This window comes from Scyliorhinus torazame, chromosome 5 (genome assembly GCF_047496885.1).
Source record: "Scyliorhinus torazame isolate Kashiwa2021f chromosome 5, sScyTor2.1, whole genome shotgun sequence".
In the NCBI taxonomy this organism is placed as follows: domain Eukaryota; kingdom Metazoa; phylum Chordata; class Chondrichthyes; order Carcharhiniformes; family Scyliorhinidae; genus Scyliorhinus; species Scyliorhinus torazame.
The window spans coordinates 109,864,625-110,131,020 of record NC_092711.1 but is presented as its reverse complement, the minus strand read 5'-3'; the positions used below and the strand labels follow the sequence as shown (position 1 = coordinate 110,131,020).

Here is a 266,396-nt window from a genome sequence, read left to right as displayed (position 1 = left end):
TGTTTTTACAGCCTGATCAACCAAGAGAAATGGTAAAAGTCTGTTTTGTGTTAATAAGTTTCCCGTTTTCCTTCTGTGTCGATCAGTTTACCCTTTTCCTTCTGTATCGATCAGTTTACCCTTTTCCTTCTGTGTTGATCAGTTTACTCTTTTCCTTCTGTGTCGATCAGTTTACCCTTTTCCTTCTGTATCGATCAGTTTACCCTTTTCCTTCTGTATCGATCAGTTTACCCTTTTCCTTCTGTATCGATCAGTTTCCCCTTTTCCTTTTGTATCGATCAGTTTACCCTTTTCCTTCTGTGTCGATCAGTTTACCCTTTTCCTTCTGTGTCGATCAGTTTACCCTTTTCCTTCTGTATCGATCAGTTTACCCTTTTCCTTCTGTATCGATCAGTTTACCCTTTTCCTTCTGTATCGATCAGTTTACCCTTTTCCTTCTGTATCGATCAGTTTATTCTTTTCCTTCTGTGTCGATCAGTTTACCCTTGTCCTTCTGTCTCGATCAGTTTACCCTTTTCCTTCTGTGTCGATCAGTTTACCCTTTTCCTTCTGTATCGATCAGTTTACCCTTTTCCTTCTGTATCGATCAGTTTACCCTTTTCCTTCTGTATCGATCAGTTTACCCTTTTCCTTCTGTATCGATCAGTTTACCCTTTTCCTTCTGTGTCGATCAGTTTACCCTTTTCCTTCTGTATCGATCAGTTTACCCTTTTCCTTCTGTATCGATCAGTTTACCCTTTTCCTTCTGTATCGATCAGTTTATTCTTTTCCTTCTGTGTCGATCAGTTTACCCTTTTCCTTCTGTATCGATCAGTTTACACTTTTCCTTCTGTGTCGATCAGTTTACCCTTTTCCTTCTGTGTCGATCAGTTTACTCTTTTCCTTCTGTGTCGATCAGTTTCCCCTTTTCCTTCTGTATCGATCAGTTTATCCTTTTCCTTCTGTGTCGATCAGTTTGCCCTTTTCCTTCTGTGTCGATCAGTTTACCCTTTTCCTTCTGTGTCGATCAGTTTACCCTTTTCCTTCTGTATCGATCAGTTTACCCTTTTCCTTCTGTATCGATCAGTTTACCCTTTTCCTTCTGTATCGATCAGTTTACCCTTTTCCTTCTGTATCGATCAGTTTACCCTTTTCCTTCTGTGTCGATCAGTTTACTCTTTTCCTTCTGTGTCGATCAGTTTCCCCTTTTCCTTCTGTATCGATCAGTTTATCCTTTTCCTTCTGTGTCGATCAGTTTGCCCTTTTCCTTCTGTGTCGATCAGTTTACCCTTTTCCTTCTGTGTCGATCAGTTTACCCTTTTCCTTCTGTATCGATCAGTTTACTCTTTTCCTTCTGTATTGCTGTGTATCTTTATTTTAAATCAATTTATTTCAATTTACCATCTGAAATTCCTGTCCTTCCTAATCGTTAAGTCTTGTTCAAACTAAAACAATTGAGTGAACTATTTACAAACACTGGTGGATTGGTTGATTGCAATGAGACTTAAATAATTCTATGTTTTAATATGAGATCACCTGAAAGTCTATGAATTGTCTGCATTGAATGGAGCCCTTGTAGCCTCATGTGAGGATATCGGTGTGAGTGTGCAGATGTGATTTGTCACATGTAAAATGACTAATTCAGAAATGCTTTGTGAAATTCACTAAAGAATGAATCCCAGACATGCTCAAATAGTGTCTGAGGCCAAACTAGTTTCAGCTGATGCTTCGTCAATGACCGTACTCCCATGATAAGGTCAGAAGTGGGGATGCTCGCTGATGACTGCACAATTGCGACTCCTCAGTTACTGAAGCGTCCATGGCCAAATGCAGCGAGATAATATCTAGGTTTATACAGACAAGTGGTAAGTTGCATTTGTGTCACACAAATGCCAAACTATGATCATCTCCAACAAGAAAGGATCTAACCATTGCCCCTTGACATTAAATAGCATTACCATCATTGAATCCCTCGCTGTCAACATCCTAGGGGTTACCATTGACCAGAAACCAAACTGGACTAGCCATAAATGGTGGCTACAAGAGCAGACCAAAGGCGAGAATCCTGCGGTGAGTAACTCACCTCCTGACTCCCTAAAGCCTGTGCACCATCTGCAAGACACATCAGGAATGTAATGGAATACTCCCCACTTGTCTGGATGGGTGCAGATCCAACAACACTCGAAGGACAAAGTAACCCACTTGATTGGCAACCTATCCACAAACATTCACTCCCTTCACCACGTATGAAAAATGGCAGCTGTGTGTACCGTCTCCAAGATGCACTGCAGTAACTCACCAAGGCTCCTTAGGCAGCAGCTTCCAAACTCAGGATCACTGCCATCTAGAAGCAGAATGGCAGCAGATACCTGGGAACGCCACCACCTGGAAGTTCCCCTCCAAATCACTAACCATTCCTTTTTGGAAATATATATATTTGAAAATATATATTACTGTCACTGGGTCAAAATCCTGGAACTCCCTCCATAACAGCACAGTGGGCATACCCACGCCTAAGGGACTGCAGCAGATGAAGACGGCAGCTCACCACCAGAGAAAACATTTTTAAATCATCAAGGCATTGACTCGTACTCCAATCAGGACAGAATGGAAAACACTGGTTATGGTCAGCAGGAGTAAAAGGGAATTGAGTTTGGACAATTGGAGGCTTGGAAGAAATACTGAATTAGAACGATCCACAAGATGGATACAGGCGAAGGGAGAGCTGGAGAATCTTCAAATCCAAGCGCGATCTGTCACTTTAATGAATTGTATTTAGTCTTATTTGCTGGTAAATTAAAGTCGCCAGAGCCCCAGATGACCAGAGGCTGCTTTCCTCTTTGAGGGGGAGAGCTGACTGGTGGTGATTTAACCTGAGGATCACCACACCTCGGGCGAGGGGTCAGATTGCGAAGGCGGGGCCTTCATGAATAACCTCAGCCAGTGTCGTGGTTCCCCAGGACGGCAATTCGTTTACACCGATTAAAACAGAGAGTCTGAGCAGCAATCTTCCAAGCAGTAGACTTTATTCACCTAGAACAAGAGAATAAAATCGGGATGTCCGGAACAATCCGATGAGCCCTCAGGCTTACAGTCTTTTTATGTACATTTCAGCTCCGTATCTCAAGATTCTTATCTTTCTTATCTTACTTTACAGCCGGACCTTGCTTTGGCCACCATTGTTTTTAGTTGACTTTTATCTGTCTTATTCAAGATTGGTCGCTTCCTTTTTCCTCTCTTTGTCTCTTAAACCATGGTGGTTATAACTCTTGCCCTTATCTACACTTCTCTACTTGTGCAACAATCGTGGTTTAGCTGACTTAGGCCGAATGTGTGGAAACACCTGCTCACTTTATTCTCTCTTTTTTATTATGGTCAACTACTAAAGTGAGCCACTGAGCAGTATTCATTGTTCCCCCAAGTGACTATTGTTTGCCTTCGTTAATTAGTGACTGCTATACTACTTTTCTGGGTCTTCTGCTTTGATCATATCAACTATACTTGATTACATTAGGTCATCTATTCTATGTTTGATTACGTTAGGTCACACGAGGTTACTCTAAATTACATTAGGTTACATAGGTTACATACCCATTTCACTACTCACCTAAATCTGCTTTATCATTTCACTAAAACCTATGATTCTGAATTCCATACCTAGCTCATACAATATCCAGTACAAATTCCCAACATGTCCCCCCTTTGAGGCTATTTCCTAGCCTCATCTCAATTACCAAGCTCAAATAACCCCCTCGCTTGATCCCATTCGCATTTTTATTTTAATCACTCTTTGCAGGCAATGTGGAGGAGCCGAATACTTTGGTCAGGGATCAATGCCCCTGTTCTAACTTTATCATAATGTGTTTATCCAGGTTCTGATTCTTGGGTTGCTCCCCCAGATTGCCTGCTCCTGACAGTCATCAGCCAAAAACCTTCCCACCCTTGTCGAGGGAAGGGAAAAAGACTGATTCCTGTGTACAGACTAAGTTCTCTTGGTCCCCCGCGGATTTCAGCAAGGTGCTTATCGTTGTCACCAGACGATCTTCCACTATCGTAGTTAGTTTACAGAGTGACGAGTTTCAACTTCGACCAAGGTCATGGTAAATTCACTCAGCGGGGGCGGCTCAAAGTTTCCCCATTCCTCTGTTTTTCCTTTTGAGCGAGAATTGCGTATCACCCGAGTCACCATCTGCCGTGCTGCCACCCTGGTAAGGAAGGATCTCAGGACGGGTAGAAAGCAACAAAATATTAATCCCAGAATGATTAGTGATGTGATTGCTACAGCTCCAGCCTTGGCAAACCATGCCCCCCATCTTCCGAACATTCTATCCAGCCAACTCCATACCCCCTGTCCAAACCCAGCATTTTCTTTCATTTCTTTCGCAAGATTCTTTAACTTATTCATGGCTTGTGTAAATGACCCCTCTGGACTAGTGTTATTAGGGATAAATGTGCAACACTGATCCCCAAACATAACACACACACCTCCTTTTTCTGCCAGGAGCCAATCTAATGCCTGTCGATTTTGCCACGCCATTTTGCTGGTCGCATCCAACTGCTCTCCCAAGGCCGCCAGGGCAGCATTTGAATAATTAATAAACCTCTGCTGATTATAATAGATGTAATTGATCCACTCAGTATTCTTGTTGGGTGTGATCCAAAAAAGGATGGATTCAAACCCCGCGGCTATTTCACTCCTAGCTTTGAACTCATTCGGGATGCCTCGGGGCTGTCCAATTGCGTCCATTTGTATGTTAGGGTCAAGGGTATATGCCCTCTTAATTCTTTGTGATTTAATGCCGTTTTCCACCGGCAGTATCACAGTGCTCTGGGCCAGCATAACTCGGGCACATAGTCCCTTCCAATCCAGTGGTAATCGAGCCAGCAGCCCTTTTTCCGGGCCACAAAGCCACCAGAGATCGGCCAGTTGATTTACTTGATTTTCTAATAGATAAGGAGCGGGTGGCATTCCCCCTGTCCGGGCGGGAACAGCAGGGTTGAGCAGACTACGGATGTCGGATATATCCCAAATCCTTTCACACTGTCCTGTGTAGTTTCCCAAACTACTTCCCGTGCTGCCTTCCCTCCAATAGCAATCTTGGATTTGTAAGTTGGGCTCCACCCTCCATTCCTCTGGGGCCGCGTCCATTGCCGTCTTTGGCCATATTGGACAATCTTGGGCCACATGGTAGGTGCGCTTTTTTGCCCCAGCACGCAGGATACATAGGAATTGACACCTCGGCATTTTCCCCTTACAAAGGTTATCACATGTGGATCCTGAACAGTTTATCGTCTCATACGTGTAAGTCTGATTCTTATGCGTATATGTCTGTGTGTATGTGTTATATGTACGGCAATTTTCCATTTTCCATTTTAGCAGCATGGTCCAACAGTCTCCTGATCCCCACGGTATATCAGCTACTTGGGTGCGTGGTCTTTCCGCCGCACATATCACACAGTCTTTCCCATCACTGTTTTTCTTACCAGTATACTCAGCCCATTTCCACCAGATGTTTTTCTGTGCTTTCTCCCACATATTATCTGTGCTCACTGACCGTTTACGTCTTGCTTGTCTTAATACTCCACCTTCCTGATTCTGCACCCTTATGTCCTCTGCATCCCACTTTCCTTTGTTACGGGTCAAGGAAGTCCTCGAAGGAAATAGTTTCCAAGTCCCAGGTGGGGAACGAGGCCCCCTCCCTGTTCTCACCTCCCCCGGCACCTTGACTAACAGGCCCAGGCTGGGCATTTGTATCATCAGCCAGCTCATGCACAGAACTACTTTCATCATCCTCTACTCTTTCTGTTCTACTTTGGCTCTGTTCCTCCTCCCCACGATTCTCCCCGTGTATTTCTATCTCTTCCTCGCTGCTACTTCTATCCGCACTGCCACTGTCTTCAATCTCCCTTCTCTCCCCTACCCCTGTTATCGTTCTGGTACAATGGTTCAAGTGATACCACAGTGTACTGCCTTCTACTTGCAACGCCGTGGGAGACACTTTGGTGACTTCAAACGGTCCTTCTCGTCTCGGTTCGTTCCAACGTCTCCGGAACTTCCTGATGTATACTTGATCTCCAAGTTTGATCTGGTGTTCCGTTGCAGGGCTCTCCTCCTCCTTGGCCTTTTCCTGTTCAAATATAGTTCTATGTATAATAGTTAATTGTCGTACATACTCCCTTGCGTCCTGATCTAAACATTCCAGCGCGGGGCCCCCTGCTCCCCTGATCTTTGGTACCGGCATTACTCTTCCTGTCATCATTTCATGTGGGCTCAAATGTGTGATTCTGTTTTCCTGGCTCCTGTATTGCATTAGAGCCAATGGCAGAGCATCCATCCAGTTTTTTCCTGTCTCGCTGCAAATTTTGCTTATTTTAGCCTTAAGGGTCCCGTTTGCTCTCTCCACCATTCCTTGGGATTGAGGATGATACACACATCCAAACTTCTGTTTTATCCGGAGCGCTGAGAGCGTCTCTCTCAGTGCCCTTCCTATAAAAGCAGATCCATTATCTGAACTTAATTGCATGGGTATGCCAAATCTTGGGATAATTTCTTTTGACAGGAAGTTAATCACCGTTCCAGATCCTTGATCTTTGGATGGTGTTGCTTCTATCCATCTGCTGAATCTATCAATAATCACTAGCATGTATCTTTTCCCCCTCACCACCTTTCCCATATCCACATAGTCCATGCATAGATGTTGAAATGGTCCTTCGGGAATGGGTATATGCCCTATTGGGGCAGTAATGCCCTTCCTGATATTATTCTGAGCACACACCTCACACTGACTTAATATGTAGTCAATTGAGTTTTGCAGGTATGGTGACCAGAATCCTTCCTTCTTGATCTTTCTAGCCACCTCTCCTCTTGCACAGTGGTCCACTCCATGTGCTTCGCTGATTAGTATGGTTAGTAATGATGTGGGTGCTATGACCAATCCCTCCCCATTTCTCCATATTTTGTCATGTTGTCCCTGTATTGCTCCTCTATCTTTCCACATTGTCTTTTCAGCTACAGGGGCTTCCTCCTGTAACTGTGCCACATCGTCTAATGTGATTTGAGGTTCGATATTCCCCACACCTGGCCCTGGGTGTGGCCTTGCTATTTCTACTGGGGCCATCGTAGCCTCAATGCATCCTGACGCTTCTTTAGCTGCCTTGTCGGCCTTGTTGTTTCCCTGTGTGATGCTATCCGTTCCCTTTTTATGTGCCTGACACTTAATTATGGCTAATTCTCTTGGACCCATCATGGCCCTTATTAAAGCCCTGATTTGACCTTCGTGGTGTATTGGTCCTCCTCCACTTTTCATAAATCCCCTTTGCTTCCATATTGCCCCAAACAGGTGGCAGACCCCGTGGGCATAGGCCGAATCAGTATAAATTTCCACCGCTTCCCCGTTTGCTAACTCGCATGCTCTGGTCAGTGCTTCAAGCTCCGCTAACTGGGCTGAGCATGGCTGCTCACATTCTTTTGCCTCTATTACCTCAAATGATTCCCCTCTCTGTTCAACTACTGCATAGCCAGCATGATTTCCCCTATGATCCCTATAACACGAACCATCAACGTACAACGTCCTCTTCTCTTCTGTGCTTAATCTATCTGCCTTCAAGTCTTTCCTCAGTTTCATAAACACTCTTGTCTCTCTTACACACTCATGCTCCTCTCCCTCATGTGGTAATGGCATATAGTCAGCTGGGTTGGCCCTATTACACTTCACTATCGTAATGTCCGGGAATGTGGTCAGCATTTGAAAATGATGAATTCTAGCCGGCGTCAGAACAAACTTCCCTTTTTCAATCAATTCAGCTACCTTATGGTACACATGTATGTTTATCGGATATCCCATTGTGACTGTAGCTGCCTTTTCGTACGCCCACCAAGCTGCTGCCAGGCCTTGATAGCACGGAGGATATCCCATTGCTACGTCGTCTAGCTTGGTACTGTAATATGCTACAGCCTGCCTTCGTCTACCCTTGCAATTTTCCTGCGTTAGCACTGCTGTAGCAAATCCGGCTTCTCTGTTACTCACAAATAAGTCAAAGGGTTTGTCATAGGTCGGTAAAGCCAATGCTGGTGCCTGTGCCATTTCTTTCTTTATATTCTCAAATGCGTCTGAAGCATCTTTATCCCATCTTATTTTGGTTCTTAATTCTTCGCACCCTGCCTCCTTCATTACCTTTCGTAGTGCCTGCGTTTTTTCCGCATAGCTTTCCACCCATTCTGAACTGAATCCTGTCATTCCCAAAATTGTCATCATTTGTCCCACCGTCTGTGGTTTCGGAACTTTTAGTACAGCTTCTATCTGCTGAGAAGCTAGCCCCTTCTGCCCTGCTGATATTTCTCTTCCCAAGTACTCTACTTTTTTCTGGCACAGCTGCAGCTTTTTCCTGGATACTTTATGGCCCCCTTCTGCTAGTCTTTCCAATAGTTTTAAACTATCCTTCCTGCATTGTTCTTGTGTTTCTGTGCATAATAATAAATCATCCACATATTGTATCAGTGTTCCTTCCAACTGTACTCCTTTTAAATCTGCTCTCAACACCTGATTGAATACATGTGGGGAGTGTTTAAATCCTTGGGGCATCCTATTGTATGTGTATTGTTTCCCCTCGAACGTAAATGCAAAAAGATACTGACTTTCTTGAGCTAACGGCACACTAAAAAATGCCGAACATAGGTCTATCACAGTAAACCATCTACTTTCAGGTGGTATATTTGTCAACAAGGTGTAAGGGTTTGGAACCTCTACTGGCATATCTTCCACTACCTCATTAATTGCTCTGAGGTCATGCACCAATCTCCATTTTTCTCCGTCCGCCTTCTTTACCGGTAGCAGCGGTGTATTACACCTGCTCCGGGTTTCTTTTAATACCCCTGCTTCTATCAATCCCTTAATCGTTCCTCTAATTCCTTCAATTGCTTCTGTCTTGATTGGGTATTGCGGCCTATAAGGCCCCTGGCGTCCTGTCTTTAATCTGACTTCAACTGGATTAGCGGTTTTGACCCTCCCTACATCCGTGTCCTGTCTGGACCACAACTCCTGCGGGAGGGAGTTCAAATCCTGCTCTAAACTCTCTCTCCACTCCAGTTCCTGTTTCTCAATTTGCACTCCTATTGTTATTTGCTTTGGTTTCCCAAGCATCTTAACATCCAAAATTATTTTCATCATTTGTTCATCGCTGGACGTCCAAATATCCACATTGTCTGTCTGGACAAATTCCAAGTCTTGTGCTCTCAACACCATTGGTCCTAGGTCTTTTGATCTATATCCCGGATTCACTTTCAATGTGACATGTGGCTCCGCTCCAGATACAGAGAACCATTTGTCAACCCATTCATTCCTAACGATTGTGAGGGCCGCTCCCTCTAGTCCGATTAAAACACTTCCTGACTTTATTTCCTGTTCTCGTCCCGCCTCCCTTTCCCATTTCTCCTGTACCTCAGGTTCCTGCTTTTCATCAAATATCATTGTACTGTGTAATTCTGTTCTTGGCCATTTGGCTTGTGGAACCCAGGCGTCTATAAGTTTTCCCCAAACTTCCCATATCTGTGTTTTAACTTGTTCCTCTATATCTCCCAACCAATATACATTAACCCTTTCTTTTCCTGGTATTTCAAGTGAATACATCCCCATCAAATCAATTCCTTGTTCAGTGCATTCCAATTTCAGTCCTAGACCTAGGATTGCATCCCTTCCCAATAGATTTAAAGGAGTTTTATCACATACTAAAATAGGTACATGGGTAGTCTTATTTCCAATGGTAACAGGCACCGGCGTCGTCATTCGAGCTAATGTTACTTTCCCCGAGAACCCCACAGTTTTTACAAACTGGTTTGACAATGGTAAGTGATCCGCATATTTCGTTTGTATGCACGTACATGTGGCGCCGGTGTCTATCATCATGGGGATCTCGATCCCTCCTACTCTAACGTTAACTATAGGTTCCTGCTCTGCGGTTTCTGTTATTTGTACGTACTGTCCTACCATTTTGGGGTTCTCTGGGCCTCCCTATGGGGGACTCTGATGGTTTACCGGCCCTTGAAACATCGGGATGCTGTTCGGCGACACTTGGATCAGTTGCTGGCCTGTCTGCTGCTGGTTTTCTCCCTGCCTGTGGGAATTCCGCGGGCAATTCCTTTTTATGTGCCCTGCCTCCCCGCACCCCCAACACACACCTGAAGGGCCAGGCAATGGTCCCTGTCTCGGAGTCTGATGATTAACCTGTCCCTGTCCTCTCTGATTCTGATAGGGTGGCCTACCACCTCCCTGTCCTTTCCCATTTCTATTCCAGTCAGTCTGACTTTGCAGGGCGTATGGGTTTTGATAATTTAGGCCATAGGCTTCTGGGTTCATGGACAGTGGGAAGGCAGAAATGTTATAGGTTATGATGGGCCGGCCTCCATCTCCGCTCCCCCCTATTATTGGTGCAGGTATTTCCTCTGACTTTTGCTCCACCATCATCGGTGCTATTTTTCTGGGTACGAGATCCTCTTTTGCCTTTATCTTATCCTTGCTTTTGATCTCCTCCAACTGTGCCTGAAGGAGTTTACGTTGTATCTCCTTCAGCTGTTTGTCTGCATTCTTTTCATCTTTGCGATGTCTTTCTACTGCATGGGCAACATAATCCACAAACTCTCGGTAGCTTTTTGAGTCCAAGCCCACTACTTCCTCCAGTCTTGTCTTAGCTGAGGCTGGCAAGCCCTCTAGGATTGCAGCCCGGAACATGGAGTTGGTCAGCGGGTCTATTAGAATGTCCCTTTCCGTGTCCCTTCTCCATCTTTTTAATTGCTTTTCCACATACACAGCTGCATTCTCCTCCTCACCCAATGGCTCTCCCCTTAGGGTTTTTACATCCATTCGGTTGGGGTATATATCCCGCAGTGCCTGCCACATGTCGTGGCGATACGGGTCCATGAGTGTCCCATCTACCTCTGGGTCATAAGCTGCGGTCGGGATGCCAGCACGTCTCATTACTTCCGCCATTTGGTCCATTCCTAGCACCTTTGTCAGGAGAGCTTTGATGTCGCCCAGTGCCATCCTTTTTCCCACCATTCCTGCCTCCAACTGTCCAATCCACCTTCCAGCTCCATCCAAAATATTGGGTAATTCATTAATTAAACTAGGCAAATCCTGACCTGACCAAGGGATATACTGCAGTCTGCCACCCTTCAGAATCACCGGGAGCATCCTTTTCTCTCTCCTATCCTCAGCTGGAAACTTCACAGGTTTGTGTTTTTTCCGCGTTGATTTTCTTTGTTCCCCTAACACTGATTGTCCCCCTTCGTCTTCACTACTCTCTTCTGTCTCTCCTTCCATCTTTCCCTCTATTCTATTTTTCTCTGGGTGCTTCCACATCCATGCTTTCCCCAATCTTCGTCTGTCTGCCCCTTTGTGCACTTCCCAGCATATTTCCTCTCTTTCTTTTTCCTCTCTGTTCACTCCGACTCTCTTTCCTTCTATTTTTCCCTGTGGTGTCTCACTTCCACACTCGGAGGGATCATCTTCTGCTCTCCACTCATATTCTTTTCTAACATTCTTTCCTTTCCCTTCTCGTTCCTTATCCACTTTCATTACCTTCTTTGCCCATTTCAAAAGTTCTACCATATTTACTTCTTCCTCCAACTCCTTTCTCCTTTGGCTCAGCCCATCCAAATCCTCTTCTGTTTTCCTAGCCGCTTCTTCTATACCTTGTCTCTTTTCTCTCTCCCTTTGTGCCCATTCTTCCTTCGTCATCTGTTCTATGTTATATTCTCCCTCAAAATTCATTGTGCCTGATATAACTGGGTACAGTCCCGTAGAGCTCTGTTCCCCTAAGTATGGGGGCGGGGCTACGTTTGGATCTTCCAATTCTGCTTTTTCCTGAAGTTGCACTGGCATCTGCATCCTATCTCCCTTCCATACCCTTCTTCTCTCTTTCCCCTCTCTTTCGAATAGTGCTAGTATCTCTAACTCCTTTTCTCGCTTCTCCCTTCTTTTGCTCGACCTATCCTTAATTTTATAGTTCTTTATCATTCCCTTCTGGTCCCCACACCTCTCTGTGTCCCATGTGCCTTCCTCCGGCCACTGCGTATTGGTCTTACTTGTTCTTTTGGCCCACTTTTTAGAGACGTGTTCTATATCTCCCCTGAGGGCTGGGAACTTATCCCCTAATATCTCCACTGGTGTTTTAACTTTGTGTGCCATTACTCGTCTTTTCGGACTACTGTCACAATTTTTATCACTTAATCTGTCAGAGTTAGGTATCACAGTGATTATTACTCGCTGTATCGCTTTTCCGTGCTCAGTCCCCTGTTTACCTTTCTTTTGGGTTTCCCTTGCCAATATCTGTAACTCTAACCGGGGTCCCGATATCCACTTCCCCGTAGTCCCCTGTCCCGGCACTATCTTCCTCTCCCGGGCTATAGGGTAGTAGGTTTTCACTTGCTCGTCTATGTGTACAGAAACCCTGTATCGGTCGGATTCCTTTATTAATTTCTCTAGAGTTTCCAATTTTATTTCGTCTATCCAATTCCTATCGGCTATTCCTTCCCAGTTTACATACGGCCACTCATTCTTTATCTCCTCTAAGTTAGTTATATGTGTAATCTTTTTCCAATCCAGTGTTGCTTCCGTTTTTGTTATTATCCTTTTTAATCCCCTGACCTTTTTCTTCTCAACCGGTTGTACCAATCTCGCCACCAGGCGGTTTCGTCAGTGTAATCTTTCCAAGTTGTTAGTTATTACTCTACCTGTGTTCCGACTCTCCCTCTTATTTCTGTCCTCCACGCCGCTACCTCAGACTAGTTTGTTCAAATTGGTCGTTTACTTCCTCTATTCTAGCTGCTAATCCCCTTCTCTGGGTTAGATTCCACTCCTGTGCTTTTGACTACCGTATTAGGTCAGAGAGCGATCTCTCACTGATCTCTCTCCCTCTCGGTTGACGTCCCTTACCCGAGGCCCTGGGTAGGTTTGGACTGGCAGATTTTCCCACACTTACTCTCTTCTGGGCAAGTCGTAACCTGAAAACCCGCTCCAAACCGCTTGACTTAACCTAATTGCATTACTTTAGCGTTCGGCCTTTTTCCCGTCTCACTTTTTACCCATTCACAGACAATACAGTATTCTCAGCGCGCTTTTGCATGCAAAGCTCTACTCTTCAGATCAGACTCAGTCTCTCAAAATATTTTACACAATTTAGTTTTACCTATGCAGGATATCTTTTGGGTTGGGGAGATCCAGGACCAGCAGAGAGCCGGGTGCGCCGGGCCTCGAGATCCCTTTTCCGACAACAAGGATTTACATGCAATACAAATCTGCTTACCTTGCTGTCAGAATGCCGGCTTTGGGATGTCCAGCCCCGGTCGGACCTCCGCCTCCGCCACTCCTTCCAGATGCTTTTCTGGGCGATCTCTCACCAACCCTGCTCGCAGCGCCAATTTTGTCGTGGTTCCCCAGGACGACAATTCGTTTACACCGATTAAAACAGAGAGTCTGAGCAGCAATCTTCCAAGCAGTAGACTTTATTCACCTAGCACAAGAGAATAAAATCGGGATGTCCGGAACAATCCGATGAGCCCTCAGGCTTACAGTCTTTTTATGTACATTTCAGCTCCGTATCTCAAGATTCTTATCTCTCTTATCTTACTTTACAGCCGGACCTTGCTTTGGCCACCATTGTTTTTAGTTGACTTTTATCTGTCTTATTCAAGATTGGTCGCTTCCTTTTTCCTCTCTTTGTCTCTTAAACCATGGTGGTTATAACTCTTGCCCTTATCTACACTTCTCTACTTGTGCAACAATCGTGGTTTAGCTGACTTAGGCCGAATGTGTGGAAACACCTGCTCACTTTATTCTCTCTTTTTTATTATGGTCAACTACTAAAGTGAGCCACTGAGCAGTATTCATTGTTCCCCCAAGTGACTATTGTTTGCCTTCGTTAATCAGTGACTGCTATACTACTTTTCTGGGTCTTCTGCTTTGATCATATCAACTATACTTGATTACATTAGGTCATCTATTCTATGTTTGATTACGTTAGGTCACACGAGGTTACTCTAAATTACATTAGGTTACATAGGTTACATACTCATTTCACTACTCACCTAAATCTGCTTTATCATTTCACTAAAACCTATGATTCTGAATTCCATACCTAGCTCATACAATATCCAGTACAAATTCCCAACAGAAATCACCAGGAATGTGGGATTTGATCTCCAGGGTTAGGTTGGAGAAACAGGGCTCGTTCAGGCCCTATTGAAGCAATCTCTCCTCCTAGGACAGTCCGGCAACCTCCCTATCAGCCGATTGACCCTCCGCTGCACTCCCTCTCTGGCAACTATATCCTTCCATGGTAGGGAGACCAAAAACTGTACACAGTACTCCAGGTGTGGTCTCACCAAGGCCCAGTATAACTGCAGTAAGACTTCTCCACTTCTGAACTCAAATCCCTCTTGCAATGAAGGCCAACATATCATTGGTCTTCTTAACTGCTTGCTGCACCCCCCTCTCCACTTTCAGCGACTGGTGTACAAGCTCCATTTGACCATCCACATTGCCCAACATATCACTGTTTAAATACGACTCTTTCCTTCAGTTATTGTTTGACACTAACTTGGACAACTGTCCGAATTGTCTCAGTGTTGTGCTCACATAAAATGGCCACAGTTAAGTAACTTAAAATGGCTGACTGCTGATCGTGGATTTGTTTAGACAGATTCCCAGAGAGAGAGATAGAGAGTTGCAGAGGCAGAGAAGATGGGGAGACTAACAGAATACATTAATTCAAGATTCAGAATCTCCATCAAACACTGTTAGCCAAAGTACATCATGGGGTTAGATACAGATTACACATCCCTATAAACTGTCCCCAACAAACCCTCCCAGGGCAGCTACAGTACCATGGAATATACAGAGTAAAGCTTCCTCTACACTGTCCCCATCAAACACTCCCCAGGACAGGTACAGCACGGGGTTAGATACAGAGTAAGGCTCCCTCTACATTCTCCCCATCAAACACTCCCAGGACAGGAACAGCACGGGGTTAGATACAGAGTAAAGCTGCCTCTACACTGTCCACATCAAACACTCCCAGGGCAGATACAGTACGATGATATATTCGGACTAAAGCTCCCTCTGCACTGTACCCATCAAACACTCCCAAGTCAGATATCGCACTGGGTGAGATAAAGAGTAACACTCCCTCTACACTGCCCCCATCAAACACTGCCTGGACAGGTACAGCACGGGGTTAGATACAGAGTATAGCTCTCGCTACACTGTCCCCATCAAACACTGCCTGGACAGGTACAGCACGGGGTTAGATACAGAGTAAGGTTTCCTCTACACTGTCCCCATCAAACACTCCCAGGACAGGTACAGCACGGGGTTAGATAGAGTAAGGTTTCCTCTACACTGTCTCCATGATCACTCCCAAGACATGGCAGAGGCAGTACAACGTGAAAATCACCATCCCTGTGAATCGTCTGAACAGCGCTGTTGGAATGTGATACATTTCAATCAGAGCTCGCAGAACCATAGAATATACATTACAGGAGTAGGCCATTTGGCCCATCGAGTCTGCACTGGCCCTCGGAGAGAGCACCCTACCCAAGCCCACGCCTCCGCCAAATCCAAATAACCCCAGTAACACCACCTAACCTTTGGGCCACTAAGGGGCAATTTCGCACGGCCAACATCTCCTCTCATCCTTCTCGGCTCTGGTGAATACAGGCACAATCACAGAATCCCTACAATGCAGAAGGAGGCCATTCTGCCCATCGAATCTACACCAACCCTCTGACACAGCACTCTATGTAAGCTCAGTCACCCGCCCTATCCCAATAACTCCTTAACCTAATCTAAACAATCTTTCTTGGACACTAAGGGGTAATTTAGCAGGACCATTCCACCTAGCCTGCACATCTTTGGACTGTGGAAGGAAACCGGAGCACCCGGAGGAAACCCACGCACGCACGGGAAGAAACTGCCAACTCCACATAATCAGTCACACAAGGCCGGAATTTAACCCCGGTCACTGGCACTGTGAGGCAGCAGTGCTAACCACTGTGCCACAGTCAAACCAATCTCTCCTTGTAGGACAGTCCGGGAAACTCCCTATCAGCCAATTGACCCTCCGCTGCACTCCCTCTCTGGCAAATATATCCTTTCTTAGTTAGGGAGACCGAAACTGTACGCAATACTCCAGGTGTGGTCTCACCAAGGCCTTGTGTAACTGCAGAAAGACATCTCCACTTCTGAACTCAAATCCCTCTTTCAATGAAGGCCAACATATCATTGGCCTTCTTAACTGCTTGCTGCACCCCCCTCTCCACTTTCAGTGACTGGTGTACAAGGACAGCCAGCTCCCTTTCTACATCCACATTCACCAACAAATCACTGTTTAAATCAGACACTTTCCATCAGGATTTTGTTATATCAACGTGTAGAAATGTCAGAAATGACTGTGCTGTGCTCACCTAGAATGGCCACCATTAAGTAACTTAAAATGGCTGACTGCTGATCGTGGATTTTGTTTTGACAATATTCCCAGACAGACAGAGAGAGAAGCAGAAACAGACAGATGGAGAAACTAATAGAAGACATTTATTGGTGATTTTGAAACTCCATCAAACATGACCAGTAAAGGTACATCATGGGGTTAGACACAGATTCCTCTACACTGTCCCTGGCAAACACTCCCAGGACAGGTGCAGCACGGGGTTACATACGGAGTAAAGCTCCTCTGCACTGTCCCCATCAAACACTCCCAGCACAGGTACAAAACGGTGTTACATATCGAGCAGGGCTCTCTCTACACTGTTCCCATCAAACACTCCCAGGACAGGTGCAGCACGGGGTTAGATACAGAGTAAAGCTCCCTCGACACTGTCCCCATCAAACACTCCCAGGACAGGGACAGCACGGGGTTAGATACAGAGTAAAGCTCCCTCTACACTGTCCCCATCAAACACTCCCAGGACAGGTACAGCATGGGGTTAGATATGGAGTAAAGCTCCCTCTACACTGTCCCCATCAAACACTCCCAGGACAGGTACAGCACTGGGTTAGATAAAGAGAAAAGCTCCCTCTACACTGTCCCCATCAAACACTCCCAGGACAGGGACAGCACGGGGTTAGATACAGAGTAAAGCTCCTGCTACACTGTCTCCATCAAACACTCCCAGGACAGGTACAGCACGGGGTTAGATACAGAGTAAAGCTCCTGCTACACTGTCCCCATCAAACACACCCTGGACAGGTACAGCATGGGGTTAGATACAGAGTAAAGCTCTCTCTACACTTTCCCCATCAAACACTCCCAGGACAGGTACAGCACAGGGTTAGATACAGAGTAAAGCTGCCTCTACACTGTCCCCATCAAACACTCCCAGGACAGGTACAGCACGGGGTCAGATATCGAGCAGGCTCTCTCTACACTATACTGTTTCCATTTTCTCACATCATATTTGCTTCTTTTCCAATTCACTTTCCTTCTGTGCCATCTCGTTCTTGCTCTTAATAGTGGGAACCGTTCCTCCCTGTCTACTCTGTCCGGCACCCCCAAGAATTTGAACACCTCTATCTAATCTCCTCTTGGCCATTTCTCTGCGTGGAGAACAGACCCAACCTCTCCAATCTAACCTCATCACTGAAGTTTCTCATTCCTGAACCATTCTTGTGAACCCCCTCTGCACTCGCTCCAGTGTGTTCACATCCTTCCTATAGTGTGGCGCCCAGAACTGTCCACAATATTCCAGCTGAGGTCTAGCTAGTGTCTTGTATAACTTCAGCCTTACCTCCTCGCTCTTGTACCAATGCGGAAAATACTGAGCAGGTCAGGCAGCATCTGTGGAGAGAGAAATAGAATCTTGGACCAGGGCGACTGGCAGATAGACAGATAGAGAAAAGTCCACACACACAGTAACACACTTACCCTCACACAGAGACCCTGCTCTAATCAGATAGAAAATGCGGCAGATCACTTCTCCATCAGTAAATGGAAGGAAATTAATTGGATTGCTCTTCAAAAAGACCAGCTCATATTTAAAAAGAATGGGTGGGTGGGAGGGTTGGTGCTTCCCAATCTTTTGTATTGTTATTGGGCGGTGAATTTGGAGAAGATTGGGCAATGGTGGGGAGAGGAAGAAGCGGAATGGGTACAGGTGGTGGAAGCATCGTGTAAAGGGGCTAGTTCGCAGACTTCCGCTGCGGCTCCACTCCCATTTCCCCCGGGGAGGTTTACACAAAGCCCGGTGCTGGCATCTTCCTTCAACATCTGGAGCAAGCGGGGACGCCATTTTGGTTTGGTAAACTTTACGGTGCGAGCGCCTATTTATGGAAACCCCCGATTCACCCCGGCGGCAAGACTGGATACAATATTTAAACAGTGGCATAAAGCTGGGCTGAAACAGGTTAAAGACTTGTTGTTGGAAAGTAGATTTGAAGAATTGAGGGAGAAACATAAAATGCAGAGGGAGGTGAAGTTTAATTATCTTCAATGATGAAACTTGGTGAAAAAGGAGTTGTCCTCGTTCGTTTGCCTACCAGAGAACAAGGTGCTGGATAAATTGCTCCTCCCAGCTGAGTTGGTGATGGGAGAATTACTAACATTTACAGGTGGCTGATGGACAGAAAGAAAGCAGCGATTGAAGAGATGAAACAAAAGTGGAAGGAAGAGTTGGATGTGGCGTTGGAATGGGAACGATGGAGTGAGATTATACCAGGGTCAATGCGACATCTTCATGTGCTCTGATGGGCTTGATACAATTCAAGGATGTACACAGGGGACATATGACACAGGACCGAATGAGCAGATTCTTCACAGAGGAAGAAGATAAATGTGAGAATGTCAAGGAGGACCAGTTAACCATGTCCAGATCTTCTGGTCACGTCCACAATTCGTGGGGTTCTGGCTCTCGCTATTTAAAACACAAACAAAAGTTGTGGAGGTGGAAATATTACTGGGACCACATGAGGCAATTTCTGGGGTGTCGGAAGTACCGGGACTAATGGATGGGGACGGGGCCGATGTGGTGGCCTTTGCCACATTGATCGCCCGGAGGCTAATTTTATTGGAAGGGAAGTCAGAAGATGCGCCAAAAATATCAACATGGTTGAGGGATATTGCGGAATTCCTTAAACTTGAGAAATTAAAGTTAGCCCTTTGTGGCTCAGATGGGGGTTTCTGGACGAGATGGAAGCTGTTCTTGTCTCTATTTACAGATCTGTTTGTTGCCAGTGGGTAAGGGGAGGGAAGAGGGGAAAGGTTTAATGGAAATAAAGGAATAAATGTCAAATGAGGAGAATAGTATTTTGTTTGTGTTGTGACTGACTGATTGTTTGTATGGTGTTATGTCCGTCCTCATCGGAATGAAAATATTTTCAAAAAACACAGCAACAGTGACCACACTTATTAAAAAGTAGCTCACGGACTGCAAAATGTTTGAAGGTCATGAGTTAAAAGTCTTAAACTTAAACGTGGAAATGAGGGAGTTAATTCATCCTTTCCACAGGGGACGTGGGAGAATTTTCCACCATGATCACATTTCTGATTGTGGAATCTTACTGTGCAATCAATATGTCTGCTGTCAGTTTGTACATGTTCAAGTAGAAAGAGAGCAAGAAATCCATCTTCAGAGACTCTGAACTTAATTTTGAAAGTGCCACCATTTTTGGGCTCTTCCTGTGCACAAGCTGCCTGCAGAATTCCCCAAATTAAAAACAAGGTGAGAGAGGAGAGTGAGGGGCGAGTTAACAGAAAGCAGTTGGGGTTATCAAACTGACCGTTTTCATTGAATCCAAATTGTTTCATTATAAATTCTAATCTCATGAACTGACATCAGATGATTTCAGTGAAAAAATCCCATTGAACCTCCTTGTCTAATAAAATGATGTTGTTGCCGATGACCCTGTTTTCATTGAGGAATAAGCTTAACATCTCACAGTGTGAAAAAATCAAATTGAATCCAAATTTATAGAGCAGCTCATTGAAGAAATCTGTCTGTGAACAACATGTAAAATATGAAGTGAAACTTTGCAATGAGCTTTGTTTTTGTGGCCAGGAATCTTCTCTTAAAGACCCATCAAACACTCCCAGGACAGGTACAGCACGGGGTTAGATAAAGAGTAATGCTCCCTCTAGACAGTCACCATCAAACACTCCCAGGACAGGTACAGCATAGGGTTAGATAAAGAGTAAAGCTCCCTATACACAGTCACCATCAAACACTTCTAGGGTGCGTACATCAAGCTCCCTCTACACTGTCCCCATCAAACACTACAGGACAGGTACAGCACGAGGTTAGATAATGAATGAAGCTCCCTCTACACTGTCCCCATTAAACATTCCCAGGACAGGTACAGCATAGGGTTAGATAAAGAGTAAAGCTCCCTCTGGACTGTCCCCATCAAACACTCCTAGGATGGGTACAGCATGGGGTGATACAGAGTAAAGCTCCCTCTGGACTGTCCCCATCAAACACTCCCAAGACAGGTAAAGCACAGGGAGAGATACAGAGTAAAGCTCCCTCTCCACTATCCACATCAAAAACTCCCAGGACAGGTACAGAACGGGGTTAGATACAGAGTAAAGCTCCCTCTACACTGTCCCCATCAAACACTCCCAGGACAGGTACAGCACGGTGTTAGATACAGAGTAAATCTCCCTCTACACTGTCCCCATCAAACACTCCCAGGAGAGGTACATCGGAACAGGAGTGGGCCATCCAGCTGATCGAGCCTGCCTTCGCGACTAGACCACCTTAACAATAACCAATTTTAATAATCCGATACAAAGCCCTGGATGAATTTATTTCCTAGCAGCATCAGTAGCTGTAAATCCTGCTCTACACTGTGTCAGAAATATTACTGCATTTGAGAATGTCATTGTGTATATTACCTTGTGATATATAACCGTTCTCATCCATATCTCTATTGAGAACACATTAGCTCCTTTCCCAGTTATCACTGCAGTTGACCCCGTCACTGTTTATACTGTCAGCTCTTGTCCCAGTTAATACTACATTACACCATACTGTTGTGGACACTACAATTAACCCTTTTGGAGTGCTGACTACCATGTACCCAGGGTAAGAGCCTGTGGGACTACCATGTATAATAATCTTTATTGTCACAAGTAGGCTTACATTAACACTGCAATGAAGTTACTGTGAAAAGCCCCTAGTCGCCACATTCCGGCGCCTGTTCGGGTACACAGAGGGAGCATTCAGAATGTCCAAATGACCTAACAGCACGTCTTTCAGACTTGTGGGAAGAAACCGGAGCTCCCGGAGGAAAACCACGCAGACACAGAGAGAACGTGCCGGGAATCGAACCCGGGACCCTGGAGCTGTAAAGCCACAGTGCTACCCACTGTGCTACCGTGCCGTGTAAAAAGTCACACACACAAACTCCCACCCCACCCCAGACACACAAACACGTGTACAGACAAACACAAACTCACACACAGACACAAACTCAGACAGGCTGCGTCAATACAGCTTGCAAATGGAGCGAGATCCATTCTCCACCTTTAACTTGGAGAGGTGTATCTGGCCTGTGTGTGACCCAAGTCACACACGGACTCTGAACATCCTCACAACAGCTTGCGGACAGACTTCTCCAAAGCACTTTTCATAACCTTTGGGTATCACAAACTGCTTCACAGGCAATGGAGCCCATTTGAAATCTAGTCAGTGGTAATTTAGGAAAGGACCAGTGAATTTCAGAGAGACACAGAAACAGGATGAGATTGTGCTGTACATGTTTCACAGCTGACACTGAGACACACACGAGATGTACAATATCAATTATTATTCTGAAGCATGTGATTAAATCACCCTTAAACTAAATTCCAGTGTTTCAGAGTAAAGCTTTATCTGCACTGTCCATCAAACACTCACAACCCAAATGTTGTCTGGGCTTAAATACTGTCCTCTCCAAAGAATTTTTCATTCCAGACAGTTATTTTTATTTTTTGGAAAAGCAGAACTCAAATTGCACCGAATCCCAGGGTGGACTCTTGTTTATTTCAGCCCTTCACATTTAAACATGAAGTTTAAGCTCCGATTACAGGTGTCTGCGTGTCTCTGTTTGTATATTCTCTGTTATTGTTGTTTTGTCATTTGTCTGAAGTATTTGAATAATCGGCCTTGGTTAATCAATCCTTTCTCTCAGCACATGGAAGTTGTGAACCTTCAAGGCTGTCAGTCTGATATAGATAACAAAAAGCTACATCCTTTGATCAATCCATTCCCCAACCCTAAATAGATATCACACATTTCCATAATGCAGGAATATCTCCATCAAAACTTCCAATCAGTTCCCAATACTCTTGTTAACATGTGCCTGTATAACCTAAATTCCACTGACAGATTCCGAAAGCTGCACAGAAAAATGACTGGTTATTTTAAACTTTGAAACAAAACCATTTGAACTTGTGCTTCAATCCTATTATACAGAAATGTTGTCCTGTGGGCTGACAGTTTCTCAGTAAGACTGAAACATTGAGGTACGCCTCGCACTGCACTTGACAACATTTGAGGCACTTCCAAAATCTACCATACATTGCTATCTGTATTGTGTGAATCTAGCTGTGAAATATCTGTACAGTTTAAACTTCCACTGTTTCTGTCTTCTCATCATTTATAAAGATCACGGTTCTATCCTTTTTAAGTCTAAAGCACATCATCTAAACATTTCCCAACACTGAAACACGTCCACCAGTTCAGTCTACCGCCAAAACGATAATATCTCCCTGCAGTTTGATGTTTCCAGCAATGTTGCTTACAACGCTGTCTAATGTTTGGTGTCATTGGCAAACTGGGATGTGTAGCATTCTATCAAATGGTCTTAAATGGCTAATATATATGTATGTGTGTGCGCCAATGTGTGTGTCCACGCATGTGTCTATGCACGCATGTGTGTGTGTGTGTGTATGTATCTGTTGCCGTGTATGTACCAGTCAGTGTGTGCACGCACATGTGTGTGTGTGTGTGTGTATCTGTGAACTTGTGTGTATACGCATTTAAGTCTCAAAGGAAAATATGAGCATGTGTAGGCGATGTGGCCCATCGAGTCTGCTCCACCATTCAAACAGATCCTGGCACGCACAGACGCACGCACACTCACACACACATTCCTATTGTATTATACACAGTCGATTTGTGTCTGGAACATGCTCAATGATTGAGCTTCCACAACCCTCTGGATCAGAGAATTCCAAGATTCTCCACCCTCTCAATGAAGAAATTCCTCCTCATCTCAGTCTGCAATGGTCTACCCCTGATTCTGAGCATTCATGTCAAGAGGGCGAGAATACAAGACCAGGGATGTACTTCTGAGGCTGTATAAGGCTCTGGTCAGACGCCATTTGGAGTATTGTGAGCAGTTTTAGGCCCAGTATCTAAGGAAGGATGTGCTGCCTTGGAAAGGGTCCAGTGGAGGTTCACAAGAATGTTCCCTGGAATGAAGAACTTGTCGTATGAGGAATGGTTGAGGACACTGGGTCTGTACTCGTTGGAGTTTAGAAGGATGAGGGGGGGTCTTATTGAAACTTACAGGATACTGCGAGGCCTGGATAGAGTGGACGTGGAGAGGATGTTTCCACTTGTAGGAAAAACTAGAAGCAGAGGACACCATCTCAGAGTAAAGGGACGATCCTTTAAAACAGAGATGAGGAGGAATTTCTTCAGCCAGAGGGCGGTGAATATGTGGAGCTCTTTGCCGCAGAAGGCTGTGGAGGCCAAATCACTGAGTATCTCTAAGACAGAGATAGATTGGTTCTTGATCAATAAGGGGATCAGGGGTTATGGAGAGAAGGCAGGAGAATGGGGATTAGAAAAATATCAGCCATGATTGAATGGCGGAGCAGACTCGATGGGCCGAGTGGCCTAATTCTGCTTCAATGTCTTATGGTCTTATGGTTTGAGACTGTGCCCCCTCCCCCTGGGTCTAATCTCACCAGTCAGAGAGAACATCTGACCTACATCTATCTTGTGATGCCCCGTATGAATTGTGTATGTTTCGAGATCACCTCTCATTTTTCGGGAACACAGGTACATTTTCCTCAATCTCTCCTCATCAGACAACTTCACCATCCCAGGGATTCATCTGGTGAATCTCCATTACACTCCTTCTACAGCAAGTATATCCTTCCTTAGATATGGAGAACAAAACTCCACACAATGGTCCAGGTGTGTTGTGACCAAGGCTCTGTACAATTGCAGCAAGTCATCTTAACCCCAATACTAATAACACTGAGCGATGAAAGTTAACGTACCATTGGCCTTCCTGATTGCTTAATGTACCCGCACGCTAGCGTTTAGTGACCCATGAATAAGGAGTTAGATACAGAGTAAAGCTCCCTCTACACTGACCCATCAAACACTCCCAGGACAGGTACAGCACGGGGTTAGATACAGAGTAAAGCTCCCTCTACACTGTCCCCATCAAACACTCCCAGGACAGGTACAGCACGGGGTTAGATACAGAGTAAAGCTCCCTCTACACTGTCCCCATCAAACACTCCCAGGACAGGTACAGCACGGGGTTAGATACAGAGTAAAGCTCCCTCTACACTGTCCCCATCAAACACTCCCAGGACAGGTACAGCACGGGGTTAGATACAGAGTAAGGTTTCTTCTACACTGTCCCCATCAAACACTCCCAGGACAGGTACAGCACGGGGTTAGATACAGAGTAAAGCTCCCTCTACACTGTCCCCATCAAACACTCCCAGAACAGGTACAACACGGGGTTAGATACAGAGTAAGGTTTCCTCTACACTGTCTCCATGATCACTCCCAAGACATGGCAGAGGCAGTACAACGTGGAAATCACCATCCCTGTGTGTAGTCTGAACAGCGCTTTTGGAATGTGATACAGAGAATCATAGAATATACATTGCAGGAGTAGGCCATTTGGCCCATCGAATCTGCACTGGCCCTCGGAGAGAGCACCCTACACAAGCCCACGCCTCCACCCTCTCCAAATAACCCCAGTAACACCACCTACCCTTTGGGCCACTAAGGGGCAATTTAGCACGGCCAACATCTCCTCTCATCCTTCTCAGCTCTAGTGAATACCGGCACAATCACAGAATCCCTACAATGCAGAAGGAGGCCATTCTGCCCATCGAATCTACACCAACCTTCTGACACAGCACTCTATGTAAGCTCAGTCACCCGCCCTATCCCAACAACTCCTTAACCTAATCTAAACAATCTTTCTTGGACACTAAGGGGTAATTTAGCAGGACCATTCCACCTAGCCTGCACATCTTTGGACTGTGGAAGGAAACCGGAGCACCCGGAGGAAACCCACGCACACACGGGGAGAAACTGCCAACTCCACATAATCAGTCACACAAGGCCGGAATTTAACCCGGGTCACTGGCACTGTGAGGCAGCAGTGCTAACCACTGTGCCACAGTCAAACCAATCTCTCCTTGAAGGACAGCCCGGTAACCTCCCTATCAGCCGAATGACCCTCCGCTGCACTCCCTCTCTGGCAACTATATCCTTTCTTAGTTAGGGAGACCGAAACTGTACGCAATACTCCAGGTGTGGTCTCACCAAGGCCTTGTGTAACTGCAGAAAGACATCTCCACTTCTGAACTCAAATCCCTCTTTCAATGAAGGCCAACATATCATTGGCCTTCTTAACTGCTTGCTGCACCCCCCTCTCCACTTTCAGTGACTGGTGTACAAGGACAGCCAGCTCCCTTTCTACATCCACATTCACCAACAAATCATTGTTTAAATCAGACACTTTCCATCAGGATTTTGTTACACCAACGTGTACAAATGTCAGAAATGACTGTGCTGTGCTCACCTAAAATGGCCACCATTAAGTAACTTAAAATGGCTGACTGCTGATCGTGGATTTTCTGTTGACAATATTCCCACACAGACAGAGAGAGAAGCAGAAACAGACAGATGGAGAAACTAATAGATGACATTTATTTGAGATTTTGAAACCCTGTCAAACACTCCCAGGACAGGTACATCACGGGGTTAGATACAGAGTGAAGCTCCCTCTATATTGTCCCCCATCAAACAATCCCAGGACAGGTACAGTACGGGGTTAGATATAGAGAAAAGCTCCCACTACACTGTCCCCATCAAACACTCCCAGGACAGATACAGCACGGGGTTAGATACAGAGTAAAGCTCCCTCTACACTGTCCCCATCAAACACTCCCAGGACAGGTACAGCACGGGGTTAGATACAGAGTAAAGCTCCCTCTACACTGTCCCCATCAAACATTAGACACACAGATTGCGAGGGACACACAGATTGCGAGGGACGCAAAATGAAAATTGAAATCGCTTATTGTCACAAGTAGGCTTCAAATGAAGTTACTGTGAAAAGCCCCTAGTCGCCACATTACTGCGCCTGTTCGCGGAGGCTGTTACGGGACACACAGAGAGCGAGTGACGCACTGGGAGCAAGGGACACACTGGGAGCGAGGGACGCACAGAGGGCGAGGGACGCACAGAGGGCGAGGGACGCACAGAGGGCGAGGGACGCACAGAGGGCGAGGGACGCACAGAGGGCGAGGGACGCACAGAGGGCGAGGGACGCACAGAGGGCGAGGGACGCACAGAGGGCGAGGGACGCACAGAGGGCGAGGGACGCACAGAGGGCGAGGGACGCACAGAGGGCGAGGGACGCACAGAGGGCGAGGGACGCACAGAGGGCGAGGGACGCACAGAGGGCGAGGGGCGCACAGAGGGCGAGGGGCGCACAGAGGGCGAGGGACCCACAGAGAGCGAGGGACCCACAGAGAGCGAGGGACCCACAGAGAGCGAGGGACCCACAGAGACCGAGGGACCCACAGAGAGCGAGTGACCCACAGAGAGCGAGGGACCCACAGATTGCGAGGGACCCACAGACCCACAGATCACACACACACACATGATCTTACATACTCACACTCACTCTTACATACTCACTCACACCCTCACTCACACTCACTATTACTCACTCATTCTTACATACGCACACACTTTTACACACACATGCTCACTCACTTTCACACATTAACTTGCTCACTCTTACACACTCACCCACACTTCCAATCACTCACACTCACATACTAATCACTCACTCGCACACCAATCACTCACACTCACACACTAATCACTCACTCGCACACCAATCACTCACACTCACATACTAATCACTCACTCGCACACCAATCACTCACACTCACATAATAATCACTCACTCGCACACCAATCACTCACACTCACCGACACGCTCACACGCTCATTCCCATTCACTCACAAACTCACTCTTACACACTCAGTCACTCTTATACAAACACACTGTTCACACACACTTACACACACTCACTCGTACACACTCACTCTTACAATCACACACAGTAGTTCTCACCAATTCTCACTCTTACACACACTCACTCACTGTTATACACACTCACTCAGACACTGAGGGACACGCAGAGAGCGAGGGACACGCAGAGAGCGAGGGACACGCAGAGAGCGAGGGACACGCAGAGAGCGAGGGACACGCAGAGAGCGAGGGACACGGCGGGAGCGAGGGACACGGCGGGAGCGAGGGACACGGCGGGAGCGAGGGACACGGCGGGAGCGAGGGACACGGCGGGAGCGAGGGACACGGCGGGAGCGAGGGACACGGCGGGAGCGAGGGACACGGCGGGAGCGAGGGACACGGCGGGAGCGAGGGACACGGCGGGAGCGAGGGACACGGCGGGAGCGAGGGACACGGCGGGAGCGAGGGACACGGCGGGAGCGAGGGACACGGCGGGAGCGAGGGACACGGCGGGAGCGAGGGACACGGCGGGAGCGAGGGACACGGCGGGAGCGAGGGACACGGCGGGAGCGAGGGACACGGCGGGAGCGAGGGACACGGCGGGAGCGAGGGACACGGCGGGAGCGAGGGACACGGCGGGAGCGAGGGACACGGCGGGAGCGAGGGACACGGCGGGAGCGAGGGACACGGCGGGAGCGAGGGACACGGCGAGCGCGAGGGACACGGCGAGCGCGCGGGACACGGCGAGCGCGCGGGACACGGCGAGCGCGAGGGACACGGCGAGAGCGAGGGACACGGCGAGCGCGAGGGACACGGCGAGCGCGAGGGACACGGCGAGCGCGAGGGACACGGCGAGCGCGAGGGACACGGCGAGCGCGAGGGACACGGCGAGCGCGAGGGACACGGCGAGCGCGAGGGACACGGCGAGCGCGAGGGACACCGCGAGAGCGAGGGACACCGCGAGAGCGAGGGACACCGCGAGAGCGAGGGACACAGCGAGCGCGAGGGACACAGCGAGCGCGAGGGACACCGCGAGCGCGAGGGACACCGCGAGAGCGAGGGACACCGCGAGAGCGAGGGACACAGCGAGAGCGCGAGGGACACAGAGCGAGCGCGAGGGACACCGCGAGAGCGAGGGACACCGCGAGCGCGAGGGACACCGCGAGCGCGAGGGACACCGCGAGCGCGAGGGACACCGCGAGCGCGAGGGACACCGCGAGAGCGAGCGACACCGCGAGAGCGAGCGACACCGCGAGCGCGAGGGACACAGCGAGAGCGAGGGACACCGCGAGCGCGAGGGACACCGCGAGAGCGAGGGACACCGCGAGAGCGAGGGACACCGCGAGAGCGAGGGACACCGCGAGAGCGAGGGACACGGCGAGCGCGCGGGACACGGCGAGCGCGAGGGACACGGCGAGAGCGAGGGACACGGCGAGCGCGAGGGACACGGCGAGCGCGAGGGACACGGCGAGCGCGAGGGACACGGCGAGCGCGAGGGACACGGCGAGCGCGAGGGACACGGCGAGCGCGAGGGACACGGCGAGCGCGAGGGACACGGCGAGCGCGAGGGACACAGCGAGCGCGAGGGACACCGCGAGAGCGAGGGACACCGCGAGAGCGAGGGACACCGCGAGAGCGAGGGACACAGCGAGCGCGAGGGACACAGCGAGCGCGAGGGACACCGCGAGCGCGAGGGACACCGCGAGAGCGAGGGACACCGCGAGAGCGAGGGACACAGCGAGAGCGCGAGGGACACAGAGCGAGCGCGAGGGACACCGCGAGAGCGAGGGACACCGCGAGCGCGAGGGACACCGCGAGCGCGAGGGACACCGCGAGCGCGAGGGACACCGCGAGCGCGAGGGACACCGCGAGAGCGAGCGACACCGCGAGAGCGAGCGACACCGCGAGCGCGAGGGACACAGCGAGAGCGAGGGACACCGCGAGCGCGAGGGACACCGCGAGAGCGAGGGACACCGCGAGAGCGAGGGACACCGCGAGAGCGAGGGACACCGCGAGAGCGAGGGACACAGCGAGAGCGAGGGACACAGCGAGAGCGAGGGACACAGCGAGAGCGAGGGACACAGCGAGAGCGAGGGACACAGCGAGAGCGAAGGACACAGCGAGAGCGAAGGACACAGCGAGAGCGAGGGACACAGAGCGAGCGCGAGGGACACAGCGAGCGCGAGGGACACAGCGAGCGCGAGGGACACAGCGAGCGCGAGGGACACAGCGAGCGCGAGGGACACCGCGAGAGCGAGGGACACCGCGAGAGCGAGGGACACCGCGAGAGCGAGGGACACAGCGAGCGCGAGGGACACAGCGAGCGCGAGGGACACCGCGAGCGCGAGGGACACCGCGAGAGCGAGGGACACCGCGAGAGCGAGGGACACAGCGAGAGCGCGAGGGACACAGAGCGAGCGCGAGGGACACCGCGAGAGCGAGGGACACCGCGAGCGCGAGGGACACCGCGAGCGCGAGGGACACCGCGAGCGCGAGGGACACCGCGAGCGCGAGGGACACCGCGAGAGCGAGCGACACCGCGAGAGCGAGCGACACCGCGAGCGCGAGGGACACAGCGAGAGCGAGGGACACCGCGAGCGCGAGGGACACCGCGAGAGCGAGGGACACCGCGAGAGCGAGGGACACCGCGAGAGCGAGGGACACCGCGAGAGCGAGGGACACAGCGAGAGCGAGGGACACAGCGAGAGCGAGGGACACAGCGAGAGCGAGGGACACAGCGAGAGCGAAGGACACAGCGAGAGCGAAGGACACAGCGAGAGCGAGGGACACAGAGCGAGCGCGAGGGACACAGCGAGCGCGAGGGACACAGCGAGCGCGAGGGACACAGCGAGCGCGAGGGACACAGCGAGCGCGAGGGACACCGCGAGAGCGAGGGACACCGCGAGAGCGAGGGACACAGCGAGCGCGAGGGACACAGCGAGCGCGAGGGACACAGCGAGCGCGAGGGACACCGCGAGCGCGAGGGACACCGCGAGAGCGAGGGACACCGCGAGAGCGAGGGACACAGCGAGAGCGCGAGGGACACAGAGCGAGCGCGAGGGACACCGCGAGAGCGAGGGACACCGCGAGCGCGAGGGACACCGCGAGCGCGAGGGACACCGCGAGCGCGAGGGACACCGCGAGCGCGAGGGACACCGCGAGCGCGAGGGACACCGCGAGAGCGAGGGACACAGCGAGAGCGAGGGACACCGCGAGAGCGAGGGACACCGCGAGAGCGAGGGACACAGCGAGAGCGAGGGACACAGCGAGAGCGAGGGACACAGCGAGAGCGAGGGACACCGCGAGAGCGAAGGACACAGCGAGAGCGAGGGACACAGCGAGAGCGAGGGACACAGCGAGAGCGAGGGACACAGCGAGAGCGAGGGACACCGCGAGCGCGAGGGACACCGCGAGCGCGAGGGACACCGCGAGCGCGAGGGACACAGCGAGAGCGAGGGACACAGCGAGAGCGAGGGACACAGCGAGAGCGAGGGACACAGCGAGAGCGAGGGACACAGCGAGAGCGAGGGACACAGCGAGAGCGAGGGACACAGAGCGAGCGCGAGGGACACCGCGAGCGCGAGGGACACCGCGAGAGCGAGGGACACCGCGAGCGCGAGGGACACCGCGAGAGCGAGGGACACCGCGAGAGCGAGGGACACCGCGAGAGCGAGGGACACAGCGAGCGCGAGGGACACCGCGAGAGCGAGGGACACAGCGAGCGCGAGGGACACCGCGAGAGCGAGGGACACCGCGAGCGCGAGGGACACCGCGAGAGCGAGGGACACAGCGAGCGCGAGCGACACAGAGAGAGCGAGGGACACAGAGAGAGCGAGTGACACAGATAGCGCGAGGGACACAGCGAGAGCGAGGGACACAGCGAGAGGGAGGGGCACAGCGAGCGCGAGGGACACCGCGAGAGCGAGGGACACAGCGAGCGCGAGCGACACAGAGAGAGCGAGGGACACAGAGAGAGCGAGGGACACAGATAGCGCGAGGAACACAGATAGCGCGAGGGACACAGAGAGAGCGAGGGACACAGAGAGAGCGAGGGACACAGAGAGAGCGAGGGACACAGATAGCGCGAGGGACACAGAGAGAGCGAGGGACACAGAGAGAGCGAGGGACACAGAGAGAGCGAGGGACACAGCGAGAGCGAGGGACACAGCGAGAGCGAGGGACACAGCGAGCGCGAGGGACACAGCGAGCGCGAGGGACACAGATAGCGCGAGGGACACAGAGAGAGCGAGGGACACAGAGAGAGCGAGGGACACAGAGAGAGCGAGGGACACAGCGAGAGCGAGGGACACAGAGAGCGAGGGACACCGCGAGAGCGAGGGACACCGCGAGAGCGAGGGACACGGCGGGAGCGAGGGACACGGCGGGAGCGAGGGACACGGCGGGAGCGAGGGACACGGCGAGAGCGAGGGACACCGCGAGCGCGAGGGACACCGCGAGCGCGAGGGACACCGCGAGCGCGAGGGACACCGCGAGCGCGAGGGAAACCGCGAGCGCGAGGGACACCGCGAGCGCGAGGGACACAGAGCGAGCGCGAGGGACACAGCGAGCGCGAGGGACACCGCGAGAGCGAGGGACACCGCGAGCGCGAGCGACACCGCGAGAGCGAGGGACACAGCGAGCGCGAGGGACACAGCGAGCGCGAGGGACACAGCGAGAGGGAGGGGCACAGCGAGCGCGAGGGACACAGCGAGCGCGAGGGACACAGCGAGCGCGAGGGACACAGCGAGCGCGAGGGACACAGATAGCGCGAGGGACACAGAGAGAGCGAGGGACACAGAGAGAGCGAGGGACACAGCGAGAGCGAGGGACACAGAGAGCGAGGGACACCGCGAGAGCGAGGGACACCGCGAGAGCGAGGGACACGGCGGGAGCGAGGGACACGGCGGGAGCGAGGGACACGGCGGGAGCGAGGGACACGGCGGGAGCGAGGGACACGGCGGGAGCGAGGGACACCGCGAGAGCGAGGGACACCGCGAGCGCGAGGGACACCGCGAGCGCGAGGGACACCGCGAGCGCGAGGGACACCGCGAGAGCGAGGGACACCGCGAGCGCGAGGGAAACCGCGAGCGCGAGGGACACCGCGAGCGCGAGGGACACAGAGCGAGCGCGAGGGACACAGCGAGCGCGAGGGACACCGCGAGAGCGAGGGACACCGCGAGCGCGAGCGACACCGCGAGAGCGAGGGACACAGCGAGCGCGAGGGACACAGCGAGCGCGAGGGACACAGCGAGAGGGAGGGGCACAGCGAGCGCGAGGGACACAGCGAGCGCGAGGGACACAGCGAGCGCGAGGGACACAGCGAGCGCGAGGGACACAGATAGCGCGAGGGACACAGAGAGAGCGAGGGACACAGAGAGAGCGAGGGACACAGAGAGAGCGAGGGACACAGCGAGAGCGAGGGACACCGCGAGCGCGAGGGACACAGAGAGAGCGAGGGACACAGAGAGAGCGAGGGACACAGCGAGAGCGAGGGACACCGCGAGCGCGAGGGACACAGCGAGAGCGAGGGACACAGCGAGCGCGAGGGACACAGAGCGAGCGCGAGGGACACCGCGAGAGCGAGGGACACCGCGAGCGCGAGGGACACCGCGAGCCCGAGGGACACCGCGAGCCCGAGGGACACAGCGAGAGGGAGGGACACAGAGAGAGCGAGGAACACAGAGAGAGCGAGGAACAGAGAGAGCGAGGGACAGAGAGAGCGAGGGACACAGAGAGCGAGGGACACAGAGAGCGAGGGACACAGAGAGCGAAAGACACAGAGAGAGGGAGGGACACAGAGAGAGGGAGGGACACAGAGAGAGGGAGGGACACAGAGCGAGGGAGGGACACAGAGCGAGGGAGGGACACAGAGCGAGGGAGGGACACAGAGCGAGGGAGGGACACAGAGCGAGGGACACAGCGAGAGCGAGGGACACAGCGAGAGGGAGGGACACAGAGAGAGCGAGGAACACAGAGAGAGCGAGGAACAGAGAGAGCGAGGGACAGAGAGAGCGAGGGACACAGAGAGCGAGGGACACAGAGAGCGAGGGACACAGAGAGCGAAAGACACAGAGAGAGGGAGGGACACAGAGAGAGGGAGGGACACAGAGAGAGGGAGGGACACAGAGCGAGGGAGGGACACAGAGCGAGGGAGGGACACAGAGCGAGGGAGGGACACAGAGCGAGGGAGGGACACAGAGCGAGGGACACAGCGAGAGCGAGGGACACAGCGAGAGGGAGGGACACAGAGAGAGCGAGGAACACAGAGAGAGCGAGGAACAGAGAGAGCGAGGGACAGAGAGAGCGAGGGACACAGAGAGCGAGGGACACAGAGCGGGAGGGACACAGAGCGGGAGGGACACAGAGAGCGGGAGGGACACAGAGAGAGGGAGGGACAGAGAGCTAGGGACACAGCGAGAGCGAGGGACACAGAGAGCGAGGGACACAGAGAGAGCGAGGGACACAATGAGAGAGAGTGGGACACACCAAGAGTGAGGGGGACAGAGAGAGCGAGGGGGACAGAGAGAGAGAGAGCGAGGGGGACAGAGAGAGAGAGAGCGAGAGAGAGGGGGACACAGCGAGAGCGAGGGACACAGCGAGAGCGAGGGACACAGCGAGAGACACAGCGAGAGCGAGGGACACAGAGAGAGCGAGGGACACAGCGAGTGAGAGGGGTCACAGCGAGAGAGGGGGACAGAGCGAGCGAGGGACACAGAGCGAGCGAGGGACACAGAGAGGGCAAGGGACAGAGAGAGAGCAAGGGACAGAGAGAGAGCAAGGGACAGAGAGAGAGAGAGAGAGAGACACAGCAAGAGAGAGAGGGACACAGCAAGAGAGAGAGAGGGACACAGCGTGAGAGAGGGGTCACAGCGAGAGTGAGCGGGACACAGTGACAGAGTGGGGGACAAAGCGAGAGAGAGAGGGACACAGCGAGAGAGAGAGGGACACAATGAGAGAGAGTGGGACACAGCGAGAGAGATGGACACAGCGAGGGAGTGAGGGACACACCAAGAGTGAGGGGGACAGAGAGAGCGTGGGGGACAGAAAGAGCGAGTGAGACAGAGAGGGACACAGCGAGAGAGAGGGGGACACAGCGAGAGACGGACACAGCGAGAGAAACAGAGAGAGGGGGACACATAGAGGGAGAGGGACACAGAGAGAGTGACACAGATAGAAAAAAGTACGTAGTGAAAGAGAGGGATAGAGTGAGATGGAACGACACAGGAAGAGACAGGGACACAGAGGGAGAGAGGGATACAGAGACGGACAGAGAGAGGTGGGCACACAGACAGAGTGAGGGAAACACAGAAAGAGGTACACAGCGGGTCAGGATCTGAGGTTTCGGGGACGCGAGTGGGTCAGGATGTGAGGGTTAGGAGACATGAGGGTGTGATGGTGTGAGGGTGCCAGGACGTGAGGCAGTCAGGACATTGGGGTTATCAAACTGACCGTTTTCATTGAATCAAAATTGTTTCATTATAAATTCTAATCTCAGGAATTGACATCAGTGAATTTCAGTGAAAAATCCCATTGAACCCCCTTGTCTAATAAAATGATGTTGTTGCCGATGACCCTGTATTGATTCAGGAATAATCTTTACATCTCACAGTGAGAAAAAATCAAATTGAATCCATATTTATAGAGCAGCTCATTGAAGAAATCTGTCTGTGAACAACATGTAAAATATGAAGTGAAACTTTGCAATGAGCTTTGTTTTTGTGGCCAGCAATCTTCTCTCAAAATGGAGGCAGAAATGAAGTTGTGTTTAACTCACATTCTGTGATTTCTTGCTGCTTTTTACTCATTCTATGGAAAGCCTTCCTCGGGTGACAGTCGAATAGTCATTCCAAATACGTCAGAAATTCAGAGGGAAACAAATGTCAAACAAAGACAGAAATAACGACAGGACAGAATCTGTTGTTGACTGCTGAATTAACATGACCAGAGACAGGACAAGTGTCTTCCTTAGCAGACACAGGAAACACACCGAGGGGGACATTCCTCACAGTAAGTCGGGGGTGGGGTCTGCACACAGGTCACTGAGGAGATCTCAGTCCAAACTGTTTCCAATCATTTCCCAAATGTTTGACAATATTTGTGGCTCTTCCAAAATTCAAGATACTTTGTTGTCTGTATTCTGTGAATCCAGTTGTAAAATATCTTTACTTCAATGTCTTTTCCCCAACACTATCCCCATATCCCTTTATGTCAATGGGATTTAGAAATCAGTCAATTTCTGCTTTAAACTTAGTCAATATCTTTCCATCTTTGAGAGGGGAGAAATCACCAGGAATGTGGGATTTGATCTCCAGGGTTAGGTTGGAGAAACAGGGCTCGTTCAGGCCCTATTGAAGCAATCTCTCCTCCTAGGACAGTCCGGCAACCTCCCTATCAGCCAACTGACCCTCCGCTGCACTCCCTCTCTGGCAACTATATCCTTCCATGATAGGGAGACCAAAAACTGTACACAGTACTCCAGGTGTGGTCTCACCAAGGCCCAGTATAACTGCAGAAAGACTTCTCCACTTCTGAACTCAAATCCCTCTTGCAATGAAGGCCAACATATCATTGGTCTTCTTAACTGCTTGCTGCACCCCCCTCTCCACTTTCAGCGACTGGTGTACAAGCTCCATTTGTACATCCACATTGCCCAACATATCACTGTTTAAATACGACTCTTTCCTTCAGTTATTGTTTGACACTAACTTGGACAACTGTCCGAATTGTCTCAGTGTTGTGCTCACATAAAATGGCCACCGTTAAGTAACTTAAAATGGCTGACTGCTGATCGTGGATTTGTTTAGACAGATTCCCAGAGAGAGATAGAGAGTTGCAGAGACAGAGAAGATGGGGAGACTAACAGAATACATTAATTCAAGATTCAGAATCTCCATCAAATACAGATTACACATCCCTCTAAACTGTCCCCAACAAACCCTCCCAGGGCAGCTACAGTACCATGGTATATACAGAGTAAAGCTTCCTCTACACTGTCCCCATCAAACACTCCCCAGGACAGGTACAGCACGGGGTTAGATACAGAGTAAGGCTCCCTCTACATTCTCCCCATCAAACACTCCCAGGACAGGTACAGGGCACTGATCTAAACAGAGTAAAGCTGCCTCTACGCTGTCCACATCAAACACTCCCAGGGCAGATACAGTACGATGATATATTCGGACTAAAGCCCCCTCTGCACTGTACCCATCAAACACTCCCAAGTCAGATATCGCACTGGGTGAGATACAGAGTAACACTCCATCTACACTGTCCCCATCAAACACTGCCTGGACAGGTACAGCACGGGGTTAGATACAGAGTAAAGCTCGCTCTACACTGTCCCCATCAAACACTGCCTGGACAGGTACAGCACGGGGTTAGATACAGAGTAAGGTTTCCTCGACACTGTCCCCATCAAACACTCCCAGGACAGATACAGCACGGGGTTAGATACAGAGTAAGGTTTCCTCTACACTGTCCCTATGATCCCTCCCAAGACATGGCAGAGGCAGTACAACGTGAAAATCACCATCCCTGTGAATCGTCTGAACAGCGCTGTTGGAATGTGATACATTTCAATCAGAGCTCGCAGAACCAGAGAATATACATTGCAGGAGCAGGCCATTTGGCCCATCGAGTGTGCACCGGCCCTCGGAGAGAGCACCCTACCCAAGCCCACGCCTCCACCCTCTCCAAATAACCCCAGTAACACCACCTACCCTTTGGGCCACTCAGGGGCAATTTCGCACGGCCAACATCTCCTCTCATCCTTCCCGGCTCTAGTGAATACCGGCACAATCACAGAATCCCTACAATGCAGAAGGAGGCCATTCTGCCCATCGAATCTACACCAACCCTCTGACACAGCACCCTATGTAATCTCAGTCACCCGCCCTATCCCAACAACTCCTTAACCTAATCTAAACAATCTTTCTTGGACACTAAGGGGTAATTTAGCAGGACCATTCCACCTAGCCTGCTCATCTTTGGACTGTGGAAGGAAACCGGAGCAACCGGAGGAAACCCACGCACACACGGGGAGAAACTGCCAACTCCACATAATCAGTCACACAAGGCCGGAATTTAACCCGGGTCACTGGCACTGTGAGGCAGCAGTGCTAACCACTGTGCCACAGTCAAACCAATCTCTCCTTGAAGGACAGCCCGGTAACCTCCCTATCAGCCGAATGACCCTCCGCTGCACTCCCTCTCTGGCAACTATATCCTTTCTTAGTTAGGGAGACCGAAACTGTACGCAATACTCCAGGTGTGGTCTCACCAAGGCCTTGTGTAACTGCAGAAAGACATCTCCACTTCTGAACTCAAATCCCTCTTTCAATGAAGGCCAACATATCATTGGCCTTCTTAACTGCTTGCTGCACCCCCCTCTCCACTTTCAGTGACTGGTGTACAAGGACAGCCAGCTCCCTTTCTACATCCACATTCACCAACAAATCATTGTTTAAATCAGACACTTTCCATCAGGGTTTTGTTATACCAATGTGTACAAATGTCAGAAATGACTGTGCTGTGCTCACCTAAAATGGCCACCATTAAGTAACTTAAAATGGCTGACTGCTGATCGTGGATTTTGTTTTGACAATATTCCCAGACAGACAGAGAGAGAAGCAGAAACAGACAGATGGAGAAACTAATAGAAAACATTTATTGGAGATTTTGAAACTCCATCAAACATGACCAGTAAAGGTACATCATGGGGTTAGACACAGATTCCTCTACACTGTCCCTGGCAAACACTCCCAGGACAGGTACATCACGGGGTTATATACGGAGTAAAGCTCCTCTGCACTGTCCCCATCAAACACTCCCAGCACAGGTACAGCACGGGGTTAGATACAGAGTAAAGCTCCTCTACACTGTCCACATCAAACACTCCCAGGACAGGAACAAAACGTTGTTAGATACAGAGTAAAGCTCCCTCTACACTGTCCCCATCAAACACTCCCAGGACAGGTACAGTACGGGGTTAGATACAGAGTAAAGCTCCTCTACACTGTCCCCATCAAACTAGCGGGGCACCAAAGGCATTTTCTGCCAATTGTTTCTTTTCCAATTCCCTTTAATTCTGTGCCATCTCGTTCTTGAGCTTCTTAATAGTGGGATCCATTTCTCCCTGTCTACTCTGTCCGGTACCCCCAAGAATTTGAACACCTCTATCAAATCTCCTCTTGGCCATTTCTCTGTGTGGAGAACAGACCCAACCTCTCCAATCTAACCTCATCACTGAAGTGTCTCAATCCTGAACCATTCTTGTGAACCTCCTCTGCACTCGCTCCAGTGTGGGGAGAGGAAGAAGCGGAATGGGTACAGGTGGTGGAAGCATCGTGTAAAGGGGCTAGTTTGCAGACTTCCGCTGCGGCTCCACTCCCATTTCCCCCGGGGAGGTTGACACAAAGCCCGGTGCTGGCATCTTCCTTCAACATCTGGAGCAAGCTGAGACGCCATTTTGGTTTGGTAAACTTGACGGTGCGAGCCCCTGTTTATGGAAACCCCCGATTCACCCCGGCGGCAAGACTGGATACAATATTTAAACAGTGGCATAAAGCTGGGCTGAAACAGGTTACAGACTTGTTGTTGGAAAGTAGATTTGAAGAATTGAGGGAGAAAAATAAAATGCAGAGGGAGGTGAAGTTTAATTACCTTCAATGATGAAACTTGGTGAAAAAGGAGTTGTCCACGTTCGTTTGCCTACCAGAGAACAAGGTGCTGGATAAATTGCTCCTCCCAGCTGAGTTGGTAATGGGAGAATTACTAACATTTACAGGTGGCTGATGGACAGAAAGAAAGCAGCGATTGAAGAGATGAAACAAAAGTGGAAGGAAGAGTTGGATGTGGCGTTGGAATGGGGACGATGGAGTGAGATTATACACAGGGTCAATGCGACATCTTCATGTGCTCGGATGGGCTTGATACAATTCAAGGATGTACACAGGGGCCATATGACACAGGACCGAATGAGCAGATTCTTCACAGAGGAAGAAGATAAATGTGAGAGTGTAAAGGAGGACCAGTTAACCATGTCCACATCTTCTGGTCACGTCCACAATTCGTGGGCTTCTGGCTCTCGCTATTTAAAACACAAACAAAAGTTGTGGAGGTGGAAATATTACTGGGACCACATGAGGCAATTTCTGGGGTGTCGGAAGTACCGGGACTAATAGATGGGGACGGGGCCGATGTGGTGGCCTTTGCCACATTGATCGCCCGGAGGCTAATTTTATTGGAAGGGAAGTCAGAAGATCCGCCAAAAATATCAACATGGTTGAGGGATATTGCGGAATTCCTTAAACTTGAGAAACTAAAGTCAGCCCTTTGTGGCTCAGATGGGGGTTTCTGGACGAGATGGAAGCTGTTCTTGTCTCTATTTACAGATCTGTTTGTTGCCAGTGGGTAAGGGGAGGAAAGAGGGGAAAGGTTTAATGGAAATAAAGGAATAAATGTCAAATGAGGAGAATAGTATTTTGTTTGTGTTGTGACTGACTGATTGTTTGTATGTTGTTATGTCCGTCCTCATCGGAATGAAAATATTTTCAAAAAACACAGCAACAGTGACCACACTTATTAAAAAGTAGCTCACGGACTGCAAAATGTTTGAAGGTCATGAGTTAAAAGTCTTAAACTTAAACGTGGAAATGAGGGAGTTAATTCATCCTTTCCACAGGGGACGTGGGAGAATTTTCCACCATGATCACATTTCTGATTGTGGAATCTTACTGTGCAATCAATATGTCTGCTGTCAGTTTGTACATGTTCAAGTAGAAAGAGAGCAAGAAATCCATCTTCAGAGACTCTGAACTTAATTTTGAAAGTGCCACCATTTTTGGGCTCTTCCTGTGCACAAGCTGCCTGCAGAATTCCCCAAATTAAAAACAAGGTGAGAGAGGAGAGTGAGGGGCGAGTTAACAGAAAGCAGTTGGGGTTATCAAACTGACCGTTTTCATTGAATCCAAATTGTTTCATTATAAATTCTAATCTCATGAACTGACATCAGATGATTTCAGTGAAAAAATCCCATTGAACCTCCTTGTCTAATAAAATGATGTTGTTGCCGATGACCCTGTTTTCATTGAGGAATAAGCTTAACATCTCACAGTGTGAAAAAATCAAATTGAATCCAAATTTATAGAGCAGCTCATTGAAGAAATCTGTCTGTGAACAACATGTAAAATATGAAGTGAAACTTTGCAATGAGCTTTGTTTTTGTGGCCAGGAATCTTCTCTTAAAGACCCATCAAACACTGCCAGGACAGGTACAGCACGGGGTTAGATAAAGAGTAATGCTCCCTCTACACAGTCACCATCAAACACTCCCAGGACAGGTACAGCATAGGGTTAGATAAAGAGTAAAGCACCCTATACACAGTCACCATCAAACACTTCTAGGATGCGTACAGCACGGGATGATACAGAGTAAAGCTCCCTCTAGACTGTCCCCATCAAACACCCCCAAGACAGGTACAGCACAGGGTGAGATACAGAGTCAAGCTCCCTCTGCACTGTCCCCATCAAACACTACAGGACAGGTACAGCACGAGGTTAGATAATGAATGAAGCTCCCTCTACACTGTCCCCATTAAACATTCCCAGGACAGGTACAGCATAGGGTTAGATAAAGAGTAAAGCTCCCTCTGGACTGTCCCCATCAAACACTCCTAGGATGGGTACAGCACGGGGTGATACAGAGTAAAGCTCCCTCTACACTGTCCCCATCAAACACTCCCAGGAGAGGTACATAGGAACAGAAGTGGGCCATTCAGCTGATCGAGCCTGCCTTCGCGACTAGACCACCTTAACAATAACCAATTTTAATAATCCGATACAAAGCCCTGGATGAATTTATTTCCTAGCAGCATCAGTAGCTGTAAATCCTGCTCTACACTGTGTCAGAAATATTACTGCATTTGAGAATGTCATTGTGTATATTACCTTGTGATATATAACCGTTCTCATCCATATCTCTATTGAGAACACATTAGCTCCTTTCCCAGTGATCACTGCAGTTGACCACGTCACTGTTTATACTGTAAGCTCTTGTCCCAGTTAATACTACATTACACCATACTGCTGTGGACACTACAATTAACCCTTTTGGAGTGCTGACTACCATGTACCCAGGGTAAGAGCCTGTGGGACTACCATGTATAATAATCTTTATTGTCACAAGTAGGCTTACATTAACACTGCAATGAAGTTACTGTGAAAAGCCCCTAGTCGCCACATTCCGGCGCCTGTTCGGGTACACAGAGGGAGCATTCAGAATGTCCAAATGACCTAACAGCACGTCTTTCAGACTTGTGGGAAGAAACCGGAGCTCCCGGAGGAAAACCACGCAGACACAGAGAGAACGTGCCGGGAATCGAACCCGGGACCCTGGAGCTGTAAAGCCACAGTGCTACCGTGCCGTGTAAAAAGTCACACACACAAACTCCCACCCCACCCCAGACACACAAACACGTGTACAGACAAACACAAACTCACACACAGACACAAACTCAGACAGGCTGCGTCAATACATCTTGCAAATGGAGCGAGATCCATTCTCCACCTTTAACTTGGAGAGGTGTATCTGGCCTGTGTGACCCAAGTCACACACGGACTCTGAACATCCTCACAACAGCTTGCGGACAGACTTTTCTAAAGCACTTTTCATAACCTTTGGGTATCACAAACTGCTTCACAGGCAATGGAGCCCATTTGAAATCTAGTCAGTGGTAATTTAGGAAAGGACCAGCGAATTTCAGAGAGACACACAGAAACAGGATGAGATTGTGCTGTACATGTTTCACAGCTGACACTGAGACACACACGAGATGTACAATATCAATTATTATTCTGAAGCATGTGATTAAATCACCCTTAAACTAAATTCCAGTGTTTCAGAGTAAAGCTTTATCTGCACTGTCCATCAAACACTCACAACCCAAATGCTGTCTGGGCTTAAATACAGAGTCAAAATCCCTCTGTCCTGTCCAAAGAATTTTTCATTCCAGACAGTTATTTTTATTTTTTGGAAAAGCAGAACTCAAATTGCACCGAATCCCAGGGTGGACTCTTGTTTATTTCAGCCCTTCACATTTAAACATGAAGTTTAAGCTCCGATTAAAGGTGTCTGCTTGTCTCTGTTTGTATATTCTCTGTTACTGTTGTTTTGTCACTTGTCTGAAGTATTTGAATAATCGGCCTTGGTTAATCAATCCTTTCTCTCAGCACATGGAAGTTGTGAATCTTCAAGGCTGTCAGTCTGATCTAGATAACAAAAAGCTACATCCTTTGATCAATCCATTCCCCAACCCTAAATAGATATCACACATTTCCATAATGCAGGAATATCTCCATCAAAACTTCCAATCAGTTCCCAATACTCTTGTTAACACTTGCCTGTATAACCTAAATTCCACTGACAGATTCCGAAAGCTGCACAGAAAAATGACTGGTTATTTTAAACTTTGAAACAAAACTATTTGAACTTGTGTTTCAATCCTATTATACAGAAATGTTGTCCTGTGGGCTGACAGTTTCTCAGTAAGACTGAAACATTGAGGTACGCCTCGCACTGCACTTGACAACATTTGTGGCACTTCCAAAATCTACCATAAATTGCTATCTGTATTGTGTGAATCTAGCTGTGAAATATCTGTACAGTTTAAACTTCCACTGTTTCTGTCTTCTCATCGTTTATAAAGATCACGGTTCTATCCTTTTTAAGTCTAAAGCACATCATCGAAACATTTCCCAACACTGAAACACGTCCACCAGTTCAGTCTACCGCCAAAACGATAATATCTCCCTGCAGTTTGATGTTTGCAGCAATGTTGCTTACAACGCTGTCTAATGTTTGGTGTCATTGGCAAACTGGGATGTGTAGCATTCTATCAAATGGTCTTAAATGGCTAATATATATGTATGTGTGTGCGCCAATGTGTGTGTACACGCATGTGTCTATGCACGCATGTGTGTGTGTGTGTGTATGTATCTGTTGCCGTGTATGTACCAGTCAGTGTGTGCACGCACATGTGTGTGTGTGTGTATCTGTGAACTTGTGTGTGTATCCGCATTTAAGTCTCAAAGAAAAATATGAGCATGTGTAGGCGATGTGGCCCATCGAGTCTGCTCCACCATTCAAACAGATCCTGGCACGCACAGACGCACGCACACTCACACACACATTCCTATTGTATTATACACAGTCGATTTGTGTCTGGAACATGCTCAATGATTGAGCTTCCACAACCCTCTGGATCAGAGAATTCCAAGATTCTCCATCCTCTCAATGAAGAAATTCCTCCTCATCTCAGTCTGCAATGGTCTACCCCTGATTCTGAGCATTCATGTCAAGAGGGCGAGAATACAAGACCAGGGATGTACTTCTGAGGCTGTATAAGGCTCAGACCCCATTTGGAGTATTGTGAGCAGTTTTGGGCCCAGTATCTAAGGAAGGATGTGCTGGCCTTGGAAAGGGTCCAGTGGAGGTTCACAAGAATGATCCCTGGATTGAAGAACCTGTCGTATGAGGAATGGTTGAGGACACTGGGTCTGTACTGAGTTCAGAAGGATGAGGGGGGATCTTATTGAAACTTACAGGATACTGCGAGGCCTGGATAGAGTGGACGTGGAGAGGATGTTTCCACTTGTAGGAACAATTAGAAGCAGAGGACACCATCTCAGACTAAAGGGACGATCCTTTAAAACATAGATGAGGAGGAATTTCTTCAGCCAGAGGGCGGTGAATCTGTGGAACTCTTTGCCGCAGAAGGCTGTGGAGGCCAAATCACTGAGTATCTCTAAGACAGAGATAGATCGGTTCTTGATCAATAAGGGGATCAGGGGTTATGGAGAGAAGGCAGGAGAATGGGAATTAGAAAAATATTAGCCATGATTGAATGGCGAAGCAGACTCGATGGGCCGAGTGGCCTAATTCTGCTTCAATGTCTTATGGTCTTATGGTTTGAGACTGTGCCCCCTCCCCCTGGGTCTAATCTCACCAGTCAGAGAACATCTGACCTACATCTATCTTGTGATGCCCCGTATGAATTGTGTATGTTTCAAGATCACCTCTCATTTTTCAGGAACACAGGTACATTTTCCTCAATCTCTCCTCATCAGACAACTTCATCATCCCAGGGATTCGACTGGTGAATCTCCATTACACTCCTTCTACAGCAAGTATATCCTTCCTTAGATATGGAGAACAAAACTCCACACAATGGTCCAGGTGTGTTGTGACCAAGGCTCTGTACAATTGCAGCAAGTCATCTTAACCCCAATACTAATAACCCTGAGCGATGAAAGTTAACGTACCATTGGCCTTCCTGATTGCTTAATGTACCCGCACGCTAGCGTTTAGTGACCCATGAATAAGGAGTTAGATACAGAGTAAAGCTCCCTCTACACTGACCCATCAAACACTCCCAGGACAGGTACAGCACGGGGTTAGATACAGAGTAAAGCTCCCTCTACACTGTCCCCATCAAACACTCCCAGGACAGGTACAGCACGGGGTTAGATACAGAGTAAAGCTCCCTCTACACTGTCCCCATCAAACACTCCCAGGACAGGTACAGCACGGGGTTAGATACAGAGTAAGGTTTCCTCTACACTGTCTCCATGATCACTCCCAAGACATGGCAGAGGCAGTACAACGTGGAAATCACCATCCCTGTGTGTAGTCTGAACAGCGCTGTTGAAATGTGATACAGAGAATCATAGAATATACATTGCAGGAGTAGGCCATTTGGCCCATCGAGTCTGCACTGGCCCTCGGAGAGAGCACCCTACACAAGCCCACGCCTCCACCCTCTCCAAATAACCCCAGTAACACCACCTACCCTTTGGGCCACTCAGGGGCAATTTCGCACGGCCAACATCTCCTCTCATCCTTCCCGGCTCTAGTGAATACCGGCACAATCACAGAATCCCTACAATGCAGAAGGAGGCCATTCTGCCCATCGAATCTACACCAACCTTCTGACACAGCACCCTATGTAAGCTCAGTCACCCGCCCTATCCCAATAACTCCTTAACCTAATCTAAACAATCTTTCTTGGACACTAAGGGGTAATTTAGCAGGACCATTCCACCTAGCCTGCACATCTTTGGACTGTGGAAGGAAACCGAAGCACCCGGAGGAAACCCACGCACACACGGGGAGAAACTGCCAACTCCACATAATCAGTCACACAAGGCCGGAATTTAACCCGGGTCACTGGCACTGTGAGGCAGCAGTGCTAACCACTGTGCCACAGCCAAACCAATCTCTCCTTGAAGGACAGCCCGGTAACCTCCCTATCAGCCGAATGACCCTCCGCTGCACTCCCTCTCTGGCAACTATATCCTTTCTTAGTTAGGGAGACCGAAACTGTACGCAATACTCCTGGTGTGGTCACACCAAGGCCTTGTGTAACTGCAGAAAGACATCTCCACTTCTGAACTCAAATCCCTCTTTCAATGAAGGCCAACATATCATTGGCCTTCTTAACTGCTTGCTGCACCCCCCTCTCCACTTTCAGTGACTGGTGTACAAGGACAGCCAGCTCCCTTTCTACATCCACATTCACCAACAAATCATTGTTTAAATCAGACACTTTCCATCAGGATTTTGTTACACCAACGTGTACAAATGTCAGAAATGACTGTGCTGTGCTCACCTAAAATGGCCACCATTAAGTAACTTAAAATGGCTGACTGCTGATCGTGGATTTTCTGTTGACAATATTCCCACACAGACAGAGAGAGAAGCAGAAACAGACAGATGGAGAAACTAATAGATGACATTTATTTGAGATTTTGAAACCCTGTCAAACACTCCCAGGACAGGTACATCACGGGGTTAGATACAGAGTGAAGCTCCCTCTATATTGTCCCCCATCAAACAATCCCAGGACAGGTACAGTACGGGGTTAGATATAGAGAAAAGCTCCCACTACACTGTCCCCATCAAACAATCCCAGGACAGGTACAGTACGGGGTTAGATATAGAGAAAAGCTCCCACTACACTGTCCCCATCAAACACTCCCAGGACAGATACAGCACGGGGTTAGATACAGAGTAAAGCTCCCTCTACACTCTCCCCATCAAACACTCCCAGGACAGGTACAGCACGGGGTTAGATACAGAGTAAAGCTCCCTCTACACTGTCCCCATCAAACACTCCCAGGACAGGTACAGCACGGGGTTAGATACAGAGTAAAGCTCCCTCTACACTGTCCCCATCAAACATTAGACACACAGATTGCGAGGGACACACAGATTGCGAGGGACGCAAAATGAAAATTGAAATCGCTTATTGTCACAAGTAGGCTTCAAATGAAGTTACTGTGAAAAGCCCCTAGTCGCCACATTACTGCGCCTGTTCGCGGAGGCTGTTACGGGACACACAGAGAGCGAGGGACACACTGGGAGCGAGGGACGCACAGAGGGCGAGGGACGCACAGAGGGCGAGGGACGCACAGAGGGCGAGGGACCCACAGAGGGCGAGGGACCCACAGAGAGCGAGGGACCCACAGAGAGCGAGGGACCCACAGAGAGCGAGGGACCCACAGAGAGCGAGGGACCCACAGAGAGCGAGGGACCCACAGAGAGCGAGGGACCCACAGAGAGCGAGGGACCCACAGAGAGCGAGGGACCCACAGAGAGCGAGGGACCCACAGAGAGCGAGGGACCCACAGAGAGCGAGGGACCCACAGAGAGCGAGGGACCCACAGAGAGCGAGGGACCCACAGAGAGCGAGGGACCCACAGAGAGCGAGGGACCCACAGAGAGCGAGGGACCCACAGAGAGCGAGGGACCCACAGAGAGCGAGGGACCCACAGAGAGCGAGGGACCCACAGAGAGCGAGGGACCCACAGATTGCGAGGGACCCACAGACCCACAGATCACACACACATGATCTTACATACTCACACTCACTCTTACACACACACTCACTATTACTCACTCATTCTTACATACGCACACACTTTTACACACACATGCTCACTCACTTTCACACATTAACTTGCTCACTCTTACACACTTACCCACACTTCCAATCACTCACACTCACATACTAATCACTCACTCGCACACCAATCACTCACACTCACCGACACGCTCACACGCTCATTCCCATTCACTCACAAACTCACTCTTACACACTCAGTCACTCTTATACAAACACACTGTTCACACACACTTGCACACACTCACTCGTACACACTCACTCTTACAATCACACACAGTAGTTCTCACCAATTCTCACTCTTACACACACTCACTCACTCTTACACACACTCACTCACTGTTATACACACTCACTCAGACACTGGGGGACACGCAGAGAGCGAGGGACACGCAGAGAGCGAGGGACACAGCGAGAGCGAGGGACACAGCGAGAGCGAGGGACACAGCGAGAGCGAGGGACACAGCGAGAGCGAGGGACACAGAGCGAGGGAGGGACACAGAGCGAGGGAGGGACACAGAGCGAGGGAGGGACACAGAGCGAGGCCACAAGTAACCACGGTGATTGGATTTTGCTGTTCCTCACATTCAGGACTGAACCATGTTCATTTGGGTCTCTTTCTGCTGATAACAAACTCCAGCCCATTTACAGAGGCTAACATTCTGGCTAAAAGTCAAATAAATTAGATTTATGTTAAATGTGCAGTGTTGAAACTTTTTAATATCTCTGACACAAGTTAGTTCCTTTTGAAGTACTCTCGCTCTCACATTTTCTTCCATCCTCACCAACAAGAATTGTGAGGAGCGCTGGGCAGCACGGTGGCCTAGTGCTTAGCACAGCTGCCCCACGGCGCTGGGGTCCCAGGTTCGATCCCAGCTCTGGGTCACTGTCCGTGTGGAGTTTGCACATTCTCCCCGTGTCTGCGTGTGTTTCGCCCCCACAATCCAAAGATGTGCAGGTTAGGTTGATTGGCCACACTAAATTTCCCCTTGAGTGGAAAAGATAATTGGGTACTTTAAATTTAAAAAAATCCGAGTAAATCCGATCAGTTGCCTCTGCTGCTTCCCTCCCTTCCACGATCCCACCGGACCAAACTGTCTCTAAATTTCATCCTTTTGACTTCTGGTGGCGGCCATGGAGTCGGATGTCGCGAATTTGGTAACTCCCGCTCGTGACGGACCTTTTGGACTTTTCTCCCGATTTTTTTCGGAATTGTATTAGAAACATCAGTGGAGAGTGAGACAGTGAGGAGAAATCCCCCACTGGTATATGGAGCCATGGACCAGAAGTGGTCGTATAAGAAGAATTAGTTGAGCAGCGAAGGTGACTGTAGAACCTGCAGCACGGGAAAGCATGGTGGAGGCGCAGGATTCCGGTTTGGTGGCACTGGTCACCACTGAGGGCCAGGAACTTTTACTTTGAATCGCCAGACGAAGCGATGGACTTTATCAAAGACAAAAGGCTGGCAGGGGTTTGAGGACATGGGGTGGACAGCACGGTAGCAATGTGGATAGCACAATTGCTTCACAGCTCCAGGGTCCCAGGTTCGATTCCGGCTTGGGTCACTGTCTGTGCGGAGTCTGCACATCCTCCCCGTGTGTGCGTGGGTTTCCTCCGGGTGCTCCGGTTTCCTCCCACAGTCCAAAGATGTGCTGGTTAGGTGGATTGGTCATGACAAATTGCCCTTAGTGTCCAAAATTGCCCTTAGTGTTGGGTGGGGTTACTGGGTTATGGGGATAGGGTGGAGGTGTTGACCTTGGGTAGGGTGCTCTTTCCAAGAGCCGGTGCAGACTCGATGGGCCGAATGGCCTCCTTCTGCACTGTAAATTCTATGATAATCTATGACATTGAACCTCGGGGGAGGGTATTGCGGTATCGATTCTGTTTAAGTGTTCTTAGTTTTTATCTGCATATGCAGTGCTCTCTGTAACGTTTTTAGGCCGTTGCTCAGATTTGTAAGTTAACTTTGTTTCAGTGGGTGGAGGGATTTTTTCGACTTTTTTGGGCACTGTGATGTTTTGAATATGTATGTTTGAGTGGAGGGGGGGAGGGGATAGGATGTCTGGCACCATGGGCGGGGGTTACCAGGATAGTTAGGTGGGCCTCCCGACTAGGCTGATCACATGGAACGTTAGATTGAGGAAGGGATGGGACGGCCAAGTATTTCATTCAGGGCTGGACTCTTAAGACCAGGGGGATCGCCATCCTGATCAACAAACGGGTGGCATTTGAGGCAGGGAGAATAGTGGTGGACGTGGGGGCCAGGTACATCCTGGTGAGTGGGAAGCTTGAGGGGATGCTGGTGGTACTTGTGAATATATATGCACCAAACAGGGACGATGTGGAATTCATGAGGGGGGTGTTAGGTCAGATCCCGGACTGAGAGTCGCATAAGCTGGTCATGGGGGAGACTTAAATATGGTCATTGACCCAAGGTTGGACCGGTCGAGGTCATGGACAGGGAGGGTGCCAGCAGTAGCGAAGGAACTAAAGGGGTTCATGGAGCAGATGCGGGGGCGGGGGTGGGGGAGGTAAACCCATGGAGGTTCAGACGGCCAAGAGTGAAGGAGTTTTCTTTTCTCTCTCATGTGCACAAAGCATGCTCCCGGATAAAAAAAAAATTTCTGAGCAGGGTTCTACTGGCGGGGGTGGTTGATACCGAATATTCGGCGATTGCTCTATTGGACCATGCCCCACATTGGGTGGATTTACGGGTGAGCAAGGAGAGAAGGCAGCGCCCGCAATGGAGGTTGGATGTGGGACTGTTAGCAGATGAGGGGGTGTGCGGGCGGGTGAGGGAGTCCATCCAGAACTATTTGGAAATAAATGACACTGGGGAAGTCTCGGCAGCAACGGTTTGGGAAGCGCTGAAGGCAGTGGTTCGGGTGGAGTTAATCTTGATATGGGCTCAGAGGGAGAAGGTGGAGCGAGCAGAGATGGATAGGTTGGTTGGGGAAATACTCCAGGTGGACAGGAGATATTCGGAGGCCCCGGACATGGGGTTATTGAAGGAGCGGCAGAGGCTGCAGATGGAGTTTGGGCCGTTATCTACAGGGAAGGCAGTGGAGCAACATGAGGGGGGTGGTATATGAGTATGGTGAGAAGGCCAGTACGATGCTAGCGCATGAGCTGAGGAAAAGGGAGGTGGCCAGGGAGATAGGAAGAGTGAAGGACAGAGATGGGAACGCGGTCTTGGACCCAGCAGGGGTGAACGGGGTGTTTAAGGAGTTTTATAGCAGGCTATATGAGCCGGAATTCCCAACTGGGGTAGAGGGGATGAGGCAGTTCCTGGGTGAGTTGAAGTTCCCGAAGTTGGAGGAAAGACTGGTGGAGGGGGTTGGAAGCCCCAATTGGAATTGAAGAAATAGTGGAGGGGCTGGAGGCCAGTCATCAGGTAAGGCCCCGGGACCGGACGGCTACCCAGTGGAATTTTATAAGACGTTCTCGGAGATGCTGGGCCTGCTGCTGGTGAGGGCATTTAATGAGGCAAGGGAGCGGGGTGCCCTTCCCCCAACAATGTCGCAGGCCTACATCCTGAAGCGGGAGAAGGACCCAGAGCTATGCGGGTCATATAGGCCCATCTCCCTATTGAATGTGGATGCCAAACTGTTGGCCAGAATATTGGCCTCCGGAGGTGATCGGGGAAGACCCGACGGGGTTTGTAAAGGGCAGGCAACATGCGGCCAATGTCAGGCTCTTAAACGTTATATGATGCCCTCAAGGGGGGGGGGGGGGGCGCGGGTTGATGGAGGTGGTAGTTGCGATGGACACGGAGAAGGCCTTTGATCGGGTGGAGTGGAAATATTTGTGGGAGGTTAGGAAGGTTCGGGTTTGGGCAGGGCATCATTGATTGGGTTTGGCTGCTGTACCAGGCACCAGTAGCAAGCGTATGAACGAATCAGCTGATGTTAGGTTATTTTACGTTGCACCGAGGGAGGAGGCAATGGTGTCCCCTCTCCCCGCTGTTGTTTGCTGTGGCCATAGAGCCATTGGCGATGGCTTTAAAGAGCATCTAGGAATTGGAAAGTGTTGGTTCAGTGGGGGAGGGGAACACAGGGTCTCGCTTTACGCTGACGACCCGCTCCTGTGTATTTCCGACCCGTTAGGGGGATGGGGGAGATTATGCGGATCCGAGGGGAATTCGGTAGGTTTTCAGGGTATAAATTGAATATGGGGAAAAATGAGATGTTCGCGATCCAGACGAGGGGGCCGGAGAGGAGACTGGGAGAGCTGCCGTTTAGAATGGTTGGGCGGGGGGGAGCTTACGTTATTTGGGAATCCAGATGGCACGGGAATGGGAGACTTTACATAAGTTAAATCTGACCCGGCTAGTAGAGGAAATGAAGGAGGACTTTAGAAGGTGGGACATGCTCCCGCTGTCACTTTCGGGGAGGGTGCACACAGTGAAAATGACGGTTCTCCCGAGATTTCTGTTTGTTTTCCAGTGCCTTCCCTTCTTTATCCCAAAGGCATTTTTTAAACCGGTAAACAAGGCGATTTTGGGTTGTGTGTGGGTGGATAAAACCCCGCGAGTGAAGCAAGTGTTGCTGGAGCGTAGTCGAGGGAAGGGTGGGTTGGCGCTGCCGAATGTTAGCAACTATTACTGGGTGGCAAATATAGCCATGGTTAGGAAGTGGGTAGTGGGGGGGGGGGAAATCGGTGAGAGTGTGAGGTAGCATTGTGTAAGGACTCAAGTCTGATAACGTCACCTCTGCCGTTCTTGGCGGCCCGGTACTCCACAAGCCGGGTGATGGTGACGGCCCTGATAGTCTGGGGGCAGTGGAGGAAGCACGTGAGAGTGGAGGGTGCATCAGTCTGGGCCCCGATTTGTAACAACCATCGGTTTGTACCGGGAAGGCTGGATGGGGAGTTCCAGAGGTGGCAGGGATCAAGAGGATGGGAGCTTCCCCTGTCTGAAGGATTTAGAGGAGAAATTTGAATTGCCAGCAGGAAATGGATTCTGGTATCTGCAGGTACGGAATTTTTTGTGAAGGCAGGTTTCAACCTTTCCGCTCCTACCACCACGGGGGATACAGGACAAGGTAGTTTCGAGAATGGGGGTGGGAGAGGGAAAGGTATCGGATATCTACAAAGAACTCATGGAGTCAGAGGTAACTCAGATAGAGGAGCTATGGGGAGAGATAGAGGCAGATCTGTGGGCGAATGCCTTGAGCAGAGTCAATACGTCCTCACCATGTGCCAGGCTCAGCCTGATACAATTTAAGGTCATTCATTGGGGGCACATTTTATTTTTTAATTTTAGAATAACCAATTTATTTTTTCCTATTAAGGGGCAATTTAGCGTGGCCAATCCACCTACCCTGCACATCTTTGGGTTGTGGGGGCGAAACCCACGCAAACGCGGGGAGAATGGGCAAACTCCACACAGACAGCGACCCAGAGCCGGGATCGAATCTGGGACCTCGGCGCCGTGAGGCAGCAATGCTAGCCACTGTGCTGCCCCGTTCACTGGGCACACATGAAGGTGGCCCAGATGAGCAGATGTTTTGGGGTAGAGGACAGGTCTGCAGGGGGGCCAGCAAATCATATCAATATGTTCTGGGCATGCCCTAAGCTTGGGGGATTCTGGCAGGGTTTTGCAGATGTCATGTCCATGGTACTAAAAACACGGGTGGTGCCGAGTCCTGAGGTGGCGGATTTTGGAGTGTCGGGAGTCCAGAGGGCGAGAGAGACTGATATCTTGGTCCTCCCTAGCATGGAGGGACTCTAAGCCCCCAAAGTCAGAGATCTGGGTTAGCAACATGGCTGGGTTTCTCAGTCTTGAATCAAGTTTGCCCTAAGAGTGTCAACGCTAGGATTCGTCCGGAGGTGGCAGCCGTTTGTCGACTTCTTCAGAGAAAATTAACTCTCAGCAGAGGCAAAAAAAGGGGAGGGGAGTAGTTAGGCTATTTTCTGTTGAGGGTAGGGGGGACTTGTTAGGGATGGTGATGATTTATGCACGGATTTGCATTGTTTACTGTTGTCACTTATTATTATAAAATTACAAAAACCTTAATAAAATGTTTTTTTTTTAAATCAACATCACCAAAATCAGATCATCTGCTCATTGCCACATTGCTGTGTGACATCTTGCTTTGTAAAAATTGGCTGCTGCATTTCCTACAACAGTGACGACACTTCAGAAGCACTTTGGAACATGGTGGTTGTGAAAGGTGCTACAGAAGTGCAAGTTTTAAATTGAAGATTGATGCTTTCTGATCCTTAATTGATTTCAGACATCCCCAATTTATAGATTTGCTTTGGTTCAGACAAGACTTTAACCAATTAAAGCAAAGGCAGAATTCTGGACAGTAAATTTAAAAACAAGTTTTTTTAAAGAAAAGCTTTACTGAACAATTTGAAGACATTGACGTTTACAACTTCAAGCAGGTGATCAGTCTGTAGAAGTGTAACCCTTCCTGGCTCCTTCTTTGACAGTAATTTCCTTGGAACTCGGCCTTGAGAGTCTTCAGTACTTGGCCAGCAAGGAAAACCTTCGGAACCTCGACTTTTATCCCCAAAGTGACCATTACCTCATGTCTGAGTTGGGCCTGTGGTAACATGACCATTGGTCAATTGGGCACCAGTTTAATTTAATTGGATCTCCAATTACTGACACCACCTTCTCTCATTACCTCAGACAGGAATACAATCAAACTGTTTCATACTATCCCTTTACTCGATTCTGTACAATTCCTTATTCATACAATTTCAAATGTTGAGGCTAATCAGAGTTGGTAGGTCTCTCTATTGCGGTTACATTTATCCCCATTGCACATTCTTTATATACACAGCAATGAAGCTTTTACATTTTTACAACAAATAAAACTCAGACTATTACTACAACTACTGATTAATTATTGTTTCATTAATTGTAACTCAGTTACGGATCACTGCTTATTTCATCATCTGTGGCAGACTGGTAGCTAATTAATACAGTAATTTTTAATTAATATATTTGATTGATACAAGATACACTGGTTCTCTACTGAGTAGTACTACACTCCCTATGCTTCACCCGGTGTCTATGTATTTACATTGTGTCTTTATTGTATGTCCGAGGTTTTTTCATGTATCGAATGATCTTTCTGGACTGTACGCAGAACAATACTTTTCGCTGTACCTTGGGACACGTGACAATAAATCAAATCCAATCAAAGAGACAGTTTCTTACTCGTCTTCAAATTGTACAGTCGTCTTAAAAATTATTCATTCATCGGAGGTGGGGGTCACTGGCTGGGCCAGCATTTATTGCTCATTCCAATTGCCCTTGAACTGCGTGTCTTGAGGCAATTTCAGAGGGCACTTACAAATCAACCACAACATTGCTGTGGATCTGGAGTCACGTGCAGGCCAGACCACGTAAGGAGAGCAGATTTCCTAAAGGGCATGAGTGAATCAGACGGGTTTTTACAACAATCAACAATGTCATCATTAGACTTTTAATTTGAGACTTTTATTAAATTTCAATATCTGTCATAGCCAGATTCGATCCCAGAGCATTAAACTGGGTCTCAGGATTACTAGCCCAGTAACAATACCATTACAGCACTGCTGAGCCCACATAGTCTTGGCAGAATATGATGTCTTGTAAATTCTCAAAATTATAAAGTAATTAATTTTTTCAAACAAATTCTGGTAGTTCTGCTGTTTCTGGAAACATTCTGGTTGATGGTGTTTTTTTTAAAAACAAAGATCTAGTCTTTGCAATATAATTACCTAATACACCAATTCATCAATGATAATCAATATTCAGTACAGAATAATTGTTAATTTAATTAGTGTTTATTGCTATGAAATCTATACATAGTTAATATAGAAAAAGTTACATGCCTACAGGAAACCACATGTTAGAGATGTAAAAGGGTTTCCTTGACCTTGTTACTAATGACAGTGAATACACTATGAAAATAACAATTTAAAAACTAAATGTGATTACACATGGTACTTACAGCTTCCTACATTACAACAGTGAATACATTTCAAAGGAACTCCATTGGCTTTAAAACACTTTAGGAGGTCCAGGGGATGTGAGAGGTTTTATAGAAATGTACATTTGTTCTAATTGTCCACAAACTAGGAAATATTACACTTGGTGTCCTCACCAAAATCATTGATAAAAATTGAGTCTTAATTTTGTGTAATAATCACGTCGACACCATTTTGAATATTCTGTGAAACTCCAGACACACCATATGCACAATTATTTGTTGTAAAACACAGCGAGTTGTTGTGATTTGGAATACACTGTCTATAAATGGTGGTCGAGTCTCATTGGTCTAACTTCCAAAAGGGAAATTGATGCATTCTGAAAAAGAAAACAAAATAGTCGAACTCTGGGATTAAATGGGTCACTGTACAAAGAGCTGGTATGTGAAAAATGGGCCAAATAGGCTCCTCTGTGCTCTGGGAGCCTTGTGTACATGTTAAGGGAGTGGTAACGACCTGGAACCTGCTGCCTATGAGGTAGGAGATGTAGAGATGACGGAAGGATTTCAATCGGAAATTGGACAGGTACTGAGAGAAATAAACCCACAGGGATTCGGGGATAGAACGGGGCAATGGACAGACTGGCTTCCTCCACAGGGAGCCAACACGGTCTCAAAGGGCTGAATGGCCCCATTCCCCACCCTCCAGATGCTGTGATCTCAGGAGAGAAATTCAGCTGCTCCAGTCACTCCAACTAACTGGAGTCCCTCATCTCTGGTGTCATTCTCGTAAATGTCCTCTACACCCTCGAAGAACTTCACATCTTTCCTAAAGTGTGAGGCCCATATATTGGGTTCCATTCCAGAGGGACAGAATTGAAAAACAAGGAGGAAATGTTCAACTTGTTTCAAACGATGGTTCGACTACACTGGGAGCTCTGTCAACATTGGTGATCTCCATTTAGAAAAAGGAAATGGAGGCACTGGATAAGGTGCAACAAAGATTCATAATATACAGAACTGAGAGCATTTAACACTCAGGAAAGGCTGGGGCTGCTTTTTCTGGAAAAGAGAAGACTGATGGGTGACCTGTTGGAAGTCTTTCAGATTCTGAAGGGATTCAATCATCCAATAGGAATTTCAATAGAAACCTCTTTACCCAGCGAGTGGTGAGAATGTGGAACTCACTCCACAGAGAGTGGTTGAGGTGAACAGCATGAATCCATTGTACGTAAAGCTAGATACTTACATGAGGGAGAAAGAATAGAAGGAGATGCTGATGGGGGAGATGTAGAGGGGTGGGTGGAGGATCATGTGGAGCATCAATACTGACACAGACCATGGCTAACCTCAGCTGGTATGGGAATTTAACCTGTGCTGTTGGTGTCACTCAGCACAAACCAGCCAACTGAGCTAACCGATGCCAGTGTAAATCTGTAATAATTCCTTAAATATTAGTGATTGCCTGTCTCCCACTATACTATTTAATGTAGTTTCCCAGTGCATCTCAGCCAACTTGCCCCTCATAACCTGATAGTTTTCTCCTGCGAGAAGCACCAAGATAAATTAAACAAAACAACCGTGTAACCACCTTAGACCATCTTCATGACAAAGTGGCGTGATTTTTGCAGTTTCCAAACAGAAAAGAGAATGAAACATCTTATCACCTCCAACAGAATGAACAAAATGCAGTCCTGGATGTAATTGAGACCAGAAACAATAACAGCAGAATCCAATCCCTGTAATCAGTTGTGAACTTGTTGGTGTCTCAGGAAGTGCGATGAATTACAAAATCCGAGATTTGCACATTGAGAGCAGGTGAACGGCCTCTCCCCAGTATGAACTCCCTGGTGTGACTGCAGACGGCATAACCGAGTGAAACGCGCAAAAAGATGTGAACGGGTGTGAGATAATCGGGATTATGGAGACATGGCTGCAAGATGACCCGGGAAGGGAATTTAATATATTTAGGAAGGACTGACAAAAAGGAAAAGGCAGTGGAGTGATAGTGCTGCTTAAAGAGGAAATTAATGCAATAGTGAGGAAGGGTATTAGCTCCGACAATGTGGAATCTGTATGGATAGAGCTCAGAAACACCAAGGGGAAAATAAATTAGTAAAGAGGCCCCCAAACTGCAGTGGTGATGTTAGGAATAGCATAAAACAGGAAATTAGGCTGATTGTAAAAGTTTCTATAAGTATATGAAGAGAAAAAGATTGGTGAAGACAAATGTAGGTTCCTTACAGCTGGGCAAATACATAATTTGGTTCTGTCTTCACAAATCTTATGCCAGAAATGTTGGGGAACACAGGATTTAGTGAGAGGGAGGAGCTGAAGGAGATTAATATAAGTAGAGAAATGATGTTGGGGAAATTGATGGGATTGAAGGCTGGTAAATCCCCAGGGCTTGATAATCTGCATCCCAAAGTAGTTAAGGAAGTGGCTCTCGAAATAGTGGAGGCATTGGTGGTCATCTTCCAAGATTCTATAGACTCTGAAACAGTTCCTGCAGATTGGAGGGTGGCTTATGTAATTCCACTGTTTAAAAAGGGAAATGTGGAGAAAAATTGAGGAATTCTCGATCAGGAAGCCTGACCTCGGCAGTGGGGAAATTCGAGAATCCGTTATCAAAGATTTTATAGCAAAGCACTTAGAAACCAGTGGCAGGATCGGACAGAGTCAGCATGGATTTATGAAGGGGAAATCATGCTTGACAAATCTGCTGGAGTTCTTCAACGGTGTAACTGGTAGAGTTGACGAGGGGGAGCCAGTGGATGTGGTATATTTGGACTTTCAGAAGGCGTTTGACAAAGTCCCACATAAGAGATTAGTGCGTAAAATTAAAGAACATGGGATTAGGGGTAGTGTAGTGAGATGGATAGAAAACTGGTTGGCAGACAGGAAAGAAAGTGTTGGAATTAATGGGTCTTTTTCAAATTGGCAGGCAGGACGGGGTACCTCAGGCGTCGGTGCTAGGACCCCAGATATTCACAAGATGTATTAATAATTTTTTTTTAAAATTGAAAGTACCCAATTCTTTTTTTCAAATTAAGGGGCAATTTAGCATGCCCAATTCACCTACCCTGCACATCTTTGGGTTATGGGGGTGAGACACACGCAGACACGGGGAGAACCTGTCTCTACACGGACAGTGACCTGGTGGCAGGATTGAACCCTGATCCTCGGTGCCGTGAGGCAGCACTGTGCCACCCTATATATTAATGATTTAGATGAGGGAACAAAATGCAATATCTCCAAATTTGCAAATTACACCAAGATGCGTGGGAGGGTTTGCTGTGAGGAGGATGCAGAGATCCTTCAGTGTGATTTGGACAAGTTGAGTGAGTGGGCAAATGAATGGCAGATACAGTATAATTTGGAGAAATGCGAGGTTGTCCACTTTGGTAGCAAAAACAAGAAGGCAGACTATTAGCTGAATGGCCATAAATTAGGAGAGGGGAATGTGCTACAAGACCTGGGTGTCCTTGTACACCAGTCAGTGAAGGTAAGCATGCAATTCAGCAGGCGGTAAAGAAGGCAAATGGTTTGCTAGCCTTCACTGCGAGCGGATTCGAGTACAGGAGCATGGTTATCTTGCTATAATTATACAGGGCCTTGGCGAGGCCAATACCTGGAATATTGAGTGCCGTTTTGGTCTCCTTATCTGATGGAAGGATGTTCTTGCTCTAGAGGGAGTGCAGCGAAGGGTGACCACACTGATTCCTGGGATGGTGCTACTGACGTATGAGAGAGTGAATCAGTTAGGATTGTATTCGCTGGAGTTCATTAGAATGGGGGATCTCATAGAAACCTATAATATTCTAACAGGACTTGACAGGGTAGATGCAGGAAAGATTTTCCCGAGGGTGGGAGTGTACAGAACCAGAGGGCGCAGTCTGAGGATACGGGGTAAACAATTTAGGACAGAGATGAGGAGTAATTTCTTCAACCAGAGAGGAGAGAGCCTGTGGAATTTGTTACCACAGGAAATAGTTGAGGCCAATACATTGTATGTTTTCAAGAAGCAGTTAGATATAGCAATTAGGGCGAAGGGGATCAAAGGATATGGAGGGGAAGCGGAATTAAGCTACTGAATTGATGATAAGCCATGATCTGAATGAATGGTGGGGCAGGCGCAAAGGGCCAAATGGCCTCTTCCTGCTCCCATTTTCTATGTTTCTATGTAATCCCTTCCCACACTAAGAGCAGGTGAATGGCTTCTCCCCAGTGTGAATTCGCTGGTGTGTCTGCAGGTTGTATAAACATGTGAATCTCTTCTCACAGAGGGAGCAGGTGAATGGTTTCTCCCCAGTGTGGATTCGCTGATGTCTCAGCAGGCTGGATGAATCAATGAATCCCTTCCCACACTGAGAACAGGTGAATGGCCTCTCTCCAGTGTGAACTCGCTGGTGTGCCTGCAGGTTAGATAACCGAGTGAATCCCTTCCCACACTGAGAGCAGGTGAATGGCCTCTCTCCAGTCTGAACTCGCTGGTGTGCCTGCAGGTTGGATGAATTAATGAATCCCTTCCCGCTCACAGGGCAGGTGAATGGCCTCTCTCCAGTGTGAACTTGCTGGTGTGTCTGCAGGGTGGATGAATTAATGAATCCCTTCCCACACTGAGAGCAGGTGAATGGCCTCTCCCCAGTGTGAATTCGCTGATGTCTCAGCAGGGTAGATGAATTAATGAATCCCTTCCCACACGGAGAGCAGGTGAATGGCCTCTCCCTAGTGTGAACCCGCTGGTGTTTCTGCAGGCTGGATGAATCAATGAATCCCTTCCCACATTCAGAGGTGGTGAATGGCTTCTCCCCAGTGTGAACTCGCTGGTGTGCCTGCAGGTGAGATAACTGAGTGAATCCCTTCCCACACTGAGAGCAGATGAATGGCCTCTCCCCAGTATGAATTCGCTGGTGTGCCCGCAGGGCATATAAATGACTGAATCCCTTCCCACACTGAGAGCAGCTGAACGGCCTCTCTCCGGTGTGAATGCGGCGATGAATCTCCAGCTGAGATGGGGCTCTGTATCCCTTCCCACAGTCCCCACATTTCCACGGTTTCTCCATGTTTTGGGTCTCCTTGTGTCTCTCCAGGCTGGACAATCAGTGGAAGCCTCGTCTACAAACAGAACATGTGCACTGTCTCACCTCACTGTGAATGGTGTGATGTTTTTCCAGGCTGTGTGACTGGTTAAAGCTCTTTCCACAGTCAGTTCATTGGAACACTCTCACTGGGGTGTGTGTTGTGTGGGTCTCGGTGCTTTTCCAGTCACATAAATGTTTAAAATCTTTTGAAGCGACAGGTCGACACAAACATTTCTCCTTCTCACGATGATATTCAGATAAGAAGGAATCGAGTGAGTTTGGCATATTGAAACGTTGAGATTTCTGTCTATAATTCGCCTCTTCCAATATCCTTTAAAAACAATTTACAAAAGTAATTATTGTTAGTACAAGATAGAAACTCAGAACTGACAATTCTAGTTCCTCTGGAACATTATTTCCCCTCTCGTTCTCCAAAAGCTGGAAATCTCCATCCTACACAATCTCCCTCCATTGTCACTCTGCTGTATCTAATATTCACCCTCTCAATTCTCCTGAAGGTGCTGATTCATGTTGATTGACAGATCCAAGCTCAGCTCACTGCTTCCTGACCAGGACACAGAGATTATGACAGGATCAAGAGTAGGCCATTCGGCCCACCGAGTCTGCTCAACCATTCAATGAGATCCTTGGCCGATCTACCTGAGCACCATTTTCCCACACGATCCCCATATCGCTCAATATCTAGAAACCTATCAACATTTGTCTTGAACATACCTGACCACTGAGGCTCCACATTCCTCTGGGGTAGCGAATTCCAAAGCTTCACCACATCCACGAGTGAAGAAATCCCTCCTCATCTCAGATTTTACTCTATAAATACCCGAATACCCGGAGGAAACCCACGCAGACAGTGAAATCTGGAGAGCAGGATTGGCTTCCTTTTCTTTCCATCTCTGCCACCGCTTTGCATCATCAATAAGACATTGAGACTCAAAGACTAATCCAGTTTGATGGACAAGTTGTCTCCATTCTGAACAATGGGGAACAAGCTCCTCCCACTCATTGAAACATCGCCCCGACAAAGATAACAACCGCGCATGCGCCCTGATGCACATCCAATAAAGATGGCGGCCGTTAACCCGAGCCTAAAATGAGGAGCTGCAGCCCCGCTCGATCCAAACTGTTTTCCGTAACTTTTCCGAGGTTTGCGGCTTACAACAGCTTTACACAACGTTTCCGCCCACTCCCGCTCCCTCCATATTGTCAAACGCCCCTTACCAATTTCACATCTGATGGCATAAACCTTCTCCTTCACCATTACCCACACTGCGCATGCTTCAATCACAGCGGGCTCCGCCCCTCATTCACTCCGATTAGTTGGAGGATCAGGCGCTCCCAATCGTCCTCCAGTCCCGCCCCTCCTCTTCCTATTGGTCCGGTGCTGCCGTCAATCACCCAGGCATTGTGACGGTTCCAGATGGTGAGAACGGCCACAGGCTCAGTCTGACTCGCTGATTGTCCAATAATAACAGTGAGAGTCTCAGTGGGACAATCAAACAATAATAGTGGAGATGGGCCCAGAGGAGAAACAGCAAAGGATTCACTCACTTTGACAGGAACAAACACTGTGTCTCTCCCCATAATAAGTCAGACTGCAGTGTGTGAGTGAACATATATGAACATATGGCAGCACGGTAGCATTGTGGATAGCACAATTGCTTCACAGCTCCAGGGTCCCAGGTTCGATTCCGGCTTGGGTCACTGTCTGTGCGGAGTCTGCACATCCTCCCCGTGTCTGCGTGGGTTTCCTCCGGGTGCTCCGGTTTCCTCCCACAGTCCAAAGATGTGCAGGTTAGGTGGAGTGGCCATGATAAATTGCCCTTAGTGTCCAAAATTGCCCTTAGTGTTGGCTTGGGTTACTGGGTTATGGGGATAGGGTGGAGGTGTTGACCTTGGGTAGGGTGCTCTTTCCAAGAGCCGGTGCAGACTCGATGGGCCAAATGGCCTCCTTCTGCACTGTAAATTCTATGATATCATTGGATTCAATGTAGAATCATAGAATCCCTACAGTGCTGAAGGAGGCCATTCGGCCCATCGAATCTGCACCGACCCTGTGAAATATCACCCTATCTGGGCCAATCTCGGGCGGCATGGTAGCACAGTAGGTAGCACTGTTGCTTCCCAGATCCAGGGTACCAGATAATAACTCTGTCACTGTTATTATTAGACAATAACCTGCCTGTTATTCCAATTCCGGTGTGTGTCACTCCGTCGCTGTTATCATTAGACAATAGTAGGAGGGCAAGATGCAAGGTAGCAATGATAATATGATGTTTCTGTGTTATAGTCAATGTCACTGGGAGGTGTGTGATAAAATGGAAACACCATGACAGAGGCACGTGTGACTGACTCCACCTGATTCAGAGCTGTTCTACCCAAGGTGAAAGCAATGATGACATGGGAAACTCCAGAGATTTCTGATATCTGAGGGAGATCTGTAGAGGAACTGAAATCATTCTAGTGGTTCTCGATTTGCACAGTCACACAGGAAAAATATATGACAGCTAAAACCAGTGTTTCAGTCTTCTCTTTGAGACACATTGTGATTGAAAAGATCAAATGTTAAAACATCATGAGAGGAAATTGACACTGTCGCAAAGGGCATCATTGCTACCTCTTGGCACCATGGACCCTGTTTCAATTCTGGCCTTGGGTGACTGTCTGAGTGGAGTTTGCACTTTCTCCCAGTGTCTGCATGGGTTTCCTACCAGCATTCAAAGATTTGCAGCTTAGGTAGATTGGCCATGATCAACTTCCCCTCAGTGTCCAAAAATGTGTGGGTTAGGTGGGGTTACAGGGATAGGATGGGGGATTGTGCCTAGGTATAGTGTAAACTCAATGGGCCGAATGGCCTCCTTTTGCACTGTAGAGATTCTGAGTGAACTGTCGAATTCATCTGGTTCACCATAACACTGCCAATTTACACTCTACAAGTGCAACTCCCTTTGAAAGTTACTGTAAATCTGCTTCCAGCAGCCTGTCAGTGTCAATTCCATATCACATCACATCACTGTGTAAAAACAATTCTCCTCATCACCCCCTTGGGTTCTGTTGTCAAATATGTTAAATCTCTGTGTCCTCTGGTTACAAACCCTCCTGCTCTTGGGAAACAGTTTCTCCCCATCGACACTATCACAAATCCTTCCTCATTTTAAACACCTCTATTAAATCTCCCCTTCACCTTCCCTGATCTCAGAGGGACAATTCCTGTTTCTCCTGCTCTGAGTCACAGGGACACAAAATGTTAACTCTTTTTCTCTCAATACCGATGCTGCCAGAACTGCTGAGTTTTTCCAACATTTACTGTTTTTCTCCTTCTTTCTTTCTTTAATCTATTACAACCCCTTCATGAAATTCTACACCTCTATTAAATAGGAACATACAGACACCGAGAGAGAGAGAGAGAGAGATACAGAGGAAAGGAGAGACAAAACTGAGATTTTAAACAGCAGAAAGATGAGGTGGCGAGAGATAAATGCTGAGAAATAGAGGAAACAAGTAACACAGAAAGAATAATATAAAATATAAGGGAGCAGGTGATCAGTTCCCAGCTACAAAGAGCAGAAAGAACTCAGTGACTGATCCACAGACACAGCCGGTGCTGTCCGGGAATGGAGACTCTGAATAGAAATAACCGGCTCATTTGTAAATGTCACCACAATGTGATCTGTGTGACTCTGCCCTGACTCTGTGGGCAGATATAGGCCGCCTTGACAGATGTTCTCACCAGATTGTGGTCCCTGGATTTATTTTCTGCTCAGAAGTGAGATGTGTGGTTTGGAACTGGCAGCAGAGAAACAGGAAGTTGTGTTTCCTGAGAATGAAACGCAGGCGTCAGTTTCATGTTATCACCATGAACAGTCTTCCTGTCTGTGAGGGTGAACTCACTCTGACAGTATCAAGAACACCCACACATATTGCTGCCAGTCCCAGCATTACATTCACCTCCATTCCCATTTTAAACATTAAAATATGAGGTTATTTAGATTTTTAACATATTAACTGAACAGGAAGATGGACTGAGGATATCACTGGGAGAAATGAGGGGACATTATCCAAAATTAAATTTTCCTCAATGAGGGTTATTAGAAAATTGGAGATGTAAAGTTAGTCGGGGCCGATCAGAGAGAGAGAGAAAGTGAGAGGTAGAGAGAGAAAAGATTCAGTCTCCATAAATGAGATGTTGGAGGAGAGGTTCAGTGTGTTCTGTGCTTCTTCAGAGAGAGAAATTAAGTGAGTTTAGGCGCTCTGTGAAATAGAAATGTTAAAGGAGTGAGTGTCTGAGAGAAAGATAGAGAGGTAGGAGGTCTGTGGAATGAGTGAGTGTGAGAGCGGAGAGAGGTTAAGTCAGAATCTGAAACAGAACAGAGATAGAACAAAGAACAAAGAACAAAGAAATGTACAGCACAGGAACAGGCCCTTCGGCCCTCCAAGCCCGTGCCGACCATACTGCCCGACTAAACTACAATCTTCTACACTTCCTGGGTCCGTATCCTTCTATTCCCATCCTATTCATATATTTGTCAAGATGCCCCTTAAATGTCCCTATCGTCCCTGCTTCCACTACCTCCTCCGGTAGTGAGTTCCAGGCACCCACTACCCTCTGCGTAAAAAACTTGCCTCGTACATCTACTCTAAACTTTGCCCCTCTCACCTTAAACCTATGCCCCCTAGTAATTGACCCCTCTACCCTGGGGAAAAGCCTCTGACTATCCACTCTGTCTATGCCCCTCATAATTTTGTATACCTCTATCAGGTCGCCCCTCAACCTCCTTCGTTCCAGTGAGAACAAACCGAGTTTATTCAATCGCTCCTCATAGCTTATGCCCTCCATACCAGGCAACATTCTGGTAAATCTCTTCTGCACCCTCTCTAAAGCCTCCACATCCTTCTGGTAGTGTGGCGACCAGAATTGAACACTATACTCCAAGTGTGGCCTAACTAAGGTTCTATACAGCTGCAACATGACTTGCCAATTCTTATACTCAATGCCCCGGCCAATGAAGGCAAGCATGCCGTATGCCTTCTTGACTACCTTCTCCACCTGTGTAGCCCCTTTCAGTGATCTGTGCACCTGTACTCCTAGATCTCTTTGACTTTCAATACTCTTGAGGGTTCTACCATTCACTGTATATTCCCTACCTGCATTAGCCCTTCCAAAATGCATTACCTCACATTTGTCCAGGTTAAACTCCATCTGCCATCTCTCCGCCCAAGTCTCCAGACAATCTAAATCCTGCTGTATCCTCAGACAGTCCTCGTCGCTATCCGCAATTCCACCAACCTTTGTGTCGTCTGCAAACTTACTAATCAGACCAGTTACATTTTCCTCCAAATCATTTATATATACTACAAAGAGCAAAGGTCCCAGCACTGATCCCTGTGGAACACCACTGGTCACAGCCCTCAAATTAGAAAAGCATCCCTCCATTGCTACCGTCTGCCTTCTATGGCCTAGCCAGTTCTGTATCCACCTTGCCAGTTCACCCCTGATCCCGTGTGACTTCACCTTTTGTACTAGTCTACCATGAGGGACCTTGTCAAAGGCCTTACTGAAGTCCATATAGACAACATCTACTGCCCTACCTGCATCAATCATCTTAGTGACCTCCTCGAAAAACTCTATCAAGTTAGTGAGACACGACCTCCCCTTCACAAAACCGTGCTGCCTCTCACTAATACAGAGATGTTCAGTGTGTGAGAGACAGGAGAGCAGGTTCATATACCTGAGGATCACTGAGAATAATCAGAATAAGGAGACCACCCAGAAAGCAGCCAATAGGAATCTTCAGCTGAACACATCACTTATTCTTAAAGGGACATCCGGGGTTCTGACACTGTTCAGCTCCCAGTTAAAGGGGCGGGCACAGCTTTGCCCTTACTCTGTTATGTTTCTGATTGTTAAAGGCCCGCAGGGCTGAGGTTTATTTAAAAAGACAGAATGTGGGAAGCACACATAAACAAAACTGGGAATTCTTGGATACACACTGCAGCTCCTTCATTATCTGGGAATCAAACTGTTGTCCAATTATCCCAGCAGTTAACAGCTGCTATTTTAACGCAGACTTCAACCAATCTATGTTAAGTAGGTTTCTATTCAATTATTTCATTGTGACTGTCACACAAACACATTTTCAGTCTGGAAACTTAAACCAGCTGCTTTAAATTCAATCAGGAACATCACAGTTTTACACCAATCTCAGATCTGACAGCACATTTCCAGCATTCACCATTGTTCTTCTTGACTCTGAACACAGTTGTAAAGGAGCTTCTGTTCTAGGAGCTCTGAAACATGGAAGAGAGCGGTTGGGACACATTTCTTACACGCCTCAGGAATAACCCACACGGGGGCTTTGCTGACAGTGAAACGAGATGAGAAAGACCAAAGTGTTGTTTGTCCCTCTCAGCGTGACCCTGAAAGACTGTGTCCAGGCTGAAGTTCTGTTCCTGCCGTATGATCCTTCCACAGATTGTCCTTTCTGAGCTCCAGACAGGTGATGTTAAACACTCAGGTGTGAAAGATCTGCAACAACGTTTCAAATAAAGTTGATTTATTTCACATTTATAAACCTCATCAGCAGATTAAGACAGTCAGAGTGAACATTATTCAGTCCTGGACATAATTAACAGCATCAATAATGGTATAATCTAAACCTTGTAGTCGCTTGTGAACTCGCTGATGTGTTAGCAGGTGGGATGAGTGAGTAAACTCCCTTTCCACAGACATTACAGTTGAATAGCCGCTCCCCAGTGTGAACTCGATGATGTTTCAGAATATAAGATAAATGAGAAAATTCCTTCCCACATATGGAGCAAGTGAATGGCCTCTCTCCACTGTGAACTCTCTGGTGTGTCAGCAGGTTGGATGACTGACTGAATCCCTTCCCACACACAGAGCAGGTGAATGGCCTCTCCCCAGTGTGAACTCGCTGGTGATTCAATAGGTAGGAGGAACGAGTGAATCCCTTCCCACACACTGAGCAGGTGAACGGTCTGCTCACTGTGAACCTGCTGATGTGTCAGAAGGTTGTATGAACGTGTGAATCCCTTCCCACATTCAGAGCAGGTGAACGGTCTGTCCCCTGTATGAAGTTGCTGGTGTATCAGAAGGTTGGATGAATTAATGAATCCTTTCCCACAATCAGAGCAGGTGAATCGCTTCGCCCCGGTGTGAATTCTCTGGTAGTTCAGTAGGGCATATGGATGGCTGAATCCTTTCCCACACACAGAGCAAGTGAATGGTCTCTCCCCAGTGTGAGCATATTGGTGTGTTGGTAAATCCTTTTTGTTAAAGCTCTTCTCAGTCAGGACAGTTAAAATGTTTGTTATCAGAGTGAACACGTTGATGTGTCTGCAGGTGGGATGACTGAATGAATCCTTTCCCACACACTAAGCAGGTGAACGGTCTCTCCCCAGTGTGACTACGATGATGTGTCAGCAGATCCTTTTTACATTTAAAACTCTTTTCACAGTTAGGATATGTAAACGGTCTCTTATCAGTATGAACAAGTTGGTGTGTCACAATGTGGGATGATCAAGCAAATCCCTTCCCACACACAGGGCAGGTGAATGGCCTCTCCTCAATGTGAACTCGCTGGTGTGTGTGAAGGTTGTATGAATGGGTGAATCCCTCCCACAAATGGAGCAGGTGAACAGTCTCTCCCCAGTGTGACTGTGCCGATGAACCTCCAGTTGTGATGGTAACTGAAACCCCTCCCACAGTCTGCACATTTCCAGGGTTTCTCCATTGTGAGGGGTCTTTATGTCTCTCCTGCTTAAAGCCTTGTCGACACACGCAACAGGAGTATAGTTTTTCCCTGCTGTGAATGGTGTGATTTTCTTTCAGGCTGTGTAACTAGTTCAAGCTCTTTCCACAGTCAGTGCAATGAAACACTCTCATTCGAGTGTGTGTTGTGTGTGTCTCGGTGCTTTTCCAGTCACACTGATCTTTGACATTTTTTTTCCTTAAACGGAAGAGACAAACATTTCTCCTTCCAGTTTCAAAGCCTGATGATATTCAACTCCTGATGAATCGAGTGGCTGTCAGATCTCGATGTGATGTTTGGTTTTGAGTTTTCTGTGGCCAATCCTCCACTTCCAATATCCTGTAAAAGTAGTTTGCAAAAGCCATCACTGTCAGTCCAGGATAGAAATTCTGAACAGCGAATTCTAGTTTCTCTGGAACATTTTTTCCTCTCTTGCTCCCCCAAAGCTGTAAATCCCCGTCCCACACACTCTCCCTCCTCCCTGGGCTGAAATCCAAACCCATCTCACAATCTGCACCATTTCTTTCCTCCACTCCCAGTTTTCTCCCTCCCTCGCCTCTGCCTGGGTTCAGTTCTCCAGCTCCTGTCTGCAGACTGACAATAAAATCAATGGGTCTTATTGGGGGGTTTGGATTCTCACCATTGTCCCCGCTCGCGGCGGCTCTCATTCAGCCTCTGGGAGCCGCACTCACTCTCACTGCGGCTGCGCTCAGCCCGGAGCAGCACCGCGCATGCTCCACACAGATAGGCGACTTCCGGAGGCGGGACATTCTGACGCCTGCGCGTTCTGACTCCTGTGACCAACATAGGGCGTTTTCATCCGCGCCCGGCATTCCGGGTAGCCTTATCCGCCATTATTTCCTTACGTTCCTCAGGGTGATATATTAGTTCCGGTACTTTTGATACAATTCGGTGTATGTCCCGAATGGGGAGGCCGCATCGGTGTTTTTCTCTCTGATCGGCCCCAGTTGACGGCTGTCATCTGTTTTGTGGGTGCTGTGCCACAGGGCGCCTGCGCGGCCGCCATCTTTCTCAGGTGCAACAGGGCGCATGCGCGGCCGTCCAGGACCCGGAAGCCGGAAGAGAGAATATTGTGAATTTCTCGCCTGGACCGAGAGTGAAATTCCTTTGGAAACCCCTTTCGAAAGAGGAGGATTTACTAACGGGAACTTCAAACCAAACATCACATCATCGTCTGACTGAGTTACTCGGATCATCAGGACCTGAATATCATTGGGAGGTAAAATGGTTTGTCTGTTCTGTCCGTGGATAAAGATTTCAGATATCAGAGTGACTGGGAAATTTTTAATGACCATTCCGGGTTAAATTTGAGGCTAACTTCCCCAATGTGATCGGTGTAATTAAATAATTTGTTGTTGTACTTGATGCGCGATCAATTGCACAAAGACTCAGATTGGATACAACTGTGGCATTTTTGCAGTCAGATGTGTGGCCTCCTACTGCAGCTGGCAAAATGGCAGATCAATGGAGGTCACGCATATTTATACAGCTCCTCGTGGGCGGAGCCAGTCGGCAGTGGCTACCGGCGAACCAGTAGTGCAGGTCCTACCTTACATCCCCTAATACAGGTGTACACAGTGGTTCACCACATTCACTCCCTTTAAAAATGAGTCCGGCGGGGTGGTGTGGAACTATATGCAACGTTGCAAATTATGTACAGTGTCTTATAATATGAGTGGGAAAGGAAAAAAATGTCCATTTTAACGGTCCGGAGCCGTCAGAGGTTCAGTTGATCCGGTGCTTTGACAATTCGCTGCGAGCGACGTAACGGTGGCGCTGATGTCGGTGCTGGTGCTGGCCAGTAGTCGGATGACCCCGGGAGCGTGCCAACATCTTCTTCATCCACTTGTGTGGGCAGGGGGGGGGGGGGGGGGGGGGGGATGGGTCTGGTGGGGTTAATGTTGGTAGCGCCGGGAGAGGGGAGGGAGGCGCATGGGCGGGGGAGTGTGCTGGGGTGGAACCTGATGGTGCCAGGTCCCTGAGGGAGACAGTATCTTGGCGGCCGTCGGGGAACTCCACGTAGGCATACTGAGGGTTGGTGTGGAGCAAGTGTACCCTGTCCACCAAGGGGTCCGCCTTGTGGAGTCGGATGTGCCTACGGAGCAGGACCGGTCCTGGAGCTGCGAGCCAAGTCGGGAGCGACACTCCAGATGTGGACTTCCTGGGGAAGGTAAAAACACGTTCATGGTGTGTGTTATTTGTGGCGGTGCACAGTAGTGACCGGATGGAGTGTAGTGCTTCAGGGAGGACCTCCTGCCAACGAGAGGCTGGGATGTTCCTGGACCCTAGGGCCAGCTGGACGGCCCTCCAAACCGTCCCATTCTCCCTTTCTACTTGGCCGTTACCCCGGGGGTTGTGGCTGGTCGTCCTTCTGGAGGCAATACCCCTGCTGAGCAGGAACTGACGCAGCTCATCACTCATGAATGAGGATCCCCTATCACTGTGGATGTAGGCGGGGAAACCGAACAGAGCAAAAATGGTGTTGAGGGCCTTTATGACGGTGGCAGACGTCATATCGGGCATGGGATGGTGAAGGGGAATCTGGAGTATTCATCGACCACACTGAGAATGTACGTGTTACGGTAGGTGGAGGGGAGGGGCCCTTTGAAATCCACACTGAGGCGTTCAAAGGGGCGGGAAGGCTTCACCAGGCGCGCACGGTCCAGCTGGTAGAAGTGCGCCTTGCACTCCTCACAGACCTGGCATTCCCTGGTGACTGTCCGTACTTCCTCGATGGAGTAGGGCAGATTGCAGGCCTTGACGAGGTGGTACAACCATGTGACCCCCCCCCCCCCAAGGTGACAAAGGCTGTCATGCAGGGCCCGGAGTTGGTCTACTTGTGCGCTGGCACATGTACCTCGGGAGAGGGCATCTGGGGGTTCGTTGAGTTTGCCGGGGTGACACAAAATCTCGTAATTATAGGTGGAGAGCTCGATTCTCCACCGTAAGATTTTATCATTTTTGATCTTGCCCCGCTGCGTGTTGTTAAACATGAAGGCTACCGACCGTTGGTCAGTGAGACGAGTGAATCTCCTGCCGGCCAGGTAATGCCTCCAATGGCGCACAGCTTCAACGATAGCTTGGGCCTCCTTTTCGACAGATGAGTGCCGAATTTCAGAGGCATGAAGGGTGCAGTAAAAGAATGCCATGGGTCTGCCTACCTGATTTAGAGTGGCGGCAAGGGCGACATCTGAAGCGTCGCTTTCTACTTGAAAGGGCAGTGCCTCGTCCACTGCGTGCATCCCGGCCGTGGCTATGTCAGCTTTGATACGGGCAAAGGCATGTTGTGCCTCGGCCGCGAGGGGAAATTGAGTGGACTGTATGAATGGGCGGGCCTTGTCTGCATAGTTTGGGACCCACTGGGTGTAGTAGGAAAATAGCACCAGGCAGCGTTTGAGTGCCTTGGGGCAGTGGAGGAGGGGGAGCTCCATGAGGGGGCGCATGTGTTCGGGGGTCAGGTCCCAGAAGTCCAATTTGGACTACATAGCCGAGGATGGCTATGCGGGTCGTGCTGAACACACTCTTCTCTTTATTATACGTAATGTTGAGAAGAGTGGCGGTGCGGAGGAATATAGCAAGGTTGGCCTCGTGGTCCTGCTGATCATGGCCGCAGATGGTGACATTATCTAAGTACGGAAATGTGGCCCGCAAACCGTACTGGTCGACCATTTGGTCCATCTCCCTTTGGAAGACCGAGACCCTGTTAGTGACGCCGAAAGGAACCCAAAGAAAGTGATAAAGCCGACCGTCCGCCTCTAAGGCAGTATACGTACGGTCCGATTTCAGGATGGGGAGCTGGTGGGAGGCGGATTTCAAGTCAATTGTTGAGACGACCCGGTACTGCGCAATCTGATTGACCATATCAGATATGCGTGGGAGGCGGCACGCATTGAGCTGCGTGTACCGATTGATGGTCTGGCTGTAGTCCACGACCATTCTGTGTTTCGCCCCAGTTTTTACTACTACCACTTGGGCTCTCCAGGGGCTGTTGCTGGCCTCGATGATGCCTTCCCGAAGCAGCCGCTGGACCTTGGACCTGATGAAGGCCTTGTCCTGAGTGCTGTACCATCTGCTCCTGGTGGCAATGGGCTTGCAATCCGCAGTTAGATTGGCAAAGTGGGAGGGGGGGTTAACCTTGAGGGTCGCAAGACCGCAAACGGTGAGTGGAGGTAGGGGCCCGCCGAATGTAATGGTGAGGCTCTGGAGATTGCACTGAAAATCCAGGCCCAGCAATAGTGCAGCGCAGAGATTTGCAAGGACGTAGAGAAGGAAACCGCTGAATTCTATGCCCTGAACAGTGAGAGTGACCATACAAAACTCTCGGATCGGGACGGAGTGGTATCCGGAGGCCAGGGAGATCCTTTGATTGGCGGGTTGGACCGCAAGGAAGCAGCGCCTTACCGTATCCGGGTGTATGAAGCTTTCGGTGCTCCCGGAGTCAAGCAGGCAAGAGGTCACGTGGCCGTTGATTTTCACCGTTGTCGAAGCGGTGGCCAGGTTGTGTGGACGAGATTGGTCCAGCGTCATTGAGGTGAGCTGCGGGTGGTCATCAGATGTTTTGGATGGAGAGTGTCAGCGACCCAGATTGTGGGATGTCCGGAGGTCCTGTGGGGAACAAAATAGCGGCGCCTATGCGGCGCACATTACAGGGCGGGACAAGATGGCGGCACCCATGGGACGCACGTTGGTGGTGCTGGGCAAGATGGCGGTGCCCATGGCCGCATGTGGACTGAGGGGGGGAAGATAGTGGCACCGACTGCCCACAAATGGCCCCGGGAGGAGAAGATGGCGGCGCCCATTGTGCATTTGGCAGGGGGAGGGGGCGATAGCGGGCACGAAAGCGGTGACTGCGTGGGCCTGGCACACAGCTGTGAAGTGGCCCTTTTTACTACAGGACTTGCAAGTGGAGGTGGGGGCCCGGCAGAGTTGGCGGGGGGGGCTTCTGTTGACCACAGATGTAGCAGCGGGGACCCCCTGGGTGTGTGGATCGGCATGCGGCTAGGCGGATTGGCTAGGCTGGGCCCCAGCTGGGGGGGTTGTTTGCGGGGTCCAGGAGGGGTAGGACGGTAGGTCGCGTGGCGAGGGGGGTATGCCTAGACATTACGGGATGCGACCGTCATGGAGAGCGCTAACGTTTTCATCTCCGCTTGGTCAAGCGTGGCCCCTTCCAGCAGTCGTTCTCGGATGCGGTCCGACGCAATCCCTGTTACGAAAGTATCGCGCATGAGGAGATTAGCATGTTCAGCAGCCGTAACAGCCTGACAGTCACGGTCCTGGACGAGTGGGATTAGGGCCTGCCAGAAGTCTTCGATGGACGCACCAGGAGTTGAGAACGAGTGGGGAGTACGTGCCTGGCAAAGAGCGTGTTGGTTTTCTGCGCATAGTGTTCTTTTAGGAGCGCCATCGCTTCCGCGTAACCCGAGGCGTCCTGGATCAACGGGAACACGCTGGAGCTCAACCTAGAATACAAGACCTTTATCTTCTGAGCCTCCGTTGGCGTCGGGATCACAGCGTTGATGTAAGCCTCAAAACAAGCTAGCCAGTGAGTAAAGTCCTTTCTGGCGTTGGGTGAGTGCAGATCCAGCTGCAGGCGATCTGGTTTGATTTTGATATCCATTTTGTTGAAAACCTGACTGCAATAAATTGATGCGCGATCAATTGCACAAAGACTCAGATTGGGTACAACTGTGGCTTTATTGCAGTCAGATGCGTGGCCTCCTACTGCAGCTGGCAAAATGGCAGATCAATGGAGGACACGCATATTTATACAGCTCCTCGTGGATGGAGCCAGCCGGCAGGGGCTACCGGCGAACCTGTAGTGCAGATCCTACCTTACATCCCCTAATATAGGTGTACACAGTGGTTCACCACAGTACTCTTACGTATGCAGGTAAATTTTAAAACTACCGCATTAGCATACTTGGCAGGTAAACTGGGCAAACTGCTGACCTTGTTTGCAGTGAGAGTTACTATCCCAGATTTTGTTAAAGTTTGTTGTTTCTGTTGCATTTCATTCAGCTCATCGTGGCTACAAAGTAGGTATTCAGCCTAATCTCAATTTCCAGATTGTGGTCTGTAGCTTTTTAAGTTACATCAATTCAAATGTCTGTCTGAATACTTTTTAAATGTTATGAGGGTTTCTGCCATCATTTCAGGCAGCATTGTCCTAATGATTTCCGAGCTTTGACGCTCACTAAGGCAGAAGGTAATATTTGAATTCAATACTTTGCAGACCTAATGGGGCCAATGGCCTCCTTCAGCACCGTAAATTCTATGATCATTGTCGATTATTGTAACGACCCATGAATCTCACCAAGGCAGAAGGTGAAATTTGAACTCGTTGAAAGTTTACTGATGACCATGAAACAATTGCCGATTGTTGCAAAGACCCATCTGGTTCACTCCTGTCCTTCAGTGAAGGAAACCTATCCTTACCTGGTCGGCCTACATGTGATTCCAGATCCAGATCCAGTCAGCCGGTTGACTCTTAATATGCTCTCTGAGATGCACTCAGTTCAAGGGCAATTAGGGCTGGGCAGTGAATGTTGGCCCAGCCAGCGACACCCACATCCCGTGAATGAACAGAAAAGAAAATCTGCCATCCTTACCTGATCTGCCCGACACGATTCCAAACCACAGCAATGTGGTTGACTCTTTTAATGCTCTCCGAGATGGCCGAGCAAGCCACTCGGTTTGAGGAACATTAGGGATGGGCAATAAATGTTGGCCCAGCCAGTGACTCCCACAAATGAATCAAATCAAATCCTGGAGACTCCATTCAGTCAATCCAGGAGAGCGAAAACAGCGCGGGAGCAGAGAGAGCCGGGACAGCGAAAACAGCGCCGGAAGAGAGAGCCGGGAGATTTAAAAAGTGTGGGAGGAGAGAGCCGGGACAGTGCTGGGAGAGGTGAGTGCACAAAAGGTGTGGTAGGAGTGCCTTTAGTCACGGAGTGCTGATTGGAACAGAGTGCATCTGAGTTTAGGTGAGTGACTGAGTGCTGATTGGAACAGAGTGCACCTGAGTTTAGGTGAGTGACTGAGTGCTGATTGGAACAGAGTGCACCTGAGTTTAGGTGAGTGACTGAGTTCGGGTGAGTGGCGAGAGAGGGCTGTGTTTTGGTTGGTGTTCTTGTTTATCCTTGAGGTTCTATAAAGAAAATTTTAAAAATATATATTTAAATTAATTAACTAGTTGAATGTGGCTGGACAGGTGATGTGCTGTTGCTGTATGATGATGGAACTGGTGGATCCCATTGAGACCGTCAGTGACCATGACGAATGTGATATAAAATAGTTACTTTAGAGTTACTAGTTAATGTAATGTAGAAATAAGCCACTTTGATTCTTGCAGTTAGGGACAAAGGAATTTGAGACCGCATGGAAAAAGCAGGAAGAGGTGTGTCTATGAGAGTGATGCTTCATTGATAGGGGCCAGAGAAAGGGATTGGAAGTGAGCCAATCAGAATAGATCGAACAGGTCAGGAGGGACCTAGGCTGACCTATGTCCGTCGAGTATGTGAAACTTGATACCATTTGAACTGATTTTGCAGAGATCCCTTTGTCTTTTAGTCAGTCGTTTTCTGGAGTGTAAGAGGCTGGATGTCCTGTTACATTTCTGTAAGATGATTCAAGCTTGCAAGCTAAATAAATAACTTCTGTTTACGTGCGAATCCGTCTCAACTTTTATTGAGGCCAGACTGACAGGGAAAGAAATTTGGAGATCAACATTTGGTGCCGAAAACCGGGATTTCTCTGGGCGATCCTGATCCAACTGCGAAATCAGAATTAGACTGATTATGAACAGGAGGACGGGAACAAAGGGCCCTCAATGTAGAAATGGAAAACGACCAGCATTGATTGTTCCCCTCTTCTTATCGTCTGATTAGTCTGGTCACTCGCGGTTGGCACAGAAAGACCGCCTCGACGAAATCACAGGTCAGTCTGGGGATTAGCACTTTAATTGATGGGATTTCATATTGTTGTTTCGGCTTGGGTTAGGGTTTTGGGCTGATGGGACTTTAAATAATGAAGGTTCAGTCTATTATCAGGGTTCAGAGGCTGATGGGACTTTAAATAATAAAGGTTCAGTCTATTATCAGGGTTCAGAGGCTGATGTGACTTAAATAATAAAGGTTCAGTCTATTATCAGGGTTCAGAGGCTGATGTGACTTAAATAATAAAGGTTCAGTCCAGTATAACTTTTTAAATCTGAAGATGGTTCAACTCTATGTGTGAGTGTTTTAAATATATAGTTGATTAAGCTAAAATTGTCTCCTTGGACTGTAAAGTTCCGAGGTCTAGTTGAGATTGTGAGGTTGAAGCAGAAGTCTCTCAAAGGGTTAACAGCAGCAGGCGGAGTTGAAAACAGACAGTGCTTCTCACTCAGGCCTTGAGATAACAGCACCAGTCTGCAGTGTAATCGGATACCTTTCCTTTGAGTCAGTGAACACCAGCAAAGTTACGTTTTGAATTAATTAAAGGAAACCAGTGGGTTTCTCCACCTCTTTGATAAAAGTTATTATTTTCGAAAGCAATTGATTGAAATTGCCAGAATCTTAAATTTTACTTACTTGAAATAAGGTTTATCTCATTTTATCTGGAGATTAATAGAAACTTAAAGAAGATCATGGACACCATTTTAAAAAGTGTCAATCTGGAGATGATAATTGATTTTGCTAATACTTATGATAGTTGATTTTGCTAATACTTATGTGTATGTAACAGAAAAAAAACTTGTTAAAAGAAAAATTGTTAAGATAAAGAAATAATTAAGTTGTAAATGTTATACAAGTTTGTGTTAAGCAAATTGTAAATTTAGTTCTGAGTTGAGATCAGAGCTAAGCTTGCAAGTTGCAGTAATTCAATTTGAATTTTCAAACATTTTTAAGTTTAAAAAAAAAAAGAGAGCAAATAGAGAAAAGAAGGACACAGATCTTGAATGCGTTGAATAGCACATTTCAAAGGCCCATAAATCTTTCTGTTATCTTAGACCTAAAACCTAGGAAGATTGACGAGCCATAGGAATGTCTGGGGCGTTTTAATGAAATCTACCGGGGGCAGTCAGGCGATTTGCTGTATCAAAATGGTCAGAATTCCCCTCAATACTGTGCTATGTTAATGCATTGCCTACCACCTTCTGTGGTTACTGCTGTGAAATGTAATAACATGAATTGGACAGAGAACGACCCTTCCCAGATGGCAAGGGCAGTCAGATTTTACTGGAAGGAGGGTGTAGGCCAAGAAGGAGGCTCAGTTACAAAGGTTAAGACTGAGTATGTAATGAAAAAGGATGATCTGCGATCCCAACAAGCGGCAGAAATGGTAGTTTACCAGCAGGAGCTCCAATATAGTGACTTTGGGTGGGTGGATCAGCGAAGAGGAGGATGAGACAACAGTGCTATATTTCTATCACCCCCCAGTGGTGGACGTTAGACATTGAACAGTCACTCCATCACGTTACCCTGGCCTATGACAGAACTGGACGAAACAGGGAGTTGGAGGACAAATACCGGCCATTACTTGAGACCGAATGGCCAGTCAAGGTTACAGCCACAGTCACGGGAAAAGAAGGTACAGCCGATTTTGTTACAATATCACCACATTTATGGCCACAGTCAGCTTCGGTAAGCCCTCATATTACACGTCAGGTCCATGACCAGTACCATGCCAGGGATATGGGGCGAATGGTCAGCATCTTACCGCAGCTCGTCAGAATAGGTATGAGATATACCTTTTGAACAATCCACGTCTGACATTTAAACACTGTACCACTATCAATCCAGCCTGTTTTCTTAGTGGTCCCCCTGTCCATGAAGACGCACCTGGCCACGACTGTTTAGCCTTGATTCAGGAAACTACCACAATAAGGGGCGATTTGAGTGACATTTCGTCAGAACAACCTGACATGATTATGTGTGGTCAAATATCCCACCGGGGTTTAGTTAATGACCTACTGCAGGCCCTCCTTCTGCCAGCGCAGATTTCCGTTATTAAATGCGCTGCCCACACGAATGGTACAACCCCAGTTGACGTTGGTAATGAACGAGCAGATTGTGCAGCGCGCACAGCCGCACAAATTCAGCAAGTGATGGTGCCTAAAATGTTAAGTCAGACTAAACGATCTACTATGAATGTGTCTGCTTCTGACAAGCCAATGCCAGACGTCATAAGGTTACAGGAGGACGCTCCTGAGAGTGATAAACAAATGTGGAAACGGTTAGGTTGTACATATGATTCTGTTTCCTCTTTATGGACCACGCCTGCACATCAGACTTGTATGTCTGATGTACTGGCTTTATGGGTCATCGAATGTGTACACTTTGCAACTCATTGTGGGGCTCGAGGGACTAGTGATTTGTTGCTGGACACTTGGTGGCACCCTAAAATGCAGGGGTTGGCCCAAAGTATCAGTAATCGGTGTTTGATTTGTCAGCAATATAACACCGGAAAAGGTATCCCTTGTGGGAAGGGGCAAACCCCGTTGCCCAGTGGTCCCTTTGAGACGCTCCAAATGGATTACATTGAGTTGGAAAGGTGTCAATGTTATAAATATGTTTTGGTCATTGTGGATGTGTTCAGCAGATGGGTTGAGGCGTATCCGACTATCTATAGTAAAGCTGTTACTGTGGTTAAAGTCTTGATGAGGGAAATCATTCCCCGGTACGGTATACCAGCTCAGTTAAGTTCTGATAATGGGCCTCATTTTATTGGACAAATTAACAAGGAGTTTTGCTCCCAGTTGGGCATACGCCAGCAGTTACACTGTGCTTACAGACCGCAGGCAGCCGGGGTGGTTGAGAGACACAATCAGACCCTCAAAACTAAATTGGCTAAATTAAGAGCAGACACGGGACTGACATGGCTTAAGTTGCTCCCCGTTGCCCTCTTCCAGCTGCGGGTTACACCTGCGGGACCAGCCCGGCTCTCTCCCGCCGAGATTCTTTATGGCAGGCCTCTTAGAATTCCTTGGAGCCTGCAGGTTCCCAGACGGGTTCAGTTTCATCAGATGACTGAAGAAATGACCACCTATGTTCTAGCCTTTACGCAAGTGCTCAAGGAACTCCATGGCCCAGTCCGTGCGGCTCACCAGCCATTGCCCCAGTACCTAGCTCACTTTCAGTCCAGCCCGGTAGTTATGTCATGGTCAAAAATTGGACTAGGAAGGGGTCGGAGCCGCGATGGGACGGGCCCTTCCAAGTTCTCCTTACCACCCCCACAGCAGTTAAAGTGGAGGGGCGAAGTGCTTGGGTCCACCTACATCACTGTAAATTGAGTCCATCTCCACTACTGTAAAGGGTCGGATACTAACCTGCCTCCCTTCTCCAGTGCTATTTTACAGGTGTGGAGCATGATGGAGTGGCTACGCATCGTCTGTCTGATATTTGGCCTCACTTCGCTTGGCGTGTTATTGGCGATGGACATGGAAAAGGGGAATATTATGTATCTGTGTAGCCCCAACCAATCTACAAGGATACATCACCTATGCAAAGGTGATGTTCTTCACTGCCCCCATATACGAGGACATGGTATCGACTCATGGAAGGTCATCAAAGTTAAGGAGAATGCAGGAGTCATGAAGCAGCTGCACCGGCCCCGGTGATGGGAAGGGAACATTATATGGACATTGCCTTGTTTTTGGAATACATGTAAATTTGATTTTGGATGTGTTAAAAGTGGTACAATAAATGTAACATCAGGCTGTCAGAAGAGTGTAGGAAGAGACCATGAGAAAGAGAAAGGGACTAGAGAGAGGACGGGGCGTGTGAGAAGGGAAGTACAGCTAGAACGTAGGTTACCGGGAGATGCACTTAAGTTAATTAAAGGCCAAACTGAGGAAAACCCGGGTAGTATGAATCTCTTCTACCAGATTTACCACCGTCTGTATGGCCAGGGACGGGTTGTCTGCTACCCAAACCCCGCAGCGGTGTCTAGGTTATTTTCTGTTTCACCGCTTTGGGGCACTCCCCAAACGGTGGTTCATTGTCAGCGTTCCGAGCCATTGCCCCAGCAAGTCACTCTTCCTTACGATCCGGATTCAGCACCACCGGCTATTGGCCTTCCCCTTCCTCGGGATAATCCCCACTCACAGTACGATAGGCTGCGACGGTGGAGGGCGTACATACCTAGCCACTTCACTCCCAATAGGGATTCCCGGTCGTACGAGAATTGCTTCAGCAGTGAAGGATATGGCTGTTTGCTGGTAGAGGTGGACACAAATATAACATGTCTGTTTCCCACCTGTACGGACAGGAGGTGCCATATCACCCAGGCGTCTGGCCAATGCGTTTGTTACAACATCACTTGCGTTCCATTGAACGCTGGCCTCCAGCTCCTTTGTGGCTGGGCGAATGTCTCTCATATCACTGTTGGGAATAGGGCTTTCTGCATTGCTGGGCGGCCCGAATGGGCATTTCAAAATTGGATAAACTGGGCTACTGGGAGGTCCTTACGCAACCGATATGCTGATTGTGATGCTAGTCTCCACACGGAACAAGGATACTACTTTTTATTTAATGGTACGGCGACCAACGTTTTGTCACCCCATTTCCCCGCCGAATTGCTATAGGGACTCTAGTCCCTACCACAGTCCCCTGCCCTTCGGCGTGGAACCTGCATAATCAGTTAGCACGCCGGGCAGTCTCTGCTGAATTTTGCGAGAACTGGAAAAAACCTCAGGTTCTTGCACCCAACCGGGGCCACTCAGCCGGGTGGGGCATTCTGAGCGTATTGACACTGGGAGGTGTGGGGGGTTCCTTGGCTGTTAGTGATCGGAATTATTTTATTTGCGGCCTTACCATCTTGGGAAATGAAACCTTGGGAGCCCTCGGGGCAATAACCAAGGAGTTGCCTCAGCTACGGTTGTTTGCAATGCAGAACCGGTATGCTCTTGACTATCGTCTGGCCCGTGAGGGTGGGGTATGCGCCATAGTACAGGGCAAGTGGATCATGGGTGTTCAGGACTTGACCGCTAACATTACTAAATTTATGGATCGCATACGGGATCACTTGGACGGGATGCAGGATCCTGACTCTTGGGGTAACTGGGGATCTGGAGGATGGAAGGACTGGTTGATAAATATGGCCATGTATCTAGTGGTAGCTATCGGCTGCATCTTTGTGGGCCTGGCCATCCTTAAATGTGTGATGGGTAGAATGCGGGGTGCACTAGATCAGATCACCGCCCCAATCACCGAGAAAAAAAATTTAACTGTTAAAATCCATGAGGGTGAGGCAGATGAAGGGGGGCTAAGACAGGAATTGGAAATGCAGCGACGGATCTTTTTAGATGAGGAACCGTAGCTATAGATTGGATAGTTCGGTTATCATGGAATGATAAAAGGAGGGAATGACGAATGTGATATAAAATAGTTACTTTAGAGTTACTAGTTAATGTAATGTAGAAATAAGCCACTTTGATTCTTGCAGTTAGGGACAAAGGAATTTGAGACCGCATGGAAAAAGCAGGAAGAGGTGTGTCTATGAGAGTGATGCTTCATTGATAGGGGCCAGAGAAAGGGATTGGAAGTGAGCCAATCAGAATAGATCGAACAGGTCAGGAGGGACCTAGGCTGACCTATGTCCGTCGAGTATGTGAAACTTGATACCATTTGAACTGATTTTGCAGAGATCCCTTTGTCTTTTAGTCAGTCGTTTTCTGGAGTGTAAGAGGCTGGATGTCCTGTTACATTTCTGTAAGATGATTCAAGCTTGCAAGCTAAATAAATAACTTCTGTTTACGTGCGAATCCGTCTCAACTTTTATTGAGGCCAGACTGACAGGGAAAGAAATTTGGAGATCAACAACCACATCTGCAGCAAGTGTTGGCTGCTCGAGGAATTTTGGCTCAGAATTGATGAGCTGGAGACCGAGCTGCACACACTGCGGCACATCAGGGAGGGGGAACATTACCTGGACGCTTTGTTTCAGGAGGCAGTCACACCCGGTAGAATAAGTACTGTTAATTCGGACAGTGGTCAGGGACAGAGTGGTGTGACTGCAAGGGAGGCAGGTAGGGGGATCCTGAGTTTAGGAGTTGAGGAGCCTCAGCCCTTGACCTTGTCCAACAGGTATGAGGTACTTGCTCCCTGTGTGGATGAGGAAGAGGGCTGTAGGGAGGATGCGTTGACTGACCACTGCACCGTGGTACAGGAAGCCATTCAAGAGGGGGGAGCAAAAAGACAAGTGATAGTTGTAGGGGATTCTATAATTAGGGGGATTGATGGCATCCTTTGTAAGCCAGATCGAGAGTCCCACATGGTATGTTGCCTGCCCGGTGCCAGGGTGAGGGACATCTCTGATCGGCTTGAAAGGATTTTGGAGAGGGAGGTGGAGGATCCAGTTGTTGTGGTCCACGTTGGGAGTTACAACATAGGTAAGACTAGGAAAGAGGACCTGTTTGGGGATTATCAAACACTAGGGACTACATTAAAGAGCAGGTCCTCCAGGGTTATAATCTCTGGATTACTACCCGTGCCACGTGCCAATTGGCATAGGTTGAGAAAATTAGAGAAGTTAACACGTGGCTAAAGGAGTGGTGCGGGAAAGAGGGATTCCATTTCATGGGGCATTGGCATCAGTACTGGGGCAGGAGGGACCAGTACCGTTGGGACAGTCTTCACCTGAACCATTCTGGGACCAGTGTTCTAGTGAATAGGATAAATAGGTTGGTCACAAGGACTTTAAACTAGCAAGTTGGGGGGAAGGGAAGTGTAAAGCTATGAACAGTATAATGGTTAATGGAGATCAAGGCAGCAGGTTACGTGACAGGTTATTATGTAGAGATATGGGTTCAAAGACAAGGAAAATTAGGAGAAAGGGTAAGAGGAAAAATAAATTGCGAAAAGTTACTGATCAAGGTGTTAGGATTCATAACAAAGACATAAAAAACAGCATAAGTGTACTTTACCTGAATGCTGGTAGTATACGAAATAAGGTAAATGAGTTGATGGCGCAAATCATCGTGAATGACTATGATTTAGTGGCCATTACTGAAACATGGTTAAAAGATGGTCACGACTGGGAGTTAAATATCCAAGGGTATCAGACTATACGAAAGGATAGAATGGACGGTAAGGGCGGTGGTGTAGCTTTGTTGTTTAAGGATGGCATCCGGGCAATAGTAAGGGATGATATTGGTGCTATGGAGGACAAGGTTGAATCAATTTGGGTGGAAATCAGGAATAGTAAGGCGAAAAGGTCACTGATAGGAGTAGTCTATAGGCCACTAACAGGATGGTAGGGCAGGCAATAAGCAAAGAAATAACGGATGCATGTAGAAATGGTACAGCGGTTATCATGGGAGATTTTAATCTGCATATCGATTGGTTTAACCAGGTTGGTAAAGGCAGCCTTGAGGAGGAGTTTATAGAATGTGCCCAGGATAATTTCCTGGAACAGTATGTAATGGAACCTACAAGGGAACAAGCGGTCCTAGATCTGGTCCTGTGTAATGAGGCAGGATTGATTAATGATCTCATAGTTCGGGATCCTCTTGGAAGGAGTGACCACAATATGGTGGAATTTAAAATAGAGTTGGAGGATGACAAGGTAAAATCAAACACTAGTGTTTTGTGCTTAAACAAAGGCGATTACAATGGGATGAGAGAAGAACTAGCTAAGGTAGACTGGGAGCAAAGACTTCATGGTGAAGCAGTTGAGGAACAGTGGAGAACCTTCCGAGCGATCTTTCACAGTGTTCAGAAAAGGTTCATCCCGACAAAAAAGAAAGACGGTAGAAAGGGGAAAAATCGACCGTGGATATCTAAGGAGATGAGGGAGAGTATCAAATTGAAGGAAAAAACATACAAAGTGGCAAACATTAGTGGGAGACTAGAGGACTGGGAAGTCTTTAGGGGACAACAGAAAGCTACTAAAAAAGCCATAAAGAAGAGTAAGGTAGACTATGAAAGTAAACTGGCTCAGAACATAAAAGCAGATAGTAAAAGCTTCTACACATATATAAGACAAAAAAGAGTGGCTAAGGTAAATATTGGTCCTTTGGAAGATGAGAAGGGAGATTTAATAATAGGAGATGGGGAAATGGCTGAGGAGTTGAACAGGTTTTTTCACAGTGGAGGACACAAATAACATGTCAGTGACTGATGGAAATAAGGATATGATAGGTGAGGCCCTTGAGATGATTGTAATCACTAAGGAGGCAGTATTGGGCAAGCTAATGGGGCTAAAGGTAGACAAGTCTCCTGGCCCTGATGGGATGCATCCCAGAGTGTTAAAAGAGATGGCTAGGGAAATTGTAAACGCACTAGTGATAATTTATCAAAATTCACTAGACTCTGGGGTTGTCCCAGAGGATTTGAAAGTAGCAAACGTGACACCACTGTTTAAAAAAGGAGGTCGGCAGAAAGCGGGTAATTATAGGCCGGTAAGCTTAACTTCGGTTGTAGGGAAAATGCTGGAATCTATCATTAAGGGGGAAATAGTGGGGCACCTGGAGGGAAATTGTCCCATTGGGCAGACGCAGCATGGGTTCACAAAGGGTAGGTCGTGTCTGACTAATTTGGTAGAGTTTTTTGAGGACGTTACCAGTGCAGTAGATAACGGGGAGCCAATGGATGTGGTATATCTGGCTTTCCAGAAAGCTTTTGACAAGGTGCCACACAAAAGGGTGCTGCATAAACTAAAGATGCATGGCATTGAGGGTAAAGTGGTAGCATGGGTAGAGGATTGGTTAACTAACAGAAAGCAGAGAGTGGGGATAAATGGGTGTTTCTCTGGTTGGCAACCTGTAACTAGTGGGGTCCCTCAAGGATCAGTGTTGGGCCCGCAGTTGTTCACAATTTACATAGACGATTTGGAGTTGGGGACCAAGTGCAATATGTCAAAGTTTGCAGACGACACTAAGATGAGTGGTAAAGCAAAAAGGGCAGAGGATACCAGAAGTCTGCAGAATGATTTGGATAGGTTAGGTGAATGGGCTAGGGTCTGGCAGATGTAATTCAATGTTGCCAAGTGTGAGGCTATCCATTTTGGGAGGAATAACAGCAGAATGGATTATTATTTAAACGGTAAGATGTTAAAACATGCTGCTGTGCAGAGGGACCTGGGTGTGCTGGTGCACGAGTCGCAAACCGTTGGTGTGCAGGTGCAACAGGTGATTAAGAAGGCTAATCGAGTTTTGTCTTTCATTGCTAGAGGGATGGAGTTCAAGACTAGGGAGGTTATGCTGCAATTGTATAGGGTGTTGGTGAGGCCGCATCTGGAGTATTGTGTTCAGTTTTGGTCTCCTTACCTGAGAAAGGACATATTGGCACTGGAGGGAGTGCAGAGGAGAGTCACTAGGTTGATCCCAGAGTTGAGGGGATTAGATTATGACGAGAGGTTGAGTAGACTGGGACTGTACTCATTGGAGTTTAGAAGGATGCGGGGGGATCTTATTGAGACATATAAAACTATGAAGGGAATAGATAGGATAGATGCGGGCAGGTTGTTTCCACTGGTCGGGGAAAGCAGAACTAGGGGGCATAGCCTCAAAATAAGGGGAGGTAGATTTAGGACGGAGTGTAGGAGGAGCTTCTTCATCCAAAGGGTTGTGAATCTATGGAATTCCTTGCTCAGTGAAGCAGTTGAGGCTCCTTCTTTAAACGTTTTTAAGAAAAAGATAGATGCCTTTCTAAAGAATAACGGGATTCGGGGATATGGTGTACGGGCCGGAGAGTGGAGCTGAGTCCACAAAGATCAGCCATGATCTCATTAAATGGCGGAGCAGGCTCGAGGGGCCAGATGAACTCCTGTTCCTATTTCTTATGTTCTTATGTAGTTGGCATCCGGTCCAGGCTGGCAGCGCATGTGCCTGCGGCACCTTGTCCTCTGTAAAGATGGCGGCCGGTAACCCGGGCCTGTCACCGCTCAGCTCTCTCTCTATTCGGTGCTGTTTAAGACGGGACCGTTAACATTTTCCTCGGGAGTTGAAGCCTCCACGGGGTATTTATGAAGCCTCCCAGCTCACTCTGCAGCTTCTATCGCTCCCCGGCCACCCACCGGCTCCAATCCTGAAAGTCGCTCAATTGTTTATATCCCGCCCCTCGCACCGTCAGCGACAACCTGAACAGCGCATGCGCGGGCACAGCCGGACTCTGTGCATGTGCGAGGACCATCTGTAATGTGGATAGAGCACATTCTCAGCTGCTATGCATGATGAGTAATACCCCAGCCATTGAAATCGATATTGCAGATAGAAACTATGCTTTGCCAACCGATTACGATTGGCACCATTTGGCCAAGGTAAGAAATTTATTACATAAATTAATAAAGCAACTAAATAGTACAGGCCGTCCACCACAGGTCTGTCCTGGGTGTGATTGACAACAGACCAAACATGATCAGGGAGTTGTTAACGTGTTGGGGTCTGAGCAGGTTCAGGTGAACAGTGATTTTTGTCTCCCTGGACAGAACAGTTAAACTGCCCCTTGCCAATAACAATGTGCTGAAATCGGATCAAATGGTTTGGGACTTTTAAAGTTGGAGTGTTAGCCAGTGGGAAAACTGAGGAAATCTCTTTGCACACGTGAAATGTATGAGTGAAATCCGTCTGAACTGCTCTTGAACTGCACATTCGATTAACTAATGACTAACTCCTATTTATTCTTATCCAGTGGAAACATTTTCCACTTGTCTATCATATCAAACCTTTTCATAATCTTACAGGATCAGGTCATCCTTCATTCCCTTTTCCAGTCCAAAAGGTTTTTTTGTAATTTTCTTGAAATGAAAATTGAAAATCGCTTATTGTCACGAGTAGGCTTCAATGAAGTTACTGTGAAAAGCCCCTAGTCGCCACATTCCGGCGCCTGTTCGGGGAGGCTGGTACGGGAATTGAACCGTGCTGCTGGCCTGCCTTGGTCTGCTTTAAAAGCCAGCGATTTAGCCCTGTGAGCTAAACCAGCCCCTTTGAACATTTCTCTTCAGCGGATATAAAAATATTGAAAATGGGATAAAGGTTGTTTGGCTGACGGTCAATCACTGTCCTGCTAGCTCTCTGGAGCAATCCAGTCGATCCCATTCTCCTGCTCTATCCCTGTATCCTCGTAGGTTTATTTCCCTCAGATGTCTATCCAATTTCCTTTTGAAATCAAATCACTCATTGTTTCTATTTTCAAACTCCCTCATAGGCAGCAAGTTTCAGGTCACTGCCCCGCCCTGTGTAAAAACATACATCTCATATCACCTCATATCTCCCGTACCTTTTACATACAAACTAGGAACAGGCCACTCGGCCCCTCGAGCCTGCTCAGCATTCAATAAGATTGCGGCTGATCTCATTTTAACCTCAACTCCACATTCCTGCCTACCCCTGATAACCTTTCACCCCCTTGCTCATCAAGAATCTATCCAGCTCTGCCTTAAAAATATTCAAGGTCTCTGCTTCCACTGCCTTTTAAGGACGTGAGATCCAAAGTCTTACAGCCCTCAAGAGAATAAAAAATCCTCATCTCCATCTGAAATGGGTGACCCCTTATTTTGCAACAGTGATGCCCTCGTTCGCGATTCTCCCACAAGAGGAAACATCCTCTCCACATCCACCCTGTCAAAACCCCTCAGGATCTTGTATAGTTCAATCCCGGTTTTACCCAAAACTTTAAATCTGTGTCCCGACTGCTTGTACGATCGGTGAATGAAAACAGTTTCTTTGTCCACCTGATGGAAATCTGGCATAATGTTGTGGCCCTCGATCAAATCTCCCCTCAACCTCCTTTGCTGGAACCATTCTGGTAAATCTCATCTGCACCTTCTCCAAGAACCTTCACATTCTTCCTGAAGAGTGGTGACCAGAGCTTTATAAAGATTCATAGAATAGAATTAGAACCATAGAATTCCTACAGTGCAGAAGGAGGCCATTCGCCCCATCAAGTCTGCAACGATTCTCTGAAAGGGCACCTTGCCTAGGCCCACACCCCTACCCTATCCTTGTAACCCCATAGCCCCACCTAACCTGCACATCCCTGGACACTAAGCGGCAATTTATCAAGGCCAATCCACCTAACTTGCCCGTCTTTGGACTGTGGGAGGAAACCCACGCAGACACTGGGAGAAAGTGCAAACTCCACACACACAGTCACCAAGGCCGGAATTGAACCCAGGTCCCTGGAGCTGTGAGGCAGCAGTGCTAATCCATGTGCCACCAGAAGCATAGTTTCAGTATCAATATTACTCTTGATGATGCTCAGATCGAATTTGCTTTGCCAACTGCTCTCTTAATATGTCTTGTAGATATACAAAATCCCTCTTCACCTCTTTCTCCTCCCAAAGAGGTCAATTGGGTTTTATAACAATTCAACCATTTTCATGGTCACTTTTTCCAAGTGTCGGCCCCACAAGTGACCAGATTCATTCAGTTCAATTTCACAACCTGCCTTTATGTTTTTGTGGGTTCTCTCTCACTCTCTATTTTCTGTTTTTAAATCCGTTTCACAGGGTGTTCAAAGGGGCGGATTCAAAGTCTGGAAACTCAAACCAAGCACCAGACTCCTCAGTTTATCGAATCCTGAATATCAACGTACTTTGAACATGGAAGGAAAAAACATTGTTCACAGTGGGGAGAAACCATACACGTGTTGTGTGTGTGGACAAGGATTCGCTCTATCATCAGGCCTCACAAGCCACAAATGCAGTCACACTGAGGAGAAACCGTGGAAATGTGCGGACTGTGGGAAAGGATTCACTTCCCCATCCCAGCTGGAAGCTCATCGACGCAGTCACACTGGGGAGAGACCATTCATCTGCTCCAAGTGTGGGAAGGGATTCATTCATTTAACAGCCCTGCGGAGTCACCAGCAAGTTCACACTGGGGAGAGACCGTTCACCTGCTCCAAGTGTGGGAAGGGATTCATTCAGTCATCCGACCTGCAGAGACACCAGCGAGTTCACACTGGGGAGAGACCGTTTCAATGTCCAGACTGCGGGAAGTGCTACAAAAGTTCTGGGAATCTGATGTGCCATCAACGTGTTCACACTGATGTGAAACCGTTTAGGTGCTCTGATTGTGGGACTGGGTTCAGACACTCATCTCACCTCACTGTACATCAGCGAGTTCACACTGGGGAGAGACCATTCACCTGCTCCAAGTGTGGGAAGAGATTCACTCAGTTATCCCACCTGCTGAATCACCAGCGAGTTCACACTGATGAGAGACCGTTTCAATGTCCAGACTGCGGGAAGTGCTATAAAAGTTCTGGGGAACTGATGTACCATCAACGTGTTCACACTGACGAGAGACCTTTCAGGTGCTCTCACTGCGGGACTGGCTTCAGACGATCATCTGACCTCACTGAACATCAGCGAACTCACACTGGGGAGAGGCCATTTGCCTGCTCTCAGTGTGGGAAGGGATTCACTCAGTCATCCTCCCTGCTGAGACACCAACGAGGCCACAAGTAACGACAGTGATTGGATTTAGCAGTTTCTCACATTCAGGACTGAACCATATTCATTTGGGTCTCTTTCTGCTGATAACAAACTCCAGCCCATTTACAGGGGCTAATATTCTGGCTAAAAGTCAAATAAATTAGATTTGTGTTAAATATGCAGTGTGTTAATGGTAAAAGGTGCGATTTATGAGCATGGGGAGAAGGCCAGTAGAATGCTTGCGCAGCAACTGAGGAAGAGGGAAGCGGCCATGGAAGTAGGGAGGGTTGTGGATGGGGAAGGTAATCTAGTGGGTGACCCGGCAGGGCTGAACAAGGTCTTCAGGGACTTTTATAGGAAGCTGTACACTTCGGAACCACCCGGGGGACCTGGGGGGATGAGGCGATTCCTGGACGGACTGACCTTCCCAAGAGTGGGGAGGGGGTTGGTGGATGGACTGGGGGCCCTGGTCAGGATTGAAGAGGTATTGGGGGGCCTGAGGGTCATGCAGCCGGGTAAAGCCCTGGTGCTGGACGGGTATCCGGTGGAGTTTTACAAAAGATTTGCCGGGATAGTGGGGCCGGTGCTGGTCAGGGTCTTTAACGAGACAAGAGACAGAGGGAGTTTACCCCCGACGATGTCGCAGGCCACCATCTCGCTCATTTTGAAACGGGATAAGGACCCGGAGGCTTGTGGGTCACACAGGCCGACCTCTCTGATCAACGTAGACGCCAAGTTACTGGCCAAGAGTTTGGCGACCAGAATTGAGGACTGTGTACCGGATGTAATTGTGGAGGACCAAACCGGGTTTGTAAAGGGGAGGCAGCTGGTGGCCAACCTAAGAAAGCTGCTCAACGTGATTATGATGCCCCCGGAGAGTAGGGAGGTAGAGATAGTGGTAGCCATGAATGCTGAAAAGGCTTTTGACCGGGTCGAGTGGGATTATCTGTGGGAGGTAGTAGGACGGTTCGGGTTCGGGGCGGGGTTCATCGACTGGGTTAGGCTATTGTATCAGGCCCCGGAGGCGAGTGTAAGGATGAACAAGACGACATCGGGTTACTTTAGACTGCAACATGGGACAAGACAGGGCTGCCCTCTCTCCCCACTGCTGTTTCCGCTGGCCATAGAGCCGCTGGCAATTGCACAGAGCTTCTAGGGGCTGGAAAGGGCTGGTCCGGGGGAGAGTGGAACCAGAGTCTCGTTATACACGGATGATCTGCTGTTATATGTATCGGACCCAATGGTGGGATGAACGGTATTATGGCAACCGTTCAGGGTGGTGGGAGAGGGTTTCCGATATTTGGGGATTCAGTTGGCACGGGACTGGGGTTGGTTGCATAAGCTCAACCTGTCCCGACTGGTGGAACGAGTGAGGGAGGAGGTCCAGAGGTGGGGTGCGCTCCCGCTGTCATTGGCAGGGAGGGTGCAGACTGTTAAAATGACGATTCTCCCGTGGTTCATGTTTGTTTTTCAGTGTCTCTCCATCTTTATTTCCGGTCCTTCATTAAGAAACTGAATAAAATTATTCTGGGATTTGTATGGGCAGGGATGTCCCCACGGGTGAAGAGGGCAATGCTTAAAAGGAGCAGAGGAGAAGGGGGGCTGGCATTGCCGAACTTCAACTATTTATTTACGGGCAGCACGGTAGCCTTGTGGATAGAACAATTGCTTCACAGCTCCAGGGTCCCAGGTTCGATTCCAGCTTGGGTCACTGTCTGTGCGGAGTCTGCACGTCCTCCCCGTGTGTGCGTGGGTTTCCTCCGGGTGCTCCGGTTTCCTCCCACAGTCCAAAGATGTGCAGGTTAGGTGGATTGGCCATGATGAATTGCCCTTAGTGTCCAAAATTGCCCTTAGTGTTGGCTGGGGGTTACTGGGTTATAGGGATAGGGTGGCGGTGTTGACCTTGGGTAGGGTGCTCTTTCCAAGAGCCAGTGCAGACTCGATGGGCCGAATGGCCTCCTTCTGCACTGTAAATTCTATGATAATCTATGAAACTCTTACTGGGCGGCCAACATAGTGATGATAAGGAAATGGATGGTGCGGGGTCGGTTTGGAATCAGATGGAGGCTGCTTCGTGAAGGGGCACTAGCTTAGCAGCCCTGGTCACGGCACCTCTGCCGCTTCCGCCGGCACGGTACTCCACCAGCCTGATAGCGGTGGTGGCTCTTCGGATCTGGGGCCACTGGAGGAGGCATGTATGGGAGGTAAGAGCATCAGTGTGGACCCCAATCTGCGGCAACCACCGATTTGCCCCAGAGAACATGGACGGGGGGTATCGACTGTGAAGGAGGGCGGGGATTGTGAGGATGGGGGATGTGTTCCTGGAAGGGAGCTTTCCGAGCATGAGGGTGCTGGAGGAGAAGTTTGGGCTGACGAGAGGGAACGACTGTAGATACTTGCAGGTGAGAGATTTTGTACGCAGACTGGTGCCGTCCTTCCCATGTCTCCCGCCGAAGGGGAGGCAGGACAGGGGTAGTTTCTAGGGGAGAGGCGGGAGAGGGTAGAGTTTCAGATGTCTACAAGGAACTAATGGGAACTGAGGAAACGCAGACCGAGGACCTGAAACTTAAGTGGGAGGAGGAGCTTGGGGAGGGAGCTGGAGGACGGTATTTGGGCAGATGCCCTGAGCAGAGTAAACACGACCGCAACATGCGCCAGGCTCAGCCTGATCCGTTTTAAGGTCGTGCACCGGGCCCACATGTCGGTGGCCCGGATGAGCAGATTCTTTGGGCTGGAGGACAAGTGTGCTAGATGCGCCAGAGGGCCGGCTAACCATGTACACATGTTCTGGTCGTGCCCTAAACTTGGGGGGTATTGGCAGGGATTCGCAGATGTCATGTCCCAGGTATTGAAAACTGGGGTGGTAATGAGCCCTGAGGTGGCAATCTTTGGGGTTTCGGAGGACCCGGGAGTCCAGGAAGAGAGGGAGGCCGACGTTCTGGCCTTTGCTTCCCTGGTAGCCCGGCGACGAATACTGTTAGCATGGAGGGACCCAAAGCCCCCGAGGGCTGAGGTATGGTTATCGGACATGAATAGTTTTCTTCGCCTAGAGAAAGTCAAGTTCGCCTTGAGAGGTTCGCTATTAGGGTTCGCCCGAAGGTGGCAGCCATTTATTGACTTCTTTGCAGAGGAGTAAGCGTCAGCAGGAGGGGGTGGAGGGGGGTGGCTAGGGTAGAGTAGAGTAGAGTAGGGGGATATTGAGGCAGGCCCGTGCGTGAACAGAGCCGTGGTTTGCACTATGTTTAATTTGTAATTTGTGACTTGACTTTTTTTTTGTACTGTACAATGTCACTTTTTCTATATGCCTAAAATACCTTAATAAAAATTGTTTGTTTAAAAAAAAAAGCAGTGTGTTGAAACATTGTTTTTAACAAACAATTTTAATGAGGTATTTTTCGGCCTTGTAAACAGAGGAATTCCAGCACGAGAGGGCTGTACAGTAAACAAAGTACATAGTGCAATTGCCGTAGCCCAACCCACCCAGAGCTGCCTAAATGACCCCCTATACCACATTCCCCTAACCCCCACGCCGCCCCTGCTGATGATTAATTCTCTGCAAAGAAGTCAATGAATGGTTGCCACCTCCGGGCGAACCCTAACAACGACCCTCTCAAGGCGAACTTGATTTTCTCCAAGCCCAGGAAACTCGCCATGTCTGACAGCCAGGCTTCCGACTTCAGGGGCTTCGAGTCCCTCCAAGCTAGAAGTATCCGTCTCCGGGCGACCAGGGAAGCAAAGGCCAAGACGTCGGCCTCTTTCTCCCCCTGGACTTCCTGGGCCACTGAAACCCCAAAAATCACCATCTCTGGACTAATTGCCACCCTCGTGTTCAATACTCTAGACATGACGTCCTCAAACCCCTGATATTATCTCCTAAGTTTTGGACACGCCCAAAGCATGTGGGCATGGTCTGCCGGTCCTCTCAGACACTTTACACACCTGTCCTCCACGCCGATGAATCTGCTCATCTGGGACACTGTCATGTGGGCCCGGTGGACGACCTGAAATTGAATCAGGCCAAGCCTGGCACATGTTGCAGTCCCATTAACCCTGCTCAGCGCATCTGCCACAGGCCTTCCTCAATCTCCCCTCCCAACTCCTCGTCCCATTTATGCCTCAGCTCCTCGGACTGCGTCTCCTCTGCTCCCATGAGCTCCTTGTAAATTTTCCGAGACACTTCCCTCCCCCACTAGACATGACCCTATCTTGGATCCCGCTTAGTGGCAAGAGTGGAAAAGATGGATCTGGCTGTGACAATATTGAATTCTTTACCCGTCAGTCTGGCCTCAATAAAACTCGAGATGGATTTGTAGGCATAGTATTATTTATTTTTAACCAACCTGCAAGTCTGACTCGCTTCATAATGAGCCTCAGAACACACAAGGTTTCTTCTGAAACCCTAGGAGCCGAGTGCTATCGGAGATAAAGGAATCTCTACAAATACATTCAAATGGCATCAAGTTTCACATACAAGATTCCTATAGGCCATCCTATACACCTCCTGACCTGGCCATATATCCTGATTGGCTCACTTCTCATTCCTTCACCCTGGGCCTCTTGTTCCCCAGCATCCTTTTCCCATCCTCCACCAGACACCCCTCCCTCCTTCCTTGCCATGCTTTCTGAAATCCTTTGTCTGTGAACTCAGTACTATTAGACTGATCACATCCACATTACGGTAACTAATATTTGAACTATCTATTTTATATCACATTCGTTTGTTCAATTCCTCAATTCCTCCTTTTATCATTTCATGATGACCTATCTGTCCAACCCGTAGCTATGGCCCCTCATCTAAGAAGATTCGTCGCTGCATTTCCAATTCCTGTTGCAGCACTCCGTCATCCGCTGCACCCTCGTGGATCCTAACAGCCAAGACTCTAGGGGTGTTTGTCCGTTCCAGTGCACCCTGCATTCTACCCATCACGCATTTAAGGATGGCCAGGCCCACAAAGATGCAGCCGAGTGCCACTGCTAAATACATGGCCATATTTATCAACCAGTCCTTCCAACCTCCGAATCCCCAGTTACCCCAAGAGCCAGGGTCCTGCATTCCATCCAGGCGATCCCGTATGCGATCCATAAACTTAGTGATGTTAGCGGTTAGGTCTTGAACTCCCATGATACACTTGCCCTGCACTTATGGCGCATACCCCACCCTCACGGGCCAGAAGATAGTCAAGAGCATACCGGTTCTCTTTTGGGAAGTCTCATTCCAGGAGTGATTCTGGTGTACCCCATCCATACCTTTATCCAGGACTTGACATTTACTTTTTCAGCTTGCTTTGCCAAGTGCTCGGCCCAAGATCGCAAGAAAGTGCAAAGTGTGATGAACTCAGCTCAACGCATTACACAAGCTTGCCACATGCATATTGATTTTGTATACAACTCCCGCTGCCTCAGGAAGGCAGACAGCATTATCAGAGACTCCTCCCACCCAGGCAGTGCCTTCTTCCAGATCCTTCCATCAGGCAGAAGGTACAGACGTCTGAAGACCCGAACATCCAGACATATGAACAGCTTCTTCCCCACAGCTACTAGACTCCTCAACGACTCCCTCTCGGACTGATCCGTTCCCTGTACGAACACTATTCACGACTTCCTGTGCTGCTCTTGCTCATGTATTTGCTTTGTTTGGCCCCATGTTCCACACTGTAACCAATCACTGTTTGTCAATATACCATTTGTCAATGTTCTCTGTCGATTATTCACTTTGTCTACTATGTACGGACTGTGTACGTTCCCTCGGCCGCAGAAAAATACTTTTCACTCTACTTCAGAACATGTGACAAGAAATCAAATCAATCAATTATTGTTTTCCTGATGTATAACCGCTGACTTATTAACATCGTTTTCCAGGATAAATGTCAAGAAAAAACAAGATTGCGTTTGTCACCTTCAATTTAGGTTTCTGGGAGAGAATATTTAACATTGGTGTTTTGATGTGTATTTCAATAAACCCACTCAGTAGTTCTAAATTGGAGTGAACAGAATCCGTCAGCAGGGGGCGGCAAGCAGCAGTTTGCTAATTAGAAATTCACGTGAGATCAATGCCAAAGCCAATAGGAATGGTATCCTGAGTGATGTCACAATGGGCCTGGCCCCTGCAGTGTGTGGGTGGAACAATGAGCTGAACAGAGCCCGGGTTCCCTCTCTCCTCTCAATCTCTGCCTCATTCCATTCACATTCACTCAGAGATTCAGTCAGACATGTCTCTGTTAATACTGGCGACGCTGTGGGACAGTAAGTATACGATTAGGTTCATCATGACAGTTTAGCATATTGATTGCAAAGTGTTTGCACTAAACTTTAATATCGTTAACGATAAGATATATACATATTATGTGCAGCTTGGCAAATGAGAGTTTACACACTCAGGTCTCGATAGACACACGTTTCGCTTTATTCTCTTTAATCTTGTGCTCTTTTGTTCATCTACTTTCACAGGCGGATTATGTGCAGCGAATCAGTCTCCAGTGACATTAACTGTATTAGAAGGACGTTCAGCGCAGTTAATTTGCGAGTATACAGATCAGGTTATAAGCACTATGCAATGGTATCGGCAGAAACAGGCACAGCCTCCAATTTGCATAATTTGCAAAGTAGCAGGACTGAAGAAAGATGAAATCTTAGGACGATATCTGGCGACTGATGATGAGTCGACAAAGTCTGGTTACCTGAATATAAGCGCCCTGAATGTGGAGGGCGGAGAGGTTTATTACTATACAGGGAGGCACAGTGTCAGATAAAAGACAAAAACTCGTACAACAACCTCCGCGACTATTTTTTTCTCGGCTGAGTGTTTTTGATGCCTCTAACTGTGAAATGAGTTCGTTACCGTGCTCTCAGTGAACAAAACTAACAGGTTTATATAAGACACATTTGAATTCTGTCTTTATCCTTGGCCACATGAACAGAAAGCCGGTATAGAACACGCTGAGAATTATCTCCATGATCCGAGTTATATCACCTCGGTAATTATTTCGGAGCTTACCTTGAATATTGATGTTCCAACAGAGGCGATCCAGGAGTAGTGAGTCTATTACTTGTTGCGGCAACAGAACACAGGCTGTGTCAAAGTCTGGGATGGATTCTAACACATGGAATAGACAATGTCCCTTTGAACATAGACTTACCATTATCAGAAACGGCCGTGGAGAGAACACGGTGTCTAGTGTAGACTTAAGTAGAAAAAGAACCCTTGTTAATAAACGGAGATCAGAAACAGATTTCACTTCGGGCGACTGAGGGACGTTTTCCAGCGACAGTGTTACAAAAAGGTCCGTCTCAGCAGCTTTTTGCAGAGCTAACCGTTGTTCCACCGCAGCCCAATGGTGCTTTAGCATCTGAACCTGGGGAACTGGCTGTCAGTGAATCTAAACAACCCGAACAGAGATCTAGTCAGTATCCTGATAAGAATACAGGTTTCATTGTTAGGCACGGGGTAGGAATGGCCCCGGTCATCTGGTTATTGTCAGGGGGAAGAATTGGACTGTGAATTGTGTCAGAAAACATTCAACCAGAAGGTAAATAAACATTGAGGTAATTCTGAGCTCCCGGCTTGTTACCAGCAAAATACTCTAGCCAAATAGACACCATGTGTCGGCTGTGGTCTGAGAGACCTACAAACTGAGAGTGTAAATGGAGAAAGGATTTCATCTTGCTTTCGAAAGACATGACAAGATCACAAAACGGCAAAACGTGAGTGAAAGCACCATAAATTGATTTGTGAAATTGATTTACGGTATAGCTGCAAGTTAAAAAAAAAACTAACAAACAACATTCCTCAGCTGCTGCTCACCTGTTATTGTTGGGTGTTGTGTTTTTGGATTGGATTGGATTTGTTTCTTGTCACGTGTACCGAGGTACAGTGAAAAGTATTTTTCTGCAAGCAGCTCAACAGATCATTGTGGTGGTATCTATTAGGGGTCATGTGGGACCTGTGAAGCCGAGATGCTATTGGCTGACAGATCCCGGGTCCTGGTTGGATCTGCCGACTTCTGGCTCCGCCCTGAAGGCGAAGTATAAGAACCCGAGCTTCTCCCCGCAGCTTCATTCTGTTGCTGAGCTGCTGGGGGCAAGCATCGCTTAATAAAGCCTGGATCGACTTCATCACTTCTCGTCTCTCGTAAGTCATTGTGCGCTACAATTTATTAAGCGAGCTTAAAACACTATGGAGCTCCGGATCGCCCCGGAATGCCTGCGGATCAGCCCCCACGCAGCGAACTCGGCAGCAGTATTCAAACACTGGCAAGCATGCTTTGAAGGCTACCTCCGAACGGACCCCGGCCGGATCACAGAAGACCAGAAAATGCAGGTCCTGCATTCGAGGGTAAGCCTGGAAATTTACCCTCTCATAGAAGACGCAGAGGATTTCCCGACGGCGCTCGCATTGCTGGAGGGCATCTACGTTCGGCCCGTTAACCAGGTCTACGCGCGCCACCAACTCGCGACGAGACGGCAAAGTCCCGGAGAATCGCTAGAGGAATTCTACGCCGCGCTGCTAATTTTGGGACGAGGCTGCAGCTGCCCGCCGGTGAACGCGATGGAACACACGGACCTGCTAATTCGTGATGCATTTGTGGCAGGTATGAACTCTCCCCAAATCCACCAAAGACTTTTGGAAAGAGAGTTGCTAGGACTCTCAGAGGCACGGGCCCATGCAGCCTCCCTTGATGTGGCCTCGCAAAACGCCCGCGCCTACGGCCCCGACCGCGCGGCAGCCCCTTGGGCTCCGTGGACCCCCATCGCGACAACCCCCCCCCCCTCATAAGCTTGCGCGGTTAAAGTGCCAGACCATCCCGGGGGGGCCCGCTGCTATTTCTGTGGACAAGCGAAACACCCCCGGCAGCGCTGCCCGGCCCGCGCAGCTATTTGTAAAAGCTGCGGCAAAAAGGGCCATTACGCGGCAGTGTGCCGGTCCCGGGGGGTCGCCGCAATCCCCGGCGAAGAACGAGCCCAGCACATCCCAAACACCCCCCAACCCCCCCCAGCGCCCCATGTGCGACCCGCGGGCACCGCCATTTTGGGTCCCGGGCACCACGAGGGGAGGATGGGCGCCGCCATCTTGTGACCCCCCAGCCACGTGCGATCCATGGGGGCGACCATTTTGTCCGCCCCCGGCCGCGTGCGATTCATGGACACCACCATCTTGGTTGACATAAAAGGACCCCAGCATCGACGGTTCCACGGGGTCCGAAGAAGACGCCGCGACACTACTACCACGACTGGCTTCGGTGACACTGGATCAATCGTGGCCCCGGACGCTCCAGACGACGACAACAACGGTGCTGGTCAACGGATACGAGACGCCATGCCTGATCGACTCCGGGAGCACTGAAAGTTTTATTCACCCAGACACGGTAAGACGCTGTTTTCTGACCATCCATCCAAGCACGCAAAAGATTTCCCTAGCTGCAGGATCCCACTCCGTGGAGATCAAAGGGCTCTGCATCGCAAACCTAACGGTGCAAGGGAGGGAGTTTAAGAACTATAGGCTCTACATCCTTCCCCAAATCTGCGCGCCCACATTACTGGGATTAGATTTCCAGTGTAACCTGCAGAGCCTAACATTCCAATTCGGCGGCCCAATACCCCCACTCACTATCTGCGGCCTCGCAACCCTCAAGGTTGATCCGCCGTCCTTGTTTGCAAACCTCACCCCGGATTGCAAACCCGTCGCCACTAGGAGCAGACGGTACAGCGCCCAGGACCGGATGTTTATTCGGTCTGAAGTCCAGCGGTTGCTGAAGGAAGGCATAATCCAGGCCAGCAATAGTCCCTGGAGAGCCCAGGTGGTAGTAGTAAAGACCGGGGAGAAGCAAAGGATGGTCGTAGACTATAGTCAGACCATCAACAGGTACACGCAGCTAGATGCGTACCCTCTCCTCCGCATATCCAACATGGTCAATCGGATTGCCCAGTATAAGGTCTTTTCCACCGTGGACCTCAAGTCCGCCTACCACCAGCTCCCCATCCACCCAGGTGACCGCAGGTACACCGCCTTCGAGGCAGACGGGCGTCTATACCACTTCCTAAGGGTCCCATTTGGCGTCACGAACGGGGTCTCGGTCTTCCAACGGGAGATGGACCGAATGGTTCACCAGCACGGGTTGCAGGCCACGTTCCCGTATCTCGACAACGTAACCATCTGCGGCCACGATCAGCAGGACCATGACGCCAATCTCCAAATGTTCCTCCAGACCGCTAACGCCCTGAACCTCACATATAACGAGGAAAAATGCGTCTTTAGCACAAACTGGTTGGCCATCCTGGGATACGTAGTGCGCAATGGGATAATAGGCCCCGACCCCGAACGCATGCGCCCCCTCATGGAATTCCCCCTCCCCCACTGCTCCAAAGCCCTGAAACGCCGCCTGGGGTTCTTTTCATATTACGCCCAGTGGGTCCCCCAGTACACAGACAAGGCCCGCCCCCTAATACAGACCACTGCCTTCCCCTTGTCGACAGAGGCTCGCCAGGCCTTCAGCCGCATCAAAGCGGATATCGCAAAGGCCACAATGCGCGCCATCGATGAGCCCCTCCCCTTCCAGGTCGAGAGCGATGCCTCCGACGTAGCTCTGGCGACCACCCTTACCAAGCGGGCAGACCCGTGGCCTTTTTCTCCCGAACCCTCCACGCCTCAGAAATCCGCCACTCCTCAGTGGAAAAGGAAGCCCAAGCCATAGTGGAAGCTGTGCGACATTGGAGGCATTACCTGGCCAGCAGGAGATTCACTCTCCTCACTGACCAACGGTCGGTAGCTTTCATGTTCGATAATGCACAGCGGGGCAAAATTAAAAATGACAAGATCTTAAGGTGGAGGATCGATCTCTCCACCTTCAACTACGAGATCTTGTACCGTCCCGGAAAGCTGAACGAGCCGTCCGATGCCCTATCCCGCGGCACATGTGCCAAAGCACAAATAGACCGTCTCCAAACCCTCCACGAGGACCTCTGCCACCCGGGGGTCACTCGGTTCTACCATTTTATAAAGTCCCGCAACCTCCCTTACTCCATGGAGGAGGTCCGTACAGTCACCAGGAACTGCCACATCTGCGCAGAGTGCAAACCGCACTTTTTCAGGCCGGATAGAGCGCACCTGATCAAGGCTTCCCGCCCCTTTGAACGTCTCAGTCTGGATTTCAAAGGGCCCCTCCCCTCCACCGACCGCAACACATACTTCCTGAACGTGGTGGACGAGTACTCTCGTTTCCCTTTCGCCATCCCCTGCCCCGACATGACAGCGGCCACAGTTATTAAAGCCCTTAGCACCATATCCACACTGTTCGGTTGCCCCGCATATATCCATAGCGACAGGGGGTCCTCCTTCATGAGTGACGAGCTGCGCCAGTTCCTGCTCAGCAAGGGTATAGCCTCGAGCAGGACGACCAGCTACAACCCCCGGGGCAACGGGCAAGTAGAGAGGGAGAATGGCACGGTCGGGAAGACCGTCCTACTGGCCCTATGGTCCAGGGATCTCCCAGTTTCACGGTGGCAGGAGGTCCTCCCGGACGCTCTCCACTCCATCCGGTCGCTGCTGTGTACCACCACTAACCAAACGCCTCATGAGCGCCTCCTTGTCTTCCCCAGGAAGTCCTCCTCCGGAACGTCGCTGCCGACCTGGCTTGCGGCCCCAGGACCCATCTTGCTCCGGAAACATGTGCGGGCGCACAAGTCGGACCCGTTGGTCGAGAGGGTTCACCTCCTCCACGCAAACCCGCAGTACGCCGACGTGGCGTACCCCGACGGCCGACAGGACACGGTCTCCCTGCGAGACCTGGCGCCCGCCGGCAACACGCACACCCCCCCGACACCGATCATCCCCTCCCTGCCACCGGCGCACCCCGCGACCGCCCCCTTCCCGGGAGGATCGGTCCTCCTCCCATGTCCGGCCAGGAGTGAAACAGAAGCAGACACCGAAAAGCTCCCGGAGACGACAACGCTGGAACAAGCACCTGCACCACCACCGGGGCTGAGGCGATCGACAAGGAAGACCAGACCGCCCGCTCGACTCCTGGCATCGGTATAACACAAGAATGTTGTGGGACTATAACGAGAATGTTCTGTTCCTCTTACGAATATTATAAATAGTTCACAAACCCTGTACATAGCCCAGTGTAGGGCACTGTAACGACATGCAAAAAAAAATTTTTTTCCTCCCAGGACCAGCCTTGTAAACCCCTACCACCATGCGAAGCACCACCCCGACGGGTTCATTTTTAACAAGGGGTGAATGTGGTAGTATGCATTATGCATTAGGGGTCATGTGGGACTGTGAAGCCGTGATGTCATTGGCTGACAGATCCCGGGTCCTGGTTGGAGAACCAGGAGTTCTCCCCGCAGCTCCAGTCTGTTGCTGAACTGCGGGGAACAAGTCACGCTTAATAAAGCCTCATCAACTTCATCTCTATTCGTCTCTCGTAAGTCTTTGTGCGCTACAGCCATTTCAGATCATGCCCCACATTGGGCGGATCTGGATCTAGGAGAGGAGAAGGAGCAGCGCCCACTTTGGAGATTAGACATGGGACTGTTGGCGGACGAGGAGTTATGTGGAAGGGTGAGGGGATGTATTGAAAGATACCTAGAGGTCAATGATGATGGAGCGGTCCATGTGGGAGTAGTATGGGAGGCGCTGAAGGCGGTGGTTAGGGGGGAGTTGATTTCCATAAGAGCCCACAGGGGGAAACAAGAAGGTAAAGAAAGGGAGAGACTGATTGGGGAGACTCTGAGGGTGGATAGGCAATATGCGGAGGCCCCGGATGAAGGGCTATACAGGGAAAGACGGAGACTACAGACGGAGTTTGGCCTGCTGACCACGGGTAAGGCAGAGACGCAGTGGAGGAAGGCACAGGGAATACAATACGAATATGGGGAAAAGGCGAGCCGACTGCTGGCCCAACAACTTAGGAAGAGGGGGGCGGCGAGAGAGATCGGAGGAGTTAGGGACGGGGAGGGAAGGATGGAGCAGAGAGCGGGGAGGGTGAACGGGGTGTTTAAGTCATTTTATGAGAGGCTGTATAAGTCCCAACCCCCGGAGGGGAAAGAGGGAATGATACACTTCCTGAAACAGCTGGAGTTCCCGAGGGTTGAGGAGGAGGAGGTGGCAGGTTTGGGAGCGCAGATTGATGTGGAGGAGGTGATTAAAGGAATTGGGAACATGCAGGCAGGAAAGGCCCTGGGACCAGATGGGTTCCCGGTGGAATTTTACAGGAAATATGTGGACCTACTGGCCCCACTCCTGACGAGAACCTTCAATGAGGGGGACACTACCCCCGACAATGTCGGAGGCGACGATATCGTTGATCCTGAAATGAGACAAAGACCCGCTGCAGTGCGGGTCATACAGGCCCATCTCCCTCCTAAATGTAGATGCCAAGTTACTGGCCAAAGTGATGGCGACAAGGATAGAGGACTGTGTCCCAGGGGTGGTACATGACGACCAGACAGGGTTTGTTAAAGGGAGGCAATTGAATACCAATATGCGAAGGTTACTGGGGATGATGCTGATGCCCCCACCGGAGGGGGAGGTGGAGATAGTGGTGGCGATGGATGCAGAGAAGGCATTTGATAGAGTGGAGGGGGACTACCTGTGGGAGGTACTGAAGAGATTTGGATTTGGAGAGGGGTTCATCAGATGGGTTCAGCTCCTGTACGGGGCCCCGGTGGCAAGCGTGGTTACAAACAGGCAACGATCCGACTATTTCCGATTACATAGGGGCACAAGACAGGGGTGTCCCTTGTCCCCGTTACTGTTCGCGTTGGCAATCGAGCCATTGGCCATAGCACTGAGGGGCTCTAAGAAGTGGAGGGGGGGTGCTCAGAGGAGGAGAGGAACATCGGGTGTCATTATATGCGGATGACTTGCTGCTATATGTGGCGGACCCAGTGGAGGGGATGCCAGAGATAATGCAGACACTCAGGGAGTTTGGAGAGTTCTCGGGATATAAATTGAATATGGGAAAGAGTGAACTATTTGTGATGCACCCCGGGGAACAGGGCAGGGGGATATACGATCTGCCGCTGAGGAGAGCAGCAAGGGATTTTCGATATCTAGGGATCCAGGTGGCCAGGAACTGGGGAACCTTGCATAAGCTTAACTTGACGCGACTGGTAGAGCAGATGGAGGAGGACTTTAATAAGTGGGTCATGGTGCCCCTGTCACTGGCGGGCAGAGTACAGGCGGTTAAAATGGTGGTCCTCCCGAGGTTTCTTTTCGTGTTTCACTGCCTCCCCATACTGATTACAAAGGCCTTTTTCAAGAAAGTGGACAGGAGTATTATGAGCTTTGTGTGGGCTGGAAAGACCCCGAGGGTAAAGAGGGGGTTCCTGCAGCGCAGTAGGGACAGAGGGGGACTGGCACTGCCGAGTCTGAGTGACTATTATTGGGCCGCCAACGTGTCTAAGATATGTAAGTGGATGAGGGAAGAAGAAGGGGCGGCGTGGAAAAGGCTGGAGATGGCGTCCTGTAAGGGAACAAGTTTAAAAGCACTGGCGACGGCGCCGTTACCGTTCCCCCCGAAAAAATACACCACAAACCCAGTAGTGGTGGCGAACCACACCCACATGTTTTGGTCATGTCCGGTATTGCATGGGTTCTGGGTGGGTGTGGCAAGAGTGATCTCAAAGGTGGTGGGGGTCCGGGTCGAACCGAGCTGGGGGTTAGCTATATTTGGGGTTGCAGAAGAGCCGGGAGTGCAGGAGGCGAGAGAGGCCGATGTTTTGGCCTTTGCGTCCCTAGTAGCCCGGCGAAGGATTCTACTTATGTGGAAAGAAGCCAGACCCCCGGGCGTGGAGGCCTGGATAAACGACATGGCAGGGTTTATAAAATTGGAGCGAATAAAATACGCACTAAGAGGTTCGGCTCAAGGGTTCACCAGGCGGTGGCAACCGTTCCTTGACTATCTCGCAGAGCGATAAGGGAAAACAGGAAAGACAGCAGCAGCAACCCAGGGAGGGTGGGGGGGGGGGGGGGGGGGAGTATTCAGTGTTTGGGTTTTTTGTTCTTTTCTTTCTTTCCATGCTACTTGTTTATATTTATTTTTTCAGTATTATTATTTCTCTTTTCTTGTTCTTTTTCTGCACTTGTTGTTAGTTTGATATATTGTTTAAATAACGGTCAATGTACATTTGTTACAAAGTTGTAAAAATGGAAAATTCTTTTTGATCGAAAAACTTTAATAAAATATATATTTTTAAATAATGATTGTAGCGCACAATGACTTACGAGAGACGAGAAGTGATGAAGTCGATCCAGGCTTTATTAAGCGATGCTTGTCCCCAGCAGCTCAGCAACAGAATGAAGCTGCGGGGAGAAGCTCGGCTTCATATACTCCGCCTTCAGGGCGGAGCCAGAAGTTGGCAGATCCAACCAGGACCCGCGTGGAGAAGGTGAACCTCTCTCGACCAACTGAGTGGAATACCTGTCCCACCCATCCTTTCCTTAATACGACCTGATCCGCCAAATTCAGGTGCGTCTCCTGAAGCATAACCACATCCGCCTTCAGCCTCTTTAGGTGCGCAAATACCCTTGCCCTCTTAATCGGCCCATTCAGCCCTCTCACGTTCCACGTGATCAACCGGGTTGGGGGGCCCTTTACCCCCACTCTCCCCATCGTCGACTAGCCATCCCCTTTTTTAAACCAGCTCCTCACCCGGGTCCCACGCACCCGTTTGTCCCCCAGATGGCGCCCTCCCGTCCCGACCATCCCATCCCGTATCAGCTCCCCCTTACCCTCAGCAGCAGCAAACCAGTTAATCTACCCCCCCCCCCCCCCCGATAAATTCCCTTCTAGCTTGATTGCTCCCCCATATTGCTTCCTGGAATCAGAGAACTCTGGCTGACCTCGGCTTCCCCCGTTTACCCTTGGCCTCCCTGCGTGTGAGGCCCCCTTCCTTCCTGCGCCCACTTTTCCCGCCGCAATTTCCATAGCGCGGGAAAAAAAACGCGCTCCCTCTCGGCCCCGCCCCTAGTGGCGCAGCTCCCTCTCCCCCTCCCTGTCCCCTTCCCCACTGGCGCCCCCATGTCTTCGTGTGCCCCCCCTCGGGGGGGGGGAGGGGGGCAGAAAAATTCTCCCGTCTAACATTTTTCCAGATAAACCCTCCTCCTCTCCCCCCTTTGCATTTTTTTGCCACCTCCTTGCTACTTCTTTCCAAACATCAATTCCTCAAATCTAGTCCAACTTGTCTTCTTGAATAAATGTCCACGCCTCCTCTGCCGTCTCGAAGTAGTGGTGTTTGCCCTGGTGTGTAACCCACAGTCTTGCCGGCTGCAGCATTCCAGATTTTATTTTCTTCCTGTGGAGCACCGCCTTGGCCCGATTGAAACTCGCCCTCCTTCTCGCCACCTCCGCACTCCAATCTTGATACACGCGGATCACCGCGTTCTCACACCTGCTACTCCGTGTCTTCTTAGCCCATCTCAGGACCATCTCACTGTCCTTGTAGCGGTGGAACCTCACCACTATTGCTCGCGGTATTTCCCCTGCTTTTGGTCTTCTCACGAGGACCTGGTATGCTCCCTCCACTTCCAGGGGGCCCGTAGGGGCCTCAGCTCCCATTAAAGTATGGAGCATCGTACTCACATACGCCCCAACATCAGTTCCCTCTGTCCCTTCGGGAGACCCAAAATCCTTAGATTCTTCCTCCTCGAGCTATTTTCCAGGGCTTCCAGCCTTTCTATGCACCTCTTATGTAGTGCCTCGTGCGTCTCTGTCTTCACCACCAAGCCCTGTATCTGGTCTTTGTTCTCGGCTGCCTTTGCCTTCACTCCACAGAGCTCCATCGCCTGGGTCTTTTGCGTCTCCTTCAATCCCTCAATCGCCAGCAACATCGGCGCCAGCACCTCCTTCTTGAGCTCCTCCACACATCGTTGGAGGAACTTCTGCTGTTCCGGGCCCCATACCATCTGGGCTCCCTCAGCCGCCATCTTGCTTCTCCCTTCTCTTCTCTGCCACTGCTCCAGAGGATCCTCCGCAATCTGGCCACTACTATCGCTTCTTTCCATCCACACCCAGGGGGACTCCTTCCTTTGTCGCCTCACACTGGGTTTGGCCGTAAAAAATTTCCGTTGGGGCTCCCGATAAGAGCCCAAAAGTCCGTTGAAATGGGAGGTGCCGAAACGTGCGGCTCAGCTGGTCATCGCCGCAACTGGAAGTCAGCTCAACAGATCATTAAGTACATGAGAAGAAAAGGGAATAAAAGAAAATACATAATAGGGCAACACAAGGTATACAATGTAACTACATAAGCACTGGCATCGGATGAAGCAAACAGGGGTGTAGTGTTAATGAGGTCAGTCCATAAGAGGGTCATTTAGGAGTCTGGTGACAGTGGGTAAGAAGCTGTTTTTGAGTCTGTTCGTGCATGTTCTCGGACTTTTGTATCTCCTGCCCGATGGAAGAAGTTGGAAGAGTGAGTAAGCTGGGTGGGAGGGATCTTTGATTATGCTGCACACTTTCCCCAGGCAGCGGGAGGTGTAGATGGAGTCAATGGATGGGAGGCAGGTTCGTGTGATGGACTGGGCGGTGTTCACGACTCTCTGAAGTTTCTTGCGGTCCTGGGCCGAGCACTTGCCATACCAGGCTGTGATGCAGCCAGATAAGATGCTTTCTATGGTGCATCTGTAAAAGTTGGTAAGAGTCAATGTGGACATGCTGAATTTCCTTAGTTTCCTGAGGAAGTATAGGCGCTGTTGTGCTTTCTTGGTGGTAGCGTCGACGTGGGTGGACCAGGACAGATTTTTGGAGATGTGCACCCCTAGGAATTTGAAACTGCTAACCATCTCCACCTCGGCCCCGTTGACGCTGACAGGGGTGTGTACAGCACTTTGCTTCCTGAAGTCAATTACCAGCTCTTTAGTTTTGCTGGCTTTGAGGAAGAGATTGTTCTCACATCTTAATAATGATCCTCACAGGCTCAGTTATAGTTTATGTTTTCAGTGCGAGCGCGCCCTCTGCTGACAATAACTGGAACTGGTTTTTGTACGGGCTCCACTCTATCTCTGCAGCAGTGTGGGCTCCATGGCACAGAAATGCACTGCGGTGTCGGAGAGAAGCGCCGCGGCGATATTTAAAGGAACCGTTTTGTTTTCTTTGTTCAAAACAGCCGAGAACCTGGTTGGCAAATCTTGAGACGTAGCTCCTGAGCTATATATCTTGAATAAATATTTCGGAGCTTCCCCGGGAGACTGGATGTACCAGAACAGAGTTGGAGCACCAGTTGTCGAGTAGCTGCAGTCCAGTGTTATGGACTGTCCTTCCAGAACCCTTAATTCAGAGGAATCCTGGGACACTTCATCTTTGCCATTGGTTCCTGCAACAAATTACAGAATCTATTAAATACCTGGGAGTGAATGCTGGGAACAGACAGTGGCCATTTGAACATAGACTCACCGGGCATCAAGACCAACAGTATTAGTAAAGAACATCGAGAGAACATGGTTGCTGCTTTAGGATTTCACAGAAGTCACAGAATTCTAAAAACATGATAACTCTTATAGTCTGACATGAAAAAGGGTAGTGGGTGCCTGGAACTCGCTACCAGAGGAGGTGGTGGAAACAGGGACGATAGTGACATTTAAGGGGCATCTTGACAAATACATGAATAGGATGGGAATAGAGAGATACGGACCCAGGAAGTGTAGAAGATTGTAGTTTAGTCGGGCAGCATGGTCGGCACGGGCTTGGAGGGCCGAAGGGCCTGTTCCTGTGCTGTACAGTTCTTTGTTCTTTGTTCTCACTCACTTTCCCTCACCCACCCTGAGTCATTCACCCTCAGTGACACACCCTCACCCATTCACCCTCACTCAGTCATTCAACCTTTCTCTCCCACTCATCCATACTCTTGTATCCTCAGTCATCCAATTCAATGACCTGCACTCACTCTCCTACTCTCACTCCGTTACTCACTCATTCTCTCATGCACCGTCCCTAAATCAGCGTCGGAATGTCTGCAATGAGAGAGAAAGAGAGAACTGGAGCAAGACATGAGCACGACTGGCGCCCGAATGTATTGTGTGGCCCGGGATTGGGGAGAGCTGGAGGATAGTTCAGAGAGCCGGGAGAAAGCGCCGAAGCCGGGCGAAAACGCCAGAGCCGGGAGAAAGCGCCGGAGCCGGGAGTAACTTCCAGGGCCAGGGAAAGAACAAGGATGCGGGGAACAGGGCAGGAATGGGGAGGGGAATGTGGGGGAAAGGGCAGAGGTGCTGGGGAGAGCACAGGGAGCCGCAGCAAAGGGCAGAGAGCTGGTAGAAAGCATAGGAAAGGGACAGAGAGCCGGGGGTAGTACACAGAGCCAGTTGAAGGCGCAGAGAGCTGAGAGAATTGCAGCTATCCGGAATAAAGTCCATGGAGTGGGCGATCAGCGATAAGAATCAGGGCAAAGCCAAAATACTGGCGAGAAGTTCAAACAACCCATGGAAAGTGCCAGGAAACGGGAAACATTCAAAGAACTGAAGAAAGAGACGAGCAGTGGACAAAGCGCACGAGATGTGAAAGAAAGCGAAGGGGGCAGGCGAACGGTGCCGAGATCCAGCGCGAATCGCAAAGAGATGGGGGAACAGGGAGCGCGGGGCGGGTGCGGGGGGATTGCAGGCAGCCCGGTCTCAGTGACAGGCGGAATGTGGAGTTAACACCACAATCAGCACAGCCAGGAGCTTATTGAATGGGGGAGGAGACTCGACGGCAGAATGGCCGCCTCCCGCTGTTAATGTGCAAGATCCTAAAATTAGAGATTGTTGCAACTACTCAAATTTAGAGTTTTGTTGTAATTACATAAGTGTGCATTCCGAAGTGGAGTGTTTTGGGGATTGGGGGTAGTGAGATGGAGAGAGGAGGAGGCATCAGTCAGTTTGAATAAAGGCAAATTCCAAAACTGCAATGATATAAATGAAGAGACAATTTCTTTATCACAAAATGTTGTTGACTGTGAAATACACAGCTCAGTTAGCTGGATTGTGACGTGCACCGCTCAGTTAGCTGGATTGTGACGTGCACCGCTCAGTTAGCTGGATTGTGACGCACACTGCTCAGTTAGCTGGATTGTGACGTACACAGCTCAGTTCGCTGGATTGTGACGTGCACAGCTCAGTTCGCTGGATTGTGACGTGCACAGCTCAGTTAGCTGGATTGTGACGCACACTGCTCAGTTAGCTGGATTGTGACGTACACAGCTCAGTTAGCTGGATTGTGACGTGTACAGCTCAGTTCGCTGGATTGTGACGTGCACAGCTCAGTTCGCTGGATTGTGACGCACACTGCTCAGTTAGTTGGATTGTGACGTACACAGTTCCAGTTCACTGGATTGTGACGTATTAAACTCAGTTAGTTGGATTGTGACGTGCACAGTTCACTTAGCTGGATGTCACGTACACAGCTCAGTTTGCTGGATTGTCACGTGCACAGCTCAGTGAGCAGGATTGGGACGTACACAGCTCAGTTAGCTGGATTGTGACGTACACAGCTCAGTTAGCTGGATTGTGACGTACACAGCTCAGTGAGCTGGGCGGCTGGTTTGTGATGAAGAGCGATCCCAACAGCGTGGGTTCAATTGCTGGACCAGCTGAGGTTATTCATAAAGACCCCCATTCTCAACCTTGCCCCTCGCCTGAGGTGTGGTGACCCTCAGGTTAAATCACCACCAGTCAGCTCTCAAAAAGAGGGAGACTCAGGAACTATGGGACATTTCCATTTTGTATTACATGGTGGCTGAAAAAATGGGGAAAACCCCACTGGTCCTCTCTTTGCAAATTACACCATTCAGATGGTATCGAAATGTTCTTTTCTGCCAGGAGATGTGAGTTTATAATAAGGGGGCAAACAGGTGATGATTCTCAAATGATAGATGAAATAAACGCTGAAATGTGGATGTTGCATTTAATAGGAAAATGTTAGAATAAACTCATAGTTCTAGTCGAATTTTGAAAGGTTTGGTTACTGAATAAATACAATCCCACAGTCTAACTTGTTGAATGGACCATTCTCTCCCAGCAACACCGTCTCCGCCCACTCTCTACAGCCTGGTCTCTTCCTGTCAGCAACACAACGCCGATGGCTCCGTGACCTTCGGCTGTTTGGCGATGGACTACTCCCCAGAAATCTCCAGCCTGACCTGGAAGAAAGATGGGCAGCTGATCACCACTGGAGTCACGAAATACCCGTCAGTAAGAAAGAAGAAGGGAACCTACACCCTGAGCAGCCAGTTAACCATCACCGAGTCAGAGGGGGGATGCAGCGAAATCAGCTGCGAGGTTCGACACAGCGGCTCAGACAAGGGCATTGGAATGGAATGTAAGTGTTGTGGAACATGTGAGAAATAGAAAATATGTGATTCCTTTATTTACAACTTTGGTTATTTATGATACATTTATGGTGCACTGCATAGTTCTGACTCCTGGCGAAAAATATTGACTGCAGATAAAGAGTTAAACATAATAAGTCATTTTATTTGTTACAAGATCTTCTGTAAGAAATGTTAACTTGTGTTTTTGAAGCTGGTGGAAATTACATCCCTCCAAATGTTCTCCTCACCGTGAGTTCCAATGAAGAAATCTCAAGACAGAAATTTGCAACCATCGTCTGTTCAATCTACAATTTCTGTCCAAACTCAATTAACGTGAAGTGGCTGAAGAATGGACAAGCCATGGGTTGAGGATTTGTCACCTCTCCCGCCTGTGAAGTGAACGGGAACTTCTCGGCGAGCAGTCGGCTGACAGTCTCCGCTGGGGAATGGTTCAGCAAAGCGGTCTATACCTGCCAGGTCACTCATCAAGAGGTCACCCAAAGTCAAACCATCACCGCGTCTGGTAAGAGACACAAACAGAGGAAACAATGAATCATCCTGCACTCTGATGTTAATCCAAATCAGGAATTTACTGGAGTTAGTACAAAGCAGAGAATAACTTCTAATTTACTGCCATGTGGTTTGTGTTTCATTCTGATGTAAGAGCTGCATGAGGATTGCTCGCCATTCAGGATTTTATCAGAACAGCAAAGAATGTTTTCCTCTACTTTGAAATCATTTAGTGAGTGAGGTGGCCTTGATATCAGCTTTATTCCGAAACAACTGATTATATTTGAGAAGCAATGGGTGTCTTGAAACCTTTATTGATACAGCTCCGGGGGAAAGTGTTGAAAGGTTCATCCAACCTATTTATAAATTAGCGTTCATGACTGTATTCCAGAGATCAGGAATTATGTATCGCATTGGGAATGCTGCAATACGGATTCTTTAAAATGATACCGGGGCTAAACGACTTTCACAATAGTAGTTAGCACTGAGGCCTCACAATGCCTGGGACCGGGCTCAATATTGACCTTGTGTGACTGTGTGAAGTTTACACCTTCACCCTGTCTCTGCACGGGTTTCCTCTAGGTGCTCAGATTTCCTCCCACAGAGGAAATATGAGCAGGTTAGGTGAATTGCTGATGCTAAATTGTCGCTGAATGTCCAAAGATTAGGTGGGGTTGTGAGGTGACAGGGATAGGGTGGGGGAATTATTTTATGTAGAGTGCTCTTTCGGAGGGTCGGTGCAGTCTCGATGGGCCGAATGGTCCTCTTCTGCATGTGAGTGACTCGATGATTCTATAATAGTTTTCACAGAACACGCTGGTTTTCTATTGTATATCGAATATTAAAGGCGGTCTTCAGAGGTTGGTATTTCGAAGTTGATTTATTCCCATTGAGTGATTGAAGGCTGAATACTGTTGTCCTGATTCTGAAGATGAAACTTGGGTTAATTTTCATGTTTTCATTCACAGATCCTTCCCTTTGCGCTGACGCCTCAGTAACAACACTGCCACCACCAATAGAACAGGTCTTACTGGAGGCGACTGTAACCTTAACCTGCGTCATTTCGAATGCTCCTTATGGAGTCAACGTGTCCTGGAGTGAAGCGAAGAAGCCGCTGAAATCAGAGATTGCCGAGCAGCCTGGGGCAGATACTGAAAGCGTGGTCAGCAAATTAAACATCTCCACACAAGCCTGGCTGAGTGGGGCTGTGTTTGACTGTGTGGCGAGCCATCAGGACCTGCCAACTCCTTTAAGAATTTCAATCCACAAAAAAATAGGTGAGCGGTGAGACTGAAGGAATAAGTGAGTCATTGTGTCTATTTCTAGTGTCAGTGCAGCGGTCAGTATTTAGCATTCAGGGTATTTATGGTCCATTCTGATTGGTAATTCCACTAACTAAATACTCTGGGCGTTTAGTGTTTAAGGGGGAAATTGATATTCAGATGAATGAACAATTAATTAAAAACAGTGACATTGGGTTTAGATGGAGCGAGACCATAGACCACAAGACTGAGGAGCAGACGTTGGCCATTGGGCCCATCAACACCGGTCCAGCCGGCAGTGAGGTCACCACTGATCTGATGTGATACTCTTCACCTCCTCTTTCCTGCCTTATCCCCATATCCCTTGCCGGCTTTACTGATTTAAAATATGTCTCTCTCAACCTTGAACATACTGAGCAACCCAGAATCTACAGCCACCGGGTTAAATAATTCCACAGCTTCACTACTCTCGGAGAGAGGAAGTTACACCTCATCTCGGTCTGAAATGAACCCTCACTTTGTGATCCTGCATGCTGCTCCCAGACGCTCCCACAGGGGAAAACAACCCCTCAACGTCTATCCTAAGAAGCTCCCTGAGAATCTTTCATGTCTCAATTAGGCCTCCTTTATTCCTCTAAACTCCAATAAGTACAGCCCAACCTACTTACCCTCTCCCCATAAGAAAATCCCTCCATACTCGCGATTAACCTCGTGATCCTTCTCTACACTGCCTTCAAAATCAATCTGTCTTCCGTAGATAAGGGCAACAAAACGATTCAAAGTATACCAGGTGCAGTCTAACTAACGCCTTGTATAGTTTTAGCCAGACTTCCCCATGTTTATATTCTATCCCCTTTGAAATAAATCTCAACATTCAATTTGTCTCCATATTACCTGCAGAACTTGCTTTGTGTGGTTTCTGCGCGAGGACCCCCAGTTCCCCCGTTACTTCAGCTTTCTCCAGTCTTTCTCCATCTAAATAATATTCCGTTATGTTCTTCCTCCGACCAAAGTGTCTAACCTCACATTTCCCTACATTATGTTCCATCTGCCAAGTTTTTACTCAGTAAGTTACGCTGTCTCTGTCCCTCTGTGGATATTCTGTAATCCTCACCACTTGCCTTTCTATTTTTGTATCTGCAGCCATGGCAATAGTACATTCACTTATTAAACACAGTTTTGAAATTCATGTATATTAAATCTACTGGTCCCCCTCTCTCTCGCCTTCTCGTTATCACCTCAAAGAATTGCAATAAATTTGTCAGGCATGATTTACCCTTCACGAAGCCGGGCAGACCCAGCTTGATTACACTCTGTATGCTTAAATGCTCAGCTATTAAGGTTACCTATAGTTACCTGTTTTTGACTCCCTCCCTTTTGAATAAGGGTGTTACATTGGCAGTTTTCCAATCCTCTTGGGGTAAGGTGGGAGGAGCCTGGAGTGGAGTTTATACACCAGCACTGAACAGGCGGGCCGAATGGCCTGTTTCCCTGCTGTACGCTTTCTGAAACTTTCGAATTCAACTTCCGTAAATTCTCAGGGTAAAGGATTGTGTCCACCTCAGCTCCGAGCTGGGAAACCGGACAGATCCCAAACTGGGAAATGGAAACCTTTAAAATCCAACACAAAACACATTTCTCTCACATCTAACCCGCGGTTCCATTGTCTCCGGAATTCCCCATTTTACTGACATTTTTGTACATTTTCTGCAGATCCCAATCCGCGGGAACCGTCCGTCTCTGTCCTCCTGCCCTCGGCTGAAGACGTCTCCGCTCAGAGATTCGTCTCCCTCAGCTGCTTAGTGAGAGGTTTCTCCCCCCGAGAGATCTTCGTCAAGTGGACCGTCAATGACAAGCCGGTGAATCCCGGGAACTACAAGAACACCGAGGTGATGGCGGAGAACGGCAATAGCTCCTTCTTCATGTACAGCCTGTTATCCATTGCAGCGGAGGAGTGGGCCAGCGGCGCTTCTTACTCCTGTGTGGTGGGACATGAAGCCATCCCCTTGAAGATCATCAACAGAACGGTTGATAAATCCAGCGGTAAACCCAGTTTTGTGAACATTTCCATCGCTCTGATGGACACCGTTAATTCATGTCAATGAGAATCTACCAATTGCATTTCAAACTAAAATAAAAATAATAAAAACTTTTTCCTCCAATTGTGATTTAAATGCACAGCCGCTTAATTAATGGAGCTTCCACTTTGCTGATATTAGATCTGTTCAATGAGACCCGGATTTCTACAGGTCTCAGCCCCAGGTCTGATACAACCAGAGCTCCCAGCTCAGATACACCCTGGGTCAGAGACAGAATGAAACTCATTCATTACAGGATTAATTTACTTTCCTCCGGCTGAGGAGAAATCGGACAATTCCCCATTTCAGACAAACAAATACATCACATTTAGATCTCGGTGTTCCTGCATCGCTCATTGTCCATCCCTTTAAAATTAATGTCAGATTTAAGTTGCTGTATCACACCCACTGGGAACTGAATTGAGGGTCACACAGAAACATGGACCAACAATCCCCAGTCAAAGAGAGGGGAAAGTGAAATTGTTAATCCACTGTCCCCCACTTCACCAGCAGAGAGAGGGCAGGGGCATTAGTTAATCCACTGTACCCCCACTTCCCAACAAAGAGAGGGGGAGGGGCATTAGCTTACACACTGTACCCCCACTTCCCCAACAGAGAGAGGGGGAGGGGCATTACTTAATGCACTGTACCTCCACTTGCCCACCAAAGAGGGGAGGGGCATCAGTTAACACACTGTACCCCCACTTCCCCAACAAAGAGACGGTGGGGGCTGAGTTAATCCACTGTCCATCCGCTTCCAACAATGAGAGGGGGGTGGGCATTAGTTAATCCACTGCGCACATGCTTCCAACAATGAGTGGAGCGGCATTATTTAATTTACTGTACCCACACTTCCCCAACAAAGAGAGCAAAGGGCCAATACTAACCCATTTTACCTCCACATTCCCGACCAAAAGAGGAAGAAGGTGATGAGTGAACTCTCTGTATCTCCACCTCCAACAGGGAGATCCCAAAGGCAATTTGCTGAGCTGACCAGAGAGAGGTAGATTATTAACTCAATATCTTCCCAGTCCCCAAGCAGGGAGTTTGGAAGTAAACGGTTCTCTAGACTCAGAACGCAGTTACTAACATTACAAGACGTCATGTAGCTTACTAGCTGAAGGGTTTAAAAGGCCATCATGATAAAGATGCATTTTTTAAAGTCCCATTGTTCCTCTTATCCGTCTGCTAAAACTGACTCCCCATAATCCAAATCCAGACTGGTGATTGAATTCTCTCTGGGTTTTCAATGTTCTCTCCTGAGGCGCTTCCTTGTATTTTTGCATTAGGTCACCTGATGTCAGCTTGCATCTCACAGAAAACACATTTATAGCAGAAAGTTCAACATATTCTACATCGGTACCAATAATACCCACAACTGGCCAAGCTACAGGCAGCTGATACAAATACACAGACAGATAAACAGACAAACACTACACACACATGTACACAGACCCACAAACATACACACGCTCACACGTAGACACAAACACACATATAGACACACACACAGAAACACATGCATAAACATACACCCAGGCACAAAAACACACGAAAAGTGCGCAAAAATTCACAAACATGCACATAAACACAAAAAAGCACACGTTTATACACACACTGACACACGTGCAAATACACATACACACTAATCCACACACACAAGCGGCTACACAAATGTATACAAACAGACACATACAACCACATGTTCACACTGACACACAAACATATGAAACGAGACAAGCAAGCTGACAGAATATGAAACACAAATGTAACCAATAACATGTACATTAGCAGAATTTCACGATGACACAATTTTTTCCATTCAAACAGAGTCAATAATCCACACTAACACACTTATGGGCACACGTGGTCACATATTAGCATACTCATACACATGCTAGCACAAACATACATTAGTGCACATAGAGGCATCAATACACATCAATAGATAGTTATAAACAATCACCAACGGATAAATAGCACTGCTGCCTCACAGCTACATAAACCCGGGTTCAATTCCAGCCTTTAGTGATTGTCTGTGTGGAGTTTCCACGTTTTCCCGTGTCTATTCCTGTTTCCTCCGCATAATCCGGTTCCCTCCCGCAAACTAAATATGTGCAGGTTAGGTGGATTGGCCATGCTATATTATCCCTGAGTACCCACAACATTTGGTGGGGTTACGAGGTTCTGGGGTTAGGGCAGGAGCATGCGTTCAGGTAGAGTGCTCTTTTGGTGGGTCGGTGCAGACTCAATGGGCCGAATAGCCTCGTTCAGCAGAGTAGGGATTATACGATGATGATTCTATGATGAAATACACACATCAACAAACACACAAACGCACTTATCCAGACACAAACATTAAGACACTGACATGCATGTTGAACGTATAAAGACACATTAACACTTTTATTACTGGGCAGGGAAGTATAAACTTATATTAACACAGGCATTAATATATAAACATAGACTTCAACACGCACAATAAAACACTCATATCTACACATTGACAGAAGATAAACAAAGTTCACATACAGACGCTGACACACAAATACACAGATCAATACTCATTGACACAGGAACACACACAATTACACTTATAAAGACATCGGGACACACAAAAGAAGAGTAAAGAAACACGAATTTGCATCTACACAGACACAAAAGCTAAAGAACAAACACAAACGTCAGGCAAGGGCGGCACGGTGATGCTATGGTTAGCACTGCTGCCTCACAGTGCCAAGGACCTGGGTTTGATCCCACTCCTGGGTCTCTGTCCCAGTGGAGTTTGCACATTCTCCCTGTGACCTATGGGTCTCACCCCCACAACACAAAGTTGTGCAGGGTAGGTGGATTGGCCACGCCAAATTGCCCCTTAATTGGAAAAATTAAGTTACACAGATCGATTTCTGAGTGTCACAAACTCAACAGTAGATATGCAATGACAAATATATTAAAGAATGAATTAGCAGCGGGAGAAAATGAAACGAGAATATTAAAAATATATCCATGATTAATAAACAGTCTGATTATATTTATTTGGCTTTATCCTCATAGATACCACAGACCACAGCTGGACTCAAGACTATGAGGATGATAACGGGAACATCTGGACAACCGCTTCCACATTCATCACCCTGTTCTTCCTGAGCATTTCCTACAGCGCTGCAGTCACTCTGGTGAAGGTGAGAAGATTCAATCCACTCACACTTCAAACTGACAGAAGCCGTTTAAAAAAATCTATAAATGTTTGATTGATTAAAAACTCTAACATCAATGTTCCCGATCATAAACATCTGCTTCATCATTTTCTCTTTCTTTTACAGATCAAGTGATCGGTTGACTTTCGGACGCTGTAGATTTTCCTCAACTGTTTATTGTGATGTGTGTGTGACACAAATACAATATCTCCTCTTGGTGACTCTAACAGTAAAATTCTCTCAGTTTATTATTCTGCATCTGTAACTGAGACAATCATCGACAGTATTTCTGTTTTTCAGTTTAAAATGTACGAGATAATTTTGGCTGTAATGTAATTATAGCTAATAATTTCTCTCACTGTCATGTCTAAATAAGTAATGTATCTCGTACTTATTCACAACTGTTGCCTTCCCTTTATGTTGAGCTCCTGTTCTCTCTTTCTGGTGTCTGTTACAGTTGTACATACATTTGGCAGCTCAGAGGGCATGTGTTTTGTTCTTACTGTGACCCTCAATCGTTATGTTCCCTTTTGTAAACATCAAATTAAAGTTTTGTGTAATATTTTCTCTGAAATTGAATGAAAAATCAAGAAAATAAGACTAATCAGAACTCCTTTCTCTGAGGTCCATCGGCACCGCTCCATTTCCCCGATTATACAGTTGTCTCCCCTTTCCCAGACAGATATTTCTCACCAGACCTGTCTGAACTCATGGCCCCTCAGTGAAAGCGCCACTGCGCCACCAAGCGGCCCATCCGGGTCAAGACACCTTCACCTTTGCCTTTTTATGGTAAACTCCAGAGACAGATTGATTTCACAGCTGAAGAATTCCACAGATTAACTGCCCTCTGATGGAAGAAATGTCTCCTAATCTCTGTCCTAAATTTGAGATCCCTTACTCTGAGATTATGCCCTCTGGACTCAGACTCTCCCACAAGAGGAAACAAAATGATTTTTCAGACTGTGTAACTGGTTAAAGCTCTTTCCACAGTCATAGAACATAGAATCATAGAATTTACAGGCAGAAGGAGGCCATTCGGCCCATCGAGTCTGCACCGGCTCTTGGAAAGAGCACCCTATCAAGGCCCACACCACCCTATCCCCATTACCCAGTAACCCCACTCAACCAACCCTAAGGCCAATTTTTGGACACAAAGGGCAATTTAGTATGGCAAATCCACCTAACCTGCACGTCTTTGGACTGTGGGAGGAAACCGGAGCATCCGGAGGAAACCCACGCACACACGGGGAGAATGTGCAGACTCCACACAGACAGTGACCCAAGCCAGGAATCGAACCTGGGACCCTGGAGCTGTTAAGCAATTATGCTAACCACTATGCTACCGTGCTGCCCCATACATAGAACGATACAGCGCAGTTCAGGCCCTTCGGCCCTCGATGTTGCATCAAAACAAAAGCCATCTAACCTACACTATGCCATTATCATCCATATGCTTATCCAATAAACTTTTAAATGCCCTCAATGTTGGCGAGTTCACTACTGTTGCAGGTAGGGCATTCCATGGCCTCACCACTCTTTGCGTAAAGAAGCTACCTCTGACCTCTGTCCTATATCTATTACCCCTCAGTTTAAAGCTATGTCCCCTCGTGCTAGCCATTTCCATCCACGGGAGAAGGCTCTCACTGTCCACCCAATCTAACCCCCTGATCATTTTGCATGCCTCTATTAAGTCTCCTCTTAACCTTCTTCTCTCTAACGAAAACAACCTCAAGTCCATCAGCCTTTCCTCATAAGATTTTCCCTCCATACTCGGCAACATCCTGGTAAATCTCCTCTGCACCCGCTCCAAAGCTTCCATGTTCTTCCTGTAATGCGGTGACCAGAACTGTACGCAATACTCCAAATGCGGCCGTACCAGAGTTTTGTACAGCTCCAACATAATCTCATGACTGCGGAACTCAATCCCTCTACCAATAAAGGCCAACACTCCATAGGCCTTTTTCACAACCCTATCAACCTGGGTGGCAACTTTCAGGAATCTATGTACATGGACACCTAGATCCCTCTGCTCATCCACACTTCCAAGAACTTTACCATTAGCCAAATATTCCGCATTCCTGTTATTCCTTCCAAAGTGGATCACCTGACACTTCTCTACATTAAACTCCATTTGCCACCTCTCAGCCCAGCTCTGCAGCTTATCTATGTCCCTCTGTAACCTGCTACATCGTTCCGCACTGTCGACAACACCACCGACTTTAGTGTCGTCTGCAAATTTACTCACCCACCCTTCTGCGCCCTTCTCTAGGTCATTGATAAAAATGACAAACAGCAACGGCCCCAGAACAGATCCTTGTGGTACGCCACTTGTAACTGAACTCCATTCTGAACATTTCCCATCAACCACCACACTCTGTCTTCTTTCAGCTAGCCAATTTCTGATCCACATCCCTAAATCACCCTCAATCCCCAGCCTCCGTCCTTTCTGCAATAGCCAACCGTGGGGAACCTTACCAAACGCTTTACTGAAATCCATATACACCACATCAACTGCTCTACCGTCGTTTACCTGTTCAGTCACCTTCTCAACGAACTCGATAAGGTTTGTGAGGCATGACCTACCCTTCACAAAGCCATGCTGACTATCCCTGATCATATTATTCCTATCTAGATGATTATAAATCTTGTCTCTTATAATCCCCTCCAAGACTTTACCCACAACAGACGTGAGGCTCACCGGTCTATAGTTGCCGGGGTTGTCTCTACTCCCCTTCTTGAACAAAGGGACCACATTTGCTATCCTCCAGTCCTCTGGCACTATTCCTGTAGCCAATGATGACATAAAAATCAAAGCCAAAGGCCCAGCAATCTCTTCCCTGACTTCCCAGAGAATCCTAGGATAAATCCCATCAGGCCCCGGGGACTTATCTATTTTCAGCCTGTCCAGAATTGCCAACACCTCTTCCCTATGTACCTCAATGCCATCTATTCTAATAGCCTGGGTCTCAGCATTCCCCTCCACAACATTATCTTTTTCCTGAGTGAATACTGACGAAAAATATTCATTTAGTATCTCGCCTATCTCTTCAGACTCCACACACAACTTCCCATCCCTGTCCTTGACTGGCCCTACTCTTACCCTAGTCATTCTTTTATTCCTGACATACCTATATAAAGCTTTTGGGTTTTCCTTGATCCTACCTGCCAAATACTTCTCATGTCCCCTCCTTGCTCGTCTTAGCTCTCTCTTTAGATCCTTCCTCGCTACCTTGTAACTATCAATCGCCCCAACTGAAACTTCACACCTCATCTTCACATAGGCCTCCTTCTTCCTCTTAACAAGAGATTCCACTTCTTTGGTAAACCACGGTTCCCTCGCTCTACGCCTTGCTCCCTGCCTGACCAGTACGTACTTATCAAGAACACGCTTGGACAAGCTCCACTTATCCAGTGTGCCCAACACCAAATCCAAAGTTGCCTTGCCTCTTGTTGGCCTGTCAATATATTGTGTCAGGAAACCCTCCTGCACACATTGTACAAAAAACGACCCATCTAATGTACTCGAACTATATCTTTTCCAGTCAATATTTGGAAAGTTAAAATCTCCCATAATAACTACCCTGTTACTTTCGCTCTTATCCAGAATCATCTTCGCCATCCTTTCCTCTACATCCCTAGCACTATTTGGAGGCCTATAGAAAACTCCCAACAGGGTGACCTCTCCTTTCCTGTTTCTAACCTCAGCCCATACTACCTCGGACGAAGAGTCCCCATCTAGCATCCTCTCCGCCACCGTAATACTGTTCTTGACTAGCAGCGCCACACCTCCCCCTCTTTTGCCTCTTTCTCTGAGTTTACAAAAACACCTAAACCCCGGAACCTGCAACATCCATTCCTGTCCCTGCTCTATCCATGTCTCCGAAATGGCCACAACATCGAAGTCCCAGGTCCCAACCCATGCTGCCAGTTCCCCTACCTTATTTCGTATACTCCTGGCATTGAAGTAGACACACTTCAAACCACCTACCTGAACACTGGCCCCTTCCTGCGAAGTCAAATCTGTGCTCCTGACCTTTATACTCTCATTCTCCCGTACCCTAAAACTACAATCCAGGTTCCCATGCCCCTGCTGCATTAGTTTAAACCCCCCCCAAAGAGCACTAACAAATCTCCCCCCCAGGATATTTGTGCCCCTCAGGTTCAGATGTAGACCATCCTGTCTGTAGAGGTCCCACCTTCCCCAGAAAGAGCCCCAGTTATCCAGAAATCTGAATCCCTCCCGCCTGCACCATCCCTGTAGCCACGTGTTTAATTGCTCTCTCTCCCTATTCCTCATCTCATTATCACGTGGCACGGGCAACAGCCAAGAGATAACAACTCTGTTTGTTCTCGTTCTGAGCTTCCATCCTAGCTCCCTGAAAGCCTGCCTGACATCCTTGTCCCCTTTCCTACCTATGTCGTTAGTGCCAATGTGGACCACGACTTGGGGCTGCTCCCCCTCCCCCCTAAGGACCCGGAAAACACGATCCGAGACATCAGTTCACTGGAACACTCCCACTCTGGTGTGTGTGTGTCTCGGGGCTTTTCCAGTCACACTGATGTTTGAAATCTCTTCCCACAGTCAGAACAGACAAGCACATTGACAGTTTGTGATATTTAGATCCGAATGAATTGAGTGACTGTCAGATCTTGATGTTATATTTGGTTCAAGTTGTCCAGCTGCCAATCCTCCCGTCCTAATGCCCTGAAAAAGAAGTTTACAAAAATGATCACTGTACGAATAGGATAGAAATTCACAACAGATCATTCTAGTTTCTATTGAACCTTCTTTCCTCTCTTGCTTTCCCCAAGTTGTGGCCCAGTCAAAATAAAAGACCAAAATCAGCAAGTCCCAACCAAAGTGTCACTGCCTGTGCAGAGACTGCCCGTTCTCCCCGTGTCTGCGTGGGCTTCCTCCGGGTGCTCCGGTTTCCTCCCACAGTCCAAAGATGCGCAGGTTAGGTGGATTGGCCATGCTAAATTGCCCTTACGTTAGATGGGGTTGAGGGGTTACAGGGATAAGAACAAAAGAACTCGGAGCAGGAGTCGGCCATCTGGCCCCTCGAGCCTGCTCCGCCATTCAATGAGATCATGGCTGATCTTTTGTGGACTCAGCTCCACTTTCCGGCCCGAACACCATAACCCTTAATCCCTTTATTCTTCAAAAAACTATCTATCGTTATCTTAAAAACATTTAATGAAGGAGCCTCTGCTGCTTCACTGGGCAAGGAATTCCATAGATTCACAACCCGTTGGGTGAAGAAGTTCCTCCTAAACTCAGTCCTAAATCTACTTCCCCTTATTTTGAGGCTATGCCCCCTAGTTCTGCTTTCACCCGCCAGTGGAAACAACCTGCCCGCATCTATCCTATCTATTCCCTTCATAATTTTATATGTTTCTATAAGATCCCCCCTCATCCTTCTAAATTCCAACGAGTACAGTCCCAGTCTACTCAACCTCTCCTCGTAATCCAACCCCTTCAGTTCTGGGATTAACCTAGTGAATCTCCTCTGTACACCCTCCAGTGCCAGTACGTCCTTTCTCAAGTAAGGAGACCAAAACTGAACACAATACTCCAGGTGTGGCCTCACGAACACCTTATACAATTGCAGCAGAACCTCCCTAGTCTTAAACTCCATCCCTCTAGCAATGAAGGACAAAATTCAATTTGCCTTCTTAATCACCTGTTACACCTGAAAACCAACTTTCTGCGACTCATGCACTAGCACACCCAGGTCTCTCTGCACAGCAGCATGTTTTAATATTTTATCATTTAAATAATAATCCCTTTTGCTGTTATTCCTACCAAAATGGATAACCTCACATTTGTCAACATTGTATTCCATCTGCCAGACCCTAGCCCATTCACTTAGACTATCCAAATCCCTCTGCAGACTTCCAGTATCCTCTGCACTTTTTGTTTTACCACTTATCTTAGTGTCGTCTGCAAACTTGGACACATTGCCCTTGGTCCCAACTCCAAATCATCTATGTAAATTGTGAACAGTTGTGGGCCCAACACTGATCCCTGAGGGACACCACTAGCTACTGATTGCCAACCAGAGAAACACCCATTAATCCCCACTCTTTGCTTTCTATTAATTAACCAATCCTCTATCCATGCTACTATTTTCCCCTTAATGCCATGCATCTTTATCTTATGCAACAACCTTTTGTGTGGCACCTTGTCAAAGGCTTTCTGGAAATCCAGATATACCACATCCATTGGCTCCCCGTTATCTACCGCACTGTTAATGTCCTCAAAAAATTCCACTAAATTAGTTAAGCACGACCTGCCCTTTATGAACCCATGCTGCGTCTGTCCAATGGGACAATTTCCATCCAGATGCCTCGCTATTTCTTCCTTGATGATAGATTCCAGCATCTTCCCTACTACCGAAGTTAAACTCACTGGCCTATAATTACCCGCTTTCTGCCTAACTCCTTTTTTAAACAGTGGTGTCACGTTTGCTAATTTCCAATCCGCCGGAACCACCCCAGAGTCTAGTGAATTTTGGTAAATTATCACTAGTGCATTTGCAATTTCCCTAGCCATCTCTTTTAGCACTCTGGGATGCATTCCATCTGGTCCAGGAGACTTGTCTACCTTTAGCCCCATTAGCTTGCCCATCAGTACCTCCTTGGTGATATCAATCCTCTCAAGGTCCTCACCTGTCATAGCCACATTTCCATCAGTCACTGGCATGTTATTTGTGTCTTCCACTGTGAAGACCGACCCAAAAAACCTGTTCAGTTCCTCAGCCATTTCCTCATCTCCCATTATTAAATCTCCCTTCTCATCCTCTAAAGGACCAATATTTACCTTAGCCACTCTTTTTTGTTTTATGTATTTGTAGAAACTTTTACTATCTGTTTTTATATTCTGAGCAAGTTTACTCTCATAATCTATCTTACTCTTCTTTATAGCTTTTTTAGTAGCTTTCTGTTGCCCCCTAAAGATTTCCCAGTCCTCTAGTCTCCCACTGATCTTTGCTACTTTGTATGTTAGGGATAGGGTGGAGGTGTGGGCTTAAGTAGGGTGCTCTTTCAAAGAGCCGGTGCAGACTCGATGGGCCGAATGGCCTCCTTCTGCACTGTAAATTCTATGATTGCACCTCTATGATTATTGAACAATCAGCGAGTCAGCCTGAAATCTGCCTCACAATGCCCAGGTGATTGACGGCAGCTCCGGACCAATAGGAAGAGGAGGGGCGGGACTGGACGACCGACCGGGGGCAGCGAGTCCTCCAACCAATCGGAGTAAATGAGGGGCGGGCCCGCTGTGATTGAAGCATGCGCAGTGTGGGTAATGGCGATGGAGAAGGAAGTCTTTTTTAGATCGTAAATTGGTAAGAGGCGTTTAACAATATGGAGGGAGCGAGAGATCGCGGGAGTGGGCGGAAACGTTGTGTAAAGTTGTTGAAATCGCAAACCTCGGAAAGGTTTACGGGACCCCGTTTGTACCGAGCGGGGCTGCAGCTCCTCATCTTCGGTTCGGGTTAACGGCCGCCATCTTGATTGGATGTGCATCAGGGCGCATGCGCGTTTGCCGTGTTTGTCGGGGGCGATGTTTCAATCAGTGGGAGGAGCTTGTTCCCCATTGTTCAGAATGGAGACAACTTGTCCATCAACCTGGATTAGTCTTTGAGTCCCAATGTCTTGTTGATGATGCGAAGCGGTGGCAGAGCTGAAAATGAATGAAATGAAAATCGCTTGTCACAAGTAGGCTTCAAATGAAGTTACTGTGAAAAGTCCCTAGTCGCCACATTCCGGCGCCTGTTCCGGGAGGCTGTTAAAGAAAAGGAAGCAAATCCTGCTCTCCGGATTTCACTGTCTTATTAGACATTCTGTCCCATGTGAAATGAAATGAAATGACGGACTGATGGTGATTAATTTTGGAAACTCTTTTTACAAGGGATTAGTAGGGGAGGATTTACACACAGCAAATTCAAGCCAGGGGAAATATTTATCTTCCTGAATTTCATTTCTGGGCTGACAGTGATGCCTTTGTAAACTTCTTTCACAGGGGCTTAGAAAGGGATTCACAGACAAGAAACCTACAACCTATCCTCACATCAAATTCTAACACCACTGTTCGAGTTACCAGGACCTGGAGATTATCGACCTTTGTGTGTAAGCATTGAATTCCATATCATTATCACTCACTGTATAAAATGTCTACCTCCTATCTCCCCTGTAGATCTTGCTCGCAATCTTAAATCTGTGTCCCGTAATCCTTTTACAATCTACTGATGGGAACAGATTTTAAAAATCTTTTGCTGGGTTTGCCGTTGTCGTTTCTGGTGCCTGGGTCGATGCCGGGTGGTCCGTCCGGTTTCATTCCTTTCTCATGTTTTTGTTGTGTTTGAATCAGCTTGGACCAATCCATTTATGATCCAGAACACAATTGAAGTCCCCTCCAAGAATCAATTGATCTGTATCCAGGTCTGGGATGGATTCCAACAATTATTTTACAAATGTTTCGATGAGATTCCCTCATTTAAAAAAAAAAGATAGAGAAGCACAATTAGGCCATTCAGCCCATCGAGTTTTCGAGTTTGCCATTTGATCATGGCTGATATGTTTCTCATCCCCATTCATTTTGTATTGTAGCTCTCTTGAAATGAATGCGAACATTGCATTTGCCTTTCTAACTGCCAACTTTCCTTTATTTGTTCTTGGGATGTGGGTGTTGCCTTGGCCCAATGTTACTAATCGTAATCAGTTCGCAAAGCATAATTTAAATCAAACATATCCATTCCAATAGTGGGTTTATTACCCAATGTGTGTAATAGCTGAGAATGTGCTCTATCCACATGACAGAAGCTCCTCGCCCATGTGCAGAGTCCGGCTGTGACTGGAGCATGCGGCGTTCGGGCTGTGACTTGTGCCTGCGCAGTTCAGGCTGTCGCTGACCGTGCGAGGAGAGGGAAAGAAACAATCGAGCGACTTTCAGGATTGGAGCGGGTGGGTGATCGGGGAGCAATAGAAGCTGAGGAGTGAGCCGGGAGGCTTCATAAATACCCCGTGGAGGCTTCAACTCCCGAGGAAAATGTTAACGGTCCCGTCTTAAACAGCACCAAACAGAGTGAGAGCTGAGCGGTGACAGGCCCGGGTTACTGGCCGCCATCTTTACAGAGGACAAGGTGCCGCAGGGCGCATGTGCTGCGAGCCTGGACCGGATGCCAACTCTCCCGGATTGACTGACTGGAGTCTCCAGAATTTTATTTTAATCATTTGTGGGAGTCACTGGCTGGGCCAACATTTATTGCCCATCCCTAATTTCCCTTAAACAGAGTGACTTGCTCGGCCATCTCGGAGGGCATTTAAAGAGTCAACCACATTGCTGTGGGTTGGAATCGTGTCGGCCAGACCAGGTAAGGATGGCAGATTTTCTTTTGTATTCATTCACGGGATGTGGGTGTCGCTGGCTGGGCCAGCATTCACTGCCCAGCACTAATTGCCCTTGAACTGAGTGTACCTCAGAGAGCATTTTAAGAGTCAACCAGCTGACCGTGGATGTTGTGCCGAACCTTTGTCCTAATTAATCATAGATTTACATTGAATTTACAGTGTAGAAGGAGGCCATTCGGCCCTTTGAGTCTGCACTGGCTCTTGGAAAGAGCACCCTACCCAAACTCAACACCTCCACCCAACACCAAGGGCAATTTTGGACACTAAGGGCAATTTATCATGGCCAATCCACCTAACCTGCACATCTTTGGACTGTGGGAGGAAACCGGAGCACCCGGAGGAAACCCACGCAGACACGGGGAGGACGTGCAGACTCCGCACAGACAGTGACCCAAGCCGTAATCGAACCTGGGACCCTGGAGCTGTGAAGCAATTGTGCTATCCACAATGCTACCGTGCTGCCCTTAAGAACAAATAAATCTACACTATATAATTTTACCGTATCCATGTACCTATCCAATAGCTGCTTGAAGGTCCCTAATGTTTCCGACTCAACTACTTCCACAGGCAGTGCATTCCATGCCCCCACTACTCTCTGGGTAAAGATCCTACCTCTGATATCCCTCCTATATCTTCCACCTTTCACCTTAAATTTATGTTCCCTTGTAATGGTGTGTTCCACCCGGGGGAAAAGTCTCTGACTGTCTACTCTATCTATTCCCCTGATCATCTTATAAACCTCTATCAAGTCGCCCCTCATCCTTCTCAGTTCTAATGAGAAAAGGCCTAGCACCCTCAACCGTTCCTCGTAAGACCTACTCTCCATTCCAGGCAACATCTTGGTAAATCTTCTTTGCACCTTTTCCAAAGCTTCCACATCCTTCCCAAAATGAGGCGACCAGAACTGTACACAGATGTATGAACATAGACCCCAAGATCTCTCTGCTCCTCCACATTGCCAAGAACTCTACCGTTAACCCTGTATTCCACATTCATATTGAGTCGATTTCGGCGGCGTGAGAGCAGCTGGTTAGTCAGTTTCAGCGGGAGCATTGCGGAAGGAGGGTGCTGGGAGGTAAGTCAACCTTTAAAAGCACTTCTCTTTGCAGGGGCAGGCCAGTCGATTTCGGCGGCGTGAGAGCAGCTGGTGAGTCAGTTTCAGCGGGAGCATTGCGGAAGGAGGGTGCTGGGAGGTAAGTCAACCTTTAAAAGCACTTCTCTTTGCAGGGGCAGGCCAGTCGATTTCGGCGGCATGAGAGCAGCTGGTTAGTCAGTTTCAGCGGGAGCATTGCGGAAGGAGGGTGCTGGGAGGTAAGTCAACCTTTAAAAGCACTTCTCTTTGCAGGGGCAGGCCAGTCGATTTCGGCGGCGTGAGAGCAGCTGGTTAGTCAGTTTCAGCGGGAGCATTGCGGAAGGAGGGTGCTGGGAGGTAAGTCAACCTTTAAAAGCACTTCTCTTTGCAGGGGCAGGCCAGTCGATTTCGGCGGCGTGAGAGCAGCTGGTTAGTCAGTTTCAGCGGGAGCATTGCGGAAGGAGGGTGCTGGGAGGTAAGTCAACCTTTAAAAGCACTTCTCTTTGCAGGGGCAGGCCAGTCGATTTCGGCGGCGTGAGAGCAGCTGGTTAGTCAGTTTCAGCGGGAGCATTGCGGAAGGAGGGTGCTGGGAGGTAAGTCAACCTTTAAAAGCACTTCTCTTTGCAGGGGCAGGCCAGTCGATTTCGGCGGCGTGAGAGCAGCTGGTTAGTCAGTTTCAGCGGGAGCATTGCGGAAGGAGGGTGCTGGGAGGTAAGTCAACCTTTAAAAGCACGTCTCTTTGCAGGGGCAGGCCAGTCGATTTCGGCGGCGTGAGAGCAGCTGGTTAGTCAGTTTCAGCGGGAGCATTGCGGAAGGAGGGTGCTGGGAGGTAAGTCAACCTTTAAAAGCACTTCTCTTTGCAGGGGCAGGCCAGTCGATTTCGGCGGCGTGAGAGCAGCTGGTTAGTCAGTTTCAGCGGGAGCATTGCGGAAGGAGGGTGCTGGGAGGTAAGTCAACCTTTAAAAGCACGTCTCTTTGCAGGGGCAGGCCAGTCGATTTCGGCGGCGTGAGAGCAGCTGGTGAGTGGTGAGTCAGTTTCAGCAGGAGCTGAGACTTTTTCTCTTTTCTTTAAATTAGTTTTTTAGGCGGGATCAGGAAGTCGACCCGCGGACGTCTGGGAAGACCCTCACCAATAAATTCTGGTGGAGAGGAAACCCGAGACACTACACGTGTAGTGTCTCCCACCCGCCCTCCTCCTCTAACCTAATAATAAAACCCATTGGTCTGAGGTAAGTACCATATTTTTATTATATTATTATTATTTTTTATAAAAATTTAATTTAGTTGTTAGCCAGATCTTGGTAGAAAGTTAGAGGAATGGCAGGGAAGGGAGTACAATGTTCCTCCTGCAGGATGTTTGAGGTGAGGGATGCAGTTAGTGTCCCTGCTGATTTTACCTGCAGGAAGTGCTGCCATCTCCAGCTCCTCCAAGACCGAGTTAGGGAACTGGAGCTGGAGTTGGAAGAACTTCGGATCATTCGGGAGGCAGAAGGGGTCATAGATAGCAGCTTCAGGGAATTAGTTACACCAAAGATTGGAGAGAGGTGGGTAACTGTAAGAGGGACTGGGAAAAAACAGTCAGTGCAGGGATCCCCTGCGGTCGTTCCCCTGAGAAACAAGTATACCGCTTTGGATACTTGTGGGGGGGACGACTTACCAGGGGTAAGCCATGGGGTACGGGCCTCTGGCACGGAGTCTGTCCCTGTTGCTCAGAAGGGAAGGGGGGAGAGGAGCAGAGCATTAGTAATTGGGGACTCTATAGTCAGGGGCACAGATAGGAGATTTTGTGGGAGCGTGAGAGACTCACGTTTGGTATGTTGCCTCCCAGGTGCAAGGGTACGTGATGTCTCGGATCGTGTTTTCCGGGTCCTTAGGGGGAGGGGGAGCAGCCCCAAGTCGTGGTCCACATTGGCACCAACGACATAGGTAGGAAAGGGGACAAGGATGTCAGGCAGGCTTTCAGGGAGCTAGGATGGAAGCTCAGAACTAGAACAAACAGAGTTGTTATCTCTGGGTTGTTGCCCGTGCCACGTGATAGTGAGATGAGGAATAGGGAGAGAGAGCATTTAAACACGTGGCTACAGGGATGGTGCAGGTGGGAGGGATTCAGATTTCTGGATAACTGGGGCTCTTTCTGGGGAAGGTGGGACCTCTACAGACAGGATGGTCTACATCTGAACCTGAGGGGCACAAATATCCTGGGGGGGAGATTTGTTAGTGCTCTTTGGGGGGGGTTTAAACTAATGCAGCAGGGGCATGGGAACCTGGATTGTAGTTTTAGGGTAAGGGAGAATGAGAGTATAGAGGTCAGGAGCACAGATTTGACGTCGCAGGAGGGGGCCAGCGTTCAGGTAGGTGGTTTGAAGTGTGTCTACTTCAATGCCAGGAGTATACGAAACAAGGTAGGGGAACTGGCAGCGTGGGTTGGTACCTGGGACTTCGATGTTGTGGCCATTTCGGAGACATGGATAAAGCAGGGACAGGAATGGATGTTGCAGGTTCCGGGGTTTAGGTGTTTTAGTAAGCTCAGAGAAGGAGGCAAAAGAGGGGGAGGTGTGGCGCTGCTAGTCAAGAGCAGTATTACGGTGGCGGAGAGGATGCTAGATGGGGACTCTTCTTCCGAGGTAGTATTGGCTGAAGTTAGAAACAGGAAAGGAGAGGTCACCCTGTTGGGAGTTTTTTATAGGCCTCCTAATAGTTCTAGGGATGTAGAGGAAAGGATGGCGAAGATGATTCTGGATATGAGCGAAAGTAGCAGGGTAGTTATTATGGGAGACTTTAACTTTCCAAATATTGACTGGAAAAGATATAGTTCGAGTACAATAGATGGGTCGTTTTTTGTACAGTGTGTGCAGGAGGGTTTCCTGAAACAATATGTTGACAGGCCAACAAGAGGCGAGGCCACGTTGGATTTGGTTTTGGGTAATGAACCAGGCCAGGTGTTGGATTTGGAGGTAGGAGAGCACTTTGGGGACAGTGACCACAATTCGGTGACGTTTACGTTAATGATGGAAAGGGATAAGTATACACCGCAGGGCAAGAGTTATAGCTGGGGGAAGGGCAATTATGATGCCATTAGACGTGACTTGGGGGGGATAAGGTGGAGAAGTAGGCTGCAAGTGTTGGGCACACTGGATAAGTGGGGCTTGTTCAAGGATCAGCTACTGCGTGTTCTTGATAAGTATGTACCGGTCAGACAGGGAGGAAGGCGTCGAGCGAGGGAACCGTGGTTTACCAGGGAAGTGGAATCTCTTGTTAAGAGGAAGAAGGAGGCCTATGTGAAGATGAAGTGTGAAGTTTCGGTTGGGGCGATGGATAGTTACAAGGTAGCGAGGAAGGATCTAAAGAGAGAGCTAAGACGAGCAAGGAGGGGACATGAGAAGTATTTGGCAGGAAGGATCAAGGAAAACCCAAAAGCTTTCTATAGGTATGTCAGGAATAAGCGAATGACTAGGGAAAGAGTAGGACCAGTCAAGGACAGGGATGGGAAATTGTGTGTGGAGTCTGAAGAGATAGGCGAGATACTAAATGAATATTTTTCGTCAGTATTCACTCAGGAAAAAGATAATGTTGTGGAGGAGAATGCTGAGCCCCAGGCTAATAGAATAGATGGCATTGAGGTACGTAGGGAAGAGGTGTTGGCAATTCTGGACAGGCTGAAAATAGATAAGTCCCCGGGACCTGATGGGATTTATCCTAGGATTCTATGGGAGGCCAGGGAAGAGATTGCTGGACCTTTGGCTTTGATTTTTATGTCATCATTGGCTACAGGAATAGTGCCAGAGGACTGGAGGACAGCAAATGTGGTCCCTTTGTTCAAAAAGGGGAGCAGAGACAACCCCGGCAACTATAGACCGGTGAGCCTCACGTCTGTAGTGGGTAAAGTCTTGGAGGGGATTATAAGGGACAAGATTTATAATCATCTAGATAGGAATGATATGATCAGGGATAGTCAGCATGGCTTTGTGAAGGGTAGGTCATGCCTCACAAACCTTATTGAGTTCTTTGAGAAGGTGACTGAACAGGTAGATGAGGGTAGAGCAGTTGATGTGGTGTATATGGATTTCAGCAAAGCGTTTGATAAGGTTCCCCATGGTAGGCTATTGCAAAAAATACGGAGGCTGGGGATTGAGGGTGATTTAGAGATGTGGATCAGAAATTGGCTAGCTGAAAGAAGACAGAGGGTGGTGGTTGATGGGAAATGTTCAGAATGGAGTACAGTCACAAGTGGAGTACCACAAGGATCTGTTCTGGGGCCGTTGCTGTTTGTCATTTTTATCAATGACCTAGAGGAAGGCACAGAAGGGTGGGTGAGTAAATTTGCAGATGATACTAAAGTCGGTGGTGTTGTCGATAGTGTGGAAGGATGTAGCAGGTTACAGAGGGATATAGATAAGCTGCAGAGCTGGGCTGAGAGGTGGCAAATGGAGTTTAATGTAGAGAAGTGTGAGGTGATTCACTTTGGAAGGAATAACAGGAATGCGGAATATTTGGCTAATGGTAAAGTTCTTGAAAGTGTGGCTGAGCAGAGGGATCTAGGTGTCCATGTACATAGATCCCTGAAAGTTGCCACCCAGGTTGATCGGGTTGTGAAGAAGGCCTATGGAGTGTTGGCCTTTATTGGTAGAGGGATTGAGTTCCGGAGTCGGGAGGTCATGTTGCAGCGTACAGAACTCTGGTACGGCCGCATTTGGAGTATTGCGTACAGTTCTGGTCACCGCATTATAGGAAGGACGTGGAGGCTTTGGAGCGGGTGCAGAGGAGATTTACCAGGATGTTGCCTGGTATGGAGGGAAAATCCTATGAGGAAAGGCTGATGGACTTGAGGTTGTTTTCGTTGGAGAGAAGAAGGTTAAGAGGAGACTTAATAGAGGCATACAAAATGATCAGGGGGTTGGATAGGGTGGACAGTGAGAGCCTTCTCCCGTGGATGGATATGGCTGGCACGAGGGGACATAACTTTAAACTGAGGGGTAATAGATATAGGACAGAGGTCAGAGGTAGGTTCTTTACGCAAAGAGTAGTGAGGCCGTGGAATGCCCTACCTGCTACAGTAGTGAACTCGCCAACATTGAGGGCATTTAAAAGTTTATTGGATAAACATATGGATGATAATGGCATAGTGTAGGTTAGATGGCTTTTGTTTCGGTGCAACATCGTGGGCCGAAGGGCCTGTACTGCGCTGTATTGTTCTATGTTCTATGTTCTATATTTGTCCTTCCAAAATGGACAACCTCACACTTTTCAGGGTTAAACTCCATCTGCCACTTCTCAGCCCAGCTCTGCATCTTATCTATGTCTCTTTGCAGCCGACAACAGCCCTCCTCACTATCCACAACTCCACCAATCTTCGTATCGTCTGCAAATTTACTGACCCACCCTTCAACTCCCTCATCCAAGTCATTAATGAAAATCACAAACAGCAGAGGACCCAGAACTGATCCCACTGGGATCCAGGCTGAATATTTGCCATCCACCACCACTCTCTGACTTCTATCGGTTAGCCAGTTCGTTATCCAACTGGCCAAATTTCCCACTATCCCATGCCTCCTTACTTTCTGCAGAAGCCTACCATGGGGAACCTTATCAAATGCCTTACTAAAATCCCTGTACACTACATCCACTGCTTTACCTTCATCCACATGCTTGGTCACCTCCTCAAAGAATTCAATAAGACTTGTAAGGCAAGACTTACCCCTCACAAATCCGTGCTGACTATCCCTAATTAAGTAGTGTCTTTCCAGATGCTCAGAAATCCTATCCTTCAGTACCCTTTCCATTACGTTGCCTACCACCGAAGTAAGACTAGCTGGCCTGTAATTCCCAGGGTTATCACTAGTCCCTTTTTTGAACAGGGGCACGACATTCGCCACTCTCCAATCCCCTGGTACCACCCCTGTTGACAGTGAGGACGAAAAGATCATTGCCAACGGCTCTGCAATTTCATCTCTTGCTTCCCATAGAATCCTTGGATATATCCCGTCAGGCCCGGGGGACTTGTCTATCCTCAAGTTTTTCAAAATGCCCAACACATCTTCCTTCCTAACAAGTATTTCCTCGAGCTTACCAATCTGTTTCACACTGTCCTCTCCAACAAAATCGCCCCTCTCATTTGTAAATACAGAAGAAAAGTACTCGTTCAAGACCTCTCCTATCTCTTCAGACTCAATACACAATCTCCCGCTACTGTCCTTGATCGGACCTACCCTCGCTCTAGTCACTCTCATATTTCTCACATATGTGTAAAAGGCCTTGGGGGTTTTCCTTGATCCTACCCGCCAAAGATTGTTCATGCCCTCTCTTAGCTCTCCTAATCCCTTTCTTCAGTTCCATCCTGGCTATCTTGTATCCCTCCAATGCCCTGTCTGAACCTTGTTTCCTCAGCCTTACATAAGTCTCCTTTTTCCTCTTAACAAGACATTCAACCTCTCTTGTCAACCATGGTTCCCTCACTCGACCATCTCTTCCCTGCCTGACAGGGACATACATATCAAGGACACGTAGTACCTGTTCCTTGAACAAGTTCCACATTTCACTTGTGTCCTTCCCTGACAGCCTATGTTCCCAACTTATGCACTTCAATTCTTGTCTGACAACATCGTATTTACCCTTCCCCCAATTGTAAACCTTGCCCTGTTGCACGCACCTATCCCTCTCCATTACTAAAGTGAAAGTCACAGAATTGTGGTCACTATCTCCAAAATGCTCCCACACTAACAAATCTATCACCTGCCCTGGTTCATTACCAAGTACTAAATCCAATATTGCCCCTCCTCTGGTCGGACAATCTACATACTGTGTTAGAAAAGCTTCCTGGACACACTGCACAAACACCACACCATCCAAACTATTTGATCTAAAGAGTTTCCACTCAATATTTGGGAAGTTAAAGTCACCCATGACTACAACCCTGTGACTTCTGCACCTTTCCAAAATCTGTTTCCCAATCTGTTCCTCCACATCTCTGCTACTATTGGGGGGCCTATAGAAAACTCCTAACAAGGTGACTGCTCCTTTCCTATTTCTGACTTCAACCCATACTACCTCATTAGGGTGATACTCCACCCTAATGAGGTAGTATGGAGTAGAGGTTTAACAGACGGGAAAAGCAAACCAAACGTCACATCGCGATCTGACAGAGTCACCTGATTCATCAGAACCTGAATTTCAGCAGCATCTGGGTGTGGAAGGTAAAAGGTTTGTCTGTTCTGTCTGTGAGGGAAGATTTCAGGTCTCAGTGTGACTGGAAAAGCCCCGAGATTCACAAACCCTGGTTAGACCAAACCTGGAGAACTGTGTTCAGTTCTGGGCAACAAACCTGAGGAAGGATAGAATGACCTCGGAGGGAGTGTAGCACAGATTTACCGGAGTGATATCTGAACCCCCCCGGGGTTAAATTACAAAACTAGACTTCACAAAAGAGTCAGAGACATGATGGTACAGAGAATGGCATTTGGCCCATTGAATCCATGCTAGCTCTCTGGAGCAATCCAGTCAGTCCTATTCTCCTGCTCTACCCTTCTATCCTCGCATGTTTATTTCCCTCAAATATCTATCCAATTTCCTTTGGAAATCAAATGATTCATGGATCTATTTTCAAACTCCCTCATAGGCAGCAAGTATCAGGTATTGCTGCTCGCTGTGTAAAAACATATATCTCATATCACCTCATATCTCCTGTACCTTTTACATACAAACTAGGAACAGGCCACTCGGCCCCTCGAGCCTGCTCACCATTCAATAAGATTGCGGCTGATCTCATTCTAACGTTAACTCCACATTCCTGCCGACCCCTGATGACCTTTCACCTCCTTGCTCATCATGAATCTATCCAGCTCTGCCTTAAAAATATTCAAGGTCTCTGCTTCCGCTGCCTTTTAAGGACACGAGTTCCAAAATCTTACAACCCTCAAGAGAATAAAAAATCATCATCTCCATCTTAAATGGGTGACTCTTTATTTTGCCCTCGTTCTCGATTCTCCCACAAGAGGAAACATCCTCTCCACATCCACCCTGTCAAGACCCCTCAGGATCTTATATAGTTCAATCCAGGTTTTACCCAAAACTTTAAATCTGTCTCCCTAGTGCTTGTATGATCAGTGAATGGAAACAGAGTTTCTTTGTCCACCCAATGGAAACCTGGCGTAATCTTGTGTACTTGAATCAAATCTCCCCTCAACCTCCTTTGCTGGAACCATTCTGGTAAATCTCCTCTGCACCTTCTCAACAGCCTTTCCATTCTTCCTGAAGAGTGGTGACCAGAGCTTTATAAAGATTCATAGAATAGAATTAGAACCATAGAATTCCTGCAGTGAAGCAGGAGGCCATTCGGTCCATCAAGTCTGCACCAATTCTCTGAAAGGGCACCCTGCCTAGGCCCACACTCCGACCCTGTCCCTGTAACCCCATAGCCCCACCGAACCTGCACATCCCTGGACACTAATGGGCAATTTATCAAGGCCAATCCACCTAACTTTCCCTTCTTTGGACTGTTGGAGGAAACCTGAGCACCGGGTGGAAACCCACGCAGACACGGGGCGAAAGTGCAAACTCCACAGAGACAGTCACCGAGGCCGGAATTGAACCCGGGTCCCTGGCGCTGTGAGGTAGCAGTGCTAACCACCGTGCCACCAAAAGCATAGTTTCAATATTAATATTTCTATTTATGAAGCTCAAGGTCGAACATGCTTTGCCAACTACTCTCTTAATATGTCTTGTAGATATACAAAATCCCTCTTCGCCTCTTTCTCTCTCCTCCCAAAGAGGTCAATTGGGTTTTATAACAATCCAGCCATTTTCATGGTCACTTTTTCCCAGTGCCGGCCCCACAAATGACCAGATTCATTTCTAAATTTCATAACCTGCCTTTGTGTTTTTGTGGGTTCTCTCTCATTCCCTATTTTCTGTTTTAAATCAGTTTCACAGGGTGTTCGAAGGGGAGGCTTCAAAGTCCGGAAACACAAACCAAGCATCACATCAGGATCTGACAGAGTCCTCAATTTATCATATCCTGAATATCATCGCAATAACATTGAACATGGAAGGAAAAAGCATTGTTCACAGTGGGGAGAAACCGTACACATGTTGTGTGTATGGACGAGGAGTCACTCGATTATCAGGCCTCACAAGCCACAAATGCACTCACACTGAGGAGAAACCATGGAAATGTGAGGACTGTGGGAAAGGATTCACTTCCCCATCCCAGCTGGAAACTCATCGACGCAGTCACACTGGGGAGAGACCATTCACCTGCTCCGAGTGTGGGAAGGGATTCACTCAGTCATCTGACCTGTCCACACACCAGCGAGTTCACACTGGGGAGAGACCGTTTAGGTGCTCTTACTGTGGGACTGGGTTCAGAAAATCATCTCACCTCACTGCACATCAGCGAATTCACACTGGGGAGAGGCCATTCACCTGCTCAGAGTGTGGGAAAGGATTCACTCAGTCATCCCTACTGCTGAGACACCAGCTAGTTCACACTGGGGAGAGACCGTTTCAATGTCCAGACTGCAGGAAGTGCTTTAGAAGTTCTGGGGATCTGATACGCCATCAACGTGTTCACACTGATGAGAGACCGTTCAGGTGCTCTCACTGCGGGACAGGGTTCAGGCGATCATCGAACCTCATTGTACATCAGCGAATCCACACTGGGGAGAGACCATTCGCCTGTTCCGAGGGTGGGAAGAGATTCACTGAGTCATCTAATCTGTCCACACAGCAGCGAGTTCACACTGGGGAGAGACCATTCACCTGCTCCAAGCGTGGGAAGGGATTCACTAAGACATCCCACCTGCTGAGTCACCAGCGAATTCACACTGGGGAGAGGCCATTCACCTGCTCAGAGTGTGGGAAGGGATTTACTGAGTCATCTAATCTGTCCACACAGCAGCGAGTTCACACTGGGGAGAGACCATTCACCTGCTCCAAGCGTGGGAAGGGATTCACTAAGACATCCCACCTGCTGAGTCACCAGCGAATTCACACTGGGGAGAGGCCATTCACCTGCTCAGAGTGTGGGAAGGGATTTACTGAGTCATCCGCACTGCGGAAGCACCAGCGAATTCACACTGGGGAGAGACCATTCACCTGCTCCAAGTGTGGGAAGGGATTCGCCACTTCATCCCACCTGCTGAGACACCAGCGAGACCACACGTACCTACAGTGATTGGATTTTGCTGTTCCTCGCAGTCAGGACTGAACCATGTTCGTTTGGGTCACTTTCTGCTGATCACAAACTCCAGCCCATTTACAGGGGCTAATATTCTGGCTAGAAGTCAAATAAATTAGATTTGTGTTAAATGCGCAGTGTTGAAACTTTCTAATATCTCTGACACGAGTTAGTTCCTTTTGAAGTACTCTCGCTCTCCCTGTCTCTTCCATCCTCACCTCCAACAAGAAGTGTGAGGAGCTTGTGGAGCTTCTTTGTGACTGAGATTGAGTAAATCCGATCAGCTGCCTCTGCTGCTTCCCTCCCTTCCATGAGCCCATCGAACCAAACTGTCTCTAAATTTCATCCTTTGCCGAGCCCTGAACCCACATCTCTCTCTAGTTTCTCTCCCATCTCCCCTCATGGCTTCTCAGAGCTCATCTTGTCCATGAGACCCAGCTCCTGCTCCATCGACCCTATTCCCACTAAGCGACTGATCAGCCAACTACCCTGTGTCCATGGATATTGTCAACATTTCTCTCTCTTCAGGTACTGTCCCTCTGTCCTTCAAATCTGCCATCACCACCCCCTCCTCAATAAAACAGGTCCTTGACCCTGCCTTCCTTACAAATTACTGCTCCATCCCTCTCCTCTCCAAATATTTGAACATGTTGTCACCTCCCAAATCCTTGCCCAGCTTTCCCAGAACTCCCATGTTGGAATCCCTTCAATCAGGTCTGTCCTGTCACAGTGAAATACAAGAGACAAACAGAATCTTACCCGGAGAGAAAGACAGACAATCCGGGAGCTTGGATGCAAGGGTGGCACGGTAGCACAGTGGGTAGCACCGTTGCTTCACAGCGCCAGGAACCCGGGTTCGATTCCTGGCTTGGATCACTGTCTGTGCAGAGTCTGCACGTTCTCCCCGTGTCTGTGTGGCTTTCCTCCGGGTGCTCCGGTTTCCTCCCATACTCCAAAGATGTGCAGATTAGGTGGATTGACTATGCTGAATTGCCCTTCGTGTCCAAAAGATTAGGTGGGGTTACTGGGTTATGGGGGTAGGGTGGAGGTGTGGGCTTAAGTAGGATGCTCTTTCCAAGGGCTGGCACAGACTCAATGGGCCGAATGGCCTCCTGCCCTGTAAATTCTCTGATTCTATGAGGTGAGATTGTCCTTTCTGAGCTCCAGCCAGGTGATGTTAAACACTCAGGCGGGAAAGACAAAAATCTGCAACGTGTTTAAAACAGCTGATTTATTTCACCAATATCTAGAATGTTAAACTCCAATCCCTTAGAGGTTATTATCATCAGAAACAAACTCCAACAACAGAGTAAAAACCTCAAAGTTCTGGTATAGATAGAGGCCATTTGGCCCATTGTGTGTGTGCTGGCTGAAGTGGAGCTATTCAGCTTAATCCTATTTTGCAGATCTCAGTCGATTGCCCTGTGTGTCCCAGTCCTTCAATTGGATATCCAAGACATTTATTTTAAAGTGATCGGGATTTCTGCTTCTATGACTATCAGACAGTGAGTTCTAGACTCCCACCACTGAAATGATTACCCCCTTCCACTCCCAACCCTCTGCTGATTACTTTAAATCTAAACCCCTTGGTTATTGATATAGATTCTTCTTATCCATTCTATCCGGGCCCCTCATAATATTAAACACCTCAGTTAATCTCTCCTCAGCGTTCTCTGTTCCACAGAAAACCACCTCGGCCTCTCCAATCTTTCCTCATTGTTAAAATTCTCCATTTGCGTCACCATCCTCATCAATCTCCTCTGCATCCTCTCTGGTATGAACACATCCTTCCTGTAATGTGGTGACCAGACCTGTACTCAGTAATGCAGCTGTGGTTTAACTAGTGTTTTGGACAGCTGTGGTTTAACTAGTGTTTTGGACAGCTGTGGTTTAACTAGTATTTTGGACAGCTCCAGTATAACCTCCCTGATCTTATAATAAAATCAGAAAATGCTGGAAATACTCAGCAGCTCTGGCAGCATCTGTGGAGAGAGGGGTTTCAGGTCTTTCCTCCAATAGAAATTGCTGGGAATATTCCCTGCTCTAGTACTCTATGTCCCCGTGAATGAAGTATCCTCTCTGCCTTTACAATCACCGTATCTACCTCTCCTGTCACCTTCAGGGATCTGTGGACTTGCACTCTTAGGCCCCTCTGTCCCTCTACACCTCACTGTCAAACCATTCATATTCTTTCCCTTTGCCGCATTTGTCCTCCCAAATGTATTTATTACCCCGCGCTTCTCTGGATTGACCTCAGATTGCAACCTTCCTAGCCGGCTGATCAGTCTATTGATGTCTTCCTGCATTTCTGTTGTCTCTCTATCTTTTCTCGTGGTATTATCCTGTCTGAACCTTAATGCTCCTACTCGCATCACAGTCTTGTGGACGGCACGGTGGCACAGTGTTTAGCACTGTTGCTTCACTGCACCAAGGTCCCAGATTTGATTTCTGGCTTGTGTCACTGTCTGTGCGGAGTCTGCACGTTCTCCGTGTGTGCATGGGTTTCCTCCGTGTGCTCTGGTTTCCTCCCCTGGACTGAACCATATTCGTTGGAGTCTGTTGCTCCCACAAGTCCCGAAACACATGCTGTTAGGTGAATTGGACATTCTGAATTCTCGCTCAGTGTACCCAAGCGGGCGCCGGAATGTGGCGACTTGGGGCTTTTCACAGTAACTTCATTGCAGTGTTAATGTAAGCTTACTTGAGACAATAAAAATTATTATTAACTTTCTTTATACGTTAACTGGCTGGAGTTTAATCTTCAAGATACATGTTGGTTTGTGTGATGGCGGGGTCCCTTTTTAAATGCAACAGTGATCCTATCCTTCGATTTAAGAACTCCCAAAGAAACTGGTGAACAATACAATAATGAATTTTTACTTAGTCCTAAATTGCCTTTGTAAAAAAAACTCTACAATTCAGTGTCTGAACACTTACTCTGATTAACATCGCCCATTAGAAAATGCTGATTAATCCTCACTGACAATCCTTCCTGACTGACACATTCTTCACATGACACCTCCATTACGAAAGTAAATATAACAGTTCAATATTTTACAAGAACATCAATTTAAAAAATAATAATAACCTTTATTGTCATAAGTAGGCTTACATTATCACTTCAATGAAGTTACTGTGAAAATCCCCTAGTCGCCACACTGCAGCGCCTGTTCAGGTGAATTCAGAACGTCCAATTCACCTAACAAACATGTCTTTCGGGGAGAATGTGCAGACTCTGCACAGGCAGTGACCCAAGCGGTAGTCGAACCCAGACCCTGGTGCTGTGAAGCAACAGTGCTAACCACTGTGCTACTCTGCTGCCCTAATGATGCAGTTTGATGGGCACGTTGTCATGATAGCGACTGATTGTCAGTAAACACTTCCCAGTCATTACGGTCAATATTTATTACATAAGTGGGGAGTGAACAGGCAGTAGTGGAGTACATTCAGAGACAGGCAAGGCAGCACCCAGTTATTAGCCTTGGCTAGAACGTCAGCTTTTTCAGCATTGTTTCTCCAGTGTAATTAAAGCTTTTGATTGTCTCACAGGAAAGAAACACAGGCTCAGGTGCTGATGGAGACCTTGTGCATCCTCAGCCAACAATAGTAATTATATAAAAAATCGAGGATTTGAAATATGTGAAGGTATAATCGATAAGTTTGCAGATGGAAAATTGTTGGTGTGGAAACTAACAAAGACAAAAGCCTTAAATTACAGCATGATACAGATGGGCTGGTTATATGGGCAGAACAGTGGCAAATGGAATTTAACCAGGAAAAGTGGTAGCTCTTGTACAGAGTCAGTACAGATATGATGTGCCGAGTTACTTCCATCTGTGCTGGATCATTTTAGATAACACTGAACATTCAGTATCATGAGCAAGTGGGAAGGAGATAGAGGAATTACTGATTCTGGGATTGAACCCAGCAAGTGTTTGCATCTTCTGGGGAGGAGAGAGGAAAGACCCATTGGGGAAAAAACCTTAAGTTCTGCATTGTTCCACAGGAGAGCAGCATTTAATCATTTTGAGAAATGAAGAACAGCAGAATACACATTGATAATTTGTTTGATTATTTTTATTGGTAATCTCGTTATTTTGTATTAACTGTTTGCGATGTCAATGGTACGGCTATTACCCAACATTCCCTGCGGCTGTGAATGTGCCCTATTTACTCCACAGGAGTCCAGAGCGCAGACGCAATGAGGGGCTGTATCTGGAGCATGCGCAATGTCACTTTGCTTGGAGGTCTGAGAGTGCGGGAGTGGCTGTTTGGGGCGGTGAGAGTTGGTGAGGCGGAGGGAGGAATGGAGTCGGGGTGGGGAGGGAGTGAAGGCTTCATAAACACCTCCTGCCGGTCACAAGGCCGGAATAAGGCGCTGCAAATCCCGCGTTTGCAGCTGCGGAGATTTTATCTGGTATCAGGCCCAGTTCCACGGCCGCCATCTTTATTTTGCTGAGGGGCCACCTGACAATTTTGATAATAATTTTACCATTTATTACTAGATCATATGTTCAACTTTTTATTGTATAATCATTTTATTTGTGTACATGAAGTTATTATTATTAATTGTTTATTGCTGAATTATGTAATCATGATATCAATTTTCAATCAGTATATCAATGTTAAGATCTGTAAAATGTTAACCATAATACAACCGTAATGACTCATTTTCAGTTTTTTGACTGGCTTTGTAAATGTCGTACCAGATTCACATCCAAAAATCTATTAACTTATAGAAATCTGCAGGCTATCCACTAAATACCTTTTCAGGTACTTAAATATAACCTTGACAAAAAAAAATATAACCTTGACAAAAAAAAACCTCAACATCTTAACCTCCCAACTAATATTAAACAAAAAGGATCAATTTGCCTCATCAGTAAGAACCCTAAAGGGATACAAATGGGTAATAGTGTTTGTACTAATTATGTAGATGTTAACACAGCTTATAAATGTAAAATGATCGCTTACAAAGAGTTCTGCGGTCCTCAAGGATAACAGGCATACCTAACCTCAAAAATAATAAAACATTCAAAGACCGATAGTTCTTAGAATATATTTACTTATATTCGGCTTATAATGTAACTTATTTTATTTGTGATAATAAACCATATCCCTGGCTCCCAAGATCCTGGTCAGGATCTTGCTATTTAGGATACATTGTACCCGCCATTCGTCATGTGACTAATCTCCGTCATGCTTCAGAAGCAGCTGCTCGAAGAAATAGGTTCCATTACCTTAAGAGATGCAATTTATGCTAGAATGATTCCTTTCTATTGGGAAATGAGGATGGAGAATGAATTGAATGAAATAACAACCATCTTACAAAACGTAGCCGATTACACCGCCACTGCCCTAGATTTCTGACGAAATGCGAGCAATTCAAACCATGGTATTACAAAATCGAATGGCACTTGACTATGTGCTAGCTGAAAAGGGTGGCACCTGCACCCTAATTGGTGCAGAATGTTGCACTTTCATTCCCGATAACTCTAAAGAAGTTAAAGATTTGGCATTACATATCCAAAAAGAAATTTTAAAAAAACTTGATCCACCCCAATTTATCTCTCTCTGGGATAAAATTTGCGAGTGCCTTGGACACACTGGAATGTCCACAATAAGAATAATCCTATTCTCCTGTGTAGCTGTATTCATCATTTACATAACATACCAATGTGCTAAGTGCATCAAAGAACTATTCGCTAAACGCAGGGGACCAACTATCAGAATGATTCAAACTAACCCAACTGCACCCCCAATTGAGGAATTTGAGATGAAATACTATTGTTCAAATGTTACTGATCAATCAACTATTTGACTATTAACATATTATTTAATTTATTAACACTGAATCAGTAGTATCAAATTTGATTAATTTATTAATTATAATAATTATTTTGAAATGCCTGTTGCAATGCCAAGTGTCCATTCTTTTGTTTAAAACTGCAATGACAATATTAATGAGTTATTCTTTGCGCTTTTACCTATCCTATCGCATTAATGATGTCTTTTATCTTATTCTGATATATCTCACTTAATCTTTCGACTTTTCAAAGGGCCGACTGTAGAAGCCAGGTATTTCTAATACAACTAGTATAGGTAAAAGATAACTGTTTAAGCATAAATATTAAGCCCCAGTTTTAGATACTCATTTTAAATTCACTTATAACCTCAGGTCATCTCTGATCATACAGAGACACAAAAACTGCATGAAACAGCATAATTCCATCATAGATTAAAACAGCACAGTTGCAAGACAATTTGACACTATACTTGTTCTGTCAGATCAAGGACAGAGCTACACCATAACAATGCCACAGTAATATGAAGGCACCATTGTTCATAATGCAGATAACAGCTAAGTCAGCAGACCAGTTTTTGCTGGTAAAGATAAAGCAGAATATCGCATTCCATAACATGCACAAGTATTCAGACATGAAACAATTAAAACGAATGTTGCACATTGAAGATGGACGGCTTGCCGTCAAATCAAATGTGTTTGAGTCTAACCCAAACCAATTAGGATTGTATTGGGGTGTGATTAGATGACGTAAGACAGATATGAAAGGGTATAACTGAAGAAGTTTCCCCCGCCGTTTTTGTGTGTGTGTTTTTAGTGTGTGTGTGTTTTTGGTGTTTTAGTTTAGGTGGAGTTTAGTTTTAGATTAGTTTTTGTTTTGTTGGTTTGAAGCTGAAGATTAGCTCTCTCTCTTTTTTTACATTTCATTTTCAGACTTTGACTTTTAAAAGTTATTGTTGAGCTGTCTGCCTAAGCAAGAAGAGAATGTCTTTACATAGAACATAGAACAATACAGCGAAGTACAGGCCCTTCGGCCCACGATGTTGCACCGAAACAAAAGCCATCTAACCTACACTATGCCATTATCATCCATATGTTTATCCAATAAACTTTTAAATGCCCTCAATGTTGGCGAGTTCACTACTGTAGCAGGTAGGGCATTCCACGGCCTCACTACTCTTTGCGTAAAGAACCTACCTCTGACCTCTGTCCTATATCTATTACCCCTCAGTTTAAAGTTATGTCCCCTCGTGCCAGCCATATCCATCCGCGGGAGAAGGCTCTCACTGTCCACCCTATCCAACCCCCTGATCATTTTGTATGCCTCTATTAAGTCTCCTCTTAACCTTCTTCTCTCCAACGAAAACAACCTCAAGTCCATCAGCCTTTCCTCATAGGATTTTCCCTCCATACCAGGCAACATCCTGGTAAATCTCCTCTGCACCCGCTCCAAAGCCTCCACGTCCTTCCTATAATGCGGTGACCAGAACTGTACGCAATACTCCAAATGCGGCCGTACCAGAGTTCTGTACGCTGCAACATGACCTCCCGACTCCGGAACTCAATCCCTCTACCAATAAAGGCCAACACTCCATAGGCCTTCTTCACAACCCGATCAACCTGGGTGGCAACTTTCAGGGATCTATGTACATGGACACCTAGATCCCTCTGCTCATCCACACTTTCAAGAGCTTTACCATTAGCCAAATATTCCGCATTCCTGTTATTCCTTCCAAAGTGAATCACCTCACACTTCTCTACATTAAACTCCATTTGCCACCTCTCAGCCCAGCTCTGCAGCTTATCTATATCCCTCTGTAACCTGCTACATCCTTCCACACTATCGACAACACCACTGACTTTAGTATCGTCTGCAAATTTACTCACCCACCTTTCTGCGCCTTCCTCTAGGTCATTGATAAAAATGACAAACAGCAACGGCCCCAGAACAGATCCTTGTGGTACTCCACTTGTGACTGTACTCCATTCTGAACATTTCCCATCAACCACCACCCTCTGTCTTCTTTCAGCTAGCTAATTTCTGATCCACATCTCTAAATCACCCTCAATCCCCAGCCTCCGTATTTTCTGCAATAGCCTACCATGGGGAACCTTATCAAACGCTTTGCTGAAATCCATATACACCACATCAACTGCTCTACCCTCGTCTACCTGTTCAGTCACCTTCTCAAAGAACTCAATAAGGTTTGTGAGGCATGACCTACCCTTCACAAAGCCATGCTGACTATCCCTGATCATATTATTCCTATCTAGATGATTATAAATCTTGTCTCTTATAATCCCCTCCAAGACTTTACCCACAACAGACGTGAGGCTCACCGGTCTATAGTTGCCGGGGTTGTCTCTGCTCCCCTTTTTGAACAAAGGGACCACATTTGCTGTCCTCCAGTCCTCTGGCACTATTCCTGTAGCCAATGATGACATAAAAATCAAAGCCAAAGGTCCAGCAATCTCTTCCCTGGCCTCCCAGAGAATCCTAGGATAAATCCCATCAGGTCCCGGGGACTTATCTATTTTCAGCCTGTCCAGAATTGCCAACACCTCTTCCCTACGAACCTCAATGCCATCTATTCTATTAGCCTGGGGCTCAGCATTCTCCTCCACAACATTATCTTTTTCCAGAGTGAATACTGACGAAAAATATTCATTTAGTATCTCGCCTATCTCTTCAGACTCCACACACAATTTCCCATCCCTGTCTTTGACTGGTCCTACTCTTTCCCTAGTCATTCGCTTATTCCTGACATACCTATAGAAAGCTTTTGGGTTTTCCTTGATCCTTCCTGCCAAATACTTCTCATGTCCCCTCCTTGCTCGTCTTAGCTCTCTAGATCCTTCCTCGCTACCTTGTAACTATCCATCGCCCCACCGAAACTTCACACTTCATCTTCACATAGGCCTCCTTCTTCCTCTTAAAAAGAGATTCCACTTCCTTGGTAAACCACGGTTCCCTCGCTCGACGCCTTCCTCCCTGTCTGACCGGTACATACTTATCAAGAACACGCAGTAGCTGATCCTTGAACAAGCCCCACTTATCCAGTGTGCCCAACACTTGCAGCCTACTTCTCCACCTTATCCCCCCCAAGTCACGTCTAATGGCATCATAATTGCCCTTCCCCCAGCTATAACTCTTGCCCTGCGGTGTATACTTATCCCTTTCCATCATTAACGTAAACGTCACCGAATTGTGGTCACTGTCCCCAAAGTGCTCTCCTACCTCCAAATCCAACACCTGGCCTGGTTCATTACCCAAAACCAAAACCAAATCCAACGTGGCCTCGCCTCTTGTTGGCCTGTCACCATATTGTTTCAGGAAACCCTCCTGCACACACTGTACAAAAAACGACCCATCTATTGTACTCGAACTATATCTTTTCCAGTCAATATTTGGAAAGTTAAAGTCTCCCATAATAACTACCCTGTTACTTTCGCTCTTATCCAGAATCATCTTCGCCATCCTTTCCTCTACATCCCTAGAACTATTAGGAGGCCTATAAAAAACTCCCAACAGGGTGACCTCTCCTTTCCTGTTTCTAACTTCAGCCAATACTACCTCGGAAGAAGAGTCCCCATCTAGCATCCTCTCCGCCACCGTAATACTGCTCTTGACTAGCAGCGCCACACCTCCCCCTCTTTTGCCTCCTTCTCTGAGCTTACTAAAACACCTAAACCCCGGAACCTGCAACATCCATTCCTGTCCCTGCTCTATCCATGTCTCCGAAATGGCCACAACATCGAAGTCCCAGGTACCAACCCATGCTGCCAGTTCCCCTACCTTGTTTTGTATACTCCTGGCATTGAAGTAGACACACTTCAAACCACCTACCTGAACACTGGCCCCCTCCTGCGACGTCAAATCTGTGCTCCTGACCTCTATACTCTCATTCTCCCTTACCCTAAAACTACAATCCAGGTTCCCATGCCCCTACTGCATTAGTTTAAACCCCCCCAAAGAGCACTAACAAATCTCCCCCCCAGGATATTTGTGCCCCTCAGGTTCAGATGTAGACCATCCTGTCTGTAGAGGTCCCACCTTCCCCAGAAAGAGCCCCAGTTATCCAGAAATCTGAATCCCTCCCGCCTGCACCATCCCTGTAGCCACATGTTTAAATGCTCTCTCTCCCTATTCCTCATCTCACTATCACGTGGCACGGGCAACAACCCAGAGATAACAACTCTGTTTGTTCTAGTTCTGAGCTTCCATCCTAGCTCCCTGAAAGCCTACCTGACATCCTTGTCCCCTTTCCTACCTATGTCGTTAGTGCCAATGTGGACCACGACTTGGGGCTGCTCCCCCTCCCCCCTAAGGACCCGGAAAACACGATCCGAGACATCACGTACCCTTGCACCTGGGAGGCAACATACCAAACGTGAGTCTCTCACGCTCCCACAAAATCTCCTATCTGTGCCCCTGACTATAGAGTCCCCAATTACTAATGCTCTGCTCCTCTCCCCCCTTCCCTTCTGAGCAACAGGGACAGACTCCGTGCCAGAGGCCCGTACCCCATGGCTTACCCCTGGTAAGTCCCCCCCCCCCCCCCCCCCCCCCACAAGTATCCAAAGCGGTATACTTGTTTCTCAGGGGAACGACCGCAGGGGATCCCTGCACTGACTGCTTTTTCCCAGTCCCTCTTACAGTTACCCACCTATCTCCAATTTTGGTGTAACTAATTCCCTGAAGCTGCTATCTATGACCCCTTCTGCCTCCCGAATGATCCGAAGTTCTTCCAACTCCAGCTCCAGTTCCCTAACTCAGTCTTGGAGGAGCTGGAGATGGCAGCACTTCCTGCAGGTAAAATCAGCAGGGACACTAACTGCATCCCTCACCTCAAACATCCTGCAGGAGGAACATTGCACTCCCTTCCCTGCCATTCCTCTTACTTTGATTCTTTTAAAAGCTTCAAATTGTCTATGAATTGCCTTTTAAATGACTTTCAAATTGTAATCGATAGAAGACAAATAAAACAATTTCTATTGGCACCTGAGAAGTTTTAACTTAAAGTTCTACTGAGTTCCAGTAATCGCAAAATGCTGCTGGTAACCGAATGGTAGGAAATTCCTTCATTCATTCAGCTCAATTTCACAACCTGCTTTTGTGTTTTTGTGGGTTCTCTCTCACTCCCTATTTTCTGTTTTGAATCCGTTTCACAGGGTGTTCGAAGAGGAGGCTTCAAAGTCCGGAAACTCAAACCAAGCATCACATCAGGATCTGACAGAGTTCTCAATTTATCATATCCTGAATATCATCGTACTTTGAACATGGAAGGAAAAAGCCTCGCTCACAGTGGGGAGAAACCGTACACGTGTTGTGTGTGTGGACGAGGATTCAATCTATCATCAGGCCTCATGAGACACAAATGCAGTCACACTGAGGAGAAACCGTGGAAATGTGCGGACTGTGGGAAAGGATTCACTTCCCCATCCAAACTGGAAACTCATCGACGCAGTCACACTGGGGAGAGACCATTCACCTGCTCCAAGTGTGGGAAGGGATTCACCGAGTCATCCACTCTGTCCACACACCAGCGAGTTCACACTGGGGAGAGACCATTTACCTGCTCCAAGTGTGGGAAGGGATTTGCCATTTCAACCCAACTGCTGAGACACCAGCGAGTTCACACTGATGAGAGACCGTTTCAATGTCCAGTCTGTGGAAAGTGCTATAAAAGTTCTGGGGATCTGATGAGCCATCAACGTGTTCACACTGACGAGAGACCGTTTAAGTGCTCTCACTGTGGGACTGGGTTCAGACAATCATCTGACCTCATTGTACATCAGCGAATTCACACCGGAGAGAGACCATTCGCCTGCTTCAAGTGTGGGAAGGGATTCACTAAGTCGTCCCAGCTGCAGAAGCACCAGCGAATTCACACTGGGGCGAGACCATTTGCCTGCTCCAACTGTGGGAAGGGATTCACTCAGTTAACCAACTTGCTGACACACCAGCAAATTCACACTGGGGTGAGGCCATTCACCTGCTCCAAGTGTGGGAAGGGATTCACTTGGCCATCTGCTCTGTCTACACACCAGCGAATTCACACTGGGGAGAGACCATTCACCTGCTCAGAGTGTGGGAAGAAATTCACTCAGTCATCCCACCTGCTGAAACACCAAAGAGGCCACAAGTGACCACAGTGCATGGATTTTGCTGTTAACTCACATTCAGGACTGAACCATGTTCATTTGTGTCTCTTTCTGCTGATAACAAACTCCAGACAATTTACAGGGGCTAATATTCTGGCTAAAAGTCAAATAAATTAGATTTGTGTTAAATACGCAGTGTTGATACTTTTTAATATCTGACACAAGTTAGTTCCTTTTGAAGTACTCTCGCTCTCCCCTGTCTCTTCCATCCTCACCTCCAACAAGAAGTGTGAGGAGCTTGTGGAGTTTCTTTGTGACTGAGATTGAGTAAATCCGATCAGCTGCCTCTGCTGCTTCCCTCCCTTCCACGAGCCCACCGGACCAAACTGTCTCTAAATGTCATCCTTTCCCGAGCCCTGAACTCACATCTTTCTCTAGTTTCTCTCTCATCTCCCCTCACGTCCCCTTAGAGCTCATCTTGTCCATGAGACCCAGCTCTTGCTCCACCGACCCTATTCCCACTAAGCTACTGATCAGCAAACTACCCTGTGTCCATGGATATTGTCAACATTTCTCTCTCTTCAGGTACTGTCCCTCTGTCCTTCAAATCTGCCATCATCACCCCTTCCTCAATAAAACAACCCTTGATCCTGCCATCCTTATAAATTACTGCCCCATCTTCAACCTCCCTCTCCTCTCCAAACTCTTTGAACATGTTGTCACGTCCCAAATCCTTGCCCATATTTTTCCAGAACTCCCATGTTTGAATCCCTTCAATCAGGTCTCTGCCCTGTCACAGTGAAATACAAGAGACAAACAGAATCTTACCCGGAGAGAAAGACAGACAATCTGGGAGCTTGGATCCAACACGGAAATGTTCATAAGACCAGAAGACAAGGGTAGCAGCACAGTCATTATCGAGAGACAATAATACCTGCTGGAGACAGACAGACAACCAAACAACACATATCACACCAAGCTACCTAGACCCATATACACGAGACAGGAAGGGAATTGGAGGCGGAAGAACTGAAAGACTCCAGACACATTAGCCACAAACAGATGGAATATCTGAGGGCACAACCAGGAGAACCAAAAAGTTCTACCTGCTCCTTAAAATACACAAACACCTAATAATAATCTTTATTATTGTCACATGTAGGCTTACATTAGCACTGCAATGAAGTTACTGTGAAAATCTTCTAGTCGCTACATTCTGGCGCCTGTGTGGGAGGTAACCCACGCAGACATGGGGAGAATGTGCAGACTCTACGTAGACAGTAACACAAGTGGGAATTGGACTGGGGACCCAGGTGCTGTGAAGCAACAGTGCTAACCACTGTGCTATTGTCACGGATTTACCACCAGACACCAATCGGATGAGATTGAGAGAGAGAAAATTCGACTGAATGATAAAACTAACAGTGCAAAAGGAGGTTATTTGGCCCATCAAGCCTGCACTAGCCCTTGGAAAGAGCACCCCACTCAAACCCATGCCTCCACCCTATCCCCATAATCCAGTAACCCCACCGATCCTTTTTTTGGCCACTAAGGGCAATTTAGCATGGTCAATCCACCTATCCTGCACATCTTTGGACTGTGGGAGAAAACTGGAGCACCCGATGGGAACCCACACAGACACGGGGAGAATGTGCAAACTCTACACAGTCATCCGAGGCCGGAATGGCTGAAGCATCAACACACTGCTCCTGGTAGTTGATGGTACAGTGGTTCAATAAATATAATTAGTAGATTAAAAAGGTGCGTAATGTCAAGTAAAAACAGAAAATGCGAGATTAAACCAACAGGTCTGGCAGCATCATAGAATCCCTACAGTGCCGAAGGAGACCATTCGGCCCATCGAGCTTGCACCAACCCTACAAAAGAGCACCCCACCCAGGTGCACTTCCCCCAACCTCTCCCCGTAACCCCACTTCATCTTTGGACACGGAGGGGCAATTTAGTATAGCATATCCACCAAACCGGCACATCTTTCGACGGTGGGAGAAAACTGGAGCACCCAGACGGAACCCACACAGACACGTGGAGAATGTGCACAGTTACCCAAGGCTGGAATTGAACCCAGGTCGCTGGCGCTGTGAGGCAGCAGTGCTAACTACTGTGCCACCATGCCACATCTGTGGCAAGAGAAACAGAGGTAACGTTTGTTGTTCCTTGTTGCAACAGTTCTGTAGAAGGGTCAATGGTCTCTAAAAGAGTCCATTGAAGTGAAAATAAAGTGTTTTACTCAGCGGTTTGACACAGGAAGAAGATTCAGTCTGTGTGAAGCTCAAACTTCATTCACACAAAGCCCGTAGTCTGTTTGGCTGGAGCACAAGAGTCCATCAGGTCCTCCAAATCTTCCCATTGGTCAACACCTCTCAGGCAGGAAATGAGGTTTTGGAACCCGGAGGAAACCGGGTTTCACCAGCGAGTTCACATTGGGGAGAGACCATTCACTTGTTCTGTGTGTGGGAAGGGATTCACTCAGTTATCAATCCTGATGAGACACCAGCGAGTTCACACTGGGGAGAGACCATTCACCCACCTGGAGTGTGGGAAGGGATTCACTCAGTCTGCCCACCTCACTTCACACCAACGTGTTCACTCTGACACAAGACCTTTTAAATGTTCTGCCTGTGAGATGAGCTTCAAAGGCAAAATGGATCTGCTGATTCACCAGCGCAGTCACACTGGAGAGAGGTCGTTCACCTGCTCCGTGTGTGGGAAGGGATTCACTCAGCAGTCCCTCCGGCTGAAACACCAGCGCATTCACACCAGGGGGGAGCGTTCATCTGTTCCCTGTGTGGGAAGGGATTCATTCGGTCATCCACCCTGCAGACACACCAGCGAGTTCACAAGTGCCTCCAGGAATCTGCTGTTATTGATGTTAATCACATCCAGGACTGAACCAAAATCACATCCAGGACAGAACCATGTTCATTCTGACAGCTGGAGTTTGTTTCAGTTGATGTTAATAATCCCTGAAACTGAGATTAGAATAGATTGGTGCTTGATCGCCGGCAGACACAATGGGACAAAGGGCCGTGTTTTGTGCTGTAAAACTCTATAACTCGAACCCATCTCACATCACACCAACATGTTCACTCTGACAGAAGACATTTTATGTGTACCGACTGTGAGAAGAATTTTAGAAGCAAAATGGATCTGCTGACTCACCAATGCGCTCACACTGGAGAGAAACCATTCACTGCTCTGAGAGTGGGAAGGGATTTTTTTCCGGTTGCACACACCCCCTTCCCCCCCCGCCACCCTCTCCCCAACCCAAGACAGGAAATTCCCACCCAAGGTAAAGGACCTTTAAAGGGGTGGCACAGCCGCACAGTGATTAGCACTGTTGCTTCACAGCGCTAGGGTCCCCGGTTCGATTCCGCTTTGGGTCACTGTCTGTGCGGCGTCTGCACGTTCTCCCAGTGTCTGTTTGGGTTTCCTCCGGGTGCTCCGGTTTCCCCCCCCACAAATCCCGAAAGACGTGCTGTTAGGTAATTTGGACATTCTGTCATGTGAGAGTACCTTTAGAAAATGGATGTTTATCAAATAGCTGCAGTGATATCAGAGTGTGGGTGGAGCTGGACTGTCTGTCTTCACTGCAGCTATTTGATAAACACCCATTTCTTAAAGGTACTCTCACATGACAATTCTGAATTCTCCCTCTGTGTACCTGAACAGGCTCCAGAATGTGCTGACTGGGGGCTTTTCACTGTAACTTCATTGCAGTGTTAATGTAAGACTACTTGTGACAATAAAGATTCGGATTATAAAAATATTTGGCAAATTTCCATCCCGCCCGCGCTGATTTGCACGGGAATATGACCCCTACAAATGGGATGAAGCCAAATCTTTAAAAGTCAAAGTCTTTATTTCAAATTGTTGCCGTGCTGTCAGGGGAAAGGGTTAGCTTCTCTGCTTGTTTACAAAAGGGAAGAGGAAACATTCACAAAGATTCCCACAGCGTGTGAGCTCCGAAACATAACTTCAAGGTTGAAGTTTATCTTCAGAGATCGAAACATTTTGGTGTCTTTTCCAATTGGACCAGTAAATTGTGATTCACAATGAAAGGTTCACTTTCACTCAGTAATTAGAACATTTCACTTTCTCAGCACTGACACTTTAGATCAAATCCCAATTGTTCTCTTCGCTTGTAGCTGGTGTGTGGAGAAGATCATGTTCACCGTAGATCTGTCAGCACAGAGACCGCACTGTGCTTCTGGATAAACTCAGTCTGCAAGTAGATGAATCTTTTAAACATCACCCAAGTGAAGGTCTTCCCCTGACACTAAGGAGTGAGATGTCCCTGCAGTTGATGCTGTCTCCTCTGTCACTGCTGTTTTTATTGCATCACACATGTTCCGTGGACCAGTCTCACAGCCCAAAAGGGGAAAGCAGGAAGGTGTGACAGTCGATGGGACTTTCTGTGTGTGAGCAGTTCAGCTGGAATTCCATCCTTGCCGGGCACCTTTCTGCTTGCTCGGCAATCAATGGCCTTTTCCAGCTCAAATGATGAGAGTTCCTTGTCCAACTCAACCATGACATGAAGCTGTAGGAGAGTCAAACAGAGACTGGGAGATGCCCTTCTCACAGGGGTACAGCTCACTGTTGTGTTCAACCCAGCTCCTCCTCACTCTCTCACCATGACTGACACTGAGCATGCTCGGAGCACACACCCACACTGCCCCTGCGCACTGGCCTCGTACACTCACTGATCGGGGACTTTCTGCAGCGCGGGGGATTCTGGGTAACACAGCAGCCATAGGGCAATTAGTAAACAGGAAGATTCTATTTCCCAGTCAGCAAAACAGAAGATCCACAGTTAGGCAAGATGCTGGGCATGAAGCACAATGAGAGGTTTGGTAACTTTATTTCATACAGAAGCACATTATTCTGATATCAGAATAGACATGGGCAGCAAGCAGGCTGATCTACAGTATGCACAGTATTTACAACATCTGGGACACGGTAAATCATCTCATCAAACCAGTGATAGGTTTGTTTACTGTTCATAATTGTGACTGGGTCATACGATTCATGCAAAATGCAACTCCCCAGGTTCACTGACCCACTCCCTCCAGACCTGTTTTCGCTCAAAGGGTCTTGACATCTGCCTTAGTCTTTATCCAGCCATGTATGTTCAGCTCACACTGCCCAACAACCGCCTCTCCTGCACTGGGCCACAGGGTTTCCATCACCAAAAATCTGTCCTGGTCCACCCACATCGATGCTACGACCAAGAAAGCACAACAGCGCCTATACTTCTTCAGGAAATTAAGGAAATTTGGCATGTCCACACTGACTCTTACCAGCTTTTACAGATGCACCATAGAAAGCATCTTATCTGACTGCATCACAACCTGATATGGCAACTGCACGGCCCAAGACCGCAAGAAACTTCAGAGAGTAGTGAACACAGCCCAGTCCATCACACAAACCTGCCCCCCATTCAGTGACTATCCACACCTCCCGCTGCCTTGGAAAAGCAGGCAGCATAATCAAAGACCCCTCCCACCCGGCTTACTCACTCTTCCAACTTCTTCCATCAGGCAGGAGATACAAAAGTCTGAGAACACGCATGAACGGATTCAAAACAGCTTCTTCCCCGCTAAACCTCTTATGGACTGACCAAATTAGTACTACACTCCTGTATGCTTCACTCAATGCCTTTGTCTATATATTGACATTGTGTACCTTGTGTTGCCCTATTATGTATTTTCTTTTTAGTTTACTTTTTCATGTACGAAATGATCTGTTTGAGCTGCTCGCAGAATAATACTTTTCACTGTACCTCGGTGTCCGTGACAATAAACAAATCCAATCCATATCGAGGGAGTAATCTGCCTCTCTTGCATTGGTGCTCTGCATTTCCCTCATAACACAGAGGCATAGAAAGGTGACAGCACAAAACAAAGGCACTCAACAAATTGTATCTGTGCCAACTTTCTGCAACAGTCACAATCCCCTGTCATTGGCCCTGAACTCTGTAGATATTTTTCTCCTCAAAAGATACGAACAGATGAGCAAGGACCTGGAGTTGGCTATTCAGCCCAGTCTGCGCCGCCATTTAATAAGGTCATGGCTGATCTGATAGTAACAGATAGTTGTCCAATTCTCTTTTCAAGGCATCAATTGAATCTGCCTCCGCCACATTTTCGAGCAGTGCATTCATGATCCCACATGCAGCACAGAATGTTTTTCTTCACATCATAAGACATCGGAGCAGAATTAGGCCCATCGGATCGGCTCCGCCATTCAATCATGGCTGATATTTTTCTCATCCCCATTCTGCCTTCTCCCCATAACCGCTGATCCGCTGATCAATCAAGAACCTATCTATCTCTGTCTTCAAGACACTCAGTGATTTGGCCTCCACGGCATTCTGTGGCAAAGAGTTCCACTGATTCACCGCCCTCTGGCTGAAGAAATTCCTCATCTGTTTGAATTCCTCCTCATGACGTGAGGAAGGAACTGTGCCCCTGAAGCTAGTGAGTCGAAACAAACCGGTTGGACTTTAACCTGGTGTTGTAAGACTTCTTCCTCTGTTTGCCTTTTGGATTTCGGCGGCAGCGGTGCGCAGGGGCCCTCTGGGAGGTGAGTAGCGACTTTAAAACCACTTACCTTTACAGGAGCAGCCCTTTGGATTTCGGCGGCAGCGGTGCGCAGGGGCCCTCTGGGAGGTGAGTAGCGACTTTAAAACCACTTACCTTTACAGGAGCAGCCCTTTGGATTTCGGCGGCAGCGGTGCGCAGGGGCCCTCTGGGAGGTGAGTAGCGACTTTAAAACCACTTACCTTTACAGGAGCAGCCCTTTGGATTTCGGCGGCAGCGGTGCGCAGGGGCCCTCTGGGAGGTGAGTAGCGACTTTAAAACCACTTACCTTTACAGGAGCAGCCCTTTGGATTTCGGCGGCAGCGGTGCGCAGGGGCCCTCTGGGAGGTGAGTAGCGACTTTAAAACCACTTACCTTTACAGGAGCAGCCCTTTGGATTTCGGCGGCAGCGGTGCGCAGGGGCCCTCTGGGAGGTGAGTAATGTATTTAAAACCACTTACCTTTACAGGAGCAGCCCTTTGGATTTCGGCGGCAGCGGTGCGCAGGGGCCCTCTGGGAGGTGAGTAGTGTATTTAAAACCACTTACCTTTACAGGAGCAGCCCTTTGGATTTCGGCGGCAGCGGTGCGCAGGGGCCTTCTGGGAGGTGAGTAGTGTATTTAAAACCACTTACCTTTACAGGAGCAGCCCTTTGGATTTCGGCGGCAGCGGTGCGCAGGGGCCCTCTGGGAGCTAAGTAGCGACTTTAAAACCACTTACCTTTACAGGAGCAGCCCTTTGGTATTCGGCGGCAGCGGTGCGCAGGGGCCCTCTGGGAGGTGAGTAGCGACTTTAAAACCACTTACCTTTACAGGAGCAGCCCTTTGGATTTCGGCGGCAGCGGTGCACAGGGGCCCTCTGGGAGGTGAGTAGCGACTTTAAAACCACTTACCTTTACAGGAGCAGCCCTTTGGATTTCGGCGGCAGCGGTGCGCAGGGGCCCTCTGGGAGGTGAGTAATGTATTTAAAACCACTTACCTTTACAGGAGCAGCCCTTTGGATTTCGGCGGCAGCGGTGCGCAGGGGCCCTCTGGGAGGTGAGTAGTGTATTTAAAACCACTTACCTTTACAGGAGCAGCCCTTTGGATTTCGGCGGCAGCGGTGCGCAGGGGCCTTCTGGGAGGTGAGTAGTGTATTTAAAACCACTTACCTTTACAGGAGCAGCCCTTTGGATTTCGGCGGCAGCGGTGCGCAGGGGCCCTCTGGGAGCTAAGTAGCGACTTTAAAACCACTTACCTTTACAGGAGCAGCCCTTTGGTATTCGGCGGCAGCGGTGCGCAGGGGCCCTCTGGGAGGTGAGTAGCGACTTTAAAACCACTTACCTTTACAGGAGCAGCCCTTTGGATTTCGGCGGCAGCGGTGCGCAGGGGCCTTCTGGGAGGTGAGTAGTTAGTTTAAAAGCTCTTACCTTTACAGGAGCAGCCCTTTGGATTTCGGCGGCAGCGGTGCGCAGGGGCCCTCTGGGAGGTGAGTAGCGACTTTAAAACCACTTACCTTTACAGGAGCAGCCCTTTGGATTTCGGCGGCAGCAGTGCGCAGGGGCCTTCTGGGAGGTGAGTAGTGTATTTAAAAGCTCTTACCTTTACAGGAGCAGCCCTTTGGATTTCAGCGGCAGCGGTGCGCAGGGGCCTTCTGGGAGGTGAGTAGCGACTTTAAAACCACTTACCTTTACAGGAGCAGCCCTTTGGATTTCGGCGGCAGCGGTGCGCAGGGGCCCTCTGGGAGGTGAGTAGTGTATTTAAAACCACTTACCTTTACAGGAGCAGCCCTTTGGATTTCGGCGGCAGCGGTGCGCAGGGGCCCTCTGGGAGGTGAGTAGCGACTTTAAAACCACTTACCTTTACAGGAGCAGCCCTTTGGATTTCGGCGGCAGCGGTGCGCAGGGGCCCTCTGGGAGGTGAGTAATGTATTTAAAACCACTTACCTTTACAGGAGCAGCCCTTTGGATTTCGGCGGCAGCGGTGCGCAGGGGCCCTCTGGGAGGTGAGTAGTGTATTTAAAACCACTTACCTTTACAGGAGCAGCCCTTTGGATTTCGGCGGCAGCGGTGCGCAGGGGCCCTCTGGGAGGTGAGTAGCGACTTTAAAACCACTTACCTTTACAGGAGCAGCCCTTTGGATTTCGGCGGCAGCGGTGCGCAGGGGCCTTCTGGGAGGTGAGTAGTTAGTTTAAAACCACTTACCTTTACAGGAGCAGCCCTTTGGATTTCGGCGGCAGCGGTGCGCAGGGGCCCTCTGGGAGGTGAGTAGCGACTTTAAAACCACTTACCTTTACAGGAGCAGCCCTTTGGATTTCGGCGGCAGCGGTGCGCAGGGGCCTTCTGGGAGGTGAGTAGTGTATTTAAAAGCTCTTACCTTTACAGGAGCAGCCCTTTGGATTTCGGCGGCAGCGGTGCGCAGGGGCCCTCTGGGAGGTGAGTAGCGACTTTAAAACCACTCACCTTTACAGGAGCAGCCCTTTGGATTTCGGCGGCAGCGGTGCGCAGGGGCCCTCTGGGAGGTGAGTAGCGACTTTAAAACCACTTACCTTTACAGGAGCAGCCCTTTGGATTTCGGCGGCAGCGGTGCGCAGGGGCCCTCTGGGAGGTGAGTAGTGTATTTAAAACCACTTACCTTTACAGGAGCAGCCCTTTGGAGTTCGGCGGCAGCGGTGCGCAGGGGCCCTCTGGGAGGTGAGTAGCGACTTTAAAACCACTTACCTTTACAGGAGCAGCCCTTTGGATTTCGGCGGCAGCGGTGCGCAGGGGCCCTCTGGGAGGTGAGTAGTGTATTTAAAACCACTTACCTTTACAGGAGCAGCCCTTTGGAGTTCGGCGGCAGCGGTGCGCAGGGGCCTTCTTGGAGGTGAGTAGCGACTTTAAAACCACTTACCTTTACAGGAGCAGCCCTTTGGATTTCGGCGGCAGCGGTGCGCAGGGGCCCTCTGGGAGGTGAGTAATGTATTTAAAACCACTTACCTTTACAGGAGCAGCCCTTTGGATTTCGGCGGCAGCGGTGCGCAGGGGCCCTCTGGGAGGTGAGTAGTGTATTTAAAACCACTTACCTTTACAGGAGCAGCCCTTTGGATTTCGGCGGCAGCGGTGCGCAGGGGCCCTCTGGGAGGTGAGTAGCGACTTTAAAGCCACTTACCTTTACAGGAGCAGCCCTTTGGAGTTCGGCGGCAGCGGTGCGCAGGGGCCTTCTGGGAGGTGAGTAGTGTATTTAAAAGCTCTTACCTTTACAGGAGCAGCCCTTTGGATTTCAGCGGCAGCGGTGCGCAGGGGCCTTCTGGGAGGTGAGTAGCGACTTTAAAACCACTTACCTTTACAGGAGCAGCCCTTTGGATTTCGGCGGCAGCGGTGCGCAGGGGCCCTCTGGGAGGTGAGTAGTGTATTTAAAACCACTTACCTTTACAGGAGCAGCCCTTTGGATTTCGGCGGCAGCGGTGCGCAGGGGCCCTCTGGGAGGTGAGTAGCGACTTTAAAACCACTTACCTTTACAGGAGCAGCCCTTTGGATTTCGGCGGCAGCGGTGCGCAGGGGCCCTCTGGGAGGTGAGTAATGTATTTAAAACCACTTACCTTTACAGGAGCAGCCCTTTGGATTTCGGCGGCAGCGGTGCGCAGGGGCCCTCTGGGAGGTGAGTAGTGTATTTAAAACCACTTACCTTTACAGGAGCAGCCCTTTGGATTTCGGCGGCAGCGGTGCGCAGGGGCCCTCTGGGAGGTGAGTAGCGACTTTAAAACCACTTACCTTTACAGGAGCAGCCCTTTGGATTTCGGCGGCAGCGGTGCGCAGGGGCCCTCTGGGAGGTGAGTAGTGTATTTAAAACCACTTACCTTTACAGGAGCAGCCCTTTGGAGTTCGGCGGCAGCGGTGCGCAGGGGCCCTCTGGGAGGTGAGTAGCGACTTTAAAACCACTTACCTTTACAGGAGCAGCCCTTTGGATTTCGGCGGCAGCGGTGCGCAGGGGCCCTCTGGGAGGTGAGTAGCGACTTTAAAACCACTTACCTTTACAGGAGCAGCCCTTTGGATTTCGGCGGGAACCGGAAGTTCGACCTCTGGCAAGTCCCCCCCCCCCCAACCAATAAATTCTGGTGGAGAGGAAACCCGAGACACTACACGTGTAGTGTCTCCCACCCACCCTCCTCCTCTAACCTAATAATAAGACCCATTGGTGTCAGGTAAGTGCCATATTATATTATTATATTATTAGCATTGTGCAGGTCAAGGATTGGAGGTGGAGGAGCAGTCTCTGTCAGCGAGAGAACCTGAGAACATCTCAGAAGGTAAGCAAGTGATTTTTACTTTTATACCTTTTTTTCAAATTGTGTGTGTCGGGGGGAAACTGAAGTGACATCACAGAAAAGCTGTGACCTGAGTGGCTGGTTGGGATTCTAACCTAAATTTTTTTGAGTATTTGGGAACTAATTAAACATAATAACTTAATTATAATTTAGAGGATATCTAAGCCAGAGATCGGAGAATATTACAGTTAGCTATCGCATTTCTATTAGAAATCTAGTGCTAGGAAACAGATAGTTGACAGTAACTTTGCAATTAAAAAAAAAAAAGTATTAAAAAAAAAAAAGACAAATTTTAATTTTAATTAATTGACGCAATGTCAGTTAGAGGGGTGCTGTGCTCTGACTGTGAGATGTGGCAGGTCCGGGAGGCTTCCAGCGTCCCGGATGGCTTCATCTGCAGAAAGTGCACCCAACTGCAGCTCCTCACAGACCGCATGGTTCGGTTGGAGCAGCAATTGGATGCACTTAGGAGCATGCAGGTGGCGGAAAGCGTCATAGATCGCAGTTATGTAAATGTGGTCACACCCAAGGTGCAGGCAGAGAAATGGGTGACCACCAGAAAGGGCAGGCAGTCAGTGCAGGAATCGCCTGTGGTTATCCCCCTCTCGAACAGATATACCCCTTTGGATACTGTCGGGGGGGATAGCCTATCAGGGGAAAACAGCAGCAGCCAGAGCAGTGGCACCACGGCTGGCTCTGATGTTCAGAAGGGAGGGTCAAAGCGCAGAAGAGTAATAGTAATAGGGGACTCTATAGTCAGGGGCACAGATAGGCGCTTCTGTGGACGTGAAAGAGACTCCAGGATGGTATGTTGACTCCCTGGTGCCAGGGTCCAGGATGTCTACGAATGGGTAGAGGGAATCCAGAAGGGGGAGGGCAAACAGGCAGAGGTCGTTGTACATATTGGTACTAACGACATAGGCAGGAAGGGGCATGAGGTCCTGCAGCAGGAGTTCAGGGAGCTAGGCAGAAAGTTAAAAGACAGGACCTCGAGGGTTGTAATCTCGGGATTACTCCCTGTGCCACGTGCCAGTGAGGCTAGAAATAGGAAGATAGAGCAGACAAACACGTGGCTAAACAGCTGGTGTAGGAGGGAGGGTTTCTGTTATCTGGACCACTGGGAGCTCTTCCGGGGCAGGTGTGACCTGTATAAGATGGACGGGTTGCATCTAAACCGGAGAGGCATAAATATCCTGGCCGCGAGGTTTGCTAGTGTCACACGGGAGGGTTTAAACTAGTATGGCAGGGGGGTGGGCACGGGAGCAAAAGGTCAGAAGGTGAGAGCATTGAGGGAGAACTAGGGAATAGGGACAGTGTGGCTCTGAGGCAGAGCAGACGGGGAGAAGTTGCTGAACACAGCGGGTCTGGTGGCCTGAAGTGCATATGTTTTAATGCAAGGAGCATTACGGGTAAGGCAGATGAACTTAGAGCTTGGATTACTACTTGGAACTATGATGTTGTTGCCATTACAGAGACCTGGTTGAGGGAAGGGCAGGATTGGCAGCTAAACGTTCCAGGATTTAGATGTTTCAGGCGGGATAGAGGGGGATGTAAAAGGGGAGGCGGAGTTGCGCTACTTGTTCGGGAGAGTATCACAGCTATACAGCGAGAGGACACCTCAGAGGGCAGTGAGGCTATATGGGTAGAGATCAGGAATAAGAAGGGTGCAGTCACAATGTTGGGGGTATACTACAGGCCTCCCAACAGCCAGCGGGAGATAGAGGAGCAGATAGGTAGACAGATTTTGGAAAAGAGTAAAAACAACAAGGTTGTGGTGATGGGAGACTTCAACTTCCCCAATATTGACTGGGACTCACTTAGTGCCAGGGGCTTAGACGGGGCAGAGTTTGTAAGGAGCATCCAGGAGGGCTTCTTAAAACAATATGTAAACAGTCCAACTAGGGAAGGGGCGGTACTGGACCTGGTATTGGGGAATGAGCCCGGCCAGGTGGTAGATGTTTCAGTAGGGGAGCATTTCGGTAACAGTGACCACAATTCAGTAAGTTTTAAAGTACTGGTGGACAAGGATAAGAGTGGTCCGAGGATGAATGTGCTAAATTGGGGGAAGGCTAATTATAACAATATTAGGCGGGAACTGAAGAACATAGATTGGGGGCTGATGTTTGAGGGCAAATCAACATCTGACATGTGGGAGGCTTTCAAGTGTCAGTTGAAAGGAATACAGGACAGGCATGTTCCTGTGAGGAAGAAAGATAAATACGGCAATTTTCGGGAACCTTGGATGACGAGTGATATTGTAGGCCTCGTCAAAAAGAAAAAGGAGGCATTTGTCAGGGCTAAAAGGCTGGGAACAGACGAAGCCTGTGTGGCATATAAGGAAAGTAGGAAGGAACTTAAGCAAGGAGTCAGGAGGGCTAGAAGGGGTCATGAAAAATCATTGGCAAATAGGGTTAAGGAAAATCCCAAGGCTTTTTACACGTACATAAAAAGCAAGAGGGTAGCCAGGGAAAGGGTTGGCCCACTGAAGGATAGGCAAGGGAATCTATGTGTGGAGCCAGAGGAAATGGGCGAGGTACTAAATGAATACTTTGCATCAGTATTCACCAAAGAGAAGGAATTAGTAGATGTTGAGTCTGGAGAAGGGGGTGTAGATAGCCTGGGTCACATTGTGATCCAAAAAGACGAGGTGTTGGGTGTCTTAAAAAATATTAAGGTAGATAAGTCCCCAGGGCCGGATGGGATCTACCCCAGAATACTGAAGGAGGCTGGAGAGGAAATTGCTGAGGCCTTGACAGAAATCTTTGGATCCTCGCTGTCTTCGGGGGATGTCCCGGAGGACTGGAGAATAGCCAATGTTGTTCCTCTGTTTAAGAAGGGTGGCAGGGATAATCCCGGGAACTACAGGCCGGTGAGCCTTACTTCAGTGGTAGGGAAATTACTGGAGAGAATTCTTCGAGACAGGATCTACTCCCATTTGGAAGCAAATGGACGTATTAGTGAGAGGCAGCACGGTTTTGTGAAGGGGAGGTCGTGTCTCACTAACTTGATAGAGTTTTTCGAGGAGGTCACTAAGATGATTGATGCAGGTAGGGCAGTAGATGTTGGATAGGTACATGGATTACGGTTAAATGATATAGTGTAGATTTATTTGTTCTCAAGGGCAGCACGGTAGCATTGTGGATAGCACAATTGCTTCACAGCTCCAGGGTCCCAGGTTCGATTCCGGCTTGGGTCACTGACTGTGCGGAGTCTGCACGTCCTCCCCGTGTCTGCGTGGGTTTCCTCCGGGTGCTCCGGTTTCCTCCCACAATCCAAAGATGTGCAGGTTAGGTGAATTGGCCAATGATAAATTGCCCTTAATGTCCAAATTGCCCTTGGTGTTGGGTGAAGGTGTTGAGTTTGGGTAGGGTGCTCTTTCCAAGAGCCGGTGCAGACTCAAAGGGCCGAATGGCCTCCTTCTGCACTGTAAATTCAATGATAATCTATGATTAATCTAGGACAAAGGTTCGGCACAACATCGTGGGCTGAAGGGCCTGTTCTGTGCTGTATTTTCTATTTCTATTTCTATTTCTATTTTTCTATTTCTATTTCTATTTCTATTTCTATTTCTAGATGTTGTCTATATGGACTTCAGTAAGGCCTTTGACAAGGTCCCTCATGGTAGACTAGTACAAAAGGTGAAGTCACACGGGATCAGGGGTGAACTGGCAAGGTGGATACAGAACTGGCTGGGCCATAGAAGGCAGAGGGTAGCAATGGAGGGATGCTTTTCTAATTGGAGGGCTGTGACCAGTGGTGTTCCACAGGGATCAGTGCTGGGACCTTTGCTCTTTGTAGTATATATAAATGATTTGGAGGAAAATGTAACTGGTCTGATTAGTAAGTTTGCAGACGACACAAAGGTTGGTGGAATTGCAGATAGCGATGAGGACTGTCTGAGGATACAGCAGGATTTAGATTGTCTGGAGACTTGGGCGGAGAGATGGCAGATGGAGTTTAACCTGGACAAATGTGAGGTAATGCATTTTGGAAGGGCTAATGCAGGTAGGGAATATACAGTGAATGGTAGAACACTCAAGAGTATTGAAAGTCAAAGAGATCTGGGAGTACAGGTCCACAGATCACTGAAAGGGGCTACACAGGTGGAGAAGGTAGTCAAGAAGGCATACGGCATGCTTGCCTTCATTGGCCGGGGCATTGAGTATAAGAATTGGCAAGTCATGTTGCAGCTGTATAGAACCTTAGTTAGGCCACACTTGGAGTATAGTGTTCAATTCTGGTCGCCACACTACCAGAAGGATGTGGAGGCTTTAGAGAGGGTGCAGAAGAGATTTACCAGAATGTTGCCTGGTATGGAGGGCATAAGCTATGAGGAGCGATTGAATAAACTCGGTTTGTTCTCACTGGAACGAAGGAGGTTGAGGGGCGACCTGATAGAGGTATACAAAATTATGAGGGGCATAGACAGAGTGGATAGTCAGAGGCTTTTCCCCAGGGTAGAGGGGTCAATTACTAGGGGGCATAGGTTTAAGGTGAGAGGGGCAAAGTTTAGAGTAGATGTACGAGGCAAGTTTTTTACGCAGAGGGTAGTGGGTGCCTGGAACTCACTACCGGAGGAGGTAGTGGAAGCAGGGACGATAGGGACATTTAAGGGGCATCTTGACAAATATATGAATAGGATGGGAATAGAAGGATACGGACCCAGGAAGTGTAGAAGATTGTAGTTTCGTCGGGCAGTATGGTCGGCACGGGCTTGGAGGGCCGAAGGGCCTGTTCCTGTGCTGTACATTTCTTTGTTCTTTGTTTTGAAGGATCGCCCTTTAGTCTGAGATTGTGTCCTCTGCTTCTAGTTTTTCCTACAAGTGGATACATCTTCTCCATGTCCACTCTACCCGGGCCTCGCAGTATCCCGTAAGTTTTAATAAGATTCCCCCATATCCTTCTAAACTCCAACGAGTACAGACCCAGAGTCCTCAACCGTTCCTCATACGACAAGCTCTTCATTCCAGGGATCATTCTTGTAAACCTCCTCTGGACGCTTTCCAAGGCCAACACATCCTTCATTAGATACGGGGCCCCAAACTGCTCAAAATACTCCAAATGAGGTCTGATCAGGGCCTTAAATGAAATGAAAATGAAAATTGCTTATTGTCACAAGTAGGCTTCAAATGAAGTTACTGTGAAAAGCCCCTAGTCACCACATTCCGTGCCTGTTCAGGGAGGCTGGTACAGAAATTGAACCGTGCTGCTGGCCTGCCTTGGTCTGCTTTAAATGCCAGCGATTTAGCCCAGTGTGCTAAACCAGCCCCTATATAACCTCAGAAGTACATCCCTGGTCTTGTATTATAGCCCTCTTGACTTGAAGACATTGCATTTGCCTTCCTAACTGCCGACTGAACCTGCACGTTAACCTTTTTTTTACATTTTAAAAAAAAATTTGGAGTTCCCAATTCATTTTTCCAATTAAGGGGCAATTTAGTGTGCCCTATCCACCTACCCTGCACATCTTTGGGTTGTGGGAGCGAAACCCATGCAAACACGGGGAGAATGTGCAAACTCCACATGGACAGTGACCCAGAGCCGGGATCGAATCTGGGATCTCGGTGCCGTGAGGCTGCAGTGCACCTGCACGTTAACCTGAAGAGAATCTTGAACAAGGTCTCCCAAGTCCCTTTGTGCTTGTGATTTCCTCAGCATTTTCCCATTTAGAAAATAGTCTATGCCTCCATTTCTCCTTCCAAAGTGGATAACCTCACACTTTTCCACATTGTATTCCATCTGCCACTTTGCCCACTCTCCTAGCCTTGCTCAGCATTGCTTATTTTTCTAATCACTTTAAATGAATGCCCTCTGTTTATAATCTTGCCCTAAATATGACTTGCTAGATCAAACGTCTATTGCAGATCCTTAGTTTTAATGTGGTCAAGTGCCTTTCCATTTGAGAACTGTTCAATAAAGTTATTAGAATTATTTGTAGCTAAGGCAGCACGTGGAGCAGTGGTTCGCACTGGGACTACAGCGCTGAGGACCCGGGTTTGAGTCCCGGCCCTGGGTCACTGTCCGTGTGGAGTTCGCACATTCTCCACGTGTCTGCATGGGTTTCACCCCCACAACCCAAAGATGTGCAGGTTAGGTGGATTGGCCAGGCTAAATTGCCACTTGATTGGAAAAATAATAATAATAATTGGGTCTGAATTTATTTTTTTTAAACTTCCCCACCAATCAGTTTTTTCCATTCCCCTAAAGTGACCTTATTTTTATCGGGAGTTAACTGAAGTGCGTTCCCAATGGCTCATTATCTAAATTTTCATTTACCACTTTTCTGTCCACCTGACCCAGTCCATGGCTTTCTCCCTCATTGTCTAAAACACATGAGCAACTTTTGTATAATCCTGGAGTATGCATTTAAGTCTAAATCACTGATTATATACACCAGAAAACTGTGGCGCCTCACTGGAATCAGACGTCAAGGCATCATTCAGTCCTGGATGTGACTAACAGCAGCAACAACAGCTGAATCCAAACCCCGCTGTTGCCTGTGAACTTGCTGGCTGATGTCGGTTTAGGTTGTTTGACTGAATGAATCTCCTCCCACGCACGGAGCAGTTGAACAACCTCGCCCCAGTACCGCTCCCACGTGTGGGAGACACGGCAGCACAGTGGCTAGCACTGTTGCTTCACAGCTCCAAGGTCCCTGGTTTTATTCCCGGCTTGGGTCACTGGCTGTGCGGAGTCTGCGTGTTGTCCCAGTGTCTGTGTGGGTTTCCTCCGGGTGCTCCGGTTTCCCCCCCACAGTCCAAAGATGTGCGGGTGACAAATGTGATATAAAATAGTTAGTTTAAATATATTAGTTATAGTAATGTAGATGTAGGCCGGTCTAATTCTAGTGAGTTCACAGACAAAGGATTTCAGAAAGCATGGTAAGGAAGGGGGAGGTGTGTCTGGTTGAGGAGGAGAAAAGGATGCTGGGTAACAAGTGGCCAGGGTTAAGGAATGAGAAGTGAGCCAATTAGGATGTATGGCCAGGTCAGGAGGGGCATAGGATGACCTATGGGAATCGTGTCTGTGAAACTTGATGCCATTTGAATGTATTTGCAGAGATCCCTTTGTATCCTTCCTCATTCGTTTCCAAGGGGTCCAGGAGACTGGTTCTGTGTCCCTGAGAAGCGAGTCAGACTTGCAATTTGGTTTAAAATAAATAATACTATGCCTACAAATCCATCTCGAGTTTTATTGAGACCAGAATTCAACATTTGTCACGGGTTAGATGGATTGGCCATGCTAAATTACCCTGAGTGTCCAAAAATTGAGGTGGGGTTATGGGTTAGGTTGGAGGTATGGGCTTAAGTAAGGTGCTCTTTCCAAGGGCCGGTGCACTCGATGGGCCAAATGCCCTCCTTCTGCACTGTAAATGCTATGATTCTGTTTCAGCGTGAACTCGCTGGTGTTTCAGCAGATTCGGTTTACTTTTAAATCTCTTTTCACAGTCAGAACATTTAAAAGGTTTCTGATCAGTGTGAACAAGTTGGTGTGAAGTCAGGTGGGATGACTGAGTGAATTTCTTGTCACATACGGGGCAAGTGTACGGTCTCTGTCCAGTGTGAACTCGCTGGTGTCTCAGAAGCTGGGATGAACATGTGAATCTCTTCCCACACACGGAGCAGGTGAATGGCCTCTCCCCAGTGTGAGTGCGTTGATGGATCAGTAAATTCTTTCTGCTTTTATAGCTCTTCACACAGTCAGCACATTTAAAAGGTTTCTGATCAGTATGAACAAGTTGATGGCTCAGGAGGAGTGATGACTGAGTAAATCCCATCCCACACACGGAGCAGCTGAATGGTCTCTCCCCAGTGTGAGTGCATTGATGTATCAGTAAATTCTTTCTGCTTTTATACTTCTTCTCACAGTCAGCACATTTAAATGGTCTCTGGTCAGAGTGAACCTGATGGTGAGTCCGGAGGTTTGACAAATCATTAAAACCCTTCCCACATTCCAGACAGGTGAATGGCCTCTCCCCAGTGTGAGTGCGTTGATGTGTCAGTAAATTCTTTCTGCTTTTAAAGCTCTTTTCACAGTCAGAACATTTAAAAGGTCTCTGATCAGTGTGAACAAGTTGATGTTTCAGGAGGTCGGATGACCGAGTGGATCCCTTCCCACACACGGAGCAGGTGAACGGCCTCTCCCCAGTATGAGTACGTTGGTGTATCAGTAAATCCTTTCTGCTTTTAAAGCTCTTCTCACAGTCAGAACATTTAAACGGTCTCTCATCATTATGAACAAGTTGGTGTTTCAGGAGGTGGGGTGACAGAGTGAATCCCTTCCCACACTACGGAGCAGGTGAACGGCCTCTCCCCAGTGTGAGTTCGTTGATGTATCAGTAAATCCTTTCTGCTTTTAAAGCTCTTCTCACAGTCAGCACATTTAAACGGTCTCTGGTCAGTATGAACATGCTGGTGTGTGATGAGGTTGGATAGCTTAGTGAATCCCTTCCCACACACGGAGCAGGTAAATGGCCTTTCCCCAGTGTGGCTGCGGCGATGAGTTTCCAATTCAGACGGGTAATTGAATCCCATCCCACAGTCCCCACATTGCCACGGTTTCTCCATGGTTATTGACAGGTTATCAGGTGTAGGTGGGATGCAGATTTGAGGTCACTATCAGATCAGCCGGGAAGTTATTAAATGGTGGAACTGGCTCACGGGGCTGAATGTCCAATTGCTGCTTCTTGATTCCTTTGGTCCGAATGTCCTTATGTCTCTCCAACTTGGATCATCAGTTGAAGCCTGAGTACGGTGTCTCCCTGATGTAAATGCTGCAATTTAATTTCATGCTGTGTGATTGGTTAAAGCTCAGTTCCAGCTAACTGTGGAAAATGACTTAGATGTCTGTGTCTCGGTGCTTTTCCAATCACAGTGACTTTTGAATTTTTTTCCGAAAGACAAAACAGACAAACATTTCTCCTTCCACGTTGAAAGGCCGGTCCTGATGAATCAAGTGACTCTGTCAGATCTCAACATGATGTTTGCATCTGCAAATATTCTGTAAAAGGAGATTACATTGAATTACTGTGAATATATAAGACACAAACAGGCCATTCTGTCACAGATTTTGCTGCTGTCAATACTCGGCACACATCTCCGACTGTCCCACCTATCAAATCTCAGCCTTTCAGCTGATTTTCAATTCCATTTTCTCTCATGTGCTTGTCCCGTTTCCTTTTGAAAACATCTCAGCACTTTCCTCAACTCCTTTCCATGGTAATGAGTTGCATATTCTCAACATGTGATAAATAAATTTGTCCGTATTGCCCCCTTGGATTTATTCGTAACTATCTTGTATTTATGACTTGTTGTTTATTGATGGTCCCTGGTTTTGGATTCTCTCACATCGCCCCTCTCCAAACTACTGATAATTTAAAAGATTTATAGCAGGTCACTGCTAAATTTGTTGTTGTCGATAGAAAAAAGGCCCCACTCCATTTAATCTTTCCTGATCGCTGTAATCTCTCATGTTACAAAAGTCATCACTATCAATGCAGGATAGAATTCGCAAAGAGACAAACCTTTCTGTTGGGTTCAGTTTGTTCTGTGCAAATTCTCCAGTTCTAGCCCCCTGTGAAAGGAGTTTACAAAAGCTACCACTGTCAGTCCAGGATAGAAATTCTGAACAGGCAATTCTAGTTTCTCTGGAACATTTTTTCCTCTCTTGTTCCCCCAAAGCTGTAAATCCCCGTCCCACACACTCTCCCTCCTCCTTGGGCTGAAATCCAAACCCATCTCACCATTTCTTTCCTCCACTCCCAGTTTTCTCCCTCCCTCTCCTCTGCCTGGGTTCAGTTCTCCAGCTCTTGTCTGCAGACTGACAATAAAACCAATGGGTCTTATTGGGGGTTTGGGGCCTCCACTGCGGGTTTGTGAATCCTCCCCGCCCACCTGCCAGGGTTTCCTTCCTTGCCAGAGATCAGAGTCCTCATTGATTTGAGTGCAAAGTGTAAGCTCTTATTTCTTGTCCCCCTCCCCCATCCTCTGATGTGAATCAGCCTCCAGTGGCTGAAGCAGGATGGTGCCCATTAACCTGGGCCTGTTCCCGGGAGGGAGGGAGAAGCCCCGCAGCTGCAAACCAGGGAGCTGACAATGATTGTGAAGGGTTTGCTCCAGCTCACAATGCCCGGGGACTGATTGACAGCAGGTTCAGACCAATAGGAAGAGGCGACGGGCCTGGAAGACCAAATATGAGCGGCTGGTCCTCCAGCCAATCAGAGTGAATGGGAGGTGGAGCTAAGCCGGGGCTATCGCTCCCTCCGCATTCACCCGGCCCCACACTTCGTCCACTCAGGCCTGTCTCGGGGAAAAGACGAGCAGCTTTCGCCAGTTCAACTGCTGTATCCTAGCTTCGTATTCGGGGCTTCGGGCTACACGGAGTGTTTATGAAGCCGACTGACCCATCCGCCGGCTCCATCCCTCCCTCATGCCTCACCCGACCGAATTTGACCGGCTGAGGATTTCCACCCTACCGCCTGAATCCTGAGTTGTCATCGGTACTGGATAATCTGAAACATCAAACCAGAGCGGAGAGAGACCCACTCATGCTTCTGTGGAGACAAGGGCACCACGATAGCACAGTGGGTAGCTTTGTCGATTCACAGCACCACGGACCTGGGTTCGATTCCCGGCTTGGGTCATTGTCTGTGCAGAGTCTGCACGATCTCCCCGTGTCTGTGTAGGTTTCCTCCGGGTGTTCCTGTTTCCTCCCACAAGTCCCCAAAAACGTGCTTGTTTGGTGATTTGGACATTCTGAATTCTCCCTCTGAGTACCCGAACAGACACCGGAGTGTGGCGACTAAGGGATTTTCTCAGTCATCATTGCAGTGTTAATGTAAGCCTATTTGTGACACTAATAAAGTTGATTATTCAACTGATCATCAAACGTGGAGAGGGACAAGGACACCAACAGCATGCTGAAACCGTGGAAACAGGAGCTGGTTTAGCACAGGGCTAAATAGCTGCCTTTTAAAGCAGACCATGGCAGGCCAGCAGCACGGTTCAATTCCCGTACCAGCCTCCTGAACAGGCGCCGGAATGTGGCGACTAGGGGTTTCTCACAGTAACTTCATTTGAAGCCTACTTGTGACAATAAGCGATTTTCATTTCATTTTTCATGTGGGGACAGTGGGAAGGGATTCAAGTCCCCATGTGAGCTGGAAATTCATCACCTCAATCACACCAGCGACAGACCATTCAGCTGTTCTGAGTGTGGGAAGGGATTCACTCAGTTATCCGAGTGAGGATTTACCAGGATGTGGGAGCCGAGCTGGTGAGGAAGCGAGCAGCCTTTAATAAGGTTCAGGCTGCTCGGTGTAAGAAAGGAGTTTGATTCGGGGTGGTATACCCGGCAAAGCTGCAGGTGACAAATGAGTCCAAAGAATTCCATTTCGAGACACTGGAGGAGGCGAATGCCTTTATTGTAAAGCATGGACTGGGTCCAGTTATCTGCATTGGACAAGATCTACGTTCCCTGTGGGGTGGGATGGGTGTTGTGATATCCTGTCTATAGTTTTGACATTTTCTGATAGATTGTTTTTCTGTGTGGAGATGAAGAGAGATTTTCTTTACAAAGCACAACGTAGATCTATGGGGAGGGGTGGGGGGTGACGGCACATTTTATTCTCGAGTGGGCAACATTGTTGTTTTTATTTTCTTGGTGTCCTGAGAGGAGCTGCCCTGCCAGCAGTCAGCTGGTGAATGGGAGTGAGATGGAGGGGGGGGGGGGGGGGGGGGCTGCAGCCGGTGAACCAGTTTTGGCTGGTTCGACAAGCTCAGCCCGGGGAGGGGGGGGGGTTAGATTTGTGTGTCTCGGTGGGACGTTGGTGAAAAATGGGGGAGGGGGGTTACTTTGCTGATGATGACTATAAAACTGTTTTTTTTTCACTCTGAGGATATGTGTGTGTGGCGGTCATCTTGGGTGGACCCTTGGCCTGTACTTTTTGAAGATTTTCTGGATAGACCCTCACGGTGGAAATGGCTGATTCCGTGATGGGGGCTGGTGCAGAGACCCTTGATTCAGCTGGTCACCTGGAACGCAAGGGGATTGAGTGGACCAGTGAAGGTCAAGGGTTTTCGCTCACCTAAAGAATCAAAATGCTGGTGTGGTGTTCTTGCAGGAGACTCACTTGCGGGTTAGAGATCAGACCAGACTGCGGAGGGGTGAGCCAAGTGTTTCACTCGGGCTTTGACGAAGGGCTCGAGCTGCTGCAATTCTAATCAATAAAGATTCCTCTTTCGGTCACTGGGATCATTGAGGACACTAATGAGAGTTACGTGGTGGGCAGTGGGTCATTGGGTGCTAGTGAATGGCTAAGTCCCTAACTGGGCCGATCTGGCATTTGTTAAAAAAAAAAAATGGTTGGGATCCATCCCAGACCTGGATACACGTCAATCAATGCTTGGCGGAGACTTCACTTGTGTACTGGAACTGGAAATGGACTGGTCCAAGTCCATTCAACCGCTATAAATACACAATAACGGAGTGGAATCTGGACGGACCATCTGGCATGACCCAGGCACCGGAAGCGATAACAGCAAACCCGGAAACAAGATAAATCAATCTGTTCCCATCAGTAGATTGTAAAAGAATTATGGGACACAGATTTAAGGTTGTGAGCAAGATCTACAGGGAGGATATGAGGAAGAAATTTTACACAGTGAGTGATAATGATATGGAATTCAATGCTTACACACAAAGGTCGATAATCTCCAGGTCCTGATAACGTGAATGGTGCTGTCAGAATTGATGTGAGGATTGGTTGTGAATTTCCTGTCTGCAAAACCCTAGCTAAGTCCCTGTGAAAGAAGATTACAAAGGCATCACTGTCAGTCCAGAAATAAAATTCGGGAAAGATAAATATTTCTCCCGGTTTGAATTTGCCGAGTATAAACCCTCCCCTACTAATCCCCTGTAAAAGGAATTTCCAAAATTAATCACTGTCAGTCCAGGATAGAAATTCACAACATTCTCTCCTCCTGCTCCCTGGTCCAGGATGATCGCTCATGCCCGCCGCCCCCCACCCTGCCCCTCACGATTTCGGATCTGAAGACACAGCCCTTCTGCATCTTCATTACCCACACAGCGCATGCTTCAATCATAACGGGCCCCACCCCTCATTCACTCCGATTGGTTGGAGGACTAGCCGCTCTCGGTCGGTTCTCCAATCCTGCCCCTCCACCTCCTATTGGTCTGGAGCTGCCGTCAATCACCCAGACATTATGACGGTTACAGATGGTGAGAGCGGCCACAGGCTCAGACTGTGCACTGAATGTCCAATAATAACAGTGAGAGTCTCAGTAGGACAATTAGACACTAATAGTGGAGATGGGGCCCAGAGGATAAACAGCAAAGGATTCTCTCACTTTGAGAGTAACAAACACATTGTCTGTTCCAATAATAAGTCAGGCTGCAGTGTGTGAGTGAACACATCATTGGATCCAATGTAGAATCATAGAATCCCCATAGTGCATAAGGAGGCCATTCGGCCCATCGAGTCCATAGCAACCCTCTGAAAGAGCACCCTACCTTGGCAAATTCCCCACCCTATCCCCGTAACACCTCCCAGGGACAATTTAGCACAGCCAATACACCTAATCTGCACATTCTTGGACTGTGGGAGGAAACCAGAGCACCCGGAAAGGAAATCTACGCAGACGCAGGAAAACGCCACAGAGACAGTGACCCAAGGTCGGAATTAATCATAGAATCTACAGTGCAGAAGGAGACCATTCGGCCCATCAAGTCTGTACCTGCGTTACCTGATCCAGCTAACTCACTGAAATGTGGTTAATTCTGAATTTCCTAGCAAGCCACTCAAGTTTAAGGACAATTAGGAATGGGCAACCAAGCTGGTTTGCCCGTGACACTCACATCCCATAAAGAATAGAGAAAATCAAAGGGCTGTTTCCAGTGCCGGTTTCAAAGGAATCAGTACTGGGCCCTTCACTCCTGGTTTACATCATTGATTTGAAAGTAAATGTAGGAACATGAATAAGAAGTTTACATGTGACACAAAAATGATTAAACATTGGTGATAGTGAGGAAGAAAACTGGAGGGAAAACAAGGCAAAGGATTACATGGTAAATGGCAGGACTGGACTAGTTAGGCCAGAGCTAGATTCCTGTGCACAGGAAGATTGCACCAGAGAGAGTATAGAGGGGATTTAAGAACATTGACCAGAAATTGAAAATGTTTGCTCAGAGGAAAACTGGGGCTGTTTTCTTTGGAACAGAAAAGACGGAGGGGAGACCAAAATGAAATTGTGAAAAGCAGCCTGGCTAGCTCAGTCGGTAGAGCATGGGAGTCTTAATCCCAGGGCCGTGGGTTCAAGACCCATGTTGGGCGCTTCAGCTTCTTTAATCTGAGAACATTGAGCTGGACTGTTTTATGGGCAGCACGGTAGCACAGTGGTTAGCACTGTTGCTTCACAGCGACAGGGTCCCAGGGTTCAATTCCCACTTGGGACACTGTCTGCGTAGAGTCTACAGGTTCTCCCAGTGTCTGTATGGGTTTCCTCCCACAAGTCCCGAAAGACATGCTTGTTAGGTGAATTGGACATTCTGAATTCTCCCTCGGTGTGCCTGAATGTGATTACGGGGATTTTCACAGTAACTTCATTGCAGTGTTAATGTAAGCCTACTTGTGACAATAGTAAAGATTATTCTAAATGTATAAAATTCTGGAGTTTCATGGTGGCACAGTGGTTGTGTGCCTGCGTGCTGGGGACACGGGTTCGATCCTGGCCCTGGGTCACAGTCTGTAAGGAGTTTACACATTCTCCCATTTTCTGTGTGGGTTTCACCCCCACAACCCAAATATGTGCAGGTTAGATGGCTTGGCAAAATTAAATTGCCCCTTAATTGGAGAAAAATATAAATTTCTATTTTTTAAAAATTCAGAGGATCTAAATAGATTGGATAGGAAGGTCCTATTCCCTTTGGTTGAGAGATACATATAAAAGGGGGCAGAGATTTAGGGAAGGACTAGGCGGTTTAGAGGGTGGTGAGGATCTATGTCATGCTGCCTGAAATGATGGCAGAAACCCTCATAACATTTTTAAAGTATTCAGATAGACATTTGAATTGATGTAACTTAAAAAGCTACAGACCACAATCTGGAAATTGGGATTAGGCTGAATACCTACTTTGTAGCCACGATGAGCGGAGTGAAATGCAACAGAAACAACAAACTTTAACAAAATCCCGGATAGTAACTCTCACTACGAAAAAGGTCAGCAGTTTGCCCAGTTGACCTGCCAAGTATGCTAATGCGGTAATTTTAAAATGTACCTGCATACATAAGAGTACAACAGCAAATTATTTAACTTCCCCAATGAGATCGGTGTAATTAGTCTCAAATTTAACCTGGAATGGTCATTTAAATTTTCCCAGTCACTTTGATATCTGAAATCTTTGCCCTCAGACAAACCATTTTACCGCCCAATGATTTTCAGGTCCTGATGAATCGAGTAACTCAGTCAGAGGATGATGTGATGTTTGGTTTGAAATTCCCGTCAGTAAATCCTCCTATTTCGAAAGGAGTTTCCAAAGGAATTTCACAAGATTCTCTCTTCCGGCTTCCGGGTCAACGACGGCCGCACATGCGCCCTGCTGCACTTGAGAAAGATGGCGGCCGCACATGCGCCCTGCTGCACTTGAGAAAGATGGCGGCCGCACATGCGCCCTGCTGCACTTGAGAAAGATGGCGGCCGCGCAGGCGTCCTGCTGCATATCGCCTCCTGAACAGATGACAGCCGTTAACAGGGGCCAATCAGAGAGAAGAACACCGATGCGGCCGCCCCATTCGGTGCAAACACCGAACTGTATCAAAAGTGCCGGAACCAATTTATCACCATGAGGAACGTAATGGAATAATGGCGGATAAGACTACCCGGAATGCCAGGCGCGGATGAATACGCCCTATCTCCATCACAGGAGCCATAACGCGCAGACGTCCGAATGTCCCGCCCCCGGAAGTCGCCTCTCTGTGCGAAGCATGCGCGGTGCTGCTCCTGGCTGAGCGCAGCCGCAGTGAGAGTGAATGCGGCTCCCAGAGGCTGAATGAGGGCCGCTGCGAGCGGGGACAATGGGGAGAACCCAAACACCCCAATAAGACCCATTGGTTTTATTGTCAGTCTGCAGATAGGAGCTGCAGAACTGAACCCAGGCAGAGGAGAACATAGAACATTACAGCGCAGTACAGGTCCTACGGCCCTCGATGTTGCGCCGACCTGTGAAACCACTCTAAAGCCCATCTATACTATTCGGCTATCTTCCATATGTCTATCCAATGATCATTTGAATGCCCTTAGTGTTGGCGAGTCCAGTACTGTTGCAGGCAGGGCATTCCACACCCTTACTACTCTCTGAGTAAAGAACCTACCTCTGACATCTGTCTTATATCTATCTCCCCTCAATTTAAAGCTATGTCCCCTTGTGCGAGACATCACCATCCGAGGAAAAACGCTCATACTGTCCACCCTATCCAATCCTCTGATCATCTTGTATGCCTCAATCTTGTCACCTCTTAACCTCTCTAACGAAAACAGCCTCAAGTCCCTCAGCCTTTCCTCATAAGATCTTCCCTCCATACCAGGCAACATTCTGGTAAATCTCCTCTGCACCCTTTCCAATGCTTCCACATCATGGCTCCAAAACTGAATCCCTCTACCAATAAATGCTAACACACCGTATGCATTCTTAACAACCCTCTCAACCTGGGTGGCAACTTTCAGGGATCTATGTACATGGACACCGCGATCTCTCTGCTCATCCACACTGCCAAGAATCTTACCATTAGCCCAGTACTCTGTCTTCCTGTTATTCCTTCCAAAATGAATCACCTAATACTTTTCTGCATTAAACTCCATTTGCCACCTCTCAGCCCAGCGCTGCAGCTTATCTATGTCCCTCTGTAACTTGTAACATCCTTCCGCACTGTCCACCACTCCGCCGACTTTAGTGCCATCTGCAAATTTACTCACCCATCCTTCTTCGCCCTCCTCCAGGTCATTTATAAAAATGACAAACAGCAGTGGCCCCAAAGCAGATCCTTCTGGTACACCACTAGTAACTGGACTCCAGTCTGAACATTTCCCATCAACCACCACTCTTTGTCTTCTTCCATCTAGCCAATTTCTGATCCAAACTGCTAAATCACCCTGAATCCCATGCCTCCGTATTTTCTGCAGTAGCCTACCGCAGGGAACCTTATCAAATGCTTTACTGAAATCCATATACACCACATCAAATGCTTTACCCTCATCCACCTGTTTGGTCACCTTCTCAAAGAACTCAAGACAGTTTGTGAGGCACGACCTACCCTTCACAAAACCGTGTTGACTATCTCTAATCAAATTATTCCTTTACAGATGATTATACATCGTATCTCTTATAAACCTTTCCAAGATTTTGCCCACAACAGATGTAAGGCTCACTGGTCTATAATTACCGGGGTTGTCTCTACTCCCCTTCTTGAACAAGGGGACAACATTAGCTATCCTCCAGTCTTCTGGCACTATTCCTGTAGACAAAGATGACTTAAAGATCAAAGCCAAAGGCTCAGCAATCTCCTCCCTAGCTTCCCAGAGAATCCTAGGATAAATCCCATCCGGCCCAGGGGACTTATCTATTTTCACACTTTCCAGAATTGCTAACACCTCCTCCTTATGAACCTCAAGCCCTTCTAGTCTAGTAGCCTGAATCTCAGTATTCTCCTCGACAACATTGTCTTTTTCCTGTGAGAATACCGATGAAAAAAATTCATTTAGCACCTCTCCTATCTCCTCGGACTCCAAGCACAACTTCCCACGACTGTCCTTGACTGGCCCTACTCTTACCCTAGTCATTTGTTTATTCCTGACATATCTATAGAAAGTTTTAGGGTTATCCTTGATCCTACCTGCCAAAGACTTCTCATGTCCCCTCCTGGCTCTTCTTAGCTCTCTCTTTAGGTCCTTTCTAGCTAACTTGTAACTCTCGAGCGGCCTAACTGAACCTTCATGTCTCATCTTTACATAAGCCTCCTTCTTCCTCTTGACAAGTGTTTTGACTGCTTTAGTAAACCATGGTTCCCTTGCTCGACCACTTCCTCCCTGCCTGACAGGTACATACTTATCAAGGACACGCAGTAGCTGTTCCTTGAACAAGCTCCACATTTCCATTGTGCCCATCCCCTGCAGTTTTCCTCTCCATCCGATGCATCCTAAGTCATGCCTCATCGCATCATAATTGCCTTTCCCCCAGATATAACTCTTGCCCTGCGGTATATACCTATCCCTTTCTATCACTAAAGTAAACGTAATCGAATTGTGGTCACTATCACCAAAGTGCTCACCTACCTCCAAATCTAACACCTGTCCTGGTTCATTACCCAGTACCAAATCCAATATGGCCTCACCTCTCGTTGGCCTATCTACATACTGTGTCAGGAAACCCTCCTGCACACATTGGACAAAAACGGACCCATCTAATGTACTCGAACTATAGCGTTTCCAGTCAATATTTGGAAAGTTAAAGTCCCTCATAACAACTACCCTGTTGCTTTCGCTCCTATCCAGAATCATCTTTGCAATCCTTTCCTCTACATCTCTGGAACTTTTCGGAGGCCTATAGAAAACCCCTAACAGGGTGACCTCTCCTTTCCTGTTTCTAACCTCAGCCCATACTACCTCAGTAGACGAGTCCTCATCAAACGTCCTTTCTGCCACCGTAATACTGTCCTTGACTAAGAATGCCACCCCTCCCCCTCTGTTACCGCCTTCCCTCAGCTTACTGAAATAGCTAAACCCCGGCACCTGCAACAACCATTCCTGTCCCTGCTCTATCCATGTCTCCGAAATGGCCACAACATCGAAGTCCCAGGTACCAACCCATGCCGCAAGTTCACCCACCTTATTCTGGATACTCCTGGCATTGAGGAAGACACACTTTAAACCACCTTCCTGCCTGCCGGTACACTCCTGCAACTTTGAAACCTTACTCATGACATCACTACTCTCAACCTCCTGTATACTGGAGCTACAATTCAGGTTCCCAAGCCTCTGCTGAATTAGTTTAAACCCTCCCGAAGGGCATTAGCAAATTCCCCCCCCCCCAGGATATTGGTACCCCTCTGGTCCAGGTGTAGACCAACCCGTTTGTAGAGGTCCTACCGACCCCAGAATGAGCCCCAATTATCCAGAAATCTGAAACCCTCCCTCCTGCACCATCCCTGTAGCCACGTGTTCAACTCCTCTCTCTCCCTATTCCTCATCTAGCTATCACGTGGCACGGGTAACAACCCAGAGATAATAACTCTGTTTGTCCTAGATCTAAGTTTCCACCCTAGCTCCCTGAATTCCTGACTTATATCCCTATCCCTTTTCCTACCTATGTTGTTGGTACCTATGTGGACCCCGACTTGGGGCTGCTCCCCCTCCCCCTTAAGGACCCCGAAAACACGATCTGAGACATCACGCACCCTGGCACCTGGGAGGCAACACACCAACCGCGAGTCTCTCGCGTTCCCACTGAATCCCCTATCTATCCCCCTAACTATGGAGTCTCCAATGACCAATGCTCTACTCCTCTCCCCCCCTTCCCTTCTGAGCAACAGGGACAGACTCTGTGCCAGAGACCTGTACCCCATGGCTTAGCCCTGGTAAGACCCCCCCCCCCCCCCCCACCACCCAACAGTATCCAAAGCGGTATACTTGTTACTAAGGGGAACGACCACAGGGGTTCCCTGTACTGACTGCTTCCTCCCAGCCCCTTTCACCATCACCCATCTATCTTTATTCTTCGGAGTAACTACATCCCTGAAGCTTCTATCTATGGCGACCTCTGCCTCCTGAATGATCCGAAGTTCATCCAGCTCGATCTCCAGTTCTCTAACGCGGTCCCTGAGGAGCTGGAGATGGGTGCACTTCCCACAGATGAAATCAGCACGGACACTGACGGCATCCCTCACCTCAAACATTCTGCAGGAGGAACATTGCACTACCTTCACTGCCATCCCCTCCAGAAAAAAAAAGAAAAAGAATGAAAGAGCTTACTTCTTATTCACTCCCCTTCTCAACAAGCACTCACTCAGCAACCTCTGCACGATAACACCTGAGGGAAAATAAAATAAAAACTACTTACCAGTCACCAGCCAATCCTTTACCTGCAGGCTGTGACATCACGGTTCAACTGCTTTCTACTTCTACCTCGACTAGAGGTAGAAGTCTTGATCTTTACAGCGGTTGCTTTTTTTTTTGGTTAGAGAAGGGGGTAGGGAGGGAAACACTGAAGAAGTGTTTCAGGTTTAAGTGTCACTTGACAACAACTCCTCCATAGATCACCTTCAAGTTAGGGTGAGGGAGGCAGAAAACTGGGAGTGGAGGAATGAAATTGTGCAGATGATGAGATGGGTTTGGATTTCAGCCCAGGGAGGAGGGAGAGTGTGTGGGACGGGGATTTACAGCTTTGGGGGAACAAGAGAGGGAAAAATGTTCCAGAGAAACTAGAATTGTCTGTTCAGAATTTCTACCCTGAATTGACAGGGATGACTTTTGTAAACTCCTTTTACAGGATATTCGAAGTGAAGGATTGGCCGACAGAAAACTCAAACCAAACATCACATCAAAATCTGACAGTCACTCAATTCATTAAGAGCTCAATATCTTCAGTCTTTGAATTTGGAAGAAGTGTTTGTTCTGTTTCAGCAGTGTGACTGCAAAAGCACCATGACCCACCCCCAATGAGAGTTTTCTAGTCCGCTGACTGTGGAGAGAGTTTTAACCAGTTACACAGCCTCAAAAAAAGTATCACATCATTCACTGCAGGGAGAAATTAAACACTTGTTTGTGTGTGGACAAAGCTTCAACCGGGAGAGACATAAAGACCCCTCACCATGGAGAAACTGGAAATGTGTGGACTGTGGGAAGGGATTCAGTTACCCATCACAACTGGAAGTTCATTGTCGTAGTCACACTGGGGAGAGACCGTTCATCTGCTCCATTTGTGGGAAGTGATTCACCCATTCATACAAACGTCTGACACACCAGCGAGTTAACACTGAGGAAAGGTCATTCACCTGCCCTGTTTGTGGGAAGGGATTCACCAACTTGTTCACACTGATAAGAGACCGTTTATATGTCCTGACTGTGAGAAGAGTTTTAAATGTAAAAAGGATCTGCTGACACATCAACGTATTAACACTGGAGAGAGAACGTTCTCCTGCTCCCTGTCTGGGAAAGGATTCATTCAGTCATCCCACCTGCAGACACATCAACTTGTTCACTCTGATAACAATTTTTTAAACTGTCCTGACTGTGAGAAGAGCTTTAAAAACAAAAAGAATTTACTAACACACCAATATGCTCACACTGGGGAGAGACCATTCACCTGCTCTGTGTGTGGGAAAGGATTCAGCCATCCACCTGCCCTACTGAACCACAAGAGAATTCACACTGGGGAGAGGCCATTCACCTGCTCTGACTGTGGGAAAGGATTCATTAATTCATCCAACCTTCTGATACACCAGCAACTTCATACAGGGAATAGACCGTTCACCTGCTCTGAATGTGGGAAGGGATTCACACGTTCATACAATCTTCTGACATATCAGCAGGTTCACAGTGAGGAGAGGCCGTTCACTTGCTCAGTGTGTGGGAAGGGATTCACTCGTTCATCCAGCCTATTGAATCACCAGAGAGTTCACACTGGGGAGGGGCCATTCAACTGCAATGTCTGTGGAAAGGGGTTTACTCACTCATCCCACCTGCTAACACATCAGCGAGTTCACAAGCAACTACAAGGTTTAGATTATACCCTGATTGATGCTGGTAATCATGTCCAGGACTGAATAATGTTCACTCTGACTGTCTTAATCTGCTGATGAGGTTTATTATTCTGAATAAATGTGTTTGAAACGTTGTTACAGACTTTTGTCTTTCCCACCTGAGTGCTGAACATCACTGGTCTGGAGCTCAGAAAGGACAATCTGGGGGAGAATCACACGGCAGGAACAGAACTTGAGCCTGGACACAGTCCTTCAGGGTCACACTGAGAGGGACAAACAACACTTTGGTCTTTCTCATCTCTCTTCACTGTCAGCAAAATACCCGTGTGGGTTAATCCTGAGGTGTGTAAGAAATGTGTCCCAATCACTCTCTTCCATATCTCAGGGCTCCTAGACACGGAACAGAAGCTCCTTTACAACTGTGTTTAGAGTCAGGAAGAACAATGGTAAATGCAGGAAACGTGCTGTCAAATCAGAGATCGGTGTAAAACTGGGATGTTCCTGATGGAATGTAAAGCAGCTGGTTTATGTTTCCAGACTGAAAATGTGTTTGTGTGGCAGTCACAATGAATTGAATAGAAACCTACTTAAAATAGATTGGTTGAAGTCTGCATTAAAATAGCAGCTGGAGCAGCTCACAGGAGCCTGGTAACTGCTGGGACAATTATACAACAGTTTGATTCCCAGATAAAGAAGGAGCTGCGGCTTGTGTCCAAGGATTCCCAGTTTTCATAGAATCATAGAATTTACAGTGCAGAAGGATGCCATTCAGCCCATCGAGTCTGCATCGACTCTTGGAAAGAACACCCTACTTAAGCCCACACCTCTACCCCATCCCCGTAACCCAGCAACCCCAATGCACCTTTTTGGACACTGAGGGCAATTTAAGGTTAGGCCAATCCACCTAACCTGCACATCTTTGGACTTGTATGCTTCCCACATTCTGCCCTTTTAAATGAGTCTCACTCCTACCAGCCTTTAACAATCATAAACATACCAGAGAAAAGGGCGACGCTGTGCCTGCCCCTTTAACTGGGAGCTGAACAGTGTCAGAGCCCGGACTGTCCCTTTAAGAATGAGTGATGTGTTCAGCTGAAGATTCCTGTTGGCCGTTTTCTGAGTGGTCTCCTTATTCTGATCATTTTCAGTGATGCTCGGGTATGTGAACCTGCTCTACTGTCTCTCATTCACTGAACATCTCTGTTCTCTCTCAGATTCTCACTTAACCTCTCTCCGCTCTCACACTCTTTTCACATACCTCCCACCTCTCTCTATCTTTCTCTCAGACACTCACTCCTTTAACCTTTCTATTTCAGAGAGCACCTAAACTTCCTTAATTTCTCTCTCTGAAGAAGCATCGAACACACTGAACCTCTCCTCCAACATCTCATTTATGGAGACTCAATCCTTTCTCTCTCTATCTCCCACTTTCTCTCTCTCTGATTGGCCCTGACTAACTTTAAATCTCCTATTTTCTAATAACCCTCTTTGAGGAAAAGTTAATTTTGTATAATGTCCCCTCATTTCTCCCAGTGATAATCCTCAGTCCATCTTCCTGTTCAGTGAATATGTTAAAAATATAAATAACTTCCTATTTTAATGTTTAAAATCAGAATGGAGGTGAATGTAATGCTGAGACTGGCAGCAATATGTGTGAGTGTTCTTGATACTGTCAGTGAGTTCACCCTCAAAGGCAGGAAGACTGTTCACGGTGATAACATGAAACTGACGCCTGCTGTTTCATTCTCAGGAAACACAACTTCCTGTTTCTCTGCTGCCGGTTCCAAACCGCACATCTCACTTCTGAGCAGAAAATAAATCCAGGGACCACAATCTGGTGAGAACATCTGTCAATGCGGCCTCTATCTGCCCACAGAGTCAGGACAGAGTCACACAGATCACGTTGTGGTGTCATTTACAAATGAGCCGGTTATTTCTGTTCAGAGTCTCGATTCCCGGACAGAAGCGGCTGTGTCTGTGGATCAGTCACTGAGTTCCCTCTGCTCTCTGTAGCTGGGAACTGATAACCTGCTCCCTTATATTTTATATCATTCTTTCTGTGTTACTTGTTTCCTCTATTTCTCAGCTTTTATCTCTCGCCACCTCATCGTTCTGTTTTTTTAAATCTCAGTTCTTCTCTCAGTCTTTCTTTCTCCTTTCCTCTATATTTCTCTCCTATTCCTCTGTAATTGAGGTGTTCAAAATCATGAAGTGTTTGTGATAGGTTGAAGGAGGAAAAAGAGGGAGAGAACCAGTAAATGTTGGAAAAACTCAGCAGTTCTGGCAGCATCGGCACTGAGAGAATCAGAGTTAACGTTTCAAGTCCTTGTGACTCAGAGCAGGAGAAACAGGAATTGTCCCTCTGACATCGGGGAAAGTGAAGGGGAGATTTAATAGAGGTGTTTAAAATGAGGAAGGATTTGTGATAGTGTCGATGGGAGAAACTGTTTCCCAAGAGGGTTTGTAACCAGAGGACACAGAGATTTAAGATATTTGACAACAGAACCCAAGGGGGTGATGAGGAGAATTGTTTTTACACAGTGATGTGATGTGATATGGAATTGACACTGACAGGTTGCTGGAAGCAGATTAACAGTAACTTTCAAAGGGGGTACACTTGTAGAGTGTAAATTGGCAGTGTTATCGTGAATCAGATGAATTCGACAGTTCACTCAGAATCTCTACAGTGCAAAAGGAGGCCATTCGGCCCATTGAGTTTACACTATACCTAGGCACAATCCCCCATCCTATCCCTGTAACCCCACCTAACCAACACATTTTTGGACACTAAGGAGAAGTTGATCATGGCCAATCCACCTAAGCTGCAAATCTTTGAATGCTGGTAGGAAACCCATGCAGACACTGGGAGAAAGTGCAAACTCCACACAGACTGTGACCCAAGGCCAGAATTGAACCAGGGTCCATGGTGCTGTGAGGTAGCAATGATGCCCTTTGCGACAGTCTGAATTTTCCTCTCCTGATGTTTTAACATTTGATCTTTTCAATCACAATGTGTTTCAAAGAGAAGATTGAAACTTTGGTTTTAGCTGTCAGATATATTTCCTGTGTGACTGTGCAAATCGAGAACCACTGGAATGATTTCAGTTCCTCGACTGATGCACCTCAGATACCAGAAATCTCTGGAGTTCCCCATGTCCTCATTGCTCTCACCTTGGGTAGAACAGCTCTGAATCAGGTGGAGTCAGTCACATTTGCCTCTGTCATGATGTTTCCATTCCTATTTTATCACACACCTCCCAGTGACACTGACTATAACTCAGAAACATCAAATTATCATTGCTATTTTGCATCTTGTGGACCAGGACCAGTGCCCTGACGTCAGTCGTAATCAAGTGCTTCGAGAGGTTGATCATGAAGCGCATCACCTCTATACTCCCAGAACGCCTTGATCCACTGCAATTCGCATACCGCTGCAACCGGTCCACATCAGACACCATTTCCCTGGCCCTACACTCATCCCTAGAGCATCTCAAAAACAAGGACTCCTACATTAGACTCCTATTTATTGACTACAGCTCCGCCTTCAACACCATAATCCCAGCCAAGCTCATATCAAAGCTCCAAAACCTAGGACTTGGCTCCCCACTCTGCAACTGGATCCTCGATTTTATGACCAACAGACCACAATCAGTAAGAATGAACAACAACACCTCCTCCACAATAGTCCTCAACACCGGTGCCCCGCAAAGCTGCGTACTTAGCCCCCTACTCTACTCCCTGTACACACACGACTGCGTGGCGAAACGTGGTTCCAACTCCATCTACAAGTTTGCTGACGATACGACCATAGTGGGCCGGATCTCGAATAACGATGAGTCCGAATACAGGAGGGAGATAGAGAACCTAGTGGAGTGGTGTAGCGACAACAATCTCTTCCTCAATGCCAGCAAAACTAAAGAGCTGGTAATTGACTTCAGGAAGCAAAGTACTGTACACACCCCTGTCAGCATCAACGGGGCCGAGGTGGAGATAGAACATAGAACATAGAACATAGAACAATACAGCGCAGTACAGGCCCTTCGGCCCACGATGTTGCACCAAAACAAAAGCCATCTAACCTACACTATGCCATTGTCATCCATATGTTTATCCAATAAACTTTTAAATGCCCTCAATGTTGGCGAGTTCACTACTGTAGCAGGTAGGGCATTCCACGGCCTCACTACTCTTTGCGTAAAGAACCTACCTCTGACCTCTGTCCTATATCTATTACCCCTCAGTTTAAAGTTATGTCCCCTCGTGCCAGCCATTTCCATCCGCGGGAGAGGGCTCTCACTGTCCACCCTATCCAACCCCCTGATCATTTTGTATGCCTCTATTAAGTCTCCTCTTAACCTTCTTCTCTCCAACGAAAACAACCTCAAGTCCATCAGCCTTTCCTCATAAGATTTTCCCTCCATACCAGGCAACATCCTGGTAAATCTCCTCTGCACCCACTCCAAAGCCTCCACGTCCTTCCTATAATGCAGTGACCAGAACTGTACGCAATACTCCAAATGCGGCTGTACCAGAGTTCTGTACAGCTGCAACATGACTTCCCGACTCCGGAACTCAATCCCTCTACCAATAAAGGCCAACACGCCATAGGCCTTCTTCACAACCCTATCAACCTGGGTGGCAACTTTCAGGGATCTATGTACATGGACACCTAGATCCCTCTGCTCATCCACACTTTCAAGAACTTTACCATTAGCCAAATATTCCGCATTCCTGTTATTCCTTCCAAAGTGAATCACCTCACACTTCTCTACATTAAACTCCATTTGCCACCTCTCAGCCCAGCTCTGCAGCTTATCTATATCCCTCTGTAACCTGCTACATCCTTCCACACTATCGACAACACCACTGACTTTAGTATCGTCTGCAAATTTACTCACCCACCCTTCTGCTCATTCCTCTAGGTCATTGATAAAAATGACAAACAGCAACGGCCCCAGAACAGATCCTTGTGGTACTCCACTTGTGACTGTACTCCATTCTGAACATTTCCCATCAACCACCACCCTCTGTCTTCTTTCAGCTAGCCAATTTCTGATCCACATCTCTAAATCACCCTCAATCCCCAGCCTTCGTATTTTCTGCAATAGCCTACCGTGGGGAACCTTATCAAACGCTTTGCTGAAATCCATATACACCACATCAACTGCTCTACCCTCATCTACCTGTTCAGTCACCTTCTCAAAGAACTCAATAAGGTTTGTGAGGCATGACCTACCCTTCACAAAGCCATGCTGACTATCCCTGATCATATTATTCCTATCTAGATGATTATAAATCTTGTCTCTTATAATCCCCTCCAAGACTTTACCCACTACAGACGTGAGGCTCACCGGTCTATAGTTGCCGGGGTTGTCTCTGCTCCCCTTTTTGAACAAAGGGACCACATTTGCTGTCCTCCAGTCCTCTGGCACTATTCCTGTAGCCAATGATGACATAAAAATCAAAGCCAAAGGTTCAGCAATCTCTTCCCTGACCTCCCAGAGAATCCTAGGATAAATCCCATCAGGTCCCGGGGACTTATCTATTTTCAGCCTGTCCAGAATTGCCAACACCTCTTCCCTACGTACCTCAATGCCATCTATTCTATTAGCCTGGGGCTCAGCATTCTCCTCCACAACATTATCTTTTTCCTGAGTGAATACTGACGAAAAATATTAATTTAGTATCTCGCCTATCTCTTCAGACTCCACACACAATTTCCCATCCCTGTCCTTGACTGGTCCTACTCTTTCCCTAGTCATTCGCTTATTCCTGATATACCTATAGAAAGCTTTTGGGTTTTCCTTGATCCTTCCTGCCAAATACTTCTCATGTCCCCTCCTTGCTCGTCTTAGCTCTCTCTTTAGATCCTTCCTCGCTACCTTGTAACTATCCATCGCCCCAACCGAAACTTTGCACCTCATCTTCACATAGGCCTCCTTCTTCCTCGTAACAAGAAATTCCACTTCCTTGGTAAACCACGGTTCCCTCGCTCGACGCCTTCCTCCCTGCCTGACCGGTACATACTTATCAAGAACACGCAGTAGCTGATCCTTGAACAAGCCCCACTTATCCAGTGTGCCCAACACTTGCAGCCTACTTCTCCACCTTATCCCCCCCAAGTCACGTCTAATGGCATCATAATTGCCCTCCCCCCAGCTATAACTCTTGCCCTGCGGTGTATCCGTATCCCTTTCCATCATTAACGTAAACGTCACCGAATTGTGGTCACTGTCCCCAAAGTGCTCTCCTACCTCCAAATCCAACACCTGGCCTGGTTCATTACCCAAAACCAAATCCAACGTGGCCTCGCCTCTTGTTGGCCTGTCAACATATTGTTTCAGGAAACCCTCCTGCAGACACTGTACAAAAAACGACCCATCTATTGTACTCGAACTATATCTTTTCCAGTCAATATTTGGAAAGTTAAAGTCTCCCATAATAACTACCCTGGTACCACCTACCTGAACACTGGCCCCCTCCTGCGACGTCAAATCTGTGCTCCTGACCTCTATACTCTCATTCTCCCTTACCCTAAAACTACAATCCAGGTTCCCATGCCCCTGTTTGTTCTAGTTCTGAGATTCCATCCACGCTCCCTGAAAGCCTGGTTAGCAGTTTCAAATTCCTAGGGGTGTACATCTCCAAATATCTGTCCTGGTCCACCCACGTCGACGGTACCACCAAGAAAGCACAACAGCGCCTATACATCCTCAGGAAACTAAGGAAATTCGGCATGTCCACATTGACTTTTACCAACTTTTACAGATGCACCATAGAAAGCATCCTATCAGGCTGCATCACAGCCTGGTATGGCAAGTGCTCGGCCCAGGACCGCAAGAAACTTCAGAGAGTCGTGAACACCGCCCAGTCCATCACACGAACCTGCCTCCCATCCATTGACTCCATCTACACCTCCCGCTGCCTGGGGAAAGCGGGCAATATAATCAAAGATGCCTCCCACCCGGCTTACTCACTCTTCCAACTTCTTCCATCGGGCAGGAGAGACAGAAGTCTGAGAACATGCACGAACAGACTCAAAAACAGCTTCTTCCCCACTGTTACCAGACTCCTAAATGATCCTCTTATGGTCTGACTTCATTAGCACTACACCCTGTATGCTTCATCCGATACAAGTGCTTATGTAGTTACATTGTATGTGTTGTGTTGCCCTATTATGTATTTTCTTTTATTCCCTTTTCTTCTCATGTACTTAATGATCTGTTGAGCTGCTCGCAGAAAAATACTTTTCACTGTACCTCGGTACACGTGACAATAAACAAATCCAATCCAATCTTGCCCTCCTATTATTGTCTAATGATAACAGTAACAGAGTAACACACACCAGAATTAGAATGACAGGCAGGTTATTGTCTAATAATAACAGCAACAGAGTAACACACACCAGCATTGGAATAAGGCATTCCCGTACCAGCCTCCCCGAACAGGCGCCGGAATGTGGCGACTAGGGGCTTTTCACAGTAACTTCATTTGAAGCCTGCTTGTGACAATAAGCGATTTTCCGCGATTCCGGCGCCCGTTTGGGGAGGCTGGTACGGGAATTGAACCGTGCTGCTGGCCTGCCTCGGTCTGCTTTCAAAGCCAGCGATTTAGCCCTGTGCAAAACAGCCCCTGGGAGGAGCTTGTTCCCCATTGTTCAGAATGGAGACAACTTGTCCATCAAACTGAATTAGTCTTTGAGTCCCAATGTCTTATTGATGATGCAAAGCGGTGGCAGAGATGGAAAGAAAAGGAAGCAAATCCTGGTCTCCGGATTTCACTGTCTCATTAGACATTCTTTCCCTGTGTCCAAAGCTCTGCGGCTCTGTTCAGCCACATGAAGACCCAGGGTAGAAATTCACGACCCTGAGTAGACGTCACCCACAAATTGAGGGACTGCTGATGACAACGAGGGTCAGAGTCAGTGTGCAGTGTGCCCTCCTTTTACACGGCATTACATAGAACATAGAATTTACAGTGCAGAAGGAGGCCATTTGGCCCATCGAGTCTGCACCGGCTCTTGGAACGAGCACCCTACCCAAGGTCCACACCTCCACCCTATCCCCATAACCCAGTAACCCCACCCAACACTAAGGGCAATTTTGGACACTATGGGCAATTTAGCATGGACAATCCACCTAACCCGCACGTCTTTGGACTGTGGTAGGAAACCGGAGCACCCGGAGGAAACCCACGCACACACGGGTTGAACGTGCAGACTCCGCACAGACAGTGGCCCAAGCTGGGAATCGAACCTGGGACCCGAGAGCTGTGAAGCAGTTGTGCTATCCACAATGCTACCGTGCTGTCACATGAAGTAGTGGCAGCACGGTAGCATTAGTATGGGAGGATTTACGCACAGCAAATTCAAACCAGGAGAAATTTTTATCTTTCCTGAATTTCATTTCTGAACTGACAGTGATGCCTTTGTAAACTTCTTTCACAGGGGCTTAGAAAGGGATTCGCAGACAGGAAACACACAACCAATCCTCACATCAAATTCTGAGAGCTCCATTCGGGTATCAGGATCTGGAGATTATCGACCTTTGTTCCTTTGTTTGTAAGCATTGAGTTCCATATCATTATCACTCACTGTATAAAATGTCTACCTCCTATCTCCCCTGTTGATCTTTGTCACAATCTTAAATCTGTGTCACGTAATCCTTTTACAATCTACTGATGGGGGAACAGTTTTTAAAAATCTTTTGCTGGATTTGCCATTGTCGTTTCTGGTGCCTGGGTCGATGCCGGGTGGTCCGTCTGGTTTCATTCCTTTTTCATGTTTTTGTTGTGGTTGAATCAGCTTGGACCAGTCCATTTAGGATCCAGAACACAATTGAAGTCTCCTCCAAGAATCAATTGATCTGCATCCAGGTCTGGGATGGATTCCAACAATTTTTTTTACAAGTGTTTCTCTGAGATCCCCTCATAAAAAAAAAGATAGAGAAGCAGAATTGGGCCATTCAGCCCATCGAGTTTGCTCTGCCATTCGATCATGGCTGATATGTTTCTCATCCCCATTCATCTTGTGTTGTAGCTCTCCTGAAATGAATGTGAACATTGCATTTGCCTTTCTAACTGCCAACTTTCCTTTATTTGTTCTTGGGATGTGGGTGTTGCCTTGGCCCAATGTTACTAATCGTAATCAGTTCACAAAGCATAATTTATATCAAAAATATCCATTTCTATCCAGGTTTATTACCCAACATGTGTAGCAGCTGAGAATGTGCTCGATCCACATGACAGAAGCTCCTCGCACATGCGCAGAGTCCGGCTGTGACTGGAGCATGCGGCGTTCGGGCTGTGATCGGCGCATGCGCAGTTCAGGTTGTCGTTGATGGTGTGAGGAGCGGGAAAGAAACAATTGAGCAACTTTCAGGATTGGAGCCGGTGGTGTCCGGGGAGCAGTAGAAGCTGCGGAGTGAGCCGGGAGGCTTCATAAATACCCCGTGTTGGCTTCAACTCCCGAGCAAAATGTTAACGGTCCCGTCTTAAACAGCACTGAACAGAGTGAGAGCTGAGCGGTGACAGGCCCGGGTTACCGGCCGCCATCTTTACAGAGGACAATGCGCTGCAGGGTAGGGGCTGGTTCAGCTCAGTGGGCTAAGACAGCTGGCTTGTAATGCAGAACAAGACCAGCAGCATGTGTTCAATTCCCGTTCCAGCCTCCCCGAACAGGCGCCGGAATGTGGTGACTAGGGGCTTTTCACAGGAACTTCATTGATGCCTCCTTGTGACAATACGTGATTATTATTATTATGCACTGCGAGCCTGGACCGGATGCCAACTCTCCCGGATTGACTGACTGGAGTCTCCAGGATTTTATTTTAATCATTTGTGGGAGTCACTGGCTGGGCCAACATTTATTGCCCATCCCTAATTTCCCTTAAACCGAGTGGCTTGCTCGGCCATCTCGGAGGGCATTTAAAGAGCCAACCACATTGCTGTGGTTTGGAATCATGTCGGCCAGGCCAGGTAAGGATGGCATTTTCTTTCTATTCATTCACGGGATGTGGGTGTCGCTGGCTGGGCCGGCATTCACTGCCCAGCACTAATTGCCTTTGAACTGAGGGCATCTCAGAGAGCATTTTAAGGGTCAACCAGCTGACTGTGGATCTGGAATCACCTGTAGGCCAGACCAGGTAAGGATAGAAGATTTCCTTCACTGAAGGACATGAGTGAACAAGATGGGTCTTTGCAACAATCGACAATGGTTTCATGGTCATCAGTAGACTTTCAATGAATTCAAATTTTACCTTCTGTATTGGTGAGATTCATACCTGGGTGTCTGGAAAACCATTGGGACAGTCAAAAATATTTTTGTGACACTGGAACATGATTAGGACAGTACAAATATTAAATTTTGGTCTCTGGAAAATCATTAGGACAGTAAAAAGGATTTTTAAACATTTCTCTTCAGCGGATATAAAAATATTGAAAATGGGATGAAAGTTGTTTGGCTGACAGTCAATCACTGTCCTTTTTTAAAATAAATTTTGAGTGCCCAATTCATTTTTTCCAATTAAGGGGCAATATAGCATGGCCAATCCACCTACCCTGCACATCTTTGGGTTGTGGGGGTGAAACCCACGCAAACACGGGGAGAACGTGCAAACTCCACACGGACAGTGACCCAGAGCCGGGATCGAACCGTAAGACAGCAGTGCGAACCACTGCACCACTGTGCTGCCCGAGTCAAACACTGTCCTGTAAGGTAATGAGTTCTTTTGCTTCCCAATTGGCCGAGGACGGCAGTGTGTCACAAGGATGGATGTGTTGACCGATTAAAGGCTGGAGGATGGAGGCAGGTCATGTGATCAAACCTCCAGAAATACATTTAATCAAAGTTGGTGAGGAGAGAATGTTGTGAATTTCTATCCTAAACTGACAGTGAATGTTCTGTAAATTTACAGAATACTGGAAGTAGAGGTTTAACAGACGGGAAACACAAACCAAACGTCACATTGCGATCTGACAGAGTCACTCGATTCATCAGAACCTGAATTTCAGCAGCATCTGGGTGTGGAAGGTAAAAGGTTTGACTGTTCTGTCTGTGAGGGAAGATTTCAGGTCTCAGTGTGACTGGAAAAGCCCCGAGATTCACAAACCCTGGTGAGACCAAACCTGGAGAACTGTGTTCAGTTCTGGGCAACAAACCTGAGGAAGGATAGAATGTCCTCGGAGGGAGTGTAGCACAGATTTACCGGAGTGATATCTGAACCCCCCAGGGTTAAATTACAAAACTAGATTACACAAAAGAGTCAGAGACATGATGGCACAGAGAATGGCATTCGGTCCATTGAGTCCATGCTAGCTCTCTGGGGCAATCCAGTCGATCCCATTCTCCTGCTCTATCCCTGTATCCTCGCAGGTTTATTTCCCTCAGATGTCTATCCAATTTCCTTTTGAAATCAAATCATTCATTGTGTCTATTTTCAAACTCCCTCATAGGCAGCAAGTTTCAGGTCATTGCCGCTCGCTGTGTAAAAACATACATCTCATATCACCTCATATCTCCTGTACCTTTTACATAAAAACTAGGAACAGGCCACTCGGCCCCTCGAGCCTGCTCAGCATTCAATAAGATTGCGGCTGGTCTCATTCTAACCTCAACTCCACATTCCTGCCTACCCCTGATAACCTTTCACCCCCTTGCTCATCATGAATCTATCCAGCTCTGCCTTAAAAATATTCAAGGACTCTGCTTCCGCTGCCTTTTGAGGACGCGAGTTCCAAAGTCTTCCAACCCTCAAGAGAATAAAAAATCCTCATCTCCATCTGAAATGGGTGACCCCTTATTTTGAAACAGTGATGCTCTCGTTCTAGATTCTCCCACAAGAGGAAACATCCTCTCCACATCCACCCTGTCAAGACCCCTCAGCATCTTATATAGATCAATCCGGGTTTTACCCAAAACTTTAAATCTGTGTCCTGGCTGCTTGTACGACCAGTAAATGGAAAGAGAGTTTCTTTGTCCACCTGATGGAAACCTGGCATAATCTTGTGTCCCTGAATCAAATCTCAACTCAACCTCCTTTGCTGGAGCCATTCTGGTAAATCTCCTCTTCACCTTCTCCAAGAACCTTCACATGCTTCCTGAAGAGTGGTGACCAGAGCTTTATAAAGATTCATAGAATAGAATTAGAGCCATAGAATTCCTACAGTGCAGAAGGGGGCCATTCGGCCCATCAGGTCGGCACTGATTCTCTGAAAGGGCACCCTGCCTAGGCCCACAGTCCTACCCTGTCCCTGTAACCCCATAGCCCACCTAACCTGCACATCCCTGGACACTAAGGGGCAATTTATCCAGGCCAAACCACCAAACTTTCACTTCTTTGGACTGTTGGAGGAAACCTGAGCACCGGCTGGAAACCCACGCAGACACGGGGAGAAAGTGCAAACTCCACACAGTCACCAAGGCCAGAATAAAACCCAGGTCTCGAGCACTGTGAGGCAGCAGTGCTAACCACCGTGCCACCAGAAGTATAGTTTTGGTATCAGTATTACTGTTTATGAAGCTCAAGATCGAAGTTGCTTTGCCATCTATTCTCTTTAGTATGACTTGTAGATATTCAAAATCCCTCTTCACCTCTTTCTCTCTCCTCCCAAAGAGGCCAGTTGGGTTTTTGTGACAATCAAGCAGTTTTCATGGTCACGTTTTCCCAGTGTCGACCCCACAAATGACCAGATTCATTCAGCTCAATTTCACAACCTGCCTTTGTGTTTCTGTGGGTTCTCTCTCACTCCCTATTTTCTGTTTTAAATCAGTTTCACAGGGTGTTCGAAGGGGAGGCTTCAAAGTCCAGAAACTCAAACCAAGCATCACATCAGGATCTGACAGAGTCCTCAATTTATCATATCCTGAATATCAGTGGATTTTGAACATGGAAGGAAAAAGCATTGTTCACAGTGGGGAGAAGCCATATACGTGTTGTGTGTGTGGACGAGGATTCGCTCGATCATCAGGCCTCACAAGCCTTAAATGCAGTCACACTGAGGAGAAACCGTGGAAATGTGCGGACTGTGGGAAAGGATTCACTTCCCCATTCCAGCTGGAAATTCATCGACGCAGTCACACTGGGGAGAGACCATTCCCCTGCTCCAAATGTGGGAGGCGCTTCACTCATTCATCCACTCTGTCCGCGCACCAGTGGGTTCACACTGGGGAGAGACCATTCACCTGCTCCAAGTGTGGCAAGGGATTCACTCAGTCATCCGCTCTGTCCACACACCAGCGGGTTCACACTGGGGAGAGACCATTCACCTGCTCCAAGTGTGGCAAGGGATTCACTCAGTCACCCGCTCTGTCCAGACACCAGCGAATTCACACTGGGGAGAGACCATTCACCTGCTCAGAGTGTGGGAAGGGATTTACTATTTCAGCCCATTTGCTGAGACACCAGCGAGTTCACACTGATGAGAGACCGTTTCGATGCCCAGACTGGGAAGTGCTTTAAAAGTTCTGGGGATCTGATGCGCCATCAACGTGTTCACACTGAGGAGAAACCGTTCAGGTGCTCTCACTGCGGAACTGGGTTCAGACGATCATCTAACCTCACTGTACATCAGCGAATTCACACTGGGGAGAGACCGTTCACCTGCGCCGAGTGTGGGAAGGGATTCACTCAGTCATCCAACTTGTCCACACACCAGAGAATTCACACTGGGGAGAGACCTTTCGCCTGCGCCGAGTGTGGGAAAGGATTCATTCAGTCATCCGCTCTGTCCACACACCAGCGAGTTCACACTGGGGAGAGACCATTCACCTGCGCCGAGTGTGGGAAGGGATTCACTCAGTCATTCGCTCTATCCACACACCAGCGAGTTCACACTGGGGAGAGACCGTTCACCTGCTCCGAGTGTGGGAAGGGATTCACCACTTCACCCAACCTGCTGAGACACCAACGAGGCCACAGGTAACCACAGTGATTGGATTTTGCTGTTCCTCACATTCAGGACTGAACCATATTCATTTGGGTCTCTTTCTGCTGATAACAATTCCAGCCCATTTACAGGGGCTAATATTCTGGCTTCCGGTAATAAAGTGACTTCCGGTGGCGTTCGCGAGCAGAGCGGCCGCGATGAGGAGAAGCTCCTGCTGGTCCACGATATCGCGGTCTTTTTCGGGGGGCTCCCCGCTGTTTAAAATAAAATTAACTTCTCCGGGGTCGGCCCTGCCTCCCTCGCCCAAGCATCAAAGCTCCGTTTCAGGGAGCCGGAGGGTTGGAAGGATGAGGGGGGAGGGGGGGCGGGGGGGGGGGGGGGGAGACTGGTCCCGGTGGGTTCGGCGGAGCGGCTGCACGTGGAGGAGGAGCGGGACAACCTGAAAGCCGGACCTGAAAATTTGAAAGGAGCAGCGGGGGCGGAGCCAAACAAGCCGAGGCGGCAGGCCCAAAGCCAGGGCGTGATGTAGGTGAGATGTCCCACATCGGATGTCCCGCCTAGAATGTGGTAAGAAGACTGAAGCCCGATCCCAGGGAAATTCTGGAGGAATACAAAAAAGAAGAGAAAGATGTTTTAAAGAAATTTGGTGAAAACATTTTTTTCTCCCTTTTTTGAAGGAAGAAAATGTTTTTGTTTTTTCTATTTAAAAAAAAAGAAAGGATTGAAGAAGGAAAGAAGGTGGAAAAAAAAAAAGGAAAAATAATAAGCCGTTAAAGGATGTGAAAAGCAGCGTTGAGAAAGGTTGGAAATGTTGGCTCGCCGTTGAATGAGAAGACGAGCAAAAGTGCTGACAAGATGGCGGATGCCGGACCGCATGGTGGGTCAGCACTACTTACGGTGTAGAAGATGACCGAGGTGATGGTGGTGGAGCTGGAAAAGCAGTTTGTGAGGCACATGGAGGCGTTGAGGAAGGAGACGGCGATCGCATTGAAGTCATTGGTGGAGGAGGCAATCGCCCCGGTGAGGATAGCTGTGGCAAAGACACCGGCCGAGGTGAGAGAGCAGGGCGAGAAGATGAAGGAAGTGGAGGAGGCCGTGTCGCAGCACATCGACCAGCTCACCTCGATGGGGGACGAGCTGCGGAGGGTGGTGGAGGTCAACAGAGGACTCCGAGCAAAGCTCAAGGACTTGGAGAACCGCTCGAGACGGCACAATCTGAGAATTGTGGGCTTGCCCGAAGGGACAGAGGGTCCAAGGCCAGCAGAGTACTTCGCTAAGAAGCTGGCGGAGTTGATCGGGGAGGGTGAGAACCCCTCCCGGTACGAGCTGGACCGAGCTCATCGGTCATTAAGGCCGAAGCCCAAAGTGAATGAGCCGCCAAGAGCAGTAATTATCTGCTTCCATAAGTACTGCATGAAGGAGAAGGTGTTAAGCTGGGCGAAGGAGAAGCGCAAGGTGCAGTGGGATGCTGCTGGAGTTTGGATCTACCAGGACTTGATGGTGGAGTTGGCAAAAAGACGAGCGGCGTTCTGGCGAGTGAAAGCGGCACTGTAAAAAAAGGGGGTGCGAAGCTGAGGGTGACGTATGATGCCAAAGACTTTTATTTCGAGACAGCGGAGGCAGCTGAGGCATTCGTGCGGGCAGAAGGCTTGGGACAGACGTGAGGAGCGGAGCTGGAAGAGGGACTGGGCTGTGATTGGGGAGCTGGAAAATGTATCAATGCTATAACTTTCTTTTTACTGACGTGTATTGTAATTTAATTCTCTTCACATTGTTCCAGAGTTCAGGTTATTGGTTGGGTTGATTGGCATTCTGTGTTGCGACGGTTATATCTTAGTTTAGTGAATTGTACGGGTTGGATTGTTGTTCTTGCTTTTTCTTTCTCTGGGACTGGGTAGGAGGGGACGGTATTTCTTGGCGGGGAGCCATTCGCGCTAGCTAATTAAAGTCAGCTAGTGAACGGAGGTGAGGTGCGAGGAGGGCTGCGGACATTGGAGCCTGGTTAGCAGGTTTCGATGGGCCTACGAGGCAAGCGAAGGGGGGATAGTGGGGCGGGGGGGGGGGCGGGGTTGATGCTGACAGATGTTTTTTCAAGAGGAAATGTTGGGGGGGATTTGGGAGGGGGGGGAAGGGGTTTGATGTTAATGGATAGGGGCGGGTCAAGCTCAAGGGGCAGGACCCGGTGGTATGATGATGGTGGATAAGCAGGGTGGGGTGGAGTGAGAGACCCCCCAGTTGGGATAGTCATATGGAATGTGAGGGGGTTAGAAGGTCCGGTCAAGAGGTCAAGGGTGCTTGCGCATCTTAAAAGTTTGAAAGCAATGTAAAAGATGTAGCAATGCTGCAGAAGACTCACTTGAGGGTGAAGGAGCAGGTGAGACTTAAAAAGGGCTGGGTTAGTCAGGTGTTTCACTCTGGATTTGATGGAAGGGCTCGAGGGGTAGCGGTGCTGGTCAGCAAAAGAGTACGCTTCCAGATGGAGAAGGTGGTGGCAGATCAGGGGGGTAGAGTTGTGATTGTGACAGGGACACTGGAGAGGAGGTTTGTGGTGCTGTTCAGTGTATATGGCCCCAATTGGGACGATGTGGGATTCGCAAAGAAGGTGCTTGGGGCCATCCCCGACTTGGACACACACAAACTGTTGGTGGGGGGGACTGGAACTTGGTGCAGGAGCCTAGGTTGGACAGGTCACAGCCGCGCTTGCTGGTCCCATCAGGGGGGGTGGGGGGGCAAAGGCGCTGGCTGGGCTAATGGTGGAAATGGGAGGGGTGGACCCTTGGAGGTTTCTGCACCCGAGGGAATGGGAGTACTCGTTTTTCTCAGCAGTCCATAAGGTCTCGCAGATCGACTTTTTCGTGGTGGGAAAGGCTTTGCTGGCTGGGGTAAGGGGTTGGAATACTCGACAATTGCAGTGTCAGATCACGCTCCACATTGGATGAATATGGTACTGGAGAAGGGGGCAGCGCAGAGACCGGGGTGGAAATTAGATGTGGGACTTTTGGGGAACGAAGTGTTCTGTGACAAAATTGAAAAGGTAATTAAGGAATATGTAAGTTTCAACTGTCCGGGTGAGGTGTCGAAGGCAGTTGTCTGGGAGGCTCTAAAGGCGATGGTGAGGGGGGAGGTGATTTTGTTTAAGGCCAGGGTGGACAAAGAGGAGATGTTGGAGCGGCAGAGGGTAATAGATGAGATGTTGGAGGTAGATATGAGTTATGCCGAAGATGGGGACTAAGCAAAGCTGGAAAAGAGGAAGGAACTACAGGCGAGCTTTGACCGACTATCTACCAGGAAGGTGGTGCGCCAGCTGAGACGAGCAAGGGATGCAGTTTACGAACATATGTTAGCAGGTCAGCTCCGGAGAGAAGCAGCGGCAAGGGAAATAGTTCAAGTGAGGGTTAGGGCGGGGAAGTTGGTGGTAGCTCTGCAACTGATTAACAAGGTTTTTGAGGAATTTTATGAGGGGTTGTCCAGGTCAGAGCCACCTGGGGGAGACCGTGAGATGCAGGAATTTCTAGATGGGTTGGAGTACCCGAGGTTAGGGGAGGGGGACAGGACTACATGAGAGGGAGTGATAGTGGAGCAGGAGATAAAGGATGCGATTGGGAGGATGCAGTCGGGGAAGGTGGCAGGGCCGGATGGGTTTCCGATGGAATATTATAAAAAATTTAAGGATAGGCTGGTACCCCTGGGGATGTTTGAAGAGGCGCGAGGGAAGGGGGTGTTGCCACAAACCTTGTGGCTGGCATCGATTTCACTGTTGCTAAAAAAAGATAAGGATCCGATGGAGTGTGGGTCGTATAGGCTCGTATCGCTTCTGAATGTGGACGCAAAAGTATTGGCGAAGGTACTGGCAGGTAGGCTGGGGGAGTGCCTCCCGAAGGTGGTATGTGAAGATCAGACGGGGCTCGTGATAGGGAAGCAGCTCTTTTCAAACGTTAGAAGTGTATTGAACGTCGTTATGGTACCGGCAGAGGGGAAGGAAACAGAGGTGGTTGTGGCATTGGACGCTGAGAAAGTGTTTGACCAAGTAGAATGGGGGTACTTGATGGCAGTTCTGCACCGATTTGGAATTGGACCAAAATTTGTGGACTGGGTAAAGCTACTATATAAGGAACCGAGGGCGAGTGTCCGCACAAACAACATCAGCTCGAGATACTTTTCTCTCCACCGTGGGACTAGGCAGGGATGTCCTATGTCCCCCCTGCTGTTTGCACTTGCGATTGAGCCGTTGGTCATCACATTAAGAGGTTTGGGGGTACGGAAAGGAATAGTGCGGGGGGTGGGGTGAATAGAGCATAGGGTGTCCTTATATGCCGATGACTTGCTGTTACACGTGTCGGAACCGAGTGTGTCAATAGGGAGAATATTGGAGCTGCTTCGGGGGTTTGGGTCTTTCTCGTGGTCTAAACTAAATCTAGACAAGAGTGAGTATTTTGTGGTGTCTTGGCGGTGGGTGGGGGCCGGTGTGTCGGGGCTGCCATTCCGTAGGGCAGGGACTCACTTTAGATACCTGGGGGTGCAGGTTGCCCGGGAGTGGGGGGGAGGGGGGCTCCGCAGGTACAACATTCCTATTTGGTGGGGAGAGTGAAAGCTGATCTGGCAAGGTGGGATGGTCTCCCTCTGTCACTGGCGGGTTGGGTACAGCCGGTTAAAATGAACGTATTGCAGCGATTTCTGTTTATTTTCCAATGCCTGCCGATTTTCCTACCAAAGGCTTTTTTCAGAGAGATTGAGGGAAGGATTACTTCATTTATAATGGAGGGAAGGTGGCCAGAGTTAGAAAGGTGCTTCTACAGAGGGGAAGGCAGGCGGGGGGTTTGGGCCTTCCGAACCTGATGTATTACTACTGGGCAGCGAATGTGGAGGAGGTGCGGAGCTGGGTCAGAGGGATTGATTCCCAGTGGGTCAGAATGGAGGAGAGTTTGTGCAGGGGGACGGGATTGAAAGCAATAGCAACAGCGCCGCTCCCGGTAGCTCCGGGAAAATACTCCGGGAGTCCGGTAATAATAGCTTCATTGTAAATCTGGAGGCAGTTTTGCCAACACTTCGGGTTGGGGGCAGGTCAAGGGAAATGCCGATTCCGGGGAACCACAGATTTGAACCAGCGAAGTGGGATGGAAATTTTCAGAAATGGGAGGAGAAGGGGATTAAGACGCTAAAAGATTTGTTTCTTAGGAGTCGGTTTGCAGGATTGAAGGAGCTGGAAGCGAAGTATGGGCTGGAGCAGGGGGAAATGTTTAAATACATGCAGGTTCGAGATTTTGCCAGAAAGGAGATACAGAGCCTCCAGGTGGAGCTGGCCTCCACATTGCTGGAGGAGGTAGTGTCAGCGATGTAAGGAGCTATTTTGGAAGAGGAGAAGGCACCACTGGAAGGGATCAAAGCAAAGTGGGAGGAAGAGTTGGGAGAGGATATGGAGGAGGGGTTCTGGTGTGAGGTGCTCCGGAGAGTGAATGCCTCCACCTCGTGCACGAGGTTGGGGCTGATGCAGCTGAAGGTGGTATACAGAGCACACCTCACAAGGGCGATTCTTTGAAGGAGTAGAAGATGTGTGGGAACGTTGTGGAGGAGATGTGGAGGGGGATCACATTCGTATGTTTTGGCCATGTCCAAAGCTAGAGGATTACTGGAAGGAGGTTTTTAGGATAATTTCTAAAATGGTGCACGTGAAACTGGACCCGGGTCCCCGGGAGGCCATATTCGGGGTGACGGACCAGCCAGGGTTGCAAACGGGTGCGGAGGCAGATGTTGTAGCCTTCGCCTTGTTGATCGCCCAAAGGCGGATCCTGATAGGTTGGAGAGCAACCATTCCACCCTGTGCCTTGGCGTAGTGGGGGGGCCTGTTGGAATTCTTGACTCTTGAGAAGGTTCAGTTTGAACTGAGGGGAAGGATGGATGGGTTCTACAATTCATGGGCATTATTCATTATGCACTTTCAAGAACTGGATAACATCGAACATTAGTTGGGGCGGGTTGGGGGGAGGGGGCTGTGTGTTAATGGTGACTATGGGTGATCCCTCATTCTTTTTTGTCATTTGTTTGTGTGAACATGGTTTGGTGGGAGGATGGGATTGTTGTTATTGATATGGGGATTTACATATTTGTTACTGATTATTGTTTATTGGTGGGTGTGAATTTGGGAGAAAATGTGAAAAAGGAGGAGAATAAAAACAAATATGTAAAAAAAAAAACCAGTGCCAGTTACTGTGAAAACCCCCGAGTCGCCACATTCCGGTGCCTGTTTGGGTACACAGAGGGAGAATTCAGAAAGTCCATATTACCTAACCGCACGTTTCGGGACTTGTGGGAGGAAACCGGAGCACCCGGAGGAAAACCGACGCAGACACAGGGAGAACGTGCAGACTCCACACAGACAGTGACCCAAGCTGGGAATCGAACCTGGGACCCTGGAGCTGTGAAGCAACAGTGCTATCCACTGTGCTACCATGCCGCCCATCCCACCCAGTGACAATGCACTGTTTTATCCAGACCTAAGAGTAGATTCAAGATGTCACGTTCGGCACAAGGATACTAGATATTACAGACTGTAAGATCCACAAACTCTGCCAAGATGGCTGCAACTTAACATGTTATTGTGGATAAACTGTGGGTAATATTCGATTCTGTGACCAATATTTAGTTAAACACGGACCTGAATAAGGAAACTTTGCAGCCACCTGTGAAGTTTAAATGTCTCGTTGTGTCAGGATGAACCAGCATTTGAGGAGCGTGAAATCTCTGGACTGTTGGTCTCCAAGTGCTGTATTGAACACAGGAGAATGAGCTCGAATTGGGGCAGAGATAAGTGTGAGTGAGCATCGTAAACTGCTATTGTATCGGGGTGTTCTGGGTCTGAGTTTTAACCCTGCAGTTAATTGTCAGGGATACAGTATAATAAACCCTGAACAAAGCAAATGTGTGTGTGAGAAGCATCTGAAGCACCAGGAACCAGCTGAACCAGCAGAGCTGAATGTTTTCCAGTGCAGCCACAGTACTGTACCTATTCCAGCTTCCAAGTCCACCTGAGAACCAACCTCCTGGCGATTCATCTACAGAAAGCTTCAGAGCCTCGTGAGAATTATTCGTTTCTAAAAATGCTTCACTCCAACTAAAGGATTAGTTCAAGAAGAAGACAGCAGACCTGCAGCGATATAAAGATTGCAGTCTACATTCCATTTCCATCATTACAGCTTCAACTTGATCTGTACCTAATTTCTGTGTATGTGTCAGTCAGTGTGAAAGAGATGAGGAGCTGAGATGTTCAAACATCCAGGGAAATAGTGTGATAATAAATAAACTTTATTCCTTTAAAAATCACCAGTCAGTCTGCTGCTGAAATGTATTTTAAATAAAGAAATATCACACTGAGGGTAAGAAAATATCACATAAACATCCTGATAATGAACTGGAAAGGACCACTAAATGTAATCAAACACTGTATAACCCCCTTCAGGTAGCTAGATAGAGGCTGCAGCCTCTCACACTGAATGTCTACGTGATCCATAGGCACCTCCAGGCCACAAACATCAGCTTCAGCCTGGGAGTGGGTGAAACATTTAAAAAGCCTGTCGGCGTTTAATTGTTCGCCGGGCACTAGGACCCGGCTGGGAACAGAAACCTTCAGGCCCCGCCCACTAGCTTGAGCATCACCAAGACGCCAGCGCATGCGCCCTGCTTCCCCAAGATGGCGGCTGTGAACCAGGGCCTGGTCTCGGGAGAGAGCTGACCGGCGGTGATGTGACCTGAGAATCACCGCACCTCAGGCAAGGGGCCAGGTTGGGAAGGCGGTGCCTTCAGGAATAACTGGGAAGGTAATGTTTGGTCAGTTGCTGCAGTCTGTGTAGTGAAGGTGCTGTCACAGTGGTGTGAGGTGAGGAAGTACAGGATTATCACCCAGCAATGATCAATTAAGGGGAATGTAAATCCAGCTCAGGCTGCTTTCAGATTGGAAAGGGAGCTAAGGTGTGTCCTCCGAGCTGGTGAATGTTGGGGCTTTGGCACTTTCTCTATAAATTCATTCCCTCCCTCCCTCTACCACCTCTATCTTTAAAGTCGTAGAATTTTACAGCACGGAAAGGGCCCCTTCGGCCAATTCACAATAATCTTTATTATTGTCACAAGAAGGCTTACATTAACACTGCAATGAAGTTACTATTAAAATCCCTGAGTTGCCACACTCCGACACCAGTTCGGATGCACTGAGGAATAATTCAGAATGTCCAATTCACCTAAGAAGCTCGTCTTTCGGTACTTGTGGGAGGAAACCCACGCAGACACGGGCAGAATGTGCAGACTCCGCACAGACAGTGACCCAAGCCAGGAATCGAACCCAGGTCACTGGCGCTGTGAAGCAGCAGTGCTAACCACTATACTACTGTGCCGCCCATAAGATTATTAGATTACTAGGTCTGCATGAATTGTGTCCCAGGATGCTGTGGGAGGCCAGGGAGGAGATTTCAGGGGCTCTGACCCAAACTTTTAATTTCTGGCCACGAGGGGAGTTGCCAGGTGACTTGAGAACAGCTAATGTGGTCCTATTATTTAAGAAAGGTTGTTGAGATAAGCCAGGGAACTGCAGTCCAGTGAGTCTTACATCAGTGGTAGGGAAACTATTGGAGAAAGTTCTGATGGACTCTATTTCCACTTGGAGAGGTTTGATCAGGAATAGTCAGCATGACTTTGTCAGAGGGAGGTCATGCCGAACAAATTTGATTGCATTTTTTGAGCATGTGACCAGGTGTGGAGATGGGGGTTGTGCAGTTGATGTAGTTTACATGGATTTCAATAAAGCTTTGGACAAGATCCCACATGGAAGACTTGCGGATAACTCAAAGATTGGCCAGATGGTTAACAGTGAGGTTGAGTGTCTTGGGTTACAGAAAGATATAGACGGAATGGGCAGAAAAGTGGCAAATGGAACTGGAACCCTAAAAAGTGAGGTGACACACTTTGGAAGGGGTAATGTGACAAGGAAGTATTCAATGAACAGCATGACACTGGGAAGTTCTGAGCAACAAAGGGACCTTGGCGTGTTTGTCCAGAGATCTCTGAACGTGGAAGGGCAGGTTAATAGGGTGGTGAAAAAGACATATGGGACATTACTGTGAGCATTTCTGGTTGCTACATTATAAGAACTAGAACTACAAGCAGGAGTAGGCCATCTGGCCCCTCGAGCCTGCTCCACCATTCAATGAGATCATGGCTGATCTTTTGTGGACTCCGCTCCACTTTCCAGCCCGAACACCATAACCCTTAATCCCTTTATTCTTCAAAAAACGATCTTTATCTTAAAACCATTTAATGAAGGAGCATCTACTGCTTCACTGGGTAAGGAATTCCATAGATTCACAACCCTTTGGGTGAAGACGTTCCTCCTAAACTCAGTCCAAAATCTACTTCCCCTTATTTTGAGGCTATGCCCCCTAGTTCTGCTTTCACCCACCAGTGGAAACAACCTGCCTGCATCTATCCTATCTATTCCCTTCATAATTTTATATGTGTCTATAAGAGCCCCCCTCATCCTTCTAAATTCCAACGAGTACAGTCCCAGTCTACTCAACCTCTCCTCATAATCCAACCCCTTCAGCTCTGGGATTAACCTCTTGAATCTCCTCTGCACACCCTCCAGTGCCAGTACGTCCTTTATCAAGTAAGGAGACCACAACTGAACACACTACTCCAGCTGTGGCCTCACTAACACCTTGTACAATTGCAGCAGAACCTCCCTAGTCTTAAACTCCATCCGTCTAGCAATGAAGGACAAAATTCCATTTGCCTTCTTAATCACCTGTAAACCAACTTTTTGCGACTCATGCACTAGCACACCCAGGGCTCTTTGCACAGCAGCATGTTTTAATATTTTATCATTTAAATAATAATCCCTTTTGCTGTTATTCCTACCAAAATAGATAACCTCACATTTGTCAACATTGTATTCCATCTGCCAGACCCTAGCCCATTCACTTAGCCTATCCAAATCCCTATACAGACTTCCAGTATCCTCTGCACTTTTTGTTTTACCACTTATCTTAGTGTCGTCTGCAAACATGGACACATTGCCCTTGGTCCCCAACTCCAAATCATCTATGTAAATTGTGAACAGTTGTGGGCCCAACACTGATCCCTGAGGGACACCACTAGCTACCGATTGCCAACCAGAGAAACACCCATTAATCCCCACTCTTTGCTTTCTAGTAATTAACCAATCCTCTACCCATGCTACTACTTTCCCTTTAATGCCATGCATCTTTATCTTATGCAGCAAACCTTTGTGTGGCACCTTGTCAAAGGCTTTCTGGAAATCCAGATATACCACATCCATTGGCTCCCCGTTATCTACGGCACTGGTAATGTCCTGAACAAATTCCACTAAATTAGTTCGGCACGACCTGCCCTTTATGAACCCATGCTGCGTCTGCCCAATGGGACAATTATAGGAAGGATATGATTGGAGACAGTGCAGAGGAGATTCACCAGGATGTTGCACGGGATGGAACATTTATGAAGAGAGGTTGGATAGAACAAACAAAGAACAAAGAAAGTTACAGCACAGGAACAGGCCCTTCGGCCTTCTCAAACCTGCACTGATCATGCTGCCCGTCTAATCTAAAACCTTCTACTCGTCTGGGGTCCCCCATCCTATTCATCTATTTGTCAAGGCGTCCTTAAATGCCACTATTATACCTGCTTCCACCACCACCTCTGGCAGTGAGTTCAAGGCACGCCCTACCCTCTGTGTTAAAGAATTTCCCTCGTACATCTCCTCTAAACTTTGCCCCTCTCACCTTAAACCTGTGTCCCCTAGTAATTGACTCTTCCACCCTGGAAAAATGTTTCTGACCATCCTCTCTGTCCATGCCCCTCATAATTTTGTCGACTTCTGTCAGGTCACCCCTCAACCTCCGTCGTTCCAGTGAGATCAAACCAAGTTTCTCCAACCTCTCTTCACAGCTAATGCCCTCCATACAAGGCAACATCCTGGTAAATCTTTTCTGTACTCTCTCCAAAGCCTCCACATCCTTCTGGTAGTGTGGCGACCAGAATTGAACACTATGTTCCAAGTGTGGCCGAACTAAGGTTCTGTAAAGCTGCAACATGACTTTTCAATTTTTAAACTCAATGCCCCGGCTGATGAAGGCAAGCATGCCGTATGCCTTCTTGACTACCTTCTCCACTTGCGATGCCATACTCTTAATGGTTCTGCCATTTGCTGTATATTTCCCCACTGTATTAGACCTTCCAGAATGCGTTACCTCACATTTGGCTGGATTAAACTCCATCTGCCATCTCTCTGCCCAAGTCTCCGACCGATTTCTATCTTGCAGCATCCTCTGACGGTCCACATCACTATCCGCAATTACACTCACCTTTGTGTTGTCTGCAAACTTACCAATCAAACCAGTTACATTTTCCTCCAAATCACTTACATATACTACAAACAGCACAAGTCACAGCAGTGATCCCCACGAAACACCACTAGTCACAGCCTTCCATTGCTACCCTCAGTCTTCTATGACCGAGCCAATTCTGTATCTATCTTACCAGTTCAGCTCTGATCCTGTGTGACTTCACCTTCTGTACCAGTCTGCCAAGGGGCTTACGACCTTCATCAATCATCTCCGTCACTTCCTCAAAAAACACTATCAAGTTAGTGAGACACTACCTCCTCTTCACAAAACCGTGCTGCCTATCACTAATACGTCCACTTGCTTCGAAATGGCAGCAAATCCTGTCTCGAAGAATCCTCTCCAACAATTTCCCTACCACTGACGTAAAGTTCACCGGCTTGTAATTTTCTGGATTATCCTGCATTTTCCTTTAAATTTTCTGGGTTATCCTTAGGTTTGGGTTGTTTTCATTGGAGCCGAGAAGGGGGCCGGTGCATGTGTGTGTGTGTGTGTGTGGGGGGGGGGGGGGGTGTGACCTGATCGAGGTGTACAAGATTATTAGGGGCTTGGTGGACAGGGTGGATAGGGAGCAGCTGTTCCCCTCAGTTGAAGGTCAGGCACGAGGGGCCACAAGTTCAAGATGAGGGGAGAAGGTTTAGGGGGGTTTTGAGGAAAAACCTTGTTACCCAGAGGGTGGTGACAGTTTGGAACCCACTGCCTGGGAGGGTGGGAGAAGCGGGTTGCCTCACATCCTTTAAACACTTGGCACGTCATAACATTCAAGGCAATGGGCCAAGAACCAGCAAATGGAATCAGGTAGGTCAGGTGCTTTTCATGTGTCGGTGGCCATTCAGACTCAATGGGCCGAGGGGCCTCTTCACTGTTGCTGTTGATACAAAGTTCGGTGGCATCGCAGACAGACTAGATGATAGCATAAAATTGCAAGAAGATATTGACAGACTCGGTGAATAGGCAAATTTGTGGCAAATGGAATTCAAAGTAAACAAGTGTGAGGTTATACATTTTGGACCAAAAAAGAATAGAAAAGAGTACTTTCTAAATGGAAAGAGGTTCGGTCCAGTGGATGTCCAAGCTGCAAACCATTTCTCCCAATCCTGGCCCTTCATGGATTTAATGAAGGCCAAGGCAATCATTGGATTATTGAAAGACTTGACGGAGTTGTTGGATACCATTTTTCGGGTTGCAGGATAAAGCATAACGTAATTCACTCCCCACAGCCTTGAGCTGCATTTAAACTTCAACAAAGTCTCGAAGCTTCGTTTGTGTTGCTGCTGAAAAGTCCTGAATCCTCACTCCCTCCTGGGGCCAGGTGCCACCTCTCCGTACCCGTCTCCAGGACCTTCTTTCAAGTTGTGGAAATGAAAATGAAATGAAAATCGCTTATTGTCACAAGTAGGCTTCAATGAAGTTACTGTGAAAAGCCCCTAGTCGCCACATTCCGGCGCCTGTTCGGGGAGGCTGTTACGGGAAGCGAATGTTTACAGGCCTGGGATGAAAACTATCCCTCAGCCTCAGAGACAGGATACAATGAACCCTTTCTAATTTGAAACGCCCAGGCTTCACATCCAGTAGCGAAAACGTGGCAGTCGGTCCTTAAAGAACCTCACGGGAGCCTTACCCTCCACACTGAATGGACAGAAAATAACAGAATTTATGGGCAGCATGGTAGCACAGTGGTTAGAACAGCTGCTTCACAGCACCAGGGTCCCAGGTTCGATTCCCGGCTTGGGTCAGTATCTGTGCGGAGTCTGCACGTTCTCCCCGTGTCTGTGTGGGTTTCCTCTGGGCTCTCCAGTTTCCTCCCACAGTCCAAAGATGTGCAGGTTAGGTGGATTGGCTACGATAAATTGCCCTTAGTGTCCAAATAAAAGGTTAGGTGGGGTTACTGGGTTCCGGGGATGGGGGGGAGGTATGGGCTTGGCTGGGGTGCTGTTTCCAAGGTGCAGACTCGATGGGCCGAGTGGACTCCTTCTGCCCTGTAAATTCTATGATGAGCATCTGACAGACCAATGACTCGGATGTTCTTTCTCTGACCCTCAGTTCTCCAAATCCTCCAGGACCTCCGCCACGCCACTCGGCTGGTTTTCAAAGGATTGAATTCTTGCCTCCGTCGAGGAGGCATCTTGCTGAACGTTCAGGATTCTCTCCTCCGGATCATCGAGCCTCTTCATGGAGTTTTGCAGCTGGTGCTCACAAGCTCACAGATATTGAGTCAGCACACTCCGCCTCTGGTCAGTAACACGGATAATGTTGGCAGCCATAATTTTCGCCGCCTCCCAGAGCCCCGGAGAGCGCGGGGTCGAGAGACCTCCTGAGGGTCAGGCCGCCATGTTGAAAAGGCGGCTCCATTCCCGCTGAATCCACCTGCGCTGTTTTATCGACGCATTTCTTGATTCCTTTTGGCAGAATCCTACCAAACTAAACCCTGACATCTTCCAGGGGCACGATCACAATATTAATTCAAGGATTAGGTAGATGGGAGCCGGGCAATCAGGTAAGTGACAGATTATAGGTGAGTGGTGCCAGAACCTGCGGAAAAACAGCTACTCCAGCTCCCATCTCACAAACCCGACATCCCCCCCACTCACACACACTTCTAATTGATGAGGGTGTCGAGGGTTATGGGGAACTGGCAGGTAAATGGAGAGAAAGCTGAAATGAGGAGGGATCTCTTTACTCGAAGATGTGGTGAAGCTTTGGAAATCTGTACTCCAGAGGATTTACAGTGCAGAACGACACCATTAGGCCCATTGACTCTGCATCACCCTTGGAAAGAGCACCCTACTTAAGCCCACACCTCCACCTAGCCCCGTAACCCAATAATCCCATCTAACCTTTTTGGACACTAAGAGCAATTTAGCATGGCCAATCCACCTAACCTGCACATCTTTGGACCATGGGAGGAAACCGGAGCACCCGGAGGAAACCCACGCAGACACACCAAGAACGTGCAGACAGTGACCCAAGCCGGGAATCGAACCTGGGACCCTGGAGCTGTGAAGCAACAGTGCTAACCACTGTGCTGACCATTGTGATAGGGGGATAGTGCAGGAAAACAGTGCTGAGGTTGGTCAGCCAATGATCCCATTGAATGGTTCAGGTTCGATGGGCCGAATGGCCGCCTGCAGTTCATATTTGTTGTGATCTCCTGGACAGGAAGCTGTGAGCTTGGATCTGTCAATCAACATGAATCAGCACCTTCAGGAGAATAGGGAGGGTGAATATTAGATACAGCAGAGTGAGAATGGAGGGAGATTGTGTGGGATGGAGATTTACAGCTTTCGCGGAATAAGAGAGAGGAAAAATGTTCCATAGAAACGAGAATTGTCTGTTCTAAGTTTCGATCCTGTACTAACAATGATGAATTTTGTCAATTGTTTTTACAGGATATTAGATGAGGAAGAATTACAGACAGAAATCTCAAACATTACGTCTCGATCTGAGAGAGTCACTCGATTCCCTGGAGCCTGAACATCATCGGCCTTTGAATCTAGAAGGAGAAATGTTTACCCGAACTGTCAGCTAAAGATTTCAAACATCAGTGTGACTGGAAAAGCACCGAGACCCACACAACACACACCCGAGTGAGGGAGTTCATAGACTCCCAGAATTTACAGTGCAGAAGGAGGCCGTTTGGCCCATCGAGTCTGCACCAGCCCTTGGAAAAATCACCCTGCCTAAGCCCAAACCTCCATCCTATCACCGTAACCCAATAACCCCACCCAACCTTTTTCGACACTCAGGACAATTTAGCATTGTCAATCCACCTTACCTGCACATCTTTGGACTGTGGGAGGAAACCAGAGCACCCAGAGGAAACCCACGCAGACACGGGAGAAAGTGCAGACTCCGCACAGACAGTTCCAGCGAACTTACTGTGGAAAGAGCTTTAACCAGTTCCACAGCCTGAATAAACATAACGTTCACAGCAGGGAGAGACCATACCCGTGTTGTGTCTGTGGAAGAGGCTTCAATTGATCATCCAACCTGGAGAGACACGAGGAGACCCAAAACATGGAGAAACCGTGGAAATGTGGGGACTGTGGGAAGGGATTCCGAGCCCCATCTGAGCTGGAGACTCATCGACGCATTCACACTGGGGAGAGGCCATTCACCTGCTCTCAGTGTGGGAAGGCATTCAGTCAGTTATCTAGCCTTCAGGCACACCAGCGAGTTCACACTGGGGAGAGGCCATTTACCTGCTCTCAGTGTGGGAAAGGATTCTGTGATTCGTCCCACCTATTGAGACACCAGCGAGTTCACACTGGGGAGAAGCCATTCACCTGCTCTCAGTGTGGAAAGGGATTCACTCAGTTATCCCACCTGCGCATTCACCAGCGAGTTCACGCTGGAGAGAAGCCATTCACCTGCTCTCAGTGTGAGCAGAGATTCATTGATTTATCCGCCCTGCGGCAACATCAGCGAATACACACTGGGGAGAGGCCATTCACCTGCTCTCAGTGTGGGAAGGGATTCAGTGATTCATTCACCCTGCTGAAACATCAGCGAGTTCACACTGGGGAGAGGCCATTCACCTGCTCTCAGTGTGGGAAGGGATTCACTCAGCCATCCAACCTGCAGACACACCAGCGAATTCACACTGGGGAGAGGCCGTTCACCTGCTCTCAGTGTGGGAAGGGATTCACTCAGTTATCCACCCTGAAGACACACCAGCAAATTCATACTGGGGAGACACTGTTCACCTGCTCTCAGTGTGGGAAGGGACTCACTCGGTTATCTCACCTGCAGAGACACCAGCGAGTTCACACTGGGGAGAGGCCATTCACCTGCTGTCAGTGTGGGAAGGGATTCACTCAGTTATCCGACCTGCGGACACACCAGCGAATTCACACTGGGGAGAGGCCATTCACCTGCTCTCAGTGTGGGAAGGGATTCACTCAGTTATCCACCCTGCGGTCACACCAGCGAGTTCACTCTGGGGAGAGACCGTCCACCTCTCAATGTGCGATGGGATTCCTTGCTTCAGCGCACCTGCTGTGACACCAACAATTTCACAATCGATTACAGGGGTTGGATTCTGCTGTTATTGTTTCTGCTCTACATCCAGGACTGCATTTTGTTCATTCTGACAGGTGGTCAGTGGGGATGGTTGGAGAGTTTCTTTCTGCTGGACTGGCCGGTCTCACCACTTTACCTCCAGTGGGCTGATGCTCTTTAAGCCTTGTTGCTAATACCTGGCTTCAAATTGCACAAGGATCACAGTGTGAAAGGATGTTTGGAAGTTTGAAGATATTTAGTTCCTATTTCTGTTTGGAACCCCCCAAAGCATGCCACCCTGCCATGGAGATGAGCCCTGGTAGTTACATGATTCTTTTGTTTAATTTATCTGGGTGTTCCTCACAGAAGAAAACTATCAGGGTGTGAGGGGCAAGTTGTCTGAGGTTGACTGGAATCTGATTGGTACAGGGAATACCTAATGTTTAAGGAATTATATATTTATCAGGGGTCGGTTAGGTTAGTTGGCAGGATGACTGGTTTGTGATGCAGAGCAAGGCCAACAGTGAGGATTCAACTCCCGTACTGGCTGAGTTTATTCATGAAGGCCCCACCTTCTCAACCAGGCCCCTTGCCTGAGGTGTGCTGACACTCAGGTTAAATCACCTCCAGTCAACTCTCTCTCTGTCAAAGGGGAGAGCAGCCTATGGTCCTCTGGGATTTTTGCAACTTTTATTTTGCATATATACAACAAATATAGATTCCTTTAAGGAACAAAAATCTAACAGGAAAAGTGATGTAACCGGGGTGAACAAGAAAAGTTAAAGATTCCACGAGATCCATTCGAATTCAGCAAATGAGGATCAAGAAACTGATGAGAGCAAACCGGCGAGAAACATAAAAACCGACTGGAAAAGCTTCTACAGGAATGTGAAAAGGAAAAGATTAGCAAAGACCAATGTGGGTCCATTCCAGGCAGAGACAGGAGAGTTTGTAATGGGGAGTAAGGAAATGGCAGAGAAACTAAACAATGTGTGTCTGACTTCACAGAGGAAGATGCAGAAATTGTCCCCAAAACACCAGAGAACCAAGGGACTGGCAGAGATTAGTATTGGTGAAAAAGTCGTACTGGAGAAATTACTGGGCTTGAAAGTGAATAAATCCCCAAAAGCTGATGATCAACATCCCAGAGTGTTGAACGAGGTGGCTGTAGAGATCTCTATTCCTCATTCTAAATTGTCCTGACTCTATCTGGAACGGACAAAACTTTGCCTGAGCCAAATGTTTCCTTTTTACGTAGCCAGAAAAACTTTTACAGTCTATTTTTATGTATTTTGCCGGTTCACATTCTATTCTCCCTTTTCTTTTTCCTCGGTGCCTTGGTCGAAGAACGGAAGTAAATCCTCGAAAATGAATCCTCACTTGGACAAATTCTGAGACAATTAAGTTTCGACTTCCAGGACAGAGTAACGATAATCATGGAGTGTGATTTTAGATTGTGTAACAGGACAAAGTTCTAGTTTATAGTTTACTGTGTAGGTTTCCAAGTTAAAGTAGCTTCTAGTTTGTTTGTTGTATTAAAAGTCATAAAACTTGAACTGCTGTCGTGTGATCCTTTAATTTGTTGACTGGGAATTTGATTTTTTTATAAGAAGTTGGTGACCTTTATGGGGGTCCAAATCCACAAGTTTTGTCTTCCTATTTGAGCCTCGGGCACCTTTCTGTCTCTATTGCTCGCGTCAATGACAGCCAGGTGATGGAGCTGAGAGCTGACTTTCGCTGAATTTAGCTGAGAATAACGGGGCCTGTTCCCCAATAGGGGAACTGCCATGGGCGTCGCTACTAGAGCCAGAAAGGTGCTGGAGGCCTGACTGAAATGAAATGAAATGAAAATCGCTTATTGTCACAAGTAGGCTTCAAATGAAGTTACTGTGAAAAGCCCCTTGTCGCCACATTCCGGCGCCTGTTCGGGGAGGCTGGTACGGGAATTGAACCGTCCTGTTGGCCTGCCTTGGTCTGCTTTAAAAGCCAGCGATTTATCCCTGTGCTAAACTGGGAACTGGACCTCCAACCAATCAGGTTTTGGGAGGGGGGTGACAGGGGATGACGATGATGTGACCCCCAAGGTTCAGTACCCCCGTGTCCCAAGCTGGAAGTCACGGGAACAGGGTACAGAGGAGCTGAAGGGAATCCATGTGTGACCAGAACATTGTGAACATCCTGTTACTCTGGTTGTCTTTGATCCTCAAGTAATTTTCAGTTAGTTTTTTTAACCATGTTTCTGTTTCATCAATAAACCTTTAACAGGAAAATGTTTGAATTTGTTGGACTTTTCCTGATTAAATTTGTTCACTTTCGGGTAAGTGGGTGAGAGGGCTTGGCAGGCTCTTTAACAGAAAGTGAGTCCCTATGAGGCAATTGGCAAAGGAGCCAGAGGGGTAGAGCAGATTTGATTTTTCTTTTGACACAGTGTTTGAAAATGGGGTTCAGGGAATCAGTCTGATTGACTAATTTATCAAGGTTCACTGAGGAAGTAACACGGGATGTCAATAAAGGGGAACCTGTAGATGTGCTTTATCTGGATTTCCAGAAGGTATTTCCCAAGGTGCCACATCAAAGGTTATTACACTAAATAAGAGCTCATGGTGTGGAGGCAACATATCAGCATGGATAGAGGATTGGTTAGCGAACAGGAAGCAGCAAGTAGGTATAAATGGGTCATTTCTGGGTGGGTAAGATGTGACAAGTGGAATGTCACCAGGATCAGTGCTGGGCTCGGAACCATTTACAATCTGTATGAATGTGGATGACGGGATTGAATGGCGGCTAAATTTTCTGATCCCTCAAAGACAGGTCGGAAAGTAATTTGTGAAGTGGATTGAAGGAGTCTGCAAGTCAACACCATAATCCCAGCCAAGCTCATATCAAAGCTCCAAAACCTAGGACTTGGCTCCCCACTCTGCAACTGGTCCTCGATTTTCTGACCAACAGACCACAGTCAGTAAGAATGAACAACAACACCTCCTCCACAATAGTCCTCAACACCGGCGCCCCGCAAGGCTGCGGACTTAGCCCCCTACTCTACTCCCTGTACACACACGACTGCGTGGCAAAACTTGGTTCCAACTCCATCCACAAGTTTGCTGATGATACGACCATAGTGGGCCGGATCTCGAATAACGATGAGTCCGAATACAGGAGGGAGATAGAGAACCGAGTGGAGTGGTGTAGCGACAACAATCTCTCCCTCAATGCCAGCAAAACTAAAGAGCTGGTAATTGACTTCAGGAAACAAAGTACTATACACCCCTGTCAGCATCAACGGGGCTGAGGTGGATATGGTTAACAGTTTCAAATTCCTAGGGGTGCACATCTCCAAAAATCTGTCCTGGTCCACCCACGTTGATGCTACCACCAAGAAAGCACAACAGCGCCTATACTTCCTCAGGAAACTAAGGAAATTCGGCATGTCCACATTGACTCTTACCAACCTTTACAGATGCACCATAGAAAGCATCCAATCAGGCTGCATCACAGCCTGGTATGGCAACTGCTCTGAAGCAAGAAACTTCAGAGAGTCGTGAACACCGCCCAGTCCATCACACAAACCTGCCTCCCGTCCATTGACTCCATCTACACCTCCCGCTGCCTGGGGAAAGCGGGCAGTATAATCAAGGTTTAGAGTAGGGAATATACAGTGAATGGTAGAACCCTCAAGAGTATTGAAAGTCAAAGAGATCTAGGAGTACAGGTCCACAGGTCATTGAAAGGGGCAACACAGGTGGAGAAGGCAGTCAAGAAGGCATACGGCATGCTTGCCTTCATTGGCCGGGGCATTGAGTATAAGAATTGGCAAGTCATGTTGCAGCTGTATAGAACCTTAGTTAGGCCACACTTGGAGTATAGTGTTCAATTCTGGTCTCCACACTACCAGAAGGATGTGGAGGCTTTAGAGAGGGTGCAGAAGAGATTTACCAGAATGTTGCCTGGTATGGAGGGCATTAGCTATGAGGAGCGGTTGAATAAACTCGGTTTGTTCTCACTGGAACGAAGGAGGTTGAGGGGAGACCTGATAGAGGTCTACAAAATTATGAGGGGCATAGACAGAGTGGATAGTCAGAGGCTTTTCCCCAGGGTAGAGGGGTCAATTACTAGGGGGCATAGGTTTAAGGTGAGGGGCAAGGTTTAGAGTAGATGTACGAGGCAAGTTTTTTACGCAGAGGGTAGTGGGTGCCTGGAACTTGCTACCGGAGGAGGTGATGGAAGTAGGGACGATAGTGACATTTAAGGGGCATCTTGACAAATACATGAATAGGATGGGAATAGAGGGATACGGACCCAGGAAGTGTAGAAGATTGTAGTTTAGTCGGGCAGCATGGTCGGCACGGGCTTGGAGGGCCTAAGGGCCTGTTCCTGTGCTGTACATTTCTTTGTTCTTTGTATCCCTCCCACCCGGCTTACTCACTCTTCCAACTTCTTCCATCGGGCAGGAGATACAGAAGTCTAAGGACACGCACGAACAGACTCAAAAACAGCTTCTTCCCCACTGTCACCAGACTCCTAAATGACCCTCTTATGGACTGATTTCATTAACAATACACCCTGTATGCTTCATCCGATGCCAGTGCTTTTGTAGTTACATTGTATATGTTGTGTTGCCCTATTATGTATTTTCTTTTATTACCTTTTCTTCTCATGTACTTAATGATCTGTTGAGCTGCTCGCAGAAAGATACTTTTCACTGTACCTCGGTACAGTGACAATAAACAAATCCAATCCAATCCAATCCAATCCAATCCAAAGGACTACAAATAGGTTAAGTGACTGGGCAAAAAACTGACAGATGGAGCACAACTTGGGAAAATGTGAATTGTCCACTTTGTCAGGATGTATTAATAAAACAATGTTATTTAAATGGAGAGAGATTGCAGAACTCTGAGGTACAGAGGGATCGGGGTGCCCGATCCCAAGTTAGTCTGCAGGTACAGCAAGTGATTGGGAAGGTCCATGGAATATTATTGTTCATTGCAAAGGAAATCTAATATAAATGTAGGGATGTTTTGCTGCAGTTGTATAGTCATAGAGGTTTACAGCATGAAAACAGGCCCTCCGGCCCAAATTGTCCATGCCGCCCAGTTTTTACCACTCAGCTCATCCCAATTGCCTACATTTGGCCCATACCCCACTATACCAGCATTCCCACATAACTGTCTAAATGCTTGTACTCACCTCTACTACTGCCTCTGGCAGTTCGTTCCAGATACTCGCCACCCTCTGTGTGAAAAGAATTTCCCCTCTGGTCTCTTTTATATCTCTCTCCTCTCACCTTAAACCTATCCTCTAGTTTTAGACACCCCTACCTTTGGGAAAAGATGTTGACTATCTACCTCATCTATGCCCCTCATTATTTTACAGACCTCTATAAGATCACGCCTAAGCCCTCTATGCTCCAGGGTAATAAGTCCTGGCCGCATCCGAGTAAATCTCTTATGCACTCTTTCTAGTTTAATAATATCCTTTCTATAATAGCACCAGAACTGTACACAATACTCCAAGTGTGGTCTTATTAATGTCTTGTACAAATTCAGCAAGACGTTCCAACTCCTGTATTCAATGTTCTGACCAATGAAATCAAGTATGCCAAATACCTTCTTCTTCACCCTGTCCATCTGTGACTCCACTTTCAAGGAGCTATGAACCGGTACTCCTCGATCTCTTTGTTCTATAACTCTCCCCAACTCCCTACCACTCACTGAGTAGGTTCTGCCCTGATTCAATCTACCAAAATGCATCACACTCACATTTATCTAAACTGGTACTAACGACATCGGCAGGAAGGGGCATGAGGTCCTGCAGCAGGAGTTCAGGGAGCTAGGCAGAAAGATAAAAGACAGGACCTCTAGGGTTGTAAACTCAGGATTACCCCCTGTGCCACGTGCCAGGAGGCTAGAAATAGGAAGATAGAGCAGCAAAACACGTGGCTAAACAGCTGGTGGAGGAGGGAGGGTTTCCGATATCTGGACCACTGGGAGGTCTTCCGGGGCAGGTGTGACCTATATAAGAAGGACGGGTTGCATCTAAACCGGAGAGGCATAAATATCCTGGCCGCGAGGTTTGCTAGTATCACACGGGAGGGTTTAAACTAGTATGGCAGGGGGGTGGGCACAGGAGCAATAGGTCAGAAGGTGGGAGCATTGAGGGAGAACTAGGGAATAGGGACAGTGTGGCTCTGAGGCAGAGCAGACAGGGAGATGTTGCTGAACACAGCAGGTCTGGTGGCCTGAAGTGCATATGTTTTAATGCAAGAAGTATTACGGGTAAGGCAGATGAACTTAGAACTTGGTTTAGTACTTGGAACTATGATGTTGTTGCCATTACAGAGACCTGGTTGAGGGAAGGGCAGGATTGGCAGCTAAACGTTCCAGGATTTAGATGTTTCAGGCGGGATAGAGGGGGATGTAAAAGGGATGGCGGAGTTGCGCTACTGGTTAGGGAGGATATCACAGCTGTACTAGGGGAGGACACCTCAGAGGGCAGTGAGGCTATATGGGTAGAGATCAGGAATAAGAAGGGTGCAGTCACAATGTTGGGGGTTTACTACAGGCCTCCAAACAGCCAGCGGGAGATAGAGGAGCACATAGGTAGACAGATTTTGGAAAAGAGTAAAAACAACAGGGTTGTGGTGATGGGAGACTTCAACTTCCCCAATATTGACTGGGACTCACTTAGTGCCAGGGGCTTAGACGGGGCAGAGTTTGTAAGGAGCATCCAGGAGGGCTTATTAAAACAATATGTAGACAGTCCAACTAGGGAAGGGGCGGTATTGGACCTGGTATTGGGGAATGAGCCCGTCCAGGTGGTAGAAGTTTCAGTAGGGGAGCATTTCGGGAACAGTGACCACAATTCAGTAAGTTTTAAAGTGCTGGTGGACAAGGGTAAGAGTGGTCCTAGGGTGAATGTGCTAAATTGGGGGAAGGCTAATTATAACAATACTAGGCGGGAACTGAAGAACCTAGATTGGGGGCGGATGATTGAGGGCAAATCAACATCTGACATGTGGGAGGCTTTCAAGTGTCAGTTGAAAGGAATTCCAGTGACGAAGAAGGATAAATACGGCAATTTTCGGGAATCTTGGATAACGAGAGATATTGTAGGCCTCGTCAAAAAGAAAACGGAGGCATTTGTCAGGGCTAAAAGGCTGGGAACAGACGAAGCCTGTGTGGAATATAAGTAAAGTAGGAAGGAACTTAAGCAAGGAGTCAGGATGGCTAGAAGGGGTCACAAAAAGTCATTGGCAAATAGGATTAAGGAAAATCCCAAGGCTTTTTACACGTACATAAAAAGCAAGAGGGTAGCCAGGGAAAGGGTTGGCCCACTGAAGGATAGGCAAGGGAATCTATGTGTGGAGCCAGAGGAAATGGGCGAGGTACTAAATGAATACTTTGCATCAGTATTCACCAAAGGGAAGGAATTGGTAGATGTTGAGTCTGGAGAAGGGTGTGTACATAGCCTGGGTCACATTGAGATCCAAAAAGACGTGGTGTTGGGCGTCTTAAAAAATATTAAAGTAGATAAGTCCCCAGGGCCTGATGGGATCTACCCCAGAATACTGAAGGAGGCTGGAGAGGAAATTGCTGAGGCCTTGACAGAAATCTGGATCCTCACTGTCTTCAGGTGATGTCCCGGAGGACTGGAGAATAGCCAATGTTGTTCCTCTGTTTAAGAAGGGTTGCAAGGGTAATCCAGGGAACTACAGGCCGGTGAGCCTTACTTCAGTGGTAGGGAAATTACTGGAGAGAATTCTTCGAGACAGGGTCTACTCCCATTTGGAAGTAAATAGACATATTAGTGAGAGACAGCATGGTTTTGTGAAGGGGAGGTAGTGTCTCACTAGCTTGATAGAGTTTTTCGAGGATGTCACAAAGATGATTGATGCACGTAGGGCAGTGGATGTTGTCTATATGGACTTCAGTAAGGCCTTTGACAAGGTACCTCATGGTAGACTAGTACAAAAGGTGAAGTCACACAGAGTCAGGGGTGAGCTGGCAAGGTGGATACAGAACTGGCTAGGTCATAGAAGGCAGAGAGTAGCAATGGAAGGATGCTTTTCTAATTGGAGGGCTGTGACCAGTGGTGTTCCGCAGGGATCAGTGCTGGGACCTTTGCTGTTTGTAGTATATATAAATGATTTGGAGGAAAATGTAACTGGTCTGATTAGTAAGTTTGTAGATGACACAAAGATTAGTGGAATTGCGGATAGCGATGAGGACTGTCAGAGGATACAGCAGGATTTAGATTGTTTGGAGACTTGGGCGGAGAAATGGCAGATGGAGTTTAATCCGGACAAATGTGAGGTAATGCATTTTGGAAGGTCTAATGCAGGTAGGGAATATACAGTGAATGGTAGAACCCTCAAGAGTATTGAATTTCAGAGAGATCTAGGTGTACAGGTCCACAGGTCACTGAAAGGGGCAACACAGGTGGAGAAGGTAGTCAAGAAGGCATACGGCATGCTTGCCTTCATTGGCCGGGGCATTGAGTATAAGAATTGGAAAGTCATGTTGCAGCTGTATAGAACCTTAGTTAGGCCACACTTGGAGTATCGTGTTCAATTCTGGTCGCCACACTACCAGAAGGATGTGGAGGCTTTAGAGAGGGTGCAGAAGAGATTTACCAGAATGTTGCCTGGTATGGAGGGCATTAGCTATGAGGAGCGGTTGAATAAACTCGTTTTGTTCTTACTGGAACGACGGAGGTTGAGGGGCGACCTGATAGACGTCTACAAAATTATGAGGGGCATAAACAGAGTGGATAGTCAGAGGCTTTCCCCATCGTAGAGGGGTTAATTACTAGGGGGCATAGGTTTAAGTTGAGAGGGGCAAGGTTTAGTGTAGATGTCCGAGGCAAGTTTTTTACACAGAGGGTAGTGGGTGCCTGGAACTCACTACTGGAGGAGGTGGTGGAAGCAGGGACGATAGTGACATTTAAGGGGCATCTTGACAAATACATGAATAGGATGGGAATAGAGGGATACGGACCCAGGAAGTGTAGAAGATTGTAGTTTAGTCGGGCAGCATGGTCGGCACGGGCTTGGAGGGCCGAAGGGCCTGTTCCTGTGCTGTACATTTCTTTGTTCTTGTTGTTCGAAACTCCATCTGCCATTCATTTGTCCGCTGGCCCAATTGATCAAGTTCCGTTGCAATCCTAAATAACCTTCTTCACTCGTCATTATGCCACCAACCTTGGTGTCATTTGCAAACTTACTAACCATGCCTCCTACATTCTCATCCAAATCATTAATATAAATAACAAATAAAGTGGACCCATAATTGATCCCTGAGGCACACCGCTGGTCCCAGGCCTCCAGTTTGAAAAACAATCTTCTACAACCACCCTTTGTCTTCTGTCATCAAGCCAATTTTGCATGCAATTGGCTACCTGAAAATGAAATGAAAATCGCTTATTATCACAAGTAGGCTTCAAATGAAGTTACTGTGAAAAGCCGCTCGTCGCCACAGTCCGGCGCCTGTTCGGGGAGGCTGGTACGGGAATTGAACCTGCGCTGCTGGCCAGCATTGGTCTGTTTTAATTGTCAGCTATTTAGCCCTGTGTGAACCAGCCCCTGAACCTACCTCACCCTGGATCCGTGAGATTTAACTTGTGCAACAACCTACCATGCGGTACCTTGACAAAGGCTGTGCAAAGTCCATGTTGACAACATCGACTGCACTACCCTCATCTACCTTCAAAAAACTCAAATCAAATTCGTGAGACATGATTTTCCACTCAAAGCCATGCTGACTCCCTAATCAGTCCTTGCCTCTCTAAATGCCTGTAGATCCTGCCTCTCAGAATACCTTCTAACAACTTACCCCCCACAGACGTTAGGTTCACCGGTCTGTAGTTCCCAGGCTTTTCCCTCTGGCCTTTCTTAAACAAAGGCACAACATTTGCTACCCTCCAATCTTCAGGCACCTCACCTGTGGCTGTCGGCGATTCAAATATCTCTGCTAGGGAACCTGCAATTTTCCCCCGAACCTCCCGCAATATCCTGGGATACATTTCATCAGGTCCCGGGGATTTATCTACCTGGATGTGCTCTCCGCTTTGTGGGTAATCTGCGATCCCAAAACCAAATTTTAACAGTCCCAGCTCTCCATACCTTCCATACTGTCTCTCCTAGCCTTGGCATCTAGGGATGGTTTTGCGAACCTGCCTGTGTATCTGCACCTAGCAGTGTTTGGTGATAGAGAGGAACTGGAGCTTTACTCTGTATCTAACCCCGTGCTGCACCTGGCCTGGGAGTGTTTGATGGGGACAGTGCCGAGGAGGATATACTTTGTATCTAACCTTGTGCTATACCTATCGTGGGAGTGTTTGATGGGGACAGCATCGAGGGAGATTTACTCTGTATCTAACACCATACTTTATCAGCCTTGGGAGTGTTTCATGGGACAATGTAGGGGGAGCTGTGCTGTAACTGATTGGAGAATGGTTCAAGCTGGCACTTGGTACTCATCCATCTAACCTGTGCACCTTTGGACTGTGGGAGGAAACTGGAGCACCCGGAGGAAACCCACGTAGACACGGGGAGGAAGTGCAAACTCGACACTGTCACCCAAGGCCGGAATCGAACCCCCTCCCTCTGATCTCCAGTCAGCCTCTGTTCGAATGAAAAGAGCCCCAGTTTCTCTAATCTCACCTGATAACTAAAGCCTCTCTTCCCTGGGATCATCTCAGTGAATCTCTTCTGCACCCTCTCCATGGCCTTGACATCCTTACTGATGTGAGATCCCCAAAAGCTGATCTAATATTCTAACTGCAGCCGAACCAATGATTTGTACAGGTTTACATGACCTCTGTCCTTTTGTACTCCACACCCAGAATTATAAAACGTTGGATCCCATGTGTTTTTTAAACACTTTATCAACTTGTCCTCCCACATTTCAAAGTTTATGTATCTGAACTCGTTTTAGGGTTTTGGAGACATTAACATAACATGGCTGAAATACATTGACATCAAATGTCTGATATAATATGTGTTATGGGAGAGAGAAGTTTAGTCTGAGTTAGAAACTCAAGCAGGTGCTTCACTGCAGACAGATCACCATGGAAACGCTGATCAGACATTCTATTCCACAGAATCGTCCCATTGGAAACTCTAATCGGATCGGGGAGAGGACAGAGTTTGTTTGTTATTAACCTCAACATAAACTTAAACCAGAGTGCATAATGGAACAGATTAAATTCTAATGTGTGATGTTTATAGCTACAGTAATGGAATTATCAGAAATAATAGAATTAATAGGCAGGGTAGTTTAGGGAAAATGAGGAAATTACCGAAGAAACTTAACTGCTGGGAACCAAGAATGTGTCCTTGTAAATCACAGATTAGAGAAATTCCTGCATGAACTGTGTTCCGTACTGGGCACCAAACCTCAGGAAAGATACATTGCACTTGATAACAGTCCAGTACAGATTGACCATGAAGAAGTGAGGCTGGTGAACTGAGTGAATCCCTTCCCACACACGGAGAACATTAACGGTCACTCCTCAGTGTGAACAGGTCGATGAATCTCCAGGTCTGATTAAATCTATTCCATAATCCCCAGATTTCCAAGGTTTCTTCCAGCGTGACTACATATCGTTCGAAAGGTCAGACCATCGGCTAAAACGTCATCCACATTCCGAACACGTGAACTGTTTCTCCCACATTGAACAGGGTCTTTGAACAAAGAACAATACAGCACAGGAACAGGCCCTTCGCCCCTCCAAGCCTGTACGGGTCATAATGCCAACCTTTGCCGAAACCCTCAGCGCTTCCTTGTGTCGTATCCCTCTATACCCATCCTATCCATGACTTTGTCAAGATGCATTTTGAACGCCGTTAATGTACCTGCTTCCACAACCACCCCGTGGCAATGCGTTCCAGGCACTCACCACCCTCTGCGTAAAATAAACTGCTTTGCACATCTCCTCTAAACTTTGCCCCAGGGACCTTAAACCTACGTCCCCTGCTGATTGACCCCTCCACCCTAGGAAAGAGTGCCTGCCCATCCATTCTGTCTATGCCCCTCTTAATCTTGTCGACCTCTATCAGGTCACCACTTAACCTCCGCCGTTCTAATGAAAACAGTCCGCGTCTATTCAGCCTCTCCACATCGCTAACACCCTCCAGTCTAGGCAACATCCTGGTAAACCTCCTCTGCACCCTCTCCAAAGCCTCCACATCCTTCTGGTACTGTGGCGACCAGAATTGTGGACAATATTCCAAGTGCAACCTTAACAAGGTTCTATACAACTGTAGCATGATTTGCCAGTTTTTATATTTGATGCCCTGTCCAATGAAGGCAAGCATTCCGTATGCTTTCTTGAGCACCTTGTCCATTTGTGCTGTGAACTTCAAAGATCTGTGCACATGCACACACAGATCTCTCTGGCTTTCTATATTCCTAGGAGTCTTGCCATTTACGGAATATTTCACATCATAATATAATAATATTCTCCTTAACCAGTAATGCTACTCCCCCACCCCTTTTACATCCCCCTCTATCTCTCCTGGAGCATCTCTATCCTCCAATGTTCAGCTGCAAATCTTACCTTTCCTTTAAACATGTTTCTGTGATAGCCACAACATCGTAATTCCAAGTACTAATAAATGCTCTAAGTACCTCGATCTCCCCGCTATACTTCTGGCGTTGAAACAAATACTCTTCAAACCACTATGTCTGAGCAGACAGGGTGATGTGGTTCTCTTATTTTTGTTCTCCAATTCCCCTTCAGTTATTACACCTTCTACGCTAGCGCTCTGGTTCCCATCCCCCTGCGATACCAGTTTAAATCCTCCCGAATGACTCTAGCAAACCTCCCAACCAGGATATTGGTGCCCCTCCAGTTTAGATGCAACACGTCCTTCTTGTACAGGTCACACCTGCCCCGAGGAGATCCCAGTGGCTGTTCACCCTCCCCCCTTCAGGATGTCCTGTGTTCGCTCAGAGACATCCTGGACCCTGGCACCAGGGAGGCAACATACCATCCTGGAGTCTCTTTCCTGCCACATAAGCGCCTGTCTGTGCCCCTTCCTCTCGAGTCCCCTATAGCTATCGATCTCCTGCACTTTGCCCTCCCCTGCTGAGCAGCAGAGCCACTGTGCAGGCTGCTGTTGTTGTTTTCCCCACTGGGCTATCCCTCCCCAACAGTATCCAAAACGGTATACCTGTTAGAGAGGGGAACAGCCATAGGGGATTCCTGCACTCCCTGCCTGCCCTTTATAGCAGTCACCCATCTGTCTGATCCAGTGAACAGACTGTGGAAATAACTAACCAGTTATACAGCCTAAAAAAGAATCACACCATTCACAGCAGGGAGACACCATGCACGTGTCCTGTGTGGACAAGGTTTCAACTGATCATCCAACCTGGAGAGACACAAGGACACCGGCACCATGGAGAAAGTGTGGAAATGTGGGGACTGTGGGAAACGGTTCAAATGTTCATCTCAGCTGGAAAATCATTGACGCAGTCACACTGGGACATAACGCTCACCGGCCTGCAGTTCCCTGGATTATCATTGCTACCCTTCTTAAACAAAGGAACAACATTGGCTATTCTCCAGTCCTCCGGGACATCACCTGAAGACTGTGAGGATCCAAACATTTCTGTCAAGGCCTCAGCAATTTCCTCTCTAGCCTCCTTCAGTATTCTGCGGTAGATCCCATCTGGCCCTGGGGACTTATCTACCTCAATATTTTTCAAGACGCCCAACACCTCGTCTTTTTGGATCTCAATGTGACCCAGGCTATCGACACACCCTTCTCCAAACTCAACATCCACTAATTCCTTCTCTTTGGTGAATACTGATGCAAAGTATTCACTTAGTACCTCGCCCATTTCCTCCGGCTCCACACATAGATTCCCTTGCCTATCCTTCAGTGGGCCAACCCTTTTCCTGGCCACCCTCTTGCTTTTTATGTACTTGGGATTTTCCTTAACCTCTTTGCCAATGACTTTTCGTGCCCCCTTCTAGCCCTCCTGACTTATTGCTTAAGATCCTTCCTACTTTACTTATATTCCACACAGGCTTTGTCTGTTCCCAGCCTTCTAGTCCTGACAAATGCCTCCTTTTTCTTTTTGACGAAGCCTACAATATCTCTCGTTATCCAAGATTCCCAAAATATGCCATATTTATCCTTCTTCCTCATAGGAACATGCCAGTCCTGAATTCCTTTCAACTGACACTTGAAAGCCTCCCACATGTCAGATGTTGATTTGCCCTCAAACATCCGCCCCCAATCTATGTTCTTCAGTTCCCGCCTAATATTGTTATAATTAGCCTTCCCCCAATTTAGCACAATCATCCTAGGACCACTCTTATCCTTGTCCACCAGCACTTTAAAACTTCCTGAATTGTGGTCACTGTTCCCGAAATGCTCCCCGACTGAAACATCTACCACATGGCCGGGCTCATTCCCCAATACCAGGAAGTACCGCCCCTTCCCTAGTTGGACTGTCCACATATTGTTTTAAGAAGCCCTCCTGGATTAGCAAGATCCTTCGCCAGTCTACTAGGGACGCAAAGGCCAGAATGCCGGCCTCTTTCGCCTCCTGCACTCCCTGCCCATCCACTACTCCAAATAGTGCTAACCACCAGCTTGGCTTGACCCGGACTTTCACCACCTTAGATAATGTTCCGACAACTCCCGTCCAGAACCCCTCCAGTGCCGGGCATGACCAAAACATAGGGACATGGTTCGCCGGACTTACTGAGCACCTCCCACATCTGTCCTCCAACCCAAGGAACCTGCCGATCCTGAATCCCTTTCAACTGACACTTGAAAGCCTCCCTCATGTCAGATGTTGATTGACCCTGAAACATCCACTCCCAATCTAGGTTCTTCAGTTCCCGCCTAATATTGGTATAATTAGCCTTTCCCCAATTTAGCACATTCATCCTCGGACCACTCTTATCCTTGTCCACCAGCACTTTTAAACTTCCTGAATAGTGGTCACTGTTCCCTAAATGCTCCTGGGTGCTCCTTACAAACTCTGCCCCTTCTAAGCCCCTTGCACTAAGTGAGTCCCAGTCAATATTGGGGAAGTTGAAGTCTCCCATCGCAACAACCCTGTTGTTTTTACTCTTTTCCAAAATCTGTCTACCTATCTGCTCCTCTATCTCCTGCTAGCTGTTGGGAGGCCTGTAGTAAACCCCCAACATTGTGACTGCACCCTTCTTATTCCTGATCTCTACCCATATAGCCTCACTGCCCTCTGAGGTGTCCTCCCGCAGTTCAGCTGTGATATGCTTCCTAACCAGTAGCGCAACTGCACCACCCCTTTTACATCCCTCTCTATCCCACCTGAAACATCTAAATCCTGAACATTTAGCTGCCAATCCTCCCCTTCCCTCAACCAGGTCTCTGTAATGGCAACAACATCATAGTTCCAAGTACTAATCCAAGCTCTAAATTCATCTGCCTTACCCGTAATACTTCTTGCATTAAAACATATGCACTTCAGGCCACCAGACCCGCTGTGTTCAGCAACATCTCCCTGTCTGCTCTGCCTCAGAGCCACACTGTCCCTATTCCCTAGTTCTCCCTCGATGCTTTCACCTTCTGACCTATTGCTCCGGTGCCCACCCCCTTGCCATACTAGTTAAAACCCTCCTGTGTGACACCAGCAAACCCCGTGGCCAGGATATTTATGCCTCTCCAGTTTAGATGCAACCCGTCTTTCTTATCCAGGTCACACCTGCCCCGGAAGAGCTCCCAGTGGTCCAGATAATGGAAACCCTCCCTCCTACATCAGCTGTTTAGCCACGTGTTTAGCTGCTCTATCTTCCTATTTCTAGCCTCACTGGCACGTGGCACAGGGAGTAATCCCGAGATTACAACCCGAGAGGTCCTGTCTTTTAACTTTCTGCTGAGCTCCCTGAAAACCTGCTGCAAGACATCATGCCCCTTCCTGCCTATGTTGTTAGTACCAATATGTACAACGACCTCTGCCTGTTTGTCCTCCCCATTCAGGATGCCTGCTACCCGTTCGGAGACATCCTAGACCCTGGCACCAGGTAGGCAACATACCATCCTGGAGTCTCTTTCACGTCCACAAAAGCGCCTATCTGTGCCCGTGACTATGGAGTCCCCTTTGACTATTGCTCTTCTGTGCTTTGACCCTCCCTTCTGAACAGCAGAGCCAGCCGTGCTGCCACTGCTCTGGCTGCTGCTGTTTTCCCCTGATAGGCTATCCCCCCCGACAGTATCCAAAGAGGGTTCGAGAGGGGGACAACCACAGGGGATCCCTGCACTGACTGCCTGCCCTTTCTGGTGGTCACCCATTTCTCTCCCTGCACCTTGGGTGTGACCACATTTATATAACTGCTATCTATGACGCTTTCAGTCACCTGCATGCTCCTAAGTGCATCCAACTGCTGCTCCAACCGAACGATGCAGTCTGTGAGGAGCTCCAGTTGGGTGCACTTTCTGCAGATGAAGCCATCCGGGACGCTGGACGCCTCCTGGACCTGCCACATCTCACAGTCAGAGCACTGCACCCCTCTAATTGACATTGCGTCAATTAATTAGTAACTTAAATTTAAAAGTTTTTAAAAAACGTTACTGTTAACTATATGTTTCCTAGCACTAGATTTCTACTATAAATGTGAAAGCTAAATACAGTACTCTCCGATCTCTGGCTTAGATAATTACTTAATTATAATTTAGAAGAGTAAGTAATTATGTTTAATTGGTTTAACAATGCGTAATTTTTTAATTTAGTTTAGCTTCCCTGCTGTTATTGCTGCTGTTAATCACATACAAGATTGATGGTCTTACAATATTTGGTTATTTCTGCTGATGTCAACAACCCGTATAACTGGCTGCAGTTTAACATTCTGGATTCGTCACTGATTTTTGGGGCTGCAGTGTCTCTTTTTAAAAACATCTTTCCTCTTTATTCAAGATATTTCCCAGGAACACACTTGCAATAGCGTTATGAACTTTTACTTTCATCTTAAATAGTTTTTGGTGCAAAATCTATAATTCAGTTTCTGAAACATTCTACTGTTCTCCAATTGGAAAATGCTGATTAATCATTGCTGACAATTCTTTCTGACTTACACATTCTTCCCTGTGACACCAGCATTATGAAACTAAATTATCAACATGAAATCAAACCGTAAAATATTTTACAGGCTCATCAATAGAAACGTAATCAATCAACATTGTTACCGATGAAGTTTGGAAGTCACTGAGTTGAATCATTTCTGACACAGCAGCAGCAACATTTGGTAAAGGTGGAACCCACAACAAAGACTGGTTTGAGACCCACTCAGCAGCGATGACATCTGTTGTTGAAGCAAAAAGCAAAGCCTACCCGATGCCCAACATAAACCCAAGAGCTAGAACAGTGCTAGAACTTGTTGAAAGACACCTTTATGACCTGCTCCTCCTCTGTTGTTAGGTTGTCGGCTGTACCTCATTTCGAGGGTGACATCTACTCAGGGTCATGTGTTTTCTTGTGTGGTCTTTCTGAGATTGGCGAAGGTGTTTCTCGACCCGCAGATCTTTGGCAGAGATCCCTCTCTGCCTCTTCATTGAGGCATTGGAATTCAAAAGTAATAATAATAATAATATTTATTATTGTCACAAGTAGGCTTACATTATCACTGCAATGAAGTTACTGTGAATATCCCCTAGTCGCCAGTCTCCGGCGCCTGTTCGGGTGAATTCAGAATGACCAATTCACCTAACAAGCAAGTCTTTCGGGGAGAACGTACAGACTCTGCACAGACAGTGACCCAAGCGGGAATCAAACCTGGGACACTGGAGCTGTGAAGCAACAGTGCTAACCACTGTGCTATTGTGCCGTCCTAGTGATGCAGTTTGATGGGCACGCTGTCATGATGGTGACTGATTGGCAGCAAACTCTTGCCAGTCATTATGGTCAATGTTTATTACATAAGTGGGGAGTGAAGAGGCAGGAGTGGAGTACATTCAGAGACAGGCAAGGCAGCACCCAGTTATTAGTCTTGGCCAGAACACCAGCTTTTACAGCATTGTTTCTCCAGAGTTATTAAAGCTTTTGATTGTCTCACAGGAAGGAAACACAGGTTCAGGTGTTGATGGAGACCTCGTGCATCCTCAGCCATCAATCGTAATTATATATAAAATCGAGGATTTGAAATATGTGAAGGTACAATCGATAAGTTTGCAGATGGAAAATTGTTGGTGTGGAAACTAGCGAGGCAAAAGCCTTAAATTATGTGATGATACAGATGGGCTGGTTATATGGGCAGAACAGTGGCAAATTGAATTTAACCAGGAAAAGTGGTAGCTCTTGTACAGAGTCAGTACAGACATGGTGTGCGGGTGACTTCCATCAGTGCTGGATCATTTTAGATAACACTAAACATTCAGTATCACGAGCAAGAGGGAAGAATATGGAGGAATTACTGATTCTGGGATTGAACCCAACAAGAATTTGCATCTTCTGGGGAGGAGAAAAAGGACCCATTGGGGAAAAAAACCTTAAGTTCTGCACTGTTCCACAGGAGAGCAGCATTTAATCATTTTGAGAAATGAAGAATAGCAGAATATGCATTGATAATTTGTTTGATTATTTTATTGGTAATCGCGTTATTTTGTATTAACTGCTTGCGATGTCAATGGTGCGGCTATTACCCAACATTCCCTGCGACTGTGAATGTGCCCGAGTCACTCCACAGGAGCCCAGTGCGCAGTCGCATTGCTGGGCGTATCTGGAGCATGCGCAGTGTCACTTTGCTCGGAGGTCCGCGAGTGCGGGAGCGGCCGTTTCGGGCGATGAGAGTTGGTGAGGCGGAGGGAGGAATGGAGCCGGGAGTCGGGGTGGGGAGGGAGTGAAGGCTTCATAAACACCTCCTGCTGGTCACAAGGCCGGAATAAGACCCTGCAAATCCCGCGTTTGCAGCTGCGGAGCTTTTATTCGGTATCAGGCCGTTACACGGCCGCCATCTTTGTTTAGCGGCGCGGCTGCGGGGCCACCTTGATGACGTAACAGAGGCGGTGCTTCCGGATCCTGGTGACCAGGAGAGAAAATCATTGTCTCGATGATTGACAGGCCCCTGCAGAGGGGAAAGGTGCTGCTGCCATGTGTGGCAATCTGAAAAACAAGAATAATAACATCAGAATTAGCAGCAGGAGTAGGCTATTCACCCTGCTCTGCCATTCAATAAAGGCATGGCTGATCCCAATGTACCCTGAATTACATTTTCCTGCCTTCCCCAAAAAACCTTGTCAACCCAGTGTATAAAAAAGGACTAACTTAACTTTGAGTTTATTCAGTGACCCAGTGCCACTACTCTCTGGGAAAGAAAATTCCACAAACTCAGCTTTGACAAAGCGTCATCCAGACTCACTGATACTGTCAGACCTGCTGAGATTGTCCAGTATTTTCTGTTTTTGTTTCAGATTCCAGCATCTGCTTTAAAGCAGTAATTTGCTTTTATCCACAGACTGATGACCCTCTGAAAGAAGACATTTGAAAAATGAAATGAAAATCGCTTATTGTCACAAGTAGGCTTCAAATGAAGTTACTGTGAAAAGCCCCTAGTCGCCACATTCTGGCACCTGTTCTAGGAGGCTGGTTCGGGAATTGAACCGTGCTGCTGGCCTGCTTTAAAAGCCAGTGATTTAGCCCAGTGTGGTAAACCAGCCCCTTTCTCCTTATCTCAGTGTCAAATTGGATAATTCTTATCTTTAAACTGCCCCCCTTAGTTCTTGAATCCCCATGTGGGAAAATATTCTTTCATCAAAAGCCCTCAGAATCTTAGATGTTTCAATAAGATCACCTCTCATTCTTCTAAACTCCACCGGGTACAGACCAAACAGGCTCAATCTTGCTCCATAAAACAAACTCTCCTATCCCAGGAATCAGACTAGTGAAACTTCACTGAACTGCCTCCAATGCATGTATAGCCCACATTATATAATCCTGGGACTGGCAACAGGGGGAAAGAATGTTTGGAACTTCTATCCTGGACTCGAAGAGTGATGGATTTTGGAAACTCCTTTTACCGGGGGTGAGGAGAGGATTTACACCCAGTAAACTCAAACTAAGATAAATGTTTGTCTGATCTTAATTTCTAACCTCAACTAACATTTCTGACCATTGTAATTTCCTTTTACAGCTGCTTCCAAAGCTTCCGATATCTCTCCAGCCGAAGGTTGCAGCAGGAGATTGTAAACTTGGAAACACTGAAATTGTGACAGAGGTGAGTATTATTATTATTTATTATAAATTTAGAGGACCCAATTATTTGTTTCCAATTGAGGGGCAATTTAGCATGGCCAGTCTGAAGCTGGCACTCCCAGTGCAAACTTTGGTGTTGTGAGGTTGTTGCTGTGGTGAAAAGTGGCTGCTGCTCTCTCTCTCTCTCTGTTGCTGCTGCCGTTGCTCAGTTTGCTGCCTGTTTCCAGTGCTGAATGCTGCTGAGCTGCCTGGAGGAAGGAGAGGTGAGAGAAGGAAGGCGGGAGAGAAGGACAACAACAAGGAGGCAACTTCAAAAACAAGATGGGAGTAAAGCCCTTTGGACTGCTTGTTTGCTGGGCCCCTCCCGGGATGAGGGCCCGGCTCTGCCCAGTTCTCCCAACTGATAAGATCTGCCTTCAGCAAGGACAAAACCCTCCATATTCTATCTGGTGTGCTTGTTCCAGCGCAGGGAGGATCGAGTGGGCTGTGTGTTTACTGAGCCCCCTCCCGGACTGAAGACCACACACACCAGCCGGGAGGAAGTGGATTCCATTGGGTGGGTGTTCCAGGGTGGGAGCACGGACTGTTTTGCTGAGTCCTACTTGGGCCGAAGACCTCGCGAACCAGCGCCACTTATCTCCTTGTGAACCTGCTTCTGGGCCTGGTGAAGCATGTCAGTTATGGGTCCAGGCAGCGGGCGACCGAGGGGGTCACCTGACCAGATTGTTTGCCCCTTTTCCGCGACTACACTCACAGCTGGGTGTCCCTAGAAAGGGAGCATGCAGTGTCCATGGGCACCATCATAGCCTCACATGCCCTGTGGGTACCGCAGGGGTTGGGGTGCTTTATTCACCCCTTTAAATGCACTCTCATTAGATTTTTTAAGTTTCTGCTGATCTTTGTCACATTCAGGCAGTGCCCCTAACTGGAGCTGCCCTTTTTGCTTTGTCCCTAAGTTTGTTTCCTTGGTTCTATTTTGTTGGTGGACCTCAAAAGAGTGGCCAATCCACCTAGCCTGCACATCTTTGGGTTGTGGGGGTGAGACCCATGGAGACACAGGGAGAATGTGCAAACTCCACATGGCGGTGACCCGGGGCCGGGATCGAATCTGTGAGGCAGCTGTGCTAGCCACTGCCACCGTGCCACCCTTTATCATGATGGTTCCAGTCCTATTTTATCACACACCTCCCAGTGACACTCACTATAACACAGAAACCTCAAAATATCAATGCTACCTTGCATCTTGCCCTCCTATTATTGTCTAATGATAACAGTAACAGAGTAACACACACCAGAATTGGAATATCAGATAGGTTGTTGTCTAATAATAATAGTGACAGACTTCCGGTGACGGCGGGCGGGAGGCGGCCGCACAATGGAGAGCCCCCGCTCGGGAACGGCAATTTCGGGGCTTTAAGCCCGGTCCCAGGGTCCGCGGAGGCGGCAGAAGAAGGGAGAAGGCACGGAGGAGGCACTGAGAAGACACAGGAGGAAAAAAAGAACAAAGAAAAATGTCGAAGGTGAGCAGAAAAACGGCCGAAAAAAACCCAGCTGGAGGTCAGTCGGGGAGTGGAAAGGTCACCGTGGGGTCACCAGGAAAAATGGAGGCTGGAGCACCAGGGAAGGCCGCACTGCTTACGGCTGAAGAAATAACCAAGGTGATGGCTGCGGAATTTGAAAAGCAGTTGGCGCAGATTGCGAAATGCATGGAGACGGTGAGGAAGGAGATGAGGGAGGCTTTGTGTGTGCTGGTGGAGGAGGCGGTTTCCCCGGTGAGGATGGAGGTGGCGAGCGCAGTGGCGGAGGTGCGAGACCAAGGGGAGGCGCTGAAGGATGTGGAGGAGACGGTATTGCAGCACGGTGATCAACTTACCTCGATGGGGAAAGAGATGCGGAAGGTGATGGACACGAACAAGAATCTGCGAGGAAAAATGGAAGACCTGGAAAACAGATCCAGGCGACAGAATTTGAGGATTGTGGGGCTGCCCGAAGGAGTTGAAGGCCGAAGCCGACTGAGTATTTTGCCGCGATGCTGGCAAAACTACTGGGAGAGGGGGAGGACCCCTCCCGATATGAACTGGATCGGGCTCATCGGTCGTGGAGGCCTGTACCAAAGGCGAGTGAGCCGCCAAGGGCAGTGACTCTGTGCTTCCGTAGGTACAGAGTGAAGGAGAAGGTCCTGAGCTGGGCCAAGCAGAAGCGGGTGGTGCAGTGGGCTGGAATTGGTATACGTGTATACCAGGACTTTACGGTGGAGCTGGCAAGGAGGCGGGCTGCCTTCAACCGGGTGAAGAGGGCACTGTACATTAGCAAGGTGCGGTGCGGCATTGTATATCCAGCGAAGCTGAGGGTGACTTACAAGCTCAGGGACTTTTATTTTGGAACGGCGGAAGCAGCGGAGGAGTTTGCGAAAGCAGAAGGACTATGGCAGAACTGACAAACTGAGGAATGGCCATGTGCCGATGTAACCTCATGACTGTAGTTTCTTCTTTTTTGTATCACTGCGCGCGGGTGTAGAGATTAAAGGAGCCAAGGTGGTATATATTTGGACGAGGGAAGGGATGGGACTCTCACTCGAAATGAGAGTTCTTTGGGGATAGGCGGGGTTTGTGAGCTAAAAGGGGATCTTTGGGCTTTCCTGGGGAAGGGCAAGTGGGAAAGGGACCCAGGCGGGGGCCTCCACGCTGGCCGGTGTGTGCCGGCCAGTGAACGGGAGTGAGGTGGGGGGAGAGGCTGCGGCCATCAGAGCCTGGCAGAACAGGGTCCGAGTGGTCTAGCCAGGGTGGAAAGTTGGGGGGTAAGGAACCGAGGGTAGGGGGAGGAGTTTTACAAGAGGCAGTGGACGGGAGGAGCTGGAGGCCTGGGGTGGGGGGGTGGGAGCTGTGTAAGATTAAGGGTGATTACGGGTAATCCCTGATTTATTTTTGTCATTTGTTTATGCAAACATGCGGGTTGAGGTTTGGGGGTTGGTGGGTAGATGGGATCATTGTTGTTATTATGGGGACTGACATATCTTGCTGATTATTGTTTATTGTTGATGGATGTAAATGTGGGAGAAAATGTGAAAATGGAGGAGAATAAAAAAAAATAATAATAATAGTGACAGAGTAACGTACACCAGAATTGGAATAACAGGCAGATTATTGCCTAATCATGACAGAGTTACGGGGGTGGCTCGGTAGTTAGCATGTGTTGCCTCAAGCACTAGGTACCTGGGTTCGATTCCGACCTTGGGTCACTGTCTTTGTGGAGTTTGCACATTCTCCCCGTGGCTGCGAAGATTTTCTCCCACAGTCCAATGATGTGCAGGTTAGGTGAATTGTCAGTGCTAAATTGTCCCTGGGTGGGGTTACGGGGTTAGGGTGGGGGTTTGGCCAAGGTAGGGTGATCTTTCAGAGGGTCGGTGTAAACTCACTGGGCCAAATGGCCTCTTTCAGCACTGTAGGGATTCTATGATTCTACACTGGATCCAATGATGTGTTCACTCACACACTGCAGCCTGACCTATTGGAACTAACAATGTGTTTCTTACACTCAAAGTAAGTGAATCCTTTGCTGTTTCCCCTCTGGGTCCCATCTCCATTATTATTGTCTGATTGTCCCACTGAGACTCTCACTGTTATTATTGGACAGTCAGCCTGAGCCTGTGGCCGCTCTCACCACCTGGAACCGTCACAATGCCCAGGTGATTGACGGCAGCTCAGGACCAATAGGAAGAGGAGGGGTGGGACTGGGAGCAGCTGGTCCTCCAACTAATCGGTGTGAATGAAGGGCGGGGCCCGCTGTGATTGAAGCATGCGCAGTGTGGGTAATAGCGAAGGAGAAGAGCGTCTTCTTCAGATCCGAAATTGGTGAGAGGCGTTTAACAATATGGAGGGAGCGAGAGATCGCGGGGGTGGGCGGAAATGTTGTGTAAAGTTGTTGTAAGCTGCAAACCTCGGAAAAGAGTTTCCGGGACCCCATTTGTACTGAGCGGAGCTGCAGCTCCTCATGTTCGGCTCGGGTTAACAGCCGCCATCTTTATTGGATGTGCGTCAGGGCGCATGCGCGTTTGTCATCTTTGTCGGGGCGATGTTTCAATGAGTGGGAGGAGCTTGTTCCCCATTGTTCAGAATGGAGACAACCTGTCCATCAACCTGGATTAGTCTTTGAGTCCCAATGTCTTATTGATGATGGAAAGCGGTGGCAGAGATGGAAAGGAAAGGAAGCCAATCCTGCTCTCCGGATTTCACTGTCTTATTAGACATTCTGTCCCATGTATTCAAAGCTCTGCGGCTCTGTTCAGCCACATGTAGACCCAGAATAGAAATTCACAACTCTGAGTAGACGTCACCTCAAATCGAGGGACAGCTGATGACAAAAGGGTCAGTGTGCAGTGGGGGGCATGAGTGATGATCCTGGACCAGGGAGCAGGAGGAGAGAATGGTGTGAATTTCTATCCTGGACTGGCGGTGATTAATTTTGGAAACTCCTTTTACAGGGGATTAGTAAGGGAGGATTTACACACAGCAAACTCAAACCGGGAGAAATGTTTATCTTGCCTGAATTTTATTTCTGGACTGACAGTGATGCCTTTGTAAACCTCTTTCACCTATCTCTGGATCTGTAAAGACTTAATTAACTGCAAATGCTCACATTCTAAGCATTGTCTTGCATCTTTGAATTTGTCTACATATATGTTTCTGGAACATACCTCTTAATTCATCTGAGGAACGAGCAGTGCTCCGAAAGCTAGTGTTTGAAACAAACCTGTTGGACTTCAACCTGGTGTTGTAAGACTTGTTACTGTTCATTCACAGGGGCTTGGAAAGAGATTCGTAGACAGGAAACTCACAACCAGTCCTCACATCAAATTCTTCTAACACCACTGTTCAAGTTACCAGGACCTGAAGATTATCGACCTTTGTGTGTAAGCATTGAGTTCTATATCATTATCACTCACTGTATAAAAGTCTACCTCCTATCTCCCCTGTAGACCTTGTTCACAATCTTAAATCTGTGAACCGTAATCCTTATACAATCGACTGATGGGAACAGTTTTTAAAACTCTTTTGCTGGGTTTGCTGTTGTCGTTTCTGGTGCCTGGGTCGATGCCGGGTGGTCTGTCCGGCTTCATTTCTTTCTCATGTTTTTGTTGTGGTTGAATCAGCTTGGACCAGTCCATTTAGGATCCAGAACACAATTCAATTGATCTGTATCCAGGTCTGGGATGGATTCCAATAATTATTTTTTACAAATGTTTCTATGAGATCCCCTCATTAAAAAAAAAGATAGAGAAGCAGAATTAGCCCATCGAGTTTGCTCTGCCATTCGATCATGGCTGATATGTTTCTCATCCCCGTTCATCTTGTACCTCTCTTGAAATGAATGCGAACATTGCATTTGCCTTTCTAACTGCCAACTTTCCTTTATTTGTTCTTAGGGTGTGGGTGTTGCCTTGGCCCAATGTTGCTAATCGTAATAATGTTGCTAACTTTGGTTGGCTCTTAATTTGTTGCCCGTTGTGTCTTTACTTCATTTGCTCTGTTTCTATAACCTTTGCTCTAGACTCGCCAGGTATCTTTATGATACCGCCACGAGGTTCAAGTTCAAGTGCTGATCAATAACTCAATACACCAGTTAGTAAGTTTCAAATCAAAACACATTTATTACACACAGTCAATCACTACTCATGCATAAACTCTACATACTAGACTATCTCTAACACTATAAGGCCTATACTTAGCTTTGGAACTGGCCCACCAGGTCAGGGGAACAAATGGCCTTTTGTTCGATTCTGAGTCTGCAGGATTCAAAGCTGGTATAGACTGGTAGCTAGGAGCGCCTATCTCGTAGCGTGCGTTGACTGAAGACTTACTTGGTTGATGCGGCAGCTCGGCAGGTCACTGTCAAGGGTTGTTTCGAGCTGCTGAGTGACCCTGCCAAGAAGGACGAATTGAACTTGGGGACCCTACTTTATAGTCCCCAGGGGCTTCGCGCCAATCGGGGGGGACCCCGTACCTGGTTCCAAGTGATTGGACTACGTTCCGATCACTTGGATCGATTTCTCCAATACTGGAGCTGTTCCCTGATCGCTAGGCGGTTCCTGAGTGTCCGTTGACCTTCCTTTGTCTTTGCTCCTGCTGGCGCCGAGGAGTCTGGCTTGGCCTTATTTCCCTTAAATGTTTCCAATTGTTCCCGGGGATCGCTCATTAATATGCAGATGGATGCTGGTTTCAGTGCTGTCTGGGTTTCTGTAAGCTCTAATACACAGGAAACTTTGCACCTGCTAGTTTTTTTTCTTGGCTTGACTGAATTTCCCTGCATTCTTTGCGGATCTCCAATTTAAGTTGGGATGTGGCCAACCCAGGTGGCTACATAATCAGTTCGCAAAGCATAATTTATATCAAAAATATCCATTTCAATGGCGGGTTTATTACCCAACATGTGTAGCAGTTGAGAATGTGCTCTATCCACATGACAGAAGCTCCTCGCACATGCACAGAGTCCGGCTGTGACTGGAGCATGCGGCGTTCGGGCTGTGACCAGCGCATGTGCAGTGCAGGTTGTCGCTGACGGTGCGAGGAGCGGGAAACAATCGAGCGACTTCCAGGATTGGAGCCGGTGGGTGACTGGGGAGCAATTGAAGCTGCGGAGTGAGCCGGGAGGCTTCATAAATACCCCGTGGAGGCTTCAACTCCCGAGTAAAATGTTAATGGTCCGCGGAGTGAGCTGGGAGGCTTCATAAAGCCCCGTGGAGGCTTCAACTCCCGAGTAAAATGTTAATGGTCCTGTCTTAAACAGCACCGAACAGAGTGAGTGCTGAGTGGTGACAGGCCCGGGTTACCGGCCGCCATCTCTACAGAGGACAATGCGCCGCAGGGAAGGGGCTGGTATAGCACAGTGGGCTAAGACAGCTGGCCTGTAATGCAGAACAAGACCAGCAGTGCGGGTTCAATTCCCGTTCCAGCCTCCCCGAACAAGCGCCGGAATGTGGCGACCAGGGGCTTTTCGCAGTAACTTCATTGAAGCCGACTTGTGACAATACGTGATTATTAATATTATTGTGCGCTGCGAGCCTAGACCGGATGCCAACTCTCCCAGATTGACTGGCTGGAGTCTCCAGGATTTTATTTGTGGGAGTCACTGGCTGGGCCAACATTTATTGCCCGTCCCTAATTTCCCTTATACCGAGTGGCATCTCGGAGGGCATTTAAAGAGTCAACCACATTGCTGTGGTTTGGAATCATGTCGGCCAGACCAGGTAAGGATGGCAGATTTTCTTTTCTATTCATTCACGGGATGTGGGTTTTGCTGCCTGGGCCAGCATTCACTGCCCAGCACTAATTGCCCTAGAACTGAGTGCATCTCAGAGAGCATTTTAAGGGTCAACCAGCTGACTGTGGATCTGGAGTCACATGTAGGCCAGACCAGGTAAGGATAGAAGATTTCCTTCACTGAAGGACAGGAGTGAACCAGATGGGTCTTTGCAACAATTGACAATCGTTTCATGGTCATCAGTAAACTTTCAATGAATTCAAATTTTACCTTCTGCCTTGGTGAGATTCATGTCTGGGTGTCTGGAAAATCATTGGGACAGTAAAGATTTTTGAACATTTCCCTTCAGTGGATATAAAAATATTGAAAATGGGATAAAGGTTGTTTGGCTGACAGTCAATCACTGTCTTGTGAGGAAATGCTCCTTTTGCTTCCCAATTGGCCGAGGAAGGCAGTGTGTCACAAGGATGGATGTGTTGACCGATTAATGGCTGGAGGATGGGGGCAGGTCATGTGATCAAACCTCCAGGAATACATTTAATCAAAGTTGGTGAGGAGAGAATGTTGTGAATTTCGATCCTAAACTGACAGTGAGGTTTCTGTAAATTTACAGGATAATGGAAGTGGAGGTTTAACAGACGGGAAACACAAACCAAACGTCACATCGCAATCTGACAGAGTCACTCGATTCATCAGAACCTGAATATCAGCAGCATCTGGGTGTGGAAGGTAAAAGGTTTGTCTGTTCTGTCTGTGAGGGAAGATTTCAGGCCTCAGTGTGACTGGAAAAGCCACGAGATTCACAAACCCTGGTTAGGCCAAACCTGGAGAACTGTGTTCAGTTCTGGGCAACAAACCTGAGGAAGGAGAGAATGGCCTTGGAGCGAGTGTAGCACAGATTTACCTGAGTGATATCTGAACACCCCGGGGTTAAATTACAAGGCGAGATTGGACAAAAATGTCAGAGTCAGCTGCCTCACAGCGCCGAGGTCCCAGGTTCGATCCTGGCTCTGGATCACTGTCCATGTGGAGTTTGCACGTTCTCCCCGTCTTTGCGTGGGTTTCGCTCCCAAAACCCAAAGATGTGCAGGCTCGGTGGATTGACCACGCTAAATTGCCCCTTAATTGGAAAAAAAGAATTGGGTACTCTAAATTTATTTTTAAAAATAAAAAAAAAACATTATGGGCAGAGAAGGGCATTCGGTCCATTGAGTCCATGCTAGCTCTCTAATCGGCACGGTGGTTAGCACTGTTGCTTCCCAGCGCCAGGGACCCGGGTTCGATTCCCGGCTTGGGTCACTGTCTGTGCGGAGTCTGCACGTTCTCCCCGTGTCTGCTGTGGGTTTCCTCCGGGTGCTGCGGTTTCCTCCCACAAATCCCGAAAGACGTGCTTGTTAGGTGAATTGGACATTCTGAATTCTTCCTCTATATACCCGAACAGGCGCCGGAGTGTGGTGACTTGGGGATTTTCACAGTAATTTCAGTGCAGTGTTAATGTAAGCGTACTTGTGACACTAATAAAGATTATTATTATCTGGAGCAATCCAGTCAGAGTCATTCTCCTGCTCTGTCTCTGTATCCTCACAGGTTTATTTCTCTCAGGTTTCTATCCAATTAAAAAAAAAGATTTATTGTGTCTGTTTCGAAACTCCATCATAGGCAGCAAGTTTAAGGTCATTGCCACTGGCTGTGTAAAAACATTATTATTATACCTCCTGGACCATTCACATGCATAGATACAGAGCAACGTAGAAAATAGGAGCAGGAGGAGACCATTCGGCCCTTCGAGCCTGCTCCACCATTCATTACGATCAGAGCTGATTAGGCTCAATAGCCTAATCCCGCTTTCCCCCCATATCCTTTGATCTCCTTCGCCCTCAGTGCTGTATCTAACTGCTTCTTGAAAACATGCAATGTTTTGGCCTTCATTAGTTCCTGTGGCAACGAATACCACAGGCTCACCACTCGCTGGGTGAAGAAATTTCTCCTGATCTCTGTCCGAAATGGTCTACCCAGTATCCTCAGACTGCGACCCCTATTTCTGGACACACACACTATTGGGAACATCCTTCCTGAATCTACTCTGTCTCGCCCTGTTTTTTAAAAAAATATAAATTTAGAGTGCCCAATTCTATTTTTGCAATTAAGGGGCAGTTTTAGCGTGGCCAATCTACCTACCCTGCACATCTTTGGATTTGTAGAGGTGAGACTCACGCAAAACAGGGAGAATGCGCAAACTCCACACAGACAGTGGGCCGGGATCGAACCCGGGTCCTTGGCGACATGAGGCAGCAGTGCTAACCACTGCGCCACCACTTTTTATAGGTTTCTGTGAGAACCCCCCTCATTCTTCTGAACTCTAGCGAATACAATCCTAACCGATTCAACCTAATCTGCACATCTTTGAACTGGGAGGAAACCGGAGCACCCGGAGGAAACCCACACAGACACGGGGAGAAAGTGCAAACTCCACACAGTCAGGGTGGGAATTGAACCCTGGTGCTGTGAGGCAGCAGTGCTAAGCACTATGCCACCCTCTGTCTTGCAATCCTCAAGAGGAAAACAAATCCTTATCCCCATCTGAAATGGGTGCCCCCTTATTTTGCAACAGTGACCCCCTTGTTCCAGAGTCTCCCACAAGAGGAAACATCCTCTCCACATCCACCCTGTCAAGACCCCTCAGGATCTTATATAGTTCAATCCAGGTTTTCCCCCAAACTTTAAATCTGTGTCCAGACTGCTTGTACGACCAGTGAATGTAAACAGAGTTTCTTTGTCCACCCGATTGAAACCTGGCATAATCTTGTGTACCTGAATCAAATCTTCCCTCAACCTCCTTTGCTGGAACCATTCTGGTAAATCTCCTCTGCACATTCTCAAGAACCTTGAGATCCTTCCTGAAGAGTTGTAACCAGAGCTTTATAAAGATACATAGAATAGAATTAGAGCCATAGAATTCCTACAGTGCAGAGGGGGGCCATTCGGCCCATCGGGTCTACACCTATTCTCTGAAAGGACACCATGCCTAGGCCCACACTCCTACCCTGTCCCTATAACCCCATAGCCCCACCTAACCTGCACATACCCTGACACTAACGGGCAATTTATCAAGGACAATCCACCTAACTTGCTCTTCTTTGAACTGTGGGAGGAAACCTGAGCACCGGGTGGAAACCCACGCAGACACGGGAAGAAAGTGCAAACTCCACACAGACAGTCGCCAAGTCAGGAATTGAACCCTGGTCTTTGGTGCTGTGAGGCAGTCGTGCTAATCACCACCAGAAGCATAGTTTTGGTGTCAATATTACTGTTTATGAAGCTCAAGATCGAATTTGCTTTGCCAACTACTCTCTTAATATGTCTTGTAGATACACAAAACGCCTCTTCACCTCTTTCTCTCTCCTCCCAAAGAGGTCAGTTGGGTTTTTATGACAATCCAGCAGTTTTCATGGTCACTTTTTCCCAGTGCCGGCCCCACAAATGACCAGATTCATTCAGGTAAATTTCACAACCTCACCAACCTCTCACTCCCTATTTTCTGTTTTCAATCCATTTCACAGGGTGGTCGAAGGGGAGGCTTCAAAGTCTGGAGAATCAAACCAAGCTCACATCAAGATCTGACAGAGTTCTCAATTTATCATACCCTGAACATCATCGGAATATCATTGAACATGGAAGGAGAAAGCATTGTTCACAGTGCGGGGAAACCGTACACGTGTTGTGTGTGTGGACGAGGATTCAGCCGATCATCAGGCCTCACAAGCCACAAATGCAGTTGCACTGAGGAGAAACCGTGGAAATGTGCGGACTGTGGGAAAGGATTCACTGTCCCATCCAAGCTGGAAATTCATCGACGCAGTCACACTGGGGAGAGACCATTCACCTGCTCCAAGTGTGGGAAGGGATTTACTAAGTCATCCCACCTGCTGAGTCACCAGCGAATTCACACGGATGAGAGACCGTTTCAATGTCCAGACTGTGGGAAGTGCTATAAAGGTTCTGCGGAACTGATGCGCCATCAACGTGTTCACACTGACGAGAGACCGTTCAGGTGCTCTCATTGCGGGACTGGGTTCAGACGATCATCTGACCTCACTGTACATCAGCGAAGTCACACTGGCGAGAGGCCATTCACCTGCTCCAAGTGTGGGAAGGGATTTACTATTTCAGCCCACCTGCTGAATCACCAGCGCGTTCACACTGATGAGAGACCGTTTCAATGTCCAGACTGTGGGAAGTGCTATAAAAGTTCTGGGAATCTGACAAGCCATCAACGTGTTCACACTGACGAGAGACCGTTCAGGTGCTCTCACTGTGGGACTGGGTTCAGACGATCATTTCACCTCACTGCACATCAGCAAATTCACACTGGGGAGAGGCCATTCACCTGCTCCAAGTGTGGGAAGGGATTCACTCAGTCATCCGCTCTCTCCACACACCAGCGAATTCACACTGGGGAGAGACCATTCGCCTGCTCCGAGTGTGGGAAGGGATTCAATCAGTCATCCACCCTGCAGAACCATTATCGAATTCACACTGGGGAGAGACCATTCGCCTGCTCCAAGTGTGGGAAGGGATTCACTCAGTTATCCCACCTGCTAAGACACCAACGAGGCCACAAGTAACCATAGTGATTGGATTTTGCTGTTACTCACATTCAGGACTGAACCATGTTCATTTGGGTCTCTTTCTGCTGATAACAAACTCCAGCCCATTTACAGGGGCTAATATTCTGGCTAAAAGTCAAATAAATTAGATTTGTGAGAAATACGCAGTGTGTTGAAACTTTTTAATATCTCTGACACAATGAAATGAAAAATGAAAATCGCTTATTGTCACAAGTAGGCTTCAAATGAAGTTACTGTGTAAAGCCCCTAGTCGCCACATTCCGGCGCCTGTTCGGGGAGGCTGTTACGGGAATTGAACCGTGCTGCTGGCCTGCCTTGGTCTGCTTTCAAAGCCAGCGATTTAGCCCTGTGCTAAACAGCCCCTGTTAGTTAGTTCCTTTTGAAATACCCTCGCTCTCCCCCGTCTCTTCCATCCTCACCTCCAACAAGAAGTGTGAGGAGCTTGTGGAGCATCTTTGTGACTGAGATGGAGTAAATCCGATCAGCTGTCTCTGCTGCTTCCCTACCTTCCATGAGCCCACCGGACCAAATTGTCTCTAAATTTCATCCTTTCCCGAGCCCTGAACCCACATCTTTCTCTAGTTTCTCTCCCATCTCCCCTCATGCCCTCACAGAGCTCATCTTGTCCATGAGACCCAGCTGCTGCTCCATCGACCCTATTCCCACTGAGCTACTGATCAGCCAACTACCCTGTGTCCATGGATGTTGTCAACATTTCTCTCTCTTCAGGTACTGTCCCTCTGTCCTTCAAATCTGCCATCATCACCCCCTCCTCAATAAAACAAACCCTTGACCCTGCCATCCTTACAAATTACTGCCCCATCTTCAACCTCTCTCCAAACTCTTTGAACATGTTGTCACCTCCCAAATCCTTGCCTATCTTTCCCAGAACTCCCATGTCTGAATCCCTTCAATCTGGTCTCTGCCCTGTCACAGTCGTGAAATACAAGAAACAATCAGAATCTCACCCGGAGAGAAAGACAGACAATCCGGGAACTTGGCTCCAATACGGATATGTTCATAACCAGAAGACAAGGGTAGGAGCACAGTCATTATCGAGAGACAACAATACCTGCTGGAGACAGACAGACAATAGAACAACACAAATCACAACACCAAGCTACCTAGACCCATATGCCCGAGACAGGAAGGAGAATTGGAGACAGACTGGAAGAACACAGACTCCAGACACATTAACCAAAAACAGATGGGAATATCTGAGGGGACGACAGATAGGACCAAGGAGGTTCTACCTGCTCCTTAAAATATCCAAACACAGAATAATAATTTTTATTACTGTCACAAGTAGGCTTATATTAACACTACGTGAAGTTACTGTGAAAAGCCCCCAGTCAACATACTCCGGCGCCTGTTTGGGTACACCGAGGGAGAATTCACAATGTCCAATTCACCTAACAAGCGCATCTTTCGGGACTTGTGGGAGGAAACCTGTGCAGACACTGGGAGAAAGTGCAGACACTGGGAGAAAGTGCAGACTCCGCACAGTGACCCAAGCGAGAATTGAACTCGGAACCCTGGCACTGTGAAGCACAGTGCTAACCACTGTGCCGCCATCAGGGAAATACCACCAGGCAGACCCATCGGATCAGACCGTGAGAGAGAAAATCCTGCCGAATCATTCAATTTACAGTGCAGAAGGAGGCCATTCGGCCCATCCAGCCTCCACCGGACCTTGGAAAGATAACCTTACTTAAGCGCATGCCTCCACCCTATTAAGGGGCATCTTGACGAAATACATGAAAGGATGGGAATAGAGGGATACCGACCCCGGAAGCATAGAATATTTTAGTTCAGATGGGCAGCATGATCGATGCAGGCTTGGAGGGCCGAAGGGCCTTTTCCTGTGCTGTACGTTTAGCTATTCTTTGTTCTTTGTTTATCCCCGTAACCCAGTAACGTCACCTAACCTTTCTTTGGACACTAAGGGGCAATTTCGCGGGGCCAATCCACCTAACCTGCACATCTTTGGACAGTGGGAGAAAACTGGAGCACCCGGAGGGAACCCACACAGACACAGGGAGAATGTCCAAACTCCACACAGTCACCCAAGGCCAGAATAGCTGAAACATCAACACACTGCTCCTGGTAGTTGATGGTGCAGTGGTTCAATAAATATAATTAGTGGATTGAAAAGGTGTGCAATATAGAGTAAAAACGGAATATGCTAGATGCTAGATTAACTCAACAGGTCTGGCAGCATCATAGAATCCCTACAGTGCAGAAGGAGGCCATTCGGCCCATCGAGTTTGCACCAACACTACACAAGAGCTCCCCACCCAGGCGCACTTCCCCCAACCTCTCCCCATAACCCCACTTCACCATTGGACTCTAAGGAACTGTTATAACCTGCCTACTTACCATTGGCTGGGGACTAATGACTATCCGACAATCCTGTGGGAGTATGAGCTTCCCCAATGAGAGGGGCGGAGAAACCACTAGTAAACTCCGAGTGTAAATAAAGCTGGCCAGTTCAGGAATCAGCAGGAAGGAGTATGTAGCAAGGGAAGTTACTGCTACTGTTATGTATATATGTTATAGTAAATAAATGTTATTACTTTGTATCCTTAAAACTCGTGCTGGATTCTTCGTGGCCCTTACAAAACTGGCGACGAGGGTTAAACTGAATAGCTGTCTACACTGCTGAAGCCACCTCCCTGGATTTTTGTTGGATACAGGTTGGAAGTTGTTTTCTATTGTACCAAGCCTCTGTACGGACGTTTGGATGCTGCGCTGGAAAGCTGGAACCAGTACACACAACGGATGCGTTACTATTTCCGGGCAAACATCACCGAAAACGAGCGGCAGGTGGTCATATTGCTCACTGCCTGCGACCCGCATACGTTTGGGGTGATTAGGAGCCTTACGTACCCAGCTGCGCCGGACACCAAAACGTTTGATGAACTTGTGAATATAGTGGGGCAACATTTTAACCCAACCCCGTCCACGATAGTCCAGCGTTACTGGTTTAATACCGCTGAGAGGACCCCTGGAGAATCCCTTGCCGATTTTCTATCCAGGCTACGCAGGATTGCGGAGTACTGTGACTATGGTGAGACCATGTCAGAAATGTTACTCGACCGTTTGGTTTGCGGTATAAACAATGCGGCCACCCAGAGAAAGTTGTTAGCGGAGCCAACATTGACTTTTCAACAGGCCATTCAAATAATATTGTCCCGAGAGAGCGCAGAGCGAGGAGTACAGGAGCTACAGGGATTGGAAGTACATGCCTTGGGGCGCAACCCTTTCCATCCGAAAACGTCCCCTCCGCACTCCTGCGGTACCTTGGGCGAGGCAACGTCCGGACCGACGCCAGTGGCCGTCGGACATTCCTCCCCGAAGGGAGCCTTCTCCAGAGCCAATGGATGAGGAGCCATGTTCGTGTCAGACTTGTAGGCGCCGACCCCGTCACGGACGGCGGTCCTGGGGACGCCAGAGGCGCCGTCGTTCCGACCGAAACTGGGATCAGCCCAGGGGCCGTAACTGGGACCAGCCCAGAGGCCGTACCTTCCATGTGGATGAACCTGCGGCAACTACTCCTGAGGACGTGGAGACGGAGGACGGCTGCCTGCAGCTGCATTGTGTGGCAGCTCCCCGTGTGGCCCCCATTAAGGTGACAGTACGGGTCAATGGTCACCCGCTTGAGATGGAGTTGGATACTGGCGCAGCGGTCTCCGTGATCGCCCAGAGGACATTCGACCGCATCAAGCAGGGTATACAGACCCTTACATTAACCGACCCACAGGCCAGGTTGGCCACCTACACGGGGGAACCACTGGACATTGCAGGAACTACAATGACCCCTGTTGTCTATGGACGCCAGGAGGGGCGTTTCCCACTTATCGTGGTGCGCGTCCATGGGCCCAGCCTGTTGGGTCGGGACTGGTTGCGCCATTTGCGGTTGCAATGGCAGCACATCCTCCAAACAGTTTCTGAAGGGTTGACTGAGGTGCTAGGACAATACCCAGATGTATTCCAGCCTGGTTTGGGGAAAATAAAAGGGGCCGTAGCCCATATCCAAGTTGAACCAGGAGCCACGCCGCACTATTTCCGGGCGCGCCCAGTGCCTTACGCCTTGCTCGAGGAGGTAGAAGGGGAGCTCACTCGTTTGGAGAGTTTGGGTATTATCAGGACCGTCCGTTTTGCTGACTGGGCAGCACCAATTGTACCTGTAATGAAGCCAGATGCCACAGTTCGCTTGTGTGGCGACTATAAACTTACAGTGAATACGGTTTCCCGACTCGACCGATATCCAATGCCTCGCATAGAGGATCTCTACGCGAAACTTGCAGGTGGACTCTCGTTCACAAAATTAGATATGAGTCACGCCTACGTGCAGTTGGAGCTGGACCCTGCCTCCTGACCATATGTAACGATTAATACACACCGGGGCCTGTATGAATATACACAGTTGCCATTTGGAGTATCCTCTGCCTGCGCAATTTTTCAACGTGTTATGGAGGGCATTTTGAGAGGTTTACCACGTGTGGCTGTCTACCTAGATGACGTTTTGATTACAGGGACGTCAGAGCAAGAACATTTGGAAAATCTGGAGGCTGTCCTTAGACGCCTTTCGGAGGCTGGAGTCCGTTTACGTCGCACAAAGTGCGTATTTCAGGCAAAGGAAGTAGTCTACCTAGGTTATCGGGTGGACCGCGAAGGTCTGCACCCCGTCGCAGAGAAGGTGCGTGCGATTCAACATGCCCCCCGCCCCGACTGACACTTCGCATCTTCGTTCTTTTCTCGGTCTCGTAAACTATTACGGGAAGTTCCTCCTCAATCTGGCAACTACGCTGGCCCCTTTGCACCTTCTGCTAAAGAAAAATCACACCTGGGTTTGGGGTCAGCCGCAAGAAACTGCTTTCCGGCGGGTAAAGCAACAATTGACGTCGTCTGGGTTACTAACCCACTATGATCCTGGAAAGCCTTTGCTCGTCACATGTGATGCATCCCTGTATGGTATTGGGGCCGTCCTGTCCCACAAGATGGAGAATGGGGCCGAGCGACCGATAGCTTTCGCCTCCCGCACATTGACTGCAGCGGAGAAAAAGTACGCGCAGATCGAGAAGGTGGGCCTGGCGGTGGTTTTTGCGGTGAAACGCTTCCACCAGTACGTGTATGGCCGCCATTTCACTATCGTGACTGATCATAAGCCCCTGCTGGGACTTTTCAGAGAGGATAAGCCAATACCGCCCATTGCTTCTGCACGGATCCAGCGCTGGGCTTTGTTGCTTGCTGCATACGAGTATTCTCTGGAGCACAAACCAGGTACGCAGATAGCAAATGCCGACGCACTGAGCCGATTGCCTTTATCGACCGGCCCCATGTCGACCCCCACGACCGGTGAGGTTGTTGCAACCCTAAATTTTATGGACACCTTGCCTGTCACGGCATCACAAATCCGTGAGTGGACCCAGACGGAGCCAGTCCTGTCAAAGGTTCGGCACATAGTCCTGTATGGTGGGCAGCATAGACAGCTCCCAGGCGAGTTGCGGGCATTTTCCTCCAAGCTGTCAGAATTCAGCGTGGAAGACGGTATCCTCTTGTGGGGGACGCGTGTGATTGTCCCGGAAAAAGGCCAGGAGCTGAGACTATCAGACTTGCACAATGGGCATCCAGGCGTGACCAAAATGAAAATGTTTGCCCGGAGTTATGTCTGGTGGCCAGGCCTCGACACCGACATTGAGAAGGTGGCCCAAAACTGCTCCATTTGCCAGGAGCATCAGAAGCTTCCGCCGGCCGCGCCCCTACATCACTGGGAATGGCCAGGGCGGCCTTGGGCACGCTTACATGCAGATTTTGCAGGCCCTTTTCAAGGATCCACGTTCCTTCTACTAATTGACGCCCAGTCCAAATGGCTAGAGGTGCATAAGATGCAGGGGACAACGTCCTGCGCAACAATTGAAAAGATGCGTTTATCGTTTAGTACGCATGGCCTCCCCGAGGTGCTGGTCACGGATAACGGCAATCCATTCACGAGTGAGGAGTTTGCGAGGTTCACGAAGATGAACGGCGTCCGCCATATCCGCACTGCCCCTTACCACCCGGCTTCAAATGGGTTGGCAGAGCGCGCAGTGCAGACATTCAAAAGAGGCCTAAAGAAGCAGTCTTCCGGATCAATGGACACGAGACTGGCTCGCTTTTTGTTTACGTACAGGACCACCCCCCATGCAGTGACTGGGGTAGCTCCCGCAGAACTCCTAATGGGCCGGAGACTTCGCACCCGCCTTAGTATGGTTTTCCCGGACATTGGCGCAAAAGTACGCCGCACACAAGAACGGCAGGGACAGGGATTTTCTCGGCATCGGCTGATTCGGCAGTTTGCGCCCGGTGACCCTGTGTTTGTTCGGAATTTTGCTGGTGGTGCCCAATGGGTTCCTGGTGTAATCTTTCGCCAAACGGGCCCTATATCTTACCAAGTGCAAGCCCAGGGTCGTCTCCAGCGAAAACATGTAGACCACGTTCAGTCCAGAAGACCATCCCCTCAAAAGATTCCCCGCCCCCGGAGCTCATTTCAACAGCCGCAGAGACCAGAGACAAGGGAAGGTAGTCCTCACAAACTTCCACTGGTGCCTCACTCGAAGCCTGCGCAGGTCGTTACGGCACCGAATGGAGATAGAGGCGCTGACATGACGGAGGCAGCAGACTCTGACTCCGAGATGGAGACACAGGATGCATCAGAGGGGGAATCCTCGGGTCCACGGGCCGTGGATGTACAACCGCGCCGTTCATCACGGAAGCGCCGGTCTCCGTCTCGTTACACGCCGCCTGATCCAGCGCCACGTGCAAATGGTGTCCGGCCTGTGGCCAAACGAGTCCGACGCCCTCCTTCGCCAGGAACTTCGGTGGATTCCTTGGACTTTGGGGGGGAGGGATGTTATAGCCTGCCTACTTACCATTGGCTGGGGAGTAATGACTATCCGACAATCCTGTGGGAGTATGAGCTTCCCCAATGAGGGGGCGGAGAAACCACTAGTAAACTCCTAGTATAAATAAAGCTGGCCAGTTCAGGAACCAGCAGGAAGGAGTATGTAGCAAGGGAAGTTACTGCTACTGTTATGTATATATGTTATAGTAAATAAATGTTATTACTTTGTATCCTTAAAACTCGTGCTGGATTCTTCGTGGCCCTTACAAAAGGAACAATTTAGCAAAGCCAATCCACCAAACCGGCACATCTTTGGACTGTGAGAAAACTGGAGCACCCGGAGGGAACCCACACAGACACGGGGAGAATGTACAAACTCCACACAGTCACCCAAGGCCGGAATTGAACCCAGGTCGCTGGCGCTATGTGGCAGCAGTGCTAACCACTGTGCCACATCTGTTGCGAGAGAAACAGAGTTAACGTTTGTTGTTCCTTGTTGTAACAGTTCTGTAGAAGGGTGAATGGACTCTAATTTAAAGTCCATTGAAGTGGAAAGTGTTTTACTCAGAGGTTTGACACAGGAAGAACTTTTAGTCTGTGTGAAGCTCAATCTTCATTACACAAAGCCCGCAGTCTGATTGGCTGGAGGACCAGAGTACATCCGGTCTTCCAAATCCTCCCATTGGTCGACATCGCTCAGGCAGGAAATAAGGTTTTGGAACCCGGGTCCATGTGGCCAATGGGAAGAACTCAAAATGATACAGATTCTCAGCCAATGAGGGAGATCTGGGATCAGCCCCGCCCCTCATTCACTCCGATTGGTTAGAAGACCAGCTCGACCTTTACGAAATGAGTGTTTATCAAATAGCTGCAGTGATATCAGAGTGTGGGTGGAGCTGGGCTGTCTGTCTTCACTGCAGCTATTTGATAAACACCCATTTCTTAAAGGTACATTCACTACAGCTATTTGATAAACACACAGTTCTTAAAGGTACTCTCACATAACAATTCTGAATTCTCCCTGTGTACCTGAACAGGCACCGGAATGTGCTGACTAGGGGGCTTTTCACGGTAACTTCATTGCAGCGTTAATGTAAGACTACTTGTGACAAAGATTAGGATTGTAAAAAAAAATATTCCGGCAAATTTCCATCCCGCCCGTGATGATTTGCACGGGAATATGACCCCGACAAATGGGATGAAGCCAAATCTTTAAAAGTCAAAGTCTTTATTTCAAATTATTGCCGTGCTGTCAGGGGAAAGGGTTAACTTCTCTGCTTGTTTACAAAAGGGAGGAGGGAAACATTTGTAAATTTCCCACAGCTTGTGAGCTCCGAAACATAACTTCAAGGCTGAAGTTTATCTTCAGAGATTGAAACGTTTTGGTGCCTTTTCCAATTGTACCAGTAAATTGTGATTCACACTGAAAGGTTCACTTTCATTCAGTAATTAGAACATTTCACTTTCTCAGCACTGATACTTTAGATCAAATCCCAATTGTTCTCTTCCCTTGTAGCTGGTGTGTGGAGAAGATCATGTTCACTGTAGATCTGTCAGCACAGAGACCGCACTGTGCTTCTGGATACACTCAGTTTGCAAGTAGATGAATCTTTTAAACATCACCCAAGTGAAGGTCTTCCCCTGACTCTAAGGAGTGAGATGTCCCTGTCGTTGATGCTGTCTCCTCTGTCACTGCTGTTTTTATTGCATCACACATGTTCCATGGACCAGTCTCACAGCCCAAAACGGGAGGGCAGGAAGGTGTGACAGTCGATGGAACTTTGTGTGTGTGAGCCGTTCAGCTGGAATTCCATCCTTGCCGGGCACCTTTCTGCTTGCTCAGCGATCAATGGCCTTTTCCAGCTCAAATGATGAGGGTTCCTTGTCCAAGTCAACCAGGACAGGAAGCTGCAGGAGAGTCAAACAGAGACTGGGCGATGCCCTTCTCACAGGGGTGCAGCTCACTGTTGTGTTCAAACCAGCTCCTCCTCACTCTCTCACCATGACTGACACTGAGCATGCTCAGAGCACACACCCACACTGCACCTGTGGACTGGCCTCGTACACTCACTGATCGGGAATTTTCTGCAGCGCGGGGGATTCTGGGTAACGCAGCCGCCATAGAGCAATTAGTAAACAGGAAGATTCTATTTCCCAGTTAGCAAAAACAGAGGATCCACAGTTAGGCAAGATGCTGGGCATGAAGCACAATAAGAGATTTGGATACTTTATTTAATACAGAAGCACATTATTCTGACATCACTTAGACATGGGCAGCAAACAGGCTGATCTACAGTATGTACAGTATTTACAACACCTGGGACACGGTATATCATCTCATCAAATCAGTGATAGGTTTGTTTACTGTTCATAATTGTGACTGGGTCACACTCACGATTCATGCAAAATGCAACTCCCCAGGTTTTTTGACCCACTCCCTCCTGACCAGTTTTCACTCCATCTGCCTTAGTTTTTATCCAGCCATGTATGTTCAGCTCACACTGCCCAACAACCAGCCTCTCCTGCACAGGGTTTCCATCACCAAAAATCTGTCCTGATCCACCCACATCGACGCTACCACCAAGAAAGCACAACAGTGCCTATACTTCCTCAGGAAACTAAGGAAATTTGACATGTCCACACTGACTCTTACCAACTTTTACAGATGCACCATAGAAAGCATCCTATCTGGCTGCATCACAGCCTGTTATGGCAACTGCTCGGCCCAAGACCGCAAGAAACTTCAGAGAGTAGTGAACACAGCTGAGTCCATCACACAAACCTGCCTCCCATCCATTGACTCTATCCACACCTCCTGCTGCCTTGGGAAAGCGGGCAGCATAATTAAAGACCCCTCCCACCAAGCTTACTCACTCTTCCAACTTCTCCCATCGGGCAGGAGATACAAAAGTCTCAGAACACGCACAAACAGATTGAAAACAGCTTCTTCCTCGCTATTACCAGACTCCTAAACAACCCTCTTATGGACTGACCTGATTAATACTACACTCCTGTATGCGGCACTCAATGCCTTTGTTTATATATTTACATTGTGTACCTTGCGTTGCCCTATTATGTATTTTCTTTTAGTTTACTTTCTGTTCATGTACAAAATGATCTGTTTGAGCTGCTCGCAGAATAATATTTTTCACTGTACCTCGGTGCACGTGACAATAAACAAATCCAGTCCATATCGAAGGAGCAATCTGCCTCTCTTGCATTGGTGCACTGCATTTCCCTCATAACACAGTGGCATAGAAAGATGACAGAACAGAATGAAGGTACTCAACAAACTGTATCTGTGCCAACTTTCTGCAACTGTCACAATCCCCTGTCATTGGCCCTGAACTCTGCAGATATTTTTCTCCTCAAAAGATACGAACAGATGAGCAAGGAGCTGGAGTTGGCTATTCAGCCCCGTCTGCTCCACCATTTAATAAGCTCATGGCTGATCTGATAGTAAGATAGTTGTCCAATTCTCTTTTCAAGGCATCAATTGAATCTGCCTCCATCATATTTTCGAGCAGTGCATTCCTGATCCCACATGCAGCACAGAATGTTTTTCTTCACATCCTGTAAGACATAGGAACAGAATTAGGCCACTCGGCCCATCAAATCTGCTCCGCCATTCAATCATGTCTGATATTTTTCTCATTTCCATTCTCCTGCCTTCTCCCCATAACCCCTGATCCCCTTATTCATCAAGAACCTATCTATCTCTATCTTAAAGTCACTCAGTGATTTGGCCTCCACGGCATTCTGTGGCAAAGACTTCCACAGATTCACCACCCTCTGGCTGAAGAAATTCCTCCTCATCTGTTTTAATTCCTCCTCATGACCTGAGGAAGGAACTGTGCCCCTAAAGCTGGTGAGTCGAAACAAACCTGTTGGACTTTAACTTGGTGTTGTAAGACTTCTTATTCTGTTTTAAAGGATCGCCTCTTTGGTCTGAGATTGTCTTCTGCTTCTAGTTTTTTATACAAGTGGAAACATCTTCTCCATGTCCACTCTACCCAGGCCTCGCGGTATCCTGTAGGTTTTAATAAGATCCCCCCATATCCTTCTAAACTCCAACGAGTACAGACCCAGAGTCCTCAACCACTCCTCATATGACAAGCTCCATTCCAGGGATCATTCTTGTAAACCTCCTCTGGACCCTTTCGAAGGCCAACACGTCATTTCTTAGAAATCGGGACCAAAACTGCTCTTAATACTCCAAATGGGGTCTGATCAGAGCCTTATACAGCCTCAGAAATACATCCCTGGTCTTGTATTCTAGCCCTCTCGACATGAATACATTGCATTTGCCTTCCTAACTGCCGATGAACCTGCACATTAACCTTTTTTAAAAACATTTTTAAAAATAATTTAGAGTACCCAATTCATTTTTTCCAATTAAGGGGCAATTTAGCGTGGCCAATCCACCTACCCTGCACATCTTTGGGTTGTGGGGGCGAAACCCACGAAAACACGGGGAGAATGTGCAAACTCCACACGGACTGACCCAGAGCTGGGATCGAACCTGGGACCTCGGCGCCGTGAGGCTGCAGTGCACCTGCACATTAACCTTTTTTTTCTTTTTAAATTTAGAGTACCCAATTATTTTTTCCAATTAAGGGGTAATTTAGCATGGCCAATCCATCTAACTTGCACATCTTTGGGTTGTGGGGGTGAAACCCACGCAGACACGGGGAGAGCATGCAAACTCCACATGGACAGTGACCCAGGGCCGGGATTCAAACCTGGGTCCTCAGCGCTGTAAGCAGCAATGCTAACCACTTGCACGTTAACCTGAAGAGAATCGTGAACAAGGTCTCCCAAGTCCCTCTGTGCTTGATTTCCTCAGCATTTTCCCATTTAGAAAATAGACTATGCTTCCATTTCTCCTTCCAAAGTGCATAACCTCACACTTTTCCACATTGTATTCCATCTGCCACTTCTTTGCCCACTCTCCTAGCCTTGCTCAGCATTGCTTCTTTTTCTAATCACTTTAAATGACTGCCCTCTGTTTGTAACCTTGCCCTAAATATGACTTGATAAATCGAACGTCTATTGCAGATCCTTAGTTTTAATGTGGTCAAATGCCTTTCCATTTGAGAACTGTTCAATAAAGTTATTAGAATTATTTGTAGCTGGGGCAGGACGTGGAGCAGTGGTTAGCACTGGGACTACAGCGCTGAGGACCCGGGTTTGAATCCCGGCCCTGGGTCACTGTCCGTGTGGAGTTTGCACATTCTCCACGTGTCTGCATGGGTTTCACCCCCACAACCCAAAGATGTGCAGGTCAGTTGGATTGGCCAGGCTAAATTGCCCCTTAATTGGAAAAAACAATAATAATTGGGTACTCTGAATTTTTTTTTTTTTTTTAAAGGATTATTTGAAGCTTCCCCACCAATCAGTTTTTTCCATGATCCTGAAGTGACCTTATTTTTATCGGGAGTTAACTGAAGTGTTTTCCTAACCTCTCATTATCTAAATTTCCATTCACCATTTTTCTGTCCACCTGACCCAGTCCGTGGCTTTCTCCCTCATTGTCTAAACCACATGAGCAACTTTTGTATAATCCTGATGCATATTTAAGTCTAAATCATTGATGTAAAACGGAATATTGTGGAGCCCCACTGGAAACAGACGTCCAGGCATCATTCAGTCCTGGATGTGGCTAACAGCAGCAACAACAGCTGAATCCAAACCCTGCTGTTGCCTGTGAACTTGCTGATGTTTGACTGAGTGAATCTCCTCCCACACACGGAGCAGTTAAACAGCCTCTCCCCAGTATCGCTCCCACAGTAGTACAGTGGCTAGCACTGTTGCCTCACAGCTCCAGGGTCCCAGGTTTGATTCCCGGCTTGGGTCACTGTGCAGAGTCTACGCGTTGTCCCAGTGTCTGTGTGGGTTTCCTCCGAGTCCTCCGGTTTCCCTCCACAGTTCAAAGATGTGCAGGTTAGATGGGTTGGCCATGCTAAATTGCCCTTAGTGTCCAAAAAGGTGAGGTGGGGTTATGGGTTAGGTTGGAGGTATGGGCTTAAGTCGGGTGCTCTTTGTAAGGGCCGGTGCACTCGATGGGCCAAATGCCCTCCTTTTGCACTGTAAATGCTATGATTCTGTTTCAGTGTGAACTCGCTGGTGTTTCTGCAGATTTGATTTACTTTTAAATCTGTTTTCACAGTCAGAACTTTTAAAAGATTTCTGATCAGTGTGAACAAGTTGGTGTGAAGTCAGTTGGGATGACTTGAGTAAATTTCTTGTCACACACGGGGCAAGTGAATGGTCTCTGTCCAGTGTGAACTCGCTGGTGTTGCAGAAGCTGCAATGAACATGGGAATCTCTTCTCACACACGGAGCAGGTGAATGGCCTCTCCCCAGTGTGAGTGCGTTGATGTACCAGTAAATTCTTTCTACTTTTAAAGCTCTTCTCACAGTCAGCATATTTAAAAGGTCTCTGATCATTACGAACAAGTTGGTGGTCAGGAGGTGTGATGACCGAGTGAATCCCTTCCCATACACGGAGCAGGTGAACGGCCTTTCCCCAGTGTGAATACGTCGATGAGTTTCCAATTCAGACGGGTAATTGAATCCCATCTCACAGTCCCCACATTTCCAGGGTTTCTCCATCGTTATCGACAAGTTATCAGGTGTAGGTGGGATGCAGATTTTAAGTCATTTTCAGATCAGCCGTGAAGTTATTAAATGGTGGAACAGGGTCACGGAGCTGAATGTCCAATTGCTGCTTCTTGATTCCTTTTGTGCGAATGTCCTTATGTCTCTCCAACTTGGATCATCAGTTGAAGCCTGAGTGCGGTGTCTCCCTGTTGTAAATGCTGCAATTTAATTTCAGGCTGTGTGATTGGTTAAAGCTGGTCTCTCTCTCAAATCGCTCCTCTCGAATCTACTGATAATTTAAAAGATTTCTATCAGGCTACTGTTTAATTTGTTGTTTTTGATAGAAAAAAGGCCCCACCCCATTAAATATTTCCTGAGAGTTGTCATCTCTCATTTTACAAAGTCATCACTGTCAATGCAGCATAGAATTTGCAAAGAAACAAACCTTTCTGTTGGGTTCAGTTTGTTGTGTGTAAATTCTCCAATTCTAACCCCCTGTCAAAGGAGTTTACAAAAGCCATCACTGGCAGTCCAGGATAGAAATTCTGAAGAAACAATTCTAGTTTCTCTGGAACATTTTTTCCTCTGTTGTTCCCCCAAAGCTGTAAATCCTCGTCCCACACACTCTCCCTCCTCCCTGGGCTGAAATCCGAACCCATCTCACCATCTTTCCTCCACTCCGTTTTCTCCCTCCCTCTCCTCTGCCTGGGTTCAGTTCTCCAGCTCCCGTCTGCAGACTAACAATAAAATCAATGGGTCTTATTGGGGGTTTGGGTCCTCCAGCAAGTGTTTGTGAATCCTCCCCGCCCACGTGCCAGGGTTTCCTTCCTTGCCAGAGATCAGAGTCCTCATTGATTAGAGTGCAAAGTGTAAGCTCTTATTTATTGTTTACCCTCCCCCATCCTCTGATGTGAACCATCCTCCAGTGTCTGAAGCAGGATGGTGCCCGTTAACCTGGGCCTGTTCCCGGGAGGGAGGGAGAAGCCCCGCAGCTGCAAACCAGGGAGCTGACAATGATTGTGAACACAGTAAGACGTCTTACAACACCAGGTTAAAGTCCAACAGGTTTGTTTCGATGTCACTAGCTTTCGGAGCGCTGCTCCTTCCTCAGGTGAATGGAGACATATGTTCCAGAAACATACATGTAGACAGATTCAAAGATGCCGGACAATGCTTGGAATGTGAGCATTAGTAGGTGATTACATTTTTACAGATCCAGAGATGGGGTAACCCCAGGTTAAAGAGGTATGAATTGTGTCAAGCCAGGACAGTTGGTAGGATTTCGCAGGCCAGATGGTGGGGGATGAATGTAATGCGACATGAATCCCAGGTCACGGTTGAGGCCGCACTCATGTGTGCGGAACTTGGCTATAAGCTTCTGCTCGGCGATTCTGCGTTGTCGCGCGTCCTGAAGAACGCTTACCCGTAGATCAGAGGCTGAATGCCCTTGACTGCTGAAGTGTTCCCCGACTGGAAGGGAACATTCCTGCCTGGTGATTGTCGCGTGATGTCCAGTCATTCGTTGTCGCAGCGTCTGCATGGTCTCGTCAATGTACCTTGACTGAAGCTCCAGAACCCTCAGGGGTAGTGGTCCAAAGCTGCAACGCATCCTCGAGTAAAGAAATCCCTCCTCATCTCAGCTATCTCTCCATTTTCCTGCCAATTCCCCATAACTCTCGACACTTATTGAAATTCATTCATTCCTTTGTCACCTCAAACCTTAGCTACACAATGTTCCCCTTGCTAGCCTCTCAGATTCAACTCCACACAAGGTCATGTCAAAATCTGCTGCTTGTGAGCGCATTCACACTAATACCTGTTCGCCCCAAACCAGGAGTGACCAAATTCACTGGAGAAAACGGGACATCTTGGGGTGGGAGGTGCTGATGACAAAACCATTGATGGGGGAATGGGAGAAACCTGTTGAGACTGAAGATTGTGGAAATTGGAGACATGTGGGTTTATCAGGGGTATCAAGTGCACACCATTTACATGGTAAAGGAGGCCCAAGAGCTGTCCTGTATTTTCTGTAAATTAGTAATTTAAACAAGTAGTAATAATAAAGGCATGATGCATAGAAAGGGTATACAGTGTTCCTTAAAAGAATACAGTACTACCACTATTATCTGACATAATTAGATCAAAAATGCACAAATGTTAGCCTTGCTTTTATGGTAAAGCGTTTGCCTAGATACAGAAAGAAGGCAAGTACAAAATAAATAACATTTAATTTAATGATTTTAGGTCTGGCAAACTTATATTATCTCCAACAGAATGAGATTCATGTTTGTCAACCGTGCAATGAGGTGACATGTTGTGCAGGGCTTCACCTCATGAGAGATCTGGCTGATAAACAAGATGCCAGGTAGTACTGACTGTCCCAACATGTCATGCAAAATCTATTAAGATAAAGTAAACAATGATAGGGCCTGCAATACTGTGAGTGAACCCCCATGTGGTTTCCACAATTGTCAAAGTCATTATTGCATTCATAAACATCCAGGTTTCCTGTCATGTTATATAAAAAAATACATGGCAAATAATAATGGCTGGTAGCTTTTTGCAGCCACCAGTAGTATCACAATTTAATATTTTTTTGCCTTCAAATATAAATGAACAAATGATATAATACTTGAATAAAAGTAGTGTTGGGTGGGGTTACTGGGTTATGGGGATAGGGTGGCGGTGTTGACCTTGGGTAGGGTGCTCTTTCCAAGAGCCGGTGCAGACTCGATAGGCCGAATGGCCTCCTTCTGCACTGTAAATTCTATGAAAATTCTATGAGAAGTTGTTGAACTAGTTCAGCCAGGTTGAGGAGAATGGTGGTGGATGGGAATTGTCCAGGCCTCTTTTATTCAAGTATTATATCATTTTTTAATTCAAATATTTATATCAAGTATTCCATATTCGTTTTTTAACCACCCTATCTACCTGTCCACCAATGGTTATGCACACCAAGGGCCCTCTGATCCTCTGTAGTTCCTCGTGTCCTACCATTAATTGTTTATTCTCTTGCCTTGTTTGCAGATTCTTTACCAAGCGTGAAACCACAGGCTGACCGTGTGCTGTGTAAAACCTGACATTCCACGGGCCCCACTTTCCTGGAACAACATGAAGAATCTGCTGCTTTCCAGATCCCTTCATTTCCTGTCGTCTGTTTAAAGCCACAAACAGAAAGGTTGTTTTCTCCTGGAGTTTGAGACAAATCAGCTTTCAAAATGATGCAGTTTCAGCCAATGAGGGAGGTCCAGGCTCAGCCCCGCCTATCATTAACTCTGATTGGTTGGAGGTTCAGCTGCTCCGGCTGGGTCCTCCAGTCCCGCACTCTCTTCCTATTGGTCCGGAGCTGCCGTCAATCACTCCCCGGGCCTGGCGAGCTGGAGCATGCGCAGTATTGAGATTAACTCCGGTTCAGGCGATCGTTTGGAAATTCTCAGCTGGTCAAATACCGCCGATTAAGTCGGGAGGGTTCATAAACACACCGTGCAGGCCCCAAATCCTGAATAGGAACCTCAGATACGACATTTGACGGCGAAAGTTGCTCGGGCTTTGATCCCAGACAGACCCAGATTAACCGCCCACTGAGGCTCTGCCCCGCCTCCCATTCACTCTGATTGGTTGGATGGATGACCACCTGCTCTCGTTCGGTCCTCCAACTTCCTATTGGTCCGAACCCGCCGTCAATCAGTCCCCGGGCATTGTGAGCTGGAGCAAACCCTTCACCATCATTGTCAGCTCCCTGGTTTGCAGCTGCGGAGCTTCTCCCTCCCTCCCGGGAACAGGCCCAGGTTAACGGGCACCATCCTGCTTCAGACACTGGAGGATGGTTCACATCAGAGGATGGGGGTGGGGGACAAGAAATAAGAGCTTCCACTTTGCACTCAAATCAATGAGGACCCTGATCTCTGGCAAGGAAGGAAACCCTGGCAGGTGGGCGGGGAGGGTTCACAAACACCCGCTGGAGGCCCCAAACCCCCAATAAGACCCATTGGTTTTATTGTCAGTCTGCAGACAGGAGCTGGAGAACTAAACCCAGGCAGAGGAGAGGGAGGGAGAAAACTGGGAGTGGAGGAAAGAAATGGTGCAGATTGTGAGATGGGTTTGGATTTCAGCCCAGGGAGGAGGGGGAGTGTGTGGGACGGGGATTTACAGCTTTGGGGGAACAAGAGAGGGAAAAATGTTCCACAGAAACTAGAATTGCCTGTTCAGAATTTCTATCCTGGACTGACAGTGATGGCTTTTGTAGACTCCTTTTACAGGGGGTTAGAATTGGAGAATTTACACACAACAAACTGAATCCAAGCGGAAGAGACAAAAGGACATCTCCACAATAAGAATCATGAAGCAACAATTGGACATTTAGACCCGTGAGCCTGTTCCACCATTTAATAATATCATGGCTGATCTGATAGTGACCTAAAATCTGCATCTCACCTACACCTGATAACCTGTCGATAACCGTGGAAATGTGGGTACTGTGGGATGGGATTCAATTACCAGCCTGAATTAGAAACTCATCGACGTATTCACACTGGGGAAAGGCCATTCACCTGCTCCATGTGTGGGAAGGGATTCACTCGGATATCACACCTCATCACACACCAGCATGTTCACACAGGTAAAAGGCCATTCACCTGTCTGGATTGTGGGAAAGAATGTCATACTTTGTCAAGCCTCCAGACTCACCATCAGGTCCACTCTGACCAGAGACTATTTAAATGTGCTGACTGTGAAAAGAACTTTGAAAGCAGAAATAATTTACTGTTACACCAACGCACTCACCTGCTCCATGTGTGGGAAAGGATTCACTCAGCCATCGAGCCTCCGGACACACCAACGTGTTCACACTGATCAGAGAACATTTAATTGTTCTGAGTGTGAGAAGAGCTTTAAAAGTAAAAATTATTTTACACTCACAGAGCAGATGACATTCACCTGCTCCGTGTGTGGGAAGAGATTCACTTGTGGATCGAACCTCCAGATACACCAATTTGTTCACACTGATCAGAGACCTTTTAATTGTTCTGAATGTGAGAAAACATTTAAAAGTAAAAGGGATCTTCTGAAATACCAATGCATTCACACTTGGGAGAGGCCATTCACCTGTTCCGATTGTGGGAAGGGATTCACCCGATTAGCCCACCTTCCGAGACACCATCGAGTTCACACTGGGGAGAGACCGTTCTCCTGCCGTGTGTGTAGGCAGCAATTCATTGATTCATCCGACCTTCTGATACACCAGTGGGTTCACACTGGACAGAGACCGTACACTTGCCCCGTGTGTGACAAGAAATTCACTCAGTCATCCCACCTGACTACACACCAACTTATTCATATTGATCAGAGACCTTTCAAATGCTCTGATTGCGAGAAGGGATTTAAAAGTAAATGGAATTTGCTGAAGCACCAGCGAGTTCACAGTGGGGAGAGGCCGTACACCTGCTCTGTGTGTGGGAGGGGATTCGCTCAGTCAAACAACCTGCTGCGACACCAGCAAGTTCACAGGCGACAGCAGGGGATGGATTCTGCTGTTATTGCTGCTGTTAATGACATCCAGGATTGAATGATGTCTCGATGCCTGTTTCCAGTGGGGCTTCACAGTTTTCTGGTACAACAATTGTATGTATGGTTGACATTGAGGGAGAAAGCCGTGGACGGCAGGAAGATATCAGTGGACTGGTCACATGGGCAGAACATTACAAATGGAATTCAATCTTTAAAATTTTTTTCCAATTAAGGGGCAATTTAGCTTGGCCAATCTACCTACCCTGCACATCTTTTAACTTGGGGTGAGACCCACGCAGACATGGGGAGAATGTGCAAACTCCACATGGACAGTGACCCAGGGCTAGCATCAAACCTGGGACCTCAGCGCCATGAGACAGCAGTGCTAACCACTGCGCCACCCTGCCACCCCGGAATTCAATTTAATAATAATCTTTATTATTTTCATAAGTAGGCTTACATTAACACTGCAATGAGGTGACTGTGAAAATCCCTTAGTCGCTACATTCCGACGCCTGTTCAGGTACACAGAGTTCAGAATGTTCAATTCACCAAAAAAGCATGTCTTTCAGGAATTGTGGCAGGAAACCGGAGCACCCGGAGGAAACCCAGGCAGGCATGGAGAGAATGTGCAGACTCCGCACAGACCAGTGACCGAAGCTGGGAATCAAACCTGGGACCCTGGCACTGCGAACAGTGTTAACCTCTGTGCTACAAACAGCGAGAGATAATGAATTTCAGAGGGAAAACAAGACAAGGAAATGAACTATAAATCGGATGATACTGAGAACGTAGAGCAAAGAGAGGCATTGGAGTCCCTATCCACAGGTAGCTGGATAGATCGATCAGGCAGCCAAGAATCCTTTCTTGGATGAGGCCTGGAATATAAGAGCAAGGAGATTATGCGAGAAGCGTTCTGGTAATTGCATTCATAGATCATAGAATTTACAGTGCAGAAGGAGGCCATTCGGCCCATCAAGTCTGCACCAGCTCTTTGAAAGAGCACCCTACCCAATCCCACACCTCCACCCTATCCCCACAACCCAGCAATCCGACCCAACACTAAAGGCAATTTTGGACATTAAGGGCAATTTTAGCATGACCAATCCACCTAACCTGCACATCTTTGGACTGTGGGAGGAAACCGGAGCACCCGGAGGAAACCCACGCACACACGGGGAGAACGTGCAGACTCCGCACAGACAGTGAACCAAGCCGGGACCCTGGGACCCATGAGCTGTGAAGCAATTGTGCTAACCACCATGCTACCGTGCATTAATGAACTATAAGTCATTATTCATTAATTAGTATAAACCTGAAGTCAATTTGATCATTTATATAATTGCAGTCAGTGTTCTGCTGATCAAATCGTGAGGATAAAGTTGAAGCTGAATGACAAGTGATTGTAACAGTGAAAAAATCTGAATTCTTCAGGAAGTTAAAATCCGAGCTGTTTCGGTAATAAGAATGAAGAAAATCATTTCAGTTAATTCCTGATAAAAATAACATGACTTCAGGCAAATGGAACGAGCTGATTGGTGAGTGGCTGATGAATCTTTATTTATTTTAACCTTAAGTTTATTGTTGCTTCAGTCAGTTAATAATGGAATAAATAAAGGCAATGACAGGGCATCCCAGTCCTGTGGAGGGCACATCCTGGTCACTGCATTCATCAATTATAAAGTGAGACGATTCATTAATTATCACAAAACTGAAATCAATCTGATCATCGTTCACAGAATCGTGGTCCATTCATCAAATCCAGGGGATAAAGATGAAGTTGACATTGTAAGAGTAAAGATGTCTGAATTTCTCAGTCAATTAATCATTTGAGAGGTTTAGATATTAACAATTAACAAAAACGGATGGTGCGATGGCACACTGGTTAGCACTGCTGCCTGAAGGCACTGAAGACCTGGTTTCGATCCTGGCCCCGGATCGCTGTCCGTGTGGAGTTTGCACATTCTCCCTGTGTCTGTGTGTCTTACCCGCACACCTAAAGATGCGCAGGGTAGGTGAATTGGGCACGCTAAATTATCCCTTAATTGGAAAAATAAGAATTGGGAACTTTACATTTATTTTAACAAAACAATTATCAAAAACA

At 48.0% G+C, this 266,396-nt stretch overlaps 4 protein-coding genes, 6 long non-coding RNA genes and 1 other non-coding gene across 17 annotated transcripts; 7 read left to right on the top strand and 4 right to left on the bottom strand.

Annotated features, from left to right (window-relative positions):
- Positions 1-3,172: 3,172 nt before the first annotated feature.
- Positions 3,173-14,145, bottom strand: LOC140419416 (uncharacterized). Of its 4 annotated transcripts, none has more exons than XM_072503296.1 (2): positions 14,110-14,145; positions 3,173-6,107 (listed from the first exon to the last, which is right to left on the bottom strand). In XM_072503296.1, the coding sequence occupies exon 2, from the start codon at positions 5,768-5,770 to the stop codon at positions 4,037-4,039; it is 1,734 nt and encodes a 577-aa protein (XP_072359397.1). In that variant the 5' UTR covers positions 5,771-6,107; positions 14,110-14,145; the 3' UTR covers positions 3,173-4,036. The 4 variants fall into 4 exon arrangements, with proteins under 4 accessions (XP_072359397.1, XP_072359399.1, XP_072359396.1 ...); XM_072503298.1 differs by having other exon boundaries at positions 14,060-14,141; XM_072503295.1 differs by lacking the exon at positions 14,110-14,145 and adding an exon at positions 13,279-14,046.
- A 40,836-nt stretch (positions 14,146-54,981) lies between these two features.
- On the bottom strand, positions 54,982-61,629 carry LOC140419415 (uncharacterized). Of its 2 annotated transcripts, none has more exons than XR_011945770.1 (2): positions 61,467-61,629; positions 54,982-60,558 (listed from the first exon to the last, which is right to left on the bottom strand). It is a non-coding gene; the product is annotated as an uncharacterized lncRNA (long non-coding RNA). The 2 variants fall into 2 exon arrangements; XR_011945771.1 differs by lacking the exon at positions 61,467-61,629 and adding an exon at positions 60,963-61,451.
- Positions 61,630-66,134: 4,505 nt separating this feature from the next.
- Positions 66,135-68,723, bottom strand: LOC140419414 (uncharacterized). The gene is made up of 2 exons (XR_011945769.1): positions 68,655-68,723; positions 66,135-68,353 (listed from the first exon to the last, which is right to left on the bottom strand). It is a non-coding gene; the product is annotated as an uncharacterized lncRNA (long non-coding RNA).
- A 385-nt stretch (positions 68,724-69,108) lies between these two features.
- On the top strand, positions 69,109-183,071 carry LOC140419412 (uncharacterized). Its single transcript, XR_011945767.1, has 2 exons — positions 69,109-69,254; positions 181,725-183,071. It is a non-coding gene; the product is annotated as an uncharacterized lncRNA (long non-coding RNA).
- On the top strand, positions 86,189-156,313 carry LOC140421364 (uncharacterized). Its single transcript, XM_072506030.1, has 3 exons — positions 86,189-86,275; positions 88,466-89,425; positions 152,694-156,313. Exons 1-3 carry the CDS (start codon positions 86,189-86,191, stop codon positions 153,357-153,359), a joined length of 1,713 nt encoding a protein of 570 aa, XP_072362131.1. The 3' UTR covers positions 153,360-156,313.
- Positions 95,624-114,527, top strand: LOC140419409 (uncharacterized). Its single transcript, XR_011945764.1, has 6 exons — positions 95,624-95,638; positions 95,843-97,096; positions 110,383-110,682; positions 110,886-111,197; positions 112,153-112,461; positions 114,160-114,527. It is a non-coding gene; the product is annotated as an uncharacterized lncRNA (long non-coding RNA).
- Positions 110,812-151,183, bottom strand: LOC140419413 (uncharacterized). Its single transcript, XR_011945768.1, has 2 exons — positions 151,115-151,183; positions 110,812-111,194 (listed from the first exon to the last, which is right to left on the bottom strand). It is a non-coding gene; the product is annotated as an uncharacterized lncRNA (long non-coding RNA).
- On the top strand, positions 125,012-150,475 carry LOC140419408 (uncharacterized). Of its 3 annotated transcripts, XM_072503292.1 has the most exons (4): positions 125,012-125,070; positions 125,748-125,854; positions 137,125-142,657; positions 149,354-150,475. In XM_072503292.1, exons 3-4 carry the CDS (start codon positions 142,538-142,540, stop codon positions 150,329-150,331), a joined length of 1,098 nt encoding a protein of 365 aa, XP_072359393.1. In that variant the 5' UTR covers positions 125,012-125,070; positions 125,748-125,854; positions 137,125-142,537; the 3' UTR covers positions 150,332-150,475. The 3 variants fall into 3 exon arrangements, with proteins under 3 accessions (XP_072359393.1, XP_072359392.1, XP_072359394.1); XM_072503291.1 differs by lacking the exon at positions 149,354-150,475 and having other exon boundaries at positions 137,125-142,654; XM_072503293.1 differs by lacking the exons at positions 125,012-125,070; positions 125,748-125,854; positions 137,125-142,657 and adding an exon at positions 149,105-149,250.
- Positions 175,446-175,518, top strand: trnak-cuu (transfer RNA lysine (anticodon CUU)). The gene has a single exon. It is a non-coding gene; the product is annotated as a tRNA-Lys (tRNA).
- A 9,204-nt stretch (positions 183,072-192,275) lies between the features above and the next one.
- LOC140419411 (uncharacterized) lies at positions 192,276-195,824 on the top strand. Its single transcript, XR_011945766.1, has 3 exons — positions 192,276-192,912; positions 193,851-193,966; positions 195,706-195,824. It is a non-coding gene; the product is annotated as an uncharacterized lncRNA (long non-coding RNA).
- An 8,667-nt stretch (positions 195,825-204,491) lies between these two features.
- On the top strand, positions 204,492-247,978 carry LOC140417853 (uncharacterized). The gene is made up of 8 exons (XM_072501297.1): positions 204,492-204,632; positions 211,616-213,229; positions 215,493-215,544; positions 231,281-231,376; positions 233,352-233,435; positions 234,326-234,368; positions 238,213-238,322; positions 244,231-247,978. The coding sequence occupies exons 2-8, from the start codon at positions 212,244-212,246 to the stop codon at positions 245,293-245,295; spliced, it is 2,436 nt and encodes an 811-aa protein (XP_072357398.1). The 5' UTR covers positions 204,492-204,632; positions 211,616-212,243; the 3' UTR covers positions 245,296-247,978.
- The last annotated feature ends 18,418 nt before the right edge of the window (positions 247,979-266,396 follow it).

What these genes read in the sequence shown, in the direction of transcription:
- LOC140419416 (XM_072503296.1), bottom strand. Translation starts at nt 5,770, where the DNA reads ATGATGAAAGTAGTTCTGTGCATGAGCTGGCTGATGATACAAATGCCC.
- LOC140421364 (XM_072506030.1), top strand. Translation starts at nt 86,189, where the DNA reads ATGAGTAATACCCCAGCCATTGAAATCGATATTGCAGATAGAAACTAT. An exon ending in ATTGGCACCATTTGGCCAAG is followed by an intron (nt 86,276 to 88,465) that starts GTAAGAAATTTA and finishes TCCGTTTCACAG; the next exon opens with GGTGTTCAAAGGGGCGGATT. An exon ending in GACACCAACGAGGCCACAAG is followed by an intron (nt 89,426 to 152,693) that starts TAACGACAGTGA and finishes AGGTTTTGGAAC; the next exon opens with CCGGAGGAAACCGGGTTTCA.
- LOC140419408 (XM_072503291.1), top strand. Translation starts at nt 137,245, where the DNA reads ATGGAAGGAAAAAGCATTGTTCACAGTGGGGAGAAACCGTACACATGT.
- LOC140417853 (XM_072501297.1), top strand. Translation starts at nt 212,244, where the DNA reads ATGGAGAAACCGTGGAAATGTGGGGACTGTGGGAAGGGATTCCGAGCC. An exon ending in TTAAATTTGTTCACTTTCGG is followed by an intron (nt 215,545 to 231,280) that starts GTAAGTGGGTGA and finishes ATTGTCTCACAG; the next exon opens with GAAGGAAACACAGGTTCAGG. An exon ending in AGGATTTGAAATATGTGAAG is followed by an intron (nt 231,377 to 233,351) that starts GTACAATCGATA and finishes TTCCTTTTACAG; the next exon opens with CTGCTTCCAAAGCTTCCGAT.